This window comes from Pezoporus flaviventris, unplaced genomic scaffold, assembly GCF_033815535.1.
Source record: "Pezoporus flaviventris isolate CSIRO_AGI_PZ_B2104156 unplaced genomic scaffold, CSIRO_AGI_Pfla_v1 ptg000013l, whole genome shotgun sequence".
Classification (NCBI taxonomy): Eukaryota; Metazoa; Chordata; class Aves; order Psittaciformes; family Psittacidae; genus Pezoporus; species Pezoporus flaviventris.
Genome location: NW_026892561.1, coordinates 20,487,726 through 20,739,948, shown reverse-complemented (window position 1 = coordinate 20,739,948; position 252,223 = coordinate 20,487,726). Strand labels below are relative to the sequence as shown.

The 252,223-nt window shown below is 44.6% G+C and overlaps 6 protein-coding genes across 15 annotated transcripts; 3 read left to right on the top strand and 3 right to left on the bottom strand.

The window, feature by feature from the left end:
• The first annotated feature begins 40,432 nt into the window (after positions 1-40,432).
• On the top strand, positions 40,433-44,003 carry ARPC5 (actin related protein 2/3 complex subunit 5). The gene is made up of 5 exons (XM_061452090.1): positions 40,433-40,637; positions 40,751-40,761; positions 41,248-41,318; positions 43,055-43,231; positions 43,756-44,003. The coding sequence occupies exons 1-5, from the start codon at positions 40,495-40,497 to the stop codon at positions 43,816-43,818; spliced, it is 465 nt and encodes a 154-aa protein (XP_061308074.1). The 5' UTR covers positions 40,433-40,494; the 3' UTR covers positions 43,819-44,003.
• Positions 44,004-46,226: 2,223 nt separating this feature from the next.
• Positions 46,227-113,169, bottom strand: SMG7 (SMG7 nonsense mediated mRNA decay factor). 4 transcript variants are annotated; one of them, XM_061452083.1, is made up of 24 exons: positions 112,848-113,169; positions 92,532-92,563; positions 91,257-91,374; positions 90,118-90,250; positions 87,050-87,221; positions 86,144-86,215; positions 84,962-85,112; positions 84,482-84,617; positions 82,236-82,398; positions 80,947-81,103; positions 78,060-78,130; positions 77,664-77,724; positions 76,868-76,987; positions 76,193-76,628; positions 72,518-72,662; positions 70,924-71,303; positions 70,004-70,369; positions 68,311-68,460; positions 66,103-66,183; positions 65,317-65,476; positions 63,793-63,963; positions 63,542-63,693; positions 53,357-53,480; positions 46,227-46,541 (listed from the first exon to the last, which is right to left on the bottom strand). In XM_061452083.1, the coding sequence occupies exons 1-23, from the start codon at positions 112,874-112,876 to the stop codon at positions 53,358-53,360; spliced, it is 3,579 nt and encodes a 1,192-aa protein (XP_061308067.1). In that variant the 5' UTR covers positions 112,877-113,169; the 3' UTR covers positions 46,227-46,541; position 53,357. The 4 variants fall into 4 exon arrangements, with proteins under 4 accessions (XP_061308067.1, XP_061308069.1, XP_061308068.1 ...); XM_061452084.1 differs by lacking the exons at positions 46,227-46,541; positions 53,357-53,480 and adding an exon at positions 60,985-63,105; XM_061452085.1 differs by lacking the exons at positions 46,227-46,541; positions 68,311-68,460 and having other exon boundaries at positions 51,594-53,480.
• On the top strand, positions 48,797-59,860 carry NCF2 (neutrophil cytosolic factor 2). 3 transcript variants are annotated; one of them, XM_061452088.1, is made up of 15 exons: positions 48,799-49,696; positions 50,151-50,233; positions 50,546-50,654; positions 50,853-50,987; positions 51,325-51,432; positions 52,327-52,386; positions 53,543-53,586; positions 53,794-53,935; positions 54,192-54,254; positions 54,644-54,722; positions 56,239-56,282; positions 57,017-57,168; positions 57,249-57,360; positions 57,603-57,765; positions 59,654-59,860. In XM_061452088.1, the coding sequence occupies exons 1-15, from the start codon at positions 49,523-49,525 to the stop codon at positions 59,749-59,751; spliced, it is 1,566 nt and encodes a 521-aa protein (XP_061308072.1). In that variant the 5' UTR covers positions 48,799-49,522; the 3' UTR covers positions 59,752-59,860. The 3 variants fall into 3 exon arrangements, with proteins under 3 accessions (XP_061308071.1, XP_061308073.1, XP_061308072.1); XM_061452087.1 differs by lacking the exon at positions 59,654-59,860 and having other exon boundaries at positions 48,797-49,696; positions 57,603-58,290; XM_061452089.1 differs by lacking the exons at positions 51,325-51,432; positions 59,654-59,860 and having other exon boundaries at positions 48,797-49,696; positions 57,603-58,290.
• Positions 113,170-122,989: 9,820 nt separating the features above from the next.
• NMNAT2 (nicotinamide nucleotide adenylyltransferase 2) lies at positions 122,990-149,479 on the top strand. Its single transcript, XM_061452082.1, has 11 exons — positions 122,990-123,171; positions 141,658-141,746; positions 142,460-142,527; positions 143,245-143,323; positions 145,099-145,228; positions 145,880-145,960; positions 146,076-146,120; positions 146,754-146,830; positions 147,855-147,956; positions 148,200-148,267; positions 148,368-149,479. The coding sequence occupies exons 1-11, from the start codon at positions 123,087-123,089 to the stop codon at positions 148,468-148,470; spliced, it is 927 nt and encodes a 308-aa protein (XP_061308066.1). The 5' UTR covers positions 122,990-123,086; the 3' UTR covers positions 148,471-149,479.
• A 3,887-nt stretch (positions 149,480-153,366) lies between these two features.
• LAMC2 (laminin subunit gamma 2) lies at positions 153,367-171,425 on the bottom strand. Of its 5 annotated transcripts, none has more exons than XM_061452077.1 (23): positions 171,092-171,425; positions 166,579-166,767; positions 163,995-164,124; positions 163,006-163,104; positions 162,652-162,788; positions 162,138-162,260; positions 161,819-162,008; positions 161,356-161,468; positions 160,870-161,088; positions 159,838-160,017; positions 159,081-159,314; positions 158,725-158,861; positions 158,242-158,395; positions 157,915-158,120; positions 157,570-157,649; positions 156,961-157,098; positions 156,051-156,195; positions 155,671-155,820; positions 155,037-155,151; positions 154,751-154,950; positions 154,034-154,192; positions 153,847-153,946; positions 153,367-153,638 (listed from the first exon to the last, which is right to left on the bottom strand). In XM_061452077.1, the coding sequence occupies exons 1-23, from the start codon at positions 171,168-171,170 to the stop codon at positions 153,388-153,390; spliced, it is 3,528 nt and encodes a 1,175-aa protein (XP_061308061.1). In that variant the 5' UTR covers positions 171,171-171,425; the 3' UTR covers positions 153,367-153,387. The 5 variants fall into 5 exon arrangements, with proteins under 5 accessions (XP_061308061.1, XP_061308065.1, XP_061308064.1 ...); XM_061452081.1 differs by lacking the exon at positions 171,092-171,425 and adding an exon at positions 164,719-164,756 and having other exon boundaries at positions 166,579-166,687; XM_061452080.1 differs by lacking the exon at positions 171,092-171,425 and adding an exon at positions 164,719-164,823 and having other exon boundaries at positions 166,579-166,681.
• A 4,166-nt stretch (positions 171,426-175,591) lies between these two features.
• On the bottom strand, positions 175,592-246,625 carry LAMC1 (laminin subunit gamma 1). The gene is made up of 28 exons (XM_061452076.1): positions 246,136-246,625; positions 204,201-204,505; positions 202,272-202,402; positions 200,739-200,905; positions 199,463-199,651; positions 197,242-197,359; positions 197,041-197,139; positions 196,800-196,936; positions 195,742-195,864; positions 195,467-195,656; positions 195,089-195,201; positions 193,478-193,699; positions 193,194-193,382; positions 191,700-191,945; positions 191,221-191,374; positions 190,624-190,766; positions 189,729-189,907; positions 189,411-189,567; positions 187,348-187,553; positions 186,871-186,950; positions 186,431-186,568; positions 186,093-186,237; positions 185,243-185,392; positions 184,689-184,803; positions 180,049-180,248; positions 179,658-179,816; positions 179,050-179,149; positions 175,592-178,610 (listed from the first exon to the last, which is right to left on the bottom strand). The coding sequence occupies exons 1-28, from the start codon at positions 246,524-246,526 to the stop codon at positions 178,354-178,356; spliced, it is 4,803 nt and encodes a 1,600-aa protein (XP_061308060.1). The 5' UTR covers positions 246,527-246,625; the 3' UTR covers positions 175,592-178,353.
• Between the last annotated feature and the right edge of the window lie 5,598 nt (positions 246,626-252,223).

Below are 252,223 nucleotides of genomic sequence, written 5' to 3'. Positions count from 1 at the left end.
CCTGCTCCGCGGAGAAATGAAGTCTGTCCAGCACTCGCCCACTGGGCAATTCAGGTGGCTCAAACAGAAGGAGAGAGAGAAGGACCTTTCTCCTCCTGCGCACGCCAGCCAGACTGTGCCCGGGCAGGCACGCTCTCCTCTCCCACCGCCCTCTGCAAGCCTATCCTGTGACCATCAGCACAAAACCTCCTGAAAAAGACGTGCAAAGAGATGGGACCGGGGATGCGCAGGTGCGTGGCAGCAGATAAGAAACCATTGCTAAACAGCGGAACCATGAGGAGCAAGGAATAGAGATGTGGGCTGTGCATCATAGCTATGGAGGTGAACAGGAGTGAGTTCCTGGTTTGAGGATATAAGGTTTAGGGTGATGGGAGACTGCAGGCATAGGGAAAGCATTCCAACCCATATGACCTGTACAGCTGGTATTAGGAAACAAATCATGACTGTTTTTACTCATCTTTCCACAAGAGAATGACTCTTCCTGTTTAAGAAGAAAAACAATTTTCTCATATTGATTCTGTAAGCAATAGATTATAGTTGTATTTCCCACATATCTATTTATATAGATTAAACCCACAATCTCCTTATTTTTATTTCCAGGAGTCCGTTGCTCACAGACAGGCCTGTATGAACCATGAAAATCTTTTCTGTACAAGCACTAACTGCAGACATCGGCATACTAGCACAAGGATCTCAAAGCACCTGACCTGTCTTTAGCTACGTGCTTTTGGGGACTTACAAATGAAATTAGAGAGGAGTTCATACACAAATTACTGTACAAGTCAATGAAGGAGGTAAGAATTGAACAGCAGAGTTCATATCCCCCTGAAACTCAGCACTAGCAGCCAATTTATTAACATGTTTATACACAAGTGTTACTACCAGTTTTCTCAGGAGCAGAGCTGGTTCAGAGAGACTATTCGTCACTTGCAGCTGTTAACATGCAGAAGCATATGAAAGCAAGGAACATTATTTTAAGCTACAAAACCAAGACTGAGCTGTATTGTTATGGGTGGCCTGATCTGTGCGTTTGCCAGGCTGTGCATTTACTTTATTTGTGTAATACTGAAGTGATCCAGAATATGCTGAGGCAGATATAAACTTTAATATTCTGTCTAAAATGTATTGTAGCATACAAATCAAAGTCTAGATTTTTTGAAGTCCCTTGGTTTCTCCTGCAAATCTGCACAGAGCATTTTGAATACTTCAGATTTTGCAAACTGGTTTTCCACACCATATTTTTTAGGTGCAGAAAATGGAGTCTGCATTGAATTCGGGTAGCTGGCCCAGCAAGCATGCAAGCAGTTTCAGAACAAATTCCTGTTGAACAGGACAAGCATAGCATATGAAAATGGATATCCAGCTACAAGGAATATAACACCAAAGCCACATAATTACTCTGTATTTATTTCTGTATTGAAATAAAAGCTTTGTCGTGGTATGATGTTCTGGTGCTACAGTAAGTGCACTAGTGCCACTACCATTACTCTGGATGGCAGTCACCAAAAAATTGCACTTACTTTGAACTGTTTCATTAGAAGAAGAAAATGACAGCAGTTTAATATAGTGGGAAGGAACACATGTATTTGACTCAATTTAGCTTCTGTTGGATCATGCATTTCAGACTGGATCCTTAGGGATATCCTTGGAGAGATAAGCTCAGGACTTTTCATTCAAGGTCAGGCATAAGCCCTCTCATGGATGATGTTTCTGAATTCTCTTGGTCACTGGCAAGAGAATTTATGGAAGAGGAATCCTCTTGTCAGGATTTCCCTGAGAGAAGCTCCCTCAGGAAGGAATGTTAGATGAATTCATCCAGTTTAGCAAGTAGCAAAAATACCACCTTTTTAATAATTAGATTTGTCATTAGTCCTGCTTAGAGTATTTTCCAGATTACTTTCAGTGAGATACAGTGCCCAGACCTTGTAACATTAAACACAGATACACCTTTCTAAAGAAACCCAAACTGAAATCACAGTGAAAGGTTACAGGAGGGATAGTAATCAGGCATATAATTCTGTAGTACATCAAACCGTATCCTACTTTTGGAACAATATTTTGAATGAACGGGTTGTCTTTCATCCTAACAGACTGCAAGGACTGCACAAACGATACTGTACAAACTGCAGCACTGGCACGTGGTCACAACTGCGACACACAAAAAGGCACACAGGGAAATAATAGGAGATGGAAATTTTAGCTAATGTGATGAGGTCTATATGGCAACAGACACCTGTATTTTACTTGCACTTTTCCAGATTTGAAGATCAAGTTTCATACAGTCTAAATCACACAGAAATGCTAATCTTTACCCCTAGATCTCAGCTCTGCAAACATGCACCTGAGATGGCAAATTGTTGTTATCTGGGTTTTTCCAGCATCATCCACCCTCTGCTGTCATGGGTGCTAAATGTACTTGTGAAGGTAGGTATACTTAAGTGGCAGTTCAACAGATTTCTCTTTGAGCAGGGAACACAATACATTTAAATGGGATATTTGGTTCCATAGTGTCCTCAGTCAGCTGATCTGGGAGGGAAGTATCAGAATTAGCCTGAAGGAAAAACTCATTGTTGATGCTAAGAGTTATTGCTCTTTAAGGATGAGGCAAAAAAAACCCAACCCAATATCATAATAGTCTGTCTCTAAGATTGAAATCTTATTTTGTTTAGTTATCGCTTAACTTAATTTACATGATTAAGCTTCTAGAAACTGATTCCATTAACTAGTTTAGCTGCAGGGGGGAAACTGCAGGATGGCCAGGACAACAGACAATGCAACTTAGTGTGACAAATTAATTCAATCTTTCCTTATCCCCTACCTAGTATGCCAGTTCAGAAAGGCATGTAAGTAGTAGCTTTACTGTAGCTTAAAACATCAGAGGAACTAAATTCATTCTTTGATGAACTGGAGACTAGAGCCTGAAACCAAAGTGAATCAAACCTCCATGGGACTGAATCTTCTCCCTACAAGAATTACATCAAACATCGTATTGCAAAAAGACCAGCTATCACATTTGCAACAGATTTTCAGTAAAAAAAACGTTTATCCAAATCCTCTGCCAATTCTAATATTTGCAGATCCTTGGAAGTCTGGATTCTGTTGATGTAGCTGTCTCACTTGGGGAAATGGTATTTGTAGGTTGGGGTGGTATCTTTATGAAAGCAGCTGATAGGGGATGTGATGGTGTTTTCCAACACAGAATGTCTTTCTTGCGCCACAGTATTTGCTTGCTTTCCAGCTAAAGAAAAAAAAAAAAGAGGAAAATTCAAATATACAACCTCTTTTAACAGACCTTGTCCATATTTATATCATCAGATCTCATAGTCACAACAATGTTGTTGAATGGAATACAAGATACTTCTCTTGGACTGTAGAATCTTTCAAACAGAATGAAATACTGCACCAACTAAAAATGTAGCAGAAGGACTCATTTGAACTCCAACTCCTGTCATTAACTATTACCAAAACAGGCATATGTGTGTATTTATACATAACATATATGTATTCATTTGGATCTTTCATAGAGAAAGAATTATGCTCAGCCTAGGTTCCTAAAAATCTGCCTTATACCCACACACTGATTATTTAATACTGTAAAGGAGGAAAAGCTTATTTACCTTCCATTTAGTTGCATTCTAAGACCACTATGTAGTGTTCAACCACTTATTTGAGACCAAGAGATGGGATCAGAATGCACAGGAAAACATGAAGACAAAACAGGCTCTGATTAATCGAAAAGATGTTCTGTAAAGCTTTCAAGGAAGCATCAAGAAGAATAAGAACAGTCTGCAACTCAGTTTAGTAGAACTGCTGTTTTGCTCTTTTAAAAGTTTTTTAAAAGACTTTAATCACAAAACCAATCTGTACCAATGAACCACATTCATGGTCAACATTGTGTTAAATATTTGGTTCTTTCCAAATCATGTTTACATGCAATAACTACATTCCTGCCATAATCAAGCTCTCTGCCTGCCCTTTATACTGAATCAAAATTGTTCCTCTAATACATCTGAGCATATATTCCCTCCCCCTCACAAGAAGAAAGAAATGCAGATCCACTTGTGAATGCAACCTTGCACTTCTCAAAGTGAAATGTTATATAAGAAAATACTTGAGGTCTGGAAAGTTCTCAAACTGTAGGTCATTGACTACTTACAGCCCAACAAGAACTTGCCAGCTGTCCACAGAAAAACAGTCACAGAGTGATGATTTCTGCTTGTTTTCAGCTATTGCTACTGCTGGCATGCAGATGCTTTCATGAGAAGACAAAGCAAAAGACCTATAAACCAGCTGGAAATAAAGAATAGCCTATCTTACTGCCTCTGCTAGGGGCCTCACAGGAGAAGAGGAAAGTCAGAGATACTCAAATAAGGAAAATATTCGGGAGGGCAAATTAAAAGGACAAAGTAATCAGGTGATGTAAGAATTATCCCAGGCAGCTTCTCTATGAGAGAAAGGCATCACACAGCCTAAAAGGAAAGAAGCCAGGTACCAGAGATATGCATGCAAATTATTTTCACTGGGTAAGGTTGCTCAGTGGGAGATGGGTAAGAAAAAAACACAATTGTCTGGTTTTTGCTTTTTTTTTCTTTCTTTCTCCCCAGAAAAGGGAAAACACTTCTTGCATTACAAAAATACATAAGTTAGGCCATGTCTTCAACATGTCCCTTACAGTAGCAGTGCCAGCTCAAGCAGTTTCCACTCCCTGGTGCTTGATTGAGCCAGGAGCTAGAACTGCTTGCATGTTGGATATTTCCTAATGAAAGGCAAACCATGCCTTTGCATTATATGTTTTTACAGTATTACCCCCTTTTTTTTTCTCTCTAGTTTTTCTTTCCTGTTTTTTTGTTTTAGTTTGGTTTGGGTTTGTTTGGTTGGGTTTTTTTAAGAAGCAGTGGCTACCACCTCATGGGCACTATGTGTATGTGTGCAGCTGTTAACTGGAAGAGATTCCACAAGGCAGTCTGTTTATCCTGTAGAAAATATGAGAATCTTTCATGTAGAATAAAGCCTGCCTGAAAAGACAGCCCTGCAATGGATGATGCATTAGAAGTGCATGCTTACAAAAGGAAATAATTACTGTTTCTATTAAGACTATGTCATTAATTATTATTCATCTGGTTCCTATATAAGCATACTTAGTTCTTGCTTCCTATTTATGGCACGTGCCCTCATAACAAGTGCTGCAGACTAAAGTTCTTGAGACTGAAACTATTAAAAAAAAAAAAATCACAGACAGATGAGCCACAGAAACTACAGAATGCAAGCACAAATCAGTTTTATATTGTGTTTTAATGACTGTGGACTCTGACCTGTAGTTTGGTTGCAGAGAGCTCTTTACCACAGTTACCATGTGAAAATCACCTAGTAGTATTCCTGTACACTGAGCACACCTGAGTTGTGGCTTTCCACTCAGATCACAGTTTGTCGGCAGTGCTTTAGATCTGCTTAACATTCGGTGCACTACAATCTCACCTACGCTGAAGGTCCTTTAAAGCACAAAGCACCTCACAGGCACACAGACATTTCCACCAGTACAGAGGCAATATTTTGCACCTGCTGAGAGCTGATGTGGGTAACGGAGATGAGCAAAGTCTTCCATTTCCTCATTTGGAAAGAAATTAATTTGGGTATTCATATTCTTTAAATGAATGAGACGCACTGTCACTACATGTCATCTAGTAAGAAAAATTGTTTGGATCAAAAATTAAATTTGAATTGTGACAATGCAGTAGCAGCTCAGTAAAGAACCCATTACATAAGTTCAGCATTATCTGTCTTCGTTGACACTAGAACTAAATAGAGGCCTTCAAGTAGTTGCAAATATTTACCAGCTTCATTGTAGAATGCCAGAGGAAATAAAGCAGAGCTCCCATACATAAAACTGAATAAATGATTCATAAGGTTTCATAATTAACAATGCTAAGTAAAAAAAAAAAATGTAGTTAAGGAAGCATATCCAGCCTTTGCTTGGCTTCTCATTACACATATGATTGCTATTAGATAGGCATGCACTGTTTCACAAACTATGCTGTCCAATAGGATACGGTATGCTTTTGTGTAATCTCAGATCTAGGTTGGCTTATCTCCTTCAGGAACAGCAAGTCCTAAGACATCTATTTGTTAAGACATTGAAGCAATGCTGCTTCTTGCAAAACCCTGTTCATATCATTGATAAACTGTGCCACCTTCAACATCAGATGGAAAAACAATGGCATATTTATTTTCCGTTGCCTAAGCATTTCAACTCAATAGGAATGTAAGTAGAACTGGTCTTATACCGGCCCCCCACTCAGTCTGCAGAAACCTCTCTTGGATCTTTGGAAATGACCTGTAGGAAAAGAGAATGCAGGTCCTAGGAACCTCAGTCTCAGCTGAACATATTGCAAAACACCAGAAACTTTTCTTAGGACGTAAGTGCTTTACAAGGTCTTCTGAACTTTTCCAGTCCTACGTGTCCCTGCTGCTTCAAAGAAATATCTTTCTCTAGTTCTCTCCTGTGTAGCTATCAGGTATTCACAGCAAATGCTCTTGTCTGCACCCTTCACAAGCTTTGAAGGAATAAAAAAAAACCTGAAGTACACACTGAGTACACAGTTTCCTGAGCTCGTAACTCAGTCAAATCAAAGCCAAAACTAAGACACTTCGTGGTTATAGGTATTTCAATGCCAAATTTTAGCACACAGATCTCAGCTACTCATGCTGAGCTGTTCAAAAGAAGGCAGCAAAAAGTCTTTTTGGAGGGGAAATATAGTTTTCCACTCTCCACATAAACATGGATGAAAAGTTGTCAATCAAACTTTCCAAAAAATTTACCTCTGAGGAGAGTCCAAACGCCTCAACTGAACAATTTAAAAACTTTATGGAAAGAATAAATACACCCAGAACAGGTCAAGAAGAGGCAGTGTCCAAAGCACTCAGGGACTGCACAGTGCTTGAAACAAGACTGTGTTGGGGGATAGCTGGGTATTAATGAAGTGGAAGTTAAAGACACAACAACTCAGTTGAATTACCAAATACAAAAATTAGTCAGCTTTTATAAAGCAGTATCATTACAGTACTAGGGAAAGTCTTCTTCTGTTCAGTGGTTGTAATTATATGTAATGTTAAAATTCTTACGATGAAAAAAAAGAAACAATTAAGGGGGGGGGGGAAGCGTTGGAATGATGTCTTGTTGCTGTTTATTCCTGGAGCAGGCTCTGAAGTCCATAAGCAGCTCTCCAAAATGCTGTTTCCCTCCTCACTGGTGCTCTGCCAGGAAAAGGGGAAAGAAAGAAAAGTAAGAGAAAGGGACGTTTTCCCTCCTCTGCTAACCACAATCTATACCAGGGGCTCTACTGCTTGGTGCAGAGCTGAGGGCAGAAAATGGTCTGCACAAAGTAAATAGAACGATTGAAGCAATACAGGATACTTTTAGATTGAGGGAACACTGAAGGTACTCTTGGCAAGCTGTGCTTTCCATACCAAAACCATCAAACATCAAACACAACACTCTCAACCTCCAAAAGGTCATTGAAGTAACAGGGATAAACCGATTATAAATCCTTGTATTACTATCATAGTTGATCTTATTTGTCCCTTGGCGTTCTTTTGATCTCCTCCCCATCCCTCCAGGAGTGGGGGGGGGGGAGGAAAGAAAGAGGGAGGAAAGGGGGGGAGTGAGTGAACCCCCTGGCTGGTTGGATTTAAACCACGACAGTTGCATGCACCCAAGCTCTCTTCCTAGCGCCCTTAAATTTCTGCTTTCCCTGACGTTAGAGGAAGTATTGCTATTGCAGTGGCGTAAACCACTAAGCTAGAAAGCATTTTTTGCTAGGGGAGCCACAATTGCTTTTACCAGCCTAAATCATCTCCAATCTTTTCCCCTTTATGGTTTTAGAACGCTTGTCTTTCACCTATTGCAAAATCTGAGCTTTCCAAAGCCCAATATTCCTATCCTCCAGACCAGTCAAAGTGCCACATTTTCACAGAAAGAAAAGAAAAGAAAGGGAAAGAAAGGGGAAGGAGGAAGGAAAGGAAGGAAAGGAAGGAAAGAAAGGAAGGAAGGGGGACAGGAAGGGAGGGACGAAGGAAGGAAGGAAGGAAGGAAGGAAGGAAGAAAAAGTAAGGAAGAGAGAAAGAAAGAAAGGAAGGAAGGAAAGGAAAGAAAAAAAGAGAGAGGGACAGGAAGGGAGGGACAGAGGGAGGGAGGAAGGAAGGAGGACTTTCTTTCTCATTCAGGTATTTAATATTCACTTTGAAGATCCCTCAGAACTTGCTCTCCCACCACTTGTTTCCTTTATAACAGGGGGAATTACGGACACAACGATATGCGTGAGTTTGTGTGTGTACTTTGTCCCTAGGGCTGCTGCCCTAGAGCAACCTCACAAAGCTGTGTAACTTTCTAATAGTAAGAAATACCTAAGAGGATAACGTAGATAGCACAGGTCTACACAGCCCGACTGTAACTTGCAGCAGCAAAAAACCTTCCTATCGTTTTGAGCACTGTTTTCACTTTGTGATTCAATACATTCGTTATTATACCACAGGTCGTGAAGAATGGGGCAACTAAAGTCAAGAACATGTCACTCCCCATGGGAAACAGGTGGTCCTTCCCAGGTAACATCAATCAGGAATAAGCACAATGGTTAATCTGGCAGAGGCCAGTGTTCCTGTTACTTTTTTACTCTTCCTGTGGTCACAACTATTATGTATCCGAGTAAAAAACACAGGGGCTGCTTCCCAGTGTGACATCACACACCCTTCACTTCAGATCCCACCTGGAAACTCAAACATTCTTCTGAGAATCTCACAATGTAAGAGAGGTAGAACTGCTCTAGAATCCACTGCTGACAACCTAGAATCCACCTAGGTCAACAACACAGACGGTGCTCTTTTAGAAAATCTTCCTTAAATGAGGAACTTACTCATTCTTACTTCCTTCCTTCTTGCTTCTTCATTCCTTCCTTACTCATTCTGCCCTTTCTGACAAACCATAGAATCCTAGAACGGTTTGGGTTGGAAGGTAACTTAAATCTTACCCCGTTCCAGGCCCCTGCCACGGGCAGAGACACCTTCCACTAGACCTGACTGCTCCAAGCCCCATAAAACCTGGCCTCGAACACTGCCAGGGATGGGGTATCCACAGCTTCTCTGGGCAGCTGTGACAGTCCCTCACCACCCTCACAGTGAAGAATTTCTTTGTAATATTTCATCTAACTCTGCCGTCTTGCAGTTTGAAACCACTCCCCCTAGTCCTATCAGTACATGCCCTTGTCAAAAGCCCCTCTCCAGATTTCCTGCTGGTCTCCTTAGGCACGGGAAGCTGCCAAAAGGTCTCCCCGGAGCCTTCCCTTCTCCAGGCTGAACAACCTGAACGCTCTCAGCCTGTTTCCTTCCAAGAGTTGCTCCAGCATAATCTTTGTGGCCTCCTCTGGACTTGCTCGAGCAGGTCCATGTCCCTTTTGTGCTGGGGGCCCCAGAGGCGAACGCAGTCCTGCAGGTGGGGTATCAGGAGAGCAGAGCAGAGGGGGAGAATCCCCTCCCTCGACCCCCCCTCTGGTGCAGCCCAGCACACGGCTGCCTTGCTGGCTGCAGCCTGCAAGCACACACCGCCGGCTCATGTGGAGCTTCTCGGCAACCAACCCCCCCAAGTCCTGCTCCTCAGAGCTGCTCTCAATCCAGCCTCTGCCCAGTCTGTAGTTGTGCTTGGGAGCCTGTATCTGTTCTTGGGATGGATGTTAAATGTCAACTAACACTATCGCAAGAAGCCACCTGTGCTGTAATAGCGGGGTGATTACTGTCGTCTGGCCAGAAACATCAAGCCAACGTTATTTGGTTTTTACACCTCATAGCAACCCATCAGCCATGTTGGCCCTACGTTGTGCGACCCCCGCTTCGTGCCTTCCCACCGGGACTATGCGAGGGTCTCGGGGTCCTCTTTGGCTCGTACCCGCCTGAAAGCACGACGGCAGTTAGGGAACCACCTCCTCCTCCACGACATGTTCCGCCGTAGGCCCGCATCGAGGGCGGACCGAGTCTGTCGACAGCCGCGGCGGTGATGCCGGCAATCGTCACCACGGCAACAGAACGCACCCTCAGAGAACTCGCAGCCGACCAATGGCAGATCGCCTCACACGTAGCCCCGCCCGCCGCCCCCTAGCGCCCTTAAATTTCTGCTTTCCCTGACGTTAGAGAAAGTATTGCTATTGCAGTGGCGTAAACCACTAAGCTAGAAAGCCTATCAACTTCTCCCCCTTGACTGCACTGCATATGAAAGGGCAGTACTAAGACTTCCTCAATCAGCACAGCTCCACTTCAAGAAAATGGGTGTTAAACATGTTTCTGGAAGTAACCTGTTTTGCTAGGGGAGCCACAATTGCTTTTATCAGCCTAAGTCATCTCCAATCTTTTCCCCTTTATGGTTTTAGAACTCTTGTCTTTCACCTATTGCAAAATCTGAGCTTTCCAAAGTCCATATTCCTATCCTCCGGAACTATCAAAATGGAGGATCAAGACTTTCTTCCTCATTCAGTTATTTAATACTCACTTTAAAGATCCCTTAGAACTTGCTCTCTCTTCTGACTTCCCTTATTTTCATCCTTTAGAATCTTCTCAGGTCTGCTGATGCTTCTTCTCACAGACCAATGCCTGCCAGAAGCTCCCAATATTAATGCTCACTGCTAGGCTTTTTGTTCTATACAGTACCAATATACACTTGGTAACCATTTCAAACTTATAAACCCAGCTTTGAGATGCACCTTTATTCTGATGCCAGAAATTCATCTGTAGTTCGCAACAGTGACATAAAAATCCTGTGGGACACAAGTAATATTTCCTTTACTAACAAAAGTTCAAATGATTTACAGCCTGAAATTGATGTGTACCACTACTTATATATAAGTAGTTCCCCCTCACTGGTATTTACCTTCATACTTTGCCCTACATCCTTCCCATTGTTCACTCTACCTGTGTTTTGCATTTGCATTTTCATTTTCATTATATGCTTTAAGACAGACTTCTACACACTTTCAAATGTTCCAGGACAAGATTACATAAACCCTAGCTGTGACCTTTAGGCACTATTACAGTGCAAAAATAGATTATATGATGGATCCATAGAGTACGATATCCAACAGTCATGCCAACTGATGCCACTTGGATCTACATTAATCGAGTACAACCCACTTGAATGAATTTAGATCAACAATTATTAGAAGTTACGCAAACCTTTGTGAGCAGTATGCCTCAGCATCCTTAGCTAAAGAGAAATCCTTCTTACTACTTGTGCTCTTGCTACTTGGCTGCTGCTGTAGTCCAAATATCACTTCCTTGAAGAAGCACTGCTACTGACTTCAGGGGATTCTCTTGCAAGGGAAAGGTGACAGGATTAGAACCACATGCTGTAAACACTTGGGTACCCTCTGGGATTACATTGTTTTATCATTATTGATGCACTGTGCTCAGACAGTGCAAAGACATTAATTTAAGGATACTAGTTTCTATTTCCAGCTCTATTACATCCATTTTTATTAGAGCTTATTTAAAGACAACATTATCAACCCAGAAACAAAAGACAGGAAGGAGATGGAAGTCCACAGTGCTTGAGACTCTAGACAATGACAGGAAATGGTCCGTGTTTTGACCACTTCCCCAGTTCTCTTCCAGATGATCTTTACTGAAGAATTAGATAAAGCCCAAAAAGCAAAACAAAAACATGAACAAAACTCTGTGAAGGGGAAATCCTTTTGTATTCAGATACCAGCAGAGTGGAAAATTTTAGATAGAATCCAGGTCTACAACACTGTGTTAGAAATAGTTTGTATAAAAGCAGGAATAGAACAGTGACATGACAGTAACAAGATGGAACAAGGACAAATGATTCCATGTTCCACTTGAAGAAATCCCATTGTATGCCTCCAAGCAAAATTACAGACAAAGAACCAAAACAATCATTCAGTGTGTTTTGTGATGGGTGTATTAGCAAGATATTTGACTTAGCTCTTTGCAAAGTACCCACCTGTGACAGTTGAACATGGTACATGAATGTTTGATGTATATGAAGCTTCACATTCAATCCACTTCTGAGATGTCCATAAGCTCAGACAAGAAATGTCCTTTAGCTTATATATGCCTTCTTAATATACAAACCTAAAACCCCATCTGTATTAAAGTTAAGAAAACCTACCAACGAGCAAGCTAGACTGTAGATCATTTTGTGCAATTCTGAACAAGCATCTAGCTTAGTGGCAATGGAGCATTACTTAGCAAACTCAAATCCTTTCCGCTGTATCAGGATGACATTGCTAAAGGCATATTTTGAAGTTTTTACACGGACCAAGATGGAGCTGAAGTCAAACATACTTTCTCCTTAGTAAAAAACAAGCAAGAACTTCAAAATTGTTCAAGGTTGAACATTGTAACATAACAGTTCAAGCCAAAGCCAACTGTTTTGTTCTCCACAGCTAGCTTGAAACACACCAAGAAACAGGATAGATGATATTCTTTTCAAAGGACTATTATAAACAGCACATTAATTGTGCAATATGTTGTTGTGCTCAGGATGATGAACTGGATTGGAAATCAAAACCCAGAGTAGATAATTAGTAATGATACAATTATATTAAAAAACTCTTAAAATACACACAAAAAAGTCAAAGGAATATTAAATTCTTTCACTCTGGGTTATAAGCTGAACACTGACAGGATCCATTTCCTGTATGAAGTTACTCCATACTTGTCCACAACTGAACTGTCAGATGCCTTCCACTGTACAGGGATTTTGCAGCATCCTCAAAAAATGAGCTAAACCATATGGTCTTTCAACCACAAATAATTTCTTACCTGAAAATACCTTGCTAGAGAGGACTATTCAAACTGCAAGGCAATTCTTTAGTAATACCGCCAGCAAGAATCCCAGAAAGCATCAAATACAATAAAGGAGTTTATAAAATTGTCACCAGTGCACTGAAGACTGGAATAAGCCACCTTATGCATTCCACATCCAGTACCAGACAGCATCAAGTCACAGTATATTTCAGTCATTATGCATTTGTCCCGCATTAAACCTGCAAGTGAAATGACTGTATCTCCCTCTTCCCTCAAATATGTCTGCTAGTCTTTATAGAGTCTTACTTAAGCTTTCTTTTACAAAGCAAAAAGAAAGCAGAGAAGCAATGCCTTTTATATTGTATTAAGAAAACAGAGAATTTAAGCTTACTGCAAACCACAGCCAGACATGCATTTATCACCATAACATGGCATGATGTGTCAGCCAATAATTTGACACCCACTTAGGAGAAGGAATTTTGCTAATTTTTTGTTCCACTAGCAAGTCCAGAACTAAGTGCAGAGTCGCACAAGCCATCCAACTTTGTTGGAAAAGCAGTATTCAGAACTGAGATTCACAGAAGAGGGAAGGGAAAAAAAATTTCCAGTCCTCTCTTCTGGGTAAGTGGTTAGATATTCAAAAGCAAAATTTCACCAGAGAAAAACACTGCTCTTCTGCTTTCCCCAGCAGGTTTCTTGCTCTTCCAAGTGGACTCCAGACTTCATTTATTTCTCTCCCTCCCCCCAATCCTTGATGATAGTATTTGGCAGGAACTTTTAATTAAAAAAGAAAAATATTCCAGATTGCCTTTGTGCTACCCCAGCAAACCTCTCTGGGGATATGATGTTCTTTGCTCAGCAATTCCCGTTCAGCACAGAGTGCCAACACAAGGAAAACAACTGGAGTGACTTCCTATTCTCCATTCAGGCCTGGCAGCCTAGGAACAAATCCCCACAAAAAGAAACAGCGACTGAACCAATAAAGAATCATTGACATGGAAATGCATGATGACTTTTGTAAGATGTTATTTTCAGCTTTTTTTTTTTTAAATGAATACATTCAATCAGCCACAATAATACAGAGCTCATTAACAACCTGATCCAACTACCACCAAAGCTGTGGAAAAGCTTCATATCAAGTGGCAACCAAAACTGCAACTTCAATGAAGAAAGCAGGTCTGCTGTAAAGACTACACAGCAATGACCTGGGAAATGGGCTTGAGCAGCCTTTACTACAACAGTCTGAACCTGGACACAGTCTCCAGCACAAACAAATAACATCTGTAATGCAAAGCAACAGCTATGAGTTCTGTGTCATCACCCCATGAATGCCCTAAGGCTGGATATACATTTTCTAGGACAAACATGTCCTAATACAAGTGATCCAGGCAGCAATCTTGCCATACATCATTATTTTATCTCATTTAGCATTTTCCTTGAAGAACCTTCCCTCTGTTAACTCCCTGAAAAATCTTGCCTTTCATTCACATACAAATATTTTTCTGTTTTCCAATACCTCAATATGGCTCCCCCAATAACTCCCTTAACACCCAAAACATGAAGACAATGCAAGCATTATTACTTTTTAGGTCTTGTAGTTATGTCATCCTCATACTGGGGAGGGAGGAGCTTGCCAGAAGAGATTGATACTTATTTGGCTGCAATCCTAACAGCTGTTGTTCAGACACATAAGGATATCATCCAGTTTAATCTGAACACCAAGAGACTTACTTTAAATCCCTTTCCAATGTGTAGAAAAGCAATACTAACTATGCAGCTATCACCACATTACCCCAGTTTTCAAGATTATTTTGATAGACATTATTTTTTTCCTGAGAAACACCATGTCTGTTTCCATGTGTAGGGAAAGCCAACATTTAATCCAAGGATTACAGCCATGAAGTCCTTCTATTCTAAATATGCCTGCTTCTTGGGCTTTAATTTGAAAATCCATATATTACTTGCTAACTTCCTTACATTTAAATCTAAAAATGCAAAGCATCTGACATCATAGCTGAATTCGGGAAAGAGACCCAGCAGGTAAATCTCCAGGGAAGTCAGGCAAGGCTGAAAATTGGGTTCAGACAAGGATATATATTTGTTTTTTTACTGCACTGATAGTGGATAACACTAAAGCCTTGCGTTTTTCCCTTTTTTTCAGCTTTGCTCCTTTCTTCCTTGTAAGGAAATGTAACCTTTTTAATTGCCTCTCATTACTAGTCACATCTAGATAATAGTAACTAACTAACTCTTTACAACAGTCTGGCTACTAATGGTTTAGTGAGGGGGGGAAGGAAGAGAGAACAGTGTTGCACTAGGGTGATAGACTACAAATTGAAGTTCTGTCCTTTTCCTTGAGGCTGTGTCATCACAACACTCACATCACTTGCATCTGAATGACAGGATGAGTCCCCTTCCTCCCCTCCCCACCTCTTTTTTGTTCACTGCAACCTTGTTACCACAGCCTACTCAGCAAACTAGGAATTCCTCTGGTTCAGCCTGCAGCTTGAGGGATGAGGGAAGCAGTTCTTCAAACAGTATTTACAAGAACGGAAACAAGTATTCCAAAGTAATAGTCAAACAATTATACAAATATTGATTAACATAAAACTACATTAAAACAAAGTGCCCTGCATGTAACATACAGGGCATATAACTTGTCTACATATATGTGTATACATATACATGTATACATATACATATATAATATGTCTATAACATGTTAAATCAAAAGACTTAAGGAAAAAACCTCACAATGTGTATCATATTCAAGTTGAGACTAGTTTCAGGATCAGAATAGAGCACTAGCTATCTCCCGTAAGAGTCATATGGCAACAAACCTTTTACCTGTGCTAGCCTGTCCTCCATAATCTTTGTTGGTCTCCTATGCTTATACAAGAACAGAGTAGAACACCCAGATCAAATGCAGCTATTAAACTGGTCTGCTAAAAAAAGAGAATCCACAGCAAAACTTTTTAGTCTCCATGGGAGGCAGATACAAGGGCAGACTATGGAGTCCTTCTTCAGGACTTTATTATGCTTATTGTGCTTGTGAAAATGTTTCTTATCTAGGTCACTTTTTACCTTTTCCTGCTCAATTATTTGAGGAATTGTTTTACAGCTTCCTTTGATCTAGGTATTCAGGCTAGAACAATGCAGCTTAGAGTGGTGTAAATGCTATCTTAAACAATATTTAGTGAAGACCATAGAGGAATTTTTCCAGTTTATCATGTTTCCACTGCAAAGAAAGGGGGTGTTAAAACCAAGAGAGCACCTACAGGACAGTAGCTCAAGAAGGCCTCCAAGATAAGCAACTACTGACCTGTTTGAGCCTTCCCTAAGGTGCAGCAATCAGTGTGTTTGTCATATATAATCTACCTAAATACCTGAAATCTATTGAACAAGGAATTGTGAGGATGTGACAACTGCAAACTCATTCTTCATTACACCTAAAGTCAGAAAGGCATTTTGTAAGTGTTGAAGAAGAAACTCTAAGTCCAGAGGTTTATAAGTTAGTGGCAAGTCATAAAACTCCAAAACACATAAGTCAGAACCTGATGAGATGTTGGAAAGGATCAAACTTATTCCGAGGGCTCAGCGGCTAAGGCCTTAAAACAACACTGAAGGAATTAGAGCAGTATACTCTTTCTTCTTCAGCTTGATTTCCCAGACAACCACACTCCTTGCCACCCTCCCTCTTAAAACAGTGAATTCAAGCCAGGTTCACCAGGAATTTAAACTGCTGTACGGCTGATGGAAATCTTCTACAGCTGGGAAGGAGGAAATGCTCTTCTAGCATCTCGCTGATAAAAATCAGCCCAATCTTGGGAAATACTTCATTCTTCTTAGAATCCAGAACCAGTCACAAAGCACAAACTAGAGGAAAACCAGGCTTCGTTAATTCTGGTCTCTACGGTTGAGAGTGACTAAAAAACACATAGTAGGGCATACTCAACAAATCTCAGAAAACCTTTTATGTGGAGATTTGGAACAGATACAGAGAAACTCAGAGACTTGGAGTATCTTCAAGCCCCATAATGCAGACCTGAAAAAAATCTGTTCTGTGACCAAGAGAATGAATGCTTAACTTCTGATCAACTCATGATAAAAGTCCTTTCACCCTTTTCTTCACATAACCCAACACCCTTATAAACACCCTAATCCCTCAGTATCACCTGTATATGACTGTTACAATGAGTATGGATTAAAAAAATGCCCTTCTCAGAAAGAAACTTGGATTAGAGAATACATACAGTAAACACATTTTTTTAAATGCAGCTAACCTGTATTCAGGACAATAGTAGAAACTAGGATCATGGAAAGTGAAACAATGACTTACAGTACTACAGAGCCAAAACCTCACACCATGCAGGCTAAGAACCTCAGAGATACCAAAATATTACATCTGTTGCATTCCAGACTGGTATCACAGCATTTTGTAAATTCAGTTATCAAGCACTTGTACATAAAACAGAATGAGACACGAGAGGTCAATTAGGTTGCAGCCCCAGCTGTCAAACTTTAACCCTTAACATAATTATGAACACACATACAAACATATAAAAGTTAAGGATCAAAGCACCAACACCCAACAAACACACACAGGTCATTCTGCATTGTCTTTGAAAGTACTATTAAGAATTATCCAAGGTATTCTTAAGATCTGATGAGAAATCCAGACACAGCCCTGCTAAAGCATTTGAAAACCTGAAGAAAAAAAACCCAGCTCTTTCTTTAAGCATTTCCTATATCACAGTAAGATTTTTTTCTCCCATTCTGGGATATAAAAGCCTGAGCTCTTTGCAAAAGGCATTATATCAGATGTATATTTTCTCAGTCAAATATTTCTCCTTCCAAAGGATATGGTTTTACACTACAGTCTTCATACTGAAGTGCATCAAACGGTTGTACAGAACAATAAATTACCTTCAGTTACGTTCTGACTTTTGTAGGCAAACCATATGAGCACAAAAGATCTGAAATATCTGGACAGAAATATCAGAACAAGGGCTTTGAGGTATTTTCAACCAAACCAGAAAGGGGAAGGATCAGACTGCAGACCCATGAGGTTTAATTCGCATAGGTAACTTCAGTGCTTATCTGATCTACCTCTGCAGTCTGAACCTTTTGAGGTTCATCCACCACCACTAAATATGGACACCAAACTGAGAACACAGGAAACCTCCACTAATTTAGTCAAGAAGTCACACAGGCAATAAAATGAGGTCATGCAAGTCTTGCAGTTTAACATTGGCACAAGGGAGAAGGGGACAGAGGAGGAAGGGAGAGGAAGTCTGCTATACCATAAATGCAAGGTACTCCATAGCCAGTAATATTCTCATGTTTTTCTGTTTGTTTCAGTCCACTTTCCTGTTCTACTTTTCCCCTTCCTCACACAATTATCAGTAGTGCAACTAACATGAAATGTCATGAAACTCAAACTTCCCGTTGTCTTAATGCCATCAACTATACCAGGAAATGCCTCATTCTTGCCTAAGTGATTCTGATGAAACCAGCTTCCATGGTACCATGAACACATCTAGAAATAAGACTTCATACTGCGATTTTTACTGGACCTTGAGATGACTAAAGGAATTTAGGTAGTTTACATGGGTTTTAATGAGACCAAGTAAGAGACTTCAGTGCTGAACACAGAAATAGCTCTCCCTATTCAACCAGCAAACATGTAGAGCTGCCCTAGACATTTCAAAGGAGTCTACATGAATTCCCATCATCCATACTGAATACATCACTTTATCCAACCATGACATAAAAGAAAAAAGCTGGCTCTTTTCTCATAAAAAGGAAAATAGCAGTACCCTGAAATCACGACTTCTAGGCAGCTTCTCGAGTGCACTTTGTTTTCATTGACTAAAACAATGCCTAACAATAGAAATTAAAACCAGATTTTCCTGCACTAGAAAAAGTCTTTCACTATGCAGGGATGAGCTAACACTCATCCCTGCATAGTGAAAGAACACAAGTAATCTAAATAGAGAAATATTAGTTATTCTTTCTCTGCTCTAGATCGAAGATATAACTGGCCCAAAACAATACTTTGAGCCCCAACAAACCATTTGGAAATGTGCACCACATAGTCCTATTTACTGGTTCTCTGAGGACAATTCTTGTAAATAACCCCAAAAGTCACAACGGCTGTAAAGGCTATTTATTTCTACAGAATAGGATTTATTTTTAAATAATCAAAAAGCAAACAAATTCCTGGGTTACTTCACCTATAATTTTTCCTTATACTTTTTGCTGTTTTAAAATTTAAATTGGTCACCCTGCCTATGATGGTTAAGTATTCCTTGTCATTCACCTTAGAGCTTGCTTGCTGCTATGGGTGGGACAAATCTGCATTTCAACACAAGAGATTCCAATATCTCTCTCATGTTTCCAATATGACTAATGAGGAGACTGCCCAAATTTAACGTCAAACAGAAGCAATACCCAGTGTAAGAGCCACCAGGAGGAGAGAACTCACATTTCAGGAAGAGGTGAGTAGGAGGAGTAGGAGGAATAGGAGAACTATTCATCCTTACACAACAACTGGGAAACAAGCAAAAAACCAAACACACACCTCTTACCAATCTCTGTCCAGATAAATCCACATTCTTTTCAGAATATTTGCTGCACAGCCATGAATTAGGATTCTGATAATTCACAAGCTGAGTTTCCACTCTGCCCTTAATGCCAATGGCACATATTATTCAGCACTCTCCAGTTAATGAATTGCATGCAAATTCACAAAATCCATTATATTAGATTCAATTGCTGCAATTTCAGTTACCGTTCCCTAGGAGAATGCATACATGAGCACAGTATTTTTCCAGCACAAAAGAAATGTATGTTCCGAGCTTCACAAACTGAAGATGCAACAGCCTTTATGGAGACTATTATATAGGAGAATAAAACAAACCTCTCTCATTTACTGTACCCACATGGTTCCCTGAAACCTGAGCACATGAATATCTGGTTCTGACCATTCATCCATGTCAAGAGTGTGTAAAACACACCTTATGCAGGAAAGGATGACCCCTTTCTTTCAGTAACAGGGTCTTAACTTGCACTTCAGACTCATGAAGTGCTGAAGGTTGGCAATGATGCCAGTGCTAATCTCGGATCCTAATTCATTCAGGGCATACACAAAGAAATACGGCATTTGTATCCGCCACATGACATATATTTCTTCTAATTTTTACATTTTTTTTTCAGCTAACCACATACTGATCCGAATTCATACCCATGAGAGTAACAGCAGGTACCAATTTGACCAGTTTCATACAATGTTAACCACCACCCTCAACAGCCAGTAATCTCCTTCATACAGCAACTAAATAAGCTTTGACAGCTGTTGCTGTTTTAGTCCCATACCCTGCAAAGATTTACACATCTGCTTAACTTTATCCATGCAAATAGTTCCAGTGACATTAGCAAGAGCCCTCAAGTTTGTTAAACTTTGCAGAATCATGGCATTGCCTAGAAATCTCACAAGCAAATAAAAACTTAGTCTGAAATAAATATGATAATAATTTCTTCACTTTGTGTTTTCAGGATCGCATTTTTCATGACACCTCAAGTGACCTTAGATTCAAATATGTGTCTCCAAGCCAAGAAAATCTTTTAAGGGCTCTTTTAGGCATCTGCCTGTCTAAGAGTGAAAGCCATCAAAAGGAACAGCACAATTCTTTGACAAGAAAACACCTGAATATCAGTCATGACCATTTGCCTCAAAAGTTTTATAATCACGCTGAATAGTGACACAGATAGACTGTTTAAACTAAATGAACCAGAGGGTAAGTAAGTAGCCAGCCTAGCATATCGCATATCTAGTTTTATTAAACTTGGTCTAATTCAACAGCAAAATTCTAGTAAATGGCCAACAGCACCCACCTAATAAGAAAACAGTAATAAATACTGAAGTACAAGGAGTGGTAGAGGTATCAGTAAAGACTGTTTGGTCTTTCTGATTCAAGATAATGCAGTTTCTAGTTGTAACTCTCCCTCAGCATTTATTCTACTGCCCATGGTAGATCCTACAACTTATAGCGTATGAACTAAAAGATCACTTGTGTTTTGTTGCAGTCTCCAAGATTCATCCTCAATATGCAGAAGATTTTCCCCTGCTTGATGCCAAGCTGAGGAGGCCTAATTTTCAATTCCCCTAATACAGCAAATATAGAAATAACACAACTGAAGTGCATAAACACCCAGAATCGCTTAATGGCCCTGTGCATGTTACAGTCCCAGGCCATAACACCTCCATGGACATGCCATTTGGCTCTCACTAGCTTACATTTTCAAACACATTCAATTTACATCCACAGTTTAAACTTTACCCCACCTAAGTTCATGCACATAGTAGGTGAATTTCTGGTATGAAGAACAATTCTCTGGTGAGTTTATCTATGTAATCATAGAATCATAGAATAGTCAGGGTTGGAAAGGACCTTAAGATCACGTGGTTCCAACCCCCCTGCCATGGGCAGGGACACCTCACACTAAACCATCTCACCCAAGGCTCTGTCCAACCTGGCCTTGAACACAGCCAGGGATGGAGCATTCACAACCTCCCTGAGCAACCCATTCCAGTGCCTCACCACCCTCACAGTAAAGAACTTCTTCCTTATATCCAATCTAAACTTCCCCTGTTTAAGTTTTAACTTGTTACCCCTTGTCCTGTCACTACAGTCCCTAATGAAAAGTCACTCCCCAGCATCCTTATAGGCCCCCTTCAGATACTGGAAGGCTGCTATGAGGTCTCCATGCAGCCTTCTCTTCTCCAGGCTGAACAGTCCCAACTTTCTCAGCCTGTCTTCATACAGGAGGTGCTTCAGCCCCCTGATCATCCTCGTGGTCCTCTTCTGGACTTGTTCCAACAGTTCCATGTCTTTTTTTATGTTGAGGACACCAGAACTGCACACAATACTCCAAGTGAGGTCTCACAAGAGCAGAGTAAAGGGGCAGGATCATCTCCTTTGACCTGCTGGTCACACTCCTTTTGATGCAGCCCAGGATACGGTTGGCTTTCTGGGCTGCAAGTGCACACTGCAGCCAGCTCATGTTCATTTTCTCATCAACCAGCACCCCCAAGTCCTTCTCCTCAGGGCTGCTCTGAATTTCTTCTCTGCCCAACCTGTAGCTGTGCCTGGGATTGCTCCGAACCAGGTGTAGGACCTTGCACTTGTCATGGTTAAACTTCATGAGGTTGGCATCAGCCCACCTCACAAGCGTGTCAAGGTCCCTCTGGATGGCATTCCTTCCCTCCAGCATATCAACCGAACCACACAGCTTGGTGTCATCAAGAAACTTGCTGAGGGCGCACTCAATCTCACTGTCCATGTCACCGACAAAGATGTTAAACAAGACCGGTCCCAACACCGATCCCTGAGGGACACCACTCGTTACTGGTCTCCAGCTGGACATTGAGCCATTGACCACAACTCTTTGTGTGCGGCCATCCAGCCAGCTCTTTAGCCACCGAGTGGTCCATCCATCAGATTGATGTCTCTCCAATTTAGAGACTAGGATGTTGTGTGGGACAGTGTCAAACGCTTTGCACAAGTCCAGGTAGATGACGTCAGTTGCTCTACCCCTGTCCATCAGTTCTGTAGCACCATCATAGAAGGCCACCAAATTGGTCAGGCAGGATTTCCCCTTAGTGAAGGCATGCTGGCTGTCACCAAGCACCTTGTTGATTTTCATGTGCCTTAGCATGCCTTCCAGGAGAATGTGCTCCAAGATTTTGCCCGGCACAGAGGTGAGACTGACTGGTCTGTAATTCCCTGGGTCATCCATTTTCCCCTTCTTAAAAATGGGTGTTATATTTCCCTTTTTCCAGTCATCGGGAACTTCACCTGACTGCCATGATTTCTCAAATATAATGGAGAGTGGCTTAGCAACTTCATTCGCCAGCTCCTTCTGGGCCCACAAATGGATTTCATCAGGTCCCGTAGACTTGTGCACGTTCAGGTTCTTAAGATGGTCTCAAACCAGATCCTCTCCTACAGTGGGCCTAGGGTCTTCATTCTCACAGTCCCTGCATCTGCCTTTCAGGACTTGGGTGGTGTGGTCAGAGCCTTTGCCAGTGAAGACCGAGGGAAAGAAGTCATTAAGAACCTCAGCCTTCTCCAAATCCTGTGTAGCCAGTTTCCTGATAGCTTCCGGAGGGGGCCTACGTTATCCCTAGTCTGTCTTTTATTCACTACGTACCTACAGAATCCCTTCCTGTTATCTTTAATACCTCTAGCTAAGTTTAATTCTCACTGAGCCTTAGCTTTCCTAACCTCGTCCCTAGCTTCCCAGACAACATTCCTGTACTCTTCCCAGACCACCTGTTCTTCCTTCCGTCTTTTATAAGCCTCTTTTTTCCTTCAAATTTTCCTCAGGAGCTCCTTATCCATCCGAAGAGGTCTCCTGGCCCTCCTGCTGCACTTTCTTCTAGTTGGGATGCAACACTCCTGAGCTTGCAGTAGGTGATCCTTGAATATCAACCAACAGTCTTGGGCCCTCCTGCCCTCTAGGGCTATATCCCATGGAACCTTACTAAGCAGGTTTCTGAAGAGGCCAAAGTCTGCTCTTTTGAAGTCCAGCGCTGTGAGCTTGCTGCACGCTCTTCTCACTGTCCTGAGGATCTCAAATTCGACCATCTCGTGATCACTGCAACCAAGGCTGCCCTGGAGTGCCACATTTCCAACCAGCCCTTCCCTGTTGGTGAGCACGAGGTCAAGCATGGCACCTCTCCTTGTCAGCTCCTCTATTACTTGCAGAAGGAAGTTGTCTTCCTCACAATTGAGGAACCTCCTGGATTGCTTGTGCTGGGCCGTACTGTCCTTCCAACAGATATCAGCATGGTTGAAATCCCCCATGAGGCTGTACCATCGCTCCAACAGGTATCAGGGTGGTTGAAGTCTCCCATGAGAACAAGGGCCTGCGAGCGTGAGGTTGTTCCTATCTCTCTACAGAGTGCTTCATCCTCAGGTTCTCCTTGGTCAGGCGGTCTGTAACAGATCCCCAAAATAATGTCCCCCATAGCTGTTCTCCCTTTAACCCTGACCCACAAACTGTCTGTGGACTGCTCACCTGTCCCCAGACAGAGTTCCATACTCTCCAGCCTATCCCTAACATAAAGGGCAACTCCCCCTCCCAGCCTGCCGGCCTGTCCTTTCTAAAGAGCTTGTAACCTTCATTCAAACACTCCAGCCATAGGAGCCATCCCACCATGTTTCTGTGATGCCTATTATATCATACCCCCGTAGACGTGCACACATCTCTAATTCCTCTAGTTTGTTCCCCATGCTACGGGCATTTGTATAGAGGCATCTGAGCCATGTTCCAAATGAAGCCAGCTCATTGGCTGGAGCAACTGGAATATCTCTATATTGCTCTGAGCATTTATTATAGGTTCTGGCAACTGACTGGGTGTGTTGGGATGGAATGATGCCCCCCTCCCCCAACACATCTAGTTTAAAGCATCCTTGACCAGTCTGGCAAGCCTCATACCAAAATCACTCTTCCCCTTAGACCAGCTCCACCAGCCTACTAACTTGGGTCCTGTACACCCAAACCCCTGACTATGGCACCACCCTTCTAACCATTTATTAACCTGGCCAATCCTCCTGGCTTTTTTGGGGTCCTCCCCTGTATCCTGGAGAATTGATGAAAAGACAATCTGAGCTCCAGAGCCCCTAACCACCTCTCCCAGAGCTCTGTAGTCCTTCTTTATGTTCTCCAGGCTACTGCTATCTATGTAATAGATATGCTATCTATGTATCTATATACCTATTATCTATGCTAACAGATACTGCAATCTATGTAATGCTACAGTACCAAACAAATCAACACCACCTTCAACAAAAATCAGTGAAGTTTCCATTATTTTTCTATTCTTAGCTTTCTTAAGAATTTGAGGCAATTCATGCTGAGACCTTCTGACTCAACTGGTATAAAATAGGACATCCTCTTCTCTTTTTTTGCTGCTTCTGTATAGTTATTAGCCTACAATCCTAAAGCAACAAAGCATGCTGCTGTCTTTCTGCTCCATCCTGTGTGATTTCTGAACTCACTGACTCACACGAACCCACTGACTCACTTGAACCCATCAAATCCAGCTGAGAAATGAACAGAGGTCAACAACCTGCTGGGTTCCTACTAACTTCTGGAAAATCAGCGGACAGAGACAGAAGAAAATGCCCCCACTAAGCAAAATCTGTCAGTGTAGTTTGTCTGATACCTGCTTGGCTTGCTGCCCATCAGGCATAGCTTCACAATGAGTCCTCCAAGATTACTGACAGTTTGGGTATAGCAGAATGCTCTGCATGCCCATCAAGGATTTAATTTTCCTGATCACCATTAGCTGATCTACATGCTAACAGAAGTGGAAGGCAAGCTGCTTTTCATTATGCTGTTTGTTATCAGAGGCATCATAAATTTATCAGTGGATGGAAGATTTCAGAAGTAGCCAAACTTCATGTTTTTAAATTCTACTCTGAACAGACAGACAAGTGAAAACCACTTCTTTTTAGATGTAAAGATAGAAAAGGGGAAACAAACAAAAAAGAAGTGGAGCCCCGGAAAATCTCTGGAAGCGAGGTGATAATTTAAATCACTTTGAGGCTGGACAAGACAGGTGAGGAAAGTTTGATGGAAGAGTTTTGTGTATGTCTGACTTTCACATGAGCTTGAGCAGGAAATGTTTCAAACTTGGGACCTAAATCCTTGCTGATCTTTACAGCACGGTGGCACAATGCAAAATACAAGGGCTCCGCTCTGGAGCTGTGAGCCAACGTTCCTGCAATACTAGATATCCCAATCTCACGTGTTAAGTGAATTTGAGATTGTTGAGTGTGGAGGAAAGTTATGCCACAACAGCTCAAGTTTAAATTGTCCATATGAATATGGTTTTTAGCAGTTATGGGTAGCATTCTGCTTCTTCCTTCACATCCTTTGGTTCTTATTGCGCTTAGGACTGCACAAGAACATGAATTCTCTGGCTGTTTGAAGGACCATGTGACTCCTCTGTACTTTGAACTCAGATAAAATTCTTATTGAATGAAATCATGTGTAAAATGCTTTCCAACAGAGATTATTTTCAATCAAGCTGTACTAAGAAATGCAACAGAATTTCAACACTTGTATTTCAGCAGCAAAAAGGAACCATTCTTGTACTGAGAGCAGCGCTTTGAGGGGAAGCACCAGATCCCCTCACATAAACAGAACCACACTTGTACTGGACTATGGAAGTCGATAATATTTTAGCTTGGGGAATAAAAAAAAAAAAACATCATCATACTTCCATATAATCACGTCAGGAAAAAACCCAGCTTTTGCCTAATCAGTGCATGCAACTTTGCTTCCAAAAGACATCTTCATAAATGACAGTATCCCAAGTTCAAAACCAGTATCAGGCCCCAGCTGCCCACATAGATGACGCAGAATTTCTGTGTGCTTTTTAGCCTGAAATGATATCAGGTTTTAGCTAATATTTGGATTAAAAAAAAAAAATTAAAAAATCACAGCCCTGATCATTATGCTTTTTTTTTCCCTAGGAGCAAAACATATGGCTTATATCCTGGCTGACTTCCAACCTGAGTAATTACATACTGACCTCATAAGTTTCCCCTGTGGTTTTAACTGGATAAAGAATTCCTCTCCAGTTTCTCCTGCGAACATTTATACCTTGTTGTGGAGCACTATTAAACAGCTACTGGCTTCTGCCCCAAAGATAGCTGCAGTTTACTAATACGTGAAACAATTTCTGGAAGTTATAATTATATCCCTGACCCCTCCAAATATAGTTGTGAGGGACAGGGATATAATTATAATTTCAAACATAACTGGGGAAGATATGAATCCTTTAAGATGCATTTTGAGTTCCTAATCATATCCATTAGACATGATCTAATATAAAGATGAAGTCTTCATGCAATGAAATTGATAGATGGAGATGTTACTTTTCCTAATAACTTCAAGTGTTAAAAGACCTATCTTTAGGTTCATAAAATATATTTAAAATCAAGCCTTTCTGAGGATGTGGAACAGTCTATGAGCTCATGAAGAGCTCTGTGTTGAAAAGTATTAATATTAGAGAGATTTGGGCAAGCTTTCTGCTCAAAACCATGGGACAGCCAGACAAAGCAAAATAACAGTTTGCATTTCTGGCTTTTATACCAGGGCATTAACTATTTTGACTTGTGTGTTGCATTTGAAGGATAAAGAGAATGAGACAGAATAAGCTCTACAAAACACCTCAGTACACCACATATCCTGAAGATCTCAAAGCATTTTAAACCATTTAGTGCCAATAGGAGATACTGGACACAACAAGCTACAGAACCAAACTAAGTACCCTATCAGATAAAATCCTGCCTCCCTCCCAGTCGGGATTGCAAAACCTTAAATCAAGATGAAAATTACCAAAAGGACAAAGCCATTTTGAGTACTTTCATTTTTTATTTCCCAACCTCAAAGCATCTGAATTCCAAATTTCCAACTTACATAAACTGTCAACTCTAACTAAAGTCCACATCATTTACTATGTCTGCAGATATATCAGGATCACTGTGACACATTAGGCACCTTGAAAGTCAGAAGCACCTTTAGCAATTTCCCCTGCATAGGATCTAATTGACACTAAGCAGCAGAAATACCAGCAAGAGAGCCATTTAGACCAATGTATATTTTAACCACTTGGTCTTGATTTGTAAACTACTTTGAAGATGAAAAATGCTACTAAGCTGTTCAATATGACTAAATAAAATCATGCATGGGAACAAAATTTTGTATTATGAGTGTTCCTATTAACTGATCAATCCACATACACACACGTATATGTATACATGTATACATACACATGTATACATGTATACATACACATGTACGCATACACACACATCCATATGTATGTGCATACATACATCAGCTTAGGAGATCTTGCATAACACATTTCCAGCTTGTTTTCTACTTTAGAAAAAAGTGTGCAAAGAAAAGGAAGAAAAAACAACTTTCTGCTTTCTCATAAACCAGAAACGGGTCCATTCTGAGAACATCGTGAGTGGTCAGCTTGCTTCCATTTTGCTCGGCTTTGTAAACATCCTTCCTCTTTGCACCCCCAAAATGATCAGTTACAGGACTGATGTACACGGCAAATGAGAAGCCTCTGCCATTTATATTCACAGATTCACTGGGATTCTGCTCCCCAGCCCTCTCTGCTCGTCAAGAGCTGGCAGAGGATTCAGACTGGTGGGAAGGCTGGAGCCCACAGAGGCAGAGCCAGCAGCCCTTGTCACTGCAAACCTCAGAAGGCTCATGAGGATAGTGCTGGCAAAGGACCCAAAGGCTAGCGCCACACATGCAGAAATGCCCTAAGGTTGTGGGAACACTGTTCCAATTAATCCATCAAACTGGGCTGTGGCACTATTAATTGAGAAGACTACATTTTTCCTACGTTTTGATCCGGCCAAACCAACAAACAAACTAACAAAAAGGCAAGTTTTAGAAGGAAATATAAAATTTTAACACTTTTAAACACACTGAAACAGTTCAAGCCATTGCCTCTATGAACACGCATAAAACGGGATACATCTCTGGTGTAGAACACTGCCATCATGCGGCCATTCCAGCTGTGCGAAAACACCAACACTAATTGGAACCTTGCCCCGGTTTGGAACTCTTAAAATTGTATTTAATAACACTGGCAACCTACAGGAGAACTGGTGAGGTGATGATAATTGTCTCTTAACACCCCTCTACAAGGAAATGCACTCCCTTCTTCAGACCTGCTCTTTTTTATGACAGGTAGCAAATGTATTTTTCATTTCCTAAGAAAAACTGCTGCCACAATTTTGTTGCAACGCACAGTGTAGAGTACAACTGAACATCAAAAATGTACAGAAACGTCAAAAATGACAAATGGAGCATTCTTGATGTCAGGAAGCCAATCTTTAGAAGTAATCAGAATGAAAACAGCACAATGGCCAGGATCAGGAAAGAGCTCCAGCACAGGAAAATACATGGAAGCTGGCATAGAGTCAGTGGGAGAAAACAAAGCAAATGAATCAAATTAGTAATTTAAGAAGAAAATGAAATATTGACAGTCAGAGGGCAAAATAACATGGAATTCAGAAGCAAGCTGATGGAAAAGTTGTACATAGTCAGAAAATCGTAACAGAATTAAACCGGATCCAGGGATGATGAGTGGCTCAATTAGAGCTGCAGTGAAGAAAAGTAATTATCAAAAGTTGTCCATCTACACAAAACTTCTGTTTCCACTCATCTGGAGCCCTGCCCAAGCAAAGCAGGCATGATTTAGCTCCTTAAATAGCCCACTGCTTGCTTGAATTACAGCTTCAGTGAGGGACACACACTTCTTAAAGAAGCGACAACCTTTCTGCCTTCGTACAAGAGCATAAGCACAACAGGTGCTTTCTGCCCAGCTGGCACAACAGACAAATACACACAGAAATAACAATCACCTGGAAACAAATTCAGTAACATCTCTGTTAGAAAAACATCCATCTTTCAGATATAAAAATCTTATGCTAAAACAGTGCTAAAGAAACAAAACTTAATCACTTCTTACAGGAAACAAATATTGACAGGCAAAGAACAGAGGCTTAACTACTACAGGTGGCTGGCCATACAAAAGAAGATCCTGTTTGTGTTCTCGTCTCCTAGCAGTTGGCACTTGTAAACACCTACAGGAGCCTGCCTGCTGCCACCATTACACCTAGAGCAAAGTTACGGCATTTGGGAACACTCATTCATACAGCTGAACTGCCAAAACTGGGTAACCAGGTAACTTTCTTCTCCACCACATAATTTTGCATAGAAAGCTTGCAGTATCACTGAAGTGGAAACTCTGAACCAATCTTAAAATGCCAGTGAAGGAAAACAGATAAATATTTACTACTACCCCAAGCTGGAGCTGCTGAGATGGTAATTATACCTTTTTCTTTTTTTGTTGGTGTTTACTTGTTTGTTTTGCCAGATTGCATAAGGCTCATCTGCTAATAGATTCCTGAAAAGCATGACTCTTTTTGTTATGCAGTTTTGCCTGCTGGTGTAAGAGGGCAGAAGTAAAGTTTGTCACTTCAAGAGAGCATTGTTCTCTGTGTCATCGACCAAGTTTCTGTACACTGCCACAAACTGCAGTACTTTTTTCTAAAAGTACATTTTGCTGTTTAAGTGCAAAGCCAATTGAATTAATATATTACTTTCCTTTTCCATTCAGGACTGTCAGCTGTACAGCACATAAACACAGATTTTTCACCAGATCATGAATCCAGGAGAGAAAACAATTTTCAAGAATACCTGACAAATCAGGGGACTGTGGTAAAGCCCTACAGCTGGCAGAGACAGAACCATACCTGTGGGAGGTGTCCCTACCACATACAGACTGGGGAAGAAGCAAGAGTCCCTTATGCAGAATTTCACAGGGTCTTTGGCTTCCCATACAGATCAACAGCAACTATCTAAAACAAACACCTTCTCTTCTATGAACTGAGGAGTTTCTCAGGCAGAGTAGTCCAAAAAGGCCATGCTACAAACTGTACTGACCAAGACAACCATCCAGACTCTATGCTGTTCGAGGTGGGTGGTTATCTGGATGCAGTTACAGATGCCTATGAAAACACCGGATGCATCATTCTCTATTTAAATTACTCTCCTTGTAATGAGGCTATCCACTGCTGTGTAAGCAAAATCTGTAACTTCTTGCTGAAGTACCAAGAAGTCACACTCAGCATCTATTTCTCTCAGCTTTATCACACTGAGGACGGTTTCCTCACCGCCATATGGAACCGCGAAGCTTTGCGGAGCCTCTCCAGCCTGTGGCCTTGGGTGACTCTGCAGAGACTGCCTGGGGGGGCATGGCATTACCTCCTCTGCAATTCTGGGTATAGCATCCCAGGGTCAACACTTCATCATTCAACTTGTGATGAGTAAATTACTGTTTGTTAATCAAATCTTGCTTGCTTAAGAGTTACTGGAAAATTATGGCACTTTGACATTTTGCTTATAAACCGCAGGCATCCATTAAAGTAAGCAATGTATGGGGAAGGAGATAAGGAGCCTTCCTCCCCACACCCACTGGGAGGCAGAATGAGACCCCTTATCAACAGGCCACACAGACGCAGAGTACGCCAAGAAGTGACACGTATATCGGATGAAGAAGAGTATAAAACCAGTGACTTTGGGGAAGTGGGTTGCGTGCCGTTGGCGGAGCAGAGACTCCCCGGCCGCCCAGCGCTGTTTTGCTTGCTGTCGCTTGCTCAATAAACCAATTCGATTCATTGGTCTGGTTCTCGTCAATTTATTTGAGCCACATTCATAACAATTTTGGTGCCATGACTCGGATAGAGGTAATCTGGTATGAAGCCCCACACAGGGGAGGCGCCCCACTGTATAGTGGCCCCTGCTAGGGTGCTATCTCACCATACCCTCTACCGACGAATCCTAAATTCAACAGCAAGCAAAAGAAAGCTGGCAACCCCGTAATCTTTGAGCACGAAGCTCCAAACAAAGACGCAGGAGTGTGTAAGTATAGGCCGGTTACCCATTCGGTTGGGGTTGGGTATCCCGGAGTGTGCCTGTGTGAGATGTCCAATTAAGGGCGAAGCGAGTGCGGACCCCTTAGTAGTGCGCTTCCCATCTCCCGCAAGGGACTGGGCCACGAACAGGGGGCAAAAAGACTGTGTGTGTGTGAGAAGGCACTCCGGAAGATGGGACAGAAGAAAAGCAAGCCTTCTGATTCCATGGGGGGGTCGGAGCTTAAGGCTAAGCTACCCCAGATACCACCGGATAGTCAGTTGGGATTGATGATTAAATATTGGGATGACTACCCTTCTAGGCGGGGTAAGGACAAAGAAAAAATGGTACATTACTGTATGGAAGTTTGGGGACGTAAGCAAATTAGAGGTGATCATTTATATTGGCCTGTATTTGGGTCCTTTGAGGACTGGATCTGCCAGGCTTCAAACATTTACGTTAATTCAAAGGAACCATTTAGTTTGGAGGAAAGCGAGTATGCACATTTATGGATAGGGTCCGAGACTAGGACAAATTTATGTCCTTCAAAAGAAAGAAAAAGGGGGGCAAAGAAGAAGACGTGGAGTGAGGATGAAATCCCCATTTCGCCTCCCCCTTATATACCACCACCGCCACCGCAGCCCTCTCCTCCTCCAACAGCTCCAAACTACCCCAGTGATTCAGATTATACCCCTAGCTCCCCCGAGGAGAACAGGCGGGTGACCCAGAGCCAAAGTAGGGCAAAGGAAAGCAGGGGTAATCTATATCCCCTCTGGGAGGTTGCAATGGGAGGAGTGCAACCTGGTATGGGATATGTCTCTGTCCCTTTGAACTCAGGAGACGTTAGAGACTTCAAGAAGGAAATGGGTAACTTATGAGAGGATCCCCTGGGAGTTGCCGAATGAGTAGATCAGTTTTTGGGGCCCAACATTTACACCTGGGATGAACTGCAGGCCGTATTGGGTATTTTGTTCACAGCAGAAGAAAGGGATATGATCCGGAGGGCCGGAATGAGGATTTGGGACCAGCAACATCAGCAAGGTCCCGCGGAGGATGTTAAGTGGCCCCTCCAGAGATCTAACTGGAATAATCAAAATTAAATGGATAGAGGCCATATGCAGGACTTAAGGACTATCATAGTTCAGGGGATAAGGGAATCGGTCCCTAGGGGACAAAATATTAATAAAGCCTTCAGTGAACACCAGAAGAAGGATGAAACCCCCACGGAATGGTTAGAGAGACTTAGAAAAAATCTCCAACTTTATTCAGGGCTAGATCCTAGCACTCCAGTAGGGCAAGCCTTACTGAAAACACAATTTGTAGCTAAATCATGGATGGATATTAGGAAGAAGCTGGAAAAAAATAGAAGATTGGCAGGACCACGGTTCAGATGAACTACTGAGAGAAGCTCAGAAGGTATATGTTTGTAGGGAAGAGAAGACGCACAAGAAGCAGGCTAGAATGCTGGTAGTGGTGGTCAGGGAAGGACAAAGGGTACCCCCTCCTAAGAAGGGGCCTGAATCCCGACAATCGGGATCAGGACCCCGGAGGCCTCCAAGGGAAAAAGAACGAGGAACGGTGGTTTGTTTCTATTGTGGAGGAAAAGGACATGTTAAGAAAGACTGTAGAAAGAGGATGATGGATGAGAAGACGTTTAAGGAAGATTAGGGGTGTCAGGGGCTCTATCTGCTGGGGACTCGAGAAAGAACAGAGCCCTTGATGAAATTAAAAATGGGTCCCTGGCAACAAGAAGTTGAGCTCCTAGTGGACTCAGGAGCAGAAAGACCAACTGTTCGAAAATTGCCCTGAAGATGTAAGATATCCCCGGAGACGGTACAGGTTATTGGAGCAAAAGGAGAACCTTTTGGAGTACCTGTAATAAAGGATGTACTTTTTGAAACGCATTCTAAAATGGGGGTGGGGTCCCTGCTGCTAGTGCCTGAAGCAGACTATAATTTATTGGGCAGAGATCTAATGACTGAACTAGGGATTAGTTTAGAGGTAAAGGATGAAACATTGAAGATTAAATTGTGCCCACTGCGAGTAACAGATGAAGAAAAGATAAACCCTGAAGTATGGTATACCCCGGAAACGGTAGGCAAATTGGATATCGAACCGTTTTCAGTCACAATAAGGAACCCAGAAATACCAGTAAGGATAAAACAATACCCTTTGTCTAGAGAAGGGAGGCAGGGTTTGAAACCGGAAATCCAGAAGTTACTTGAAAAAGGATTACTGGAACCTTGTATGTCTCCCTTTAACACTCCTATCCTGCCCGTACGGAAAGCAGATGGAAAATACAGGTTAGTGCATGATCTACGAGAAATCAGTAGGAGAACAGTGGCTAGATTCCCTGTAGTGGCAAATCCTCACACTCTTTTAAGTCAATTATGTCCTGATGAGCAGTGGTACAGTGTAATAGATCTTAAGAATGCCTTTTGGGCATGTCCTCTGAGAGAAGATTGCAGAGACTACTTTGCCTTTGAATGGGAGGACCCACAGAAAACAACAATTACGGTGGACAGTTCTGCCTCAGGGGTTCACAGAATCTCCGAACTTATTCGAACAAGCCTTGGAACAAATTTTAAAAGGATATGAGTTAAGTGAGGGTGTCACACTGGTTCAATATGTAGATGATTTACTTTTAGCTGGGAAAAGTGAGGAGAAAGTCCGACAGGAGAGCATTAAATTATTAAATTTCTTGAGCCTACAGGGATTGAAAGTATCAAAGTCAAAAGTGCAATTTGTTGAGGAAGACGTAAAATACCTGGGACATAGATTAAGCAAAGGAAGAAAGAAGTTAGACCCCGAGAGAGTAAACGGCATACTATCACTATCAGCCCCTAAAACTAAGAGGCAAGTTAGACAGCTGCTAGGGCTCTTTGGATATCGTAGGCAGTGGGTTGAAGACTACAGCAAAAAGGTGAAATTCCTCTATACTAAGCTGACTAAGGATGGATTATTAAAGTGGACAGCAGATGATGAAGGCCAATCAGAAGCATTAAAGGCGGACTTAGTTAATGCCCCAGTTTTAAGCCTACTGGATGTAAAGAGACCATTTTATTTATTCGTCAGTATTGATGAAGGAACTGCATTCGGGGTTTTGGCTCAGGAATGGGCAGGAGGAAAGAAGCCGGTGGGATACCTCTCTAAGCTTTTAGACCCTGTGAGTAGAGGATGGCCTACCTGTCTACAGGCGATAGTGGCTGCAGCTCTCCTAGTAGAAGAAGCACATAAAATCACCTTTGGAGGGGAACTAAAGGTACTGTTGCCACATAATATCAGGGGTATATTACAGCAGAAAGCCGATAAATGGATAACAGACGCCCGGCTTACGAAGTATGAAGGCATTTTAATCTCTTCTCCTAAATTAGAACTTGAAGTAACAAACTTACAAAATCCAGCACAATTCTTATATGGGGAGCCAAGTGAAAGTGTGACTCATGATTGCCTACGCAACATTGAGGAACAGACAAAGATCAGACCAGACTTAGAAGAAGAGGAGCTAGGGGAGGGAGAGAAGCTGTTTGTAGATGGATCTTCCCGAGTAGTCGAAGGGAAACAAAAATCAGGATATGCAATAGTTGATGGGAAGGAATTTAAGGTAATAGAGTCAGGACCCCTAAGCCCCAGTTGTGAATTATATGCAGTATTAAAGGCTTTACCATTATTAAGAGGTAAAGCTGGAACCATATATACGGATTCAGAATATGCTTTTGGAGTAGTGCATACTTTTGGGAAAATATGGGAAGAGAGAGGGTTAATAAATTCACAAGGAAAAGGGCTTATACATGAAGCACTCCTTACTCAAACTCTCCAGGCTTTGAGGGAACCAAGAAAAATAGCTGTAGTACAAGGGATTATCTCCCACAGTAAGAGGAAACAATTTAGCAGACACAGAAGCAAAATGGGCAGCGCTCTTAACAGTACCTATAATCCATCAAAGGTCTACAAGATCAGCAGCCCAAGAATAGGGAACCTCAAGCGGTAGTGTTCACCACACAAGAACGAGAAAAACTTAAACAGATGGGAGTAAAAGAAAGTCAGGGAAAGTGGAAATTACCGGATGGCAGAGTGGTACTACCGAAAACTTTGGCTTGGAAAGTTATGAAAGAATTCCATAGGGCCACACACTGGGGAGCCCAAGCCTTAATAGATCAGTTTGCCCTAAAATATATGTGTATTGGAGTTCATAATGTTGTAAAACAGGTGATAGGAGATTGTTGCTTGACTTGCTAACGTGTGAATAAACAACACCTACGAAGGCAAATACCTGGAGGGCGGGAATTGGTGACCTGTCCTTTCGCTAGAATACAGGTAGATTTTACTGAACTGCCTAAGGTAGGGAGATATAGGTATTTATTAGTAATAGTAGACCATTTGACACACTATGTAGAAGCATTCCCTACTGCTAGAGCCACAGCCAGCAGTGTAGTGAAAATATTACTGGAGAATATAGTCCCAAGGTATGGGATTATAGAAGTCATTGACTCCAACAGGGGTCCTCATTTCATTTCCAAAACAGTTAGGGAAGCATTAGCTCCTATGGGGACAAAGTGGGAGTATCATACCCCGTGGCATCCGCAAAGCTCTGGACAAGTGGAAAGAATGAATGGGGAAATTAAGACAAAGTTAACAAAAATTATGTTAGAAACTAAAACTTCCTGGGTAAAGAGTTTACCTCTAGCATTGTTGAATGTGAGAACTCAGCCAAGAACTGATGTAGGGATATCACCCTTTGAAATGTTGTATGGAATGACATATGATATGGAATTCCCAGCCGAACACCCGAAGGTAGAGGATGAACATCTTAAAACTTACATCGTACATTTAATGCAGAGAAGGGAAGAATTGCGCAAACGGGGTATGATAGCCCAGAGACCACCTCTAAATATGTTCAAACACTCCATTAAACCAGGAGATAAAGTATTAGTTAAAACATGGAAAGAGGCATCTTTAACTCCTTGATGGGAGGGACCATTTCTTGTTTTACTTACCACAGAAACAGCGATTCGTACGGCCGAACGTGGATGGACCCATGCAACACGCGTCAAGGGACTGATTCAAGATGTACAGTGGAAAGTGACCAGCCAACCTGGGGACCTTAAGATCACATTGAAGAAAGGGACATAAAATATAATTAAAACATGGCTGCGGGAAAGTCCAGAGACATTATATACTTAGATTTGACAGACGGGTCATGTTAGAAGGAATACACAGAACTTCTGCAGGAAGGGTAGTAACTTTGGATTGGGATCGAACAATTGAAATTTGCAAGATTCGATTTGGGTGGAAACAAAGGAAAACCAGGAATAGAAATTGATTATTGAGGATCAGAAAATTGGTGGGCTCATAGGTGCCTTTAAGGGCGGCTACCTATATCCAAAAAGGGAGACGATTGGAACAAGAGGAACATATACCCAAGAGCCCTAAACTCTGTCCTCAAGAATATTAGGATTCAACTATGGCCGAGCCCCTGAAGACTGCGACTGCTGCTGAGAAGATAAATGACCTCGCTGCTCCAGGTAACGGAGTAGGCGATGGAAGCAGAGGCGTACTAAGGTGGGGATATAGAGGGACCATAGCCACCAAAAGTTTAGGGTGGAAGGAGACGCAAATTAAGTGGATGGGCCAGGTGGGTAGTAAGACCCCTATCAAATTTCAAGGGAAGGATTGGAAATCCGGATTTATGAGAGGAGGTAACCCACCAATTTTCTGGATCATCTATTGGATATGGGGATGGACATTAATCCCGGTAAAAGGATATGTCCATCAACCTTTCAGGTGGACCTTGTTCAGATGGGAAGATCAACGAATAGTCCAAAGTGTAATCACATCAGGAGGGCCCACTTTTACTGCTAGCCTCTGTCAACTAGTGCCTAGAAGCCCGTGTTTAGATCGTGTGGGATTTTACTTCTGCCCAAGCTCGAATCCAGGAAAAGGATATTGCAATTACCCCGGGGAATGTGAAACAATAGCCTCAGATTGGGTCCCTGGAACTCCGGACAGGTTTTTAAGGGTACAATGGGGGCCTTATGGATGTACCCCTCTGGAACGAAATTGGAATGGAGGAATAGTATTGGCTCCCCGTGGGAGAATCGAACTGGGAAACTATCAGCATCTGATGATTAATGTAACGAACCCTTTCGACCAAGGGTGGGTAACGGGGAAAACTTGGGGGTTACGATATAAGGAACCAGGAGCCGATAGTGGGGGCCTCATTTTAATAAAGAAGGAACCAATCCCACAAGATCCTAAACCCGTAGGACCTAACAAAGTACTAGCAGAAAAACCATCAGAGGAAATTCCTGAAATAGACGAAGTGCGGGTTAAAAATGACACAATAATTTCCAACAACTCAATGATTCTCATATTAAATGACACTCAAAATCCTAAGGACATTAATGGAGACAACTTTCTTTGGAAATTAATGGAAGCTAGTTACCAGTTGTTAAATGCCACCAATCCCAACCTAACCGAACATTGCTGGCTGTGTTATGGGATAAAGCTTCCTTTTTATGAAGGGGTGGGAGTTACTACAAAGGCTAGGCATGTAAATGGTTCTAACCCAGCAGAATGTACATGGGGAAAGGAAAATCAAGGGCTAACATTGATTCAGGTCATTGGAAAGGGCAGATGTGTAGAAAAAATTCCAAGACGTCAAAAACATCTATGTGACGTTAATACAAATTCTACTAAACAGAAAAAAACAGCTAAGTGGTTATTACTAGCCAAAAATGCCAAGTGGGTTTGCTCAAAAATAGGTGTAACACCTTGCCTGTCGCTAGAATTGTTTAATGATTCCTCAGATTTTTGTATCCAAGTAATGATAATACCAAGAATTCTTTACCATCCTGAAAATTTTATGTATGACCACCAGACTGCCCAAGACCATCACCTGTTTAAATGAGAACCTTTCACTGCATTAACGACTTGGAGGTGCAGGAGTAGGTACAGGAGTAGCCTCATTAGTAAAACAAAGTAAAGAATTTCACTCCTTAAGAATGCCTGTAGATGAGGACTTAGAATCGAACAATCCGTAAGTGCCCTAGAAAAATCTGTACGGTCGTTATCTGAAGTAGTGTTACAAAATCAAAGAGGATTAGACCTAATGTTCCTACAACAAGGAGGGCTTTGCGCTGCACTTAAGGAAGAATGTTGTGTGTATGCTGATCATACTGGGATTGTAAGGGACACCATGACCAAGTTACGAGAAGGACTAGAAAAAAGGGAGCGAGAAGCCCAACAAAGTTGGCATGAGTCGTGGTTTAATTACTCTCCATGGCTGACTACATTACTGTCTACCATTGCAGTGCCCTTAATATTGTTAATTCTGGGACTAACTTTTGGCCCGTGTGTGTTTAACAAAGTGATTGTAATTGTGAAAAACAGGCTAGAGGCCACCCACTTGATGCTCATTAGGGCTCAATATGAGCCACTAGATAAGGAATCTGCAGTAGAAGACGCCTTAATTTTAAGCCACGTGGAACTCCAAAGATTTGATGAACAAATTTTTTGGTAAACAGAAAAAGGGGAATTGTGATGAGTAAATTACTGTTTGTTAATCAAATCTTGCTTGCTTAAGAGTTACTGGAAAATTATGGCACTTTGACATTTTGCTTATAGACCGCAGGCATCCATTAAAGTAAGCAATGTATGGGGAAGGAGATAAGGAGCCTTCCTCCCCACACCCACTGGGAGGCAGAATGAGACCCCTTATCAACAGGCCACATAGACGCAGAGTATGCCAAGAAGTGACACGTATATCGGATGAAGAAGAGTATAAAACCAGTGACTTTGGGGAAGTGGGTTGCGTGCCGTTGGCGGAGCAGAGACTCCCCAGCCACTCAGTGCTGTTTTGCTTGCTGTCGCTTGCTCAATAAACCAATTCAATTCATTGGTCTGGTTCTCGTCAATTTATTTGAGCCACATTTATAACAAACTCAACCATCAAGACAGATAGACAAGCAGATAGACAAAATCCACGCCAAATTGACAATTTGACAGGAATGAAACCACACTTTAGCAAAGCCTTTCCACAAGCAATTCAGGGAAAGCCTCCTGTGCTGCAGAAATTAAAAGCCTATTCTCCTGGTAGCCCAGCCTCTCAACAGCCTTTTCAAATGCTGAAAGGCAGTCTGCTACCTCCCATGTCTCCAAGCCACTCAGTGCTTTTCCCAGAAATGTTTCTGCCCTTTCAGAGGGAACATCTATACCCCAGACCTAAAAATATTATAAGGCATTTAAAAATGCCAAAGGAGTAATTCAATTAAACTCCTGATTTTGAAATGTTTCCAAGCAGCAGACACCTACGCTGAAGACAATACAAATTCAACCACTTTTAGGCTGCAAAACTGAGATCATAGATAGCAAAAGACCTTCATCAATAAAGTCACCTTCTACAAAAGTTAGCCCACAGAATAACTGTGAGTCTGAAATAATTGATTATGAATATGCTTTTATTTTAGTCCTGTATCTTTCAAACATAAACCCACAGCAGTAAAACCAAAACCTTGGTATCTTCTGATTACCTCCTGCTATTAATTTATTTGTTGCCCTTCAGCCAGTTCCTATCAGAAAAATGTAAGCAGCCCACAGGCAACCGCTATGGCTACAGCAGACTGTGGCTTCCCAGCTGCGGCGGCTTGGGTGGAACACACAACATATCCAGAGTTCCTCCTCCATCAAGGTGGCTCTGCAGGTAAGGCTGATACATGAACAGAGTTTTCCCACCGTTTCCGTTATAACAGGGGGAATTACGGACACAACGATATGCGTGAGTTTGTGTGTGTACTTTGTCCCTAAGGCTGCTGCCCTAGAGCAACCTCACAAAGCTGTGTAACTTTCTAATAGTAAGAAATATCTAAGAGGATAATGTAGATAGCACAGGTCTACACAGCCCGACTGTAACTTGCAGCAGCAAAAAACCTTCCTATCGTTTTGAGCACTGTTTTCACTTTGTGATTCAATACATTCGTTATTATACCACAGATGGGGCAACTAAACCCAAGAACATCTCGGTCCCCACGCGAAACAGCGGCCTCTCCAGTCAACAGCTTCTCCCCAGCGCGCCTGCGCGGGGCTCGCCCCCTGCTCTCGCGTGAGTGCGGGTACGTGCGCGGCTTGCGCGTGCGCGTGGCGGCGACTGGCTAGTCTACCATGGCGAAGCACACGGTGTCGTCGGCGCGGTTTCGCCGGGTGGATGTGGACGAGTACGACGAGAACAAGTTCGTGGATGAGGAGGAGGGAGGCGACGGGCAAGCGGGACCCGACGAGGGCGAGGTGGACTCATGCTTGCGGCAATATCCTTCCGCCGGGCTGCGAGGAGCGTTCCCGTCAGGAGCGGGCGCGGCGCCGGGGTGCGGGGCGGGCCGGGAGCGGGCGCTGCGGCAGCCGGTTCTGCCTTTTACAGGACTTCCGTGACCGGTGCTCCCGCCGAGGGAGGGAGACGGGCACCTGGGGTTGGTAGGAGGAAGGCGGCTCCGCTTCCTCCTTCACGGCGGAGACGGCGGTGTCTCGGGGCTGCGGTATCGGGGAGGCGTCTGATGGGGCGATAGGGGGAATGGAGGAAGGGGGTTTCCTGCGGCGGAGAGAGAGCTCCGTGTGTCCACTTCCACCTCCGGCTTCCCCGGCCTCCCGGGTCGTGGAGGAGCGCTTCCCAGGGACTGCTTTGGGGAGTGCGTGCGTGGATGTGCCGAGCTGAGGCCTGGTCTCGAGGGTTATCGATAGCAGAAGTGATGGAGAACGATGTCACAATTACACTAATTCGTGCTATCTGTTGAGAGAATCGCTGCATCCACTGAACCTAAGTATTTTCAGCCATGCACGAGCCAGCTGCAATTATCGCTGTTCTGGGGCTGGTTTTGTTGTCTTCCAAATATTCAATGTTTGATCCTTAACTGTCTAGCACAGGGAACATGATGGCTGCACTACAGGCAGCTCTGAAGAACCCTCCTATCAACACAAAGAACCAGGCAGTGAAGGTGGGTTACTCCTTAAAAATCCTTTCCTGTTTCTGTAACCTCTATCCCACCAACTCTACCAGACTCTGCCTCTATTCCCTCTGCCTTAGGGGAAGCCAAGGAAGCTGGTTTTAGGGTATTCCCCAAAACAGCCATAATCTCTGGTGTTTTAATCTTGTTCAAAATACTATAGTTTGGATGTCATCTGCGCACATCCCTGTAACTTGGTGCTAGATCAGGTTTTGTGTGTTCTCTTACCTGTGTTGGTTGTGTATGTGTGCCCTGGCTAGCTCCACATGTCACCAGATGCCCATGTGTGATCCAGACCTGGCAGCTCATAGAGGCAGTTGGTACTGAACAGTCGGGGAACCATAACTGCAGTAGTCACCTCTGACTAATGAAACTGTGCTAGCACAGCTAGACTGTGAACCTACAAAAAAGGAAGAACTGATGGTTACCACATCCAATCAAAATTAAGCCATTAAACCCTCAGAAAACACAAGCGCTCCCCCTGTGACAGAACGTAGGAGCCTGCTGCATGTATGTATTTCTGAACCTCCCCAGAATAAACTTTGAATGGCTCATGCTCGTGGTGGCAATAGGAACAGGCAGATAGGATGTGAAACTGCCCAGATGGTGAGTGCCTGCAGATGTCTGTTCTCTCTCCTTAAGGAGAATCCCACTGGAATGTTTCCATGCTGCTCACCAGGCCACCAGTGATTATTTTACCTAGTCCCAGCCCTGTCCTCTTGGGTTTCACAGGATTTTAAGAACCAGTTTTGTTACTGATAGTGCTGTATAACAGATTGAAGAGCTTTGTTCTCATATTAATGAGCCATTTCCATTAGCTCTGTATTGATGAATTTAAGAATACACTGTGAAAGGCAGTGACTGAATCTTATTGGCTGTCTTTATTTTCAGTTGATCTTGTGGAACTTTTGTTTTTACTTGGAGTTCTTTATGTGAGAAGTCCTGCTAAGCCAAGCAGCTATGGGATATTACATTGGGCAAGAAAACTGACGTCTGTAATTTCTGTAGGAGGAAGCTGCTTGAAATATTTGTGGAATTACTCAAAAGTCCAACAAACCTGAGACCTTTTTCTTTTAGCCTCCATCAGTTAGTGATGGATGAACAGGAAGAGCTGCTTTTTGCAGATTACATGGCTGATTGCTGCTTGCAGGCATGCCATACACATTCCTGGGGCTGAAATGACATCCAGATCAACTTGCAAATGGTTATTAATGCAAAATATTAATACTGCCAGTGTGCCTGAGACAGAAGTTGACTGCTTTGAAAGCACGTGGCTTCCAGCAGTCAGCTCTTTCAGTCTGGCCAGTGGTATTTGCATGGATTATAATAGTTGTATCATGTTAAATGGTACAAAGGCATGGAAAAGGCTCTAATGGGAAGGGAGGCCAAGACAAGTACTTATTTATTACAATTCTTTTGGAAGTTGCTAGACCTTGAGTTTTGATGTGAAAATCTATTGTTTAGCCATAACTTAATTTAGTAAGTAGAGAATTACAAACACAGGCAGAGAGGCAGAAAACCTAGAGCAGGACAAACACATTAAACTTTTACGCTGTTTATCATTGGGAGGACCTTATCAGTTATTATCATAAGCTCTCTTCACAAACTGCCCTATGAAACCATATTTTAGAATTGATAAAAAAATGGTTCTGTTTGAGAGATGAGTACTGTTTGTATGTACCTTATATGAGAACGAATGCAACTGTGCTTTCCTTATTTGTTGACAGGATCGTGCAGAAAGTATTGTCCTGAAGGTCCTCATCTCTTTCAAAGCCAACGATATTGAGAAGGCAGTGCAGTCACTGGACAAGAATGGCGTTGACCTGCTAATGAAGTACATCTACAAAGGCTTTGAGAGCCCTTCTGACAACAGCAGCGCTGTGCTGCTGCAGTGGCATGAGAAGGTGCGTTTATAGCATGTGCTCTTGCCTGGTTTATCTGTGGTAGCAAGTTCTTGGGTCTGAGGCACGCTCACAGAGCCTGGTGAGAACCACCTTTTTTTTCTGGTAAAACTCAATGCCGTATTTCATGGTGGGAGGAAGGTGTGTTCCTGCAAGCTCAGAGCTGAGTTATGACATGTGCCTACTTCTGATAGGGTGCCCTGGGTAAAGACTACCAATAAAATTTGGTTTTCTGTCAGACTGAGGCAAACAAAATGGATCAGTCCAGTAATTCAAGCAGATGGAACTAGGATTTCTTTCCTAGAGGGAAGCAGATTTGCAACTTAGCTATGTAGGGAAATAAAAGCTTGTTAAATAGCTGTCTTTAAAGTGATTGTGATTATTCTTCCTTGGCACCCTGAGTGCTAGTGTTTCACTCTTAATGTAAAGGTGGGGGAGATGCTCATTTAAAACACAATTGGGAAGCCTTTCTGATCTGGCCTGTAGCTGCCTTGACCTGGTGTTAACTGCCATGTGTGTCTTTTCAGGCCCTGGCTGCTGGAGGAGTAGGGTCCATCGTCCGTGTTTTGACAGCCAGGAAAACAGTTTAAATCCAGCAGCAAGTGGTTGTCTGCCATACACAGTGTGGGAAGTGCTGGTACAAAACCCAAACAGCCAAATGCCATTGCTGCCCTGTGGGCAGCACCTGTCTCTCAGCTTGCCTTCTCACTGCTTCTTTCATACCTGACAAATAATGCATATCATGTTCTCCTTTCTTGTTAAGTTCTGGAAAATTATGAAGGTGCAATTTTATTTCTAACAGGAATATTTGGTACTCACAAACATTTCAGTGACACTTACAGTAACATGCACAAGTTCATGTTTAGGGTGATTTGCATTTGTGTATAATTATGGCAGATTTGGACCTGACTTTCTGAGGAAGTGCTGAGGAACGTAGGGCAACGTCTTAATTCTTATTGCTAGTCAAGCAGTGGTTTGATTTAAGAACTATTATTTGAGAAGTGGGGCAGCTATTAATATAGGTAAGTGGACCATGTTTCCTTCAGTCAACCTCTGAACCTACAGCCATGAATAGGACAGAAATCAAAAGCTCCTTTCCAACCCCAGTTAATCATTCCAGAGAGCTGAGTATTTTCCTTAACCTCACAACTCATGGCATGTTCAGGTTCCTTGTGATCAGTCAGATGCTGGGTCTGCAGCAGGAAAGTCACAGTGGGCTGAAGTTGTCCATCATGCAGTGTGGTAGAATTTTGAAGGTTGATTGTCCATTTACACTGCAGCCCAGCCCAGTGAATTCTTTTTATTTTGGGGAGCAAAGATCCTGAAGAGAAGAAAAAGAAGCAGCTTTAACACGGCAGATCCTTTCAGCAACTTGAAAGTGATTCTGTCAAGCACAACAGTGTGGCCTCCTGGGGTAATCTGAGAAATGCATGCTGGTACCCACACCATCTTTGTAGAGCTCCCATATTTTGTTTTCTAGGTGTGTAGGATCTTAAAGGATATCTGACAGTTCCTGTTGCATTGTGCCACAGCGTGTTAGCTAGTGAGTGAGTTGGGTTCTTGAAGAGTACTTCAAAAAGAATTAGGAAAGCCCAGGGCATCCCAGATCACCATTAAAGGTTTAGGCCTTGTTTTACATTCACCAATTTACTGCCATTCAGTTATGTAAAACTGTTGGGGAACTTGTCAAATCTTTGCTGGTTTTTTAACCTTGCTTTTTTTTTTGTAATAATAATAAGGACCAGAAAATAAATCATCACTGAATATTTACATGGTGTCTGAAATGCCTTGAAGTTTCAGCAGGCTGTTATTCCAGGGTGTACTACAGTAAAAAAAATCAAGCTCTAAAACTTCTCCCCTCTGTTAGGCTTCTCCCGTTGGTAGGCTTCCTTTTTAGCCATTATCCATACCTATATGTGATGATGATACAGGCACAGCTTCATCCAACTGAAAAATATGACATTATTTTAGTGAGATATTTAAACATAAAAAATGTTGCGGAACAGGACTACTAGAGATGTATCTGCCTATACTGAAATTGTGGCCAGAGAGCAGGCGCCTCACAACCATTCATGTTGGATGCTTTCTCAAAAACAAAAGGGTGATGGCCTAGCAGGGTGGTTGTCTGGAGCAAAACTGACTTCACATTTGGGCTTTTGTTTTTATCTCTGCCTGCCCAAGCTCCAAGAGACTGAACAATTAAGCACTGGTTTTAATAGTAATTTAGACACAGATACAGTCCTGGGCTTGTCCTGTGGGTGAAGTGCCTACATCATCATTAATGGCTTGAACTTGTGGAGGGCCTGTGTATACAGAAACCTGGTGTTGAGTACTCCGACATCAGGACGTTGCATATTTACTACTCAAGTCATTGCTTCGGAAAAGGGATGCTAATGCCTTCAGGTAGCTCAAGCCCAAGTGTTCCTGGTGCACCACATTCATGAATCAGTAAAAGCCTTTTTTCACTTCCATCCCACCTCCTCCCTCAGCTTCCCTAGCCCTGCCACATGTTGCTGCAGGCAAGGACAGGCAGCCAGCCTGGCAGCAGAGCTGGAGCAGCTGTGCCTTCCTGAGCAGGGCAGCACAGCCCTGTTAGCTGGCCAGTCTCAATGGCTCCCCAGGGGTGCCCGTGGGATAGCCCGGGGGCAGAGCAGCCCATGTCCTCAGGGCCTTGATGCAGACAGGAACCAGTGGTGTGGTTACCCTCAAACTGTCTGGTGCCCGCCCTCCCTTTCTTCCTAGGATGTTTTTGCTTGCTTAACTCCTTCAGAAGAACACAGGCACAACCACAGGAAGAACTGGGCACACAGAGTGGAAGACCTGGCCTTGCTGAAAAGACCAGAGAGGTCTCCATCACACATATGCAGAGACGCCTCCCTCCTGGGCATGTCAGTGAAGGTTCTGTCTTCACAGCTCTCCCAGGGACTGTGTTTGGCTTCTCAGTTTCCTTTCATTCATCCAAATTGTTTAAGTCACTAATCAGTCCTAATTTAAAAAAAAAAAAAAAAACAAAAACAACAAAAAACAACAAACCGAACTGGAATCCCAAATTAAGTGAAAAATATTTTCCAAAACAATTGATGTTAAAGCAGGTCAGCTACCTCTAGGTGGCATTATACAAACAAAGGCAGTGACAAAAGCAATCTGGAGGTTCTCCACCCTCCACTCCGGTTACGCTGTGATATGTTCAGAAACACGATACATACACATCTTATGCATTTGTGCTCAAATGGGATGTGCCAGAAGACATGCAACGAAGTGGGGGCAGTAGTGCAAGACTTTCAGGAAGGCATCTCTTCTGGTAACTGAGTGACTGGAAAGTAAAAAGTAAATCTACTTTAAAAAAAGAAATACATTATATTTTCCCCCCACATCCTGCCTTGGTCATATTCATGGACCATACAAATATCACAGCAGGGAACAAGCCCCAGCTGCGCCAAACAGCAACCTGTGTCTGAGTGCTGCATTCACCTTACACAGGAGCCACCACCAGCTGAGTGAGACCAGAGCAGCATCAAATCATCAGGCCCTGGCTCTGCAGGAGGAGGTACATGCTCCTTCTGCCCTCATGGCAAAGCAGAGCCTGAGCTTGGTATCCTGACAGACACATGGTGAAGGGCACCAAGTGCTCCTGGCCCACCCAAAATCCACTGGAACAGCATTAACAAGACCTCCAGCAGTGAAGAGCAGGTGTGGGGCTAGCCCATAAGATGGAGAGGAGCTCACTTACGGGACTCACTCCTGGCTAGCTGCTGCCTTGTAGCAGTTGGGGCTGGTGGAGGCTGTCCTCCACTCCTGTCCCCAAACCCCACTTGTTCCCGCTTGCTGTGGCAAGCAGCTGTTTGTATGCAACCAGGCAGAAAGGGTGTTCTAATCCTTTGAACGACATGGCACAACAGGTTTGTAAGAGGAAAACAGAGAAAGATGGGCAGGGAATAAAAGTCCCCAAGCAATTCAGCTTTGCAAAACACATTTCCCTTTCTGTTACAAGAAGGAAGCTTTCAATGAAAAATACATGCAGATCAGACACACTCGAAGGGGACAGCATTTGCAGAGCCCTGCTAGGAAGGCTCAGTGCTTCTGAGGTTTGCTTGTAAACCTCCCACCGCTGCCTTCAGCTTTGGCCAGAATGTGACAACAGCACCTCATCAGTCACAGCTGAGAGAAGCTGCAGCCACTGCCAATCCCTGGGCTTTGAATCATCGCCAAACAGTTCCTGTGGGCTCCTGCCTTGCTCCCTGCCACTGTTTAGGGAGCGAGCCAAAAAAACCTGCTTTGCAGGGAAGGATCTGGATGTGCTCAGTCTTCTCTACTCCTCCTGCATCATAGATCTTCTCCCAAACAAGGTCAATCCTCTTGGTCTTTCCTCATACACAGTGTTTTCTGGTGCCCAGATCAGTCTATTTCTGGGTCTCCTCATAGATTATGATAAACTTATGCATATTTTTGCTACACAAACTTAAAGCCAACTCCTTTGTGCCACCTGGATTTTGGGCATTTATATGTATTTCCTACTTGTCTCTGGTGATCTGCTTTTGTGCTGGATTCCAAGAATCTCCCACAGGAGATGTCACCATCTCTGTTACTCATTTCCTCTTGGACATTGTCATAGAAAAAAAAACAAGTCTGCTTACTAAATCAACGTGGTAAGAGAAAGGGGAAGAAGAGTCTCAGTAGAAGGGGTGCATTTATCACAGCTTTGAAATGACTTGAATGTTACATTAAAAATAAGCAAGCAGAAGGATAGCTGCTGTGAGCATTTGCTGTGCTTGCATTTTTCAGATCCCATCTTTCTGTGAACCACAAGGAAAAAAAAAAAACAGATACTGTCATAGGGGCGATCTCGTGTTCTCCTCCAGCTCCCTTTGTACTGGTTTAGGGGTAAGCCTGACCCTGCAGTGCATCAATTCAGGTAATTAAACGAGTAGAAAGTTATCCCTACAGTAAGTTGAACCATTTCCTGCCAGATGGGGTCTCCCATTCCCCACCGGAATGAGAAAAGGCATCTCGGAGGTGTTTTCATCTTCACCATGTTGTTATTCCCACCTCTGTCCTTCAGCATCACTTCACCTGGTGGCATTTCCCTCTGCTTTTCTGGAGTTCAAAGAATCTCCTCCATGCTCCTGTAGGAAGCCCATGGGAGTCAACTGGGCATAGAGGGATGCCAAGGGCATGCTTACAATTGGAAAACCAAAGAGAGCTCCAGGTTCAGAGATGTGCTTAGTCCTACTTCTGGTTAAAATCCTTGCTGTTCAGCAGCCCAGCTTTCTTGCCAAGCAGAAGTCAAACAAGTGTCCTCCACAGCCTCCCTCCCACTGCCAGCGTTTTGTAACTTGATGGGGAAGTTTCAGTAAACACACAAGGGACAAGTCTTGCTGATGTATTTTAAGCTCTTAGAAAATACACATCATTGCTAGTAGATGCGGCAAGGTCCTTCCAAAACTGCTTAGAAACCACGTGCAGAACATCCAGCTCCAAACTGAATCAGCAGGTCAGACATACCCCTGCCATCACTACCTCTGCAGCTGCCACATGCTCAATGTCCCCCTGCCCTTCCCGGAGTGCCAGGTTACCCCCTGCTGGCAGCAGCCCACCTCAAGAAGTGATGTTGGGCTAAATGTGAGTTACCACTGCTGCCAGGGCTCAGCATGGCACAGACGCTGCCCCTCAAAGCCCATCTTTGGGCAGTTCCACACACCCCCAGCAGCAGAGCCCCTCACTGGGGCAATGCAGTGGGAGATGGGCAGGACAAATGCTCTCCCAGGCTGTGCCTTGGGCTGTACTTCACTTTCCTGCTTGGGCCAGCAGGCAGGGTAGTGCCAGTCCAGCTGCAGGCAGCTGTGCCTGCAGGAGCCATTTAGCAACTACCTCCATCAAGGACCACACTTCAGAGGGCACAAGGGGCTCAGCTGCAGTGCTTGCCCTGTGGCTTTGCAGCCCTGAATTTGACCTGATCAACCACCCAGCTGACAAAATCCATGTCTTTCCATGAAAAGCCTGGAGAAGCAAAACCTGATGAGGCGAGGATGGATTAGCTGGCAGAGAGGACCTGGGGTGCAACCCACAGGAGTGCCGCATGGAAACCTGCTGCCTCTGCCCCACTTCCTCATCCCGAGGCTGCATTTCACTGACGTGAGGCCACTTCCTGTCAGGTTTGCGACACAGGCAGTGGGGAAGGCAGAAATACAGGCAGAAGGGAGCTAGAGAGAGGCCGAGCAGCACCACACAGAAGGACAAGGCGAGGGGCGGGATCCACAACGCAGCCGAGGACGCCGCGTCCTGCACTACCAAGCCATGTCCTTGGTGGAGACGATCCGGCTGTGGCAAGAAGGAGTGTGTGCAGTGGATAGGAAGGAGTGGAGGGCAGCTCTGGATGCCTTCACAGCCGTACAGAACCCCCCTGCCAAAATCTGCTTTAACATTGGCTGCATCCATTTGGTTCTGGGACAGCTGGCCGAGGCAGAGCAGGTAAGGTACTGCCTTCTACAGCAGTCGCTACTACTGACAGGCACCAGTGAGTTTGCACACAGACCTGACAGTCAGATGGATGCAGTGGGTAGGAGGGATTAAGGGCCACAGTCAGACTAAGGGAAGGATTCAGGGCCTTTAAAACTGGGGTGAAGGGTGACACCCCTGGGCTGGTCCTGCTGAGCCTATTTTCCAGGCGAAGCAGCGGAAGAGGTGCATGGCTTGCTGCTTGCCGTACCTTTTCTCCGAGGGGTGACTACAGAGGCACTAAACTGCTGAGCAGGCTGTGACAGATTCCAGCTAAAAAAAATTAGGAACCTCGTGCACTGCAGGAGACACAGACACAGACCTCAGCTTAGGCCACTTGGCTGAAGTAGGACAGGTATAACTGCTCTACACCTTCAGTTTTTTAGTCTTTTTACCTCCTTTATGCCCTATTCCGACCTCCATGCAGGCATTCACCCGGAGCATCGGCTGCGACAAACACCTGGCAGTGGCTTATTTCCAGCGGGGGACAGTGTTTTACCAGAGGCAGAAGTGAGTGGAAGGGTTTCTATTTCAATTTTGCTGCTTGCAGAGACGCCAGCCTTTAGCTGAGGACAGCCCCAGGCAATTTGACCCCCAGGGGCCAAACTGCAACCCCTCAAGGTAAAACAGGTTCCTGTCCATCAGCAGTGCACTCTTGGGGTTAACACCAGTCTTGGAGCATCTCTTCTCACCCTGGAGTGTCCAGAAACATTGCAAGGAGATGGGAGAGACCCAACTTAACTCACACAAGCATATATAAAGACTATGAGGCAAGCAGATTGCCATCACGAGGTGGTAACACCCTTGTCCTCTGCTCTACAGCCATGAAAAGGCCATTGAGGATTTCAAAGAGGCACTGGCCCAGCTGCGAGGCAACCAGCTCATTGACTACAAGATCCTGGGGCTGCGGTACAGGCTCTTCGCTTGCGAGGTGAGAAAGACTTGACCAGCAGTTTTGATTCCAGAGGTTTCTTCACCAGTGCAAGAAATCTAAAGAGAAGACAGCCAGCCTCTCTCTGTGCCCCACAAGCAACCACCTGTGCCACTGCCCTGCTGTCCTCTATCACCCTCCTGGCAATCATCCGTCTGCCCTAAGAGCTCATTTCCTTGCTCCCAATCCCTTTGGTAGATACTTTATAACATTGCACTGGTGTATGCCACGATGGAGGACTGGAAGAAAGCTGAGGAGCACCTAACACGAGCCATGAGCATGAAGAGTGAGCTCCAGCATAACAAGATCAACAGGGGAATGGAAGCCATCCTGGTAAGGAGGAACAGATCTCCCAACCACTGTGTTTGCTCACAGCAGCCCTGCAGTGAGGAAGGAAAAAAATGCCAAAGAACACACCTTTTAACTATGGCTTTAGCAGAGCAGGAGAAAAATGCAGCAGGCTTGAGTGTTGTAGTGAGACACAAGTTGGTGGGAAGAGCTTTGGGTCACTGGGGAGGCAGGGACAGGAAGATCAGGATAAATGAACCATGTCAGGAGTGGAGTTTTGACTTTATGGAGTGAGACCTTAATCCAAGAGATAGAAGGAAGGGGACATTCAGCAGTCCATGCTCTCATCCCTGAAGAGCTCTATGATTTCTCTGTGCTACAGAAGCAGAAGACCTGTGAGATGGTGGCCGTGCCTGCAGGGAAGCTGTTTAGACCAAACGAAAAGCAAGTGGCCCAGCTGGAGAAGAAGGACTACCTGGGAAAGGCTATGGTAAGAAAGAAATATCTTAGTTGAGTCAAGCCTGAGGGCTGAGGAGTGCTGCTGACCACCCGCTCACCACTCCTCTGAGCTGCTATCTGCTGCATCAAAGGCAGCCATTGGTACGGAGCTGGTCCATGCCTCAGGGATCCACCCCAGGCATGGAGGGAGGAATGGCATGTAGGGATCTCATGGGGAACAGGGGAAAAATAAGACAGAGAAGCTAAATAGCATGTTTCTGAAGAGCATGGCCTATTTTCAATTTCTCTCCTTAGCGAGAAATGAAGGACAGTCAGCAAGCCAAGAAGCTATGTAACATCTGACACAAAAGACATCCAGTTCTTCTTCTGCTCAATTTGAAAGGGGCTTTTCAGCTCCCATAAGTAAGCAAGCTTTTCTCCCATGACTGCGCAAAGTCAAAGCATGAGGATATCACCCTTGAGCTCAGGTCCTGGGCTCCTCCAGAAAGGGAACCTTTGGCTGTGCAGGCACTGGTGAACTGGGCAACTGAGAGCTCCTTGGATATCAGAGGAACCCCAGAAACATGCACACAAACATCTGTGAACTTCCTATAGTCACCTATAGGAAGTAAGGGCTCAAGTTGGATATATTGGCTTCCTTCAACATTTGTGATTAAAACATAAAGGGAAACTTTTAGGTTATGACTTTAACTGGAGTAGCAGTGAGGCTAAGAGCCAAGAACTTACCATAGCTGAGAGGTGAGTTTTGGTGCCAGAAGTACACAGTCTGTAATCCAAGATGCTTAGGCTAAAATCACAGCCCCTCTCGAACCTGAAGCATCCTGAAGAACTTGACTTGGCCAACAGCCAAGGAGGAGGGTGGACATCAGAGGTTTAAGAGAGGTCTGGAAGCATTACATTATCACCTGTCTGCCTTTGGCTCTAGGTGGTGGCATCTGTGGTGGACAAAGATGATTTTTCAGGATTTGCTCCACTTCAGCCACAGGTAAGGCACCACCGCTGAACAGAAGAATCCTTGGTGAAAGTTCAGGAGGACATAGGGGTGGGTATCATCCTGCACCCTACTGTGGTCTCTAGCTCATAGTGGGGAGCAAACAGCAGCATCACTACCATGAACTTTCTGTTACTGCCGCAGGGAGGAGGAGGATACTGCCCCCACATCTCAGCTGCTCCCTCCATCATCAGGAAGTGCAGCTGAAGCCACCTACATCTGTGGTTGAGGTTAAACTGATTCCCTGAACAGGGAAGTAGCAGCGGGACAGCACATCCTCTGCCTCCACCACTGCTGCAGGATGACGGCTTTTAGCACAGAGCTGTCTCAGACCCTCCTCATAAGATTCATTAGGGTTCATCTGTCTAAGCTGACATGGAGAAACAAGAGCAGTTCTGCTTTCATTATCCACCCTCCTCCCTATTCTCTAAGCCCCTTGCATTTTCTGTGCCATTTTCCTGATGCTATAGCAGCATCTTTCCATCTCCAGAGGTGCCCGAGAGTTTTTTACATGACCTTTGAGAAGATTTTTATGGGGAAATGGAGCTGTTGCAGCCCACAGCACTGTTAGGCAATATAAAATACACCCCTCAGTGCAGCCAAGTGTTGACACCTCGCTACAGGAGTCAGGCCTATTTCAAGTTACTTCTTCAGAGGGTTGATGAAATCCACCAGAGAACTTCCTACAGCAGGAGAGACAGTAAAGCACTATGATGGCAGCATGAAATTTTACAAGCACGGTAATGGGAAGATACAGAGAAGCAGAGTTTATGCCAGTTGGTCTCAAATCCCCAGTCTCAGCCCTCTGTGAGCTGAAACCAGAATCATGATCGAACACAGGACTGTGCCTCTGAAAACCAGCTGCAGGCGGAAGAATTTAGAAACTACTCCTTAGAGGGAGCAAAGACAGTGATAATCCTCACAGCACTTTATGTATCAGGGTGGCAAACAGTCGAAAACTTACCTCAGCTCCCTGCAAAGCAGCAAAAAGTTCCATTTTGGTTCAAATCATCTAACCTGCCATCAGCATGGGGAGGAAGGAACCACGTAGGGGTAATAACAGGCATGGTAGAAGCTGTAGGATATTTCTGCAAAGCAATCAAAATCCTCCAGATTACTGATAATTTCCTTTTTGCCATCTTGTTGGCAGGCCTCTGGTCCTCCACCCAGGCCCAAGACTCCAGAAGTCCTCAGGTAAGTTGGACGAAGGATGGACAACACTGCTAACCCATGCATCCTTGTCCAACTCCATCCTGCACCATCACAGCCAAGCATCCAGCCATCCAGCCAGAACCCAAAACTCAGGGGGAACAGGGGTTGATAGGAACAAGGATGCAGAGGTCTGGGTTCCCCCTACAATGTCACCCACCTTCCTGACCTGTCCACTGCTCCTGCACCCAGGGCCCTCGAAGGGCAGCCACATCGTGTTCTGTATGAGTTCATCCCTGAGACCACCGAGGAGCTGCAGGTCCTGCCGGGAAACATTGTCTTTGTCCTGAAGAAAGAGAAGGACAACTGGGCAACAGTGATGTTCAACGGAAAGGTAGCACGGGGTGGGACTTGCAGGGCAAATCCTTGCTGTGAGCAACTAAATGGGTTTCCAATTCAAGTCCCATATTATGTCCACCCTGGCTTAGGCCATAGGGTTTGCTGAAACCCATCCAACCTGCATCAACTAACCTTCCAGCCTCAGGGACTCTCCTGTGTTCAGGTAGCGTGAGGACAAGCTCAGTTGCGTCTGGCAGCAGTGGGATGCCTGCTTGCCAAGCAATCACCACTCAGCTCTCCTTTCCCTGCAGAAAGGGATTGTTCCCTGCAACTACCTCGAGCCTGTGGAGCTCCAGAACAAGCTGCATATCCAGGTAAGGAGACCCAGGAGGAGATTGTGTCCTTGGGAGGGCAGATCTCCACACATTCACCCACCACCCATTCTGGGCCTTCCAGCAGGACCTATACCTGCAAATCCCTCCCCCTCATAATGCTGGGCTTGGTTGTTCTAGCTCACGGTCACCTTCACGTGAGTTCAGAGACCTGCAAAATGTAGGCAGATGCTGTGACAATGCCCCCCGGGTGGTGGTTGGCAATGTCGGGGGGGGATAAGGGGTAGCGAAGTTACCCTTCCCTGGTTCAAGACCCCAAACAGACCTTGGGAATATAGAGGGTTGAAGATCAGGCTCCATAGGGCAGTAGCACCCCAGCTCCCTTAGGAGGGGTGGGATTGACAGCACTACCTTCTTTCTATCTGGCACAGGAAGAAATTCCTCTTGAGGCAGAGATCCCAGAGTCACCCAGCTCTGCTGCTCCAGAGAAACCACAGCGGCCAGCACCAGGTCAGTGAAGGGGAGCTCAAGGGACAGGGGTGCCTTAGGGGTGAAACCCCTGACAGGAGATTTGAGATGGTTTCCTTGGTTCCATGTCCTCACACTTTGAGACCAGGGCTAGGGCTCATCACTATTTCATTCCTAGACCCATTTGCAGCCAAGGATGGGGGGACATTAAAGCAGGAGGCGGAGACAGCAACTGCAATGCTGATGGTGGAATAAAATAGAGCAGGTGGGTCCCCAAGGAAAGCAAGTCCCTTAGTGCTCTTAAATTAGCACAGCAACTAATGGGAGAAAGGTCCTAGGGATAGGAATGAGGCACATAACCCAGCTTGTTCAAGCTTGGGGTAGAAGGTTCCTTATAGGCTCCTCCTTAGAGCAGGGCACCTACAATGTTGTTAGTGCTGCTATGAACTGGGCTAGGTGTGAAGGAGCTGTGGTGGTTGCCCTAAGAAGGGTATTTCTAGCTAGTGTTACCCAGTGTCCCATGTCCCAGGCCTGGGGCAGGGATGGTAGCACCAGAACCACCATATCACCCCCAGCACAGCTGGCTCAGGGTGCTGGGAAGCTGAAAAGGGCTCTGCTGTCTGCATCTGCACTTCTGCAGGAGTGCTCAGGTGCATGGTCCAAAACTGCTGTTGTTGCGAGCATGTGAGAACATGAGCTGAAAAGAAGAGCAGGGAGGAAGCGTTGACAGTTGCCCTCTTTAGAAGACATCATGCAGTGCTTGGACGTAGGAGCCTGCAGCTGAGCTGCGAGCTCCAAACCACTGCAGGGAAAACCCATTTGGGGTAAAAAATAATCAATATGCAGAAACTATAACACGTGGGTGTTAACCCGCTGCAGTTTTCTGCCAGGGTTTGCTTCCCAAGCAGAGCAACCTTAAAAGCAGTCTAGTGGTAAAGCTGATACAGAAGATGACTATGGCTCATATGAGTTAAGAGCAAACAGCTCACGAACACAACCACCTCAAAGAGCATCTTTATAGTACCAAAAGCCAGTGCAGATTTAGCAGTGGGACTCCAATCAACTTCACTGACTCTTCCCATAACAAGCACAGTTGTGTCAAAACACTGACAAAACATAGAATAGATCCTTTTGAAGAGACTTAAACAAACCCACATGAAAGCACCGTACTTGGAGGTCTAAATTTAGCTCTATGACCCCAGTGAAGCACAGAGATTGTCTCCAGTTCCAGTGTGGACCTAGGGAGATCAGAAGAGCAAAGACAGCTCACATATTCATCATTTTTTAAATCTGCACAGGAAAGACCCGTTGAAGTCCCATCCCTATGAGAGGGAAAGCACAGAGACTAAACCTTTGCTTGGTGACTACATCTAAATCTTACAGATGAACCCCATCACAGCTGATGCTGCATTCACTCAAGTGACCTGCAGTGGCTCCAGGGCTGGTTGATGTTGCTACAGATAATGATGGGCTGCAGGAGATCTGAATGTTGTTTAGGCACTGAGCAGTAATCCTTCCCCTGTTCTACTTCCTGAGCTACCTCTTTCTTCCTCCACAGATAGCGCTCCTGTTGCTGTGACACAGCCAAGAGGTGCAGCAAAGGTAACATCTTGTGAATGCAGACCCCAAGGTGTTGTTGGTGTTACAATTCTGCATTTACTGCATGTTGAAAGGTGCTGGCATGCCCAGCAAGCACCCTGGCCCTGGAAGTGTTCTAGGTTTTCATCATTCATTAGCCTCTCCAAAACATAACAGGCTGAGGAGCCAGTAGGTCATCAGCACAAAACCAGGTGACTAGGGCTGCTTTTGGGGAGTTCTCCAGTCCACTCCGCAGTGGACCTGCAACTGTCAGCAGAACCTTTGTAAAACTCCCATCTTAGTTGACCTGTAGCACTTCAGAAGAGAGAAATGAAGAGAGCTTGGCTGTAGTGCACACACTCCTGTGCAAGGTCAGTGCATCAGAAAGTCACACTGGGGAGAGAAATGGGAAAACACAGCAATCCCAACTCAGAAAAAAAAGGGAATGAGGGGGGTGGACGGTAGACATACCTCAAATTTGGTCACCCAGAAGTCACCATTTGTTTGCTAAGTGACTAATCTCCAACTCTGTTCTCTCCTGGGACAAGCCCAGGATAGCTTAGGTGGCACAACCACTGACCTGCCCTGAAAGAAGTACCAAAGGCGACACACTCTAGCAGAGATGTCTCCCTGACCAGCAGCCAGCTGATGCCCCACAGCTCAGATTTGACTCAGGCACCCACAGTTTCTATATTCCAGTCCCTCTCCCTACCCTCACCAAGCCACATAAGCTCTGACATCCAGTTTACCACCCGCAGGAGACGAAATCGGCCATCTCCAGCCCCTGCATTCTCAAAGTGCATTACAAATACACAGTTGCCTTGCAAGTTGAGACAAGCCTCTCCTACATGGAGCTACTGGACCTGGTTTGCAAGAAACTGGAGCTCCAGCCCAAGCACACACAGCTGAGGTGAGGCACTGCCCACTGCAGGGAGCTAAAGTTGTGTTTTCAGGGCTCCTACTCTTACCCCATGTCCTCTGCACATGCAGGTACAAGCCTGTGGAAAGCCAAGCGCTAGTGAATCTGAGCACAGAGAACCTGGAGGCAGCTTGGAGCCAGAGCAAGGACAGCTGTGTGACAGTCTGGTGCGACATCACGGAGGTCAGTGACAGCTAGTGGTGGCAGCCACCTCTTCTGCCTGCTCCTGGCAAGGAACCCAAGCAGATACTGCTTTTACTTTCCTTGTTGTGAGTGCAGGCTTATGGCTTTCAAAGTTAGCCAGTGACCTGTTTAAAGGCAGATGAGCAAAGAGCAGGTGAAGAGAAACAGAGCTTGTTTCTTACCCTGGTACAAACAAAAAGGAGGATTTACGAGGTGTCCTTACCAGTTATTTCCTGCCTTAGGGAGAAGGGGTTTTACCAGACAGCAAACCAGAGGAGCTGCCACAGGAACCAACACCGGAGGAGACAGGACCAACCCAAGTTGTAGCACAGTACAATTATGAAGCCACCCAGCCTGAAGACCTGGAGTTTCAGGCAGGAGATGTGATACTTGTTCTATCTAAAGGTAATTGTGCTCCTTCTGCAACAGGCGAGGGAGCTTCCAGCTCTGGTGAGAGCATGGGTCTGAGCCCAGGATGCCAAGCGCCTGCAGCAACTGCTGCTCAGTCCAGTGGAAGTTGTGAGCTTCTGTCAGTCAGGCCAAAAACACTCAGGTATTTGGTTAGACACTGGATGCACATTTTTCAGTGGGGGTTATGAGCTTCACTAGGTACTTTGATCTCTTCCCCCAAATCCCCCTGTCCCCTAAAGCAAACTGTTTCATGCTGGAAACCTGAGAGCAGAGGTCTATAGCTCAGGTAGCCTTCGCTGATAGCAAACTTCTGCAAGTTGCAGTTTACCACCTTTAGATGGAAAACAGGCTGCTCAGATTTCTGCTGCAGGGCACTCTGAGAAAGCTTGTGTTGAACTCAAACACTTTACAAGACATTAGAAAAGAAACTAGCAGAGATTACATGAGGTGGCAGGTGGAAGCCAGGGGTAAGGACAACCTAAGGACACATACAAGAGTTTCCTTCACATTGCCAAGAGCTGTCTCCGAGCTTCCACTTTCCATTCACAGGGCAAATTTGCTCCATCCCCATGGACAAAAGGCGGAAAAAAAAAAAAAGCAGAACCTAAAGTCTTGCAAGATTGCTTTCTACATGTGCTTTCTTCCACAGCAGCTGCCTCATGCTGTAGCTGCAGCAGAGCTCCTCTAGCTCTACCATGGGCTTCCCACCCAAGTGTGTTATAAACACCTCTGACAACACATTTTCATCACACCTGCTTCTGCCACCCTCTTCCCCATACACTTTCCAGATGAGAGGGCTTCACTTGAGCTGTGTTTAAGCTTACTGATCACTTTTTTTAAAGGAGATGCCTTATTTTGTCTACTGCTCCCACAATGGCAGAATGCTCTTACTCCTATCTCTCCTACGTGGCACCTTTTTCTGTCTGGTTTTGGTTTTAAGCATAGTCTTCCATTAGGCTCAGTCCCCTTCAGTATTAGTCTTTGGTGCTTTTAATGAGAATAGAGACTTTAAATACAGAGTAAATAGTCTAGTACATGTTTTTGAGTTGGATCCCTTCAAACCTGTGCAGAATGCGTAGGATAGAGGAAAAAGTTACTACTGTGCTTCAGCAAAAACTGCCAGTGAACCTGTATCAGGTGAAGAATTACAGACAGACCCTGCCCAGCACATCTGTTTTCCTTTTCTGCATGAAATCAAGGCATCAGAAAGTTTTAAAGACAAAAAAAAAAAAAAAAAAAAGGATGTTATTTTGCTGGAAGTAACTCTATCAGTGATTTGGCTATTTGACAAGTGATCATAGTCCACCTCTACCACTGTACAGGTAAGGTTTTGCACCATACATTGATGACTTCTCCCCCTCCAAAATTCTACTGTCAGTGCTGAACTAAATATTCCCCACTAAAAAGTTCATTCTTACCTCTTTTGGTTCCCCCACAGCAAGAGCTTTCAGAGCTCCTAAGCTTTACTCAACCCAGGGTAGCAGAGGCTCTGAGGATTTGTTCTGGGTTTTTTCTTCACACAAACATAGAACAGCAGGTGAAAATGCAGTTTAGTTGGCACCTTGAAGACAACAGCCTGAGGTCTCAGATCATTTCCCTGCTCTCCATACTCACTTTGTTTCCACTGTTTTCTATTCAAGGCAATTTCTAAGCCCCTCAGTCTCTATCTTGTTCTACTTTTCCTACCTGCATTCTTTCACACCTTGTAGGCTTGCTCTCTACCTCATTCCTCCCCAGCTCCTTTCATCCACATTCCTCTCTGCATCTGGCTTTAGCAGGAAACCTTAAAGAGGTGATCTAGGACCTGTCTATAGCACAGGGAGGTTATTGTGCTCCTATATATCCATATGGTGACAAAAATCATGTTGGTTCTATCTTCCAGTGAATGAAGACTGGTTAGAAGGCCAGTGCAATGGGAAGACAGGCATCTTCCCATCCGCTTTTGTTCAAAAGTCTAACAGTAAAGACCTGGAGATGTGATTTCAAAGAGCTTAAAGTCGTGGATGTGGAAAGAAATTAAGAATTCAACCACTGCAATTAAGGAGTTTCTGTATTAATCACTGCACCTGAAAATGAACTTTAAATATTACTGCTACTTGTATTAAAAGCTTTTTTATTTTACATTTTGCATTGTTTTCTAAAACGGGTATTTACTAAAAAGCTGCTCATCATCCTCCTGTTAGGAATGCATTCAGTCATAAAACCTGTGCTTACGAAGAGACTTCCTCTGTCCCACCTGCCCTATCCTTAACAAAGCTTTTATGCAGACATGCCAGCAGCTGGGAAAACCCATGAGGGTGGTGCCTCTTGCATTCACAGCCCTGCCAGAAGATCCAGAAGCAGAACTGGTGTTCAAGAAGCTACAGACCAGGAAAGGCTGAACAGTGTTTGCTTTCTAAAAACATCATTGCCAACCCCAAGAGCTTAAGAGACACCATGCAGACTCACCCTGCTTCAACTGACAATTCACTTAAAAGACCTGGTGACTAAAACCCCCCACCAATAAAAGTATATACATTTTTAAACCTTTGGGAGCTGTATCTCAAAGCATTTTTGCAGCAGTCAGAAGAGACAGTAACTTAGACACTGCCTGGAATCTCAGCAGGTCATTCTGCAGCAAAGTTGCCCCCTTTATAAAAGCGTACACAACGCTGATGCCCTCTTCCCTGTCCAAGAGATTTACCCTTCTCTGCCCATGGCACTACTTTCACAGTATTTCTGGTCCTTCTTGCTGACAGCTGCTCCTTCTGGCATTTTAAAATTATGTACCTCAAAACACGCAAGCTATAGATGAACCAGCCACCCACAGTTTTGGGAGTGGCACAACCTTGCTTCGAAGGTGCCAAGGGCAGCAGTTTGTCCACTTGGAATACTATCACGCAAGTTCTGGACAACCCCACTGTCCCAATACCCTAAATATCACAGCTATTTTGAAAGGAATTTATTCTGAAGAGTTGCCTGGTTACAATGAATGCCTGTCATTTCAAAACCAGATCATCACTGTAGTTTTGACACATTTGGTAGTATGCTGTTCAAAAACTGGCTGCAAACAGCCAACACCCTGATTTGCAGGCAGGTTACCAGCAGGAGGATCTGTCCCCTCCACCTCCCACTAGAACTTCAAGCCTTTTCTTGACTTCTCTAGAAAAATGTGGCATGTTTAAAAGCCTGCACCAAGTTACACAGGAAATAAATGCTACACACAGACCTGCATGGAGAGAACATGGTTTAATTAAAGGCAAAGCTGATTTCAGCAGCTGCAGTTCTTGCACAGACAGACAAAAAAAACACAAAAAAAGCTTACGACACAAACCAGTTTCTGTTAGGGGCCCCTCTCCCTCGCTCCTCCAAGCATTGGAGGGCAGGAGGGGTGTCCCAGCCAAGAGCCGGATGCATTCCCAAGGCCAGATGCTCATGCACAAGTGGAGCGGTGTGGCTGGGACCCTGGCACTGCTGGAGTGAGATGGTGAACCTGGTTAGCTCATCTAGGGTGCAAGTGTCAGTGACAGTTCAAACACCGGAATGTCGCAGCTGCTTGGGTGCACAGCTCAATACACAAACTGGAAGGGCTGGAGGGAAGTAGAGGGGTTTGGTTCATATTACCACTGGGTGGAAACTTTTAGACTTTTTAAAGGAAACACAACTTCGAAATGCAACAAAGAACAGTGATGTTGCTCAGGTGGAGGTCGTGTGGGAGCTGCTCATACCCCTGCAGGAGTATTGTGTCTCCTTCATCTTCCCTTTTTTTATTCTCTGTGGCTGCCCAGACTCCAGTGTCACTTCAGCTCCTGCATGTGCTTTGCTCTGCAGTTGACTTCCAGCTCAGAGATCCTGAATCACGATACAAATCCCTACTGCTAAACACAGCAAATGGACATTGTTTCCATAACTTCCCTGGGAAACCTAACAAAAATGCTGTCCTTTTCTTTATCAAAGCTTGCAATCTTCCTTCCCTCTAATAAATAGCAAATAGAACATTTCCCTTTCCCTTCTGCACCTTTTTGTCTATGAACAGCACTATACTTTCTTCTGTGTGCGGGTCACTCGTGTGTCCACGGGTGCCTTGAATCTCATTCTGGAACTGAAAGTCTGGGGCTGCAGCTGTGGCTGGGAGGTGGGGACGGGTTTCTGCAGAGCTGATGTGTGCCTACGGGGTGCATACACTCCGCACTGTCCAGGCTGACTGGCAGCTTTACCCAGCCCTGCTGGACCCCTGATTATTTTCTGCAAGACGTTGCACGTTGGTAATGAAACTACTAGCATCCAGCGAAGATGGGAGGATGGAGAAAGAAAGAAAACAAAACAAAAACCACTGAAAGCTTTCTACCTACCTATTAAAATGAGTCAGGCTGTGAATGCACAGACTAGCCTGCCCTTTGTGGGGCTAGCCACTATGCTACAGTAAAATGTACAGGAATCAAACACTAATTCAAAACCCCATAGTAGTTAACTTGCTTGTCCAGCAGAGTGCTGCAATGCCCCACATCACCAATTATAGCTCAAACACCTACTGAGAAGAGGGCATTTCATGCTGGAGTTTCTAACCCACCCATGGGCTGGCCAAAGCCTTTAGGTGAAGGTAAAGTGGTGTCAAGTGCCAGACTCTCCTTCATGAAACTCCTTTGCTAGCCCAGGAGATAGTGCTCCCCGCGCCACCAACCATCTCTGACCAGAGCAGCAATTGGGGCTTTCATTGCTACACACTGACTATGAAGCACGTCTGTGTACAGAAGAATTCAGTGTGATCTTACTACTGAGATAGTAATAAAAGATGTTTAGCAGTAATTTCAACTACATTCTCAGTCAGCAAAGCTATCATTAATGGATTCGTATTTTATCTCCCCAAAGAGAGGAGAAGGATTGAGAAGTTCTCATTGGCTTCTCCCATCTGCCCTTCATTCTCAGCTTTTACTTCCCATGTGGCTGGGGACATGCACAATGGAGAAGGTGAGAGGCGGTGATATCGGGTTACTGAGTGAGACAAACAGCAGTTCCTCTCTCCCTCCAGAGGGCCCAGGGATGGGAGAGTTCCTGATGTTGTTTTCTTGCACTGCAGACGTTTTGTGCACACTCAGTGGGTTGGTGGAGCACTTACGCCCTCCTGACAGCAAGGACCAGAAGAGAGGGCTGCCACCTGCACAGGACTGTGTGGGCCAGTACTGCAAACCCAACATGCCATGGTTTATGGAGCCTTCGTTTGCAAGGGTTGCCACCTTGGTTTCAATGCGGCGGGTTCATGGTGCCTTGTCCACGTTGCTGCTTCTGTTTCTGCTGCATTAACAGCTGCTCCAGAGCCGAGGGTCCAGGGTGCATCATGGAACTGGACCAGATGGACTAAAAACAAACAGCCAACAATAGCACCTCCTTGCATTAGACAGCCCCTCCCCTCTTATGGAAGAGAAAGCGGAGACAATTTTTTCTATTCTCCCTCTTTATCATTTGTACATGGCTTATCATAAAAGTTGTGTAGACTTCAAAGAAGGCGTTCCAAAAGGAGGCTCCATGGAAGAAGCTTATCATCCTCCATAATCCTCACTACCATAAAAATCATCCCATGTTAACCATTACTCATTTTAGAATAGTCAAAGCAAATTTTATAATTTCTTCTGGTTTGGTAGCCTGGTCTTGTTCCACAAAATACTCTAAACCAGCAAGGACTGGAAAACCATGACATCTTCCAGCACTGGTCACACCTCCCACATTGCCTGCATAAATGAATCTGCAGGAAAAACAAACACCCATTCCTAAGCATAGCTTCAGTCAAGCGTACCTTCAGGCTCTCCATAAGCACAGTTGAGGAGTCCTCCATAGCAGGAGGGCCTTGGGCTGCCCAGGTGCCACTGGGAGTGCTGGTCTGGTGCCAGCTGCTTTCCGAAGATGATGATGTTGCTGGAAGGTAGTCCAGGCCAAACCCTCCCATTGCTAAAATGGTAGAAAGATAAGTTCAACTGAACGTAGCAAAATCACTGCAAAGCGAACACCACAGGCCAGCTTTGCGTGAGCCTGGAACCCAGCACTTGCCTGGCTTATCTGTCTTCCAGCGGTCTGCAACCCTCCTGTCTCTGTTGTCTGGAGTCCCAATAGGTCCGAAGTTGGAGAAGGGAACAGAATTGTGGTTATGGGTTGGAGGGGAGCTTGGCAAGCTGCTGGGGTTGGAGGAGTGAGGAGACTGGCTGGCTGGCGTCGAATGATCTAGTGATGACAAGGCAAGAGGAAAAAGGTCAACATAAACAGCAGGAACCTCCCATTTGACTTTTTTTAGTGCTGCTGCTGCAAATGCTGCCATGGCCCAGATTTCTTCAATGTGGGAGGTCAACAATGGAGGTTCCCTCCATCACACAAGTGCAATGCAAATTCCTAGGTTTTAAGTGAAAATTTTTGTGCATTGACAAGAACAGAATGAATGCGTTTAATACATATATGTGCTTACCAGAAAAACAAAAACCAGGAAACCTCAAGAGGGGTGGCTAGCCAAAGTGAGTTTTCCTAATATTTCTTGAAAAACTTTTCTTAAACAAAAAAAATTCTCATTCTAAGCTTGACAAGCCAAAAAAAAACAAAACAAACAAAAAAAAAAACACCAAAAAAATTTCCATTAGACCTTGAGGAGTTTACAAATTTAAAATTTGAACTCCAAAGTCTGTGAATGCTCTAATCTTGTATGCATTTTAAGTCAATTTAGACCAGAACACAATACTGAGAAAAAGTGAGAGCAAGCATGAAAAAGCCTATCTGCAGGCACAAGAGAATGATGCCTGAAGCAACACAGCATAGCAGGATGGCAGGATACTATGTGGTCCTTAATGAAGAAGTGAAGGGAGAGAAAGCTGAAGCCATGTGAGCCATAAATCCTTCTAGAATAAAAGCACTTTGAAATTCCTTCCATTTCACCCACAACAGTTATTTCTGCTTAGTCTCAGTGCAACCAAAAATCTCATTCAGTGCAGATGTTATTTAAAATCCATTCATTTCTTAGATTCAACTTAATTCCTGTCTCACACTCGCCTGGATTTTTAATGAGAATAAAATCCCAACAAAACTTTTAAAATATTATATGCTTCTAAGATAGTTACTAAGGAAAAAGCTGGTTTGCTTTATAGGTGGCTTAATAAAAAAAGAACAATAAAACAAGCCACACAAAAAGCCTAGTAATATTTTCCTTCACATTTTTCGGTCATATAGTTTCTTTCTCTATCAAATATCTACATTACGAAATTCAGTTCTTCCTGCTTTTTCCAAAGAAGCAACACTGAACGTATGCTAATGTTTGAAGTCCCACTCCCAAATGCTTGTCAGGAATGTAAGTTAAAGAGATTTCAGGATCTTCTATCCTGCTTAATTACTTTAATTAAACCCCAGGTTCTTATGCTACATTGATTACAGAATCCCCTCATATTTCTGAGGATAAAGACAACCAGAAACCTTCAGACACCTAGTCAAGCAAGTTTATTTTTAATGTCCAGTTACATTCAACTTGCATTATGTTCAGAATTAATTCAAATCCTCTTAAATCACTAGACACAACAAAAACCATACCAGGATTACCTGAGCTGGCTGGAAGGGATGGAGACCACGGTGTCCCTTCAAAGAGAGAATATAGTGAAGTCTCCTGATGAGCAACTGAAGGGGTGACTTCTGTTTTTGTGCTGGTATTCATGTTTTTCCCATATACCTCATTGAACATGCTGTTATTTGGGTATCTTTCCTGAAAAGAAAAAAGAACAAACAAACAAAAAAACTATTTAGTCTAGGCATTAATTTCAAACACTGAGACTCTACAAAGGAAACAATCAATTACAGATCAAAATATTTTCCTAACTCCTTTGTCACTCCCCAGCCTCTTCTTTGACCATTTTATTTAACATGAAGACCATCACATTCTGAATCAGGATAGATTTCTCCTGTCTGGACTGCAAAACCTTCACAAAAGTCTTTTAAATTCCAAGTACTCAGGAAAATTGTAAAAGACCCTGCTCAGTTCTCTGGAAAATAATGGGTAATCCAGTGCTCAAGAAAAAAAACAACCCTACACACCATAACACTTTGAGATGCACCTTTTCAGCCAACTTCCATGATTCTACCATGAGCTAGGGGCCTGTGAACTCAGCAAGATACAACAGTATGTCTGCAGAACGCCAGCTAGAATAAATTTGTGAAGACAATTGAAAAGGCAAAGATAACTTCACTGATACAGACTGAAATTAGGCACACACAGAGATTTCCTTCATGTTTTCTATTGGTTTGAACTAAAGGATATCCCCATATTTCTGCCATGCTACCTTGTTTAATGGCATGCTCAAAGAGCAAAGTGGTGCAGACTCTGGTCCTCACCTGATTAAGGGAAAAGCCACTCAGGGACAGGAAAGACGATGACTGAGACATCAGTTCTGATGGTTTTTCCAGCAGAGACTTCTTTATAAACCAAAAAGGGAAGAAAAGCAGTTATTGTTCAGCGTAGTGAGGAGAAAAGTATGCTATCAGAAACTGCCAAGGTGGTTTTGGACACTTTTAAAACCTTGTTTTTTTGATCCAGCGCCTTGGAGAATAAGGAGAACGAGACTAACAAATGCAGAAAGTTTCCCTACTACCTGTAATTAATACCCAAAAATCAACAGCTGAGTCTTGGGCAAACCCCACAGCCAGAACAGCTTTTCAAAGCCAAAGCATAACACTCTGACACATCTAGGGGGGAGATTCCTGAAAGAAAGATCATTGTACACACAAGACCAATTATCAGAGGACTCCTTCAAACAAGATCAGGCTCTTGCATGCTGCTGCTGACAGAATATTTTTCAGTTTTGAGAACATCCCTGCTGTACAGACATTCTTACAGCAAGAGCAGCCAAGTGCTGTGATTTTTTAAATTGGGTTATAGAGTCCAAGTTTCATTTAATGCTCTCTCATTTTCATCATAAATGACCGAATTAAAAAAAAAAAAAACCAAAAAAACAACATCCCACCAAACCAAACCCACCCCCCCAAAAAAAACCCAGTGCTTAAAACAGAGGTTCCAAAACTCCCCTGGCTTTTGTGGTAAGATACTACGGACTGTGTGACCTGATGATTTTCCACCATCTATGGCCACCCCCTCCCATATAGCTGTTATTTCCAGCATTGTATTTCTCAGTATTTGCTTCAATTCTTACTATAATCAAGCAGTGGAAAATAGTGTCTGTGAAACAAGCCTATTTAGGGAAGAAATAGGATCAGTCTTCATTGACACAGAAACCAAAGAAAAATTATAAAGCTAAGCTGGTGGGCAATTAACATCACCAAATTTAGCATCAGGATCACCAAGACATAGAAATAGTGAAGCCATCAGTAAGTAAAACTGTGTGCGACCCAGAAGGAAAGGTGTAGTCTTGTTCCAAATAAAATCCCTCTTGCACTCATACCAGCTCAGGCATGTCAGATGTTTTTAAATTTATTGTTCAAAAAAACCCGAGGAAACCTGAATTAGTGTCCCCTTCTCTTTAACATGGTCTCAGTACCTGGAATATCTTTGCTTTTATCCTGTAAACTTAAGATAAATAGCCTCATTTTCTTCGCAAGCAGCTCCCAACTTGATTTTCAAAGTGACAACTCATTTCTTTGAAAGCACATTTTAAAAGGCAGACAAAATTCACATTCTGCATATGCACACAGCTTGCACAGAGAATTTCCTTCCATTTGTCAGCAGACAGCAACAGTAGGAGATTTAGAGGAAGCTGCTAAAGAAGCAGCTATTAGTTTCTTAGCGGAGGTATCTAACGAGAAAGAAATGGGTGTCTATTTTGCTACTGGCTCTTTGGGATGGTGTGTAATGTACATGAGGAATAGACTTGATCAGAGATTGAGTCGCAAATTACTTTTCTTTGTTACTACTACTAATCTGAAATAGTAGTACTTAATGAACACGCTTGTAGCCATACCAGAAAGGTGCACTGCATTTTCAGAGGCAATTTACAAATTCAGCAGCTCTAAGACACTGCAGCTAGTAAACCAGGAAGGTTTTAATACATAAATGTAGGGAAAAATAAAATCTTTCAGTCTGTCAAAAAGGACTATTTCCGTAACAGTTACTGATTATTTAGCCAGTTGCTTGCAATTTTTTTCCAAAGACATTTTGCTCTTTTACCATCTCTTATCCATTTAGTAGGGAACTCTTCCCCCTGCCTTTGTGGAGTTTTTATACACAGATTACAATAAGCCATGCTCTTTCTGATGGCTTTCCACAGCTGAATCTGTGTTCCTCCTTGCCCTTACTACTAAGCCCATACAACTGCAAAAGAGCAAGTGCATTAAATGCTGTATCAATGTCTCTCCTGAACACCACTTTTTGATTTCTGAACAAATTATCAGGCCTGGATTCAGCCCAAGAGTTATAATGTGGGCCTTCAGCTTGTCTGAGCTCTCACATGAAGAACAGCTCAAGGGTGAAGCAGGGAAGTGGACAGGAGAGATGAGAGAGAGAAAGGCATTTCACATTTCTTACAATTTCACAGAAGAAAGAGATGCTAGTTAAGAGTGAGAAGCAGCATTATTACATCAAATACATACAAAGAGGCTTCGTCCAGGAAGAGAGGCGAGAGGTCCCAGCAGAGCTGGGTAAAGATCAGGAGGATTAGAGAAAATCAGCTCTTCCTCCTCCTCCAAGGCAGCCAGACTCTTTAACAGGTCCGGAGGAAGCAGAGGGGAGCTCTTGGGGTCCTAGTGACAGAAATGAGCACAGTGAGACAACAGAAGGCAGAAAGGGGAACAGCAAGAGACAGCAAGGGGAAGCTAAGGCACAGTGGGGTAAAAGAAAACAGCAAGAGAAAAGCAGAAGGCAGCATGCAGAAGTGTGAGGTGAAAAGTGGTGCAGCAGAAGTGTGCTGAGGTACACAGAGAAAATACTGAGCAGAAAACGTAACTAGCCACATTGCCCAACACATACTGGGAAGAGCACTGCAACATCAAAATGGGGGCAGCTAGTTTTAATTAGTGGAACGTGTGCTTCCTATTACATCTATGCTGAATACTGAACCTGTTTTCACATTCAAGGACAAGGAACATGAAATCATGACATTATTCTTCTATAGCTAACCTGCGAGTAATTTAGGTTTCAAGTTCAATTAAATTTGCATCTTCTTCCCTTATCTATTTGTGGAGTTCAAATCCCATGAGACTTATTTTCGCTACTAATGGCGGCTACGCCAATGCACAGCTGACCAGACATCTGAGCCAAAAATTTCCTGCAAAGTCCTGGTCAAACTCCACATGTTGGCTTTTGTGAGGGATGTTTACACAAGCATCACGGGTGCAGCTTCTTTTTGTACTGCACTGTGCTTCCACCAAGGCAAGGTTTCCCTTTTAGGGATGAGAACAAGGCTTTGACCCTGTTTCCATCTAAAAAAACACAACCTGACATCAGGGTAGAGGCAGACTCCTGTATATTGTCTTGCTTTTCTCTCTGAAGGATAAGCCAAGTGATCTCAACTGACCTTCTGAAAACCTGGAGTGCATTTACAGAGGCACATCTGACCAAAGGTTTAAAGAGACCTCTGTTTAAATTTCCTTAAAAATATCACCAAAAGCACTCACAGACAACTCCAGGACTGTTAATAAATAACAATGATTTCAGGTTTTATAAAACAGCAATATGAAGCACAACTGCATGAATAGAAACAAAGTATTACATTAAGCACAACCAAGAGCTAAGGAAGTCATTTAGCTCTTCTCACTGCATGGTGGAATTTGCAGGAGGGAAAAAAAAAAGTAATCCAACACAAGACTGCTCCTGCCATCTCCAGTTTCCAGCTTTTATCTCCCTATTGCAGCCTCAGTCATTCAACACACTTAAGATACTATATGGGTGGCAAGAGTTCACCTAAAGGGTAGTAATTCAACTACGATTATTTGGATGGCTTTTATTGTTTCCATCAGTTGCCAGACAAGAATTTTCCCCAAAAACTATGAGCTGCCATGTTTCTCTACCTGACAGACACAGTGCAGAGATCAATGTCACATTTAAACTGAACAAGACTTACACTTACCTGAAACCAAATCTTCAAGAGCCAGATCCCCCACACAGCCAACCAATAAAGGAGAATTTGTCACTGATTGCTGGAATCCCATTTACTGATACCCAGATCCCTACTAAATAAAGACCTTACTTGGGACTACAGAACAGTCTTGAAACAGGGAAACTCCTAGAGTTGTCACGAATATTAGCACCTCATTGGTTTTCACCATTTATAGCATAGATCTTTACCTCAAAGGTCATCCTGGAGAGAGCATCCTGCTCTGGGCGGAAGACTCCTTGCCGTTTTCCCCTGCAGTCTATGTTAGACTGCTGTGCCATCACCCTATTGTCAGCCATGCCATAGGAGGAGTCCCAGTAATATTCTGGCACCTTGACTTCTGAGGGATTCTGGTTATATGGCTCCATTGGGAAAGGCTTCATTTTTTTCTCCAGAGGTTGCTGTTGCATCACAGGAGGCTGTAATGACTGTTCAAATAATTTTAGAGGGTCCTGGGCCTGCAGGTAATAGGACTGCTTTACAGGCATGATCTTTCCCAGTGAGCCTTGGACTTGAGACGGGTTCCAGAGCTGCTTGGATGAGTCCGTCTGTGGATACTGAGGCAGAAACATATGATTTCACCAGCAGGTAGGAACAATTAATGTTAACTGAATACCTAACTCCATTCAAACTGTCAGTCTGGCTCACTTGTGATAAACATTCCATGTTCTGATTTGCTATGTGTCATGGTTTAAACCCAGACAATAACTCAGCACCACACAGCTACTTGCTCACCCCTGGGAGGAATGGAGAGGAGAATCAAAGGAATGTAAAATCCACTGGTTGAGATAAGAATAGTTTAATAACTACAGTACAATACACTACTACTACTACTACTACGGGAAATAACCAGGGGAGAGAATATAAAAATAAAAGGGGAAAGGATGACCACCTGCCCATTCCAGAAATACCTCCCCTCTCAGTTACAGGATCGTATGTTCACACCCACTAAACTTCAGCTCTTCTACAGATTTGCCCAGAAGTTCACAGATCAAAATCCCACACCAAGGTCTTTAATGACAGTTTTGAAAAGGTAATGCAGGAACTTAAGCCTTGAATGTTGCTATTTATTTTTAAATGAAGCTTAGCTCTCTGTACTAATCAAGTTTACCTGCTGGAATCCGGAGTGGTGTGGTGGGCTCTTCCCCAGACCCTGCACAGCTTTTGTAGGGGACTGTTGCTGGGCCAGAGCTTGGACCTGTAACTGGCTTGCGGACTGTGCTGTTGCCTGAGCTGGTAAAGATGAAAGGGGCTGCTGGGAAGGAGGTGGTGTTTGCTGAGGTCCCTGGGTCATTGGCCCTGGTCCAGAGGGCCGTTGCTGGCTGTAAGGAATGTGGGACTGTTTCCCACCTTGCACCTGGTTTCCTGCAGGCGAGTGAGCTGTGGGCTGAAGGAAGGTTCCTGGGACAGAAACACCACCTGGGAAGGTGTACCCTGTGCTCATGGAGAAAGCCACAGGAGGAGGGACAACATAGGTTGGGGGTGGAAACCCTGAAAAAGATAAAAACACATCTTTAATCATAATACAACAGAGCAGATCGTTCCCTCCAGAAGTCATTTTGTGAGTTTTTTTTTTCTTCCTATTTTGCTCATTTTGACCACAAGGACAAGAAACACCAGTCTACATACTTGCACTATAATGTCCTTACTCATCTTTGCACATGTATGGCTGTGATCATAGATGAATTCAGAATCCATTCTTGAGTTTTCTTGCAATATTCCAAGCACTGATAACAGTCAGCCAGGGCAGTAACTGGGAAAGTCATGTTTCTCTTCACACACACCTTAATCTCCCTGATTTTAATTCCCCCACTACCTTTTTCCTTCACCATTCTGGGGTTTTGATGCTTTACCCCCTGAAGTTTCTTCCCCCTGAAACATACACATTTTCAGGGACTAACTTTGGAACAATGGACAGAAGCAATCAATAAGTCTACTGCCTCCTCCCAAAGGATCACCAGTCCCTGGATTAATTTAGATAGAGAGAGATGGTAAGTAAACAAATCCTCATATCCACAAGATCAATTTCTTTCCTGAAGTTCACACTGAAAAGCCAGGTTTAGAAGGCAAGCTTTAATTCTGCATCCCACAGGCCATATTTTATGCTGACACTGGGACAGGGAAGATGTCTCTCTGTCTTTTATTGAGCACTAGACATACAGCTGCAGGGAAGATACAGCCTCCAGCTATTTAATGAACAAACATGGACAACAAGGTATGACAGGAACATTTCACAAGAAAATGGGAACACACAATGCAGCAACAACAGCAAAGACCACCACACAAATTACAGCCTAAAACATGAGCAACACTACAAAAGAAACTGAGCTTTAAAGAAGAAAGCAGTGTGATTGGTCTTTTGTAATGGAGTCCTATGCACAGAGAATACTTCCTCCTGAACTACCAAAAGACTGTCATGTTTTGACTAACTACAGAGACAGCCTACTATGAAGTTCCTTGATCTCGCACCCACTAACCAAGAAGATGACAGCAGATTTTATGACAGACCTTGATTCCAAAGCATAGGAATCTTATTTATCTTGTTTCAGTTCTACTATGCCCCTTCTTTACTCCTTTGCAAGATTCTCAACAAGAGAATGATATTCATTAAAACAGCTCCTACCTTCACAGGCTGTAACAACCACTATTGCATACTTTCTTTGCAGTCAACAGTAACCACATTTCAACCAAATGATGCAAATTACCTGGCCGGCTAGGAAGGGGAGGAAAGGCTCCTGGGTGATGAATGGGGATGAACTGAGAACTGCTGGCCTGACTTGGAGTCTGAGTTACAGGTGTTTTCCTTGCCTCAGACACTGGAGTCTTCCTCATCTCTGTCTGGGACTTCACCTAACGTAAAAGTAAGAAGAAATTAGATAATTTTTCCTGTAATTACCCACATCATATCTTAAGACAAAAAAAGAACACCCAGATTGTCTGAGAGATTAAATCCTTCTCCCTAAGTAACTGGGAGCAGTTTAGAACAAAGGAACCCAGTTTTCTTCTCTGACTGCAGACAGTCCACCCTGCTTGTCCTCAGGCACTCTTTCTTCACAATAGCACTCTACCCAAAAGATGCAAAAGGCTCTTTCTCTAGCAAGAGAGTGGGAAGTGGACGCAATATCCTCAGACCATACAACAGACTTCTGCTGTTCAGCTGCAGTGCCTTAAAAAGAGATGTGCAGATGCTGTTATGCTTCTACTAGGGCACTGCCTCAACCTAACACGCTACTTACCTGCAGCACCCTAAAAACCACACACTACCATGTTCTTCTTTCAGCCTAATCCATATGGTGATGTATATGCACAAATTCCTGCATACTATGAAATTCTTTTCACTAGGAACATACAAGACATAGCAGAAATGCTTAACCTCTTTCAGTTTACTGTGTAACTGCTGTTATGTTCTGTTAAAAGAGCTGCACCAGTTAAAGGCAGAGAGAAGAATGTAATGGAATGTTTACCTGATTCTGAGTCTGCTGCAGTCTGGGTCTTCCTGGAGAGGAAGACAGAGGGGAAGACTACTTTCCCTTTCTGTTCAGCTCGGCAGAACTGCCTGGAATGCAAGATGGAGCAGGCAGGAAAATGACAGCAAGCAAGGAACCTGGGCAATACAGAAAGGGCCCAGGAACAGACCTGACGCCAAGCCTCAAAGGTGATTCAAAGAAAGGGTTTTATCAGGGATCAAATTAAAAAAATCCAAACCAACCAAACAAAAACTGTGTGGGGTTTATTTCAACATTTACTGCTGATGAGTTGAAAGGAGCTGGAGGGCAGGTATTTTCTGCCAAAATATAGCAGTAAAGGGGTAGATGCATTCAAATGCTTTTCCAAATAAATCTAAATTTCCCCATTTAAAATTATGAGAGTGTAGCTTATTTTTTGCATTTAATTAAAAAAGTAGACTGTAAGACTGGGAGGTCTGGGTGTATTTTAAATCTCCCACTAGATAAAAATCAGGAGAAAACTCCACCTCAAGGTTCTGGCTGATGCTAAGCACAACAAATGATGCAGCCCCTGCTCTTGCTGTATCTATTCACTGACCATCTTTACCCTTTGTCACATTCTATTTATTCAACTTACATTGCATTGTCTCTTTTTTCTCCACAATAAGCCAAATATTTTAATGACCAATATCAAGAGATATGCATTCTTTTATAACAACATTAGAGAATTCAAACACACTCTTCCTGCCATGGGATTTCAAAACACGAGCTCTGGTCCCATCATAAATTCAAAGCTGCTATAACACATTTCTAAAGGTCACTTTCAAAAGCACCCCCCCCCCACACCCCACATGATTTACAGTTAACGTTTAAAAACCTAAATAACTACAACTGATTAACCAAGACAGACATGTATCAGTTGCTTCCCTGCTTCTACTTAATTTCACCTCAAAAGTGTCAATACTACCAACTATTTACTCCCCTCCTGTGGTCCTAAAGGTTCCTATACGGTACTTGAGAGAAGCAACATATCACCACGGTGACCTCTTATAAGTATGTAAGACCTTGAGTAACCCTGCATTAAACCTTCCTCGGCCCCAAACTGTATTTTCCCTAGGGAGCAGAGATTCAACCAGTTGGACACTTCTGTGATCCTGTCTGAACATGGAAGTTTTCCACTTATCTGTAAAACAGAACTGATTGATTACCTTTGTATAGTGTTCTTAACATTTTTGCTAAGTAGAAGCTGCAAGATTTGCAGCATTTAGGCTTTTGAAGGCGATGAACTATGGAGGATAAAGTCTGAAATTTCCAGGAAGACCAAAGCAGAGCACTAACAGACCACCAATCAGTACAAAACCAGCAGTGGTTTCTTGGGGAGGTGAGAAAGCAAAACCTACCCATATTCTGGGTAGGTCAGTCCACCAAACTGTATGAAACAGAAGACATTTCATTGGAATAGCTGTCATAACAAATACAGCTGACAAAACTAAAAAGTCAAAATTAATTTCTATACAACAAGAGATGAAGAGTGACCAATCACATCAGAAAAGATTCCACTTCAGCTGGGTTAGAAATAAGTTTTTCCTGGGTTATCTCTTGATCTTAAAACAAATTTCCAATAAATCAGCTGGGTTAAAATTAAAATACCTTCTCTATCAAAAAAAACCCCACATACTTCTCAGAAAATCTGGTGGATTTTATCAGTATCAAGTCCTTATTTTGCAAGACATGGGCACAAACATCAAAACTAGGAGTTGAGCTCAGGCCTGCAGCCACATTCCAGACATTTTCAACAAATACGCAAGAAACTTGCTATTCTAACTCACCTATGTTGGCTTTCAGATACCAGAATCTTGTCTGGTGACCCACAACTGCCACACACTTTTTGTGGGCTACTCCCCTTTACACCCCTTGGTGGGACACCCTCCTAACACAACTGGCTAACATTGCCAGTTCTGGCCTTCCATTTTGTAATGATGTTTAATAGCAAATAATCAGGAGGAAAACAAGAATGATCCAAGGGTCCTAATGACATAAGCTGGAAAGACAGAAAGAGCTGGTTTGCTTAGCCTAGGGAAAACAAGACAGGTCTTCAGAGCAGTTGCAAAGAGGAAGACTTAATTTGTTCTGCACACCTGTCCTGGGAAGTAGTAATAGGCTCACACAGAGGAAAGGAAGATGAAACACATTAGGAAATAATTTCCACTTGCAAGAACAGTGAAGAACTGACACTGTTTCTCTAGGGGAATAATAAAGAGTCTTCATCATATCATTAAATGCCTCCAGATGTCATTAGATAGTTTGACTGAGATGCAGTCAAACTATCCAGGTACAGATCAGATCAGTCCTGAAATTCTTCACACTAATGTGCCTGAGCACATATTTACGATTTAAGAGCAGTGTGGCTTTCCCTATTCCACAAAGGGCCACTTGACTGCACACACAGTACAGAAGATCTTATTGTATATTTACAATTGGTGCTTTTGCAATGTGTTCAATTTACTGCATGTGCACAAGTCAACTGAACTGAAAATGCAGAGTACCAAGTTCCTTCACAACAGACTGTAGCATAGGTAAGAGCACGACTATAACCTGGTCTTGTGAACTGCCTTGGTACCCTGAAAAATCTGAGTAACAGCAGGTAGAAGGCTGGATTTTAAAACAGTTAACACAGCAAAATCACCTTTCATTGTTCCCCTATCTTTTCCTCCCCAACAAATTGAGACAACATCAAGGAAAAGGCCAGAGACACAAAGGTCACTAATACCTGATCTTTGAGACAGATGTGTTTATATGTTTCTTGTGCATTAGCCGTACCTGTAGGGTCCACAGTGAGACCCTGACTCTACCGTACTCTGCATAAGCAGTGACAGTCCTGACACAAACATTGTACCACCTAAGACACAGTATCCCTTTGATCTAAAGGCTTACCTGAACTGCCACATTCTGCTTTCCTGCTTCTGGCATCTTATCCAAGCCACATTTCTTGGTCTCATTCTTTCTTTTATTGTTATCCTTCTTTCCATCATTCTTATTGACTACTATTCCTTTGCTATAGTCCCGTCTTTCCCTACCTACATCTTTAGGGGGATAGATTCGCCCTTGCTCTCTGTTAATTTCCCGTGGCTTGATGTTCTCTTTGAATGTGACCATTGGTTTTTCTCCTGAATCACAGTTGTTATTCAGGCTTCTGCCAGAAGACAGAACTGATTTGAGTCCAGGGCTCCCATCTGTAGATAGCGGCTCTGCAATAGATGTTTCCTGCAAGCTGAGATTCTCTTTGGCTTCACTAGGGTCCTCTAGTAATAGCTCCGGGATTTCTGTCAAAAACAACAGCTTTCCTACCTCATTTTCACACTGAATTAACCTGAAAAAGACAAAAAGGAATTGAAAAGCAAGTACATTACTCCAAATACATTCATTAACATAATCGGCCTATGAAGCAATGGCACACCACAGAACATTTTATTAGCACTGTCAGCATCTTGTATCTATGTTATATCTGATCACTGTGCTGAATACTGAGAAAAGTAACATTTATAACTAGCACCTGCATTACCTGCATTACAGCAGCAAGCGAAACACAGAGAAGCTACCTGCAATTACCTTGGCTGGTTATCAGCAATCCATTTGCCTGTGAAGATCAGACGCTGTTGCCGTATCCGACGCTGTTGCCCTTCCTTATCTCCTGTAATTGCCTGGTGACCTTTGGAAAAATCCAAGTTCCTAGAATTGACATAGAAGAGAGAATAATATTAATTACACAATTACTCTGCAACACCTTATTTCTTTAGAAACACAACTGGTCAGCATTACTTTATTATAAACTCTGAAATTCGACCAGATGCTATTCTAAACATGACTGTTACATGTCTGATTTACAGACACAATTCTCTTCTGGTAAGATGCATCTACATTAAAGAGGTATGGTGCTCGAGTTTTGTTTTTTTTAAACAAAAGGCCAAAGGCTCATCTGTGTGAAAATCAAATAAGTAATAGCTGAGTGAGAAAAAAGTCTAATACTTAGTCAGCTTTTGTGCATGATGTTAGGTACAGGGATACAGTTAAAAACAGTAAAAAATAATAAAATAAAAACATATCAACCAGTTTTCATATAAAAGTATTCCTATCCTCACTTCTTACATTTTTCTCTTTCAATTTACTAGTCTGAAGACTACAGAAGAAAACCAAAAATGTCATGAGCAAAAGAAAACAAAAAAAGTTTTAGCCTATGACTTTCCTTAGTTTTTCTACATAGTCTGTTACAGTTGTTTTGAAAAGATACCTACTTCAATCCATACTGTTGTAAATATCCGTAAATAAGACACTGTAGAGAACATGTCAATGTCTACCAAAGTAGTAACAACAGCAAAAGTACAGTCTCCCTTCAGCTGTCACCCACCTGAATGAGGGCCTCAGAGCCAAGAATCCTTGCAATTCAAATTCTTCTGGAAGGGGGGTTGCTAACAAATAGAGAGTAAACAGCATAAAGAAAGCATGAAAGCATTGAGTACAGTATCCTAAGTAGATACCTCAGCAAGGTCACTATACATAGTAAAGCTTTTTATTAACATGCTTAATTGTACTGGTCCACCCTGCAATTTGAGGAGCTCAGGAACAACAAAGTAGAGCAAAGTCTGCTCAGCACAAGAAAGCAGCATTTGCAAAGTATTCATATGCACTAATACTAGAAGGCAACTAGCTTCCTTGTTTGCTCTTCAAATGCAGTTCCCCACACCATCAGAAAAAATGTGATTTGTTCCCAGTTCTTTACAGCACAGACTAGAAGTGTCTTTACCATTATTACTGGATAGATCTTCTTCATGAGGCTGGAAGCTGTTTAGAAGTGAAATCAGCCAGGGCCATATGCTACAAATCAGAAAACAGACAAACCATAAGTAAAAACTACAAAACACAGAAACTATTCGCCTTTCCAAGGAAACATTGAACTCCATTACAGTCACAACTTCTATTTATCTTTTGATTTCCAAGAAAAAGTAAAGTTTCTCTCAAGTGTTAGGGAATAGATTACTTTCTTGAAAGAATATTTTTATAAATCAAATCTAAAGTTACTAAGGCTCTCGCAGCATAGTTTTCATTATTCAGCAAGTTAGAAAGCCTGCTATGAATTTAATTAGACGAACCTGTTGCATGAGCAAACATTCAGAGCACCTGTTTGCAATTCATGTTCTCCAGCCCAAAGCAGACTACTCTCAAGGCACAGTAAATTAATCAGTGGGAAACAAAACAATTGATCAAGATACAGCAGTTCAGAATTACTTCTGTTCTGTGAACACAAACACTATACTGTAGCACTGGAACAGTTACCAGAAAGGAAAGAAGGTCTAAGTAAGGGCTGCACTGAGTAAGACCATTAAACTAGAGGTTAACTGGCAGTCTCCCTGCCTTGCAGTGGCAATGCCAGTACAAGAAATGACTGGAAATTCTTTCCAAAGGCCCTGGAGCAAGCAATTTAAAAATCACAACGATCACTGCATAGGTGATTAATATTTAACTGCCACCAAGAGGCTGCCTTCTATTTTTTAAAAGCTCCTTGTGCTTTAGTGATGGGCACCAAAAGCCCATGGAGGCAACAAAAAACTATTTTAGGAAGGGGCTCACTGTGCTCAGTGTTAGTGAAATGAATCTGTCCTCCCACAGCAAGTCTGTGCGTCACCATCCAGTACCTGGATTGGAGAATTCAACGTGCACCTGAAAGCCTGAGATCATCTACCTTCTTGCACCATCGCAGAGACTGCAGTCATTATGTTTATGCTTATTCTCTACACTCCACTAAGCAATAGCTCCTTTCCATGACTGACAAGGAACAGGAGAAGGAAGAAAAGGACAGTGCAAGTCTGTTGCAACCTACAGTGAATTGCAGCCTTCCTGTACAGTATTTGAAGTAATGCGATTCCATAATAAAAGATTCCTAAAGAAGAGTGACATGGTGACACACATGAAAACCTAGACCTGCTGTGGCTTCCACAGAGCAGGTTTGCAAAACTCATTTCCAAAGACAACACACTAGTATCAATACAGTCATTTCTGTCCTCAGTCCTTGCTTTCAAATTCATCTACTTTTCTAGGTAAACATGTTTACTTCCTATTTCAGAGGCTTGTTCAGTTTGGGGTAGGATTAAGTATCCACAGGAAAATGATAAGAATAGCGGGGAGAAGTGAAAGTTTAAGAAGGTCTAAGGATTATTTCTTGAACCAAGAGCACAATTACATTACTCAGAGTAAGGAAGACTTTTCAATAGAAAACAGACATAAGGTTATTAAAGAGAAGCCAATAAAGCTGTGTGTGTTTGTGCAGTCTGCAAAGAATTACTTCTCTTCGGATCTTCCAATAGAAATAAAAAAAACCCTCACCCTCACAAATAATGGGGAAGACTAACGGATCTTTTAAGAGCCAACAAAGGCAATGGCTACTAATGCCCATTTTGACAAATCTTAGTAGTACCTATCTTTCAAGTTCACCTATGATTTTACAGCTGTTAGAACCTACTCCGGCTAACTAAAAAAAAAAAATATACATTCACACCTGAAGATTCATTTTGATACTGCATAAATTACTGCCTGCATCTCCTCTCTGCAAGGACTACTTTGAATCAAGTAATTATCTTTCCTGTTAAAAAACTGATATAAAGTCTTCCTTGAGAATATGCATACAGTAATACTTATTACCATCTCAGAACAATTTGTGAACTCCTGTTTTCCTTATCTTGCCTTCAGGAACTCTGAAATTGAAGTTCCCAAAGCTCCAGGGTTTTAGGATTTGCCCACATTTCAGGGAGTCTTATTACTCATTTAGTAAGGTGAAGTTATAGGGACCTGTGCTTCGCATACGTCAATGTACAGCAAATGTGAGCCTTGAGCTAGAATAGCATCTTACAGCACACACTGCCAAGAGAGCTGAAACCACTGTGGCACACTGCACAAGATCAGCTAAGCCAGCTAGTTTTGCACTCTTTTCCTTATAGTGGCCATCACAGGAAAAATACTCATCCAACTATGTCAGTAACAGTCACTCCAATCTGAAGAAACATCTTTCAAGTTAGAAATACTTTACTGAATTGCTATAATACATGAAAAGTTAACAGGCTATAGAAAAAGTTGACAAGTTCTGAAATATTTAAGCCTAAATTTATAAGATTAGAAGCAGAAGTGAAAAATCAGAGTAACAGTCCAGAACAGTAATGTCTATGTTGACATTTAAAGATGTCCTTTACTAAATTAATTCATGGATGAGGAGCCAGCAAAACCAGGTTCCAGTACTGCCCAAGAGATGGCTTAATGTATGAAATTAATGGAAGTATTCTCCTGCTACCTACCTCAATAAATCAGAGAAATCATTACAACAGATTAGACTAAAGCTACACTCGTTAGTTAAGCTCAAGTCAGACATCATAAAGTAGATCCCTCTGATTTTAAAGTTACATGCAAACCTAAAGCTAATTAAAACATTGAATTTGCTCATGTACTCCACAAATCTCATGTTTTATTGATTTTTTAGCACATCTACTTTCTATCATTTCGATGTCTGTAACAGTAAGTTATATGATCATTTTTCCCATTACTAATTTGTTTATCATCAGTTATTATTAATTTATACAATTAAATGTATCAAATAAATACATTTTGATACAAATAAATGTATCAAAAGAAAGATTAACACTCACTACCGTCTTTCATCAACCACTGCCTCCTGGAAAACACTGGGTCTAAGTTTCAGCCAGTCCATTGAAACCTTCACAGCTGGAAGAGGATATGCAGCCCCAGAGTCCTCCTGGGAGTCATTTTGTAAAGGACACTTGCACAGAACTCCAAGAAAGGACACTAGAAACAGGGGATGCAGGGGACAGGGTGGACAAAAACAAACAATGCAGGAATGACACTTTAAAGTTGACCAAATAACCCAAACACATTCCACCCATTAAATCCTATCTTTAGGAGCTAGTTCCTTAGAACAAAGCAGCCAATTTACTTATAGAATCCACCAGAGATCAGAACATCTTTTTATCAATAAAGAGCTTTCTACCATGAAGCAGAATCTTGGCATTTTTCCTCCCTCGACTTTTCAAATGTCATGACAAATCATTTTGGTTAAGTTAACAAAATCCAGTGAGACAAGCCCATTACAAAAATATTTGTTCTTTATTTATTAGAAATTACCAACTCAACTATCTACCTGCATTTTATCCACTTCTCCAGTCAGCAGGTACACAAATCCACTGAGTTAGCTCTGCAAGCAGGCACCCAGCTCAGGCCTGTTAGAGGATATGAACTGAGAAGCAGTAACCACACCATGGTGACCATGGTGTTTTCAGACTCAATCCCAGAACAGAATCTGGAGTTCAGCCATTCAGAAATCTAGGTGTTTACAAACAAGGCCAAGCTGATCATAGGCTGGATTAGGTTAAGGAAATATGCATTATGTGGCTAGAGTCTAAAATGCTCTGCTGTCCCACTTATCTAGTTAATGTTATCCAGAGCACAGACGCACTTGAGGTCCTAATTCAGCTTCAACTTCAGTTCTGCTGAACTAGAATTAGCCCCATTCAAAGCAACTCAAACTGCACTGTGGCCAACAGAGGAGCAGCTCCCCAAGTGGCATACTGCCCGCTGCCAAGCTGGATCAAACTTTGCACCCAAGTTAAAATGTTCTTTCAGAACCAGGAAAAAGATGCTGAGTTTCAGGCACATAAATCCCATGTTAGCCAGCATTGCTAGACATAAAGGATCCCTTTGCAACCATCTTCTCTCTTCACTTTCTTCCATAACGTCTAGTCTCATCACTTACCTCACACAACCACTAAGCTAGATGCTGACAGCAAATTACTAATGGATTCCATATAAAAATGAAAAAAAAACCCACCCCAAAACCCACCCAAACAAACAAAAACAAACAACCCCAGAAAACCCCACCAAAAAACAACCCACACAAAATTCGATTAGTTTTCATACGTACTGAAGAGAGCCAGTAACTGTGTCCAGCAGAGCTGCTCATCCTGGCTGTAGCTGTGCTGCTCTGTTTCATTGCTGAAGTCTCGCAGGTGATGTAGTTGAAACAGATTGATAACAGTAATATGTACTAACTGCTGGGAATTGAAGGCCTTTTGGAATAACAACCTCTGTAATAGACACAGGAACATTATATTTATTTATATATGTAAAGCACACACTTGAAAAGATTAGTAGTTGCTACTTCACTGCTTGACTAATGCTTCTGCCCTTGAGGCAACATATATTCTAGATTTTATTTTCAGTCATCCCTATTAGCACAGCACTGGGCTTTCCAGGAGGACCTGGACAGATGTCTACTGTTAAGCCCAAGGTTTTTGCTTATACACCAACTAATACGCACAACAAATCAACAGTCCTCAGACATGGTTCTCTTTCAGAGCAAGCGCAACTTCCATGTACAATCACAGCACTGCAATGCAACTGCAAGATCTGCCAAGGCACGTATATCCACTGTACCTGCTGAAGCAGCAGCAAGGAGAAGGTGACATTTTAAAAAAATGCCCCAGGAAAATTTAACTACTGTGTGGTTATGTATTAAAGACTAATTCCACATCTGACTTCATGGGTCATGGAATGCCATGGTGGATTAAAATAGCACAGGCTAGTTACAAATGCTTTTCAGCAACTATGCCATAAAAAACACCTTTCTCAGAGCAGAACAAGAAACTTTGATGGGTTTTTTGAGCATTGTGAAAAAAAGGACATATCCTAAACTACAACCAACTTGTCTTTGGACACTGTCAGGGCAGCAAGTGGATTAACCAGCATAAGCATTAAGAAAAGGTTTGAGCTCCGTGTTCAAGCTTGATTTTTATGTAAGGGCATGAAGCCAACAACTCAAACTGGCAGGGCTCTCAGCAGCAGAATCAAGAACACTCCTAACTCTACAACTGCCCTCCTCATTCAGAGTTAAAATCAGCCACAAAGTGATTATCTACCACACAGCCAATTTCACATTCACATTCAATCCATTTAAGTCAGAAGAGTTGCTCTCTAGTAAATTAAGCCTTATGTTGCATAACAAACAAAAAAGTAATCTAAGCAACAAAGCAGAGCTCAATTAACTCTATTTTAACACCCTGGATCAGTTCAGAAAAATGCTCTGCTGTTCCACATGCCTGAGCAATGCTCATAATTATTGATTAGAAGCACTGTGGAAAAAGCAGTACTAGCTCAAGAGCCAACATCACACACACAGAGATAAAATTATTTAATTTTGAAAAAACTTTATATCCAAGTGTTCAAGCAGCTCAGTCAGAACTAATACAATTCACAACAAGTTTTGTGGGTTTAGGGGGTTGATTTTATTTTTATTATTTATTTCAAAGACAGTTTGGACCTAGCTATAGCAGCCCAATTCAATGCAAAATGCAAAAAGACACTGTAAAAAACATTTGTAATTCTTTATATTGCTAAGACCACTTTCCCCTTTTTTAATTCGGAAAAGCACCAATTCTCTATTGAAAATATCCATACTACCTGCTCATTTACACAAATGAAGATGCTGAAGCAGATCAGTTTCCAAAAGGCACCTAACAGTTAATATAATGTCCTCTTTGAAATTGTACTACCTTGTATAAATATCTCATAGAATTCTCTTTGTTTCAATCTTTGCTATGTTGCCCAGCTTAATGAGCTGGCTATATAATTAATAGGTACTCCTGGATTTTCCAGAGGAAACATGTTCTGAACAGTTCTTGTCTATACACAAATTAAGCTTGTACTGGAACACTTTTTAAAGGCAAACCACTGACAGGAGAGCCAAGCTGTCTGAGGAAGATTAAAAGCAGCCTTAACTAGTGGGAGTGAATGAACACCATCCAAAACAAAGTTCTCAAAATTCCTTAGGCAACTGAGCTAGAACTTCCCAGATGAATCAAGTTCTTTTCACAAGTATCCAAGAATCATCCAGGTTAAAGAGCAGAGAATCAACAAGGGTCATCAATTTTTCCTGCACCTCCACTAACAACACACCACATGTCAAATGGGAAAAATCCCTACTGTTTGCAGAAGTCAACATCTGGTGACTTCAGAATCCAGTGTTAGCTGCGACGCAAACCTTCCATAACTGGATACTTGGGCTTCCTTTATTTTAGCAGGTGAATAAGTTACTATTGGGCTATAATTTCAGAAGTCAGCTGCTAAAAATACTCTCCTCAATATGCTAATTAATATGTTGTTAGAACTAACCTTGAATTGTTCTTCTAGCTTTTCTCGAAGAGGGCTCAGCTTCTCCAAGCTTTTACTTAGGTACACATGGCCATGGAATTTAATAAACGCCTTGATGAAGTCAGACACACTCCATCGAGTCTTCACCTCATCACGACTACATTCAGAACAAAAATACCCAACTTCAGTCTTTGGAATTAGACACAGCTCTATATAGCATTACATACTTTTTCTGTGATATTTAAGAAAGAAGGAATGTCCATGCAAAGGTGCTTTGTCATGTTGGCACAATAAGCTTCATTTCCTGCATTCACTATTCACACTCAGAAGCATCCCAGATACAAACCATTCTTTGTTCCATACATGTAAGGATGTTCTCACTCGATGGGGGGTTGAGGAACTTCTGTTTCTGCTACCGAATATGAATAAATTCTGGCAAGGGAGGTACATCTGGATGAAATCTTCTCCATCTTATCTGATCACAATACATTATAGTCTTACCTCTCCAGTGCTTTAGAAAGTGCTTTTTGTAGGTTAGTGGAGGCAGCTGGGAAAGGAAACTTCACAGCAATGCTTCTGCAGTAGTAGAAAATTGTGGTCAAGTGGTCTCCTTTGGAGGAAGCTAGAATAGCCAACTGATTATAAGGCTGACCTAAGGGAGAAAAAGACATTGTCCATCAAGTTGTCATGGAGTGAATGGAGTGAGGCATGCCAGATTTCAGGGCAAGTGGAGTCTCTTGAAAAGCAAACAGAGTTGGTTGTTCTTTTTTGTTTTGGTTTTGGGGGTTGGTTTTTTTGTGTTTGGGGCTTTTTTGTGGGGAGGGGAGCAGGGGGAAGATAGGTCACCAGTGGAGCTGTTTTGGGGTGCGGGGACTGGGTTGGTTTGCTGGGGGTTTTTTGGTGTGGCCTATTTTTTGGGGGGGCTGGGGGGTTGTGGGTTTTTTTTCTTGGTTTTGATTTGAGATTTTTGTTTGGGGTTTTTTTCCTGGTTTTGGGTTTGTTTGTTTCTTTCTTTTTTAAACCACACATCCTTTAAATAAGAAGATACTGTCAAAACCTAGCCCAGTTTTAGGCAAAGTGAACTGTCAAGAGTTTTTCACTTTTTTTGCCTATACAGTAGAAATTTCTATAGTTAGAATACAAAGAATTTTTCAGTTAGAATGTAATTGGCTAATAAACTGAATTACTGGTTTCAGCAGCCTGGCTCAAAAAAAGATTTATCCTTCTCTCACCATCCCTACATTTTGGATCACTGTAAGCCAATAGCTAAAAAAATAGATCTCTGAACTAAAGAGGCTATTAACTTGCATAAGCAACCTGAAAAATCTGGTTTTAGCTGCTGACCTTTACAAGTTGTAAAGTGAACAAACAATCTAAGAAAAAAACAAAACCCCAAAGGCTGGTGGTAGACAATTTTTTCCTTAATTGTAATTTATAGTGTGTGAATGTAAGAGAGTGTAACATAGCAGTAATGAAGCCTTAGAATGAAGCTGTGTATTATCTGCTTTGTTTCTACATCTTCACAAAAAGAAGAAAAGTGACACAGATCAAGCAAACAACTATTGTACAAATGAGTTATCAACGGGTAAGGCTTTGTTGCACCAAGTTTCCAACTACCACACGAGAAAAGCAGTACCCCATCTTCCTTCGGAATTATGAACCTAAAAGGTATCCCAGACTCACCATTAGATGGGACAAGCTGAGCTGCATGTCTGTAGTAAGACTCTGCCTGGCTGGTCTGATTCCTATAGCGAGCTGAGCAAAGAAAGAAAGACCAAGTTGAGGCATAAAATTCAACTCTCCTGCACTTACTTTAATATAACCAATTTACCTAAAGAACATTTCATTATTATTTTAGAAATATGTCAGAACATACAATTATACCAAATAGCATGAAGATTCAACTCGCTGAATTGTGAAGTGGTTGTTTTTCCTCAGATCCTATGTCACATCTTATAAGTTCCTATGTAGAAAGACGCTGTGCCAACAGCAACACATCCAGAGAGCTACAGATATTTTTCATACTTCTTTGCAAAATCAGCAACTAGATCTACTTTTAGGTTGTTCCAAAAGCAACTGCAGATTCCTGAGAAAAGAGAACTTTCTACAACACATAATTCTACTCTAATCAACAATGAAATAAACCTGTTGAACTTACATAAAAAAGAAACCTCGTTTATGAAAGGCTAGATTTCTAACCGTTGATTTTCTAAAAGTTTCAAGAGTAATGTTCTGAAATGGAGAAGTATGCTAGCCTGCTGCAACAAGCTTTTGTAACTGTTACAGGTTTCAACATTTCACTATGCCTACCAGCTCTAACATGATTAGCATGCTAAAAGACAGATTCTAGCAAATCACTAGAAAACTAGTTTTGACTGTCGCTATGTGTTAATATGTAACATGTATTAGAGAAATCTAACAGCATTACTTTCCAGACCTTTCCTCGTGCAGCAACCATCAAACATACAATTACCTATAAGCTACTCATCTTGGAGCACACTTGGTCCAGCAGCTGCCCATGGCATGTACAGACCCCTCTAAGTGAGGTCTGTATGCAATGTCCCACCTCTTTTTCCTTCAAAAACTCACCAATATCTCCAAGGTGAACAAGGCAGTGCTGGCAGATGTAAGAGCATGAGCTAGACTGCGGCTTGACTATGGCGCTGGTGTGCGTCTGCTTATTGCTAATGATTCCCAGCTGGGAAGACTTTACACGACATGGCAAGTCTACATTAAAAACTGTGCACAATTCCTGTAATAACTAGAAAAACAGGTCCAGTTTAGTAGCAGGTAGAGACATTAATCAGCAAGGCACTGAAACAATTGATAAAACAGAGCATTTATTAGAGGCATGGATTAACTAAGTATATTTGAAGTGAACAAGCCTGAGTTACTTAAAAGTGAGACTTTAATTTACATTCTCCATATTGAAGGCATTGAACCTCATGCTGCATTATTCTGCCCAGAAACACAAAGTGTTTTACTTCTTTTCTGTAAGAAATAGCTGTGTATCTCAAACGAGTAAGCAATGCAATTCCCATGACACTTAAATTACCAAGCATGCATCAGTACAAATCTTGTTGGGATTTGTTTGGTTTGCTGGGATTTTTAAACAGGACATTCAAGAGGAACAGTCTTTTTTTTTATACCTTGATGAAGCAACACCATTCTCTGAAAATAATAGAAAGGAATACCAATCAACCTCCAAAGTAGCTTGTTCCAACATAAGAAACAGGACTGTCCTGACAGACTTTAAAGAGAAGCCAGAATAAAACCAAGTTTGTAGGCAAGGCAATAGTGGCTAACAGTTCAGCAGCAGGCTTGTAAATAAATATTTGTGCTAAGCTAACAGTGAGACTCTTTCAAAGAACAAGGCATCAACTACTTGGTCAAATATCTGAAAAGCTGATTAAAGGAAAACCTGAACTTTGACATTCTAATTCATGTTTTTTAATTTCTTAATGGACTCTGGCAAATACTCTGCAAAGTAACAGTAACCACATGGCGATTAAAAGTATTGCTCCACTGTGCTGCAGCGTTAAAAATGTAAGTGAGAATTGACAGACTTTCTCTCAGCTGGGAACATATTCTCCAAATAAAATAGACCTGCAGCAGAGTTCCACTTCCAGCTAAACCCATATAGAAAGCCCAGGGCTGACAGAGATGTGCACTCCACTCCATCAGCGGCTACATATGCAACACAGTTCTTTTGCTTGCTGCAGAAAAAGATTTGTGTTACACCTCCCTCCACTTTTACTCTTTTATCTCAAAGAAAGACTTCACAGATGAAAGGTGGATAAGAGAGAAACTTGACATCTTCCAACATGGTGAATTAGGAGAATTCATGCTCTCTTTCAAAGGCATCATTTACACATGCTTCACAGTCGGAGAGCAGGTATCTTGCCTGAGCCACATCTTTAGACTAAAAATGGGACGATTAACATCACAGCAAACAAAGAAAGACGACTCAGTCTGTGGTGTCATACACAGAAAGAAAATTTCCTGATACAATGAAGGGAAAAACAAGGTTTTTGCAAGACAAACAGTGGAGAGAGTAGAAAACTCTTGGCAACCATAACACAGCCTGTCAAACTGACTGCTACAAATAAGAAACTTTCCAAAACACAATGCTGCGGGTGGGGGGAAGGGGAAAGGAAGATAATCACACAGATTCTGGGGGGTGGGAGAATGGGGTTGCCTTGCAGATGTTCAGAATCAAACTAGGAATTGATACAGCAAGAATGGCCTACTGTGCATGTTGTAACCTGAAGACAGTGCAAACTAGCCATGACAAAGTCTAGTCAGAGCACTACTTGAGATATGGGATTCAGCAGTAAATGTTACTGAAGTTTGCAACTCTATGTAATTAAGACATCACAGAATTAAGACTGAAGATGTGCATGTAAGCCTGGGAGTCTCAATCAAAAAGCCAGAAAAATATTGCATGCTGCAGATGCTAAATAATACACCTGGGACAACCACCGCAGTTAAATGTACAACTGTGGTGGGCATTAAGTTAGGTATTATTCAGAAAACAGTTCTTGGAAAATATTAACTCAATGCTCATCAATGTTGTTTAGGAGTTGCAAGAAAGGGACAAATAAAGCACAAAACATTAAGCCATCACACATCCTCAGTGCATCTGCATTTTTCAAATTCTGCACATATTTTTGTTCTTAAATAACTGAAATCAAGAACAAAACTGATTACCTTTGCTTATTCTTTGCTACATAGGGGAAGTATAACATTTTTCAAAATGAAAAAGAATTATGACAATGGCCCAGAAATTCGTATGTAAGAATGAGAAGGTGAAGGGGAATTTCTAGAGCAATACCAAGAAAAAAAAAAACCAAGAGTACTATGAAATCATCAATTAGCAAGTTTACTGGGCTTGCAGTTGTGTCATTGTAATTCTTAGAATTTACAATTAAAATACATAATTCTTCACCACAGATCACTGCAGAATCCAGATTAAATTTCTTCAAAAGGGACTAGAGTGTCAATGAAGGCTAGACCTCCTAATAGCTAAACAATTCAGAAATAAGCTAGCTCAAGAAGGCAACAAATGTACAGCCAGAAAACAAGAAGCTAGAACAAGGAGGTTTTGTTCTACATTTTCCTGCTGCTTCATGTTCACTTTGAGCAACTACAGCAGACTACTGTAAGAGACAAAAATCTGCTGCTAAAGGGACCTTTGATTCTAACCAAAGCAGTGAGTCTTAGGCTTTACAGCAGTTTCTATTAGAACAGAACTTAAGTTGTTCCTATATTTACATGGAGCAATGAGACAAACACCAGATTCAAGTATCAGATGAAGTTGATGCTGCTGCTGAAGGAAAGAAAGCACATCACCAGCTTTGTAGACATGTTTTACTGAGAGCACCAGCGTTACTAAGATATACTGCTTGATCCAGTATAGCAACAGTTTCCTACGCTAAGGGAAGAGATTTTACCTACCTAAACCTAACACTCCTGCCTTTCCTTAAAGAGATGACATGCTAGTATGGTATTGGAGCTCATCTCTAATAAGCAATTACTGGAATGGCAAAAGAGGTCTGACAGCAAAGTTTTGTAAAGGACCCACACAAGTAACACAAGGCACATTTGCTTCCAGGCTGTGCAAATATACCATAGCCAACAAACTTTTTGCAACTCACCTGTGTGTAGAAGCCACTAGCTGCCTCTAAGAACAGAGAAAGGTTTGCCTGAACTTCACTCCGATTTGGATTTGCTCTATTTTTCGCCTGACCCTGTAGCGTCGTGATCTGATTTTTAAAGGCATGATTCCAACTGAAAACAAGAGAAGCATTTTACTTTTTACTCTGGAAGTGTCTTATACATATGGCATAAGCAACAAGCAAGAACTGTTTAATTACATAGCATCAGACACGGAAATGAAGAATATTCAAATCCAGGCAACATTCAGATTCCAAATGTTAAGTGCAGAAGAACTACCTTTCCTCACCTCTGTTAACTAGGGAAACAGATCCTCATACAATATAGCTAACTCTGTAACACCGTTAAGATTTGCTTGCAATTGTTCCGTTTTACACAGCATAGCACTCCCTCCCTAAAAACAGGCATATTTGGTGTAGAAAGGATGTGGGGTGTAGAAACCAGGGTTAAAAAAAAATCACTCAGTAACTGAAGACATGGGCAGGACAACTCAGCCAGACTACTCATCTTGCTTCTCAGTGCTGTAAGAACTGCATGCTTCTCTTAACTAAGCCTGTTACAACCTATGTCTGCATCTTAAATCACAAGGAATGGACTGAGGGCATGGAGAACACCTAGCAGGATCTTCCCCGACTCTTAATGTGCCATGAGCATCCCCTAAAGTTCTCTCCTGATACCTGTCCTTCTGCTCAGCCCTACCTCAGAGGGTTTAAAATGATGGTCTTTAGCTCCTGTTGGACCTTGCTCAAAGCTCCAGGTGATTACATTATGCAAATTTCCTCCTTTCTGGAAACTCCAGAAACTTCAGCCCTTCCCTGACAGCACAGAAGATGTATGTTTCTTAGTGTTCTCCCTTCCATCTGGCCCACCAAAACCCACTCCTGCATGAGACGGCTGCTACTAAATTACCAGAAATAAAATCTAACTTACCGAATGTTCTTCATCAAATCTGCAGTGGATTCTCATGTTTTGCCCACAGCACAGCTCTCATTTTAAAACAAATTAAGACAGCCATTCCATAGGATACAAATACTTTCCTGGAAGTCTCAGGGTTTCCTGCTCATCTGCCCAGATTACATATCCTACATATAATTACATACAAATTTATTGAGGTACTTACAGGTCCTGCTCCACTTTTTTATCTAAAGCATATTCCAAATCGGTCACTAGCATTTTCTGATATAAGTCCTGTAGAGCTTGTCTGGATGTCCAGACTTCTGCTGGACCCAGCTTTGAATCTGAGCAACAAAAAGGACACAACAGTTTTTGTAATACTCAAGTTTACAGAGTTACTCTGATTTTTTCACTCACCTACCAAATGAAAGAACATAGCACAGTGTAAGATATCCAGTGCCAAATAACCACTTTTATCACAGATTCATCAGAATAGTGAAATACAAGAACTACATATGGGTTGGGGATTGACTGACCAGTCTCCTACAAAACCAGGACAAAGCATGACCAAAGGCAGCAGCTGGCAAGTTGGAAGAAAAAAAAACAGAACAGGAAAGCTCCACAAAAAAAAACCAAAAGAGATAGAAGGAGGTGATTCTCTGTAAGTCACTGAACTGCAGAACTTCTTTAGAAAAATTTCCAGGATAGCCTGAAAAAAAATAATAAATCTCTGAGAAGAAATCCATCAAGGGATGCCAAATAGGAGCCAGTGCTGTTGGTATTTAGAACACTGTGGGCAAGTCCTGCTGCATGCTTGCCATTTTCTCTTTGGTAGCCATCTGCCTTCCGTCACTGAGGGTGAATGCAAACACTGCTCCTTGCTATCTCAAGTAACGAAGTTGAATTTCCTATGCCTTGTAAAATCACTTGAGCTGGAGCTGTGGGAGTATAAGGGATGGGCTTCACACCCCAGGGAAACCCTTCTGCCAATAATGTAGCCACTCCTGCTGGGTTAGACAGATCGAAGCACTTCATGGTCCTACAGGGACTAAACCAACCTGCTACCACAGGTGGTAAGCATAGCTGTGCTAGATGTACTTTATGCTAGATGCTTGCACTGTGTGGCTGATACATTAATATTAATATAAACCATTTCCTATAAACACAGCTTAAAACATAGCTTGTACAATTTCATAACATCTACGGGCTGCATTTTCATAACACATGTGGTAGTGTTCAGATCAACATTTCCATCACCAGGTTTCTCAAAACCATCCAGACCCTTGCTGATCCCAAATACACCAGTTCCTGTGGTAGTGAGGACAGGAGTCTCTGGGAAAAGAGGTGTAGCTTGATCTCAATCTCCAAATGCTTTAAAACACCCAAAGTCAACTTTAAAAATACATACATTTTAGATACAGAGAATTCTGAGGAACAAAAAACATAAGGAACAGGAATCGAGTATTAGCAGCTAGATCAAATGTATAATAAAGGCAATTACCTGTCATGTCAGCCTTCAGAACTTCTGCCTGCCTGTAAGAAAGCAATAAAACACTAAATTAGAAACAGACCAACCAAAAGAACCGAATTATGCTAAAACACATTCATTCAACAGTGAGTAGATAAAGTAGGACCAGGTCTGTAGAGGCTGCCTACAACCTACACTGCCAGAGTTTACCCCATGCAGTATGGATTTGAATTACAATATGACTGCTTTCAATTCATACCATCACAAAAGTCAACTGTTCACTTTTCTCTACTTAGCCTAAATCTCTTTCAGAAAAAAATATAAACTAAAACACTTATACTATGTTTTAAGCTCTACATAGCAGCAGTGTCCTGCCAACATCAGTGATACCTGCTTACCTGTAACTGAGAATTTCATATTAACTTTGTCACACATGAAATGCAATAGCCAACACAGAGCAAAGCAAACTCCCATCAGCCCTCCTGCCCCTTCATGCTGAACTAGCTTTTGGAGAGGTGATAAGAAGACTGTCGTTCTCAATTACCTCTCTTTCATTGAGCTGCCTCCCTAAAGTCATAGTTTGATCAGGTTTCCATGACCATACAAAACATACAGAAAGAATGGCAACCACAGACCATCTATCACTTCTTTGCTGAACATCCTCTACAAATCCCCACTGCTGGTAAAGGCTGCAAATAGTTTCTCAAATAGAGGAAAACCAGGACACAGCCCACAAAAACTATTTACAAATGGTCATCAATGTCTGGATGAAGCAGGCAATTGAGATGCTACGGTTAAGCACTGTGTCAGCAGTACATAAAAATTGAAGGGCAGCACTGCTGGCCTGTTTGACCAATGCAGTATTAACACAGGGCAGGCAGAGGCAGAGGGGGCACAAGGCTGCCTGGTTTGGCTGGGTTTTGGAATATATCCCCTTCCTTTAGCTACATTTAAATGTTTACATATGTTTGCAAAGAGTGCAAGCTTTCCATACCAGTCATGGAATTCTCCTAGCATATGAAATATCCAATTCCACCTGCCTCCCTCAGCAAAAAGATGGAAGTTGCACTGTGACTAACATAAAAGTCAGATGCCAGCTTGGGAAAGAATGGAGAGCCAGGAAAAAGCACCACCTAATCCCTAAAGAGGCTTCAGAAAGAAGCATCTACTTTCTTTTGCCAATGGGAAGTTGTGATTATAAAAATAGTTTTTCAGGTTGTTCTAGGTTCTATCTACTGGCCACAAGTTACAGGGAAGGTTTTGAGACCTACATCAGGATTAAAACATGTTGTAATAGTGTCATCATTTCACTAGGAAGATGTATACTGGCAAATACCTTCAAAAAATTTTGTTTTATTAAAAGCAATAATTATCTAAAGTAACTCACCATAGTGAGCATAATCACCACAGTGTACCATGCAAGAAGCAGCGGGATTCTCCAAGAGCTTTAATTAAGATCTTAACTGTTGCCAGAAGTAAATCTGTATATTATTCACCTGCTTCACAAATTTAATCTATTTAAAGATAACTTCTTTTTGTTTACTTCTTTCAAGAAGGTGTTACTACAATTTTTTTTCAACTCCTAACAATAGGGAACACCATTAGAGATAACCTATAATTACTGATACAAAAACAAGGAAAGATTTAGATATTGTGTCACAAGAAAGCTGAAAGCCCAAGAAATACTTCTGCTTCATCCACACGGAGATAATGAAAGGCGCCTAAGCAATGCCCCCTACCCACTGCTACAGGTGGCAGGATGGGAAAGAGCAGATGTTTCCCCCCCCCAGCAAAGTAAAGCCAATAAAGAACAGCAATCTTCTCTGCATGCTGCACATCGGAATCCTGTAGTACACTGACCAAGTCTAGTCAAGCACAAAGCTGGGCCAATTCTGCGATGCTACGACTTGGCAGCTAGAAATGCCACTGCTCAGAAGGAAAAGTTGACTTGCTCAGGTGCTGAAGTCTCTCTTTTCTGAGCAGCCAGCCAAGTTAGTACTGTTTGGCTCACACTTTAAATATCTGCCAGTTGTGCAAACTTCTTTGAGCCAAGAACATGATCTGCATTGCCAAAGCCTTGAATCCTACCAAGAGGCTCAGCATGAGCAAGACATGCGGTACTGCTCCAGCAAACACAAACCCAAAATTCTCCTCCAGGCAAGAAGACTCTGCCCTTTAAAAGCCAAGAACTGCTTCTCTGAAAATTACTTGTGCAGAACTACCTTCCACTATGTTACTCTTTAAAGGGGGGAGTACAGACAGCACCACTAAAAAAGCCTTCTTCAAAGCTCTGACTAGCTTCTACCCGGAGAATTTACATGACACCTCAACACCTACATTAATGCAACTGCTGACAGATGCTCTGTAAACGCATACCCCTAACAATATGGCTGGACCTGAACTTTTACCAAGATGTTTTGGGGTTTTTTTGGAACACCTGTTTTGGAAGGGAATACTCATGGGCTTACAGAATGAGAGCCTTTAGTCACAATCTCTTCACCAGCCATAAAGCAAACTGCTTTTTACAAGCTTGCAACAAGCTGTACTACGGGGATTATCACTTATATATATTTTATTTAAAATCCCCTTAATGTAAGTTATTTCAATGCTTCCTAGAGACCAAAGGAATTAGTAAAGTATGTCTAATATTAGCATGCTCTGTTTCTCATTTCCACCTAAAACCAATTTCTATTTAAAACAGCTGCATCTAGCACAGCTAACCCAGGATAAGAGACGACAGCCTGGGTACCAAACTTGCTCTGCATCAGTGGCAAAATATTAGCATCTTGAAGAAAAAATATGCATTGCCTGTTCCTTGAACAGACTTTACGAAGAGCTTTGGGTGGTGCTGAAAGACTCCTAATGGTCACAAACCGGAGTTCACTGATAACAGCAAGAGTTGCTGACAGTACAAATGGCTCCTTATACTGTAAAGCATCTTTTTAAAAGCCTTCTAGTCCGTAAATTTTCTTGCTCCACCTAATATTGAATTTGCACTAGAATTACTCATTGTGATGCAAAAATATGTGGCCTGCCAGCAAACTTGGTACAACTTAGTTACATATTTTATCATTTTAAAAATATTCTCAAGAACCTTCTTGCCCAGTTGGACTCAGCAGTTCAGTCTTCAAGTTCTCTGAATTCGTTCATCCAAATTCAAATAAGCACCAACCATAGTTTAAAAACAATTGTATTTCAAGAATCTCCATTAGACGATGTATCACCTTGATATATCATGATAGCTACTCTTTAGAATTTCCTAACCAAATATATATTCAGCCCTGTCCTTTAATCAAACCTGAAACTCAAACACAAAAGCCTTCCACTCAACTCAGTAAAACACTTTGACAGCTAAAGGAATTTTCATTTTATTCAAATACTTGAAAAGCTTCAAAACTTTAAACCACAGCAGTCAGGACTTTCTTTTGAAGTTCTGAAGGCATAAGTTATATTAAAATTTAAGTACCCACAGACTGCAAAGGTAACTTTTCCTCTCTTAAGAACCTGGCAGTATATATAAGTCCTGTTCTGCTGTAAGGGGAAGTCAGACACTACATTTAGCCTGAATGAGCCATCAGATTTAACAGAGGAAGAAAAGACAGATGTGTTTTGTTTTTCCATTTTCAAGTTTTTTACCATTCTTCATCAATTAGATTTTCCCTAAGCAGAAAAAGAAAATAAGTTGTTCCCCTCAGGCTGGTAAACATTACAGAAAGGAAACCCCACAAATACAGTGATTTCTCTCCCATATACATTTTCAAGTGTTCAAACCATCACACTGAGAGACCGAAAGGTACATCAAAAGTTCATATAATCTGACCTATCCTTTTACACTAGAACAAGTTTGCTTAATTTGCTTTTAAAATCCTACAAGGAAAGATCATACAACCTCACTGGTTAACTATTCTATTGCTCAGCGATAGTCCAGAAGTTTTTTCTAAAACTCCAGCTTAAGGCCCCTCTGTTGCCCACAGCACACCTAGCTGCCTCTGTAAGAGGGCAATGTTAGCTCTACAGAAGCACAGTTTTGTTAACAAGGCACATGATCAAGCATAGAAAAGCAAATAAAATTAAGCCCAAGTTTTTAAAGCGGCAGTCTTGTGTTACTCAGCTAACACCCACTATTTCTGAAAGTCCAACAGGTCAAAGTCAAATGTCACACCACACTCCTTGTATTTACACAGCAAGGATAAGCCAGGCACAATCTAAAAAAACTGTAGAAAAAACCCAGACCTCACACAAAACAAAAACAAAATAAAACAAAAAACCCCAAACAAACAAAACCAACCAAACAACAACAAACAACAAACAAACAAACAACAAACCAAAAAACACCCCCACACAAAAACCCAAACAAACAAAACCAAACCAAACCACCACACAACACCACAAACCCAACACCCAAAAAAACACCACCACCACCAAAATCCCCAACACAAAACCAGGACACTCTGCTTTCTACCATGCCTAAAGGAGAACTTCACTTGGTTTTCCCCTAGCAGCCCTGAAGAATCAGCATCTGTATCAGTTCCCTTATCCAATCTCAGTAACACAAAAGCCCAGATAAGGAATTGAGGATTTACAGCACTAAAATGGGTAATGAGTCCAGGCAACTGGGCTTATAAAAGCAATCAGAATGCAATCACTTGTTCTGTGAATACTCTACAAACTAAAAAACATATTAAATGGTCAGGTCAGGGTAGTTTCACTCCAGGCAGGAATATGTATTCCTGCACTTCTCTTTCCTGGAGGTACATGCAGAAACTGTACCACAACAAAAAGTGCCCACAGCCTATCAAGTCTTAGCAGGTGGTGACTGATCCAAAAGCTCACCAAGAGCACTACTGGAAAATTTTTCTTTTTCTGAAAGAGAATAAGATGCAGAATGTGTATAAAATAAATGTAGGAAATCTTTCTTTTTGGGTTGGGAAGGTAAATTTTCTATGCTAGCCTACTAAAAGGAAAATCAACACTGCCTATACTTAAATTATTATTCTATTTTAATCATTCCAATACAAGGCAAGGCTCATACCTAGAAGGAACTCCAAAGCAATACCCAGCAACTACTATTTTAGATTTTGCTCAAAATAATAGTTAACTTCACCAAAAATTTCTAATGGCTTAATACCTCAGTGTTTTCAAGTGGTCTGGGTGTTATTTTGTTTGTCTTAAAGCATGCCCATGTCAATTCAAGGCAGGGGAAAGCTGTAGAAAACACTATCAGCATGGGCACTTAATGTTTTACAGCAGATTTACAGGAGAGTTGGGTTGCTCAGAAGCCCCTAAACACTGTACCCAAGACTCCAGCATTCACATCTCAAATTCAGTGCTGAGCAAAATTATTTAGTGATTGACAGTTTTGTGGGAAATAAGCATTCTTCCTTCCATTCCTAAGAGTAACCACTAACGCTTGCTAAAATATAAAGCTTTATTAGCAGTTTTTAGAGACTCACTGGGCACTAATCCTTTACAGCTGTTACACTTTGCTAAAGGATTTTGAAAGATACAGAAATAACTGACTTCCCAGAACTATTCTGTAGACAGCAACTGTATCTCTAACTATGACCTGTCAAAGGGAAATACTGTCACAGCAACCTCAGGATTATGTACAAACTCAGATTTTTGTACCTGAATAACAGTAGCAGGGAATTTGTGGATAAACTTCATCTTTGATATTCCTTTACCTATTAATACAACATCACCTAAATATATCAGGCTTCAGACAGCAGCTCCAGTTACAGCCTCATGTATCTTTTCCTGAAAGGGTAACTGGATGCAGTCAAGATTTTGCAGTAGTATAGGGAGTCCAATATATATTTTACTTATTTGTATACAGACACTACCTACTTGTGCATCAGATATATACTGTATAACAAGGATTTTTTACACATCTTTATCTTTATGGAGGAAGTTTCTAATGTTCCGAATTTGCAAGTGTTGCTACCTAATTTAAATGACTATAGTTTTTATAAAGTACTGAAATCACTTGCTTTGGGAGCAGGCAGGTTTTGGTGATGTCAGCTCTCAATGACCTAGCAAGGGATTTTCAGGCCATAAGTCAGAGTTAAATGCTTCATGTGCTTTTTACACTGAAAGGACATTCTTCACAGATACGGCAACAAAAGATACCTCCAACAGTACAACCTTATTGTCAATTTTAAGTGCTAACTAGTTTAAAGCTTACTATTCCTGTAACACGCAGCTGAAAACAGGGTAGAGCTGATTTCTTTGACCAGTGACTTTATCAGATATCTTGCAGCCATAGATCAAAGCCACACAAACAATTAATTCAGCATCAGTGTAAAACTGCAAATAAAAAAAAATACTGCTCTGCAAGATGCTAAAGCAAAGCAATCACCACCTGAATACAAACTCCCTCCGCAAGGAATGGCGTGATGGTGAGAAGTGGGGACACAGAATAGGATTTTTTTTTTTCTTTTTAACCCCATCTTACCTCTTTCTCCTAGTCCCGGCTCTATCAGAAGCAAGTCATAATAATCATCTTTATCAAAAAACAACCACCAAAACCAACTCTTCCCAAGTTTGATCAGAACTGACAATCTTCCTCCCTGGAGAGGAGTAAAAGTATGCTTGCAGTCAGCTGCATTCAAACTTTTCTTTTTTCCTTCAGTTTCACAGAAGTCAGTTCCTTTGTCTTCATATTTTTAGAAAACAATGTGTCCAACAGAAAAAAGTTATCCCTAGGGAATTTCAGATGTGCTTACGCTCCAGGTTTAATCTACATGAAGGGAAAAACAAGGCTCCTACCCTGCTCAGCATTCAACTGTCTCCACCCAAGTCCCTGCTCTCCCTCTTGGTGTAGCCTAGAACTCATGTCAAGCACAGGATCAAGTCTGAGCTTTGTTAGAAGAGCAGTGTTGCAAACCTGAGTTAAATGCCCCACAGGCAGTCATTCAGAATCAACAATATGCCTCTGTCTATTCCACAGAGTTATAAAATTTAAGTCAGGAGAGTAGCCTTTAAATACCTAATACATTTAAATTCAAACAAAATTAGACTGGAATAAATGTACAGCGTTAAGACTAGCTCAGGAAAGCTCAGCTGCATTTTTCATAGTCACTGGTTTGTATTTTAAAAATATTGACTACAGTGTTCTTTAACTTTCCATCTTGACATACTAGTTACTTGGAATTTTACTGGAGCTGTAAGGAAGAAAACTAACTTCTAAAAGGATGCTGCCCATGAAAGAAAAGCACAAAATCTCCAGTCACCTTTACCTCCTTTACCTTCCAGAAGCTGACCGTGTAGCTCCACAGGTAACCCTGACAGTGTTTTCAGTATAGAAAAATTAAGAGTTAATTACCAAAGAACTAAACAAAAACAAAACAAAGAAATATATATAAAGTATTAATAACTATTAAAAAATAAAGCATGCTCAGCAAATAATGAATTGATAATTAATAATGCATAGTACATCACAACATGGCTATCTATGTTGAAGAATACCTTTAAAAGAAAGTCTCTAATAACAGTCGACAAACAAATGCTCTTACAGAATACTCAGTCTGTTTATCAGCATCCATCGAGTAATACGTGTACTGCAGTGACCAACAGTGCATCAGCTTTGCAGCTGACCTGAGAACAAGTCAAAGGCAAAAGGTTCAAGATAGAATACATTATCTATTTCCTTAATCTTTGTACCATCTGTCGGACAAGCTATTTTTTTTTAAACTAAAGCAATCGTAAAGGTGTGAGGACACAAAACTTCTTCAGAATCGCCTTCCAATCTACTCAGAAGATTAGCAATCCACTCCTTTAAAAAGATCTCAGAGAAAAATCAGACACCTCTGCTCACTCACTACCCACAAGTAACTTCTGGTAAGCACACAGAAGGGGTATTAGGTCTTACGACTACAGTGCCAGGCAGAATGTGAGAGCTCTGTAGCTGAACTACCTTACTTCCCATGGCAATTCCCACCAGGTTTTGAGATTGAGCAAGGAAAAGCAACAGAATTACTTTCTGAACAAAACCAAACAAAAAAAAAAGGAAAAAAAAAAAACAGAAAACCTACAAACAACAAATTATGTCCTTGTAGTACCACTATCTTTTGCTCTTTCAAATCCACCCTGATTTGAGCGCACACAGTATCAGGTTTCAGTTGTGATAAATACATAGTAACACCAGTACTCATTTGTTACCTTAGAGTTCCTGACTTGGTAAAAATTTCACCTGTGTCAAGGACTGGAAACTGCAGACAATAGATGTTAAAATAAGTAATCATTATTTAATTTTTTTAACAGCTTCTGCATTATGAAAACCATGTCCAGAATTATGGAAAATGCAGAAATCTGAGCATGAAGATCAGCTTCAAATGGACATCATGAAATCAGTTTCAGAAAGTTATGCTGTTTAAGTCAGCCTTGCAGAAGGCAGATCAGCTAAGGTCAGGTAGCAGATGCTAACCCTTCCTGGACATTGTGTGAGATCTCCCAGGGGCAGTATTCAATTCAACGGCTGGTAATTACACAGTCAATTTAGTGACACACTTTTGCAACATGGATAAAATATTCCCTCCCACCCACCTGTGGAGCTGGAGAGCTGAGCGCTCGCAGTAAGGTACTTACAAAGGTGACATACATTTCCCCCTGGAAAGTCCACCTCACTTCGCATGAAGAGGGTAATACCTGCAGACCTCTAAACCCTGACTTTCAGCTGTAGCTGTTTCCTGTTACCTCTAGCCTTCACTAATAAACTGGGATTTAAAACCAATATACCTTGATGATTTTCAGTGTTTTCTGTGGACTCCCATCCTCTCAATCCCAGCCTCTGACATTACTCCTTGCTGAGTGGCAATCGCTGATCCTTATGCTCAGTAAGGCCGAGAATGACTCATATTGACACAGGAGGTAATGACCATTAAAAAGGAGTCAGTTATTGTCTTCCCTGCTAAGGAGCAGATGGAACAAGACCAAGAGGTGGCAAAAATAGAGGTAACACTCAGATTAAATCTGAGTATGATCCTAATGGCAAACTGCAATTTAGAAATTACTTTCAATTCTCCACCATGAAACTAAATGCAAGCCACACTGAAAGCAGAGCAATGGTATGAAGGCTGAACACCAGTCAGGGAGAATTATACAGTCCATTTACGATAATTAAATGGGTACTCAATGCATCATTGCCAATAGTTTACAGGAGTTTCATTAGCTGCTCCCCATTCTCTATCAGAAATACACAGGCAACACTGTTCTGAAACATACTTACTTTTCAACTAGAGAATATTTGAGTAATTATTTTCCACAAAAATACAGACGTAAGAAAGAGGTGGAAACAACAAGTTTAATGCAGCTCTATCAAATTCAGTCACTTCTAATGGAGAAATAAAATTTAAAATAGTATGATCGCTAAATTCTGACCTCAAACACACAACCAACAATATTTACTACAGAGGAGGAGTGCTGCAACACTTGACTCAGTCCCCTGCTGTGTTTCTCCTCAGTTCAGGAGTGGCTCGTCAAGATGGGCAGTCAGTTACAATACCCAAGTGTCCACCACCGAAACACATGTACTCCTGGAATATGTAAAGTTACTCTCTTGTCTGTTCAGCTGAAGGAGAAACCTATGAGCAATCTAGACAGCTCAGATCCAGCAAATTTTATTAGCTCAGAAGAAGTAAAGCAGCATGGATACGCTACTACAAGACCTGCCCCTCTCTAGGAAGCATGCAACTTGAAACTTCTGAGCCCTGTTGAACACAAATGGGTCTGGAGGAAAATCAACCTGGCTGAAGTAGTACAGACCACTTGGTCAAGTCCAGCTGACCTTTGCAGCAATGCCTACAGCAGGTCCAAACTGCCTCAAAAAGGAGCCACCACTGCCATTGCCCTGCGAAACACTCCCAGGTACTGCCAGTTAACCAGTAACCTACCTTTCCATTTTACAAGCTAATGACTTTGTTAGGAGCAAACAGCTGAGCAAATTTATAACCTCCAAGGTTAATCCTGCTTTGGGTAATTAAATGTTTTTATAAAAATAATTTTATTTCAAATTTAAATTTCAATACTTTAAGACAGAGTCCTTTCTAGTTCTGTCTAGAAAAGTTTACATGATGTTCAGCCAACTACAAATCACTATCTGCTTTATAAATCATGTATAGAAAAATTCTGGGGTTTAGAAAATCTTTACTAAACTCTGTAGGAAACAAAAATCTGCACGCCATTTTCCATGCTGCAGTCTTCCTTTCAATCAGACTTCTTTGTTACACTCATTTTGCCTTCTGCAATGGCTGAGGAAAAGGCTCCATAGCAATGGACTAACACATCCAGCCTGAAGATCAAATCTTGAGGCTTGAAAGGACCTCAAAAGGTTACAGCAGGGACAGTCCTCAGTTAGACCGAGAAGACAGTTTCTGAACCTTTGCTGCATATTAAGCAAGAAGGGATGATGGTGAAAAAAGATTCAGCATGTGACTATACAACTACCAGTTACTAACTCAACACTTGCGTGTTACTCAGGTTGCACAAACCAACTCAGCCCTGGCATTTCGCTTAGCAACTACAACAGCCTGGATCTCATGATCAATTGTTTTGTATAGTATACCAGCACATCCAAAGCAAATTTTAGAATAATTCTGGCACTATTTTTCAGCATTTGACAATAAAGCAGGGAAACTAAGTGAATCACACTGCTCTACCCTCAAAATCTGAAATATGTTTATTTAACAGCAGTCAATCACACAAACAAAATCTCCTGCAGCAGAGTCCTTAAGACTCTAATGAAGATCCCAAAGACCTTCATGTCTTTCTGATCACTCAGTCCTAAAGGCTCCTGGGTCTTTAGGACACTCTTCGGCCACATCACTTAACACACCAACATAGCAGTTTCTAGCTTTGTAATCCTCAGAATTATTTCAAGAATTAAAAGAATCAGTTATACATGACAGAAAACGTATCTTTTTACAACCATCTTTAATGCAAAGTCCACAGAATTTCACCCGATTTTGAGAGTATGTAGTCACATCATCTTTTTTAGTGTTCACTTCTGCCTAGCGATCTATGATGAAATCTACCAAAATAGTCTGCAGTAGAACAAGCAGCATCAGCAAGCATTTGACGTCTTCATTAGAAGCATACTGGATATATCTTTCCAGATAGTTTAAAGCTTTAGAGGTTGTTTTAGTCTTTGATATCAAAACCAGGAGTACTGCAGCTAAAGCTGGACTGTGCACCCACTAAGCCATAATCCTCTACAACTGTCTCTGCCCCAAGCCCATAATTCCCAGAGTTCACCTCCAAACAAAATAAAACTCTAAAATTAAATATTCAGGGTGGAAAATTGCCAGACGTTTATGCCCTAGCATAATCTATGCAACATATTCCTAAATTAAGGCCTATTAATTCAAATGAATGTTGAATTTATTACTTCTTTTCTAGTTAAAGGCTTCATGTATGTTCAACTTTATGCATGTTGATGGTATTAAGACAAACTGAAATGCTTTCTAGATTTTATTGCAAGTTTACTCTGCATCTTTCAGTAATTTAATTTACAACCATTAACCCAGATAAAAATCTCACCTTTTTCTTCATATCAAAATAACATTTCCTTTATTTTACTAGTAACAGCAGCTGAATGTTGGTGTTTTCAGAGGTGCCCAGTTTTCATGCTTTATACACTCTTGGCAGTTTGGGGGTTTTATTTAATGTGTGGCTTAAATCCTTTGGACACTATTTTTACTGCTACTCACAAAAAACCAGACCCACAAGTAGATCAGCTTTTTCCAGGCAGCAGCTGGCTAGATCAAGCCTCTAGGCTCAGAAGTTTTGTCACAGCACTGTCCTCGACAAGGATTTACACTACTTCAAGACAGAAAACTAGCATCTATACAAAAGACAAAAGTTTTGTCCCATTCTTCTTTTTCCCCCTCTTCGTAGGTACAGACAGTTAGCATTTCTATTTTTGGTTATTATTAGGCTAATCTTGAAGAACTATCCTAAAAGACCCCTCTTAATGTATCTTAAATTAAGAGCACACATGCTCAAAGGCACTGTCAAAACCAATACTGACTGCAGAAGGAAGTGAAGTCTGTCAGAGTTCTTTGTTGGCTGTACGAAACCCTGGTTTAAAAAATAGATTATCACACAGTTGCAGCTGTTTGACACATAGCAATATCCACGTGCTTTCTTCAAATCATGGTGAGACCAAGACTGGACATAGCAAAGCAAATACCAGGAGACTTTAACTGCAGCAGAAAATACAGCAGCAGAATTTATAGGAATATCATAAAACAAAAGGGGGGGAAATGGCCTCATCAATGAATTCATCAAAAACGTATTTCCTTCTATTCCTGACACCACCTACAGGGAAGTTAAACTGTGACAAATAACACAGCATAGACCACTGGAGAGTCCAGGAGGCCTGGAACAGGCTGGCCCCAAACAAACTTCCCTTTGCTGTAGACTGATGAAATGGGAACTATCAAAGCCTCATTAAATCAAGGCACCAAGAAACACCAAGTCTTGAATAAAGACTCTTGATGCTCAAAAGGTCTGTTTTACTGCATCCATACAATAAGCCTAATTTCTGCCCAAGTTTCTTTAGAATAATTCAAGAAATTTTCCCTGCATTCATTTGGCAGAATCAATCTTAAAGGTTTCACTGGAAATACATTCAATATTAATTTCTGATTTCCTAACAGCCAGAGAGCAGCTCTCTGAGATAATTTAGTCATATGACAAGTGGGGCCCAGACTCAAAACAGACAATACTTCAGAGGGTGGGAGGAAAGAAAATAAAAATTAGCTCACATATATCAATATTAGATGAAGCAGAAAACTGTTCAATAGGGCTGAGCACTAGAGGATACTTTCAACACCACAGACAATGAAGTAAGAGAAATAGACTCCCAATGTATTCAAAACATCATTAAGCACTTTCAGAAAAAATACACTTCTTTTCCCTAAAAGTGGAAGAGAAAATTAACTGAAGCAGGACTCTGAAGTACCTCAAGGGTATCTCTGATTTGAGTCCCATCAGTGAAATTCAGTCTGTTGCCCACAGCTGTGTAACAATCCCAAGAGACTCCTCAGCCTTCTGGTTCCTTATGATAATCCTTGAGTGCAGAAGCCAGTGTGAATAATCAGAGAAAAGTCCTACTGAAATAGAGAAAGAAGAGAAAGCATACCTAATGTTACTCAAAAGGCTCTTACTCTACCCCAACTCACAGCATTACATTGATGGGAACAGGTAGCTGCTGATGTAACTTGGAGGATTACACACTTATCAGAACACTGCTTAATCCATTTCCCCCACATTTGGTTGCCTATGAAGTCCCCAAGCTTATGATCAGAAGTTCTTAAATTCAAATGCAGAAAAAAAAGCAGTGGCCAGACAAGTCTTGAAATGTGGCCTAAAGGCAAGATTCTAAGCATGGCTGCACAAGCGGAAGGTGGTGATAAAGCCAGTACAACTGTAAAGCTACGTTCAATGAGATACTGCATGCAACAACATGAGTTCTGAAGGGGCAAATACAAAAAAATGCCACCAGCCCTCCCCCTCCTGTGTGAACAGTGAGAAATTATGGCCCATGAGTCAGCTCCACATTTCCTCATGTCACTTCACAACAAACATTGTTAGTCCTCTATTCTTTTCACTACAGTTAAGATGGAGAAATAGAGTTAAGATGCCAGAGCCCTCCCTAAGCATACGAAATCTTACGTTTTACAAATCACCACTGAGATCTATGACCTCCCTAGTAATATATTAAGCAGTACAGGACCAAAGTATGCAATTCTGCTAATGATTTTAAGGAAACAAATCTGTAGTTTTACTCCCCTCCTCCTTGACAGCAGCTGTGCGGTTTTCAAGTGAGATGAGGACAAGCCTCAAGTTTAAAGTAACAAAAGCAGTAACTAATGCCTGCCCACTTATACTCCTTATACATTAAAGCTGCATTCCTTAACTGCTTTTCCACGATTGCTTACACTAAGAGTGTGCTTCTACTAGTGAATCTCTAATTGCTGTTACGAAGATTCAATGGCAGTAATGAAAGACCCTTAAAACTCTAAAGCCCCCAGCAATTCCTCACCCAGCAAAATCAGGCACCCAGTCACCATGCACTTGAACTGCTCTTACTCCTCTGATTTTTGCTGGCTCAGCAGAGCAGTAAAGATGCCAAGGCATCTATCCATCAAGTCACTGTCTTTTACCATCAACTCAAGCAGCCCTGAGCAATGACTTCAGCCAGCCTTTTCTTCTCAAGTGGGAAGCACCAAGATATCTGAAAAATGCATGCAATAGCCAATGTGGTAAATTGAAAAGCAGGGCAGCTTCATGTTCCATATAGATTGATTTAAAAAAAGCTTTAAGTTGCTTAATGTAAAAGTTAGTTCTGCAATTCAGTGTCCAGTTTATTTGGAGGCAAAACATCTCAGCAGGTTAGGGTTACTTGTTATGAAATTGCTATGTGGAAGATGCACTCTTAGAACAGATAATTTTACAAGTAGCTTGAATATCATGGTATACTTTATACTGAGTACTTCAATAAAACAGGTAAGCATTCACTAAGCAAACGTATCTTCTTACCATGCAGTGAAACCAAGAAACATAGCAAAGTAAAAAAAAAAAACACCTCCATATCCAAGGAAGGGGGGCAGCTTTGCAAAATGCTTTGGTGCAGCTTAAGTGCCCCATCAAAATTTCAGATAAGCACCACCTGGTTTCAGTGCCACAACAGAACCTTCTTCTCTTCAATAAAGATCAAACAACATAGGAATATGCAAGTTAGAACAAAAACTAATTGCTACAAGAATAATCCCTTCCATCAAAAAAAAAAAAATAAATACAGCTGTAACTTTACTTACACTAACCTGCACTTCTAGGTCACTGGAACACTGTTTTGTAAGTAAGCTCAAGCACAGCACAAAGAAACAGTAAGCTGTATTCTGCAGCAAGAAGGAAAAGGGGAAGACACTCAGCCCAGACTGAAAACAGGGGTACTATTAGTGACAGTGATACCGGTTACGATCTACATATATATAATAGTATATTTTTATATTCCATATATAGCTACCACTATAGGAAATGAGGCATTATTTACTAGCGTTATGGGTTAATGAGCACATTAATGATAATGAGCACTATCACTAGAAGAAGCAGTCCCACCCTGACTTTATTATTAGGGCCTTACTCCTGTGGCACACAACCTCACCCCTTTTCTCTGCACATGTCTGATAACATGATGAATGGGACCAGGAAACCAACTCAGGGAAAACTTTGTGGGTCAAAACCAAAACAAAAGCAGTTTTAACCTAGCATAGTTCCCTAGTCCAGTTCACTGAAGACCTGGCCATAAACTTTCACCGTCAATTCAGGGCTGAGGGTGAGAGAAACAGCAACTCTCTGTCAGGAACTGTTCAAGTTTAAAACACACCCTTTGCCTATATGGCCAAGCTTTTGCCAAGTACTAAACAGGTAGGGTCAAGTTCTCCGATTACTGTAGCCCACTTCCCTCTGGCACACATTCTTACACAGTCACCTTCCTGCCAGTCCCTCCAGCAGAAAAATGTGCCCACCACATGCTAAACTGTACATGCATTCAAATCCTCACTATTTACTCCAGACAGAAGAACAAACTCAAACTCCACACAGAGAAGCACATGCCGTGGCTGACATGAAGCTCTGCATGTGGTGATTTACATTGGCTGAGCTCTACTTATTTCTCTTTCAACAGACAGGCTCATTTGGATCACTCTACTATCCAGCTAACTTTCATAAAGTTAATGGTGACAATAAACTTTGAAACTTCTATCCCTCTACAGAAGACCACTAAATTTTGTTAAAAGTCACTTGAGAAAGGGAAGAAAAAAAGTGGTAAGCAGTACATTTGCACAAGCCTTGCTTCCTCAGGAATCTAGACATGAAAAAAGTATCAGAGCTATGACTGTACACCCAGAGCCCCAGGGCTCGTGTCCTGGGGCTCTCAGCAAGATTAATTTCCTTCAGCAGAAAGCTCAGAGGAAAACTGCCTGACACTTCTTTATTGTAATTTTTATTTTTATTTTTTACTTCATAGCTCACCACAAAAAACTTACTGACCAGTAGTTAAGTAGTAATCATCAATCTTATCTGACTTTTAAAATCATTACCTTCACTCTTAAATAAGTGTTGCTCATTCTAAATATTAGCAGCAATTCCAGTTATCAAATGCTAAAAACACCTTGTATGGAGAAGAGGGAGGAGGACAAAATAAGAAGAGACACTTTCCTTTTATGTTCCCCCAAAGGAAAATACTGTGCTAAGAGACACCTTCTGAAAGTCCAATGCAGTATTTGATCTCTCAACTACTCCTCTGTTTAAAATTAATTCAAGAGTAAACAATGTATGAGAGGAGCATTAATAATTTCAGAATATAAAAAAGATGGAGGGAATACTTTCCAAGACTGCCTGGTCTTGTTCAGATACCAAGACAAATCAAGAAAGATGTGCAACAACTGGAGCAAGGTCAGTAGGGTCTCTCAGGGCAGCCCAGGCTGGAGCACTTGCATATGGGGCTGGAAGAGAGGCTACGGCAGTGGGGCTTGGCCAGCCTGGGGCAGGGAAGGCTGTGGGGCACCCACAGCAGCCGCACACATGCGGGAAGGGGATTGAGAAGAGTCAGGCTCTCTACCATGACATATGGTAGGAGGATGACAGACAACTGGCATAACTTAAAACATGAGAGGTTCAGTTTCAAATGGTATCCTGTTTTTTGTCTTTCCAGCACTGACAAACCAACTCTACATCATCCTGATCAGGAATCAGTACCAGAACATGCTCATACACAGAGAATGAAGCACTAAATTACCTCTGCTCTACCCTCCTTCATTAACAGTGAAGAAACACTGTAAGAAGTACATCGTGGACTGGCAGACAACAAAGGAGCAACCATGGAGAGACATGGCAGATGCAGAAGTTAATGGAGCTACTGATGAGTCTTTGAAAAGAGCCACAATTTAAATTATTAAAGCAGTCAAGCCTTTAATGAAGTTGGTTACAGCATCGTCATAAGGCTACAGGAAACTACATACTGGTTTGTCAGCACTAGAATTTCTAAGCAGTGTTTAAGCCCTGTAATTCGAACACTTCTATGTTTACAGAGGGCTAAAAGCCACAATTTACCAGAATAATGCCACATTTAACTACTGAGTTCACATCTTTATGAAATGCAATTGAAGCAGTCAAAGTGCTTAACTTTTCAATCCAAATTAACTACGTTTTGAACATTATAAATCTGAACACATAAAATTGGCAATGAACATATTTCCTTAACGTAAGCAAACGTGGACTGAAGCTTGGTACTGTCTTATAAAAAGGACGTGTTTGGAAGTTTCTGTGGTATTATGCTAGAAATTGTAACGATATTTTGCTTATAGATTACTTCTTCTGTACCTAGCAGAATAAACGAAACATTTACTGTAAGGCAACTGCCCCAGGAGATTACTTTGATTTATGGGGAGTACTTGTAGATTCCCAAAGGGGCACAAGTGATATGGATACAAATTTTTAGCCAGATGAGACAAATGCATTCACCTGAACAGACACAAACCATGCCTCTTTTTCCTACAAGCTCTTTTAAAGAGCATTTGGAAAGGTCTACTCACCTGACCAGATGCAATTCAAATCTTTGGGAAGTGACTCAAACAATGACCTGAGAGAAGTAGCTAGCAAACTTGATGGGACAGAATACACTCAGTAATCTTGAAAGGCGACCTTGCAAAGGATAATAAGACTAAGAAAGCAAAAATCCCAACACTTTCTTACAACATATGAAGGTCACTTAAAAAAAAACTGCTGCAACTTTTGAATGATTCAGTACATGAAGTCCGACCTTCTTTGTTTTTTATGGAAGACTTCTGTAGGAGTCTTAGGTGTTTGTCAGTTCTCACACTTTGACTGAAGTGGCACAGTCTTTTAAGGACAGAATTTTAAAACAGCTGATTCATATACATATATATAGAAAGCAAGAGACCGGTAGTGGAGGAGTTAAGGCAGTCCAGCTTTCTTTCCTACTCATTTTTTCAGCATCTCAATTCTTGCAGAGTCATTATTTCACTAGTTATTCAACCATTATGTGGTCACCTTAGAAATTCAGCTCTCTTCTGCCTAAACTTCAAATACAGATAAAGGTTTCTCACAAAAACTTATGTCCCACCTTAGTTTTAAGACAATGGAGACCAGCAGAGACTAACTGTTCCACATCTTCATTTGGCACAATGTTTTATTAAGCTGCCCTGGCACATCGTTATACCTTTGTCCATTTATTCCTTCACCATTACACTCAGATTGAGCCTGTAATACTAGAGGAAGAAGAAGGATGCCCTCCTCCTTAAGGCAAAGGACCAACAGAACTGGCTCTGAGAGTTTGAGGCTCTATACCCAGTTTCCTTTATGAGCTTGGGCTGCAGTAATACACAGATCAATTTCTGCTCTATGCAAATCAAACAATATAAATATATACTCTGTGGATATAAAAAGCAGTTCACAGGTTTCAAGGAAACCTTCCCTAAGCTTACCTTCTATACAAAGGAACAAACCCAAATACTCTACAGAGACAAGGTGAAGATTACCAACTTCAAAGTGCTTCAAAAGTTTGGGAGGGTGAGTATCCTAGATTTTTTTTAGGAGAAGATCAGATTCTTGGTGACAAACACAGGAGTCACTACTTGTATTACATTAGGGCTCAGATGCCTCAGTCCCGTTGCATTACGCAGAATACAAAAAAGCAGTGAAGAAAAAGCAATAAAGGCCCAGGATAAGCTACTGTGTTGGAAGAACAAAGCTAGGAGAAACAGGTGATTAGTGCCTACATGCTTGTAGGCAAGGAGGATCTCCAGCTTGGTGCAGCAGAATACAGAATGCTAAGTCTGGTAGTGCAGCAATGTGACTGAGACAGGACAAGCATGACTTCCACAGTACCACCTTATAATGAAATAAGGCAGCCAAAGACTTGTAGCCATGGGGACAGAGGGGTAAGCAAGAGGTTACAAATTAAGACACATACTACAATACAAAAGCAAGTCTTTTACTAGTAGAGAAGAGCTAGTAATAAGGCATTTAAGAGATTTTACTGTAATGTAATGGGAAAGAATGAAGAAGTCTTTAAGGCAGCATAGGCAAGCAGCCTGGAAGAGAAGAGTAATTTTTCTCTTCTCTAATAACAAGTTACTGCTAATAGGGGAAAAAAAAAAAAAAGAAGCATATATATACATATATTCATTTCTTGAAAAGATAAACTTGAGACAGGATCTGAACTACCTGTACCAGAAGGAAGCAAAGATAAAAGACAAGATGAGGAAGCGGAGGATCTGGAGAATCAGTATGGGGAGACAGCTCATGTGTTTCAGAACCCTGGATAGAAAGTGTTTCAGAAATGTAAAAACCTCCTTGAATTCACTCCTTAGAAATCCTTCCCAGCCCCTGGACTATTCAGAAAGAAAGCACATGACCTTTTGGCATACCTACTCCTTTTCCATAAGGAGCTCTGGATGGGTCAGGGGCAACACATCACAGACAACACAGCATTTGGTATTTTACAGCTATGGAAAAGCCATTCGTATCTCGCAATGCTCCTTTCCAAAATCACTAGAGAAAGAGCATTTCATATCCAAAAGACAAGTTCACCTAAAAGCCTATAAAAGTTTTCCTCATATCAGCATCCAGCGCTCTTGACTTCAGGGATTTGGGAACATTTCCGTTCAGTGAAGCGTTTCAAAGGACAGCTATGGCCGACTCCCTTTCCTCTCAAACCCTCGGCTGACAATCCCCGAAACCGATCAACTGTATAAGCTGCCAGGCCATTCAGCAGGCCTCGGGCTGACCTGCTGAAGGCTGAGACACAATTCTTTTTACTTCCATTCTCCCAGAGCACCTCACAGGGCTGGGAGTGCAAGTTTCACTTCACTGCTGGGATCAAACTTCACAGTCATTCCGCAGCTCCGGGTTATAAAGCGTCTACTTGAAAGACGCTTGAGAATTCCGGCAGAGAAGCCGGCATGGGCTTCCCTGCGTTCCCCGCGGCTTTAAAGCACCAGCATGACCTTGCTGAGGAGCCCTCGGCGCGCCGGGCCGCTCTCAGCTAAGCGGCAGCCAAGACTACCCGCCTATGGGTATGCGGCTCCGTCCCGCCTCACTCCCCACCAGCCATGCAGGGCCCGGTAACGAACGTAGAGGCAGCCCTCCCTACAGTCACATCCCCCCCAGTCCAGAGCTTCTCGCTGCCGCTGTGAGGCCTCCTCACGCTTGAGGGAACCACGTCCTCCAGCTCTTCGCTGCCTCCAGAGCCGCTGGCCACAGCCTTGCCTCAGAGCAGGCGGCGAACCTCCCCCCCGCCGCCGCTTCCCGGCCGGCTCTCACCGGAGATACTGCGCACACAGCAGGCTCATCCTCCGCTGCTCCCCACTCCGTCCCGCCGCGGCCCTCACAGCCCGGGCCGGCCAGCCGCGCCCGCGCCGCCGCCGCGGTCGCTGCCGCCTCCGGCCGCCGCCGCCATCTTCCCGTGCAGGGCCTGCCGCCGCGGGGGAGGGGCGGCAGGAAGGAAGGGGCGACGGTGTCCCCGCTCCGCGCTCCGGCCGGGCAAAGACCGTCTGCGCCCCGTCGGCCCCAGCAGCGCCGACCACGGAAACCCCAGGGGCCCCGGCAGGCTCTGACAGTCACGGCCACTCACTTGCCCGCACCCCCGCCGCCCCGCTGAGGTGCCCGGACCCTCCCGCCGCGCCGGCCACGCTTCCGGGCCAGACCCCGCCCCCGCCAGCACTTCCGGCGGCGCCACCAGCAAACCCTTCCCCCCACCGACCCTCGGCGGCGCCCGCCGATTGGCTCGCCCGCTGCCATAGCAACCGAGGGGGCTGCGGGGCGTCGTCACGGCAACTGTGGCGCCTTCCCGCCCGCCGGGGCTGAGGCCTGCCGTCTCGGCGTTCAGCAGGCTGTCCTGCCCCACGCCGCGCCGTTCCTCGGTAGCCCGTCTTACCAGATTCCCCTTCACGGAACGCGTGGAGGCGGGAGGGTCAGCTTGCCGAGAGGTGGTGGGAGAGCCCCCGACCCTCGGCACACGGGCGGCAGTGGCAGCCCCACGCTTTCCTGGGAGAGGTTTTAGCGGGATCAACGCTAGCAGGCCTGGACTTCTCACGTGAATCAGAGTGCCCGATCCCTGCCTGCTTGCTTGCCCACACCTAAGGATTCCCAGGGTTTGGCCACTCAGGTGTCCAGCCCCGAGGATCACCCCAAAGTGTCCCAAATGGTCCTCACCTCAGGTTCCTTCCATTACCCACTGCTTGGGAGGCAGCAAGCTCAGGCACAGAGGGGGCTCACCAGGGATGCAGCCTGCAGCACATGGCCCCAGAGTCAGCGCTGCAGGCGGCAGCTCGCATAGTGGAGCAATTGCATGGGCGTGTTAGGCAGTAACCCTGCACCTTGGTACAGCAGTCTTATCGCATCTAAATATTTGCACTTTTTACACTATTTACACCATGCAATGCCACATCCTGTGCCTAATTTGTGACTCATTTTATGCTCAAACATGTCTGTTTCGTCAGGAAAATTCCCCCTGAGCCATTTGACCAAGTGAGCCAGCCTGAGGGAAAGAGGCAGGTGACAGTTTGGGATCAGATGCACACCAAGGAGGCTGGCTAATGTTATTGTGTTATTTGAGCAGGTAAGTGACCCCAAGGACAAAATGAAAGATCGTGTTTCAAAAATAAATCCATCACATTTTTTTCAGGTTGAAACGAGAATGTGTTTAGGGAAATTATTTTCAGAGTGCACATGTCTAAACAGAAGCTTCTCAAGGCTGCAGAATTGGTTTCCTAGTTTCAGTGCAATCAGGGCTGGGCAGTGAGCCATGCCGCCAAACCTCCACTGAATCCTGTGCAGCCCTTGTGGCAGGCATTGCAGCAAGCCTTGAGGCTCTGGGCTCAGCCTCCATCCCTGCAATCTCTCGACTGCAAAGCAGATGCAAACTGGTTCAGCACTGGGCAAACTGCGACTGCTTCTGCCTGACCAGAACCTGTGGAGGCTGAGTTTCCACAGCTGCCACAGGTGCCCTGAGATTGTATCTCCTGTATCAATGCACAAATGCAGCTCTTAGAAGCTGCATCTCTTGGGGCACATTATCCAAGTCTCTCCCAGACCCTTCATGTTATCTACACAATCTGGAGCCACCCCTCTGGTTCCTGAGCTGGCATGCTTCAGGGACCCTGCATCTCTGAGGAGGTGCTCCTACTGTTACTGCTACACTACTGTGCAGATATCTCAAGCTATTTCTGCTCTTCCCATACTTTTCCATCCATTCCTTCTCCTTACAGTGGAGCTGAAAAACCCAGATTTTGAAAGCAGAAGGACCTTAAGCCACCGCTACTTTCCTTTCCACCAGCCCCTCACTTCCACCCGCTATTTGCAGCCAGGTCGTTCTCCAGTCCTGCATTGACAGTATCCACAGCAGTGGAGCAGTGCCGTGAGAACAGCTTACATTAGCTGAAGCAGGAAAAGCCAAAACCTTACAGGAATTCAGGCTTCCTGTGAGCCTCCCTACCTCCCACACAGCTGACTTGGGATTTTCAGTTTTCTCCATCACTCTTCTCCCAGTGACTGTTCCAGGGACTCTGCCACCCCTCTTTAGTCTTGGGCAAACAAACTTTATTTTACACCCTTTTATGATTTTATTTGTTTGCTGGAAAAGATCATGTGCCAGAGACTTCCTCCCAGGCAGAATGGTATCATACAACCTGACTATTAGATAGCCACCAAACTGCAAAGAGCACTCGGGCACATACTGTGCTTCATGCCCCCTTGGCAGCAACGTTATTGCTTAAAATAAAATGCTTAAAATAAAATTACTGTTAACCTGTGTTGCTATTGCTCAAATAAAGAATAAGAAATTCTTTACTTTTCTGTCCACTTTAGCACTGTGCTGGGCCTTAGACAAAGTCACTGGATCACAGGCTGTTGTTCTCTGCAACTGCAAGTGCACTTCTGAGCTCTACAGGTTGCATCAGTGCAAACAGGAGTTTCTAGGGCTGCCTCTTCTTGACCTGTGTATTTGCATGTGGATAGGAGAGGGAAAATCTGAAGGTAGAAACTTGATTTGGGGTATTTTTGCCAGGAATTGGGTGGCATGTTCTGGCTTTCTGCAGCATCTCTTTGGCCAATGAATGTAGGTTTTACCCAGGAGGCCATAAAGTGCTCCTTCGAGGCGTCAAACTCATACCGCATCACGAACAGGCAGCATTGACTCAACAGCTGTCTTGTTTGGTCTTGTCTGAGTCCAGTCCACTTCTACAGCCACCCCAAAAGACTTGAAAATTTCACGTAGGGCAGAACTGACTTCAGAGTCTTGGGCACTGGGGAGCAGGCAGTCCTAGCTATTTGCAAGAGAATCTGATAGATGTTGTTGCCGGTCTTATTTAGCCTGTTTGATGACAATATAAATTGCCAAGTGGAGCCATATCTCAGGGCAGCTATGTTGGGGAAGCTATGGTCCATTACGGCAACCTGCCCAGCCACAAAGCCTCCCTTAGTCCTTTCTCACTCCTCTTGAATATCTTCCAGACACAGAAGCAAAGGATGTCAGAGCCTTTGCAAGTTTTTCTGTTTTTTCAGGGCTTTTCCTCTGAATTCTGAGGTCTTCTACTTCCCTCTGAGTTTCTGCATTGTTAGAACATATCTGTCCATTAGGACAGTGTGTTCATGAGTTTCTCTCTCCTGCCTTCTCTTCTTGCCTCTCAGAGAGATCTTCTACATACCTGTGCCTTTGGATTTGGCCTCAGTTTCTCCCATGCAACATTTTTGAGTATGTGGTGTTGCTGCTGATTTCTCTGCTCTGTTTCTTAGGAAATTCTTCTCCAAACCTTTTGGTGTACACAACAAGGGGGATAATTTCCTTCCATTTATCTGCCATTAGTTTTGTTCTAAGAGATTTGTGATAAAATCCTTGTCTTCAAAGAAGCATATTTCCCATAGAGGTCAATGTATATTATCATTTTTGTCATTAATGGGTCAATATCTGTGGCCTACCATTTTATTAATTACACAGCATCAGGAAGCATGTGATCCCCAGATGAGGACAGTACACCAGAAACACTGTGAACACAGTGAATAACCCTGACCCTCGGCCAGCAATGCAGCCAAAATGCCCAGGGATGAAGCTGCTTGGCTCTCTAGAGGGCAAGTCTCATATTCCCAAATGTGAACCTGTTTTACATCCTTTGACAGCCTCTACTACTGTACAAGCTCAGCATTTAACAGACCTTGGGCATGTTTATCCTCAAATCACGAATCTAGCCTGCTCTAAGAAGAAAGTGACTGACCATTCCCACTGAACAGATGGTCAGAGGAGCAGAAGAGATTTCCTCAAAGCTGTTTAAGACAAGAATGGAAAGGTGGGCAAAATCAGAGCCTGCTCCCATCCTTCTTCATTAACAATAACATCTTTAGTTGTCCAGACATATCCTGTGAGTGTTGCAAAGTCCACAGTCTCCCTTTTGTGGTGTAAACTGTTCCTCTGCTTTCACATAAAGCTGTGGCTGCTGGACAGCCCTCTGTCTCAGTGCCAAACCTCGGCTTTTAGGTCTCTGAGACATCACGTTTTCCTGCTGCTTAGAGTCAAAACCTTGGATCAAGGAAAGATGAGAATACAGCTCAACAACTGAATGATGAAGTGCCAGATTCTCAGCCGGTTCAGTGATTATTTCATTCTTAATGCTGTGAATGCGGGAAATTAGTACTCAAAAGCAATTGAAGAACTTCAAGGAAGAAACAAAGAATGAAGTTACTTAAACAATCTTAATTTCCCCCTGTATTCATCCCTCTAGTAATTATGTTACTGTGATTAAAATATACTTGTTTTCATCTCAGATGATACTTCTGAGATTTTTAATTGTTAATGACAAAAGCTTCATCTTACCCCAAATATAAACACATTTCTCCAAATATAACTTACATGCAAAACTCCAGGGATTTTTATTCTATAGAAGTAAGTTTGTCAAGTATTCATTATTCCCTTGCAAATATCACTCAGAACAAAGAAAAAATTGTAAAATAGGCTACATCTCTTAAAGAAATCATTTTAATCCTTAAATTCATAAAGTATCTAATGCATTTAATTTTAATTCCTTGAGAGTAAGTGCCACACATTTTGAAAAGAAGTACCCTTTTACATTAAATAAAAGCTAAGTCCCCCTTGGAAGGGAAAAAGAAAGCAGATGTTCTTGGGGAGCCATGCCTACTGCCTGCGGCTCACACCTCCATCCTGTGTAAACCCAGCTCAGATTGTGACCATACAGATCGATCCATCCTGCACACCTGAGCTGTAACCTCAGACAGAATTAGAGACATTAAAATGCCTGCAGAGCTAATTGTATCTGTGGCTGATTCTCAGCTGCTGAATATGGGCAAGTGAGAAATCTGTTACCAAGCTGACCTTCCTGAGGACATATCTTGAAAAGTCAGTCTAGTGTCCTTTAAATGCTTCACAGCTTTTAGGATCAGTTTGCAGAGGCCACCACACAACCTTGAAACATCTTCAGGAGCTCATGGGAGCTTTATCCCACAGCATACTTTGGCAGCTTGTTCCAGGACCTGATGAACCATGCCCTGAGAAAATCTCTTGAGCTGGAAGAAGCAGTCACTGGTTGGCCCCTGGCTATGCTCCCTGGGCTACTCATGAATTTTCAGACCTTGGTTATAAGTTATCTCTTTCACTGGCTGCTCTTCAGCCTTGTTTGAACGTTTGCTTTTCATCAGAAATGAAAGGTTTCTCCCTTTGGGCCAGGCTGTCCCATCCTATGTGGCCTCAGACCTGGTTGCTACAGGTTTAATAGCTCCCTCCAGCTCTACCAGGCCCATGCTACAGCAGCTAGCCCTGAGCCGTGCCTGTGTGCTTCCATTTACTGTCCTGTGTGGTTGCTCCATGATCAACTGGTTCAGCTTGGCTGGTCCAGCCTGGCCCAATCTGACAGTCCAGTTTGGCTTCCTTACATTTGCAAATCCTTGAGCTCGCAGAGGCTGTGTTTGCAGGCATGGACTTTGTTTAGATACATTCAGATTATATCTCAAAAATGGGTGTAAACTAAAAACCTGCTTTTGTGGGAACCAGGGGGTTTATTCCACCTGAGATCAGCCCATGGGGAAAGGACTCAGGAGAGACATGAGGAGTACTCTCAGGAATTCCATCCTCTGCTTGAGAGATGCTTTTAAGCTCAGGTTCCTGCTCTCCTGCCCTTGTAGAGCAGCCCTCTCTGGCTGCCCCTCCACCCCCCAGCAGGAATTGCCCTTTTTTCCAGTAGGTTTAGGTTGATTTAAAGAGTTTACAAACTGCCAGTTTAAAAGCTTTAAGCTGTAAGATTTCCCTTCATCTTCCTGAGCCCAAGGGGAGAGACAAGGTGAAAGACAGTACTGGAAGGACCATGGTCCCCCCATGCCTCATGCCAATGAACACAGGCATGATCTTCCTGCTTTCTGCTGCTCCACTGCATCTGAGGCCCATCAATCTGGAAAGCGAAGAGCTGGACAGATCCGTGTGCAGAAAATACCCTTGGTGTGAACCACAGGCAATGTTTCAGGTGCGCTTAACAGGTCGGGCTCTGCTTCTCAAGTCCTGCAGGCAGTGCTGCTACAAGCTCTCTGTGTCAAGGTAGTCAAGCATTTCTCCATGATATTTTCTTCCTCAGAGAATAAAACCAAGCTAATCAACCCTCTGCTGTCCGTCTATCCTGCTGTACCAGCTCCGCAGATGGCAGATGGCTGCCTGCTGTCACGGGCTGGGTTGGAGCCCAAATCAGCTGGGGGACTCAGGGCCCTCTGGCGATGCACAGCAAGGGCTGAAAGGGAACATCTGGCTCCTGTGGCTATGGGTCCTGTTTTCAACAGTGGGAAATTTGCACCCACATTTTCAGGGAAAGCAGCAAGGAACATAAAATAAAGGCTGCCTTGAAAAACACTGGAGGAAAAAAAGGTGAAATAACCTCCTCTGGCACACATAAGTGTGTTGAAGGTGAGTAGCCTCTCCTCCTGCACTCAGCTCCTTCTGCAGCCCAGTCTCTACCAGGCACTTTGCTCTGGGTGTAAATCTCTTGTGTGCTGTACCTTGGGCTGGCTGACCCACCACACAGCCTTGCAGGCATCGTTCCTGTGTCAAAACCTACGACTGGCTCTCAAACCGGCAGCGTTGCTAAGTGACAGCTGATTTACCACATCACTTACCCACCGCAGCACACAGCAGGAAAGCAGAGGAAAAGGTACAGGTAGCACTGGCCAGACCTCACCGCCACCATGCCCAGGCAGTGCATAACCCACATCTGGACAGGCCACATTGAGCTTTCACTATGTGGTGCTTACAGTCAAACCCCAACATGAAATGAATCAGGCAGAGATTTGGCGGGGCACACCAGGAACTGGCAGGCCTGGGGGGTTGCAGTGGGGATCACCAAGCAGCAGGAGAGCTCAGCCACATGTGGTCTTCTCCATTTGTGCCCTCTTCTGTAACAGCAGCACCTGGTGCTTCTACAACTGCAGGTGGCACAATCGATAGAAGGCTGAAGGGAAAACATGCCTCCTGCAAAATTTCTTATGCAAAATGCAAAATTAGTGGGAAATGGGGCTAGGATTAACCAAGAAATTAAAAAAAAATGTAAGTTTCTCACCTGAGCTTCAGTCTCTTCTGTATGAAAGGAGTCTTCTTGCACAGGTCAAAACCCCATGTTTCATATTGGTGCAGAGTTGTACCACCCCAAGGGAAGGGGTAGGACACCATCATAGGTGGGAATGTACGGGAGAGAAGTGCCATGTTGTGCATTGTCAAGACCTCTTGCAGCTCTGGGCTGGAGTCAAACCAGTGGCGTTACAATGCCATTCCCATCTGAAACCTGTGTTGACGTAAACCAGGATGAGCCAAGGGGATCTGGGCCAACCACCAGGGGAGATGTCTGAACTAAGATGAGCCTGAGGTCAGCTCTTGTGCAGGAACTGTGGTGGCTTCTAGCTTTTTTCATCACTTCACATGATTGTTACCTCTGGTAGAGACACTGGAGGCTCCGCAATGGCAAACAAACACAGTTATCCCCGCCTTGCCAGTGTGGGAAAACAGCTTACCCAGAAACATCAGGTATCCCAAGTTTTCCAAATGAAAAGAGGTTTCTATCCCTCAGTGTTTTAGACTCCAGTTTTTGAACTTGTTTCCTATTTTTTAACAAAATTGGAGAACAAGTTTTGGAAAGCAGAGCCACGAGCACATGCACACAGTAGACCAGCATGTATGTGACCAAGGCAGGCTTGAAGAATGTTCTCTTCTTCTGCTATTACCCTAAGGTTTATAAATGCTAATCAAAGCTGTGTTTTTAAAGGCAGCTTTGTGCCGAGCACAGCACCGCTGATAAAGTACAGAGAGCCACAACCTTTCTTAAAGCAGCAAGTCTCTCCCTTTCAGGGTAAGAGTGGGGCAGCACAAAAACCGCTCAACACAACCCCCAAAATCTCATCCCATTGGATCATCAAATATCCATAGAGAACTAATAGGAAGGTAGAGCACCATAACTCTACTGACTTGATATTGTTTCTTAGTTTATTTATTGTCCTACAACAGCTGATGGAAAGAGATGATTCTGCTTTCCCTGGCCATCCTCACAGCTGAGCAAGCAAAGGTGACACCAACGTTTTTGGGACCCCATTAGGACTCTTTTCATGGGTTGGAGATTGCTGCATGCATCTAATGCGCAGGTGACCTTATCCAGACTTGCACCTGGGTCACACTGCCACTGGGAAGGTTTTTGTCAGGGGTCAAGGAAGGCAGCACCTACACCATCCCAGCAGGGCAGTGGCTGGGCTGCTGTTCTACCTCATTCCCCAACTAAGCCAGCCCTGCAGCAAATATGCCATGTCTGTGCCACCTACCAGCCTGTTGTCATGGGGTTTGTTTGGCTTTGGGACTAACACCTAGAGTGAACACCTGAGAACCCAAATTATTTTGTGTTTGTGGCAGCAAGCTGTCTCAGCATGCCTCTCCCTCAATGACAGCTTAGTGTGAATTAAAAATCAGCATAAAAATATAACCCCATGGACCACCACTAGCCATCAGTGCGTGCTCCCCAGGTTACGACTGCAAGTGAGGTCTCTGCAGCATGGATTTAAGGGTTCCCTGAGCAAACAGACTCAATATCCTCTTGGTTTTTTTCCCCAGGGGTCTTGCTCCTTCATATCACTCAGCAATAGGACCAATGAGCATCCTAGGACTCAGCTGAGCTGGCAGGGCAAATGTTTGCAAGCAAAGTACTGGAAGTAATTTTTCTTAGCAGGACAGTAAGAAATATACCCCACTGCTGCAGGCAGGGCTGAAAACCATCAGCCCAGGAAGGCGGAGGGAAAGTAATGGTGACTGAGAAGCCCTGTGGCTGGTACCTCATAAGGACAGAGGGAGGAGGACAGATGAAGGAAGAGAAAGGGAAACTTGTTGGTGGCAGGTTTATAAGCAACAAGTCAGAGACACCTTTGTGAGGTGGGTGAGGGCAGCTGCCTGCAGGTCTGCTTGCCATGGCTATGGGCAGAGAGGGCTCTGCAGGCCCTTTCTCAGAAGAGATTCTTTAGTGGAGAACAGCAATGTTGCAATCATACAAATAAGAAATGCAGACAATTAGTCCACCAGAGTTTGGTACTGGTTTACCTGACCATAAAGACTGGGTGTTGGTGCATCCACAGCACCTATTTGATGTTCACTTCCTTCAGACAGTAAAATCAATGTATCAGGGGAAGCTCAGGCCCCCTGAGCCAGTTTCTTCATGGGGCCCCTGTGCTGGGGGTGGGGGAGCTGAATGGACTTTGTGGGTCCTGGTCTGGGACTGCAGGCAGTGGAGTCTCCAGGGTCATCTGCACGGGGCTGAGGGACACACAGAGTACAGCTATTCTTGAGCACTGTGCTCTTGTGTGTGCAGGTGGGTGTGTGTTACATCTCTTCAGCACTGGGGATGCCAATGTGTCACCACTGCTTGGGGAGGGGGCACAGCTCCTCTGTATGTGTACAGCATAGAGGGGTGTTGGCAGGCCACATTTCCCCAGCAGTCTTTGGAGGAGAGAGGTATATCTGTGTGGGTGTACGCATATACGAGGGTTGTGGATGTGTGCCCATATGTAGGTGCATATGTATACGTATGTGTGTGAGTGGGCACATGTCTCTGCAACTGTGCATACACATATTTGTGCCCGTGTACGTGTGGGTGTGTGTTCGTGTGCCCATGTGTATACATATGTACAGGCGTGTACGTACTCAGCTGTGTGGCCGCAGCTCTCAGCCCCTGGGTGGGGGGTGCACCGCCAGCCTGAGTTTGTGCGTGTGTGTGTGTGTGTGTGTGTGCCATATCTGCTTGTGCTCGCCTGGCTACTTGTACAAGGTGCCCTGCCACCTGCCCGTGCAGTGGATCCGTGCGTGCCCAGGGCTGTGCCTGGCGGAGGGCGGCCCCGCTCCCGCAGACGCGGCGCCGCCCCGCTCCCTCCTTCCCTCCCTCCTCCCTTCCTTCCCTCCCTCCCTCCCTCCCGCCGCTGCCGCAGCCGCACCGAGACACAAAAAGCGGCTGGGCAGGGCCGGGCAGGGCCGGGCAGGGCCGCGCCGGCACCATGACGGAGACCACCAAGACCCACGTTATCCTGCTGGCCTGCGGCAGCTTCAACCCCATCACCAAGGGCCACATCCAGATGTTCGGTTAGTCCAGCTGGGACCCCGGCAACGGCGCGGCGAGGAGGGGGAGGGTCGGGGCAGCACCGCGGGTGGGGGTCAGTGTTTGAGGTGCATTTTGGATGGTGCAGCCCCGTTCCCGGGGGTCCACGCGGCGGAGGCGGTGGGGTGGGGGGTGCGGGGGCGGGGGAAAACCACGGGGCAACCCCAGCCGGGCGCTGTCCGCGGGGGGTGGTGCTGCAGGCGTCGCTGGCGGAGGCCGGTCCGGGCCTCGGCTCCGACCGCGCCGATAAACCATCAGCAGAAGGGCTGGAGTCCAGCCTTGGGCTATGCTTCCCTTAAGATAGCTGGTTCTCCCCGCCTGCACTCACCTTGTCACGTTCCCGCCCCCAACAACCCCCCGGGGTTTGTCTTGGCAGGGGCTCCTGGTGGTATTTGTAACTTGCCACTTGCCCATTTGGTCTCCTAGTCTGTGCTCGCTGCAGCACTTTTATATCCTCTGTGACCGGTGAGGAAGGGAGGGACTGGGCCAAGCAGCTAAAGATAGGTATGGCAGAAGCGTACAAAAATATAGGCAGTTAATTGAAATAATGGAATGCCCACCCTTTAGATTGATAATAGGTCTAAGGAATCTGAAATGCTCATGTGAGACGATTGATATTACTGGGCATCTGTGAGATGATCCAAATGATGGGGATGCTATAATCACTGCTACAGCCTGTTCAGGCAAGACAAGAGGGAGGGAGGAAGAGAATGAGGGAAGGATGGAGAAGGAGAGGGAGGAAGGGCAGCCTCTGTTAAAGGCAGTCCGACACGCCATAAATACTGACAGTTCAGGTACATCTTGAAATGCCTGGAGATCCCTATGCAAACAGTGACTTACCTAGCATGGGAAGGAGTTCTGTGAGGGTGAAGTGTCCACTACAGACCACTGAAAAAAAAATGGGAGTAGAAAGATCAGCTACTCTAATATCCCTTCTTGGAGTGCAGAAAGAGGAACCACCCTTGACGTCTGATAAGAGACTTGGGGCTGGGGAGCTGATGCTGAAGGTCTTGTGCTACAGCTGGAGAAGCATCCCTGGGGTTTCTAAGAGCTGTACATAAATTTCAAAGCACAAAAATAATTGATATCAGCTTGGAGTATTTCTGCATCAGACACTGTTTTTGTAGAACATAATGAGTTGGGCAGTAGGCTAGAAAAATTATGGTTTTTTGGATGCAAATGATCACGTTGTTATTCCACTTCATAAGTGCCAGCAAAATGTAGCCCTAAGCACCAATGCACCAGAAATATCAAAAAATCCTATCCCAGAAGCTAAAAAGCTGCAAATAAGGAACAAGAGGAACTATTTAAAAATAAAAATAATAATTAAATGAAGTTACAGGGACTTGGCTGATAGAAGCAACTATTGATAAAACATAGTTTCTATAATTCACATTATTTAGTCCTAGATAACATTTTGATTAAGAAAAGTAATACTAAAAATATCAATGTGGCCCATATTCAGTGGACAAAAAAACAGTATCAAAGTATATTTTAAAAGATAAGGATCAGTGAGATATTGATAGGCAGCGGGTATTTTTAGGAGACTTGCAACGAGGTGTTTTTTTTTTTTTTTCTCAGTACTGTTCAGTATCTTTGTCTATGACCTGGAAGAAAATACATAATCCCTGCCAATGACCCCAAAGTGTGTAGAATAGCAATTAATGATGGTAATGAGTCAGTTGTGCTGCCTGATTCAGGTTGTTTAATAAAAAGGACTTGTTCAAACAGTGAAGTCAAATGCAAAGTCATATGGTCCAGCAAGGAAGAATGCTTGTCAAACATAAACAACAGGCAAACGTCTTCTGCCAAACAGTGACTGTGTCAAGGACTGAAGAGTGATTGTACATAGCTCACTGAATACAAACTGTGTGATGCTGTAAATAAAGCAGCAAATACAATCCTTGTAGATATAAGCAGGGAAACATCAAGCAAAAGAAGAAAGGTTGTATTATTTTCCTGTATAGCATCAGCAAAATTTTTTTTAGAAGAGCAGTAATAAGAATTATGTTAGCTTCGGAAGCCAGGCTTTGTGGCAAGAATCTAGGAAGGCTCAGTCTGAATCTATCCTTAAAGGTGTTAAAGAGCAACTTAATAATGGCCTTTAAGTATCTGCTTTGGGGACAGATATGTCATATGTGATAGAAGGGGCCTCCTTAATTCAGTGGATTAAGGACTAGTGAGATGCCAGAAGCAGTCTGGGTACTGCACAACATCAAACTACATATATGGTTTTGAGTGAAGATAATCAAGTAGGAGGACAAAGTACCTGGGTACCTGATGGATCCTCTGTCACCTGAAGGTTGTAAATCAAGACTTGGGTATCTTTCAGAAAGATATGTTTTAGCTCATACAGAATGGCTTGATGTAGAAATTTTGTATGCATATGTCCGGTAGACATGCTGGAATACAAGTCTTGAAATACCTGGTAGGGAAAAATGAGTCTTTCACAAGTAAAGGACACAGAATTTAGCTTCTAAATTCCGGTTCAGTTTTGTTTGAGGAACACTTTGCCCCAAGTCTAAAGGGATAATCAAGAGAAGCCATGGGAATCTCAACCAAAATCTGTGTTACTTGTTTAGCTCTGTGCTATGAGTCCAACCGAAACAGTACAGCATCCTGTAAATGTTGCATTTCAAACAGCTGAATTTCTGCAAAAATATTGTTTTTATCTTTTGGAAAAATATGTGGGGTTTGTGATCCTGACAGGAGGATTTTTTTATTTTTTGTGTAGTATAGAGAGATACAATTTATCTATTAACACATAGCACTAATTAAGCCAAAAGGAAGTATAAGATTTGCACTGTAGACATACCCCTGTATGCTAACCGTAATTTTTCTCAGTACGGTTCTTGCCATTTTTTATTCAGGCCAAAAGCCACCTTTGACAATAGGATTTTTGCCTGAGTGAGAGATGGGTTAATTTTTTGGAAGTCTCTTTTAGTGAGGGAAAGGTTTCCACTGAGTTATTTTTTCCACCAGTCATGTGAATTTAAGACTCCGTATCACCATTATCCTTGGGTTTCCAGAAAGCTGGTATTCTTCTTACAATACCAGACCTGCAACTGCAACTCACCACTGACCCTTGCATCAGTGCAAAGCTGAATATATATAAACAGGGCTCCCACTGTCCTCTGCCAGTTACAAGACTGGGTAACTAGGACTCACCAGATGAGGCTGATTCATGTCTATGTATATAAAACTAATATCATACATATAAACTAATACTTAACATAAGATATATAATATATAATAAAAAAGTAGGTGAGATATGGTGCTGTACAGCCATCCATACGAAAGGGTTGAGACAAATGCCCACATAGCCCTGAAAACACTCCGAGTTATTTGTGGTATCAGATGTGCTTTGAGATATACTTATGTTCTGAGTCACAAATTTGAGTTGTATTTTCTAGCTTTATGAGGCTGTGAGAAACAGGATGCTAATGTGGTGGGGAGGAAAGGCAGGAGGAGAAAAGAGGGCAGAGGTTGTTTCTAAAACTTGACATGAACACTGGTGGCCTTTAGTCTGGAATAAAATTCCATTTATATCCCAAAGAGGTACAGAGAAGGAAAAGCAGATCCCATGCAAGAAGTTTTAGTAACTGGAGAAAAGTGAGATTCAGAAGAAAGTCCTGTGTAAAGCTGCATGAAAACCCCACTGCTGGCTGGTACTGGGGAGCTCAGCTGCTTACATTGGCTGGCATGGCTGATACACACCCAAACTCAAATCAATTCACTTTAATTTCCCACTGACACTCAGAGCAATACTTAGCATGGGATAGACGTTTCACCTGTTTCCCCTGCAGTGTTTGATATTGATTTATTTTTCCTGTTGTCTTTTCATTAATTTTTCTTAAATTGTAGAAGAAAAAGGTTTTCTGTAAATGCCCACTTTGCCCATTTTGGCAGGTTAGACATTCTTTCTTGCCTTTTTTAAGTTCTGAAATTCTTTACAACCCAGCATTTCATATGCAAACTTCTGGTTTCAGGGGAAAAGTCTTGTTCACAAAACAGTTTTATTTCTGTCCCATTCTAAGAGTAGCTTGACACAGATTCACTTCCAGGGCTTGGGTCACCTCTCAAAATCGACCCTTTCTGACACATCTCTGTCCCTCTTTATACCTCTGCTCATCAGAAATGTCATTCAGATGTGGCCTTCTCACGTGGTCTTGTTACCTTAGGTGTTTTAAACTTGCTTAGCCATAGCGTTTCACACCCACTTCATTTCAAACAGCACTTGGACCTGGATGAGAACAGAAAAACATAGCTTGTATATAGGGTGACTCCTGAAAGTCAGCAAATCTCCACTGTTTTTCCCTTCTCCACCTTTTTTGTCTTTAGAATTAATTTTTCCCTCTATCCTGCGTGCACATTATTGAAGAGAATTTATATCCCAACCAGGAGCTTGGCAAAAAGCATATCTGATGGAAGACAATGAAAGAGGACTCTGCCATCAAAAGTAAAACTCTCTGTTGCATGGCTTCTTAAGAAAATTTGAGCAATTAAAAATCCCACCAAGCTGCTTTTTGATTATTCAACACAGCCCTTCTAGAGGAGCAGCACTGAGGTCTGCTGCATCATGTAAAGAGGGTTGTGAGATGAAGGGATGCAGTTTTGCAAGTAAAAAGGTAAAGAGGGAGGAAGAGGTAGGAGCTGAGGCTTTTTGTAATGGTGTGTGTTTTTAATATCCTGAATTTCCAGATTTTATTTTTCTTATTTTGTTGAGATGACTGAACTGCAGAGCAGTTAAATGAGAATATCACCGGCTGGGACATTGCTGGGAGAAATGCATGAGCAGAATGACAGCTCACCCTTACCCCCTCTTTCCTCGTTTGCTTGAATGCCAATATACGTGCAAATGTCCAGAAGCAAATTCTTCCCTCCCCCCCATCTAGCAAAAACTCATCAGGAGCTTGAGAGAGGCTTTGCCTCTGCCATCTGCAACATGAGTAAGAAGTCAAAGCCTCTGCAAGGCTGCCTCATGTTTCCATTTTGTCTCCAGCCTGAAATCTGAATGTGTAATTAACTGGAGCAATCGATGGAGTGAGAGGTGGGTAATGGGATTCTGGGAGGACATGACAGTCAGACCGGTCCTGATTGAGTCCCAGCTGTGCTCTGCATAGCTTTGGCACGGCTCAGGGAGCTCAGGCAGCACAGGCAGAGGGGCAGTGGAAGGATCAGACCTGGGGCAGAGCCAGAACAGACATTACTTGTAACACCCTGGTTGATTTATTGGACATGGGGAGTTGTAGCATCCATGCTCACCTCTCAGCAGCTTAAGCTGATGCTGGACAGGCACTGCAACACACAGAGGAGCTTCCACTGACACCCAGGCTGCTGAAATCACAGCAAACAGCCAAAATCTTTTACAGGTGCAAAGGGTCTGGTAGGGCCCAGCCACGTGCTCCTGGCTCTAAGTGGTGGCAAACAGTGGAACCTGTCAGCCCAGCCTTGTGCCTTGGCTAGTGAGTCACCGACACACCTCCAATCCCAGCACTTGACCAAAGTGTGCTGAAACTGCAGTTTCTTGGGTGCTGTGCCTTGAGGGACAGCAGGACTGCAACACCCATGGCTCTTTTGGGTGCTATTACATATCAGTTAATGTCACATTCCCATCACTGTACCCCATACATACATGGTCTTTATCACCAGCTTCTTATATCTCAAGCATCTCATCTCCTGTTTATGACCCAAAGAGAGGAGTTTTCCCAAGCATCAGATTAAACTCCATCAATAACTACTCAGGGATTCTTTTAAAATATTTATAAACTCTTAAATATTTAGCAGTATTTATTACAGTCTGTGAGACATTGTCTCTGACAATGCCACCTCCCAAAATATGCCACATACCTCCTTTTACTTCCACTGACTATAAACAAATCCTGCTGTGAGAAATCCAGTCCTACAACCTCATTCAAGAAACAGGGGCCCACTTCTATTTAAAAACTGTTTTCACTTACTAAGGTGCTCATACCTCCTGCATCATCTTTTCTGATACTTTTTCACAGCAGCTGCGCAATGCTGAGGGTATCAATTACCTCAATGTTAAACACCAGCAGTGGCAGTCCATGTCTCTCATGTGACCTTGGGCAAGTGACTTTATCTGTCCCAGCTGGTGCAATGAGGGGGACTTACATCTCAGCTTTCCCTACCAGGCTGCTGCGGGCTTGTGTCAGGTACTGTAGTGATGGAGAACACAGGTAGAAGCAGGTCACCATTAGGCTGATCTTTGTGCATCTGAGCAGCAGCTGCCCCAAAACAGACATCCTCATGCTTGCATGTTCTGGCCTTCAAAATGCCATCTGTCAGCAAGGCAGGGGGGCTACAAGAGGTCCCTGAGCCGAGGTAGAAGGCACAGCCATGCACTGGAGCCAAGGTCAAGATCACGTCCCACCACTTGTGCCGAGGGATGGCAAGGGGCAAGCAGAAGCAGTCCAGCTGTGTTGAATGTGCAGCAAAAGTAACCTGAACCTTAACCCTAAGCCTAACCTTAACCCTAACCTCCACCTGGGACCAGGGAGCCAAAAGCAGCTACAGACAGACCTGACAGAAATGATGGCGAGAATGGCAAGGCTGCTCTGTATTTTGAGATGAGCATGCCTTCTCTGGCTTTTATAACCCATGAATTCAAGCTTTCCTGTGATGCCAGAAGTGCCCAGCCAAGCAGGGATAGATTTTCAGGGTGCCTGGCATGGAGAAAGCCGGGCAAAGTCAGTAGTGCCCATCACAGCCCTGAAAACAAACCAGGAACAGGGTACAACTGTAGTCCCCCACAGAGCAGCTTTGCTTGCATTTTTTGATAGTGTGCAGTCATGACTGGAGAAGATAAACCTAGGTCAGGAGCACTTTTTTCTTTTTTTCCTCTCCCTTTTCATCAACTGATTTCCTTCAATACGCCTGAGCTGCTGGATGTAGCTTGGTCACACCAGCAAAAAACTGATAAATCCACACTTTGGGAACAGAAAAATCTGGAGTCTTTAGGAATACCTATTTTCAAGAGCCACTATAGGGCTTGCCCCACAGGAGGAGAACTGGGATAAGTCGGTTTTGGAGCTGAAGTAGGAGGCAAATGCAGAGGAACTGCTCACAGGATGGGTGGAGAGCCCATCTCTGAGCCAGACAAGGAAGGACTTGCTCAGCGACGGCTCCACAAAGGTTTCTGCTTTCATTGAAAATCCAGCAGCCCCTAATTGAGCTTAAGCCATCCCTGAGGAAATAACATTTTGCTAGGGCTTATTGGCAAGAGAAGTTAGAAAATCCAGTTTTTCCAGAAAAATCTCACAAGCTGGGCTGGGAATGCCAAAAGGCATAGCTTTACTTCTGGTGCCTTCGCTCTGTGCAAAGGCATTGTTGATTCTTCTTCTGCGGAAATGGGGTCTCAGGAATAGATCTATGAAAGAGAGGGTTTTGCTGAGCCACACAGCCAGGCAAGACACAGCAGCAGGAATGGGAACATGACCACTACAAGGCTGAAGTCCTACCTTGGCTGCCTTCACCACTCCATACAATCACCAGCATCCCCCTGGCCTTTCTGCATTTCTGTAGATGGGATGTTTTCTGCCTGCACAGTCCTGGTTCAGCCAGTGCAGATTCTTGCCAGGATCAGCACCTTTGGATGCTTTGCCAGCAAAGACAAACCATGGGTCAAACTCACAGCACAGGGATCAGCCCCACGTAGAGGCAACCCAAGACCAGCAAAGAGCCACGAGGCAAATGCTCCCCATCTCTATTCCACTGGGAATCAGGGACTGTAAATCTGCCACTCCTGGGAAGGTTATGATCCTGCCACGCATCAGCCTGAAGGAGCAGCACTACATGCGCCAGGGTGTACAAAGCACTGCCTTTGATGTACTACAATGGCTTGGAAGTGAAAACAGAGTGCTTGCACGGGGAAATTAGGGTAGTGGAAAACAAGCATGGAAAGCTTTTTTTTATTATTTTTTTAATTATTATTTTTATTTTATTTTTCCATTCCATTAAGAAAAAAAAAACAAACAAAACAAAACACTAGGTGACGCTGATTTCCCAGCTGGTGGCTAGCTGAGATGGGACCTCTCCAGGGAAGAACACTGAGGTGCCTGTCCTACTTCAGATGTGCCACCCACATCCTGGTGAAAGGGAAATACAAAATCAGGCAGGATAATGAAAATATTCACCAAGGGCCTTTTGCTGCTACCCTTGTCCTGTTTGACTCTATCCATGGGCCCATGGCAATAAAAATCATTTCCAAACAGAGCAGTCAGGACTATTTGGAACACCCTCCCCTCTGCTTGCCAAACAGTTTATTTTTGCTCCTGATATTTAGATTCTTATCAAAGCTGAGATAGAGCCACAGAATACCAGCTCCAGGCCAGATTTGCTTCGAAAATTGATGTTGCTTTACTGTGGGTGGCACATTTACATCACTTTACACCAGCTGGAGAGCTGTTAGCCTTGAAAACCCTATAGGAGAGACGAATTTCAGCTGAAATCACTGCAACTGCTTTCTGCCCAGTCTATCTGCAATGACGCTTATTCCTCTAGTTTGTAGTTAAATAAACCCAAGTGCTCAGAAGAACATTTACACCTATTGCTGGCAAATGCACCTTTTGGCACATTTCTCTCTAAAAATCTAAGGAAAGTACTACACTGGAAGAGGAAAACTTATTCCACTCCACCATGCTACAGTGTGCATGCTGTACTCCTTGCTGACTTATGGAGTGGCCAGCTAATGCACCAGCCACAGAACAGTTCACTTCAATACCATGCACACACTCTTCTTACCTGGAGATGCTTAATCCCTCTCTGAAGGCTTCTAAGCAAGGTGCTTCCATGCTGTCTTGTAGCAGGAAGCCCAAAAAATATCCTTCTTCAAATGAGGTCTTCATCCATTTTTATCTGTTAAGAGTTGTTTCTACCAGGGTGCTTCCCTTTACCTCACCAGCTGAACTCCTCTAAGATGCCCAGGCAGCAGATCCGGGTGTCAACTACCAGGTGGAAGGTGATCCACCTTGGCAGAACTTAGATGCCCATCCTTCAGGTGAGACCCAGTGAGGGGCTGAGCATGTTCCTCCTCTCCTTGTGATACCAGGATGGAAATCCCTGGGCAATAAATTGTATCACTTTTCCTTAGAAGTGGTGAGAGTGACAGCACTTTGCGTATCAGCTGCCTGACATAAAAGTAGATTCAGTCCCTACCTGGGAGAGCTGGGGGCAGCTTCAACTCGAGAAGCAGCTGTCCCTAATGATTCTCATGTTGCTCACCTGATAGGTATTGCCTGCTCCCACCTGCTGCACCAGAGCAGGGTGGGATTCTCCAGTGTCAAAATGTACTTTGGCTTGGATTACTTTGCCAGACTCTTCCTCAGATGCTTCTTCTCAAGCTCTGGGGCCTGGAGAGTTTCTTCCTGGGCTCTTGTGTGCCTTCTCACATGCACCACCCCTTGCAGAACTCCAACTGTGAAAAGAAGAGGGGAAAATAAGATGCTTTCAATTTAAATTTCAACTTCAATGATGTAAAATAAGTTTCATCTGGAAACCCAGATCACCTGCAACCAGCCAGGCTCCCTGCCCAGGCCCCATTTTGTTGGGTCTCTAGTGAATGCTTTGCTATTTTTAAGTCAGCTCACTGTGACTCAGTCTTCAACCTTTTTTGTGGTTTGGGGTTGGTGTTTTTTTTGGTTTTTTTTTTGGTGGGGGGTGGGTTTGGTGGTTTTGTTTGTTTGATTGTTTGTTTTAAACATTTTATCTCACTTTTTCTGCCATGAAACCATGAGTGGTCAACAGATGGTGATAGCATGAGTCCTGTTAGTCATCACTCAGGTGGCTGTCAAAGTTGGAGGCTGGTGGGGAGCTGAGAGGTTGGAGGGTCAGATGCTGCAGTGTCAGTTCTCTGGGGCCTTTCATAGCATCTGCTTCCATGAGGAGTTTTGAGATATTTAGTGGCCAGTGCTTTTTTCAGCTTATAAAAAGCTATTAAAAGAAATGTGCAGCAATGACTGGAGCCATTTAGCATGGAAGTCCCTTCCAAATTTGCTAATTCTATGGTGCCTGGGTGCAGCTATGGGCTGACAGGGGGTGGTGAGGAAATGCGTAACAGATCAATTAGCTCAGAGATGAAAATCATTAAGTATTAGAGGCTTAATAGGATTTTTCTGCCAACCAAAAGCCTCCTGGGAATCTGACTGACATCATCTATGAGGCACTGAGCTTGAGGCAGGACATGCTGTTTGGGTCAGTGGGACACACTGGTATCTCCCCAGGCTTCCCTTGAGAAGGGTCAACCCTGTGATGAAGAACAACTCTCTCCCTCTCCTCCAGATTCTTTCCAGAAGAAAAAAACTTCCCTGGAGAGTGGTCAGGGCCTGTTCTTCTGGTAGAAATGTTGTCCCTCCAAGAAGTCCAGAGTGCCAGTGTTTTCCCCAACTCTGAGGTGCAGCTGTAGGTGAGGTGTGGATAAAGACACTGGTTGGGGCAGAAAAAGTAGCCCTGGGGTAGGGAGAGGTGGGCTCTAAGATGAGTACATCTCTGATTAATGTGTTCTTGATTTGGAATTCAGAGTTATATATATATATATATGTATATGATTTGGGATTTTTATATATATATATATATATATATATATATATATACACACATACACATGCACCACTTAATTAGGCTGAGAGTAACTGCTGGCTCCTTGCCAGAGTTGGTCTCGGGCTAGGAAGCAACATTTAGGTCCTGCAAGTGCTGCTAGCTCGAGAATAAAACAAAGTGTGCTGGCGTATCTGGGTCACTCTCTCCTGCAGGAGAAGGTATTTTAGACAGCGGGAAAGCACTTGCCTTGCCCTTGGCACATGTGGCTGCATCCCACCTCCCATCTAAGGATGCTGGAAGCCAAATTGCTCAAAATGAAAATGGGACATCAGGGAAATGGTTTTGCCTTCTCCATCACTCATGGCTGTGCACCCTCCTCTGCGCTGGCTCTCAAAGAGCGATTTAGACTGCAAAACTTCCTTGCCTCACTGCTACTTTGTGTGTGTTTTTAGAGAGCTGGTGCAGAGCATGAGCAGGCTGCAGGCTCCCCCCTGGGGAGAAGGGCATAACTCAGAGTTGGCTGGTGGCATTCCTCTGTAAAATAAAAATATAAGTAAAAAGAAGAAGGAACTCTCAGTGGTGTAGCTGAACCAGGTAGAAAAGCAAAGCAAACACAATTTAAAATTACACCTTGAAAAATTGAACATGAGGCATATTTGATTTCATTAACATCAATTTAGGTGATGGAGCAGTGCCAGAGCAGCCGAAACATTGTGATTATATACACTTACTGAGAAACGCCAAAGGGAAACATCTTTTAAATAAGCACTTATTTCCTATTTGGGAAGCAGGAAGATATTTTTTCATTCAGTCTGGACAAAATCATCACTTACCATTTCTGTAGCCCTGGACCGTACCCTCTGTTTTTCCTCACTGTTCCCTTGCAGGAAAGTGGTGGTGCCAAAAATATTTGAAATGCAGTTGCAGGGGAGAGGGAGCAGCAGGGAGGTGTCACCAGTGCTTGGAAAAGGTCTGAGTGTCACCCCTGTTTGCTCCCCAACATAGCAAGGCTAAGGTCAACCACCAGCTGCCTCAGAGGGGTTGTGCTGGGAGGCATGGAGCTGGGAGCTGTGGCTGAAAGGTCTCCACTACACAAGCACACTGCCAGTGGGCTAATGGATGTCTTGGCTGGGTCCATCACTGGTAGTTTATTTATGTCAACAATGTTTAAAAGCCATGCGGGCTGTCTGAAGCATTAAGGACAACTTACACTGGAAAAGAAATAACCTTTTCTCTTCTAACCCAACATCCTTGCATTGGTGTTGCAGGCTATAAAGTGCTCATAGAAATGAAAACACCAGAGGGTGTTTTCTGAGGTGCAGTGTGGTCTCTGGACATCACAGGCACGAAATGGTCCAGGAAAGGGGTGGGACAGAAGGCTGAGCTCAATGACAACAAATTGGTCAGAAATGCAACAAACCAATAAAGAAGCACACTGAGACTCCTGATACTGATGGCTTTTCTGACCAAAATCTACTCTTTCCCAGGCAAAAATCTTTGCACAAGGGGGTGGGGGGGGGGGAGGAAGTCAGGAGCTGCATAGACTGTTGAGTGTAAGGAATACAGATGATAAGAAGAATACAAACCTACTGCAGTGTGTTTGGCATTAGCCATGTCTGCAGGGAGACCACAAACCTGATCACCCCAAGCAGCATCTTTTGCATGAAAGACACAAAAGAAAAATAGTACAAAAAGGCCTTTTTTGAGAACATGGACCTAGGGATTTGGAGGAAGCACCACACTATCAGAGCAGCCACAGCAGTTCAAACTTACGACCCAGCAAACCTAGTGTCCCATTTCCAGAAACCCACAAGAATGACCACAGCCATGCTTGCGTGTGGAGCTCCTCAGCTTAGCCTCATACCATGCAATGCCCTGGTTTCTTCATGTTGGAAGACTCAAGGACAGCAGAAGACCTGAGGGCAGAAGAAGTCCCAAGGATGGCAGGAGATCCAAGGACATCAGGAGAGTCACCTGCTTTGCCCTTTCTGTGCCAGCCATGATTTCCATTCTGTCTCCCTGTCCTTGCTGCCCAACTTCTACCTGCTCCTCACATGGAGCCACATTGCTGATCACCCAACGTTTCAAGGTGCTGCAACCCACACTTCCTCCTGCTCATGGCAGGAGGTGTTGCAACTACAGCCTGGGGTGGGGAATGAACTACCAACATCCCTGAGGTCTCTTACAAGACCTAAAGCCATTTTATCTTGCCTTGTACAGAGGATATGACTCAAGGCTTGATGAGCTGACACATTCTAACAGGCTTGGCTATGGCTGCTGGTTGCCCTCTCCATTTAGCCACTGAAGCCAGTTTAAGAAGAATCAATCTGTAGAAAAAATAAACGAAGATTTAAACACAGCATCATGGTTACAGTGTGGAAGACCCTAGATGCTGCAAACTAATGCTGCAGTCTTGCGGCTGAAGCCATGGTTGGCTGAAGCCTTTCCTGGATTCTCTGCCCCAGAAGTGAGGGTGGCTCTGCTGCAGTGCCAGCCCTGCTAGCAGCACAGCTCCTCTCCAAATGGGATTTGAGACGTCCTTTAAGAAAACACAATCTTTTTAAAGGCTTTTGCTTTGAAGTGGATGGCTGTGAAGGTCTGGCTTAGATTATGATTACATGAACAAGCAAACCAGCAGAGCCATGAGCAAGCCAGTACAGTTACTCAGTGGATGCAGCCCTACAAGCAAATGGATGTGCACTGCCTCAAAACCAGATGAGAATGCACCAGTTTTGGAAGTGAAGAGATGCTCTGCAAGTTGTAGGCAAGGCAGGACCAGAAGGCAGGTCTTCCCATTCCTGGCTCAGACCTCTCTTTGCCACACCATACTACTGCTTTATAGCCTGCACATTTATCCGAATACTTCCCTTGCAGAGATTAATAGTCAGGGGGGTTTGTTTTGTTTTTTTTTTTGTTGGTTTGTTGTTTTTGTCAATGCATATTTAAATTCTGTTTGGTATTTCTGATGTAGACATCAAGCTCTTAAAAATGTAGATCCCAACTTTTATATATCTACTTCAGAGAGCAACATTGTTTTTACAGGTTTCTCTAAATAATATTGTGCAGGTTAAAAACCAAATGAACAATTCTGATTGCAACGCTGAGCACCAACGTCCATCTCCTCCCAACAGCACACCCCTCTGAGTACTGCGAGGCCAGTGACACCTCAGCATCCCATAGGATCTGTCCTGCTGAAGCTGTTTGCCTTGCTGTAGAAACAGGCAAATATTTTTTCTACCTGCAGTCCCAAGAATTATACAGGTTTCCAACCTTGGGTTTCCAATCATTTGCATATATACGTAAGAGAGGAGCTGTTTTCTGCAGGATAAGACATTTTATGAAGGCAGGCAATGGTGGTAGAGATTGGCATGAACTCCTGAGAGCAGGAGCTGAGATGATGTGCCACCTGCATGGATTACACTCCCTGAAGATCCATGCTTGGTGCTGGGGTGTTTAAATATAGACCTTGAGAAATTGATAGGCAAAATTGTTGGGTTTTGCCAGCAAAATTCAAGGCAAATTAATACCATCAGTCACCCTTGAGACTGTGGAGTTATGTGTAAAGAGGGAACTTTATAAAGGTGCAGTACAAGGCATGGAGATAAACGGATCAGTGTTTTTCATCTTCTTTAGACAAGTAAAATTGAGTCAGGGCAAAGCAGGGATAACAAAATGATGTGCTCATTTAAAACACAGTGGCATCTTTTCTGTTAGGAAATTTCCTTTTTATTTTGATTTGCATTTTTAATTGCATTACAATATAAAGGTAAATGGTGGTCCATTGATATTGACTTCTCTGCACATCCGAAACCACAGCTCTCCTGTGAGACAGCATGCATCAGGGAGGATCCACTTTGGCTTTTTCAAGACCATGCCTGGATTTTGTCCCTGCATGATGGCAGCTGGCTCCAAGCTTTCCAGTTGTCTTCTTGCATGTGCTTCCAAGGTGTTTAGGGTAGCTTTCCTGTGAACCTCCTCTGCTCGTAGGCTCATCCAAAACCAATTCTTCACTCCTTTTAATTCCTCTTCCAACATCATAGCTCAATTCTTTACAGTTTTTTTGGGGAGTTTTTTTGCTGTAAATGTCTCTCAGTGATGTTTTCTGTAACTTACGCCTTTTCTTTTCAATCTAGAAGAGGTCCTGGAACATGATTTGTGTGAAAGATACCAGAAAAAGCAGAATCAGGGAAAAAATGGCCTTTTTTTTTTTCTCTCACTCTTGATTGATTAACCTTGAAGGCACAGATGGAAAAGCCAGTAACATCAATAAAGGCAAGCACAGAGCATTGGAAAGGGAGAAGTGCTGCTGGTATGCCCTGATTCTTCTTTTTAAAATGCAGAATGGAGAAGAAAGAGGGGTTTTTTTTCACATTTGGCTTTCTGGGCAAGTGGTTACTGAGGGCTGCCATGGTGTGCTGCAAAGGGAATCCCAGCACCCATGGAGTTTTATGGTTTAATTTATGGTGCTGGTTCAAAACCCCTCGTGCATGAAAAAGAAAAAAAAAAAAGGATAAAGAAAACCCCCAGAGTACTGTATTTTTGTGTGTATGCTCCTCCACAGGGTGCTTTTCCAGATACCCCATGAAGCACCGATAATCATAGTCATGCACAGGGTTGGGTTTGGTCCCTTCACTGCACCAGTGAAACCCGCTGACAGATACAGGTGCTCCCACACAGGTCTCAGCAGATAAATAACCAGCAAAGATGAAAAAATATGGTTCAAACCAAACTGCTGGAGTTAATCCCTTCAAGCTCAGGATTTTGAGGGCAGGGTGGGAAACTTTCAGTACATCTAATTCAGGCAATTGGATTTTACTCCCTGCACTGATCAAATGATACAAGCCCTTGTTTCTCCCTCTTGGGGCTAGCATGCCCAGGGCACAACAGCTGGGATGGAAGCCAAGGAAGGGATTTCAGGTGAGTCTGAGGAAGAGGTTTTATCGAGGCTGGCAAATCCACAAGCTGTCTCTGGGGCCTGTGGCTGCTCAACATGCTGGGAAGGGGGGAAAGTCCATGGCAACTATAGTTCCTTTGTTGAATTTCAACCGGCCCCCAATGTGCCTGGGGAACAAGGCAGTTGCAATACACCTAGAGGGAGAGTTTAAGTAAAGAAAGTGGGTTATACAGCTGCAAAAGCTTGGGGGCAGGTGTTATTGCTGCTGTGACATGAAAAGATGGGACTTTCCATCTCCAGCATCAGTGTCAAACTCTCTTTGCTTCCCTGAGAGCGTCTTCAGAGAAGCACTGGGGTGCGAATGTATGTGCTCTGGGTCAGGAGAGGGATGTTGGATGTGGGAGGAGGCACCCATAGGAGTTTAGCAACTCTTCACCAGCATTTTTATCCTGCCTTTTGGAAATGCCAGCTCAAGGCTGTGCATCAGGTCTCTGGTAAATCTCTTGGTGTGGTGTGACACAGGGAGGGAGTGGTGTCAGAGCCATGTGGCTGTTGAGAGACTAGCTGAGGTGCAGGTGATGGGTACCACAGAAAGGGGACCTGGGGAGAGCCCAGGGATGACTCAGCTGACACTAAATAGCATGTGTTGGTGGGGGGAGGAGCAAGAATTTGACGGAGAAAGGGCTGAAAGTCAAAGGAGTCAAGTGTGTCAGGAGGTAAAAGCATCATGGTGAAGAGCAGTGACGAACATGGGTGCAACCCTATGAGGCATTGACAAAGAGGTTTTTAGAAGAGGAGGACATAATTGTCATTGCCCAAAGCCCAGGGCAGCCCTGCCTGCAGGCAGAGAGGGAAGCAGGATGAACGGCTGCATCAGGACCAGCCCAAGGAAGGAAGGAAGGGAAAAATAGTGGTGGGAAAAGTGCCCAAAAGCAAGTGAGACTTTGGGCACTGGCTGGTAACTGTGGCAGGGACCATGCTGTGAGTGACACTGCAATTGCTCTCATAGCGGAGCTGCTGTTCCCCAAACAGACAGCTCCATCTGTCTGTTCAAGACCACACAGGGTAGACCCCAGGAGCCCATATGCAGGGCATTTGAGCCCCCACTTCCCAGTGCATGCAGAAAAGGCTTCCCCCATCCCACTGGGATGATGTGCTCTCAGACCAATACTTCCACTCCTCTATCAAGGCTTCATACTGCAGGAGCAGCTCCCAGCAACTATTTTCCGTGAGTTGGATCAAGCAAGGGGTGACCAGAGTCTGAGCAAGCAGGGATAAACCTGTATTGGAGCTAGAGGTCAGGAGCTCACCAGCAGCATCCCAGCACTTTCCAGGAGAAAGGAGCAGATGCGGACAAACATCTTGGTTCTGTTGTGGTGCTCCTTTTGGTGAATTCTTCAGTATTTCCAAAACAGTAGCACATGAGGTGTTGGTCTTGTGGTGAGGATGGCAGGTATCCATCTGTGCTAAGTGCCTGTGCATAAAGCCCTGTATGAGATGGCAGTTCTTATATAGACTGTCAACCAGCAGCGCATCTTAAAATCACAAACTCACAGCATGGTTTGGGTTGAGAGTGACCTTCAAGGATCAGTTAGTCCAAACCTCCTGCCATGGACAGGGACATCTTTCATCAGGTTTCTCAAAGCCCCATCCAACCTGAACTTCAATGCTTCCAGGGATGGGCCATCCACAACTTCTCTGGGCAACCTGTTCCAGTGTCCTACCACCCACATTGTAAAAAAATTTCTTCCTTGTACCTACCTAGCTCTACCCTCTTTTACTTTAAAACTGTTGCCCCTTGTCCTGTCACTACAGGTCCTGATTAAAAAAAAAAAAAAAAAATCTCAATTTTTCTTAGAAGCCAACTTTATGTATTGGAAGGTCACGAGAGGGTCTTCCAGAGCTTTCTCTTCTCCAGGTGAACAACCCCAACTGTCTCAACCTTTCTCCAATTCTTAACCTCTCTGACCATTCCCATGGCCTCTTTGGGTCCTCCTCTAACAGGTCTATGTCTATCTTATACTGGGGCACCAAGAGCTGAACGCAGTACTCCAGGTGGAGTCTCAAGAGGGAGGAGTAGAAGGGGAGTATCCTGTCACTGGACCTGCTGGCCACAGTGCTGGTGATGCCCCCAGGACATGATTGGCTTTCTAGGAAACAAGCACACGCTGCTGGCTCGTGTTCAATTTATCACCCACCAGTATCCCTTTCTCAGCAGGGCTGCTCTCAATCCATCCATCCCCCAGTCTGTAATGATTTCCTCCTGCAGGGGTTGCAGCCAGACACTGACACATGAGCCAGCAAGTTTTCTGCTCACAAAACAACAGGGGTGTCCTTGTACCCCAGTGGTAGCAAAGGCAGTGGGTTTTGTCATTATTCGGTTGGGTTTTTTAAGTTTGATCGTATCGTTGGGCTCCTTGTCAAAGTGATGGTTGAGGTTAGGAGATGCTTTCCAGCTGTTAGGAAAGCGTTTGGCTTGTAGCAAATCGTAGCAGGTGAGGAAGGGAGAAGTTATGAGGAGAGAGAGGATGAACACAGCTTATGGGCAGAGAAAAACAGAAAGGAAAGGAAAGTGAATGAACCAGCTTCATGTCTCTCCTCGTGAGCTCAGTTCCTCCAGAGCTGCTATAAGAGCCTGGCTCTGCAGAGCAGTTCTTGTCAATGATGCAGGCTCTTGGCTGTCCCTCTGATGTCCTGGCAAGGTGGTTGAAGGCGGTTTTGAGTCTGAAAGTGATTTAGCTTTTGCGAAAGACCTGCCTTCTTCCACCAAATCCTCCTCCATGCAAGGTTTAAGGTCCCCAGGAAGGTCCATGCTCAGCATCCCCAAGGATAGCACTGAATGAAATGGATCGTAAAAATGAAGCCAGCCCTTCACTTGGTTGCCTTCCCTACCCAGTACAGCCAGAATGAGCTGCTCCATGGGCATTGGACAAAGCCAGTAGGCAGCAGTGGGGCATTATGGGACTCAGTGTGTCCAGTTGAATCCTCCTGCACCCTTTTTCTTGTCCTTCTCCTTCAGAGCGAGCCCGGGATTACCTGCACAAGACCGGACGCTTCATCGTCATTGGTGGCATTGTCTCACCCGTGCACGACTCCTATGGGAAGACGGTGGGTTGTCCCCATTCTCCCTTTCTGCTGCCTATATGTTATGGTATCTCTGAAGCCAGGGTCAAGCACTGGGCAGCACTGCATGCACCTGTCCTTTCATGGATCTCCTCTGCACAGGGTAGCTCTGGACCATGGGAAGGTCTCCAAGGGGAGAGAGATTATGAAAACACTCACTCTTTAGAAAATGCAGCAAGACCCTATAACCAGCCAAAGTACTAGACAGCAAAAAGAAATGTTCTCTCCCAAAGTGCTGGTGGTGATCTTGTTGGGTTGGTTTGGACTTTAGGGTTTTTTGTAGTTTTTGTTTTTCTGAATGATTTCAATGCAACAATGTAAACAGGGGCCTTTAAAAGCACTTTCTAGGGTGGGGAAAATCCAGATTAGGAGAGTAAAGAGTTTTCTCTCCTGAAAGCTGTAGAAATTTCATCAAGAAATCACCATCCCCATTCTGGCACCACTGTAGTACAGGCCTGAGAGTGATGGTGCTGAGAAAATATCACTGACCATTGCATAACCAGGGCTTAAGCAAGTCAGGGACTCCTCCCCTCCAGCAAACAGGAATTTGAATAAATTTCTGTGAGCAGGAGAGAGTCCTTATAGCCTGTCTCATCTGAATGAGCCCAATGCTCTGCCCGGGAGGGTTTGCAAGCCAAGGCTGGCCACTGCATCATGCTTGCTTCCCATAACTGTTCCTCCATCACCCTCTCTTGCAGGGCCTGGTTTCAAGCCGGCACCGCCTGACCATGTGCCAACTGGCTGTCCAGTCCTCCGACTGGATCAGGTGAGTGCAAGAGCCCACAGCTGCAGCAGCACCAACAGCCCCTGCCCCTTTCCTGGCACTGTGGTGGTAAAGTCCTGCATGGAAAGTGGAAATGCCACCAGCTGCTAGAGCTCCAGGATGGACTTTCTCTCCCAGCCAAAGCTTAACTAAAAACTGGAGGTCTTCCTCTCCTAGTCCATCAAAGAACAGATAAGTGTTACACCATCCTTCAAGGGAGCCCTTTGACTTCAGGGGATCTTGCCACCCCCCAGATTCCCCATTGAATCTCTGGTGTCTGGGTAGGCTCAAAGTCACCCAGCCCACCCCAGACTTGTGCTGTGGCACCTCCCCTTTCTATACCTGTAGCACCAGCCCACAGTCTCTCCCCTTCCCAGCACTGCCATGTGGCATGTGGTGGCGGAGGTGGGATCTGAAACATCTTTGGGCTGTCCTCAGAAAACAGGGTTGTAACAGATGTAGTTACATCCAAACCAATGAAAGCTGTTTAGCTGGGGACAGAGAGTGGATAGATGTCCAGGCACATATTCAGGTCTCCAGAGCTATTTGGGAGAACAGAATCGGAGAGCTAAAGGAAGGACATGGTCCATGGCAGTGCTGGGCGAGTGATGGTGGCTGCTCATGGCACTGCTTGGCTGGCCCAGTGGGGAGGAAGCAGCATGGCCAGGAGGTCAGGCAGTGAAATCAGCCAACCATGTTGCCTTGCTGTGCTCCACATAGGGTGGACCCCTGGGAGTGCTACCAGGACACCTGGCAGACCACTTGCAGCGTGCTGGAGCACCACCGCGACCTGATGAAGGTGAGGCAGCCCTTGTGCCGTGGATTCACCCGGGGTGAGGCTGTGGGGAAAGTGCAGGAGTGGGGTGCTCTTGCACCAGCATATGCACATCAGCAACTGAAATATGGCTGGGGCAGGCAGACAGATGACATGCAGGAACATGCCTGAAATCCTGACCCACAAGAGGTGTGAGATACTTTGTCAGTGCCACTTTGAGCTCCCAGCACTGATGGCAAAAGCAAATTGAGCCCTCCAGCTGGAGCCAGCAACAATCTCAGGCCCATGCACACCAGGAGGGGAGTGCGGTGAAGGAGAGGATGGGCATAAGCCAAATCATTAATGTGGAGTGCTTGCTCTACCCTGAGGGATAGAGAGGTAGATGAGTACCCCCACTCACCAGTGTTGTGGTTTAAGCATGGCCAGCAATTAAGTACTTAATTGCTTCCTACTTACTCTTTCCCATCCCCAGTGGGATGAGGAGGAGAATCAGAAGAAAGTTTAAAACCCATGGATTGAGATAAATACAGTTTAGCAATTGAAATAAAAGTAAAACATAGTAATTAATAAAGATAAAAGGAAATAAAGAGAGAGGGAGGGAGAGGAAGGAATAAACCCTGCCTCCCTTACCCCCCAAAAAAACCAAGTGATGCACAATATAATTGCTCACCATCTGCCAACTGATACCCAGTGCGACCCAAGCAGTGATCTGGGCCTTCCGGGTAATTCTCCCCCCTTTATATCCTGGGCATGATGTGCTGTGGTATGGAATACCCCCTTGGCTAGCTTGGGTCAGGTGTCCTGTCTCTGCTTCCTCCTGGCTTCTTGTGCCCCTCATCAGTGACAGAACATGAGAGGCTGAAAGTCCTTGATCAGGATAAGTGCTACTGAGCAACATCAGTGTGTTAACAGCATTGTTCTCCAATTGAAGCCAAAACACAGCATTGCACCAGCTACTAGGAAGAAAGTTAACTCTAACCCAGCTGGAACCAGGACAAGCAGCTAAGATGAAACCGATATATGAACCTGACAGAGTGACTCAGCAGGCAAATCCAGCATCTGAGAAGTCCCTGGAGAGCATAAAACCCAGGACAAAAAGTCCCTCCAAAGCCCAGGCAGGCCTGAGAGCCAAGGAGGAAGGTGACTGCCCTTGGGTTACTGCAGGGAGGGGGGAGCAGGACTGCTGCCAACACTTGGATATAGTGAGCAAATCAAGGACAGGAAATGGATAAAACAGCACCATACAATCTCACGGGCAGCCCAGACAGGAGGCATAGAAGAAGCATTAACCAGCCTGGCAGGATGTCTAGTGCATCCAGGGACTCTGGTGTCAAAGCCAGGGAGCCTCTGGAGATGCTTTCCTTGTCCTGCAGGGACTGGTGAAGGAAAAGAGGTCACATTTGCTCCCAGGATAATGTGTAAGCTGCTGGCTTTGCACCACCGAATCATCAGACACTATTTTTATTTGTTCATCAGCAGTTATGACCACCTCCATGTGTCAGGGGCAATGCCAGCTGCAGGCAGCATGGCTGCAGCCCTGCCAGCCTTATGGGTGCACACAAAAAGTTAATCCCACCATACCCAGCCTTAATCACAAGTCATTATTCACAGGGTCCTGCTAGCCCTAGCTCTATGTGGTGAGGTTGGACGGGGCTGGGGATCCTAAAGTGAGGCTGGAGTTACGTGTCACTGGAGATAACTTCAGCTTGCGTTGCAGAGGCTCAATACAAAGTCATAAAGGTTTTGGGAGGTAGCTGGGGTGAAGGCACAGTTCCAGTTGTATCTCTCCTTTGTTGCAGAGAGTGACTGGCTGCATCCTCTCCAATGTCAACACACCCTCCATCACTCCTGTGATCGGCCAGCCCCAGAACGAGTCCTCACGGACCATCTACCAGAACAACAACAACGTCTCCAGCAAGCCCACTGCAGGTAGGTGACAGCAGGGTAGGGAAGAGGGGAATGAACATCCATCCCTCACCTCCCAGCTACGGCTGCCAAGCATTAGGAATAGTGATTCATCATCTTATTTTGGGGTCAGATCATTCATCAGTCTCCAAGCCCAGGGTTCGGTGAGGACATGACGGAGTTAGTGTCCAGTGCAGCAAGGGGAGCCGAGAATAGCTTAAAATAGCTGTGAAATCTCACTGGGCTTCAGCTGGATGATGTCCACATGGTGAAATCAGCTAAGAGAAAAGCTACCTGGTACTCACAGGATGGGGTACCCACAGGGATGAACTGGCAGGAAAAGTGGTATGGCTGGATCCCCCAAGAGCTGGTGTGATGTGGGACACAGAGGTATTAGCTGGGGATAAGAGGGGGCATTACTTAAATCGCATAAAAATGAACATCTTGTATTCTTTTTAGTGGTTATAGCTGTCCAACTTGTTCCTTCAAAGCACAGCATAGCACTCTCAGGAATTAAGGCTGTGGCATGGCTGTGTTTGCTTTGGAGGTAATGGGGAGATGCTGAGAGCAGTTCCTGCTCTCAGGCACAGGAGTATCTTGCAGGACCAGGGTGGCCAAAGCACTTGCATGAGGTGGTCACACAGCTTCTAATTAATTTGCCTCCTCCACTTTTAGCAAAGATCCTTGGGAAGGTGGGAGAAAGCCTGAGCCGGATTTGCTGCGTTCGCCCACCCATGGAGCGCTTCACTTTTGTGGGTACGTAAACAAAAGGTCCGGCATCATCTCTGCTTTCACTTCAGTCCCCAGCCTTTCTCCCAGCCCCATCTTCTAGGCTGAACACCAATACCTCTCTTTTGCTTCCTTTCCTCAGATGAAAATGCCAACTTGGGGACAGTGATGAGATACGAGGAGATTGGTGAGTACACACACACCCCCTCCACATCACTCTGACTCCTCTGGGTCAGTACTATGCAGCTCAAGGAGCAGTTGCATGACAGATCCTGTGGTGACTGAAGGATGCTGGATCATCTCACCCTGGTGCTAGCTACCAAAGAAAGGGAGGACATCAAAGTCCTCTAAGATGAGCAAGGAAAACCTCTGGTGCTTCACCATCAACTTTGCTAAAGCAAACACAGCCATGGCCAGGGCTTTGAGCAGTCCCCTGGGCTCTCCATATTGCCCTGTGGCTGAAGCCCCTGCAGCAGATTACAAAGCAATTATGGGTGCCTGTAGCATAGAGAAATTACTCTTTTCCCCAGGGATACCCCACCTCCATGGCTGGAGCATAGCCATAGTTGAACAGCGTGTAGCAATGCTCACAACAACCCAGCAGCATGGGAGAGGAGCTGAAATAAAGTAGGGGGAGGTATTTGATGTTTGGCACCAGTAGGGATGTGAGAAGGGACATGGGATCTTTATCAGGACTTCTTTTGGTAGGTGAGATCTGTGCAGAAGTTTCCTCCCCTAGAAGTGCAATGGGGAGGAGGGCAGGGAGTGCCTGCTCAGCCCCATTTGTTCCTACCTGAGCTTCTCTGCTTCTTCTCTTCAGAGCTTCGCATCTTACTGCTCTGTGGCAGCGACCTGCTGGAGTCCTTCTGCATCCCTGGTCTCTGGAATGAGGCAGACGTGAGTCACCACTGCTGGGCACCCCTCTGTGCCCCTCCTCCTTAGGCTCTCTTTCTCCTCCCTGCTTCCCAGACCCAGCGCTCCCAGGAACTGTGCCCAGCATCCCCACTGCCTCTTCCATCCCAACCCTGACCCTACTTCACAGGCAGCCTGAGGGACAGGGTCTGCAGCAGAAACTAGATTTTTCTGGCACCAGCCCTAGAGGAGGAGCTGGATTACCAACCCACATACTGCCCTCAGCAGTCAGCGCACTGCTGGCAATGGTAGCTCCCCTGGCTCTTCACTGAAATCAGTCAGTCAACACAACCTGACCCCTTCCTTGAGTCTGTCAATCATTTCTAAAATCAGTTACCAAGTCTTCAATCCTGAGGTTTTTAGAAACAATTAGTTGGCAGATATCTCCTCTGAAAGGCTGCAAATTCTGAGATGAGGCAAGTCTTGAAGCCCAGCACAAAGGATGCAAAAATTTGATGTCAAAAGCACAGGCAGAGGAGGCATTCTGCATCAGCAACACCTCATGTACTCCTGCTGCCTGAATTTGCTGACCTTGCACTCTTTTGGAAGGACCTGGTTTGTCTCACCTGAGATGGGTGTGAGCAGCAGGAGCCATCCCTACATGGTGGCAAACTTGGCCACCAGCCTCAGCTCAAACAATCTTGGAAGAACAACCCTACAAGGCGTGTGTCAGAACCAACACATCTGTCCTGCTCACAAAGCCTTCCAGCAAGGCAGAGGTCATGCCCTCCTTGGGCAACCTCCTGCTGTCATTCTCCTTTTACCATGACGAGTCCTCCCTCAACATCTAAGGATAAGATTCAACCCTGTGCCTTTCTACTGCAGACCACTCACTATGCCTGCCATCACTTGATTCCAAGTTTTGGCCAAATGCCTTTGAGATAGTCTCAAATTCACTTCCTATCTCCATCCATAGCCCAGTTTTCATGGTATGGGGTGGTGGGGGTAGGCAGCAGCAGGTTTTGTGTGGGGTGGTTATAAAGCTCTCCCTACTTTGGGTTGCTCCTAGATGGAGGTGATTGTTGGGGAGTTCGGGATTGTGGTGGTGCCCCGTGATGGAGCAGACCCTGACCGGATCATGAACCACTCATCCATACTCCGCAAGTACAAAGTAAGTGGATGCACATGTGGTCAAGGAAGATTGCAAGAGGACCAAGAGCCTCTCTTTACCCAAGGGAGCACTTCTGCCACAGGGCACAAAATGTCTCAAGGCCAGATGCTCCCAGCTGCTAGGTGGGGTGGGCAATGGGGCCACAACAGCAGCTCCCTGACTCCTCTGGGGTGGAGGGGCCAGTGGTGCAGACACCTGCTTTCAAGCCATCCCTTCTCTCCCCTCTTCCTTCTTGCCCCGCAGAACAACATCCTGGTAGTGAAGGATGACTCAAACCACCCCATGTCGGTCGTCAGCTCCACCAAAAGCAGGTGGGTGATGCAGGGCAGCTCCCACAACAGAGTGGGAAAAGGGGTGCTCCCCAGCCACCCAAGTGGGTTCTGATCACTTTCTCTCCCCCCACACTCCCAGACTGGCCCTGCAGCACGGGGATGGGCACGTTGTGGATTACCTCTGCCAGCCCGTCATCGACTACATCCTCAAGAGCCAGCTCTACATCAATGCCTCCGGCTAAATGCCAGAGGTCTTGCAGGGAGACAGCCCTCATGTCCCACCTGCCCACAGCTCTCTGTCACTCTTCTCTCTCTCTCTCTCTCAGTCTGTGCCTCCATCTCTCTGCCCACCCCATCGCCTCCTGCCCGTGTCTGCCTCTCACCCCCGGCGCCAACGCTCCATTGTGCAGCAATGTCCAGGGAACCGCAGCACGGCCCCAAGGAGAATGGTTTGGTCTGTTTTTTCAGGGAGCCACCCTCCCCCTCACACATGGGGAGGAAGGGGGGGACCCGAAAAAGAGTAGCTCTGACACCCCCCTCCCAGCATGTCACTGGGAAATGGTCCCACTGGTCCGTCCTCCCAGCATGCTCAGAGAGGGGCTTCCTCTTCTGCATCATCTTAGAGTACTTAAGCTCAATGAATCTAGGTGAACTTTTTTCTTAAATAGTTTTAATGTGAGCCCTTTGGACCTCTCACCACGGTGACCAAATGAATCCTGGTTGGCAACAGGCAGTTGTAACACAACTGGCTCAGTGCCCTGTGGCAGGTGAACTTCCTCAGGCTGGGAATAGGGCAACCCAGCTAACAAAATCTTCCCCCTGGCACTAAAAAATCTTGGATAGTGCATTTCTGAAGGGAAGCAGAGCCTTGGGAAAGCATGGCTGCCAAAACATTACTAGGGGGAGATGTCATGTCTCACCTTTCCTTGGCTCCAAGTGACTCCAACTCACCCTAGGTCACCCCCTAGGCAAGCGGAGTTGGGGAGATGCTCTACTCTGACTCAGTGTCAGAGCAGGCAGCCCTCAGCATCTAGAAAGGGACCCACCATTTATGAAGCCAAGAAAGGAGGGAGAAAGAAGCAAGTGATGACCCCCAAACCTGGCTGAGCTTCGTGGGGGCTGGGTCCATCCCCATCCTCTAGCCTCCAGATCTCCATTTCTGTCTGTAAACTTCCTCCTTCTCCCTCCGCTCCTGGCCTCTTCCTCTCCTTGAAGATTTTGTTAAATGCATGATACTTCCCCCCTCCCAAACTGGCTGTGGCTACTTTGCACATCCCTCAGATCATGCCAGGCTCCTGCTCTCCTGCTTGTGATGTGCCCCCAGATGCCAGGGATGGAGTCTAGTGGAGGTGATCGTGTCAAAATCAGGGCAGGTAACATGGAGCAAAAGACAATTATTTAAGTCCTGAAGAGTGGAGGGCTGCTGAAGCAGGCAGCTGTCCTGCTGAGCATCCCTGAGGTGCAAGGACCCTGCACAGCCCCTGGAAAAGGTCACCGCCACAGGAGGAAGGTACAGTCCTGCTTTACTCCTCACCTTTTCCCCTCCCTTTGCTCCATCTAACCTTGTATGATTTTGCTGCCTATAGTTGCTACAGTGGACATCTGCCCACTCCCCCACAAATTGGGCTAACTAGACACAGGCTACCCCACACCACCACCATCTCCCAAAGCATTTCCCATGCTGGCTTTGTGGCTTTCCTAGGGTGGTGCTGTGACTAGCTGCTGGTCGCCAGCAAAGGAGAGTGCTGTGTTGAGACACCTGAGGCTGAGAGTCCTCCAGGGTGTTTCATGAAAGGAAATGAAACGGCTTTTTTTCTTCTTAAAAGTCTATGAAGGGTCACAAGCTACTGTCATGGAATCTCCAAGGATGAGACATTGTGCTAAATTGGGTGACCTGCCGGATGCTGCTTGCATCTCTGTACCAGCAAGCAACTTCAGACAAAACAAGGTGGCCTACAGCCACAGGCTTCTTGCAGCAGGCAGGGCTTTATGAGTGGTAGCTAACAACTTTTGAAGGAGGGCTCAGCCCTTCCAAGAAGGGAAAGCAAGAGAGACCAAAGTGAAGTGACTTGCCCAAAGGCCTGAAGAGGTCCTTCCTTGCCAGGGATTTTCCTCCACATGGAGAGGCTTGTTCAGGAACAGCTGTAAGTTTGACAGCTGAATCCCTCAGTGCCAGCTCTGGTATCTGGATGGTGGTGTACGTATCCTGTGGGGTGAGGATATGTGGAGACGCCAAAGCAGAGAGGGTGGTAAGAGTGAGGGACTTGGACTGAAGGAATGCCCCTTCTCCAGAGAGGTCTTCAGCCAGTTTGAGCTGCTTGCCAACACCCTACTGAGCTCGCTTAGCTAATAGGCTGGGCAGGTGCCTACAGTAGGACATCTCATCCACGTAAGCCAGTAGCTAGACTCCTCTCCATCTGTTCTCACGTGTTCAGTTTTACAGTCTCTCCTCCTGCTCCACCCCAACACAGAAGTTATTTCAGACAGCAGTTTCCTCTCCTTGCCAGTCATCCCCCATGTTTCTTATCACCAAGCCTCCAAAACCACACACACACACAGATTTTAACCTTGTGGAAGAGCAACACTTCTTTGAAGGTGGAGGAAGGACAGTGGGTTTTAGCTGAGGAAAAGACACAGGGAAATAAACCCAAGGAGATGGAGAAGGAAGGCAGGTGTCATGTCAGAGAGCCATCTCAGATCCTCCCTCCCTCAGGTATGCAAGACGGGATGCAGGGGAAGCCAGCCAGCCTCCCGTCCCATTGCGGTTATGCCTTAAAGACATAGCCGTGTGGTATGGATGATGAGTATATTCTGTCTTACTAGTCTTACCTGCATCCTCATGTATCTGCTGAGCAAATTTCACAGTAGGGGAGGGTGGGACGGGGGTTTGTAACAGGTCATTCAGCTCTGGGATTGGTTTAGAAGATGTCTTTGGGTGGGTATGGAAAACAATAATCATCCCTGAAGATCCATGTGACTGCCAGGGAGCTGAGAACAGGGGTTTCCAGGGTGGAAGGGAGGGGTGGGAAGAACTTCGTGGGTTTTTGTCTTTGAACCTCCACTTTTAAACAGCGCAATTTGCTGAAAGAGAAATGAACTTCAAAGAGCTTTCAGGGGAAAAAAAACAGAATGGGGGTGGGGGGAGGGCCAGGGGTTGAAGTTGCCATGCCACCGATTCCACCTCTGTCAAAAGTTTTGGAGCCTTTTTTTTTTCTGTTGCTATATGAAAAAAAAACAGTCATTGACAAAAAAAACTTTATCAGCAAAATGTTTAAATTATGTAATAAACAAAACAAAACAAAGATATTACTGGTGTTATTTCAAAACAGAGGAGTGGCTGCACTGCTGGGAGAACAGATGGCCACACTCACCCAAAACAGGGAGCTAGAGAGAATAAACCAGTAGGCAAGATCCAGCCAAAAGTATTCATTCTTTATTTACATTCTCCCTTCCAAAAAACTCAACTTGTGGAAAAATAAAGTCAAGCCCATAATACCTGTCCCTACACTGTACAATGGGAGAAGAAAGACATGCCAGAGGCAAGAATACATTTCACTTAAATAAAAGTTCAGGGCAAACATAGCACTTGGTATATTGTTATGAAGCAAGAGCATAGGCATTGCTTTATTGCAGAATCAGACCTAACAAGGGGTAGAGTCACCAAAAGTGTCCTTCTCCATCCAGGACCTCCTTTTTCACCCCTATGAAGGTCAGAGTGCTTCAGCAAAGTCGAATTCCATCTCCTAGACTCTGGAAATAGCATCTATAGGAAGCTGGGAGCAGTGTCAGAGCACAGCTGTAACCACAGAAAAGCCACAGGTGGGTGAAGTACTGTGGTCTTCAGCTCCTCCAAGCTCTGCTCGGATGTACAGTGGGAAACCCCTGTGGACAACCAGTTAAGCCCCTAAAAAACATCCAGCACCATGTGGGAGGTGAGAGGAAGCAGAAATAGGCAGCACCAAACCAGGGACATCTCCAGTGTTTTTAAACAGACCAAATCAGTGTGCTGACACTCCTGCAGGATAGGACCAGGTTCTCAGACATGACAGCTTGTGGCTGCAGATGCCTGGAGAAAGTCCTCATTCCTGTGACAACTGCTGCAGGGTTCTGGGTGCTTGGGGAGACACAACCTTCTCCTGGGCTCTGGGACATCCGGAAAGCTGCCTGGCACCGAACTGACTGGTCTTGGAAGGAAAAGTTGTGCTTGAACATGAAGGGGATGGTAAAGAGACCAGTGCTTGCCCAGGAGGAGCTCTGACAAAAACCCACCCCTCGGGGGCTTTGGGACTTGAAGTGTGGAAGAAAGAAGGGGAACCCTCTTCTGGCTGAAGGAAGCAAGGCAGAGGAGGAAAGACTTTCCACTTCAGAGCCCTCAGCAGTTCTTTCTGCTAACCCGCTAGCCTGGGATCCTCCTCTTTCTCCATACAGCACATCAGTGTGAGCTCAAAGCCAGCTCCAGCTTCTACCTTAGTGTAATAGTAACCACCTCACTGAGAAGCACCATGGTAGACCTGCAGCTTTATCAAAAATGTCATCAGTGGCATCTGATGCCTAATCTCTAAGCCACACCAGCACCACTCCCAACCAGGTGAGGACTGGGCACGCTGGGAGGAGAAAGCCACATGAAGCATCACCAGTGCCACAGCTCAAAACTCATCTCCCCCGACTGCCTCTTCACACTGCTCACTCCCTGCCTCCTCAGCTACTGAAGCAAAGATGACATGGAGAACATGAAGAGGTGGTGGTGGCAGTGCCAGAAGTAAGGACAGAGACTACAGTACTTCCGTGTGTGCCAGACCAGAAGTGTTCTCCACAGGGGGGTGGAGAACATTTCAGCCATGAACTTCAGGCTCCGAATTGTGCAAATTCCCAAGGTTGACACCAAGAAACCCCACCTGCAACTCAAAGAAACATTGTAGGAATGGGCTGTTCTTCAGACAGTAGCACCTTCACACATCCAGGCATCTCCTTCCTCCCATGACTGAGGGACAGACCACTTTGAAAAACCAGGGACTCTCCGGGGCCAGGTGTCAATGTGAACTTCAGCTGCCACACTGAGCTTGAGGGTAAGGATCAGTTCAACACAGTCAAAAACAGTCTGTCCTGCCAGGCCTGGGGAAGGCAGCTGGGCTAGGCTCTCCAGCCTTTCCAGAGCTCGCTCATGGCAATTCAATGGCTTTTGTGTTGTAGCAGCCTGGAGGAAGATTTCTCTGGATATCCTCCAGGTTCTTAATATCCACCAGGATCTCATCGATGTTGCTTTCCAGTGTCCGTACCTGGGCCTTCTGCAGTGTGGCTGTCTGCTCCAGCTCCAACATCTCATCCTTCAGCTGGCTGCTTCTGGTTTTGGCTTTGCTAAAATTCATCTCAAGCTGCTTCAGGCCATCCTCATCGATAGCACCAGGCTGGTCTGTTGCACAGGAGGAAAACAAGGAAGAGGGAACCATGGAAGGAGGCTGAGGACTAGATCTTTCTAGATACTTCATCTCCATTCTGCTACCCAGCCCATTTACAGGCATTATATTATTTCACTTCCTGCGAAACTCCCAATACCCCTGCCTAGACCCCAGTGGGAACCCGCTTCCATCCATGCCTTATTGCAGAGTCACAAAACCTACTCATTAGATGCAGCAGCTCTTCCAGGGCACTCAATGTCTCCTGCACGACCACCCCTGCGCGGCCAGCTTTGGCATGGACCCTCTGAGCTTCCTGAGCTGTCTGGAGAAGGCAAGGCAGCACATGTAAGGCGATGTCTAGCCCAGAAGTCAAGGGGGAAGAGGGCAAGGTGGGAAGACGGGGACCCACCTCCTGTATCACAGCAGCATCAGCCTCAACCTCCAAGCGCTTCCTCTCAAATTCGCCATCCACTTCCTTTGCCTCACGCCGCAGAGTGGCCACTGCCTTCTCCAGGGCAAGGACACCATCAGCTGTCTTGTTGGCTTCCACCTTGAGCAGTGTAATCTCCTAGGGAAGGCAAGGACACTTTCAGAGGAGCAAAGCATGGCTGAAATCAGCCTGGGTGCACCAGGGCCTGGAGCTGGTGGAAACAGCTTCCTTCTACAGGGACTCAAAATTATCACAAGCTCTCCTGTACCCTTCATATTCTCGCACCACTTAGTTGCTCCAGAGAGTTGTTTCTGTGGCCATGGCTAAACCACTCCTGCACACATCAGCAAATCCCTGGGGAATTACAACATACATCTGGGAGTTGAACCCACCAACACCAATTCTGGGAGCTCTATAGTCTGCCAGTGGCTCAGACTGTGGAAAAATCCCTTTGATCACTGAAAAGTGGCCACAATGAGATGCCACATTGTTCCTCAAGGGACAAAGGTGCCTGTAGACTTCCAGACACCCCAGTCATTTACAGCCAACTCTCGTATCTGCAGGATCCACTGTAGTCAAATGTCAGCCCAAGTCAGCACATCAGGTCCACCATAAAGTTGCCAACCACCCTCTTCTTCCATGGTTCTCCCTTCCAAACCCTTCTCTGCTAGCAACAGCACCAGAGCCTGTCCTCACCTGCTGGATCCCCATGGTGATCTGCTTTGCTTCCCCTGCTGCGCTTCTGGCTGCCTTGGATTCAGAAGCAGCACTGCCCAAGATTGATTCAGCTCGGTCTGTCTTCTCCCTGGCACTTGTGACCATGCTGCTGATAATCGGTAGCCTCCTCATGGCATCTTCAGCTTCCCTTCTCTTATCAGATGCTTGCAGGTTAAACTCTGAAAGAAACGTGTGTGGAAATGAAGCTGCACTACCTTTGAGAGATACCACAAGGAAGGGGAAAGAAAGGGTTTCTAGACATTACCCCGGAGGCTTTTCAGGGTCTGTTCCACCTCATAGAAGGTGGCATTGCCAGAGCTCACAGCTTGCAGGGCTGTGCTCTTGGCGAGGTTGGCTCGGGAGAGCAGCTGCCTCAGTGCCTGCAATGGGTGAAGAGGACACAACAGGCAGATGAAGGACATGGTACAGGAACATCAGTCCCAGAGCAATCTGAAAGGAGCTGCACTGTGGAAGAAACCCCATCAGCCTGTTCCCAAGTACCTGCTGTTGCCCCTGAATCATGGCTACCACAGCTTGACTGTCAGCAGAGGCTTGTGCTGGTGCTCCTCAACCAGCTCCAGCCATCCTGAGTTATCTTAGCTATAATCTTCCCAGAAGCAGGTCTTCAACCTGCCTCATATGGAGGTGATGTGCAGGCGAGACCCTGTAGCAAGCCGCTCTGCACACACAGTGAGGTCTCCCACTGGCTACAGAAGACCAGCCCCAAGTGGCTGCCTTTCTGAGAAAGGGGACTGTCCTCAGCAGGAAGCAGAGCTGCCTCTCCTTTGGCAAACAGGCTGGGATACCAACTAGTAGTGGTGTTTTCCACAGGCATCCCACCAAGGCTTCAGCTCACGCTGAAGATGACTCAAGCTGCAGCCCCCCAACCAATCTTTTACCACTCTCTTGCCCTCTCCCCTTCGCAGCAGCTGCTTGATTTCTTCCTCCCAGCTCCCTGTGCGGCTCTGCAGCTGCCTGTACTGTGCCATGTAGGTGTCCACCAGGCTCAGGAGAGCACTGGCATCCTGCTTCAGCCGGGTTGCCTCCACCTGAAACACAGAGAAACAATGACTGCCTGGATGCCCACGAGGAACCACAGCAAGAAGTGACAGATGCACTGCAGCCAGCTATGGGGACAGAAGGGTGGGAGGATGCATATCAAATGGCTCTTCAATGGGGACAGAGCTCTGGAAAGGGCTGAGTCACTGGCAGCATAGCAGGGAAGGTGTAAGGGAGAGCAAAAGGGGATCTCCTGGTCCCACAGGCACAAAGCCCTCACCTCAAAGGACCCAATGTCGGTCTTTGTCAGGCGGGATAGGGAGCCGAGGAGCACCAGGCTGCCCTGATAAGCCTTGTCTGCCCCAGAGGCCATCCCATCAGCCTCAGTCTTCAGCCCTCCAGCCAGCAACTTCAGGTCCTCATACCTGCATGGATGGGAAGTTTAAGAACATGGTACCAGCTAAACTGACAACCTCCCACCACATTAATGCTGCCTTCTACATTGATTCATTCATGCTCTCCAAGGCTCCATGCAGATTTATCATGCAAGAAAAGCAAATTGCAAACATCCTCTGCATTCCAGCCCCTCTGCCAAACTGGGTGTCTGCTGGTTGCATGCTCCCAACTCCAGAAACCAAGGGTGCTTCACACCAGCTGAACCCTCACAGGCTCCACAGTAGCTCTGGTAATCCCTCTCCTAACCACTGGATGTTTCCTCCTGCACATCCCTGTTCAGCTCCTTAACTTCATTTAGGGCTGTTGCTCACACCCTCCAGTGGTGTGCAAAATCCCAGCATCATGGTGAGCTCTGGAGAGACACCAGCCCAACCAGAAGAGCCACCCAGGCAACATGGAGCTAAATCTACCTTTAGGCTAAACCCAGCCCAGATTTGCAACCACGTGTGAAAGTCATCCCCAGGAGCTTGTTCACACAGAGGGCATTAAACCTCTTCCCACAGCCTCAGGCAGGCCTGTGGGAGCATCATGATCTGTGGGGTGGGAAGCAGATGCTCCACAGAGCTGCTCATCAGTGTCAGCAAAGTCCAGCCGAGTCCCTGCCTGTCTTGCCTCCAACCACACATTTCTGCAATTCAGCTGGGGAGGCAGGGAAGGTGGCACAGACATTTGGCCACCCCCCTCCTTCCTCCCATGTCCCCCCTCTACCCGTGGGTGAACGCAGCCGCACTCACTTCCCTCGCAGCCCTTGCAGGGAGCTGGCAGCGGCCACCTCTCCACCAGCAGCCGTGCGCACCAGCTCCAGCGCCTGCCGCATGTCCTCCCGTGCTGCCTTCACAGCTTGCTCAATGGTGTTGGCGGCTTGTGCATGGCTGCAAAGCACAGGTGGGTGCTCATGAGAAAGGATTCCCACCCGAGTTTTCCCCACCAACTCCCTTTAGCATTGTATTCAGCAATGCTTTTCCCTTTTAGGAAATACAGCACATTTGAGAAGGGGATGCATATTTTGCTTATCCCTTCTGCATATCCTAAGGGTAGAGGAGCACGAAGGGGAAGAAAGATGCTGCCTGTTCCAGCTGGACACCCATGGGCCAAACTCTGACCCTAAAGATGCTTCTAAACCACACCCAACTCCACCCTCAAAGGCTACTGAGGACAGCTCTGTAGGGTAGTGAAGCCAGCCCAGCAGCTGCATCTTCCCCTGCTAAAGGGCTGGCACAGAGGTCGCAGCAGCTGCAACCCGGTGGATAGGCAAGGACAACCTAAAAGAACCTTCTGGGTGCCTAGCAGGACCTCAGTCCCCCTTCTCCCCTCTCTCTCAGCTGATGGTGGGAGCAACTCACCTGCTGGCGAGTCTCAGAGCCTCCTGGGCCAGTATCAAGAACTGATTTGAGCCCCCGGGAAGGTTTGAAGTGGGAATGGTCTGAGAAGGAAGGGAGACATGAGAGCTCTTTCCTACCCTTCATCTGATTCAGCAGTGAAAGAGGCAACTGCAGCACATTAAACCTCCACAGACCCCCAAAAGCAACACCTCTCCAGTTCCCAGCCTTACAGAAAGGACCATCAGAATACCTTTAGCACTCACAAAACAAAGGTAATAACTGGAGTACATTAAATTCTTCCTCTCCCCATGGGTTTTTTTCAGCCCTGGGCTAGATTAGGAGCATGTTGCATGAGGATGCTCTTACCACCTGACGCAGAGCAGCTCCACTGCGGTCCAGGTCCAGCCTGGCTCTCTCCAGCAGCTGCCGAGTGTCCTGCACCTGCATCTCATACTGACCCCCAAGGGATCTCAACCTCTCCACCGTTGCCTTTATCTCATCCAAGCGGCTCTGGGAAGTGGACCCTTGCCCCTTTATCCTGACCACACGGCTTTCCAGAGACCTGTCAGAAGCTGGTGAGAAGGAAAAAGGAAGGCTGAAGAGAAACTCGCCACTGAGCAAAAAGGCACAGGCAGCAAAAGCCTCCTGATACAGCACAGATGGCCTCATCTGAGGGCAGCAGGTGTGTGGTACCTTGCAGGCTGAGAGCTTCCGCAAGGATGTTCCGCAGCATCTCCTCTGCCACTTGCATCCTCCCCTCCAGCTCCTGGCTCTCAGGCCCACCACCAGCTTGCACCTCTGAGAACAGCAGCTCCAGCTCTGCCAGCTGCTGCAGGTACACGTCCATCTGCCGACATAGTAGATCAGACCTTAGCCAGCAAGACACCAAACCCACAGTGGAAAGACCAGGGTGGGAACTAGGTCCACTGTCTGGCCAGAGGATGGAGAGTAAAGCAAGGGCTTTCTTTTGATGGGGCGCAGCAGGCCAGCAGCAGTACTAGGGCTTCTTTTTTTTCTGTCAGTTGAATTGGGTACAAACCCAAAGTTCAGGCACAGCCTACAAAATTACTTCTCAGCTGCACCAGGAGGAGATGCTTGAGGAGGACATGCTTGAGGACAAGTGTATCACTGTACTCCCTGCCACTTAGTGGCCCTGGGGCTGGCACAGATGCTCACCTGGGCTTTCACCTGGCCATAGCAAGCCGGGCACTCACTCTCTTCACAGCTGGGACCCTCAAAGCCGGGCTTGCAGATGCAGCTCCCATCACTCCTGCACTTCAGAGGCTCAGCACCAGCCGAGTCACAGGTGCAGGCTGCAAGTCACAGTGGCACAGGTTCAAAGAAGCCTATCACCCTCAAGTCTCAGCACATCCTTCCATCCACCTCCTGCTTTCCTCCCACCATTTAGCCCTGCCTCCTGCTCCCACTCTCCAGCCTCAGCTGTTGTAGCATCTCTCTTCCCATAAAGTCACTGCACGCTCTGGTGTGGATTTTCTTACTCATCCCCAGCTCAAGCTGTGCCTGGGTCTCACCTCTGCACTTGTTGGCAGGATCAGGGGCCAGAGGGTTCCCGAAGAAGCCGTCTTTGCAGCGGTCACAGTAGAAGCCAGCAGTGTTGTAGATGCACTTGAGGCACTCGCCCGTCTGGCGATTGCAGTTCCCCACGGCGTTGGGCTCTACGTTGCCATTGCACTGGCACGGCTGGCAGGGCAGGGAAGCTGCTGGGTCTCCAAAATAGCCATCAGCACAGTACTCACAGCTGGCCCCTGGGAAAGGAGAGACAAGGAGAAGCTCATGCTCTTGCCCGGAAGGCAGAGGCTGCCCTGCTACTTCTGCTCCACAGAAATGGGGGTGGTTCAGCCCAATGAGGTTTGGCACAACAGATTCTCCACTCTCCTTACTGCCAAAGCCAATGCACAACACACCAGACAGGCTCTCAAAAGCTGAGTGCAACAACTGACTTCAGGCAAGCCATTTTCTATTCCCATTCCCCACACCCCCTGCCCCATTTCTCTATTCCCCTCCCTCTCCACCCATCCTTTTTCCATTCACATTTTCTGTTTAGACAAGAACTTTTCCCAGGGCAGGTAATGTGTGTTTACACAGCTCTTGGGGCTGAAATACCCCAAAGAGGCAGGAGCAGCAATGTCACAGGCAAGCCAGGATGAGAAGATGGGATGATTCACCCAGCTCCGAGTATCCTGGCTCACAGACGCCTGCATCTCCCAGTACATAAGGCAGAAGTTCTGGAGAAAGGCAGAGCAGAAGCGGCTTGGAGAAGGGCATTACCAGCAGCTCCAGGCGGGCAGCTGTCACAGATGACCTCCTCACCACCTGGCACCAGCGAGCAGCCTTGGCCATTGCCACAGGGGCATGCCCTGCAGCCGCGCAGCTGCCGCGGGTCTCGGTAGAAGCCAAAGGGACAGCTGACACTATTGGCTACATTTTCATCTCCTGAGTAGCATTCACCTGAAGGAGGAAGGAAAGAGCTCAGGGCATTTTGCTCTCACTCCTGGCAGAACACCCTCCACCACTCCACTGGTGGTCATGCCACCCACTGCAGCACAAGCTCCCATGGTCCAGCATCCTCCACTGGACCCCTCAAGATTTCCATGCCTGCCCATACCCACTTCATTTCTCTGCCCATCAGTGCTTCATTACATGAGAAGGACCATGCCCTGCTCCTGCAATGGGATCCCAGTGAGGCCTCACTGGGAGTCCATCCTGAGGCAGGAAGACTGGCAATAACCACACAAAGGTGTCTGTATCTCCTTTTTCACAGCTTGTATAGCTCCTAAAGAGGCATGTATTGCATTGTGCCTCCTGTTCAATGCTCAAATATTTGGAAATTCCAGTTCAAAATACTGAAGTTTAACTTTGCGTTACTTTGGCTTTACATGGCAACACTGTGGGCTATTTTAACAAGGTACGTAGTAAACCATGTCGATATTTCTGATATCTACTCATGCCATACAAAATCACAGATTCATAGCACAGTTTGGTTTAGAAGAGACCTTTAAAGGTCATCTAGTCCAAACTCCCTACAAGGGAGTGCTGCCCAGGCAGTAGAAGATGCTTCTTCTCTCTCCAATGAGCTCCATCTAAACCCAGTTTGATTCAAATCGCATCTTAACTGTATTTCTGAATGCAGCACTTCTAGGCCTTGGGGCATTTTGCCCAGGATGTTGCCTACACTGCAGCCTCCCAGGTCAATAATCTTGCCCTACTCAGTGCCCCCACACTCCCCACAGCTCAATTTTCAGGCAGCAACCCTGTGCTCCCATACCCCTACAAGCACAGTGTGGAGGTGGCTTCTCTTACCTGTATCAGGATCACAGATTCCTCCCCCATGGCAATTGCATGGCACACAGGTGCTGAAGGGCCCCCGGCTGGGGGCATCTCTGTGGTAGCCAGGGGCACACCTCTCGCAGAACTGCCCCCGGTGTTCCGCCGGGCACTCGCAGCTCTCCACCCAGGGAGCATGCACTCCGGCAATGGGCTGTGCCGACACCAGGGTGATGTTGTCCAGGTAGCCGGTGCCTGGAGGGAGGTACAGCTGGTTGGTCACCCACACCCAGGGCCTGCACACATCTCCTGCGTCACTACAACACCCACAGGCTTTGCTGCCCCCACTGTTGCCGTCCTACTCAATCTCTTCGTAATTTAATTTTGTCCATCCTAGGGAACTTCAAAAATTATTATTATTATTTCTTAATACCTTTCAGCAAAGGTGTCTCCATCGGAGACTTGGCATCTCCAGCAGTGAGAAGAAGCCGACCTTGTGCATGCGAGCTCTCCCCCACTTACTGTACTCCCCAAAGGTGGCTCGGATCCAGAGAGCTGTCAGGTTTCCCAGCAGCCTGCGATATTCAAAGTGATTCAGCCTCGGGCTCCACTTGCTGCTTGGGTGCTCATCCAACCTGCCCGTGGGAGGGAGGAGAAATGGAAGCAGTTTCTAAGAAAATGAGATGTCTCATCAAGAACATATGGCAGCCCTCGCTTATCTCTCTCCTGAGCTTAAGGTTCTGGGGAACCACCTCCACCCATGTGACTGACCCAAGCAAAATACCCAGCCCAACCTTGAAACAGACTTTTCTACTGCCCCTCTCACAAAGTAACTTCCTCCAGGAGAAAAGCACCTGAGTTGCATCCAGCCCAAACTAAGCAACTATTTGCCACCTCAGAGTGACCACAGCTGAATCCAGGAGCTCCTTCAAGCTGCAGCCTTTTTTGCTCACGCATCCGCAGGTGCCCCAGCATCACCCTTTACCTGAACGTGTATGTTTGGCTGACACCACAGGGCAGAACCTTCTCCTGGGGCAAGAAAGGGGCTGTGATTCTCAGGCCATCTCCTTCCAGGACCACATCGTAAGGAGATGGCTGGCGTCTCCCTCGGTCCAGGCGGTAATCAAAGGACAGCGTCTGCCCATAGCTCAGCTGCTGGTTCCCGAGGAATTTTGCTGCAAAGGGAAGGAAGGGACAAAATCAAAGGCTTAAAAACCTGCCTTCCTCCTAAAGGTTCAGTTCATGGGATCAGACCAAGCAAAGCGGACATCATCAGCTCAACCCCTCATTCATCCCACACCTACTGGGGGCCACAAAGTATGTAGGTTCCAATCTCCTTGCTGGTATGAAGACATCCTGATGGCGTGGGGACCACTGAAGCTGGGCTGGGGAGCCACCTTCGTAGACACCTAGCCAGTCTTCTGCACCTGGAGCACCAATAAGGAGCAGTCAGTGGGGGCAGGGAAGGCATTTCCAGGACTCCAGCAACTTTCTAAAGCTGTCTTTTATCAAAACCCTTTGGCTTCCTACCCCCTGACCTCCAAGGGAACAGCACAAGTATCTCAAGTATCTCTGTGCTGATACATCTGTAAATAAGCCAGGCTGGGTATAGAGGTTTCCCCCCAAGTGGCAGGAAAGATGTGATAAAGCAGACCATGGCTCCCCCCCTCCCTTCCCAGACCCTACTTCTGCCTATGATCAAGCCATCCCACCCATCAAACCACAGCTACTCCAGCGGGGCTGTGAACCAGGCAGCTACTGCGTGCAGCTTGTGAATAAAAGGGATGGCAAACACCCCCAGGAGCCTAAGGGCTTCACCTTGCTGGAAGGTGGAGGTGATGTTGTAGACGCTGTGGTTGTCTGCACTGATACACACGGCTGAGTGTCCATAGCAAAAGCAGGGGGAGCATCCTGCAGGGTTTCTGGCATCCAAGTTATAGAAGTTTATTTTGCACCTGGGAAAGCACAAGAAAGTGACAACATTCAAGTCTGTTTTCTCCTTTCCTGCCCAACACAATCAGCCCTCTAACAACAGCTGTGCAACACAGCCATTGCCGTGGTTCAAAGTCATCACCAGGCTGGGATGGTGAGATGGGCACGTGCGACTGTGGGGGAGATGCAGAACATGCCCCTCAGTAGTCCAGCATGACACCCACCTCTGCTGACACCCACCTCTCGCACCGTGCTCCAGTAGTGCTCGCCTTGCAGACACAGCGGCCAGAGAGGCAGTCCCCTGTGCTGCCAGCTGGGTCACACACACACTGCAGGCTCCTGCAACAAGGACAGCAGGAACCTCTACCTGGATTTCCAGCTTGGCCTGGGAGCTCAGTGCCCCAGATGTTATACAAGACAGCAGAGACATCCCCCCCACAGGTACCATCCCCATGCTAGAAGGGGAAAAATATCACCAGAGCCATCTCTCAAAGTAATTCACCTGCAGCAGTATGGGATGCCAGGCTGAGACAGTGCCCAACACTACCACCCCAGAGCACCAGATCCAGCTACAAGAGCAAAGTAAAGCTCTGCTGAGCTCAGTAAGCCACGGATATGTTTAATAGACCCTGGCTGAGCTCCAACAGGCAGCAACACCCCAAGGAGGCTCAGGCAGGAGACCAATCATGGCAGACAACCCGTTGCCTCAACCATTTGCTCCCTAAAGGACCAATGGCAGAGTGAAGCAAAGAAGAGGACACAGCACTGAGGAAGCCAAACCAGAAATGCTTTGAAAGGTGTTTAAACAGGGCTTCCTGCAAAGGAAGGAGTCGATTTTTGCAGCTCATCTTTCCATGGGGCCAGTCCTTGTGAACAGCACTGACACCAGCAAGATCGATGTGTGGGCAGGTTTTATTTTACATCACCTAGCCTGTCTGTTGAATGTCCGACATTATATGGGTAACAAAGCAATAGCCTCAGAGAATGGTTAAGCTCAGATTTCGGTGCTATTGTGAAACAGTGAGCTCTGCAGGCTGGAATGGAGGTCCAACCCTACTTGAGCCTGCCTTCTCACAGCAAGGTTAGCTTAAGGCTATCAGTGTGCTGCCACACACAGACTGCCTCTGCCCTTGCTTTTCAGCCAGCGCAGGCTCTTTACAGCAGCTGGAAGAGCTCTGGAAACTGGTCCCCCAGCAGCCCCTATGCAACTGATGGTCACCAGCACTTACTGCCCACTCCTCTGGCACCCAGCCTCAGAGAGGGACTCAAAGCCCGGTTGGCACTGGTCACATTTCTTGCCCATCACTCCGGGTTTGCAGTTGCACTGGCCATCACTGTTGCACTGTGGGCTGAGGGCACCTGCAGAAAGACGGCAAGAGGTTTAAATGGACACATCCCCACACCTGCCCAGCAATGCTGCTGCAGGACAGGGGAGCAAAGCATCACACCATCACTGCAGCAACAACCCAGCAACAGGTATCCCCTTGAGATCCTGGCACAAGGCTGAGACATGAGGTCTGGCTGTTACAGCTGCTTAAGCCTCCCCAGCTGATGCAGGAGCCTTGGAAAAGATAAATCCCAGCAAGCATTGACCAGATGCCCAGGACAAGGATCCTCTTTCCTGCCATAAAGGTCATTGTAAAGGACAAGACTGAGTCCAGGGCATGAAAACCAAGCAGAGAATGTTTTTCTTCTCTGCCAGCCCCTCTGCTAGTAGACATAGGTAGTACTTGATTTTGATGCCTCTACAAGGATTCTATGGGACCAAGGACCATGGCAGGATTTTTGATTTCTAACCATCTAACACATGTAAGCACCGAGGAGAGAGGATGCCAGACCCAAGGGCTCTGTCCTGCAGTTGGGCCCTCCCTGCATGCCAGCAGGGGAGGCAGACAAGCAGATATTCGCCCTCCTCCCACCCCCTTAAGGCCTGTTGCTTTGTCCTCTTGCCACCTGTTTTTCTTGTGCAGATGGTGCTTCTAGTGATCTTCCTGCTTCAACAGAGACCAATAGGCATTTCAAAATCTACAGCACCTCAGTGCAAGATGTACGAGCTACCTACTTGCAGAGTAAGCCGAAACATGACAAGGATGAAGGAGCCATCACATCTACTGTGTAAGCACCACAAGACCCACAGAAAACACCCCAGTTAGAAATCCCATCCAGTAGCCCTGCAGCCTGCAAAAAGCTGCCGGAGGAGGTGGAAAGGCTGAAGCTTCCTATCAGTCCCCAAGCATCACAGCACTTTGCACCACCTCCACTCTCAAGGTGCAACACTGTGAACTCAGGAACTATCCCTTCACTTTTACAATGCAACTAAAAGCTTTTGCAGAGCCTGCCAAACACTGTGGCACTGAGGAAGCACCAGCATGACTCAAAGAGCTGGCAAAAGCTGACACTTCAGTGTTAGGGTTTGGCCACTGTCCTTGAGGATTGCAGCTGGGAGGGGAAAGCAGCTCCCCATAGAGCAAATCCTGGTAGGCATCAGCAGGTTCATGGCCACCAGCCAAATATAAGGCAGGGCAGAGGAGAGCAGAGCAGGGTCCCTCTCAATGGGGCAGGTATTGTTGATGGAGGTGCTGGAGGGAAGAGATGCTACCCAGAGGGACCTTGACAGGCTGGAGGAGTGAGCCCATGTGAACTCATGAAATTCAATAAGGTCAAGTGTAAGGTCCTGCACCTGAGTCAGGGCAATCCCCAGTATCAGTACAGACTGAGGATGGATGAATGGAGAGCAGCTCTATGGAGAAGGACTTGGGGGTACTGGTAGATGAAGAGTTGGACATGAGGCAGCTCAGAAAGCCAACTGTGTGCTGAGCTGCATCACCAGCAGCATGGCCAGCTGGTTGAGTGAGGTGATGCTCCCCTCTACTCCACTCTCATGTGACCCCATCTGGAATACTGCATCCAGCTCCAGGGCCACAGACCCTGCTGGAGCGGCTACGGAGTGGGCCATCAAAATGGTCAGAGGGCTGAACACCTCTGCTATGGAGAAAGACTGAGAGCATTGAATTTGTTCAGCCTGGAGAAGAAAAGGCTCCGGGGAGATGTTATTGGGGCCTTTGAATGTACAGAGGGGGATCAATATATAAAGGTGAGCTTCACAAAGGCTTTTAATCGTATTGTAAAAAAGAAAAGATAATTCCTCAGCTCACAGTGCTACACCTCAGGAGGGGAAATGGTACAGAGACTTTTTACCAGGGCCTGTAGTGGCTGAACAAGGAGCAAAGGTTTTAAACTGAAAGACAGGAGGTTTAGATTGGACATAAGGAATAAAAGTTTTATGATGTGGGTGGTGTGACTTGGAACACAGTTGTGGCTGCCTCATCCCTAAAACTATTCAAGGCCACGTTGGATGAGGCTTTGTGGAACCTGCTCTAGTGAAATGTATCACTGCCTATGGCAGGGGGTTTAGACTAGGTCATCTTTGAAGATCCCTTCCAACCCAAACCATTCTGTGATCATTTCAGGGGGCAGGTGGGTCTTCCTGGATGTGGTCTGGAGCTGCTAGGGGGTTGAAAACTCCCAGCACAAACCAGTGAAACACTCAGGAGGAGGAGGTGCTCCTATGACTTAGGGTGCAGCAACACAGAACTGGACTCTGTCACCTCCCCAGATAATCCCACCTGGAGTCAAGCCGGCCTAGCTTGTTTCTCCTGCTATGCTCTGGTCGGGTGTGTAGGGACCCAAAGACCAGACCAGTCCATGTGCTCAACAGGGCCTAAGGACACACACGGCAGCAGGCACTTGGCAGGCACTCTAAACCCCGCTACACTTCTGGCCCAACCCTGTCCCCAGCAGACAGACACGTACCGTGCGGGTGGCAGCGGCAGGGCAGGCAGCAGTCCTCCTCCCGCTGGCGGAAAAAGCCCTCCTTGCAGCGCTCACAGCGGACACCCTCTGTGTTGCCCAGGCAGCCAAGGCAGCGGTACCCATTGCCTGTCTGTCTCAGGAGGTCCCAGTCAAAGATGCACTGCCTGGACATCCCATTGCAGTCACACACTGCGGAGAGGAAAAAGACACCTCAAATGATGCTTAGAGATGAGGGTATCAGCCATGAAGCCGTAAACGCACCCTGATGGCCAAGGAACAAGCCCAGGCAATGCAAAATTCCCCTTCTTGCTCTGCTAATAACAAGCCCTGTCCCCATGTCTCTGAACTTGTCCACCAGGCACCCACGTGCTACTGCTGCCCACACTGTGCCCTGCATCCCTTCACTTTGGAGTGATGCCCAATTTCACTGCCGAAACAGCTCAGGATGGACACCCCCCCCCCCAAGCCAAGGAGCCCCACTCCACAGCACAACATGTCTTCATGGAGGCATTCCAACACAAAAAAGTCTTTGAGCAAGCAGAGGTGGAAAAAAAAAAAACAACCAAAAAAAAACCAACCAACCAACCAAAAAAAAAACCAAAAACAAACAAATAAAAAACAAACAAAACCCCAAACAACAACAACAACAAAAAAAAACAATCCAACCCAAACCAAACCTGGGTTGTCCTGAGAGTGAGTAATCTTACTGGTGACTTTAGGGAAAAGGGAAGGATCCCTTAGGTTATGTTTTGCTTCTCCCAGCCTCTGACCAGGAGTGAGCCCAGAAAGAAAAGCTCAGCCAACATCCACCAGGTCGGCAGCACAAGTGTCCTCCCAGCCAAGTCCAGGGGTGATAAGGAGTGGTTTGTGACCAGAGGAGCTCAGCAGAAGTGTGCCAGCCAACAGGCAGATTAAAACAAAAGGAAGGTTTTGGTGGGATTACACAGGTCATCTCACCCACCCTGCCCAGGAAACAAAGCTGCAGCTGCCCACATCACTGCATGGCAGATGCCAGGAAGAACAGGCATGAGATTTTGCATCCCAGCACAGCCAGGACAGACAGGACCTCTGGAGAGCATGCTCTAGCACTCTTCTTCATCGTCTTGCCCAGGTCTTCTCCTGAAGTCATCTCTCACCTATTTGCCAAGCTCTCAGCAGCCAGTACTAGAGTGTTTAAGTCCAAGAACCTTTATCTCAGATGAGTTCCTCAGTGCCACTGAGGAGGACAGGCACATTTGAAAGAACAGTTGGCAAAGACAAGCACAAGAAAAACACCCTGAGGGAAAAAGCAGTTTCTGCAGGGATACAGAGCTTGCTGATGAAATGATCCAAACTACCCCAGCTCAGGTCACCTCTGACAGCACAGGGAGGTGGAGGAGATCCAAAAGCAAGCAGAAACCTGCAGCATGGATGCAGGCAGCACATTGTACTTGACACCCGTGCAGGCTCCTCCTTCCAGCACTCCTGGCAGAGCTTAGCCAGAGGATACAAGTTCCTATCCTCTGCATCTGTGATTGCAGGGACCAGGCACAAGCTCCTGTGTTCATCGCCCAAGCATGCACCCTGGGCACCGCCCGCACCCTCACACACACCCATGAACACCCGCATACCAGAGGAAGGCACTCAGCCAAGCCTGCTGCCAAGAACAGGGATGACCTCATGTGCCAGCAAACACGGGGAGAGATATTACTAGCTCCAGCAAATATGGCTCTTTCCTTGCAGCCTGGCTGCCAGGAGACCAGGAGAAGGTCTTCTGCTACCTCAGCCTGCTGGGAGGGGACCTGTGGGTGCAGAAGTCCTGCCTCTTAGGGCATGAGAAAGCACCGAGGCTCGGGGGACATTACCAGTGACCAGACAACACAAACACCCCACCAGGAGGAGCAGCACAGGACTTTCTCAAGTCATCTGTGCTCATCTTCACAGCCAGACGGCTTGGGGTCAGTCCCACCCCCCCATCCCTCCACACTAAAGCTAGTTGGAAGCGACACATAAAGATCATTGAGTTAAACCCCATCCATGCATCACCCTAAATCTATGTAATCTGGAGGATTTACTGAGTTGCTGAATTACAGGCATGAGCACCGTTCCCCCAGGGAACAAAAACCTTTTTGCAGGTCTTGCTCTAAGGCTGCAGCACATTCAGTCAGCTCTCCAGCCCTGGCGTGGTTTCAGGTCTAATCAGAAGCCATTTAAGAGGCTGTTGTAGATTAATGCTACCACCCCACTCGTGTATATGCTCCTGTTGCTGGTCTTCTGGAAACCAGAGCTCAGGCAGGTTAATCTTTACCAAGAGTGGGGCACTGGAGTTGCTAATGAGACAGAGCACTCAGGACCGACTGAGGACAGGATCATTTTTGTGTCCAAGTGCCCTGAGGCTGTGCCCTTAGATTTCTCAGACAGCTGTGAAGAACAGGCTTCACAGAGGAGAAGCTTTGCAGCCGGATGTCTTTAATGCTATGTTAGGATGGAGGAGACCTGCAGCATGCATCCAGCAGGAATCCCTCCCTTAGCTCCTGCCCAGCTAAATGAAGTGCTGTGTTGTTTGCTGTGTTGAGACAAATTCCCACATCAGAAAGACTTGGAGAAGCAGACAGGCAGTTCTGCACCTCTGAAATTGTCTTAAATTCACAAGACCAGAAAATGAGGTTGGCCCTGGGTCTGCAAGGAACAGAACCCAGAGCCCTGTGCATATGAGCTGGTCTGCAAAGACTACTCCTTTTATCAAGAGGACAACAGAGCTTTGCACACAAAAAAGCCTCCACGACAATACAAGCCATTCCCTGCTCTGTGCTTTTGGGTCAGTGACCCACCAGGCTGTCCCATCTGCTACTCTAAGCCCTGGGTTTCCCCATCACCCAACTCCACAACTTTCTCAGTGCAGGAAGAACTGCCTGGAGCTTCCGGGGCTCCGTCAGCATCAGCAGGGACAGACCACACACCAGGAGCCAAAAGCTGCCATTTGGTGTCTCCTTTCCAACACATCAAATCAGACACCTCATCAGCACATCTGACCTCCACACCCCAACTCTTCCCTGAACCCTGGGATACCCCTTCAGCCATCATGTGCAGGCACACCACTAAGGCAAACACACTTGCTTGAGCAAAGCTCTGCGCAGGTCAGAGTACAAGCACCCTGGCCTCTGCCACTCGACCAGATCATACATGAACCCAATTTGACTCAAGCATTTGCAAGCAAAACAGGATTGAGTGTGCTAATTATAAGCACGCATCCAGCACCACAAAACAGCACGGGAGGCTAATTTACACTCCCAAACAAACTCTGAAAGTCTGCTGCAGCAGAAGTGCATGGCCAGTTATTGGCTGTCCCTTTTACATACGTGTAGAAAGAGGTTCAAGGGTCCATGGAAAAGCAGCAACCTACACGCTGCCAGGAAGGAGCGACTGCAACATCAGTATTTTAAAACTTGTGTGCAATTAAGGCTGCTGTAATAATTCTCCAAGCAGCATGTAAAGTCAATCAGGTCTTTAAAAAAACCATACACACCCCTAAAAAACACCCCAAAACCAAAGCAAAAATTACAAAACAAACCACCAAAACAAAACAGAGAACACACAGCCCCACCGCAAAAAAAAACAAAACACAAAAACATAAAAAAACCCACAAACAAAACAAAAAAAAAGCCACAAAAACCCAAACAAACCAACAAAACCCCCACTTATTCAGTACTTTTCCCCCCATCACATTGCACTGTACTTAGAACTGATAAAAGACCAACTTCACTCCAGTGAGCGTGTTTCAGAACGAGTACTGCAAACAAACAAAAATTGAAGTATCTCAGCATTTACAAAATCCACACAAAACCAATTTTGACCAAACATACCCATCTCCATCCTACGCAACAACACAACTGGTACTGATGTACCACTGGGCTGATGAACACGCTTAAACATCCCTGCGCTGCACCCTCCGCTACACCTGCACGTGCAAGAGGAACATGCATTTTTAAAGCTTGCCATCGGTCTGTGTTCCGTGGGAGACTCACACCTCCCACAGTGGGCAGCTTGCGAGCCCCACGGACTCGCACAAAATACACACACCACGCACACTGCAACAGGAAGCAGGATCCTGGATGCCACCAGCTCTTCCTCAGGATTAGAGAAGGTTTTGACTACAGCAGCAGCGGGCAGATCAGCCACCCGCTCCCTGGGCGATGCTCATGCTCACACCCGAATCCCACCCAAGCAGCAAGGCTTTATACAAAAAGGGATAAAGTAATCGGACGTAAATAAGTTCTTTAAAGGGGATGCCAGTGAAAAAAATAAAGTCTAAATGCTCACGGGATATTTAACCCTGGAGGGAATTTACGGGAAAGCACCTACTAAAAGGTCCAATTTTAATCCCAAAGGCGGGAGGGGATAGGACCCTAGCAGGGCGCTGCAGCACCCAGACGCCTCCCAGTTATTGGCCCTGGGGCAGGGATGCGAGCAAAGCCGCTGGCGGGACCGCCCGTGAGCGTGAAAGCAGGAACCGCCGACCCTCCCGGAGCCTCACCTTCCCTGTTGGTGCCCAGGGCTGCGGGCAGGGCAGATGCCACGAGGCAGCAGAGTGGCAGGAGCCGGTACCCAGCCATTCCTTGCGCTGGGGAGCACGGGGAGCCCGCTGCAGCAGGGATGCAGGGCTCGCGCCGGCTCCCTTTTTTTCCGCGTGGTTTTTATCGGCTGCTCCACCTGAGTCACTCCCAACAGGAAGAGCGCGTGTGCCGTGGGCTGACTCACCCGGCCCGAGAGCCCAGCCCAGGCGGTACGGGCAGGCGCCCTCACACGCACCCGCCTGCGGCTGCCCACTCCATAGAGAGGCGCATCGACGGGACCTCCTGCCCGCACCTTCCATGATGGGGTTAGCTCACAGGGAAAGATAAACCGCAGCCCCTGCAGACACCCCTCCTGCCCGTCCCGCTCCCCAGCTCTATCCCACCCCCTGCCGCTGCCTCCAAGGGCAGGGCACCGGTGCTGGCGGCAGAGAGCCGGGCTGCCCGGGCATGCAGGCAACTTGCAGGGAGCTAACTGGAACATGATGAGCTCATGAGAAGCCTCAGGAGGTTGGACGGGGACTGCCTGGCTCACCAGGTCCAGACAACCAACCTGCAAGAGCAGAACTCAAAACTAGCCAGAAGTGACTAGAAGGACCCAGAGCAAAGAGCTGCTGGGGGTGAAGAAGACCCCAAGGACATCTTAGATATGTACTCTGAAAGCAGATCTATTGGGACTTACAAGGCAAGCATCAAGTTCAGGAAATCCCCAGATTGGAGGGTAAAGGCCCAGAATCATCACGTTTGTCTGCTTTTACTCCCTTACTTACCGTCATGGGACGCCTACTGTCACAAATGACTGCAAGTGATCCGTGAACATCTTTAGATAGAATGAAGGCATCTAACAAATCTGTACCCCCATCTAAGACAAGTTGCCTTTCAGGTCACTTTCTGCATTAGGGTCTGAAACTCAACACAACGAGTGCTGATAATCTGCTCCTTCCAGAGCTAACAAACCTCGGGTGATTAATATTTAGGTTCTCATCTTTGTCTCTGACACTGCCCAACAGCCTCCAGACAGTCGTGCACCTGGAGCTGACTCAGAGGGCTTTCCTCTGCGCCGCCTGGTGATCTCATGGGTGCAGCCAGGCTGAATTCACCGCATATCTGCAAAGCTTACCTGCCTCCGCTGACTGAGTCAACACTATTCTATAAACAGGCTGTTTCCTCTTAATTTCACACACTGGATCTTATTATAGTTCACACCAACAAAGGCAGCTTTATGAACATGCTGGTGGCATGCTGGGGTTTGGCACCCAAGGTTGTCATATCTGATTTTGTATTTTCTTTTTAAGAGTGAAATGAAGCCACCTGCAGTGTTCACAACAATTTGTCAGCTCTTAGGGTCTGAGTATTCCTCTAAAGAAACACTTAATCCCTTCTGCTCTAAAGTACACCATTTGCCCCAAACACCTCTGCTACGTCCTTCCCACACACCAACACCCCTCTGCTCAGGAAACTCATCTCCTCCAGCAACACTGTCAGTACAGCAATTCCCTTGGGCCTTGCCCAGTCCAAGCCCTTGGCTGATTTCTCTCTTTCAAGACCAGTTCTGACCATCAGGAAAGTTTTCCCTGATGTGGCTCCTCTGTATTATCCCATTTCACTGTTACCACCCCACCTCTTACTTCACTTGTGCAAACAAGGAACTCGCCCAGCATTCTCACCAGTCATTTTTGCATATTTATTTAGATTACTCTTACCTTGTCATCCTTCCGCCATTCTTCAAGATCACCTCTGAAAGCCACATGAATGCATGATATGAGACTATCAAAAATGTATTTTCTGAAGCCCTGATTTTCTAAACACACCAGATCTGGAGCAAACAGATGCCCACCACCCTACACAGAGCAAATGTTACCTATTGCAACCCATTGCTTCAGCAGCACCATTTAGAAAAGGTGTTGTATAAACACAGTTAACAGAAATCTTACCTTTGAGAGTGAGCGGAAGCATAAGCAATGGGAGGCATGAAGAGTAGTGGTGCTCACCAGACACTGCAATGAATCAGTATTTCTTCACTAGAGAACCCGGCTCTTTTAATTTGCAACATAAAGAGTCCTTGTGAGGATGCCCTATGCTCACTCTTCATAACAGAACTAAGCAAGCTGCTACTGCAAGGAGACCATCACAGTGGCTAGCAAGTTTATCAGTCCTTGAGGACATGGCCATGGCAGAATTTATCACTCCAAAGATAGTCTGAACCCACATAATATCCTGAATTTCACTGGTGGTCCCCAGTGGCGAGTGATGGATGTGTGAAAGCCCTAGAGTAATAGGGCTTTTATTGTTTTATTGGTGTAACTAAGGGAGAAAACCTGTTTTGGTTGCTCATGGTAGATAAACAACCTCAGGACGTCGTACGTATCCTTGCAGCCCAGCTCATCCCTGGCACCCCTAAGCCTCCCTCTGCAAGGAATCTTATGAGCTGCAGCATCCTCCCATACCTTCAGCTCTGGATCGCTTCTGCAGGCAACCTTTGCTTCTCCTTCAGGGCTTGTTGAGTGGCTTATCTCAAGCTATTCTCCGTTTGCTTGCCCACTGCTCTTGCCACCACATGCACACACCTACTTACCACCAGCCTCTTGAAGCCTGAGGAGTTCCTCCCTCAGTCTGGCAGCAGACCTTTATCCTGCCAGCCATGACTTCCCTGGCATGGAAAATCAGGGGTCCTACCACACCAGTATTACCAAACGCACAGCACAGCAATCAAGCCTGGACTTCAGTCCCCCCTCTGCCAGTTTGGTGTCCTAGGCTTCTCAAAGCAGGCTTAGGGCCAGCATGTCAAACCACCTCCCCCATGAGGGCATGGAGGTGTTACCTTGACACAATGCTATTCCCACACAGACAATCTGTTTTATAACCCAGGATTTAAAGCACAGTGATATTATCAGTTGACTATATTTGGAAAAATAAAAAATGAAAAAGCACAGACCTCCTCCTTGCTCAGGAACACATGGGAATTTTGGGTTTATGGCTGGTTTGGGTGGGTCTAGAGGCAGTTAGACAGCTGCGGGCACCCCTTGCTCAGGGGTGGCCAAACTCCACCTGTCCATCAGGGACACTGGAACAGATATCATCCAGGCAGAGGCAGTGGGACATATGGGTCATGGAGGAGCACTGCCCTGACCGGGTCACAGCAGCAGTGGTGGTGGTGAGCAACCCCGGCAGGGCATCAGTAGCGGTGCAGCAAGGAAGTGCTCTCATGTCTGGCCTTGCCTTGCCTATGCCCTGCCTGTACCAGCAAGGGAGCAAGACAGACAGACACACAGAGATGAGGGAAGAAGGCACTGCTGTCCCACCTCTCTGCTGGTTTTTGCTGGGCACCTCCATGGGATTTTGTTTTTACATGGCATTGCTGATGTTTATCAGTTGTGGACCCACTGAAGGTACTGGTTCAGCAGTTAACTAGAAAGATTAACCAGAATGTGGTCTAAGACACCAGGGCTATAGATGGGGAGCATAGGACACTGAGGGCTCAGCATGACAGCTGTATGTCCCTCTTCTCCTTCCTCAGATCCACATGGAAACGCCAGAGCTGCATCCTCCAAGCTGTTGCTCCCAGCAGTACCCAACTCTCTGCTCCCCCACTGCTACCTACAGTCCAGCTGAAAGATCAGACGGGTTTTACCAGCTAGGATCTGCTCAACAGCAATGTTGGCAAAAAACCAACCAAACAAAAAACAAAACAAGTGAACAAAAAACACCAAACCCACAAAATGAAGCAAAAAAATCTCTGAAAAAGAACTAGAAAGGGTTTTTTAGCCAACAAATGCATTAGTGGCAGTTAGAGTTGAGGAACAAAGAACAAAAAGCTGAAGCTAGAAAAATGGAAATATAAGAAATAATAAACTTGCAAATTGACATGGGATCAGCTCTGGTGAAAATTAGTGAGATTAATGTGCATTTTCTTCTACTGAGAAAACTAAAGGAATCCTGTGTGCAGCTGTAAGAGAGGTGTGAATGCAGAACTGCCTAGTCTGTTATCAGTCATCTGTTCTGACATTAAAAACTTACACTGAGTACACCAACTTATGGTAGTTCCAAGTAGAGAAACTTCATCTTCTTTAGTTAGGGCTACTGTTTCAATTCTCAGGAGCCCCATCCTTTTCCATCTGTTCGGCTGAAAGTAGAAAGGATTTTACCCTTATGTTGTGCAGAAACAGCCCATCGCTTCCCCAGGGCTTCCCAGGACATTGCAGCTCCAACAACATCAGCACCAACATCATTGTATTTTTTCAAGGCCTGGAAAACCAGCAGCATAAAATTCAGTCATGGCAATACAGCAGTGGGCATGGGGAAAAACCATGATCGCTGCGGCCATCTGCAGTCCACCGCGTAAGTACTTTTCCTTTTCTTCCACCCCAATCCAGCTCATCTGATTAGGCAAATCTCACAATTGTGACACATCCCCATTAACACCACCCCCCAAAAAAGGCAATGCTCAAAAGAATGCCAAGGTATAAGGGGTTACAAATATTCAGACTTTATTATAAATAAGAAATACTGTTTTATACATAAAAACTGCAAGTGTTGCATTTTGTTCACCGCCCCAGACAGCAAGACCACAGATTAAGGCAAAAAGCTGGAGTGAAGGCACATACTGAGGTGGCCACAGTCAGGAATAAGGTGATGAAGGGACTGTCACACGTTGCCCATGACATGCAGCATTCCACCAGCAGCTGTTGCATCACCACATTACGTAAAGAAATAACTGGACTTATACACTGAATAATGGCTGTAATGCAGTAGTGATTAAGAGATTGCTTATAAAGATTTTTTTTTTATTTAAAAATAAAATTCTGTTAAAAACAGCTTAAGGGGGAAAAAAAGGTAAGAGAAGAAAGCAGGAAACCTTAGGCCTGAGGTCAGCCAGGGCACGCATGCATCTTTGCACCTGCTCTTCTTACAACCTTGGCAGAGAGGTGACACGGTTACAACCAGCCATCTGACAAGAGCAGCCAGCCAAGACACTGACCTCAGTGTCCCACATGTGGGTAAGCACAGGTAAGCTCTCCTCCAGGTATTAGGTATGTTTGCAGGCAGGGGGAAATCCCCAGCTATTAAGTTGTAAGAGTCTTTAAGAGAAGGGGTACAAGAGCAATGTGGGGTTTGCTAGGAATGACCCCTGCCCAGCAGCGCCATTCCCGAGGGTGCACCAAGCCTCTCGCATCACACAGTGGTATCAAGATATCCACAGATCCAGCTCTCCAACTACCTCAGTATTGGGTCTGGCCTCCCAACAGTGCGACAGCTCCTTACAAGCCCAGCTGCAAAGCCAGAGCCCCTGCTCTGCTCCTGGCACAGCAACCCTGGGGACAAGGGACACAGAACAGGGTGCACCATGCATCAAGGATGGCATTGAAGGGAGGGCTAGAAATCATCCACCCTACAGGCAAAGTGGTTATTGCTGATGCCCCTATGGGTGCTGAGGATACAGGAGAGGTAAGAATGCAGGAGCTCAGCTAGGAGAAACACTGAGCTCTAAGGGAATAACACGGACAGGAACGATAATACAGTGCACGCACCCCAGTGGCTATAAGGGAAAGAACACAGAGGAGGCCAGGCTATGCCACTCTGGAAATATGGCTGAGTATATTTACACACACATACACACACACGAGAGACTTCCTCACACTATAATCATGATAAAAACAGAAAAAAAAAATAATCACATTCACACAAAAAATATAAATTTGAAATAATTAATAGCACCAGTGTGTGTCAGATAATAATTTCTTCCCCGCTACGCAAACGTACAAAGTTGCATAGTGTTTAAGGATAGATATATACTGGATCTCATGGAAGGGGGGAGGGATGCCAGGCTGGAGGCAAAAAAGAAGCCACAGAGAATGCTCTCATCTCAAGAGGAGGGCCAGAGAAGGAGTGAGGGGCTCCCCGCTGCTCCCACCCAGCACCAGTAAGCAGCTGGGAGGCACTACCTAGGGAGGGAGAGGGAGCCTGCTGGGGAGGCAACGGTAGCAGTGTGAAAGGCAGACCTGCCACCTGAACCTGGCCTGAAGTCCCTGTGCTGCGGTGGCTTTATGGTGACTGGGAGATCAGTAGACAAAAAGAAAGGAGGGCACTGGTAAACTCCAGCTCTTTCTGCCAGCTTAAAAGCAGGGAAAAAGTAAGAGCAATGCCAAGACACAAAAATGCCACCGTCCTTCAGGAAAAAGATAGGGAGAAAGACCTTTTCATTTCCACTTGCATGCCCTCTTCCTTCCCCACCCAAAGACATTCAGCACGAAGGCCCGTGCAGCTGTTGGAGCACTCTGATGGCAGCTCTCCTCTTCAGTAAGCCTTTTCCTGCTTGAACTAAGTGATCTGTCAATCAGACATTCATAACCCAGAAAAACAGATCCTCTGGTAATTCAGTAGCAACACCTACAGACAGGAACACAGCTCATGGCTCCCACACTCCCAAGCTTGGACTACCCAGCAGGTAGCTGCTTACAGACCAGACCCAGAACTTCTCCCCACACCAGGAGTGGGGAAGGCAAGACCTATCACTCCCCCAGTAAAGATCTACCACTCCACCAGTATCCCATCTTCCCAAAAAACCTCCTCTCAGAGGCTGTGTTTTTCTCGGAGCAATGCATCATCACAGAAAGCATTTCAGAAAGAGGCTTCAGCTATTTTGTCAAAGGCTACCAATGCTGTCAGATTGGCCACTAGTTATCAATAAAAAAAAAATTCACAGGGTTAGAAGGTGGGAAGAGGGATCTGAATGAGTGCAGCTATACTGGCCATTACAGTAATACTTTGGTAGCCACCCCCTTCCTTCATAGGGACAGAGAGCTCTGGGACCACGGACTTTACAGTCGAGGGGAGAAGAGAGGAAAGTGGGATTAGTTTTGCCTTGCTGTATACAGCTCACATGTTTATTTCTGAACCACAGTATAAAGAGTCCAGAGCATCTCTCATCCTTGCACTAATCAAAGGGAAACTGTTTGAGAAAGGGGCAAAGGCAGAGTGCTCAGGAAAACAATCTATATAAAAAAAGCCCTTTGATGCCCAAAGACGGATATTTAATTTGCTTCTCAAAAAAAAAAAAAATTAAAAAAAAAAAATCTTTCAACTTATCCTGATTTGAAAAGAAAACAGCAGCTGCGAGCAGCAAAGACTTGGGTATTGGAAGAAGGTAATGTGTGTTAAGGCACTCCATAGCCAAACCACCGCTCCACCACTCACCAGGGGAATACCCCCCACCCCCAGTGCACCTTTAGGGTTTTTCAATGGACGGGGTGTTAAAACAGCCAGATGGCAAAGTCTTCTTGATGTCTTCCAGGTTGCTAATGTCCTTCAGGATCTCTTCAATGTCCCTGTTGTAAGCCTGTATTGCATCATCTTGCTTCCTGGCTTCTCTTTCAAGGAAAGACACTTTCTGGTCCAGGTCACTATCTTTCATCTGATCTTTGGCACTGTTCAGGGTACCCTCAATTTCATTCAGTTTGTTCAAGTCCACCGTCTCCAGTTGCCCTGAAAAGACAGAAGCAAATAGTGAAGTCCATTAACAAAGTTTTGACGCTTTAGTTGTGGATGCTTTCACAGCTTAGCCCACTCAGAGACCTCCATCAGGCTCTCTCCACATTAGAAACAGCATTTAAAACAGCACCAATCATATGGATTACACCTTCAGTGCCTCAAAAAAAGTCCCTGGCTTGCAGAAAAAGCGGTACTGAACATTGTTCAGTCTTCAGGGCTTTGAGGCTAATCAAGGAAAGAAAAAAAAAAACCCAAACAAAAAACCAACAAACTCCAAACCAAATTCCTTGACAAAACCACGCAAACACCGTTTCTAGAAGCCCACTCGATTCCTTGCACAGCACTATCAGGGAAGCCAGCAGCACGCCACCTACTGGGACTGCCGCATCACGGAAACATTCAAAGGCAGACATCATATTAAGGACAGTCTTACCTAACTGATCCAGCAGATCATTAATGACAGAAAGCAAACTGTTCACAGAGTTCTTTGCTTTTCTTGCGTTGTCTTCTGCCTCCTGGGCAGCCTGTGAGGCCTGCAGAATTTATAAAAGAAAAATAAATGAGAGCACAAAAAAGGCTGTTGCCTCTCCTCTTCACAAGTCTGCCCAAGCAGTTAAATTACACAAATCCCTGGCTCCCCTCTCCAGGATAACATTCCTACACTGACATCTTCAACACGGTGCTGGTGAAGACCGATGACCTCCAAATAATGCTTTCTGATTATTTCAGGATGGCAATCCCTGATAACTGAGCAGGATCTTGCAGGAAAAGTCAGAGCAGTCAATAGGGCTACGGTCAGGTTTTGATCAAAATAAAAGTGTTGCATTAAGAAAACTCTCAAATTTCAGAAGGGAATCTATGCTAAATGCCATCAGAGGAACTCCTCTGGTCACCTCACATTTTCAATCCCACTTAAAAATTGGAAGAGTTTGAACACTGGCTGGACCCACTGCTGTCCTTGCAGGAGAAAAAACTGCACTGCCACATCAGCAGGGACAAGGAAGTTTCTTGCCATTGCTGCCACCTGCCAGCATTACTTACCATGCCTGCCATCATCATATCCTGCTCAGCATCATCTTGCTTCCGCTTCAGCTCTTTTTCTGCATCCTGTAGTTGCTTCACCATGTCATCCACTTCCTTGGCTAGCCCCGTCACGTCAGCAAAAGTCTTATCAGCTTCAGCTTTGGTAGCAGCAGCATTCTACAACCAACCATGGGGAACAGGATGGAAAAAGGCAGTGAAGGTGCAGAACCTCCTTCAATCCTTTTCATCAAAAGGTCACCAATTTCCTACCATGCCACATTTTGCATTCCCTAGTGGGGAATACAGCAGAAAGCATGTGGGGCTCACCATGAAATACTGGAATAGAGAAGTTTACACAGCTACATACCAATATCTCAGGAGGGTGGGCTCAGAACTGCAAAGGACTCACCTTCTGGACAGTACCGGCAATTTTCTCAGCATCATTTGCTTTAGCCTTGGCTTCACGGGCATCAGCAGCAGCATTGCCAAGCGCCAGCTCTGCCTGGCGTGTTTTATTGTTGGCTTCAGCAATGGTCTGGGTAATGGCAGGAATCTTTTTCAGAGCCTCCTCAGCTGCCGTCTTATTATCATTCACCCGCTTATCAAAATCTAAGAAAGGGCAAAACACATCCTTATCACTTGCTCCAGAAGGGACTTAGGATGCTACTTTGACCACGCTACCTCCACTTCACAGTATCACAGTATCACAGTATGCTAGAGATTGGAACAGACCTCGAAAGATCACCTAGTCCAATCCCCCTGCCGGAGTAGGAACACCTAGATAATGTTACACAGGAATGTGTCCAGGCGGGTTTTGAATGTCTCCAGGGAAGGAGACTCCACAACCTCCCTGGGCAGCCTGTTCCAGTGTTCCGTCACCCTCACTGAGAAGAAGTTTCTTCTCAAGTTTAAGTGGAACCTCTTGTGTTCCAGTTTATACCCATTACCCCTTGTCCTATCATTGTTTGCCACTGAGTAGAGCCTGGCTCCATCCTCGTGACACTCCCCCTTTATATATTTATAGACACTTATAAGGTCACCCCTCAGTCTCCTCTTCTCCAAACTATAGAGACCCAGCTCCCTCAGTCTTTCCTCATAAGGGAGATGCTCCACTCCCTTAATCATCTTCGTTGACCTGCGCTGGACTCTCTCCAGCAGCTCCCTGTCCTTCTTGAACTGAGGGGCCCAGAACTGGACACAATACTCCAGATGCGGTCTCACCAGGGCAGAGTAGAGGGGAAGGAGGACCTCTCTCGACCTACTAACCACCCCCCTTCTAATACACCCCAGGATGCCATTGGCCTTCTTAGCCACAAGGGCACAGTGTTGGCTCATGGTCATCCTGTCGTCCACTAGGACCCCCAGGTCCCTCTCCCCTACACTGGTCTCTAACAGGTCGTTTCCCAGCCTGTACTGGAACCTGGGGTTGTTCCTGCCCAGATGCAGGACTCTACACTTTCCCTTGTTATATTTCATCAAGTTACTCCCTGCTCAACTCTCCAGCCTGTCCAGGTCTCACTGGATGGCAGCACAGCCTTCTGGCGTGTCAGCCACTCCTCCCAGCTTAGTGTCATCAGGAAACTTGCTGATAGTACACTCAATTCCCTCATCTAAATCATTGATGAATATATTAAATAATACCAGTCCCAGTACTGACCCTTGAGGCACTCCACTAGTTACAGGCCTCCAACTAGACTCAGCCCCATAGACTACAACTCTCTGGCTTCTCTCCTTCAGCCAGTTCGCAGCCCACCTCACTACCTGATCATCCAGTCCGCACTTCCTCAATTTAGCTGTGAGGATGCTGTGGGAGACTGTGTCAAATGCTTTGCTGAAGTCAAGGTAGACCACATCCACCGCTCTGCCATCATCCATCCACCGTGTTATTTCCTCATAAAAGGCTAAGAGATTGGTCAAACATGATTTCCCCTTGATGAAGCCATGCTGACTGCCCCTCATAACCCTCTTATCCTTGATATGCCTTAAGATGGCACCAAGGATAAGGTGTTCCATCACTTTCCTAGGGATGGAGGTGAGGCTGACTGGTCTATAGTTACCCGGGTCCTCCTTCTTGCCCTTTTTGAAGGCTGGAGTGACATTTGCTTTCCTCCAGTCCTCAGGCACCTCTCCCGTTTTCCCAAGACTTGGTAAAGATGATGGAGAGTGGTCTAGCAATGACTTCCGCCAGTTCCCTCAGCACCCGCGGGTGCATCCCATCTGGACCCATGGATTTATGGATGTCCAGATTGCTCAACTGGTCTCTAACCCATTCCTCATAGACTAAGGCAAACCACTCCGTTGACCTGACTTCATCTAAGGTCTCAGGGGTACAGTTCTCTTCAGGACTGCCTGCAGCAGAGTAGACAGAGACAAAGAAGGCATTCAGTAACTCTGCCATCTCTGTATCTTCTGTCACCAGGGCACCCATCCCGTTCATCAGTGGGCCTACATTGCCTCTGGTGTTAGTTTTGTCTGCCATGTATTTGAAAAAGCTCTTTTTGCTGTCCTTGACCCTTCTCGACAGGTTTAATTCTAAGGAGGCCTTAGTCCTCCTAGCTGCCTTCCTACATCCTCTAGCAGCAGCCTTATATTCCTCCCGAGTGGCCAGCCCCTCCTTCCATGACCTGTAAACTCTCCTCTTCCACTTCAGCATACCCAGCAATTCCCTATTTAGCCACGCAGGTCTCCTGGCCCTCTTCCTTGACTTCCTATGTGTTGGGATGCTCCGATCTTGAGCTCGGAAAAAGCAATCCTTGAATGTCAACCAACTATCTTGGGCCCCTTTACCTTCAAACAGCCTTGCCCATGGGATTTCCCCTAGCAATTGCTTGAAAAGGCCAAAGTTCGCCCTGCTAAAGTCCAGGGTTGCAATTCTACTTGGTATTCTACTAGTCCTACCACACAAGATCCTGAATTCCACCATCTCGTGGTAGCTGCAACCAAGGCAGACCTCAACCCTTACTGCTTCAACCAGATCCTTCTTGTTAGTGAGGATGAGATCCAGCAGCGCTCCTCTCCTGGTTGGCTCATCCACCATTTGCAGGAGGAAGTTATCATCCATACACTGGAGGAACCTCCTGGACCGTGGCTGGGTTGCTGAGTGGTCCTTCCAGCAAACATCAGGGATTCCCCACGATGACCACGGCCTGTGACTGTGAGGCCGCTCTCAGCTGCCTGTAGAAGGCCTCGTCAACTTCCTCACCCTGATCTGGTGGTCTGTAACAGACACCTACAACAGTATCCCCCCAGCCAGCCTGCCCCTTAATTCTCACCCACAGACTCTCAACTCGCTCGTCATCTGTCCCTGGACAGAACTCGGTGCATTGTAGTTGCTCCCGCACAGAGCAACCCCACCACCCCTCCTGGCTGGCCTGTCTTTCCTGAAAAGGACATAGCCCTCCATGACTATATTCCAGACATGTGAGCTGTCCCACCACGTCTCTGTAATTGCCACCAGATCATAGTCTCCTGACTTAACACAGGTTTCCAACTCCTCCTGCTTATTTCCCATGCTGCGCGCATTGGTGTACAGACATTCCAGGGAGCGAGCTGAGCACACCGATTCACCCTAGGATTATAGGAGGCCTCCCAGTCTTCATTAATTCTGGAGTCCTGCCCTACTGGGGCAAGCCCAGCTACAAGCCCATCCCCCTTCGAATCTAGTTTAAAGCTCTCCAAATGAGCCCTGCTAATTCGTGCCCCAGCATCCTTTTGCCTCTGTGAGACAAACCTTTCCCACTTGTCATTGTCCAGACTGGTGCCCTATAAAACCAGCTGTTATCAAAGAACCCAAAGCCCTGCCTCTAGCACCAGTCTCGAAGCCAATTGTTTATGAACTGAATCTTCCCATTCCTTCCCACATCATCAGTGGAAGATGGAAGGAGTGAGGAGAAGATCACCTGAGCCCCAGACTCTTTGATCATCCGCCCCAAGGCCCTGTAGTCTTTCTTCATCCCCCTCAGACTGCAGGAAGCAGCTTCCTCCCCACCTGTCTGGAAGACCAGCAGCGGGTAGTAGTCTGTCGGGTGCACCAGGTTGGGGAGAGCCCTGGTGATATCCCTGATCCGGGCTCCAGGCAGACTACACACTTCCCTATGATGAGGGTCAACTCTGCATATCGGGCCCTCTGTTCCTCTCAGAAGGGAATCCCCTACTACAATGACCCTTCTTTCTTTCTTATCAGAGGCAGTCTTGAGGTGCAAAGTCGACCCCCTTTTCCTATGTGGCCTTGTGGGCTGGCCTTGCCCCACATTCTCACCTACCTCTCCTTCAAGATCCAGAGCCTCGAACCTATTACGGAAGGACACCTGGGGAAGCAGGGCAGGAAGGGGGGAGGGTTTCCCACGACGCCAAACTGGAACTTGCTTCCAACCCTCGTCATCTTTTTGGTCCCCTACCTCTGCGCAACAGCTACAGGGCAGGGGCTGTCTCGGGCCATCCTCCTCTGTGTGAGAAGGCCCGGGGTCCTTCCCCTTTTGGGGGTATCTCCCTGGAACCATTCCGACTGGCACGCCAGGGAGTTACTCCACCAGTCGATCTCCCTTTCACACTCCCTGATGGTCCTCAGTGTCTCAACCTCCTCCTTAAGTTTTGCCACCAGGCTAAGCAGATCTACCTGCTCACACCTCACACAGGTGGAATGCTGTCCTCCCTCCCCTGGCAGCAGCAGGCTCTGGCACTCCCTGCACCCAGAGACCTGAACAGCCACGGTTTGGGATGGGGTCTCTGTCTGAGTTGCTGCAGTCACCTTACTGCAAGCTCTCTTTCTGGAGGCAACTTCATTACCTTGACATCAGAAGGATGAAGAACAAACTGGGGTGTGGGGGGATATACGCTTGCAGTTCTCCCTGCTACATATCTTACAACCCTAAATAAGGAACTTAGAAGGAGGTTTCCAATCTTTTTTTTCTTTAAAGAAAAAAGCCAAAAGAACCCACCAACTCCCAGGTACTGGCCATAGCATGGCCCATTTAACCAAGATACTTGTCACTTGGCAAGTTACACGTCACACAGGGATTGAAGGATTCACTGCAAGTGTTTTCTCTTTACCTTTCAGGTTGCTGAGAATGGTATTAGCCTCCTGCAGTGTGCCATTGCCCTTCCGAGCAGCTTCTTCAGCCAGGGCTTTCGCTGCATCTGCTCGAGCCAAAAGCTGGTCTGCAGTCTAAGGAGACAGGACATGTATCAACATTCTGATACATTTCTTACCTTAACATTTCTTACTTTTAGAGGAGAACCACCTAGGTTATCATTTAGCATTGCTCAGCCTGAAACACCAATGCCATAACAAACAGTGTCCATCCCTGAGTGGCAATGCTTCCTCTGAAACCAGGTGAATTTAGGTACTTCTGGAATACTGTTCCAAATACAAAGACGACACTACACCTGACAAACATCCTCTATTCTCTCATACAGCCTCAATGCCACTGGTTTTACCAACTTTTTGCATCTCCTTTCTGAGGCCACTCTTCAGTATTCTTGTAAGTTATATGCAGCGCCAAGACTGAGTAAGACCAGATTTTCCGTGCCTGGCCAGTTACTCGTTTTCCTCTTTTTTTTTTTTTTCCCAGGGAACAAAAGCCTGCACACAAAGCAGAACTGACCTGCTGCTCCGTCTTCCCTTTCTCCAAGAGGTTCTTTACTTCCAGCTCCTTTCCTTTCATGTCTTCTCTCAAATCCTCATAATCTTTTAGCTTCCTGGCAATTAGTTGATCTAACTCCTCCGCTTCCTTCTTGATCTTATTTGCTTCATTCTGCAGGTGGAGATAAGAAACAAATGCAGAATCCTGAATGTTAGAGAATTCCTGAACAGGTGGTGAAACATGGTATAGTTTCTAATGGTCAAACAGGCAGAAGCTATGATGGGTACCCATCTCTTACAACTACAGTTGTAACTTTGCCTTCAAAGCTCTGAATACCATGAGGGTCAGTGCAATGAAGGACAGATGCTGCAAACAGTTTTGTGCGCAAGAAGCTTTACTGCACTATAGTGAGCACGTAAGAGGGAGCAGTTCAGCAGGCTTCAGAGTGAACTGAACTTTTTTCACTTCTCTGTTCAAGCCAAGATGTTTGGCAAATAACATTTCATTCATTTTTTTTGTCCTTCAGAGATCAGAGGATGTAGGAAAGTTATGTATGTAGTTTCCTGCACACACATCTCCTACATAGAAGCTGAAATGCCCAAGTCTGGATCATGCCTAGTTGGATAAAACTTTCACAGACTGTTTCTATGCAGAGAAACATTAGCAAAGCACAAGCAAGGCATGCCAGCAACCTAGTACACTGCTGTAATGCTTATACTCATTCTCTTTAGAAAAAGCTGTGCAGGTTGAATGAGGCCTTGGGTGACATGATTTAGCGTAAGGTGTCCCTGCCCACGGCAGGGGGGTTGGAACTAGATGATCTTAAGGTCCTTTCCAACCCTAACGATTCTATGATGCTTCCCACACATACCTCTAGTCCTGTGGAATCCACAGTAGGTAGACTGGTGAGATTAGCGTAGATCTGCAGGGCTCTGTTTCCAGCTTCCTCTGCCTCTGCAAGCACTTTGCTGGCCTGCTTCTCTAGGTCTCGAGAAATGTTCCTTGCCTGATTATACCTAAAAAAACACCAAGGATCTAGTTACCTTTTCTTTTTTTGGTAGAACCGAACTTACTAATTGAGTAGGGAAGCTATGAAATTGAAAGACAAGTCTCACAAAATCCAAACCATAAAATACTATAGAGGGTGTCTTAATTTTAAGCACTGCTCTAAAGCCAGGAAATAAAACCAACTTTATGTTACTGACTCACTTCCGGTTGAGCTCATCAATGTCATTTGCAGTTTGGTTTTCACCAGCCAGGGTCTTCAGCAGCAGCTGATATGCTTCTGTGGAAGTATCATTTGCTGCCTTAGCTATGCGAACAATTTCATCAGCTTCTTTTTTGTGTCTGAACAAGATTACAGAAGAAAAAATAATGCCATTAGAATTGTCAGGCAGTGGTTTCATCCTCTATTCCAGATTTTATTCTCCCAGCTTTTATATTTATTTTTCCTTCCTTCACCCAGATTTGCATACAGAAGGTGCTGAAACATCTGCAACAGAAGATGCTGTCTGAGCATCCACAGTGCCAGTCTCTGACTCAGAAAAGTAAGAGACTCTGTTTCCTATCAAGCGAATAAAATTTTGGTTTTGCAAAGAAGAGCAGGGTCCTGATGCAGCGTGTGAGGAGCATGTCTTGCCACAGCCTACCTTTCAGCCAGCTTACGGGCCTCTTCTGCCAATAGAGTCATGTTGTTAGGGTCCCCACTTGACTCCGGAGGTGTAATGGACTGAAAGAAAAAAAGAAATCTTAAAGCTCTTCTTTATCTTTTATTCATCTTTTCTTAGATTTACTGTCATGATCTAAGTGCTTAGAGATGTGTCCAAGCTACTTCTAATTTCTCTTTTTTTTTCTTGAGCCCATAGAGTTTCCATCAATGACTGCCCCTCAAAAACAGGTGCCAATATTTATTTAGGAGTTCTTATGCTGGTTTCTTTGAGCAGGAGATAAGATACAACCTATGACAGACATTGGGATTTTCATTTATTTATTTCCTGTGATCTTGGGTAGGGAGGAAGATATTTCCATAGCAAATTTGCTCTATGAGAGAGAACAAGCAGAGAAATACACCGGAGGGCACAGAAAGGAAAGGCCCTCTCCTCATGGGAAGTTGGCAGCACACTCACCACATTGTCAGCTGCCATCTTTGCCTTCTCAAGCATATCAGAAGCTAAGCTTATCAGATCCTCAGTGTCCTCCACCCGCACCCTGGCTTGCTCCGCCAGATTTTCTGTCTCCCGCACTGTGCCCTGGATGTTCCTCAGCCTGTTGAGCTGGCTTGTTAGCGTGCTGTTAATGTCTTTGAGACGATCCATGAGACCCTGATCTACATCTGAAACACACGATATAAGCAGCAGTATAATTAATTACAGCAGGAAAAGAAGCTGGAGCAGCAGCTTACCTCTGCAGGCAACATGTTGGTAAGTTAATCCCCTACTGAAACATGACCAGCAAAGCCATTTCACAAGTCAGTCAGCTTGAGATCAAAGTCATCATCAGAATGCAAAACAAATTTGAGAAATGAAAAGTCATTAAGTACTAAGACCACAATCCTGCTGGGTGTTGGAACCAACTGACAGGGAATTTTGTGTCCAGAATCATGTTTCACCTCTATCATTGACTTAAAGAACACAACAGAGCTGTTCCTCAAGAGATATGAAACATCTGCTCTGTAAATTCTCTTTATCTTAACTCCTAGAAGCTAAGCAGAGACAGAAGAATAGTGGGGCTGTACACTATTGCCCACTATAGGCAATGGTGGCTACTCCTGAGCCAGACAGAGCCTCCATACACAGAATAGCAAACCCACCCCAATCTGCCCCCCAGACCAAAGGGATGGCAAAAGCTGGCAGGATAGAGCCTTGGTTCTCCAATCTGTAGGAACTATGAACCCCCCAAACTTCCCCAAATTTCTGGACCACCATGTAACTCCCCACAACAGCATCTTACTAATGGAGCCATAAAAGCACAGATACATGCCTCATGACCATGGGCAATTACTTTGAAAAGGTGAGAGCATTATTAGGAGATGAAGGATAAGCAGAAGCCTGCAGGCCTCCAAAATTAAGATTTTTTTTTTTCCCTTGACCTTGCAGCACACAGTAACTACTGAACATGAACATCTGACATATTTCAGAAGCATACTACAAACCACATGTCAAGTAGAAAAACACAAGTAAGTGCTGCAGGTGTGCAGAAATTTTTGCAATGGTAGCCTCTGCTGAATTTGACTTGTCACTTAGGGAAGAAACAACAAAGCTGGTGAAGGGCCTTATGAGGAGTCACTGAGGCAACTATGGTTGTTTAGCCTGGAGAAAGAGGCTGAGGGGAGACTTTATCACACTCTAGTGAGATAAGAGTAGTGGATTTGACAGTTCTGGGGTAACAGCTGGACTTGATGATCGTAAAGGTCTTTTCCAACCCACTTGATTCTATGATTCAAATATCTAATCTACCCTCTTTCAGCTTAAAGCTATTCCCCCTTGTCCTATCACTACTTGCTCTTTTAAAAGGTCCATCTCCAGCTTTCTTTAGGCTCTGTTTAGGTCCTGGGAGGCTGCTTTAAGTTCTCTTTGGAGCCTTCTCTTCTCCAGGCTGAACAACCCCAACTCTCTCAGCCTGTTTTCAGAGAAGATGCGCTTACTCTAGTCCTGTGATCATATTTGTGGTCCTCCTCTGGACTTGCTCCAACATGTCCCTGACCTTCTTATATTGGGGCCAAAGTGCTGAACACAGTACTCCAGGTGGGTTCTCACAAGAGCAGAGTAGAAGAGGAGAATTGCCTCCCTTGACCTGCTGGTTCTTTTGATGCTGCCCAGGATAGCAGTTGGCACTTTTTTTGGCTTTCCAATAAGTATATTGGGAAGTCTTCCGTTTATTTAGCAAGTAACTAAAACCACTTTTTCATCTGGAGAAGAGGGTAACACATAGAAGACTTGCATCTCTACACAGCTAGAGGCAAATCTTCACTTTGCATTTACAACAGAAACCACTGGGAGAACAGCAGGGATAAAAGCACAGCCACTGTTGTTTTGATAATAACATACACTGCGTCAGTGCTATATGAAATGGCTGTCAATCCTAATGCACAGCAAAGACTTGAAGTTAAATACCCTATGTCCAAGGGGAACAGGAACATCAAGCAAAGAGCTCATTTCACATTGGTCCATGTCTGCTTAGGTCAACTCACCTTTGCTGTTTTGTGCTTCCTGGAGCAACTCCATAACATCTCTTTCTGCCTGCTTCAATCTCTCTTCAAAGGCTTGATCAGTTACAGTTTCTTCTCCTGTACCCAGATTTGCTATAAGGTTTTCCAGCTCCCGCAACCTTTCACGCTGCTCCACCACCTAGATGATAAGGACAGAGGACAGCTATAACACAGAGCAAAGCACCTTGAACCTCTCTGCTTTCAGGAGGTACCAGCCAACCACAAACACAAAAGCCACTCCACAAGCAGGCATATAGCCACCTTTTCCAGTGGTACCAACAGCAGTGTCTGTGGTCTCACCTTATCTTTCACTAATCTGTAGCAGGCTGGACACTCTTGACAGCCTGGCCAGGAGCGGTTGTAGAAGTAGTTCTCCTCACACTGGTCGCAGCGGCTTCCCACGAAGCCCTCCTTGCATTCACAGTGACCGTTCTCTTGGCACTGCAGGGAGCGTGAACCCTCAGGATCACAGTCGCAGGCTGCAGGGAAGTTAAACCTCAGTCAGACTGGAGGAGAGGCAGAAATACCCTAAGACCCACAGGGCAAGAGCATACCCTCAACATTCCAAATACCTGCAAGAGCAACAGGGCACAAACTCACAGCTGAAGCCCCATTCCAGGCACTTCTACACACAGCAGGGCACCAGATCTAGCTGGACACAACATTCATTGCATGTGCTCAAAGTGTTGCTGCTGCCTCTCCCACAAAGCATTATGACTTTCTACTCCATTTCATTGTAACCACCTGCAGTAATTTGTCTGCTCTTTACAGGCAGAGGTATCAAGGAGGAAAGTTTGGATCATCCTGTTTTTCAATCATGCTTACAAGGTTTGTTGCTCCTCAAGATAGAATCTGTATATTCAGGCCATTTGCAGAGTAGCTGGGCAGAGATTAAACATCATGAAACAGGATTATTGCTGGACAAGATCCATAAAAAGCACTTACATGGAAGAGAAGTACATATCTAGTGAGTTGGAATTCTTCCTACTCCCCATTATAAAAATAAGAAAAAGGGGATAAACTATTGTACACAGATCAAATTTCACCATACAGAGTGTGACCATAGAAGTGCCAACTTCTGCTGTGATGAAGAGCAAGGTGAGAGAGTACCTTTCCAGAGACAGGAAGAAAATAAAGACAAGGCTGGCTGTGCAACATCCTTCCCATCTGCCTTGCTCCAGCCTCTCAGACTTACGTTTACAGCCTTCAGAGCCAAAGCCGAAGTGGTTGACCTCACATCTGTCGCAACGCTGGCCTGTGATGCCAGGCTGGCACTCACACTGCCCGGTTCGGATGTCGCACTGGCCATTGGTGGAGCCCAGTGCATGGCAGTTGCACCTGCGGGAGGCAGCCACATGTCAGACAGTGACACAGAAGGGCGCATGGGTGAAGTCCTTCTCTGGGGGAGCCCTAAGTAGCACAGCAAAATGTTTCCATTTGGCAAAAGACACTCTTCTTGTGCAAATGCAGGAGCGAGGCACCGAACCTTTGAACCATGCAAAGTCATCTGGTACCTGCACTAAAAAAGGGACCCACAAGCCCCTGCTATCAACAATCAGACAGTCACGTGGCACTTTTCTATTTAAAATCCTGATTTAAAGCTATTTATAAAGCTATTTGTAAGTAAGGCCTTTTGTACAGCCTTCATAGCTGCTCCTTGACTGCTGCCCTTCCCCACCCATAGCAGCATCAAGGCACACCAGCTACTTGTGACAAACACCACATTCCTGCACAAAGTAAGCACAGATCCCCCAAAACCAGGCTCTTCGCCCCAGTGCAAGGCGAACATCACCTCTCACAGCCACGTCCACTCTGGAGGTTGAAGAAGCCAGGCTCACAGGCACTGCAGTCCCTCCCAGTGACATGAGACAGGCACTCACACTGCCCAGTCACCTGATTGCAACTCGTCTGCTGATTCACAGTGCCATACGGATTGCAGTGACAAGCTGCAAAAATAGAAGGGATACAGAAGGGATGCAGAAGGTTAGAAGCCTTGTGGTGCTGGTACTCTGCTAGCCACTCCCTGAACAGGCCTGGATACAAACACGCACAGCCCAGTCCCTGCATCGCACAATGCTTTTGCTTCGATGGCAGCAAGCACCCACAAACACAAGCATTTTAGCGAGCTAGAACTAGCAAGCCAGGATAAAGCCACACATCGCTGCTGACAGGCATGAACAACAGTCTGACATTGTGTGCTAACAATACATCAGGGAACAGCAGCTCTCAGGAACAAAACCATTTTTAAATGCAAAAGGAACCAGCTCTCACCTCTGCACTTATCGGCAGGATCAGGGGCCAGAGGGTTCCCGAAGAAGCCGTCTTTGCAGCGGTCACAGTAGAAGCCAGCAGTGTTGTAGATGCACTTGAGACACTCGCCCGTCTGGCGATCGCAGTTCCCCACAGCATTGGGATCGATGTTGTCGTTGCACTGGCAGAGGCGGCAAGGTCTCACAGCACCATTTTCACCCAGCGGGTCTCCAAAATAGGCATCATCACACAGCTCACACCTCTTGCCTGGGATGCAACAGAAATACATGCTGCAGCAGAAAGCCATTAGCTGTCATCTCACCCAAACCCCCTTTGCAACCCCTTTTCAAAGTCAGTTCTCCAGGTTACTTCCCTTTTATCCTCTGTTAAGACCAGAAAGGTGAACAAAACCACACACAAATCTTTCCCCATCTCCAAGTTTAAGCCACTTTTTCACTGGAACTTTGCATTATGAATTATTTCAGCTCCTTCTTTCTCTCCTGCTCCTTTAAGCCAAACCTGTTTGTTGTAACTTGGTGTTAATTTAAGAGTCCAAGCAGGTAGAGCTCCATGGGGCATCACTGTTCCAGGAAGCCTCACTGCCAAGAAGATCTGCCAAACCTCCACAGGCAGCCACTTGAACCATCCAACTCAGCAACTCCCTACACTTATGCAGATTTGGCCTCCCCAGCCAGCTACAAGTTCCATTTCTTGGGCAGCTCTTGCACACACAAACCCTCTTTTCCCCTCACCTTGTCCCTTACATGCCAAGAAGGCAATGGGAGATAAGAGGAACTCCTGCACAATCACATATCCACAAGTAAAAATGAGCTTGTACTGACACCTGAGCTGCAGGGAACAATGGCATCCCTGGGAACCCCCACAAACTGCCTCTGTGCTCCATCAGGGGCTTTCCTAAGCATTTCAAGCATTTACAGGTATTCTGCACTTTGGATTCTGCCATGCCAAGCATCAAATCAGCAGAGAAGCATGGAGGCTAGCCAACCATCCTCAGGCTTCCTTGCTTTGCAGGCAGAATAAAAGACTGGCCCTCTCACGCAAGCATCCTGCAGTGTCTCTCTGGTTGACAAACTGCATCTTCTAATTTTATTTCAGTCTGACCCACCTTCCCAGCACTTTTAAATCTATCCTGTTTTCTGCCCAACCATGTGCAATTAACAGAGCTCTATTAGAACCTAGCACAGCTCTATCTATGTACCACAGAAGTGTTCAGACTTTGCACAAATTAAGCCTTTGCTTCCCTTTTGTTCTTGAGACAGTCACAAAGAACATGGGTAGCCCTGAGCCTCACACATCACAAAATAGGGCCGAGGAAGGGAGATGAATTTGAACTAGAAGACACAGCAGCTTTCAGCACTGCCCACTGAGGGTCGGAGCCCTGCAACTGGCAGGAGATATTTCTACAAGTTCATGGGATGCACAAAAAAAAAAAAAAGAGGGGAAAAAAAAAAAAGGAAAAAAGAAAAATGACAGACTTCTTGTGTAGGAGCACACCTGTAGTGCCAGCTTGGCAGCTGGTGCACACAACTTCCTTTGTGCGGGGCACAATGGCACAGCTGGAGCCACCTGGGCATGGGCAGGGCTGGCAGTCTGAGGCTGTGCCTGCTGTTGCATCTCCGTAATACCCATCAGTGCACTTCTCACAGTGAGACCCTGCTGTGTTATCCCTGCAATTGCACGTGCCTGGAACAGACAAAAGACATGGGGTTTGTTCCATCATCCAATCCAGAAAGAAGAACGACCTTCTTGGTGCTCCCTGTTTTATTGGCTCTTCTTACCTGTCTCTGGTTCGCATGTCTCACTGTGCCCATTGCAAGCGCAAGGCACACAGGGGCTGTAGGGCCCAAGGCTTGGTGTCTCTCGCCGATACCCAGAGGAGCAGCGCTCACAGAACTGTCCCTCGTATCCTGCTGGACAGGAGCAGCTCTCCACCCAGGTCACAGGCACACCAGGTCCAGGACGAGCACTTGTGATGGTAACATCATCCAGGTGGCCAGCACCTAGAAAGCACCAAGAGGGGTAATGCTTTGTAACCACAAAGGCTCTCATCACCACTTCACCAAACATACATCTGAATGGTACAAGAGACAGACAGGTGGATGCTTGCAGTTGGTAAGGTGAATTAAGAAGTAAAAATCCTGCAGGAAGGCTTAGACAGATGAGAAAAGATGCAATGTAGCTCACAAAGTTCATGTGCAGGGCAGGAAAGCTGAGAATCACAACCTAGGGGAAGATACTGGGAACAGCATGCGAGCAGGTACAGTCAGCTAAATTAAGTTACATTTTGCATACACATAGTTTCCATTTCCAAATCAAATGCCAAAACCAATTCCTGTCTTTCTAGGGAGGACAGAATATTTCTCCAGCAATTTTAATACACTGTCTCTAAGCATCTGCAAGCCATGCCTTGAGGCAAAGTCTTCAGCTATGCCCCTCAAGCCATTCCTTCATCTGGCATTTGAGCACACCCCTCTCTCATCCCTGGCCCTTCCTTGGAGCAGAACAGAGCCCGGACACAACAGAGCTGGTTTTTAACTTAAACCAGTGTGTATGTACCACCGCAGCAGCTCCAGAGCACAGAGCAGAGGCTCAGCTCCCACATATTAGCAGCACCTACTGAACACAAGGGACAGCTTGCTCCATACCTTTCCTCCACTCTATTTCACAACCCCACATTCACCTTTATGAGCCACCTCTACTGAAACACTTGCAGCTTTCCCACCTTCCCCAAATGCAAATTCATCCTTTGTGTCTTGCTGCAAAAACTCTTCTTCGCACAATGCCCAAGGACCCAGGTATTTCTGCTCCTAATTCTTGCCTCATTTTTATGAACTGTCATCATAAAAAACTTTTACTGAAGTTCACCACAGGCAGTGCTTTCGAGACTTCATCCTTCCCACTTGTCATGCCAAGGCAAGACGAGGAAACGGGGAATGTTAACCGTTCCTAGTGTGGCAGAAACCAAGACCAACGTTGCAAGCTCTCTACCTCTCTCCTACCATGTCCTTCAGGACTATGTGCTATGCATTTCTACCAATCTGGAGGACACTGGCTATGCAACACAGCAAAGCTTCCATGTTTAGAAAGCAAATAATCAGCAGTTGATGTGTGCTCAGCTTCCAGACTCTCAAAGGCAGCATCTTTCTTCCCCATGTCCTATTCAGGAGGCCTGAGAGAAGCTGCTACACAGGAAGGGCAGGTGAAAGTAATGGCCACAGGCTTTGCCAAATAAGATGCCTTTATAACAACTAAAATACAGTATTATATAAATATATTATTTATATAATAACAGCTATTAATAACCCCATCAGGCCCTACAATAAAGCCACCCAAGCACTAGATGAATGAGTCTGCCCCTCTTTTCCATGATGTTCTGCTCAGCAACTTACTTCTCTCACTGTATGTTCCACGGATCTTGATGGAAGTCAAGTTGTGGAGAAGCTTCTGGAAGTCAAATGCCGTAAGAGCAGGCCTCCATGGGTAATCTGTAGCCTCATGGAGCCTGCAGAGAAGAGCCATGCATCAGCAAAGCTTTCAGATGTTAACAGCTGTGATCTTTTAAAGCACCCTTTCCAACAGTGGTATGCTATTGCAACACAATTCATGTACACTTATGCAATGCTGCTAGACAGCGAGCTTCAAATTAACCTGTTAAGACCGCTTTTCCATGCTAAATTAGCGCTGTTTGTTTTCTCAACAGCTTAGAGGCCAGGGGCACCACAGGCTTGGTTCAAGCTGCTCCTACTCTGTCTGGAGAGTCCTCTCACCTGAAGGTGTAGATCAGCGTGTTCTCGCTGGGGTAAGGGTTGCCCTGGGCAATGAGTGGCACTGACACTCTCAGCCCAGCCCCTTCCAGCACCACATCCTCTGCTGAGAGGCGTGTGTCCCGTTTATCCACGCGGAAGGAGAAGGTCAGGTTTTGCCCATAACTCAAAACCTGGTTGCCCAAGAACTTTCCTGAAAGGGGTAGAAATCCTTACAGTTAGCACACAGACAAAAAAGGGCGCAAGCAGCACAAAGTCTAGCTTCTCAAATGACCTACGTGGCGCAACAAAATATATGGGGAAGTAGCTGTCCGAGATAACAGATACATCCTGGGTCTCCGCACTCCACTGGAGTAACACTTCCGACCCATCACGCTGCTCAGCACGCCACTCATCCTCTCCTGGAAAATCAAACATGCAAGAATTAACACCCTTTGAAGTCATAGCTTAGCACACATTTCTCATGTCATACTGCACATCACTCATATGTAACTAATGTACAGTCTGTACACTGGCACTAATAGGCTTCAGAAAGTAGCACTGCAGAAGAATGTACATAGGAAATATTGGGGTTGGAAGTAGATGACCTTTAAGGTACCTTCCAATGCAAACTATTCTATGATTCTATGAATTTTCCAATCTAAGCCCCTAACACAAGTGCTGACTTGAATCCTCTGAACTTTGAACCCCATGACAACTAGTTGCTCCAATCTTCTTTTCTAAAGAGCTTAAGTAGGAACAGGAAAACCTGCAGTCCTCTATGATGTGATGAGAGTTTCAGCCTTTGTATGGACTGTTCTCCAGTGGAATTTTAATTAAAAAGATGTTCTATTCATTCTATGCAGCACGGAAACATGCATACAGAGGAAACTGTGTCAAAAAAAAAATTAAAAAAGAAAAAAAAAGATTTTTCCAGAGCTCACAGACCCATCAGAAACACAGCTGTGGTTTAATTCAGAGCCGCATAAATGCCAAATCTAAAGCAATTAAAATCCTCTCAGTAAGAAACTTCTGATTTAGTTCTAAAACCAAAGAAATGCCTTCTTGCCAGCACTTCTCTCAAACTGGAGGAGGTTTATATTTGTAATTCCCACTTGCACCTGCACAAGTGTGCATTAGCACTGGGTGCTCAAGGCCAGAGCTGTGAATTCATACGAGCTATAGACATGGAAGCTCCCAGTAGCTTCAGAAGTAATTGGGCATTTCTGAAGAGGTATGCTGGACCTGTCTGCCTAAGGTTTGGGGTCTCGGCAGAGAGAGGAAGGAGCAGGTTTTTTTATTGCTTCTGACTTGACTGACAGCCCAACTCAAAACACAAAGGCAGGCTCAACTTTACCAAACTGGAAGCTGGAGGTGATGCTGTAGATACTGTAGCCAATGGCATTGGTGCAGACTGAAGAGTGGCCAAAACAGAAGCAAGGAGTACAGCCCCTTGGATTGGAGGAATCCAGATTGAAAAATCCAGGTTTGCATCTAAGGATGTGAAGGAAAAAGAATTAATTTCCCTAGTGCCTACCCAAGGCCATCACACGAATGTTTCTCATTCTTGAAACAGAGCCATGGGAAGAGAAAATTACCTCTCGCAGTGAAAGCCTTCAACATTTTCCTTGCACGTACACCGTCCTGTCTCAACATTGCATTCCCCTGTGCTGCCAGCTAGGTTACAAGAACAGGGCCTGAAAGAGTCAGGAGAGAGGATAACTCATTAAGAGCCACTCAGAGAATACTTTAAAAAAAGATGCCTAGTTTTTCTTTTAGATGGCTGCAGTCCTGCTTACCTGCACCCAGCTTCAGAGAGGGAGTGGAAACCTGGCTGGCACCGGTCACACTTATCACCCATCACGCCAGGTTTGCAGCTGCACTGGCCATAGCTATCACACTGTGTGCTGAGGGACCCTGCAGGGAAAGCAAGGACAGGCACCTCAGCAGACCCACTCAGCTGTATTAGCCTGCAATTTTTTTTCAACTTAACAAAATGGACAAGAAATATGGGAAAAGAAAGTGGGAAGCATAACTTCAAGCTGATAAGTGACAGCTTACCTAAAGACTGACCCTAGTTCACAGGAATTTTTCCCCTAACAGCTCTAGAGAAATGAATTGTTACCTAGCCTTCAAACCATATTCAGCTTTTAAGTTGGTCGGTCCTACCAACCAACCTTTTTATGTATAGTTAAGCAGATTCTTGTTCTTATTCCTGTGCTATCCTCAATGTTACCTTTGCATGCCTCTAATTCCATGCCTGTTTTACCCTGCAATGTACCATTTCCAAGACTTTATTCTCTGAATCCCTTGTCTTCCCCATAATCACCATTTCCCCTTTGCCACGGGAGACCTCTCCTCTCCTTTCACACACCAGTTTCCCCCCTCGATTCCCAAGTTGGATTAAAAACCTAAATCTCCTCCTTGAAGCTAGGCTGCATGTGCCACTATTAGCCCTAACAAACTCTTCAGCAAAATTCTGATTTTTGGAAGAATATCTTCTTCAGCATTGTGTGGATTTTCACAAAAAGCAGCAGCAGATTTCTTTTATCCATGACAGACAAAATGCTTCCTCTCAGGCACTGGTGTAGCTAGCAACCTAAGAGTTGTCAGCAGTGTGAGAGTCAACTACCAGGAGAAAGTATTTTAATATGCAGAAATAGTTATTTCTTTCCACTTCAATCCACACCAGATGATTATAGCAAAGTGAAAAGTTGCAAGATGATTAGGCTGGACAGAACACAGCTCACAAAACCTTTACCATATACAGCCAAATCCACTTTGCAGTCCCACTTATAATTATTCAGGGAAAAGACAGTTTTAGGACAAAAAATAGCAATCTAAACCTATCTGGGGACACTCTGGGTGCCAGTGTGCCACAGGATGCAAGCTGATGACCAAGTTATAAAGTCCTCTGAAATTTGTCCTTAAAGACACGAAAAGTCACCTCCTGTTGCTTCTTTACCATCTCAGATGACACCAGCCCTGTCAAGGTCCCACAGAAGGACCTGGGAGAGCAGATGGAGGAAGAAAGAGGCCTTTCTTGGTCAAAAATTTCACAACTGTACAACTCTGAGACCAAATTAGATAGGAGACATACCCTGGCAGACCTCTTGCTGGCTGCTTTTAGGATATGCTGCAAGCAATTACTCATTCCAGCTACTCTATTTTGGAACGTCACATCATATCTTACTATCTGTTACTCTTTTGTCTCCTTCACCCTTATTTGCTGTGGGCTGACAGCTTATGGGATCACTCAATACAGGTCAAGTGGTTCCCCTGATAACAGATTTGTTCTATGAGATTTTTTCTGTTTGTTAGGTTATTTTTCTGTCTGTTAGCTGTTAGTTGGTTTTGTTGTTTTTTTTTTTTTTTAATGGGGTGGTTTTTGTTCATGTTTTTGGTTTTGTTTGCTGTTGGGTTGTTTTTCTTTCTCCTACCCTCCCCCCTTTTTTTAAAAGAGATTAACTACATATTTTGAGTTTGTTTTTTCTCAGTCCCACACCCTTTTGTGTTTAAGGTTTCAACAGATTGTATTTATAGTGCTTGGATATGCACTAGGAGAAACTGATGCATCTAAAGTTGACTAGAACTCAACAACTTCCAGAAATACCCGCTCACATCATCTTGTTTATTAAGAATTTAAATGAGCTCTTTCGTACTGCGAGTGTCCAGGGTTACACATTTGCAGTGGTGGTGGGGAAGCAGAACAAAACCAAAACTACAAAATAAAATCTATTTCAGAACACATTTGATAAAGTAAATGCTGCAGAGGTGAACCATCTGTCCCCACCATACCAACTCCAATTAGATGCAAGAAGAATTTAAACCAAAATAAAACCCAATAAACATTTCCTACATGATGGGGGGGGGGGGGGGGGGATGGGGTGGAGAAAGAAGAAAGCCAAACAAAACACCCCTCCCTTTACCCTGTACTTTGCAGTTAGCTGCATAACCAAGAAAACAGCTAGCTTTTGTGCATGAAGTTTGCAAACAGAAACATTTGCTGCAATTACTTACCAACTGGGTTGCAACTGCAGGGCAGACATCCCTCCTCGCTCCCTAGTCGATAGAAGCTGTCCCTGCACCTTTCACAGTGGACACCATCGGTGTTACCCGAGCAGCCAGTGCAGTGGCCCCCGTGGCCTGTCGAGCGGTACAGCTCAGGGTCAAAGTAGCACTCCTGTGACCTCCCATTGCAGTCACAAGCTGCAAAGAGAGTGCACAATCAGGAAAGAGCATGTGTGGCTGTCTGACCCCAGCCACAAAACCCACTAAACAAAGCTTGATACAAAGTTTTAGGGAAGCTGGAGTAGGAGCCTTTAACTAGCTCAAGACTCGTTTGTGCACCAATGAAGAAAAAGGGGGAAGCATGTTTTTGTGGTGGTTGAATGTGGGGAGGGGGAAGGAAGGCTGTAACAATGAACAGCTCTTCAAGACCATTCTCATCTACATGCAGTAGATAAGCATTTTCTATCCCACTTCTTCCATATCAGGCTGTCATTTGCAGCCAAAATGCCACCCTCCCACAGAACAACACTGATCTCACGCAAAAAAGAATGAAAAGGTAACAGGATGACTCCATGCTGAAAGTAGAATTTATCCCCTGCATTATAAATCTGCTCTCCCTAGGCAGCAGGAGACCTGGGTTTCACCAGCCTGTTAAGGGAACCACACGTCTTGACCAGACAGCTGGGACCAATCAACACACACAGAAGTCAGACAGGAAGAAAGCTTTTCTGTCTGAAAAAGCTTCCCCATAAAGTAAACTACCAGAAGCTGTGGTCTGTGACATAGAACCAAGCAAAATAAATTGGCATTTCATCAGAGATTCACATTTGTGGTCCAGTACTGTTGCAACAGCCTCAAAACTGGATTAGTCAGCAAGTAATTGTAAAAACTAACAACCCAAATACAAGAGGAAGTCACTGGATGCTGAATGAGGAGCTTTTTAATGGGCAATTATACTCCAGAAAACTAAATATTTTTATTTCCTATAGATCCCATAAAGTACAAACCTGTACATTTTTGTGGCACACCTCATTACTAAAGGCTGCTCCCATCTTTCTCCAGAAAGCAAATGTCCCTTTCTAGGGATCTACAGATAGCCTGTATAAGATAGGAGGGGAATAACCAGCAGTCCCACATAATCTCTGCTGAAAAAACACCAGAACTGTGCTTAATCCGGCAAACAACTGAGACATCTAAAACCATGCAGGGCTAGCTTCTGGATGCCAATAGAGGCAGGGACCTAAGCCCCAAGAGATTTTTCCCCCTCAAGCATGGCCACACATACGCAAACATTCATTGGCACTCTCTGCTGTTGCTCTCCTCCATGGACGGTCATTGAAGAAAGGAAGACACTTTTCACAGTCGACCCCAAAGGTGTTGTGCTTGCAGTTGCAAACCAGCTTCCCAAGCTCATTCTTCATGCACTCGCTTGCGTGCCCGTTACATTTGCATCTGGTTAAAGAGAGAGAAGGAACAGGTATTTAAACTCCAGGGATCCAGGTCACTCACAGAGCAATCCCAAAACAGAGCCCAGATCTGAAAATCTGAGACAAAACAAATGCAGATGGTCACAACAAAACTGAGGACGCAAGACCTTATTGAGGCTTTTCAATATCTAAAAGGAAGTTTACAAGAAAGATTGAGACTTTTTATGATGGCCTGCAGTGACAGGACAAGGGGCAACAATTTTTAACTGAAAGTTTAAAAGGATTAGTTTGGACATATGGAAGAAATGTTTTACAATGAGGGTGGTGAGACACTGGAACAGGCTGCCCAAAGAAGCTATGGATCTCCCATCCCTGGAAGTTTTCAAGGCCAGGTTGGAAGGGGCTTCAAGCAACCTGATATAGTGAAAGATGTCCCTGCCTGCAGCAGGGGGCTAGATTATCACTGAAAGCCCTTTCCATCTCAAACCATTCTTCAAAATAAATAGGTGTAGCATGCTTAGGGTAACCATTTAGAAATGTGAGAATACTGACTCCTTTGCAGTCTCTCACTAAAACAGAGTAAACTGAGTAGGAGAAACAAAAACTCTGTCAGTGTTAGGTTAGTAAATTCTTCATGGCTTCTCTCTCATAAGACTCCAGAAAATGGTATATACACTGGCTGTGTGCTACTGCTGTATCAGTAAGAATTAAATAGCACAGAAAGTGACTAATACAGAAGCCCAGGGACCTCAACAGATTGGTAATGCAGGCAATGCAAATCCTCATGTTGTCAAAGCCCTATATCAAGACTGCTCTCTGCAAACAGTTCAAAACACTGTACTTGTCTTAGCTCTACTTATGAAAACATTTTATAGTCAACAACTGAAGATTTAAGCATTCTGTAATGCACTCTGGTAAAAGGAACAGACAACCATGATATCATACAATGTTTCAGATCTTCATAGAAGACAGCTCCCAAAAATACATGTGAAGAAGACACATTGAGATATTCTACTTACCATTACTCTAGGCTACAGTTATAGGTTGAGACCAATTAATAACAAGTTAAAAAAAAAACCACTAAGTCACTAAGTGCAGGATAGAAAAAATTTGGGCATTCTTGTTCTGGTTTACATTTTTGCCACTCTCTTAACCCTCTGCTCCCCCACATCACTTAATATTTGATGTAACAACTTGGGGGGGGAGCAGAAAAATCCATCTGTCTGCCCTGAAATTATAGCCACAAGAGGCTATACACAGTATTTGTAAGCTTTATAACATTCATTCCACTGCAATTTTGGTTTAGGACAATCAATAAAGACAAGAGCCTAATGGTACTAAGAGAGTACTCTAGTAAACCTGACTAAAAGTACAAAGATTTGTTTACTTACCTACCACCCACAGCAAAATCGGAAATTGCATAGTAATATGACTTGAGAACTTTCGGGTCATTGAAAACTTCATCTCCAAATGTATTCAGACGATTGAGGGTCACTCTAATATCTGTAGCTGTCACCCATTCCTAGAGCAAACAGAGATCCCATCAGTTTATAAACATTCAACATTCCCCTCAAGAGCATACCAGTGCTGCATCATTAGCAGTTCTATTTACAGTCATTCATCAATGAGAAAGTTCCATCCTTATCATCTTCCCCTTTGCACCTTGAAAGCCAACACATCCCTGCCCAAAAAGCCTTATACCACATCCTGTTGGTTTGAACTTGTTTTCCAGACCCTGTTCCTCTCTGGATACCCTTTCCAATGTCTCTTTGCATCTTTTCTGCTCTCAACTAGGAAGCAGTGGGTAACCTCTCCAGCAAAAAGGTGCAGTGCAGATAATTATGCAAGCTTCTTAATTGTACATAGCTATCTGATTGCAGTTTCCCTGCAAAGACATACAGCACTAACAGGATAAGCTTTAGGATATGCTTGCCTGCATACATACCCCAACAGATGAAAAGACAGTCAGGCAGATGAATGAGGCTGAGGGAGGTGGAAGAAGAAAAACAGACAGGCAGATCTGACTTACAACACAAGAGCTTTCCATAATATTTATACAGCATTTTCAACAAACTACCCTCCCCTTCCTCCAGCAACAGCCAGTAAATGTAGTCTGTCCCCAAATTTCACATCACCTTCAGCCAGTGACTGTCATTAGTACCTCCTTGTTTTCATTACAGCTTTTGCAATGCCTTTTTCCTTCAAATACCATAAAAAAGAAGACGAGAAAAATATCCCTGTATGTACAACTGCGCGGCAGTTGTGTCACTGCTTAGCTAGCACAGTAAGATTTACTGAATTACAAGCACTGGCACAAACACATGGAAATGCTGAGCACAAAATACATGTTTACTTCCATCATGAAAAGCAGTGCCACGGCTTGTACATGTTCTAGGAAACTGGCAGTCAGGTCTCTATTCCTTACATTGGTAAGTTTATCAGAAAATTATACACCATTCCCTACCTTCAAATCTTTCCATTCATCTTAATGATTAGACCCTGTTTTCTGCAAGAGCTAGCTACACCAACAAGGTGGCCAAACTGGTTCTTTTCTATTTCTGGAGTTCTTCTCCCTTTCCCATTACTCTTTATTTTCCATTTGCAGAAGCAAGTTCCACCAGATTCTGCTCTCCTGCCTGCTGTATCAGAGACATATGAGCCCCGAGTCTGCTGAGTGCTTATGTCTATCTTCACCTGCTACTTTAAGAGGAAAAGGAAGAAGTGGTGATCACAGCTCTGAAAGGAAGGACAAAGCAAACTCCACAACTTTAGATCTTTGTTGCAATGTAAGCTGGAAAAGTCAGCAAGGAGAACACAGAAAACACCAAGTAAATCAGATAAAATTGGGCTTCTACTATGCTCCTGATCACTGCCCAACTGGTTAGGGTTTCCAATAACCCCTAGAAGAATCTTACATTTCTTACATCTTTGTGCTAAAAATACACATGCAAATGCATCAAATACTAATTTGACTTAGGCTTTGCTTTCTTCTGCCCTTATATCTGAAACAACAAAACACCCACAACTGCTGCCTGACCAGGGAGAGATTCACACCAATCCTCTAAGTACCTCCATGATTCCTAATGACAAATCATCCTTAATGCCATTAATTTGGGGGTTTGTACCAACAATAGAGTCAAGAGTTCAACTCTTCCTTCAAAAGTGTCTCTTTGGATTGGCCGTCTCAAGTGCCCTCTGCAAGGGCTTTTCAGTATGAATAAGGGCTGTAAGCATAGCCCATAGTTGATACAAAGCCAACATCTACAATGACTGAACAGAAAGACTCAGACCACCTGATAGACTTAGTCCCGTTCACATACCTGCAGCACGGGGCTGTTATCAAAGTTATAGGCACTGGGACGCCCCTCCAGTGTTGAGAATGCCACATTGCCCCCAGTGAGGGGGGAGATGTCACTGAACTCATCCGTACAGAGCGCCTGCTGCTCATCCTCTCCAGTCCGAATAAAGCCACGATTGACTTTGTGATACGTGCCTTCACAGGAGCCACTGTAATACTGGTAGGGCACCCACGGACCATCTTCCCGGGTGCGTTTGTAGATTGCAAAGCTCTCTGGCCTACTGGTATGAAACTTCAGACGCACATATGTGATGTCGAAGGCTTTTCCTGTGGATGAGAGAAGACAGACATGAGAAAGACTCAAAGAACTTCAATTAGAAAGACCAAAAAGAGCTGCACTGCAATTCTCTCTTTGGAAGATACACCTCCTCTAGTACTATCCAGCAGGATGAGCAATGTCCAGTAGCACCAGAAGTATCTCTTCCTACAGTCCTACATACTGTATCTCCCAGCAAAGGAGATACAAGGTGAAAGAATTGAAGGCAGAAGCTGAGGGCAGGCTGAGTAGATAAACAGACCTAGAGACTTCTGTGCAACCTAACAGACCTCTCAAGCTGCAATTCTCTTCTGCAGATGTCACCAACAATGTTCTCACCTCAATACATGACACATTACATCAGATCCACAAACCATTTGTGTGGATCTAAAGCGAGGTCCAAAATAACCATGCCATTTAATGATATTTCTTCCAAATATATTTATGGGAGAAACAGTATTAACCGGAGGCAAGAGCCACACTGTAGAGACTGTTTTCTCTTTCTTTCTTCCTAAGTAGACAATATCCCAAACTCTACTATTCATGAAGCCTTCCCTCCAGCACTGAACTACTGAGTACACCCTCTTCTACACATTCCCAGGGAAAGAGAAAATAAACTTTCTGGACTATATAATTAAAGTCACTAAGACACTTTTCAGATCAAAGTGTTATGATTTACAAGCCATTCATGCTTTGCCTCTCCTAGAAGAATAAATGTGAACTCACCTTCCTGCCCTCTATTCATCTCCTAACAGGTTTGTGGCAATCAGCAGATCATCCTCCCTCACAGATTCTTCTCCAGTGACTTGAGTATCTACCTCCACACACGTAAACCGACTGTCCAGGGGATTCACATCCCTGAGAAAACTCATTAGGAGAAAAGGTGCATAGCACGCTTCAGGCACCTTCCTCCACCATCCCCACTAGCTGGGGGCATGTTCCCAAGAGAAGGTACAGCTGCATGCCAGCTATTCTTGCTCTGCCTTGGCAAGCAGACTGTGTATGATCAGGACATCCTGGCTCACGTAGAGAACTTGCTCAAACATCATGAGATTTATCTTGAACAAAACTTTGGGTCTCCTCATTGGACAAGTTAAAAAAAAAACCAAACAAATAAAAAAACCAAACCACACTAAAAAGCTACTAGAAGAGTTTCAACTGATTGAGAAACAGGGTTTTTCCACCTGAAGAATTCACATAGATTTAACCTTAACTTATAAAATTAATTAACTCCACAGTGCTAAAATAAGACACGAGGCTTTAGACCTGCTAAAGACTGGCTCACTTAACAAATTAAAGCAAAGCAGACGGTGCCTGGCAACAAGGACAGGGTATCTCTCAAAGTACACAGCAAAACCTGATGGCAATGAATCAGGTCACAAACAGGTTTTCACTCACAGACCACCCACCAGTTAGTGGGACCAGTCTGCGCTAAACATGTCACACCCAGATCCTGGCTGGCACAAGAGAAGAACCGTTGTCGTTTCTGGCTGCTGGAAACACTAAAATAGCAGAAGCAGCAAACACATCCAGAACGTTAACATATGGGGGGTAAGGAATGGGAAAACAAAGTAAAAATCAAGACATACATTAACCCTACATGTCCCAAGGATAAAAAGACCACCAATCTTGTGTTTAAAGCCAAAAAGATCTGCCAATGCTCCAATCTACCAAAAAGCACTGTGCTTGACAAGCTAGACAGCTGGGGTATTGTACAGATACAAACTCGCCAGTGCTTCCCACAAAATATGCTTTCCTATTTATACCATGTGTGACGTTACAGGTGAGCCAAGCACAAGACTGGAAGCTAGACATTCACAATCCATGGCTCTTGCTCAGTACTAGCTCACTGTTGGTTAGGGGTCAAGTTATTTAATGTGACCTCCTTATCCACAAAAGACAGGCAAGAAGCAATCACATCATTAATGACAAACTGCTTCCACAAGGGCTAAAAAAACCAAAGGACCAATGCTTAACATTGTAACACAGCTTAGGCATACCCTCCTCTTGCTGCCTAACACAAGAGATTAATCTTGTTCCCATTTATTTGGAAGTATTTTTTTTTACGCATCTCAATTCAAGGCAAGAAGCGGGTATCATATGTACAAATCAGGCCCTCCCGGGTTTCCCATTTCTTCTGCTATGTCTCTTCCCAAGAAGAGAGCTCACCATTGAAGGCAAAGTATGTTTCAGAGGTGAAGAATATGCACATGAGAAACTTAAGGTGAGCACACCAGGCTCACAGATATGCCAGACATGCAAAAGTATCTTTTTCAGGCCCATGGTAAACAAACCCAGGATACGTTCCGCATCTTTTCCAAAGGCAAGGAGCCCCAGAAGCAAATGCCTCCCACTTTCTTCTGCAGGAAAACCCTAGTATACATGTTGACTAGCAACTTGTCAACCCAAGAACTTCACAAACACCTTGGATGAGCAGCAACAAACAACCAGACCTACTATCAAGCCTTTATCACTAATAAAACTTCCATCAGCTTAGTAAGAAAGTTTTAGTTTTCTTTGAGCTCATGTGCTAAAATAAAGCACATTATGAGGCTCAGAGTCTGCCCTGGTGGGATTTTTTTTGGACAGTTTTCATGACAAATGAAAACAGTGAAAATATCAGGCAAAAGCAGCCATTCCGTAAATCAGTAGGGGGAAAACAAGCAAACAAACAAAAATCACAACAGATGCAACATCATGAAGATCATTCAATTAAATTGTGTCAACCGAATTGTGAAGAATAGCCTACTACTTTGACTTCAGAGGGTTAGTTTTCTCCTCCTACTACTGCATTCTTCTAGCATAAAGCAAAAACCCTGCATTCAGGCTTCATCAAGATGATTTTTGGGAGGAAACGCTTTGAAAGAATCCTGGGAATGAAGAGGGGGGCCGGGTGTGTGCTCTCACTTCACACACACAACTTTCTGCTCTAACAGAGGCCAGGTCACAGCCTGTAAGTCCCAGAAACTTTTTTTCCTCTCCACTATATTACAGTCTCTGTTCCCCTACAAGGTCTCCTACAGCTCCTTGGAAAAACTGCAGCTTAGCTAAAAGGCACAACACATGCAAACTGCAGTCTGCGCAGCACTAAAACATCTTCCAAAGTACCCCTTGAGCTAAATGGACTCACCCTTCTCCAGTTTTACATGACAGGCCAAAGAAAACACATTCAAAACCCTCCCAACCAAGCAACCCAGGTGAAAAAGACATTTATTTCAGCTGGCAGCATAAGTACTTGAGAAATTCTGTTAATGGCATTAAACAGGAATGCAGTTAATGCGCACAGAGTGGCTGTGTGCTAGTGCCGTATCAGCTTGCCATGGGTAAATACTGCTGGAACAATAGAGTTTACCCAAGACTGGCTGACACAGTGTTGAAATGTGTTTCCCCACTGTTCATACTAAATGTAAAAGCTGTGCTTAGCAGCCTGGCAGCTAGCAGGGCTCTTCAAGGTTGTAGAACCTTTTTCAAGCAAACATAAGCCACCTAGGTTGCTTTCAAGTCTCACACAGCTAAATAAACATATACATCTGTTACACTGAGAAATGGCAACAGCAATAACCAGGTGAAAGGCAGTTTTAAACGTTTCATTTAGAAGACAAAAAGCCATTGTTCTCCTGTTCCTAGAAGCTGGTAATTATTTCGATTTGTTTGGCTTAGAAGAGTCTGATAATGTCAAGTATCAGGTAATATTTCCTTCTGCGTACTGCACAGTGGCAGATATATTTTGCAGGAAGAACTTCAGATGTTTGTTATAAAAGTTTGTTAGTAGAAAGAAGACAGATGGTAATTAATAACTATCAGCTCAGCACTTCAGGAGTGCAGCCTGACAAGTCTTTAAAGCATCCAGAACTCAAAGCAGCACATTTTAAAACAGCGGGTTTTTTTCTGTGGCATGAATCTGTTCACCAGGAAGTGACAATGTGACTGGAAAACCCTGTAATATCTTCCTCTAAAGTAAGCAAGCACACCTATAAGCCTTCAAGACAGTACTGCAATTACAGTCGACCAAGCAAGCAAGTCTGAGCTCCTGAAGAGGCAGCAGCAGCAGTGGAAAAGTTCAGCCTTGTTCAATGCAGGGGATGCTTCCCCAACAACCTGCTCACATTTTCAGGCTGACCACAGCCACCAGATGTTATTAGCAATTAAAGACCTTCCTCAGCAGGGTTATCACCCAACTCTATCCCAAGTTCCACCAGGAAATGCACCATGCTGAAAACCATGAAGATAGACTGGAAAAATGTAAGCAAACGCTATTTAGATCTTCAGAAAATCCTCCCTTTTCCCTCAAGTCAGGAATTCATCCCTATCACACAAAAGGCCTCCTTGTATTCAGACCCACAGAACGGATGGATATTTTACATCAGGAAAACACCCTGCCAGCTGGCACCACAACTACAAGCACTGAATTGTGAGCAGATGCCTGCATGAGATACGCCCAGACGATACTCGCCTCCTTCAATATAGGTCCACTTGCATTACAAGCATGCAGGAGGAAAACACGCTACTTCTGCACCCTCTGCAATCCCTCAGTGCATCCTACCAGCAGTGAGTTTTAAACTACAACTACAGAGTTTTCCTGCCCAGGAGGAAAAAAAATAAAATAAAATAAAATAAAATCCACCTTAAAATCCACCTGAGAAGACTGTATTGTGCAAAGCACCAAGCTTCCACAGATTTGTTTTCAGCAAACTTCACTGGACAGTAATTAAATGCTTAAACTTTGCTCTGTTTCTCTTTTGATTTGCTCCTCTTTCAAGGCAGCTTTTTTCACCCAGATACCTGCTAACAACCTATTTCTAAATAAAGGTTAAAAGAACTGACAACAGACTGCTAAAAAAATACAACCCATTTATTATTTTATTTAATTTCATTTTCATTTCGCAGTGACAGGACAGAGAGCAAGCAACCACCACTGGCATTTCATTTTGCTCTCATCTGACTTATTTCTCCATCATTCCCAGAAGAAAGGCCAGTTTTCTCAGTTTACTAGACTGGAAATTGCTCCATGCCACTCACTCATCTTGTCCTTACTTCTACCCCAACTCTGCCCCTCCATGAACTCTCCCTACCACCCAATGCAATGCTACTAGCAGACAAAGTGACTGATGCTTCAGGATGCTCATCTGGTCCTCCCTGACAAATAGCTACTGGCCAGAGCAAGGAGGCAGCATCTCCCACTCTTACATTATCACCACATGCAAAGTGTAGCACAGGCGCTGTAACGTCGCATGAGCAGTAAATTGCAAGGGACAGAAACACTGATCTCAGCAGACAGAGGCCAGAAAGTTCACATGATCTTGCTCAAGACTGCTCACTGCTTCTTGAGTCAAACAACCACTCCAAGTTCTCAGCTACTGCAGTATTGTGTTTCAGCCTCTCATGTTAGAAATCCTCCTGGAGGCCTCCCTCCTGGAACAGAGGGGCTGCAGATGAGAGGGAAATATTTAAAGAGAATGAATTATCCCATCCCAAGGAAAGGGACAGGATTTTCCAGTATGTAGATGGGCAACAAGAGCAGGATAGTGTTTATAAGGAGGGGAGGAACATGAGAATCATCCCGAGCAACTTCCTTTATTGGAATAAAAAAATTTATTATACAACAACAGCCCAACACCTGCAAGACACATAAGCAGTAAGTTATGTAGCTTGGATCATATGTGCATGAAAAAGCCAAACTTATGACTGAAAGCAAAAAATTATTGTCATTTTAGAGCAAGTGTCCTTTAAAACTACACCCTACCTCTTCTGAGAAAATTTGTGGAGGAGGAGGATGAAAAAACTAGTATTGCACAAGCAAATGAAATATCCAGCATCTGAAGAAAACAATAATTAAGGATTTCCATTTTCTGAAAACACAGGAGCACAAATGACAGCTTTTAAATGATGAGTAATGGACCCTATAGGAACACAAACTTTGGTTTATTTTCCTGTCCTTACCTAAAGAGCCTGGAGATTTAGGCACCTATGTTATGAACAAGAAACATCTGAAGGATTTGAACGCAATCACATCATAAACCATGCTCCACCAAACTAAAGATCTCGGCATGCATATCTCCACCACATACAGCCACAGGGTTTTAAAAAAGCCCAACAGAAATATAACACAGGTTGCTTTTTCTGGGAGCCCATACAAAGACAGGGACAGAGGAAGGAAATGGGCTTGGGACACTGGGGTAATGAGTGCAGTCTTGAGCATGCTGGAATGAAGGCAAACTCCCACCACCCCATTAGATCATACATTCTTCCAGTGCTCCTGAACAAAGGCACCATTGACTTGTGTGTGTGGGCGGCTCTGGACAGTAAAAGGCTGCCCAGTAAATTATTACATGATAATCCAACATTGATAAGTCATGGAAGCTGCTTGTTCTAGTCATGTTTCCAAAGGGGGAGAGGAAGGGAAAATAATTTCCCCTTGAACAGGCTGAGGGGAGCCTTGTAAGAAACACACCTTTTCATTTGATCACTCCTAAGTCAGTGTAAAAGTCAGAAAACGTTGCCCCATAATTCAGTACAGCTTGCTGCCTTATTTGTACAGCTTTGATGCAAAGATATTAAGTCCATTTCCCAAAACAGCCAGCTGTGTTTATTCACGAGGGACTGGAAAGATCCAACGTACAACACAAAAGTCCTATCTGCACAGGAAGCCTCAAAGTCCTTTTTCAGCACAAATGATAAAAGCTCGCTTTAAAAAGGCACTTTACGCTTGACAAGCACAGCCAGATCACAGATGATCAAGGACTCCACAGGCCATTTTGGACAGGGCTCCATTTCGTTCACATATCTGGACTGCAAGGCTACCTCTTGCCACCAGTGTCACCACCAAGAAAAAGCAGGATCTGGGGTACGATGGGTTGGGATCCTTGGAAAGTTCACCTGCTTGTATCAGACATTCAGAAGCTGCTCATGACCTGTACGCAACAGGTATGGGTGAAACCAAGTCCCTCCCCCAACTGGAAGAGCACAGAGAAGCAGGGGGTTACTCTTCAAAAATGGGATTTTCACCCAAGAAGGGAAAAAAAAAATAATAATCCAAAGAGAGTTCACTTATTCAGATAAAGACACCCCCCCCCCCCAAAAAAAGGCTTCTGCCCTTTATTTTCAGCAGAATGCACAGCAATTACCAAGAAATCATCATTACATCACCAGCAATCCATAATGACATCACTGACAGTGCCTAAGCAATAACAACCCTTTAAAAGTGACAATTTCCATGCATTCCAGGTTACTGTAGGACCTTGGTGCCTCAGTAAGATTGCATTTTCCCCATGAGTCTCCTCATGATGGAGATACAGCTATCACCCAGTAAAAACTGAAGCAAGCAAGCAACCACCACAAGAGCTTCCAGAAAATCAAAGTTGATGGCAGCAGCAGGCAAGAGGAGATCCACTGAAAAGCTTTGAACTGAATTGTACAACGCAGCATTTCTCATTCTTGCCAACATGGCAAAACATCTCTCAAGAACATCTCTTGTCTAAGACCACAACCTCAAAAGAATCACAAAGCAACACATTTTACCCACTTTCAAGTCATTCTCACAGCATTCAATTTAAAAGTGACAAAGCAAAGAGCAAATCACAGTTGGATAACTTCCTTTCAGATATTTGAATTTGACAGTAGGTGTAGAAGATGCTGAACATTCCTGATGTTCAGCTCCAACTCTGTCTTTTCAGAGGTAGAGATGTGGGGATAAAAGAACGGCTGGAGAAAAAGAAAATACTAAGAATTACTTTCAAACTCCAAGAGTTTAAACAGCCAAACAAAAATAAAGTTGCAGCTTCTTTAAATATGATTACTTGGCCAACTGAGAGACATGTGACTTCTTGTAAAAGGAAAATAAGTTGATTGGATTGTAGAGCAGTATCTTGCATACAAATTTACTATCAGAATCTGGTGAGAATTACAAAACCATTTATTTAAAGGACAAATAAATTTTACTAACCTCTGACAAAAAAAAAAAGAAAAAAATCAAATAAAAAGCATTTTACAAATGGGATAGTTCATGCAGGAATGTTAACAGGTTTTCCTGAGGTCTGTTTTCCTTCTGCATACCCTCCCAGGAGCCTCACCCTCCAGAAGCTCATTGCCTTTCCCTTGCTCCTAGCATGTACGCTTTCAACTGTAACACCTAAAGTCAAAGCATGTGCAATGCTTCAGTTTAAGATGTTCAGCAATCCCAAATTACCAAAAATGTCAAAAACATCCCAGCCAAAGGCAGCATGAGTTATTCTGGATAGTATCCATGTGTGCACATGAGATGCCAGAAACCTCTCACTCCAGCCCCCAGCACTCCTGCAAGGATGGCGCACACCAGCTGTCACTGGAGCACTGTCTCTCGACTTCAGTTTGATGGCTCCACCACTCTCAATACTCAGCTACTAGTCTCTATTACATAATATTCTGAAGCTATTTCCCCTGCCTGTTAAAAGGCAGTGCTTTCCCCACTCACCCACCCCCTCCTCCTCCATATATGCTTACAGCCCACAAGAGCTCTAACACCTGGCTTCCTTCCTATCTGAGTTAGATATCAAACACACACAGCTCCCATTGTTGAGCCTAATAAAGAACAAATTAAGAGATACAACTATACATGAGTGTTCTGAGCAGCAGCATGTTTAGCAGCTCTGGGAGCAAGACAACCTTCCAGACTAGCTCCCACACTTCTGGCTGCACAGCCATGGAGAGGCCAGAAATGTTCCTTACATGAAACACCAAATTCTCTGGAATTTTGATGGTTTAATCTCCCTCCTGACCCCTGCCCTTCCACCTCCCACTCAGCCACAGAATTTTTCAGACACAGGCCATAATTAATATTGCAGCTATTTGGAAAGAATACTGTTACTATTAGCACCCATAACTTAGCCCTGATGCAGACAGGACACCTTTCTGTTCTTGAGTATTTAAGGACTTTTGCATTCTTCAATAAACATTTAAGAAAACTACCTTTTAGCACATTTAAACTGAGTTGTTTAATGTTCCACAGAGTGCGCATGCCTCCTGCTTCCCCATCTCCCACTGAGAAACCTCCTTCCTCCTAACAGACTCCAGCTATGGATTAAGTAGCAGTTTACACGCCTTCATGCTATCTTTTAATGCATTTTCAGTCAATTACAGGCTTATACACAAGCTACCATTATTGATGAAACACAAATTACAGCAATATCCATACGGACCATTTTCAACCACCCACACAACAGTTTTATTTTCTCAGCCTATTAAGCTGGGGAAGGAGATGTGATAAACAGACTTGACAAACCATTGCTGGAGTGAGGCCATTTCCAAAACAAAGCTTGCCACTGAGTTATGTTTCAAATATGTTTTGGAAAGTCATAAACAAAGCTCTTCCAAATTTTTCTTGAAGCAGAAAGAGAACTGTACTCAAGTTCTCAACTCACAAGTAATAGCCAGCATGTGCTTTCAACTCTGCCTCTGGAGAATAAGCTGCACAAACTGCACATGCTCATGAAAATTACAAAGGTACATTAAACACAGAATGGTGAAAGTTCATATTCATCCACACGTTCTATCTGGAGACATATGAAGGACAAGGAACTGCTAAATGCAGTGGCTTTTCTAATAAAAGAGTTTAGCAGAAAACTACACATATTCAAGAAGGTAGCACGGTTTTGCATGCCCTGTCTTCCCCAGAAGTGACTCTGTCAGATTGGTTTGGAACACCATGAACAAACAAAATGAACTCTGCTGACCCTTCAAAGATAATGCTAACTTCAGACTTCTCAATACTTCTCCAGCTGTAAAATCCGATGCCCTTGGTTTAATTCATGGACTAGAACAGAACTAAACAGGCTTTGCATGAGGCTCCAAAACACCTCAATGTATACACACCAAACCTAGATTTGGAGAGTTATCTGTAGCTGGGCTAAAGGCTGCCCAACCAGGAACAGGGAAAACACTGAAAAGGCAAAGAAACAGACGCGTGCATAGTCTTTTCTTACTATTTTGTTTTAGAGGGAGATTTCAGACAGACTGAGACAGTATTACTTTGCTGCTCCTCTGTAAAGGAATGATTTAAAAGAAGTTACTGACGTAGTCAATTCAGGTGGAACTGAACACCACCCTGGGATACTGCTGAGATTATTGTACAATATCAAACAAGTTTCCTACAAAGCATGTTTTCCCACAATAGCCCCAGCAGAAACAAACAAAAAAATGTTATGTGTTTAAAAGACCCTCCACAGGCTTCTAATTTGTTCAGTTTATCTACTGGTCTTGAAACACAGGCCATACAGCATGGTATAAAGCTCAGTGTTAGTGGCTGGTTCCCAGTGGCAGGAACACAACTGAACCCTAGTAATTCCAGATGTGCAACTAATTCACCTTGTTAGCAGTAGAGCATTGAGGCAGCTGTGCTGTGAAGAACAGACTGAGTAGTCTAGTGGAAGCTACACAAAGAAATAGGTTTTATTCCCAGACAGTCAGAGGTCACAGTGCTCAAGAACTCAAACCTGCATTTAAGAAAAAAAAAAAGTGTGGATTAGTAACAGCTGCAGAAACACACACAGAACAAAATCCAGACAAAGCAATGGAAAACCCACTCACTCCACAAAAAATAGAGTCATCAGCCCCTGGAATGGTGCAGAGGACATTGCCAGTGAGGTCACCATGGAAGAGGACCCCTGCACGCAGCCTTCCAGCAAGCACCAAAGAACCATCTCACACATTAGAAGATAAACCTCCTGTCCCCAGGCACCATGTTGAGAGGCACATGCTACGATGTGTTAGATCACACCACATCCTCCCAGACACACACAGGTTATTTAGCAGTATAAGAAAAGATTTCCTTAAGTAATAGCACTGCCTAAAAGAATGTTATTACACAGAAAACTGGTTTAACTATTAGCACTGAATGCCAAATTATGATGCTTTCTTCAGGCACACTACACTACTGTGAAGCCTAAATGAACGCTATCAGAAGGTATGTTTCCCCAGGAGAACGCCTATTAAAAATTCATTTTCTGATTAGTGCTAAGGCAGGGATGTTCTTTCAAAAATGCTGAATTCCTAGTTTATGAAAGAGCCTTTTTTGGTGTTAGAAGATTACTCTCATAACTCAATTAGTAACTTAGGCCACCACACATTAAAACTTCAAGAAATTTGTTGACCATCAGTAGCAGCACATGAAGCAAAGGTCAAGATATTTCTTCCTCCCTCTGCTTTCCAGGTCCTCAGTATGTAGACTGACTTTTGACACTATTTCTGGGTGGAAAAGGGAAGAAACAGACACTTTAACCTATCTGTAAAGCTGTTGCCTAAGTGAAGTCTTAAACAATACAGCACTCTCAAAAAGCCTTGGTTTCCACTAAATCCTTATGTTTAGTGACAGGTCAAGCCCAAAGCAAACTACCTGTGGTTCTTCAATTTACAAATACCCTAAGAGAGATGAAGAGCATCACATTCTTCAGTCTATGACTGAGTTACAGCAGTAAGGGCTTGGCTTCTCCAAAAGCTCAGACTTTCAAGATGCCACAGTATTCCCATGTCTCTGTTGCCTAGATAAGTACCGCATTCAGAGGTCAAGGGAAGCTATCACCACACAACTCCAAATGCTAAACTTCACAGATACAGAATCATAGAATGGTTTGGACTGGAAGGTACTTTAAAGCTCATCTAGTTCCAAACCGCCTAGCTATGGGCAGGGACACCTTCCACTTGACCAGATTGCTCAAAGCCTGTTACCAAGGCATCAAGGTGCCTGTAAAAGAATTTGGACAAAGCACAGACAGCTCAAGGAAAACCAAAATTACTTTGGAAAACAGAATCATTTGAGAAACAAAGCCTAGCTAGGATTTCATTTTCCATAAGAGGTATGCATCTCGCCTTCATCAAAATATTATAAAGCCCTTGAACCCTGCTCCACCTCATCCAGGAGGACATGCTTCTTACTTCTGCCCTCTTAAAAAACTCCTTCCTAAACAAGGATCCAGCTAAAGCAATCAACAGCAGCACACACCAGCCATAGTAGACAGCAACTATCTTCTTCTGACGCAATGCACACATAATGCTGGGTCTCTACTTCAAAGACGTGAAATTTAGGGACCAAACATTTTACCAAAGTAGATTCAGCAGTAACACAAGCTTCTGAAAGAAAAGTCAAAACCAGGACCTGTCCATGTTAAGGAAATGCTGCAAATGCATTGGAGCAGTGGGGAATAGATCTTAATTCATCAGAAACACATGCAACACCAACACTGCCTTCTACCTTCAAACCCACACAAGCTTTTCATTTTAAAACTTCACACTAACTTAGAAGTGGTTTTAGTTTGAAATAAGAGTTGCTAGAGATTAAAAGCTTACCAAGGACTGGACCACTGGTCTTAAACACAAGGCATTTTGTTACCATAGACCAGCAGATGAACAGAAAACAAGCAGAAGGACAACTAACAGCTGTCAAGATCTGCGACTGCAAAACAAGACATCTGAAGCCACTTCACGCAGAATAAAATACAATTCCTGGTATCACTAAAGCAGGATGGGTGGGACAGAAAGAGCCCTGCAAGCACACAGGGCTTCCTATATGTGAACCTCTTGATTGTGTTTTTGAAGGCAAATCTTGCATCTTCTCAACTCTATGACAGGGATATCTTCGGAGTCACATCTGACTGCAAAAGCCAAACTGAGATACGAAGGTGTATGTTTGAATCCCGGTTCCCTCTCTGGTTGATCTTTTCCATAACACTAACAAGGACTGTCATTATTGTGCAGAGCTTCTTCCTTCTACCCATCCAAGCAGAAGAGCAAAGGGTTCAGAAACTATGTGGGACATGACAGGGCAGAGAGCAAGTTCTTAGGCAAGTCCTACTTCCATAGGGGAACACATTCCATCAAGAGAAACACAACTACCTCTTGTTTGCAAAGAGTAAACCAACAGCCATGCCTTCCTGACTCATTGCAAAAAATTTCATGAGCCTCTCATAACACCTTCCAGAAAAAAAACTTCAACACACAAAGTTAACAGAGCAGTATCAGATATAATATCCTCCCTCTGGGTGAACAGATGGACTATGACAACTTTCTTGAATGTTTCACTCCAAGGACTTGGACAACAATTTTAGTAAATGGTTTCATTACCAGTTTCTGCTCTCAAAGAACACCACTTGAAGTACTTCAAACAAAGGGACAAGCTGCACACACACTCAGGTTTCCTTTCACCAAGGTCCGATGACCCTATATTTGGCTGTAGATTATTTGCATTGCTATAAAAAACTTAATTTATCTGAAAAAGATAATTTTTTATAAAATAGATATTCCATTTCCTTTAAGTCAGGAAAAAAAAAAAAGGTAATTTTAAGCTTATTCATCATTTCCACTACCAGTATGCTAACTCAGATACTTGCTGAATTTTCCTAAGACAAGAGGAAAAAAAAAAAAAAAAGAAAAAAAAAAGTGGTCAAGTACACACAGTTTAATTTTAGGTCTCCTTGTACAAGCAGATGCAAAGAAAAGAGCTGCTATTCAAAAAACTATCAGCTTTTATTAGATACACTAGATTTCACTCAAGTGATGAGAGTTTTCAATCAATACCAGCAATAAAGTAACCACTTCCAGATCATGCTGGGATACTCCAAATAGTTATTTGACCTTTTTATCGCCATCACGTTTTGCAAAGCTAAAGATAACAGTAAAAAGCTAATTTTCAATTAAAACCAGCAATACACATACCTTTTAACAAGTACATGAAGAAATCCAGATCTGCACTGCTGATTTCTGAAACACAGTGATGATGGTGGGGAAGAAATACAATCCTGGACAAAAAGCTGACAGTGTTGACAACTTAGGGCACTGGTTTTTCCTGGAATAGCTGATTTTGCTGAGGATAAGGTAGCAGGTTTTTTCCTTATATTTCAAAGCACTGTATTACTCTGGAAAATAATGCTAGAGTAAGCAGAGATTACTTTGGATAAGGCCTGGTAAAAAGCCTTCAGGGAGTTTTAGGATGCATTCATCCCTAGCCTCCTACCTCCCATTTCAGCTACAAGAGAGCTATTTCCTTTCTCCTTCCAGCTTCCTTTCATCTAGACCCCCCTAAGTAATGAAGATAAGTAAATATGGGAGGGACAGAACAGAAGACATGGGACAGGGACGCAACACCAAAACCTAAGAAAAAAAAACCAAAACAAACGCAAACCAACCAAACAAAAAAAGTAAATTCATAACACACAAATTTTTGAGAGAGTGCATTTAAAAAGCTTGTAACAGAAGTATTTTTTACCCATGCAAAGGTCACTACTAAAGAAACAGCCTCTATGTTGATCACATACTGCTTCATGTTCCCAAGCATTACTGAGTCGATCACCTAACCAGGTCAGTTACTTTTTATTCCAATTTATGGTATAGAAAGACAGAGCAGTTGGACGGACTGGCTTTTTAAGGGCATTTCAAATTCCCATGAACATTAAGTATACAAATTATTCACAGCTTCATTAACCAAGTGACCAGATAGTAATGGCCTTCAAATTTAAACCACATTGCCTAACATGAGCATATCCTCCCCCAGACTTGCTGGTTGAAGAGTAATCTACTTTCCCCCAGCTCATGGGAAAACAAAGCCAGGCTGTTCCCAGACTTTTCAGGGACATACCGATAAACTTTGGAAATAAGATGAGATTCAGTGGGTAAAGCTGTGAGCAGGAAGATGCAGAAGAAAAATCACTGTGCTGTCTAGCTGCAGTCATATTACATTGCCATTCAGAAATTTTATTTTTATCAGTTCTTCTCAAGATTCACCTCCTTCCCTCCAAATACAGAGCTCTCAAATATTCCAAAGCCCCTCTGACACATTCTTACAGCTGAAAAAAGTGGATTTACACATTTACACATGTATTTGCTAAGCAAAGTTTCCCTAAATAGAATCATAGAATCAACCAGGTTGGAAAAGACCTTTAAGATCATCCAGCCAAACCGTTACTCCAGGACTGTCAAGCTCACCACTAAACCATGTCACTAAGGACAAACTGATCTTCCCTCATGGCTGCCCCTCATAATCTTCAGTCACAGACACACCTCATCTGCCCTCTCATAGTGGCCCACATTATATAGCTGCCACCCCTACCCCTCATGGCACCCGTCATGGCCCATGGCTACCCCTGCTCTCACCTCACAACCACCCCACCCCTCCCTTATGATCTTCCCTCATGGCTGCCCCTACTCTCCCCTTACCCTCCTGTCCCCTCAGAACTGCCCCACGTCTCCCCTCATGATCTTCCCTCATTTCCGCCCCTGCTCTCCTCACAATCTCCCCTCACCTCTCACGCTGTCCCACCTGTCCCCTCATGATCCCCCCCAACCTGTCATGGCCACCCAAATACTTGTATCTCAACAGGAAACAAGCATGAATCTGTGCCAAATGTATTGTATAGGATACCCTCCACATAGTGTTTAAATGAGAACAAAAAAACAAACCAGTAAGTCCCGATTATGAGGATTTCGAGCTTGTACTCAAGGCCTGGGTGGATGCTCAGCACCAGCACACATAAAGCTTACAGCTCTCCCTTTTCCCACATTGCTTTTAAACACCTTTAAAAGCAACTAATTCACCCAGTTCCTACTTCTGAGTCTAACAATGAAGTGCTTCAACAGCTTCCTGAATAATCTCTCAATCCTAATACCCACCACACTAACCACAAACCTTAAAAGTACTCAAACAAAAAACATCATTTAGGGAAAACAAAAATACCTTCAAAGCTATGTAAAAGAAAATAATAGGGAAAGCTTGGTAACAAACTTGTAGGCAAAGAGCTGATTTAAGCCTTGTTCTAACCTATTTCTTTGTCTAAATACGGTAGGGGGTAGGCAGGGCAATTGTGAAACATCTCCCCGCTAAAAATCAAGGTATTAAAAGATTTTTTTAAAGGACTCCCTCTTTCTTTAGTGATGCTCTGTGGGTGTCATCTTCAGCAGCATGGATACTACCTCCTGCTTCAGTTCCAACTCAAAATTAAACTCCAACTTTGTTTTCCAAAACAAGACATCAGCACTCTCTTTACAACATGTTTTTAAGACTTCTTGCCTCCCTTAAGCTGCATAACTATGAACATATGCAGCAGCAGCGTTATTCCCAGTAACTGCCTAAATATTCGAAGAGAGAAAAGCATTAATATTTGCACTACATCTGAAGTCCTCTGGCACTACTGCAGCCTGGAGGAAAATGATCATCTCACAGTAGTACCTGCACAGCTTTGGGGATGCTGGGTTAGGGTTTTCTTGTTACGTGTATTTATCACTATGAAAACTACTCAGACAAACCACCACCGCTGCTCAAGACAATCACTATTCTCCCTCTCCCAAAAGAAAAGCATTAAGAAAGGAGGAAGAAATTAACAAAATTCAGATCTACAGCGTGGTCTAAAGGCAGAAGCACAGTGTCCTGCATGTGGCTGAGCATGCAAGCCTGGGGAAGGCCTGTGCTTTGCAGCAAGCCCTGCGAGATACACCACATCTGCTCACTTTCAATTGCTCAGCACTGGACAGCCCAGTTGAGCACAAACTATACTAATATTTTTGGGTTTCCTCCTTTAAAACTTGCAGCTGCAGCAGAAACCTTCCTCACAGAAGTACCACCAGGCCACAAGTTGCAGAACAGCACGCAGAGCAAATCCAGCTCCTCCACTCCCTTGTGTTGCACAGCCATGCAGGAATTGCTTCAAATTGATGGCTGACCCCACCACACCAAGCTGCAAGGTCCAAAGCTTACCACAGAAGGGTCCAAGACCTATTCTGGCAGCAGGGGACCACATTTCACAGAGCAACTGTAAAGTGCCATCAGTGGCAGATACCTGTGCTTCAGAAAAGTCTGTCTGGGGATTACATGAAACAGATGTCAGCATGAAGGACATGCCGCATCCCTCTCCTGACACAGAGAAGGCACCTGTTACTTCTCTCTGCCTCTGGCTTCAGTTTGCAGGTCTTTCCAAACACGCAGGGTGCTGCAGCTGTTTCAGGCTGTGGAGCAGGGACAAGAAAACAGCCAGTGCTTTAGACAAAGTATGCTCCAGTCTCTCATATTCCCGAGATGAGTGGCAAGATCGTAGAATCATAGAATGGTTAAGGTTGGAAAGGACCTTAAGATCACCAAGTTCCAACCCCCTTGCTATGGGCAGGGACACCTCACACTAGACTGTGTCACCCAAGGCTCTGTCCAGCCTAGCCTTGAGCACTGCCAGAGATGGAGCATCTACTGCTTCTCTAGGCAACCTCTTCCAGTACCTCACCACCCTCACAGTAAAGACCTTCCTTACATCTGAGCTTTCCCTGTTTAAGTTTTAACCCATCACCCCTTGTCCTATCACTACAGTCCGTGATGAAGAGTCCCTCTCCGGCATCCTTGTAGGTCCCCTTCAGATACTGGATGGCCAAGAGAGAACTCTTCATCCGTACGCTCACAGCCAACTCCTTTGAAGATATGTTTATGGGATAGGGGATGTGACACACCCTTCTCCCCCTACCCCAAAAATAAAACATTTTTTATTATTCATCCAAGTACTTTATAGTACTTTATTAGGGCATAATCCAGCAGTAAATTAGAGCACTGTGTTGCTGGCTTAATAGTTGCAGTTCTTCAGTGTTTCAAGAACTCCTGCTCTTTTCGGTAACTACTGAGGTTACCACCCACTTCATGCCAGTTTTGAAAAAGGCTAGGAAGGGGTTTTGAGACCATAGAGACACATATTCTGTCAAAAATCAATCTCAAGAGCTTTAACTGATATTCAGCATAAAATCATAAATGATCTACAGCAGTGGCTCATTCTGAATGAAGTACTTTGCATCAGGTGCTCCTGCTAAATGGTACTACAGCCCATCAACCTCAGCAGTGGGGCTGCAGTGATACCCATCTTCACTATGGTATTCCCCACATTCCTACAGTGGCACTGTCTACAGTAAAGGACGCCATTTCCTACACCAACTTTTCCAGCTCTAAAATTTTTCCTCCCCTTCTCCAACTTCTTGAAGTTTAATCCATGCTGTCAGCTCCCCCATTTCTCCAGTAACTTCTTAAATTTGATTACCAACTCCAACCAGCAGAGAGGTCTCGAGAACTGTTTCTCACATAAGGCTTGCAGAGCAGTCATAGCAATAATGACTGACTCCCATTCTCGTATGGTTGTCTTTCATTATTAAAGCAAGAGCCAAGATAAAATTAAACCCACCTACAGTGGGGACACACCTAAAAATACATGGATAAAAGTTTTTCCTAGAGTTAATTTAGATCTCATCAATATAAGTGAATAGTGCAAACATTTCCTTTCTAACATGCAATACTAAGCACATCCATCAGGTATTTTGTCTGCCAAGGTGCTACTGAATAACCTGATCTTGCTGCAGCCTTTCCTCAGAAACCACGTAACCAACTTCATTAGCACTCAATTCAGTAGCTGTGTCATCTGAAAATACTACCTTTTCACTTTTAAAAGAGATTAAAAACCACAGATGCCAAGAGAGGCTCTTGAGAAATCCTTTTACTAACCTCTGATGAAAAGTGACTGTACTTGGTTTTTTCCACCTCACCACAAGTAAATCCTGGAGCGTAAAAGCTTTCCAAGCCTACACCATACTCTAGCAAGGACTCCTGTAATTACTGTGGGGGTTTTTAATCCCAGGAATGCACCTTAGACAATTCTTTTTTTTTTTTCTTCCTTTCACTTAAAAAGAGAAAGTTGATTTTATAAGCACCACTGCACCCATCTGCCCTATACCTTACTCCCAGTCCAACATGGCCAGGAGCCTCTTCCCTCCCCTCTCCCAGAAAATGTGCCAATCACCCACATACCCTCTTGACTCCGGATGAGGAATACAAACAGGCTTTTTTTCCTTAAAAGAGCTTAAGACCACTGGAAGAACAACTTCAAAGTCTGAAGCATTTATTAGTAGCTCGATCACCACTGCTAAGATATGCTAACACCTTGCCCTCACTTTGAGGTGATGCTGCTGTTTTCTCCACCCAAATCTTGTTAAATTCACCAGGAGAAGCAGTGAGAGCTGTTGTCTACATCACTCTCACCTTCATACACATGCACAATGTAACGGCTTGTTTGGTCAATAATCCATGCACAAAGCACTGGGAATAAAAGCACCATACACATCCCATCTGCACAGGCAAATTGACAAAATGGGCACACATGCAGCTATGCAGTTGTCTGATTTCCAGATCCAAATATACCTCAAATCTGTGAGCCCAAGACATTGCAATGTCTTTAATCCTTGCATGTGCTGATGACCATTCCCTTGCACTACAGCTGGTGGGATTTCAGCTTCCTTTGTTGCCTGAACTGATACAGAATGCAAGTATTACAGGGAAAAATGCTGCAATCGTCAAAAATCAGCTACAGAAACCTCAGCTGTGTGGTTTTCAGTATGTTGACATCCTGAACGATGAAAGATTGAAACAGATAAATCTAAGTCTTCAGATCTTGAATATAACCAGGAACTGTAGCTATTAGGTCAGTAGATAACAAGACAAAAAGAAAAGGGCATGCCAATTAATATAAAAACCCACAAGCACTGGTGCACGTGTAACCTCTCCAGCCTACTTTTCTTGAGATGTATTTCTACTATGATTTCACCTTTACAAAAAGGTAGAAAAACCCAAACTCAGAGATCAGCTTGCTACCATTAACTGTGTGACTTACCTTGCATGTTAACCTCTACCACATGTAGCCTCATCAATTAAGGTTTTGGTATCTCCATGTTAAATGGTTGTAAGCACCCAAAATAGCATACTCTGAGAAGTTACCTTACAATTGATTCTTAAAACCAGGAGCTTAGTAGTCCACTTTGTGACCACTACCTGGAAAATCAAGACTGTCATGAGCAAGAAGCCATACAAATCCTCAGAAGCACAACTGCACAGGGAGAAGTCTTCAACAAATACCAACACAGCAAGTATCACTGCATGAAGAAACATCATGAAGAAGACATGCACCTTCTCAAAACCAGAAGGTACAAAGTCCTGAGTAACCTAGTCTGAATTCAGCATGGATCCTGCTCCAAGCAGGAGGCTAGACTAGAGGATCTCCCGAAGTCCCTTCCAACTTCATTTCTTCTATGAACAAAAGCAGAATGGGATTAAGGCCCAGGCTGTAGACAAATTTAAGATACCGAAAGATGCATGACTGGCCTCCCATGATAGTCAATGGCACCCAAGTAAAAGCAGTCAGGAGACCTGGAAAGCAATCACACTAATGAGGACCAAAACAATCAGGTGAAGAGGTGTCAAGATTCACTGATCAAAAACTACACCTAAGCTCCACATGGACACCCACCACTGGGAGGGAATCCAGCCCTAGTAAAACAGCCAAAGCATACTACAGCTGCAGGCTCATATGCTTTGCTGCTGCAGCCTTCGATACAGAAAACAGATTTCTCACTACAAGGGCCCCAAAGGGCTTAAGAAGCACAGATTTCCCCATTTGGGCTGTTCTCCTTCATAGCATAGATTTGTTCAAGTCTGATTTTTACACAGCTTACCCAAAATGAACAGGACTGGTGCTGAGTGCTGCAGATGGAAACAGATGTTGCAGTCCTCTGCACTGGCTCCACGCCCTTCGGCTAAGCTCTGCTTGTACAAACCCAGACCTGCACTTACAGAAAGTCTGCACGTAGCAAATATGGCACATGCAAAAGCAGTGTCGGGTAACCTCAGGCCTTGCAGGGAATGGATAGCACAATGTCTGACACATGGTCCTCTGCAAACAACAGCAAACTTTCTGTAGGAAAGTTACTAAGAAATCACAGACCCTTTTCAGGAAACTGTGGAAGCCAGGGGGGTACAGTTGTGTGTGTTTTCTGAAATAAGTGTATTTTCCAAAAATTTTGAAGGACAAAAAAAATTGAATTTTTTTCCTTCTAACTGCACAAAACAAGACAACCCTGCTCTGTACCAACACCATAGGACAGCAGCACACAGCAGCCTAGTTCTGCCTGAAACAGTTCAGTGAATCCATAGCCAAGGAAACGTTTGGTTACAAGAGAAGAAACATACCTACTGGACATACAAAACACCATATCCCACCAGCAGTAAGCAAAGGAACTGAGCAATGAGCGCATTTAAAAGCTTTATTAATAGAGCCAAGGGTAAGACAGCTCTGTTTTGTAGTAACCTCCAGGGTTTAGAAGCCTGCTCTTTTTTGGGGACAGAAGCAAAATGTCCCTGGCATTTTTCAGGAACAAAACTGTAACTAGGTATCAGAGTTGGAGCTCACCCACCACCTTGCCCCTTCCAGGGGCATCACCCCATAAGTAGGCGGGGTAGAAGTGCAAAACATTTCACACAAGAAAATTACTTTGGCATCTTCCCTACCATTTTGGATCAAGAACTTGAAACCCTATCTCCTCAACACAGGCTTGTTCTTTCAAAAAATAAATGCATAAAAACGTTATCAGGCTACAGTGTCCAGACCAACTTCTCTTCCTAAAGCTTTAAACCCAGAAGTGTTTACAGTGGTATACTGCTTGAAGTAAGAATGCTTATTTTGGCAAAACTTCATTTAGCTGAGAGTACTCTGCTCTTTTCAAGAGGTTAGGAAGGAAGTATCTAGCTGAGAGCCCCCAGCTATCTCTGCTTTCTGAAAAAAATCGGGTCTGGAGCAAACAGTGCTGCAAATGAAGCTGCATGCACCACCTTCAGATGAATAATGTAATCCTCACTCAAAGCCAATGCCACCGCAGCACGTATGAACATCAAAAGCCCCCCAAGGCAGTTCCTCCCAACACAAGCCCCACACGGAGCAGTACAAGCACATCGCTCTGCAGAAGCTTCACAGCAGTCCCCCAACACAAGTATTTGGGCTTTTCTTTCCCAAGACAGAGCTGCCCACCACTCCCAGCTCCACCAAGACATCACAAACTTCTCACCCACACAGACCAAGCGTATCAGAAGGTCCAAAGCCATTTTGATGTCCAGTCACTAGACAGTCCTAAAGACATCCCTCGCCTCAGCTCCTGCTAGAAGCTGAAACTCAAACCCAGGGCAACCCACAGCAACGGAAAGGTACACATACCCCCAGTGTTCATACACACGCAAGAATGCCTCCAGATTTCAGGCAGATCCAGGGAGGTCAAAAGGGAAAAGAGTGCTATAGAACTGTGATGCTGTGCGAAAGGACCAGCCAGGAATCACCACCTCCTCCGCTTCCCGCAAACCCCAGCAGGATTCCTGGTTCTTCAGGTCACAGGAAAAAACACTGCATTCACAATGGGACCAGCACATCTATACTTGCTGAGGAGACCCCACAAAGGGTCCCTTGTCTGTGATTCTGGCATCCAACACGCAAGCCCCATTTCTCTGCAAGGCAGATAAATCCAGGTGACAAGAGGGGGCTGTCACACTGGGAATCAGTGCCTGGCAATTCCTGTTTCTTCAAACCCTCATTTCAAGGGGCTGTGCTGCACTTTGGATATAAACAGTTAAGGAAAATAAACAAAAACAAAAACCCATAAACAAACAAACAAACAAAAAACCCACACACTAACCAAAAACCAAAACAGTACAAGGAACTAAATCCCAACTGGGATTTTTAACAGGCTATTGGTCCAGCAAGGTCGGGAATTGCCAGTGCTTTATTTTTTGCATTCTCAAAGACAGCGGAGGAGATTATTTCCCTCTGACACCTCCAAATTGATCTATTTTCAAAACCAGAAGACAAATTGCCTGGAGAGGGACAAGGAAAAACCCTGCAGATCAATGCAAAAGTGCTTTACTCTTAAGGAGCAGGACAAATATTGGAAAGCCAGGCTAAGTAAACAGGAAAGCCGTAAACCCCAGAAACAATAGGATCAGCCAGGTTCCTTTTCTGGGCTTTACCACCAATTGTTTCCCTGTGCTTTTGAGGAGAGATTTAACGTCTATGTGCTTAAGAAACCTTCTCAAAAAGCACACTGGGTTCCAACAGTGCAATGGAGTATCACAGACCAGCTGGGCTGGAGAGCAGGCCCTTGGAGCACATACCCTCCAAGTGCTGTAACCCACGAGCAAAAGACATCAGCAAGACAAACAGGGTCATTCCAGAGACGAACTTGGGAAGGGGTACTGCAGCTAACATGCGCCAGCACTTATGTCATTATGAATAAAGTGAACCTAGTCTGGGGGGTTTGGATGCTTTTTGTTCGGGTGTGCATCACAGTGCTGGTAGCAGCCAGAAGATGACACCTTGAGAAAGCCTAGAACAGGCAAAGCATATAAGGAACTTCTTGCAGCACACCTGAACTTAAAACACCATGCAACGTGGGCACCAAGCCAGACACAGTGAATGCTACTGCACTCACCAACCACTCTTAGCATGGACCTGCCTTGAGGTTTCAGGCTGGTCCTGTACCATCTCCACCCTTTGCACATATGTGACAAACTCACTTAAGTACCCTTGAAAAAGATCTTATGCTCAAGCATCCCAGGTTGCTCATGTCTGGACCAGATGCTGCCTCTGAGACACATCAGCTGGAAGAACTAATCCACCCTTTGTGTGTGCTACACAGCTTCTGCCTCAAGGGCAGAAAATTTATAGATTCAGTGGGTCACATACTTCGTTGCACTGAGCATTCCCTCTAGTTAGCAGCATTTGATTTCAGGAAAACCATCAGTAAACAAAAGAGGAATGCATGAACAGCAGCTTGGATTTTCCTACCACATTTGTAATAGAAGCCACACCTTCTGGCATGCTTGTTAACGTCCAGGTGCCAGCAGCCAGGCGAAAACCACTAATCTCTGGGTCTGCCTTTTTCTTAAACAAACAAACAAAACAGACGACAACACCAGTGGGGTGGGGGGAAGTGTGACTGGGTTGGGGTTTGGATTTTTTGATATTTTTTAAATATAATTCTATGCAAAATCCTGTAAAGAAAAGCCCTGTACCTCTTCCATGGATTTGCATCGCTTTCTACAGTTTCATGCACTGTGCATTTGTGCCTCCATCACACACCAAAAGTGAAAAACAACTGTGTGGAGATTCCCAAGCAGGTACAAAGCCACAAGCAGGAAGTGGCTCTGAAATACAGGGGTTTGTCAGAAAACAATGAGAAACCACAAAGAGGAAAGGGAGCCTCACATACAAGAGGCAAGACAAATGTGATACTAAAAACCAAGTAGCTGCAACAGCTAAGCCACTGCAAGACTTGATTTCTTCCGAGTCTTGATTTCTTCTGTGATAGTGAAAAAGATAGTAAATAAAACAAAATTAGTGAAAGCAAAAAATGGGGGAAGGGGAAGAGAGATGAAAAGACTCAAACTAAGAACCTCTTTCCCCCTCAACAGCTAAGTAGCTAAAGCTTTCTGTACCAACCTGACAAGAAAGTTCCCAGGGAAAAAGCAAGCTGCCAGCTATATTCCCAAATTTAGCACAGAAATATTGTGACCTATGACAGTGAATATTTTATAACTTACAACCACAAGGATAAATAGAAACTTAAAAAAAAAAAGAAAAAAGAAAAAAAAAGTTTAGTAGAAGTGTGCTACTCTCATGAACTCCAAAAAGGCCTCAGCATTTTTCTCACCAAAAAAAAAGCCCCTATAGTGCATCACTTTTTTTTAAAGGAAACTGAAAACTACTGTTCTTCTCCAACTAAAATCTTCCAGAAATGTTAGAGAACATTTGCCAACATTTACAATTAATTTCTGAAGATGGAAAGTAAATGTATGCACTTGCTCTGAACACATTTTATCTGTGCACTGTGTGAAGTCAGGGAGGGGTGCTCCCCACCATGCTCCAGCCCAGCCCTGCTGTGTACCTACCACATGCAAGAAAGCAGTATGTTTTACCATGTTTGGAATAAAGGTACAACCAGCTAGTGGCAAGAAGTAACCCAGTTATTTTTATGGAGTTGTTTTCATATATACTTTTTAGGGTCTCTTTATATTACTTTGACCATCTGTTGCACAAGTTGCAAAGCTGCATGGAAAGGAGCATCCTCCCAGTGATGTATGTTCAGATTCTGGGTTTGTTCCGAGCCTGGGTAAGGAAACGCCATTAATCACTCTTAGCAAAATACACATTCCCCTGCTGAGTTGGGTCTTGAACATTAGATGATCCTACCAAATCTGGGGAATCCTAAGCACATGAAGAGGGGGGAGAAGGAGGGGCGGAATCTGTGCACTGCAAAGGAAGAAAGAAGGAAGTAATAGCTATGTTGCAAAACCCCTAACTTCAGCAAAACCTTCCCTTATTCATACCATTTTAGGACAAGGAAGAAAAAAAAAATTACACATTAAAAAACCCACCAAAAAAAAAAATCTATCCTATAGCTTTTTACCCTTTCCTTATGTTTGTCCTATGTCCTGCTTTCCCATGGAAATGCCCTTCCATACAAGTTACAGATGACTTTCAGAGCTGCACAAGATACAATTGGATACAGAATGATACCTGGCAAGCACTGTGCAGGCTTGAGATGAGCCTGTGCATCTGCTAACACAATCAGCACCAGCACAATAAAATCTGTGTGGTCACCATTAGATTTCCTTGATGACAAAACACAGATCCCAACCGCTGACTGCTACTATAAAGAAGCCAACTTGAGACAGGAGGTTCAGGAAATTGCTCTCTATCATTTAATGTGTTATTTACATTTGGAAACTTGTCTCTGCAACCATGACAGCCAGAGGGGCTTCATATGGAGACACAGCTAGCTCCAGAGTTCAAGAATCCCACCAAATAAAGGTCCAGTATGCCTTTGCCTTCTCTTCTGAAAAGCCTGCCTTTGATTTCAGGCAAGCTCAACAAAGTCAGGGATCCTGAGGAAAAAATAGTTTGTTTTTTACAGTGGTTTCAACTACTGGAGAGAGGGAAATTGCAGAAACTTACTTATTTGCTGCATGGTAGAGATCAATATAGTGTCATTGTGTCCTATGTATCATCATTTGTGTTTATTCCCTTATAAACGGGCTTGCCTGTCACATTGTGACAATGAAGAAAATTATTTTAGTAGAAATGAGCTGTCCCAACAATCAAATGATCTATTAGATACTATTTCAGGTTCTTTCACCAACTAGCTTTGCAGTTGGTGCCTCTTAATTACGAAAGGCAAGAGTTCTTCAGAAATCCCAAGCTCAGTCTAATATTTGCAATAATTGCACTACCTAGTGAGTAGCAGCACCTTGAAAAGAAACATTTATCCAAAAGACTGTCTCCTCTTAGCTTAGAAAAGCAGCTCAGTGCAGGGTCAAGAGGGTATCAGAGAACAACCCCTTCCAAAACCTGATGCTTCTTAAAATACAAGGCATGCTTCTGTGAACCTGTCAACACCAACACAATAGCCCTGCCCTGAGCACTTCTATTTTTAACATTTTCCATCCATGCAAAGGACAACTATTTAATAAACCTACAGAAAGCATAACTAAAAAGGGCTGAACAAAACTTTTTTCAGGGCCAGCCTGACTAACACAAGCACATGCTATGACCTTAGATGTCCCAAACACATTGCAGGGATTACTGAATTGCCAATGTATATCAGCCTCAGAGACAGGGGTGATGCCAAAAATGAATGCCCAATCACCTGGGAGCATGATAGCACATGACAAAATTGAATCTGATGCAAACATTGATGCACAATACCCTCGTGTGATGGAACGTCATGTGGTATGGCTGCCACGGAGTCCAACAGGCACTCTAAAGGATAAAGTTGACCTTCAATAGCTTGTTATTCATTAGATATATGACCCCTTTAATTTTCTTTAGGATGCCTAGGATTGCACTGTAAATCTGAGCACTCACAGAGAGCCTTAAAAAAACCCTGGACTATGTACACGTGTGCACACTATCTTTAGCCAACAAGCCTTTGCTTGCCTTGCTGGCAGGATTCAGCTTGTGCTCAGGGTGAAGACATCCTGCTCCAAAACAGTCACAAACTTGCTGTGCTGGAAGGAAACTATGCGTTTAGCATCAAAAATAAAACGACAGAGAGGTTTTTCAGTTTCTCTCCCAGCAGGAAGGAAGGGCTGAGCACTCCAAAACCCCCAGCAGAACTCTGCAACTTATGTACTTCACGTTACTTTTGAAACCAAGTCCATTTTGGACAGCTTTCAAGCAGTATCTGGGGAGGAGGGAGTTGATTATTCACCACCTTTCCCCCAAATGAGAGGGGAGGGGAAAGGATGAAGTTGCACTACAACTACTATTGCTCACACTTGCAAAGTAGCTTTCAAGTATCCGATGGAAGAGTATCTGTCCCCATGCTCTGTTTTCAGGCATCACTACCTATATATCCCTTTCATGTTCTGCCCAAGTACCCTCACATCCTGAACATTCCACCAGTGATTACCATACCTCTTCCCAGAGCTTCAGAAGCAGCTCCAGGTCAGCAGATGGGCTGGATCCTTCTAGCAGAAGTGCCTGGGCAGGAACTGCTGCATACCCATGCAAAAATGCATCACTGTAGGGTTTTTTTCTGCTCATCTTTATCTCTGTGTGGGCAGGACGCATGGTAAAGGGAGACCTCAGTAAGAAAAGCCCTCGGGTATGCTAAACTCATTTTCCATTCCTCCAGGCACCCACTGATTAAGTAGGTGAAAGTTGCCAAAAAAAAAAAAAAAAACCAACAAAAAACCACACCAAACCACCCCCTCCTTAGGACTAATGAATACAGTTCAAATGCAGGAACAAAGAGCACTTTTTTGGTCCCCAGAAACAGAAGGCATAACCATTTTGACATCTATATTCTATAGAGATTTATCACCATTCATCAGTTGAATCTGTTTGCTGGCAAAGCAGCTCTACAGCTCCATACAGGTGGCAGATGACTTGCAGGAAATCCTCCTCCTAGGAGATGCCTATGCCAGCTTTTCATTCCTTTTTAACAAAAGAAATGCTTACACAACATCAGATGCTAGTTCTGCAGGAGCTGTTCTAGTAATTAACCCACAGCACCGACCCTTCAGCCTCCTTTTTTCCATATGTTTAACTCTTAGATACGAAACAATCATCAGCAGCACAAGAGTCCCTCAAGGGCTCTCTTATCCGTCTCTACAGAAACTCCAAGCACGTAAAGAGGAAAGTAAATCATGGTGATGTTATTAATTCCAAAATGAGTAATCCTATAAATCTAATTGCATTGGGATGCACAATCTTAAACGTAATTTATGAAAATTAGATTTAGTTTCACAGGGGGTTAATAATTCTTTGTGATGAAAAGCTTTAAAAAAAGACAAGTGAACAGTTTATTAAGTGATTTCTCCACTATAGATCAGTCTGTTGCCCTGAATCTGCTTCCAAGAGAGTCAAGCAGTTGCATAAATATCAGTTTGCCTAATTATTTAACAGGTTATTAAATAAAAAAAAAATCTCTTTATTACTGCTTATTCAAAGTCAGCTAAAACGAGCTAGGACAGCTGAATCATAAAGATTCATAAAGATGTTTTGCATACAGCAAAATTCCACAAGAATTCATTTTTTTCACTTATATATATGTATGTCTTCCCTGTGAAGATCCTCTCCCAGAAATGCTCTCTAATCTCTCAATCTTTTTCTCAGGTTTCTTAATTCAACTAATGAGCTGCATCCATGTGCAAGGCACAAAAGCGGGAATTTTAGATTGCTCATTTAGCTTGTTTTTGAAAAGTCTGAGCTTTTAAAGCTCAGAGTAGCTCTCTATAATCCAAAGTCCTCACTCTGAGTTCATCTTTTAGGGTGTTTCAAAATAGGCTGCAACTGGCATCCATCCCCATCCCTGGGGTATGTATCCCCAACGCCTGCACTTATGTGGCCCCAGGCACACTCCAGTATCACCAAGGCCACCAAAAGGTTATCTTTCCATCAAATTAGCTGCTGGGACTTATTCAGGCAAACAGATACAACCATCCAATGGCTGCATGATTCCTTGCCCCCAGCTGTAGTCAAGTGGCAGGGCTGAAAGAAGCCAGTGTACCTTGAAAGAGCATCAAGCCACACCTTCATTCCTTGCCTCCCAGACTGTAAGCACCCCACTGAGCTGCAGGACAGCTATTCTGCAAGGACACTGATTCACAAATACAGAATGTTTCTGCCTTGTAATCTGTTGTCACAGCAACTGAACACAAAACACCGGACTGTCAGCATGAAAAACTTTGGGCTAGTGGAAAAGTAAAGAGGGGAAGCATCAGATGCACAAGATAAAATGATAGGGAGATACACAGCAAGTATTTGAGCACCTCATGACAACTGTCCATTAGTCAAGCCCAGAAGAGGAAGCCCAAGCTTCCTACAGCTCATCTTTATGGCTTATAGTTCATTCTGGAGAACCACAAAACAGTTTCGGTTAGAAAGGACCTTTAAAGGTCACCCAGTCCAGCCCCCCCCACACCCACGACAGCAGGGACATCTTCAACTATATCAGGTCGTTCAGAGTCCAACCTGTCCTTGCGTGCTTCCAGAGAGGGGGTAGACACAACTTCTCTAAGGAACCTGTTCCAGTGTCTCATCACCCTCACTGTAGGAAAAAATTTCTTCCTTATACCTAGTCTAAATCTCCCCTCTTTTAGTTTAAAACCATCAGCCCTTTTTCTGTTGCTACAGGCCCTGCTAAAAGGTCTGTCCCCGTCTTCCTTATGAGCCCCCTTTTAGTGTTGAAAGGAAGATACTTAATGATGATTTGGTTGTTTTACCTTGGTAACATTCTTCAAAGAAAGAAGGTGGCATGTGTCTTTTAGGCACAGCAGATGGAAGACACTCCAGGAACACCTTACCTATTATTAGCCCATTTTTAATTGCTGATTCAGAACTAACAGTAATCTTTTCCAACAGGGTAAGAATCCTTTCCCTCAAAAATCTTCAAACAAGCCTTTCTCAGGGATGAAATAAAACCAAAAACCAACACACATAGAAGTGAAAGGCTCTTTTAACTACCAATACTTGTTCACACCTTAAAGAAAGTCTCTGCCACTGTAGACCAGTCTCTGCTACTAGTTAACAAATCATTAATTCAATGACAGAAAGAGTATGATGTTCCATTCCACAATATGCAAAACCATCCTCAGTTGTCCTGTAGGCTCTTGTCTTTCATCTCAGCAGGCAGATGCAAGAATAAAGATGTGATTTTAGCATCTACCTTAAAAAGCAGGAGTCAGAAAGCCACCATGGATTTATAGATATATTTTTTGTTTTGGTTTTTTTTAAAGCACAGTGAGGCTGTCCTTATTTTAGACCCGGCAAAACACCTCATAGTATCACCAAAAGCAACTGTCATTTCTTTCTCAAAGGCAGCCAGGCATCATCCAACTTGATGATTAGCCGCTACATAAGACACCTTTCACAGGCTCCATGCCTACTTTCTGACCAAAATCTTCGACAATGCGTTACTTTTTCTACCAAGTTACCTGCTGAAAGCTGACTTTAAAACCTCACCAGGAGGAAAGCAAAAGCTGATAGATTTTAACTGTATGTTTTAAGATAAGCTTCCCTTGAGGGGCCAGCACAGCTACCTGAATAAAGCAAGTGTTTCTACAGACCACATACAGAGCACATGCTCCGTTTGCATTTTCGACTATTACCAGCAAATTTCTTAAGCAAGTCCAGACAGGCATCATTCCTCAGAGGGGGGTGATAAAGAAAGTTTTCCCATGTTACACTGATTACATACACAGAATGGAGATGTGAACTGAACACTTCATACATTCACATCCTCCACAGGACCAATGGCAACACAAACACATTTTCTTGGGGTTTCTTCCAGCCTGTCTTTTGTGGTTTTCTCAAAGCCGTGAGCAGCTTTCTGCGGCAGGACTGGAGGAAGCAGCAGGGATGCCCAGACCCAGCAGCTGTGTGATTGCAGGAAGGACAAAAGCCAGCAGGACTGCCCACACTGCTGTGAATTTCAAAGGCTCATGCAATTTAGCCAGGCAGTTTAAACTTTCTGGTACACAGTGCTAATGATGCAAACTAACGATTCCAAACTGTAATTGTTTTGCTGAACCACCTCCCCACAACCCCTCTATACCCTGTATAAGCACTCAGTGCCATTTCCACCAATGGGATCACCCTTTCACAACACGTTTCATTTCCTCCCACTGTATTCAAGTTCACGTCAACTTTTTAGGGGCGGAAGCAATAAAATAAAAAGCGGGATTTGGGGGACAGAAAGGCTGGGAGACAGAGTCCCTCCCATCTGCCACAGCAGCATGTTAATTTTCTACCATACAGTTCACAAAGGAACATGCCACAGGCCTGGAGTTGCGAAACAGAATGAAAGGATGACATGAAAAAGGTGATTAATTCACAGACAAATTAATGAGGAGACATTTAGTACAAGGTTTTGCAACAGGAAGAACTGAGATTCCTATAAACATTTGTAGACTCTTCCATGTAACGGAACAGTGTGTCACTGTCCAGCCAAAGATGAGTGTTAGCAGCGCAGAGGATAGCACTGTTGGAACTGCACATCCAAACCCTTGGTTATTCAACCATTAATCTGGCAAATAAGAAAGTACAAAGAGACCAGAGACAACTATTTCAAGTGCATCAGAAAACCAGTGCAGTTCCTTCCCTGACACCAGTAAGAACTTCACAAGGGCTGTAATAATCAAAGCTCTCAAGCTCTGCTGACAACTGCAGTACTCGAGCAAACAGTGTTGCAGCTGTATCACAGCTGCTCCTAGCAATTTTGGGATACCATAGGTAGGAGCTATGAATTAGGAGTAAAACATGATTTACCATCAAAAAAACACCCAAACAAACCAGGATTGTTACTGCCATGGTTTTGATTGGAATAACTTGCAGGGAATCAAAGTATGTAAGGGTAACAAACCCAATTTTAGGAATCTTCTGATATTCTCTAATGCTACACATGTGCTTTCAGAGCCACAGACCAATGAATTTTCCTAGAGATTTCTAAATATATCAGTGAATACCAAATTCAAGGTCTTTCAAGAGTACCTCTTGGATAATTTTTCATGGAATTGTGCACTCAATGCTCAAAGACTAGCGGTAGTATGCCAGGGAACACAGAAAACCAGCCTGAGGTGCAAGGCACAGCCCATGTTCAGGATTTACAGCCTTTCCAGCATCTTCCAATAATAACTGTAAAATAATTGTAATACTTTTAAAATGTAGAGGCATTTACCATGATTGTAAATATCAATCCTTCACAAAACCCACAAGCTTCACTTCCTAGCCAAAAGTCAGGTACTCTGGCACTGCAACAACCTACTTGCAATGTTTTCACACAAATTGCCCAGAAGAAACAGACAACACTAAATACACTGTCATAATAGTTAGGATCACAGTAAAAAGGCCCTAATTTCCTACAAGTACTATGAAGCTTGTGGAGAAGCTGTATTGTTACTTGCAAAATAAGCTGTACTTTGTTCCATCAGGATCTTTGGTTTAGCTAATCTCAACAGTGGAGGCACCAGGAATGGCCGTGCTCCCTTCTTTTCCACTAGGAACTGGCAGTGGGAGGCAGGGTGTGAGAAAGGGGCAGCACATATGTATGGGTGTATGCAGAGTGACTCTGCTTAGAAAGCAGAAGAGCACTGACTCGTGTAATGCCAGTAATTTAATCAGTTAACTCATGCCTGCAGAGCACAGATGGAGAGGATGGAAGGGCCATCCCAGCCCTGAGCACCCCTCCCAGCTGCACCGGCAATCCCAGCAGAAAGGTGCCAGGGGATGGAACAAGCTGGAAGGCAAAGTAGGGAGAAAACTAGATTTCATTAAACAGGCTCCACACATGATGATGGCAGTATTGAGAGTTCATGTTTCACTCTGGCAACAGCACTAGCCCCTGCAGCAGCTGCCCCATCCCTGCAGCCCTAAATCTCTTTACTCCAAGCTTTTTATATCTTCTTCATAACCGTGATGGGAATCAGCAGTAAAAAACATTAGTTTTGATGATGAAAAAAGTGGCTTCAACTCAGGAAAACTTGTAGCTGTTCTCTGATGGGCTGCCTCCCCTACCCCACCAAACCCTAACGTGTGCAAGAGAAGAAAGTACTGAACATCATCTAGCGTTTCATTTTGAACTTGCATTGTACTTCTCATCTGAGCTTCACTGGAGTCTGACCAGAACAAAAAACACCAGCCTCTTGTCTGAAGACATGTATAAAGCAGCCAGCATAGGAGGGCAGCAGCAGCAACGCTGCCCACGCAGGTTGAGAAGCCGCTGCTGGGACCAGACGTGCAGAGAGAACAACCCCATCACAGGGCGGGGGGAACCTTCCCAAACTGCACAGCCCAGGAAAATCCCAATACCAGGGAAACAGGAGCAGGAGGGAGGTTAAGCCCAAGCAAGCTGCAAGGAGCTTCAGAAAGGAGAAGAAAGGGAGAGGAGCCAGAAAACACAAGTAAAGCAAACAGAAGGTCTCCAACCAGCAGAAGCACCAGCTTCTTAACTAGTTCATCAAGTGGTTAATTCAGTGTTGAGAAACTGCTTGTCTTATGTTACTGCAGCCAGGGCAGCAGGACCCATAAGATGCGTGAAGGCAGCCAGCAAAAGTGGAGAAAGCAGCGGCTGGAAGGAAAGCATCAGCTACTCTAACAAAATAAAAGTAGATTGCTGGGCCAACCTCTGCAGGCCGACTACCGCAGCCACAGCAGGGCAGAATGAGATATACTGATCCTCACAAGTAAATCATGTTTGTTCAGAAGTTGGGAGGCAAGGGCAGCCTGTCCACAGTAACTTCCCAGGGACCAGCTCTGCAAGCTGCCAGGAAGAAAATCCCACTGCAAAATCCCACAGGATGGGAGCATGTAAAGGACTGCAGATGAAAGGGCTGTAAATTATCATCATAACGATAAGCAGTCCTAAGACAAGAACATTTTCTCTTCACTCGGTCAAGCCGTCCCACTTAACCCTGTGATACCAAGAAGCATCTGATGGTATTTTTTCTAGAAGGGACTGATTTTTCATTTCACTAATCTCAGTAAGAGATACTCCCAACACAAACTCCACTTTCCAAAGCACATTGCTTTTACTCCACAACCTTGTAAGTACAGCGTAAGAAAGTACAAAAAACCCCAACACATTTATCCCTTTTGAAGAGGCTAAATGACTACACACACAAAAACCAAACCCTAACCAGCCCAAGTGCAACACATAGCACAAGCAGCAGCTCACTAAGGTGGGAACAAGCCTTTTCTGATGCTGAGTAGGTCGAGTTGTAAAGCAGACCCTGAAAAGTAACTAACAAGATGAAAGCAGCATGCTTAGAACTCGACTGATGACAATGTCAAACACCACAGTACTCCCTTGGTCCTGAAGCAACCAAGGGAATAAGCATTTAGGACAACCCACTGGAAAGCCAAAGGCTACCACATGAAGTCAGCCACTGCCCACTTGCACACACACTTGCTGGGGAAGAACAACCCCCATTATCAAGCAGTTTTTGATTGGATTGGGTAGGTTTTAAGGATTTGGGGGTTAGTTTGGAGGGGCTGTTTGTGGATTTTGGGGGTTTTGTTTTGGTTTCTATCCCTCAGATATAGCTGATCTTCCCATTACACAGGGTTAAGAGCAATGCAAGGGCCAAGTCTTCCTCCTTTACATTTCAGGCCATCAGTAGGGGCCAGCTGCCACTCCTGACACCATTTAACAACTGAAGCCCTGATCTTCGCATAAAAGCTTCTCAAGCCCCTGAAGATGAATTTAGGAATTACCTTGTCCTCCTGTGAAAAACAAAACCTACCACAAAGCCAAATCACATAAACATTTTCTAAGCACACTGAAGTCTGCAACAGAGACAAGAATGTTATAGAAAGCTGAACCAAGAGCCCACAAACCTGAGTCTTTGCACAAATATGTAATCTCTACAAACACCTTCAAAATCTCCCCCACAAAACCAACAACCCCCCAAACCAACAGTACAAATAAGCCCTCAAGCTAATTGGAAGCCTACCTTCCATGTACAAGATGGCACTAGCTTAGGGAAAAAAAAGCCAATAATAGTTTTTGTATACTATTTCTAAAAGAGGAAATTTTAAAATTCCCCATTACTGAGCACAGCTGTGTTGTGTCAGAACTGCAGGCATGATTACCACTGGAAGCAGCTCTTTGATGACTATCGCACTGGAATATCTAAAACAAGTAGAAGCATGGAAACAAGAAGTGCTTTGCCACCCAGTTTCAAAACAAAATGCTGAAGATCACTGAATAATAAAGCGGTTGGGGGGAGGGGGATGGGAGGGCACCAAGGTATTTGTAGATCTCTCATATAGGGCTGGACTGGTAGATTAAGTAGAAAAAATATTAAAGCCATCTATTTTTATTTCAAAAAAGTTACCTTGACATTTCAGATCCTTTTTACAGCTGATGAGTTTTCAGCATTTTCCAAGCTTCTACATCATAAAAATTCAGAGAAATCATTATATTCTACCCTAAAAGTACCTAACAAAGGTAGGGTCCCACAAAGGCTAACACCACCTTGCACCTGCAGTCTGGCAGGCTACAAAAGGCAGCCTCTCAATATTCCCAGTCCTGTTTGACAACTGTACATGTTTACTCGCAGCAGCAATTCATCTCACAGTTGCTTTGGTAGTAACTGTCCTGAACCTCTCATCGATGCTGACATGATGGCCAACACCACCATCACACCAGCGCGCTGTTAAAACCCCAGCATTACTGAAGTGATGCTACAGACCACGAGAGTAATCACAAGCCCATCCTTTGCAGATGGCTTAGTGTTAAGTGGCTCTCCTAATATTACAAAGAATTTTTAACACAGCTAGTGATGCCATAGATTCAACACAAGCATTCACATTTATTCCTCACTTAAAGCCTGTAAAACTTGATTTGAGACACACAAGGCTACTGTATACCTGGGGTAGAAAAAAAATATACTCCTGTGTATGTGCCAGGACAACAGAGCCAGCAAGAGTTTTACAGTTTATTGGGATACTATGATACCAACTTTATTTTAAAACACTCCATGGTAGCCACCAGTAAGCAAGATTTCATGGTTAAGAAATGTGTAAAAGCAGGTTGAAATGGTTCTTCTTGAGCAGGAGGGGCTGCAGCCCAAGGCTGAGCTTCTGAAGGTTATTATGAACCAGAGGCAGATGTTTGAAGCAACTAGTTCAGTTTAACACACCCAACCTCCTATCCCAGCTAACCCATAGGTAGGAAATGGAGCCAGACAGTGAGCCTGCAGGAAATCACTCAGCAGTGTCACCAGTGGCAGTAAATGATGAATTAGGGCCCTGAGGACACAACGAGGAGGTCTCAGTCTACAACAGTTGTATGATTAAGGACAACGCTCGCAGTTCTTTTTTTTTTAAGAATTATGGTGAACTAGAGATCAGAGTTTCCCATCCATCTGCACTGGAAATTATTTTCTCTACACGTTTGCAGAGCAATCCTAGTCTACATTTCCATGGGAAGTGGCAGCCTAGGGTTTTCACTTGCAGACTCAAAAGAGGCCAGGAGAGCCTCCTGAAGCCTCAGGCTGTAAGAGAAATGCTACTTAATACTACTGAATAAGCCAGAAATTTTTCAGTAAGCTAATAATTCTGAGCAGCAAATGACAGCTTCCAAGGTTTAAACCTACAAAAGCAACTATCTGACTGTGTCAAAACCAGCTATTAAAACTTCTAGCAACTCACGGCAAGCACCACAAACAGCAGCTGTTTTTGCAGCAAAATACCACATGATCCATCCCCCAAAATAAGTGTTCTGCCATGTATAATATTTCCAAAGGCATCATGCAGTGGCATCAGCATCCCAAGAAAGACACAGGAGAGAGGAGTTACAGAAAACCCGGGAATTTAAAGGGTATGTGGGAAGTGATAAAAAACTTTAAACCAACTTTCTGTAACTGCACTGAACAACTGCTGGCCATTAAAAGCCCTGATCTCCTAACTACTCATGTTCAAACCTGCAAAATGTAAATCCAGCCTTTGCAAGACCAACTAAAATAGAGTCCCCTCAGGGCTCTGCAAATACCACGGTGAAGCCACTGTGGCGCAGGGCCGGCCCTTCCCAGCCTGGGCTCAAGACATCTGCTAGGGCTTCCCGGCACACACACCACCACCCGAAGTGCCGGAAACACTCAATGTATTCACTACTGTTTCTCAGAGAGTTTAAATTGCAGCCATGCTGTGCGAAGTTCCACGTGCACACGCCCTGACTGCTCGCGCTTGGTTTCACCGTGGTTCCCTTGGGAAGGCAACGAACCGCAGCCTCGTAAATTTTTAATGGGATAACCAACAAGCGAAGGGCATCGCTCTGCTGCGCTAAATGAAACAAAGCAACTGATTGCATCCAAGTCGCATAAACTAGACAATTTAAGGCATATTTCATAGCCTGCCCTTAAAAAAAACAAAAAACAAACTGCTTTCTGTACTAAAAAAAAAAAAAAAAAAGAATCTCGTCTGCTACAAAGAACTGGCAAATCAAGCTGAGGCTGAGCATAAGAACTGGCATCTTGCCAAGGCTTCCTTGTAAATGCCTTCAAATGGCAGTCATACCCCAAACTACGCTTTGCAGACAAAGTATATATAACCAAGCATCATCACTCTCCTCAAAGCCAAATAAAGGACTGAGCAGTTAGAAAAGGGGGAGGTGAAGGAGACAGGCAGTCCATTTCTCTTAACAACCAACAGCTTTTATAAGTTTTTCATTTAAACATATAAGATACCATTCAGCCTGGTGACGGGTTTCTAGGCTGGTCTACAGTAGGGGTTTCAGAAGAATTTAAGAGCAGGAACACTGAGGTCTAACCCAGCCCATGCCTGCAAACACAGCTAATGCATTTTTAACAAAAGCAAGCAGCAATTCATTTTTCTTCTTGAAAGGCAGGCTAGCAGAGAGCTACCTTCCAGCACTGAATGCCAGCTCCTCTTCCCAGGGAATGAGAGATGAGGTAGGAATTGGTCTTTCCTGCCTACCAGATAGCCCCAGATTCACAGCTTAGACCACCAGCATCATCAGCCAATCACATCTCCTGGGCACTGTCCCTGCTAAGATGCAGCAGGTAGTCACTCACACTGGAAAAGGCAAACCGGACTGCTCCTAGCTTCTAGGCTGTTGATAAAAGCGGGCCTGCTCTCAGCAGAGGCAGAGACACACCACTGCCACGAAACATCCACCATCAGTGCTGAGAATGCTGCCTCTTTGTCTGAGAAACAAAACACTGGGATCATGATAGCTGAAATTGAGCAGATATGGGCAGAAAGTAAAAGTATTCAGGGGAAAAAAAGAGAGGTGGCTCTAGCAGGGCCAGCTGGTAGTAAAGGAACAGGGAGGCACATGTAAAAGCGAATAAAAAAAAAGACGTAGAAACAACAGAAAGCACACAAAAATTAGAGCTGCAGAGAAAGAAGTAAGAATCTGTTCTAAAAAAGATACACCATCAGGGGTCTAAATAGCAAAGCTGTGCTAAAATATATGCACACAAAGTGCTGGGGAGGTGCCAGAACTATCCCAATGCTCCCAGCAGAAGCAAACAGCACAGACTGTAAAAATAACGTGACACTCCAGCTTCAAAAAAGCAGACAACTAACTACATACTGTAATGCCTCAGCTTCCATCTTCTATCTAAAAGCTGGCACTGCTGCCCCAAAGTCTCTTATTCCTGGAATATATAGAAATATATATATTCCCAGAATAATTCATCCCAGGGGGTAAGGCAGTGGCGGGGGGAAAAAAGGCTGGTTGGGTCTAGTCTAAATTTGAAACAATTCAACCTGAGGAACTGGAAAATGGGGCAAGCAAATGGGTACCTTTAAGAAAAGTGGAAGAAAGGATACAACAGTGCTCCCCCTTTTCTCGACCACTAACCTAATTACCCAGACACCACCCTGCCAACAAGTTCAGCTCCCCCTTCTCCTGATTTACAGCTGCAACCTCACATCTCAAAGCTTCTTGGGGGAGTACTCTTACTTCAGGGGTCTTAATACCCTCTCATACAAAAAGAAACAGCTTTTATAACTCCAGATGTTCCTTGCACAAGGACGGGTAATTACCCCAACTCCCCTCTCCCCAGGGAGCACCATAACTTCTGGGCACAAATCTCCTTTTCAAACACTCCCAGGACCTGAGCCTTTAACTCAGCAGTAATGATCTGCACTGTGTTTTTCTATATCAGGCTCTTTGGTACCATCTAGTCCTAAAGCTAAAGGTTTTTACACATGTTCGGAACTGCAAATTGTAAGAAGATCCAAAGAAACCCACATTCACACATTGGCAACAGACCCGCAGTTCTTGCTGACCTCTTGCAGGCTCCCCCAAAACATTACACTGATCTCCACAGATTAAATATCACTAGATGTTAATCAAGACATCTCAAACTGCCAAAAACTCAGCGCAGGGTGGCATTTGCATGCTGAAAGCCTGGAGCCAATGCTGAATGGGTGCAAAGCAGTGCTAACCATTCAAGGATACCAGTGCTTTTAGAAATACAGGCAACTGCTACGTCAAACAAGGATACGGGTTTGAGCACCCAGCCTAATCTTCAAAGATCATGCAGAACTAACTGCATAAAAGGGCTTTGTGTTCCAAAATGCATTTATGTCCTACTGAGTACGCAAATACTTGTCAAGCTCTTTGCCTCTTCTCTTACTGATGGCAATAATTACGTGTCCCACAGACCATGGTGTGCCATAGGGAACAGCCCACAGGCACACATAACCACAGCACCCTATGTCTCACACGAAGATTATTTGAAGACTTCACAAAAGTACATCAGAACAATGTTACAGAGGAGTCTGGGGCATGTGAGACTAAAATGGCACTTTGCAGTACTCAACACATCTCCACCCTTCAGTGAACTCCATGATGCATACAGAGTTGCACAGGAATATTTACTGCTTGCACAGCACGTGCACAGGCAGCTTAATGCTTTGCTATCAGTTATCTTAGAACTAACTCCTGCCACCACCCCCACAACAAGCTTCCATGTCTTAAAAGGGTTTATACATACTTTTACCCACTCAAAAACCTAATTTAAAGGGAAAAAAAAAGGGGGGTGAGGGAGCAAAGGTGAAGGAGTAGAAGAGGGAAGAAGAGAAACCCCCAAATATCCGAAGTCAGCCAGGCAGCTTCTTGCTTAAAAGTTATACTCTAGTCTGAAAATACACCAGAGTAAACTCACAAAGCTACAAGGGCCTGCAAACAAACCTGAAAGCCAAGCAATTGACAACAATCATGTTACAATGCTACAGTATTTTAGAGAAGCAGTTGTTTCCATCAAAGAAACATCCACATTTCCAGGACACAGCACACTCCAGTGTGATCCAGTACACTGGAAAAACATTTTTTTTCAAAGAACACACATATACATACAGGCGCACAGACTCAAGGACAGCAGTAATACAAACATGCCTATAAACTTTTACCTTGATAATGAAAAATTACGATTTCTATTAGAAAAGATGTTGAGATCAAATCTTAGTTTACTGTTTTTCCAAGTGTCCTGAATAAAAATCCAAATTTAAAAAAAAAAAAAAAGCCTACCTCCCTTTATCCAAATGATTGCATACGCTTACATTGTGTATTTATTTTGAAGCTCCTAACACAGAGAAGATAACGCCTGGTATAGGACTCGGCACCATCATCTCCGTCTTGCAAACACAGTTGGGAGCTTTCACACAACCTGTCCGTGGGGTGCGGAGCCCCAGATCAAGCTCCCTGACCCCTAACAGAGTTTTTTTACCTCTGAATTACACTGAAACACATATCCGATGCTAAACTTCAGGTTCTACAGCTGCTCTTGATTGGCAATTGTGAATGGTTACAGTGGGGCTTCTTAAAATTCTTACTTTATTTAATGACATGTGGTTTTAACTTTCTGTTGGCTGGCTTCTCTTCCAGTTCTAAACACCCCTCTTCCATGTCACAACAGCTTAAATAACTGAATGACGAAAAGAAAAGCTTGTCCACAAACCAAAGCAAGGCCTAAAATACTTCATTCCAAAGGATCCGTTGGGAATGCCAATTCATCAGGAAATTCACCTCCTTTTATTGACTTGATGTTACGGGTTCTGCAGTAATGACAACTGCTCTCTGACAAATCTAACCCACCAACTATTAAAAGACAATGCTGCCCCAGGATAAGAGGATACAGAGCAGATGTTCCCTTGCACACACCCGTTTTGCTGCAGTGCTTGCCACTTTTCGAACCAGCCTCTCCCAACTGAATCCCAAGCCTGTTGTCTGGAAGACTCCAAGATCTGAGCTTCCCAGGGCGCGGGACACGACACACTCGCCATGCCCCACATGACTGCCAATGCTGCCACTCACAGCATGGGCCAATTGTCTCACACATCAACACTACAATCAACGCGGATTTCAACAAAGCATCCCCTTGCAATGTTAACTGTCGCTTTGCCTCTGTGGAGAAGGATGAAATTCAAGTTTGTAAAGTAATATGTTGCAGCTACCATTATCCTTAAAAGAAAATGCCAGTAGGCCAGAGCCAAAGATCCCATGTCCTGTCCTGCAAGACCAGGTCCCAATCACACCCGGGACCTCACAGCAAACCCTTACTTGAGACAAAGCCACCCCAGCCAGGACCATCGCGGCAGGGCTTACCCGCCGAAAACCCGCTTCGGTCACTTACTACCCGGGGCCCAGTTACAGCCACCTTTAATTAATGCGAGCCGAAGCAAGGGCGGTACTAAGAACCCCGGCGCAGGGCGGTTCCTCGGCCCGACCCTCCTCTCCCCGCCCCGCGGGGCTGCCGCTGGCGCCGGTACCCCTTAGGGCAGGGCAGGGCAGGGCAGGGCGGTGCGGGGGCCCTTACCCAGATGCAGGGTGAGGTTGACGGCGGCGGGGTGCTGCACGCCGGCCAGCATGGTGCGGCTCTGCCACCAGGTGGCATCGGCGGGGCTGTTGTAATCGGTGAGGAAGGCGGCGCCGTGCTGCAGGTGGGGCTGGGCGGCGTCGCAGAGGTGGCAGGACTGGGTGACGCCAGTGACGCCGGTCTGCACGCAGTACTCCTCGGCCGGCGTCCCGCACGTGTGCGTGGCCAGCACCGTAGCGTTGAAAGCAGCGTTGACGAACTCGGGCATGCAGCGCTGCGGGCGGCCGGTCCGCTCCTCCGTGCACTCGTCCATGGCGCCGCCGCACCGCCCGGGCAACCACAGCCACAGCACCGCCAGCCACAGCGCCCGGCGCTCGCCGCCGCCCCCCATGGCGCTCGGCCGGCGGCGGAGGGGCTGGCGGAGCGGCGCGAGCCGGCGCAGAGGCTCGCTCGCTGGCTGCCGCCGCTGCGCGCCTGGCCGCGGGATGGGATGGGCCCGGCACAGGCGAGGCGAGGCGAGGCGAGGCGGTGCGCGCGGCCGGGGGCGGGCCTGCGGCGCGGGGCAGGCCGGGAGCGGAGTCCCGCAGGCCGAGCGGGCGGCAGCCTCCCCCGCCTCCTGGAATGCGTGCGCTTAAAGGGGCGATGCCTGCAGTGGGGCCGCCGTGACGGGAAATGCCCGTTTCCCGCTCTACGCCTGTCTGCGTTCTGCCGGTGTTCCTGCGGGAGCGGCGACGCCCGGTGAAAGGGCTGTCCGGCGGAAAGCGGGGGCATCTCGCTCGCTGCACCGCTGGCGTTGCGTGTCGTAGGCGGGAATGTCCCCCCACCCCTTCAAGCGGCGGCGGGCACGGTCACCGCGTCTGCCCTGTGAGAACCCGGCGGGGCTGCCCGTTTGTCTCTTTTAAAGACTTTTCATAGAGGGGGAAAAAAAAAACAGGTTTCTCAAGAAATGTGGTAAAATTGATTCTGTTCTGCCAGCCGGACGGTTCTGAACGCGGCTGGTTTTGTGCTGTCCAGAGGCGCAGGCCTAAAAGCGGGTGTGAGGGGACGCATGTGGCCACCTAAGCTTCTTCAGTGAACTTACTGTTATTTTCATATATAAATCCAGATCTCTCTGCTGCTTAGAGGCATCAGCTATGCCGGACGTGGCCAAAGGCTGGGTTATGATTTTTAGCTATCAGCCTGTGTCTTTTCAGTGTGAGGAACCGTGTAAAGATTGTGTAAAATCCAGGAACCCTGTAAAGCCAGAACTGCTTTTACAGGAGAAAGTGCCTCCAGAAGCCTGCTCAGGAAACAGGAAATTACTCGTCGAGATAGAAGTTGATAGGAGAGTCAAGGAAAGGCTTTGTGAGCTCCGTGTTGGTTGTGTTTATGAGAAAGTCTGAATGCAGCCTGTGGCCGAAAGAACAGAAAAAAATGCATTCTGCCCTGGGAAAAATATGCACTTTCTTGTTTCAAAGTAAACACACATATCCTATAGAAGCTGACCCTTACCTTCTGGCATTAAGAGCCGTGTCAGACTGTTCACAAGGTCTGCACAGCACATCCTCTCGTAAGCAAGCCTGAAAATTATCATGCTGCTGGTAGATTTGGTGCTGCACGTTTGTGCAGTGATTTATCTTTTTGCCCCCCCAAGAGAGTATTAACATGGCCATGATGAGATAGCTTGTGTACCAAGAGTCCCCTGGACACTCCCAGCACCAGCAGAAGGGGTGTGGATGCATTACAGAGCCATCAGTGCATCGCTATTGTTCAGGCTGGAATTACACATCTTCAGTGGAAAGTTTGATTTCCACTGCTTCCCCCTTTTCCTCAGTTTCTGAATGCAAGCCAGCTGCTGCAAAAGCAACGTGGAGCTGATGCCATCAAGGCAGGAGCTCTGGAAACAGCTTGCTGATGGAGCTTCCCTGACTCAGTAACAGCCTGGCTGATGCCTGCAGTTGAGAATAGACATGGCAGAGCAGGCAATAAGAACAAGAGAGCAGGAAGCCACATGGAGCAGATCTATGTGAGGGGGCGAAGGATTAGGACACAGGTGAGAAGCAGGCAGGGACTCTGAACAGGGTCAGAGGGCATTGCCATAAATCCCACTCAGTGGAGCGAAGGGATTGTCTCTCCATGTGTGGGATGTTCCCATGGATAATGAAAAAATATTCAGCTTAATGCAAAATTCTTGGGTTTAGAGATACTCAGTACTTAAAAACAATAATTTGTGTGATTTTTTTTAACTAATCATTTTCCAGTATTTCAAAGTATAGATGTATGACCATCCTCAACCATTTATGTGAAGTCCTCCCTGTCATTTTCAGATTACTGAGTCTAACAAAGAAATCCTGATACAGAGATATCTGCTATTTGATATTTGCTGTCAAAATCCACTTTATACTCTTAACTATGGTTTCATTTTCGACATGCATACATGCTCAGATTGAGTGATGCCGTTACATTTAATTCAGTAAACCTATACTTATCTAACTAAAAACAGAATTAAATCTCATATCGCTATAAATACATGGCTTATGCTTTCCTTTTAATGTCTTACCTGCTGAAATAGTTTATCAAAGCACTGCACTATATTCCCCACAAACCCCTTTCCTTTCCAACACAGTAAAAAAGCATCCTCAGGTAAAATAACATTGTCTTAAAAGCAGAGAACCCAAATAAATTCTCTAACTTTGCAATGCTCACATGGGTGAATAACAGTAAAAATACCTTGGTCAATAAGTTCTTATGACTGTAAACTCCCAGGAAGTGGACTGAGTCATCTGCGCAGCAGGAGTGACTTGAAAGATAGGAAAGATTGTCTGATAGATAGGTGGGCACAACAACAAAACTTTTAGTTAACCATCTGTAAAATAATAATATTTGTGGATAAGGTTTGTGACTGTGTTGGGCTTAGCGCAGGAATAATGAAGCAACAATGAAGACATGGATGCTGCTTCAAGAACAGGTGCAAGTCTTCAAGCACTTACTGCCCCAAACTGATACTAAGTCTCAAGAAAATTTGCTTTAATAAAGACATGGTCAGGGAAGAACTTAAATACCTAACTGTAGAAATCAGCACGTTATTACTCCAATTCTTTTTTGAAGTGCTCAGGTCAAATTAAATGAATGCAGACAAGTGTGGAGAGAGTAAGAACAAAGAGAAGAAATGCAAACAGAAAAAGCAACATAAAAACATGAGAGGAAATAGCCTTTATAAAAGCAACACTTACAGGAAATCCTGCCAGCTTTCAGAAGGCCAGGACTCCCAAGGTTGGCAGTCTTGCTTTTTGGATAGATCTTGTAAGTGGAACTGAAAGAGACCTACTAACCGTGAAAGCAAAAGGCATTTCATGAAATGGTTTATTTAAGTTTTACTGTCTTAGTCGCTCTTTTTCAGATTATCCTAGATAATTCTGTACAGCAACTATAGGTAGGTGAATAAAAAGTATCATCTCTGAAACTGTTCATTAGAGGTAATCTGCCTCTTACAAGTTTCTGCAAACTCAGGAGAAATAAAAGACATAAGCTGATCATTTTATCTCTTTTTTTGAGTCTGGGATGTATCATTTTATCTCCTTAATACTGTAATGTTGGGAAGAAATATGCAAAACCAACACTAAAACATGAAAAGACTGTGCAGCTTTTCATCTATCTGTTGTGGATTTAAACACAGCCCATCCTTTTAACCAAAAAACATTTTGGTTAATGGATGTCTGGTGGTGTATATGAAATGAATTAATAATATTTGATTTCTGGCAGATAAGGTTTTATCTTTTATCTTTACCCCTCTTTTTTGTTCTGTGGTGTAGTCATGTGCTGGATTTAAGCAACCATATCTTGCAGCCTATATTAGGCTGTGGCAGTAACATCAGAAGGACCCAAGCCAGCCCTAACTATACTTCCTTCCCCTCTCCAAAACATCCACTCACCTGTCCAACACTGCCATGAACAGATGCCTTTGGAAAGCCCACTGATGGAGGAATTGGGAATGTGGATGTACACATTCAGCATCCACTGGGCTTCTTGGAGTTGAGATGTTCCTCAGCGCTTCTCCCCTTTGCATTGCAAATCAGTACACCAGCAGTGCGCTGCACAGATGAAAGTGTGCCAGAGGAATGGATTAAACATTTTTGTCAAGGTATTACATCTATAGTATAGAGACACTAAATTTACTGAGAATAGGCTCAGTGCCACCTTCATCCTTGCACTACAGGGTCCAGTGATGGATGCTCTGCCACCAAAAAATTCCAACAATATTTAGGTTTATGATGCACTGCACCGAAGTTCTGTGTAAGGAGCAGGACTTACTTACCCAGATCCATTTGGATAAGATCTGAGTCCTGTTCTTAGATGACTTGCATAGCTATGCAAATCCTTCACATGCATGAGCTGGGGCTGTTTACACTAACTGTAAGACATTCCCAATAAAACTATCTTCCAAGCCTGATAAAATGCCATCCCAGAAAGTAGTGACTGTGTTGGGGGTGATCACGGGTATCTCACCATGAAGGGTGTTGATCTGTGTGACCACAACAGCGTTTAATAAGTATCCTTCCTGATCTTGCAGCAGAATTCCCAAGACTGTTTTTAACAGAAAGTTGGGTAACTTCTTTTCAACAGTGCTAACAGGGCAGAATTTTTCTTCCAAGTTAGTTCTTAATTCTTCTTTATGGTCACAACATCTTTTTTCATTACGCAGTCTGCCAATCAGTCTTGCCATGATCATTTTTTTTTATCAACAGTAAATTGTGTTGCTCTTTTATCATTTGTAAAACCCTGATTTTCTTTGTACAAGATCGTTATTAAAAGCAATCTTCATTGCAGTGTCTCCCTCATTTTAAGAGCTCACCTTTGTAAGTTTAATACTCTTTAAGCATAGTTTTATGAACTTTCCTTTGCTTTTCAAAACTAAACAAAAAAAAAAAACACAGTCTCTAAGAAACTCCATCTTCTTTTAGATTTTTCTTTTTCCTGTAAAACCTGTAATGCTTTCTATGCTGTATGCTTTTTAGCCATTGGACTCACACTTGAAGACTTGCAAAAAAATCTATGTGTAATTTGGAGATGTAGTGTAGGTAGCATGTATAGTCATACATAAAAGAAGAAACTAATGTTTTCCTTCTGCTCTACAGTTCGATTGCTGTAGATTGCTAGCCATATTTTAGGCATTTCTAGCCATAACAATACTTACTATTCAGGTTAGATACAGAAAATAACAGGAAAGAAATCAAAAGGGAATACTGGCTTATTAACTGACAAGCCTCACCAAGCAGGGTGGGGTTATTTAAAAAAATGTGGCCAAAACTCTTAGCAGACTTGAATCCGCTTGGATTGCTTCAAGAAGGAAACCCTCATCACGTGGAAATATATTATTCCAAATCATCCAAGGTCAGATCAACCATCTAGCGGAGGCAATAGTCAAGGTCAGATTGGATGGGGCTCTGAACAACCTCATCTAGTTGAAGATGTCCCTACTCATTACAGAGGGGATGGACTGTGTAACCTTTAAAGGTCTGTTTCAACACAAACTATTCTATAATTCCATGATTCTATGACAGTCAATTGAGAAGGTTAGTATTTTGGATGATGGATTTTGGATGAGCAGGGTTCATGGTTCTCCTGCTAAATAAATAGTTTGTCTCAACAAGCAAGCTGCAGTTTCATTTGTTGTTAAGCCAGAAGAGTTAAACCCAGCTAGAGGATGGCAACACCAGCTTGCAGTTTTGGGATCTGGACATTCACTGATCTCCCCTAACTGTTTGTTCCGCTTCCTAAAGCTCCTCAGCAGCTTGTCTCTGTTCCCACATAGAACTGAGTTGATGCAGAGCTGCTTCCCCATTGCATGACATGGAGCATACAGTGAATGGTGAAGAGCTACAAGGAGCTGCCTTTAAGATACATACCTACTCATGTTCTTGGCCATCTCTCAGCGTGCCCCATCTCTAATCTTAGTATCCTCCAGCTCACCACGTTCTCCAGAGCATTGCCTGTGTCTGTTGATAGTCAGACAATGACTAGTTGAGAGGATAGAAAGACATTCTCTGTACTTAAAGCCCCACTTCCATCAAAGACTAAATAGACAAAAGAAACAGTTCAGGGAAAATCT

Bases quoted from the DNA above. Each gene is read 5' to 3' on its own strand.
- LAMC2 (XM_061452077.1), bottom strand. From the start codon at position 171,170: ATGGCTGGGTACCGGCTCCTGCCACTCTGCTGCCTCGTGGCATCTGCC. The intron at 154,951-155,036 runs GTAATGTCTAGA...CGTTTCTTTCAG, and splicing joins GACCCTGAAAAGCCTCCGGG to AGTTTAACCTGCAAGCATCT. The intron at 153,639-153,846 runs GTAGGTTTTGTG...CCTGTGCAACAG, and splicing joins AGAGCTGCTGCATCTAATGA to ACCAGCCTGGTGCTATCGAT.
- NMNAT2 (XM_061452082.1), top strand. From the start codon at position 123,087: ATGACGGAGACCACCAAGACCCACGTTATCCTGCTGGCCTGCGGCAGC. The intron at 123,172-141,657 runs GTTAGTCCAGCT...CTTCTCCTTCAG, and splicing joins GGGCCACATCCAGATGTTCG to AGCGAGCCCGGGATTACCTG. The intron at 145,961-146,075 runs GTACGTAAACAA...TCCTTTCCTCAG, and splicing joins GGAGCGCTTCACTTTTGTGG to ATGAAAATGCCAACTTGGGG.
- LAMC1 (XM_061452076.1), bottom strand. From the start codon at position 246,526: ATGGGGGGCGGCGGCGAGCGCCGGGCGCTGTGGCTGGCGGTGCTGTGG. The intron at 197,360-199,462 runs GTAAGTAATTGC...CTTTCCCTGCAG, and splicing joins CTGCAGTTGCAACCCAGTTG to GGTCCCTCAGCACACAGTGT. The intron at 186,238-186,430 runs GTGAGTCAGTAA...GTGTTTTTTTAG, and splicing joins ATTGATGAGCTCAACCGGAA to GTATAATCAGGCAAGGAACA.
- ARPC5 (XM_061452090.1), top strand. From the start codon at position 40,495: ATGGCGAAGCACACGGTGTCGTCGGCGCGGTTTCGCCGGGTGGATGTG. The intron at 41,319-43,054 runs GTGGGTTACTCC...ATTTGTTGACAG, and splicing joins CAAAGAACCAGGCAGTGAAG to GATCGTGCAGAAAGTATTGT. The intron at 43,232-43,755 runs GTGCGTTTATAG...GTGTCTTTTCAG, and splicing joins TGCTGCAGTGGCATGAGAAG to GCCCTGGCTGCTGGAGGAGT.
- NCF2 (XM_061452087.1), top strand. From the start codon at position 49,523: ATGTCCTTGGTGGAGACGATCCGGCTGTGGCAAGAAGGAGTGTGTGCA. The intron at 51,433-52,326 runs GTAAGAAAGAAA...CTTTGGCTCTAG, and splicing joins ACTACCTGGGAAAGGCTATG to GTGGTGGCATCTGTGGTGGA. The intron at 53,936-54,191 runs GTAGCACGGGGT...CTTTCCCTGCAG, and splicing joins CAGTGATGTTCAACGGAAAG to AAAGGGATTGTTCCCTGCAA.
- SMG7 (XM_061452083.1), bottom strand. From the start codon at position 112,876: ATGAGCCTGCTGTGTGCGCAGTATCTCCG. The intron at 87,222-90,117 runs GTGAGTTGCAAA...CTGTTTTTCTAG, and splicing joins CTAGTGGCTTCTACACACAG to TTATTACAGGAATTGTGCAC. The intron at 65,477-66,102 runs GTGAGGACCAGA...TTTTCTTTTCAG, and splicing joins GTGGCTTTTCCCTTAATCAG to GAAAGATACCCAAATAACAG.